This window comes from Phoxinus phoxinus (genome assembly GCF_949152265.1).
Source record: "Phoxinus phoxinus genome assembly, chromosome: 7".
NCBI classification, from domain to species: Eukaryota; Metazoa; Chordata; class Actinopteri; order Cypriniformes; family Leuciscidae; genus Phoxinus; species Phoxinus phoxinus.
In genome coordinates, this window is record NC_136882.1 from 24,416,159 (window position 1) to 24,618,052 (window position 201,894).

The following is a 201,894-nucleotide window of genomic DNA, read 5'->3' on the forward strand; positions in this document are numbered from 1 at the left end:
GCCACTTTCCTCATCGACATGGAGCGTTTCAAATATCCAGAGCGGCCGATTATCTTCCTTGCTGCTTGTTATCTGTTCGTGTCGCTGGGGTACATCGTGCGACTGCTCGCGGGCCATGAGCGAGTAGCTTGCGAGGGCTCCGGCGACCAACAGCACATCCTCTACGACACCACGGGTCCGGCCCTTTGCACGCTGGTTTTCCTGCTCATATACTTCTTTGGAATGGCCAGCTCCATCTGGTGGGTGGTGCTTTCCTTCACCTGGTTCCTGGCGGCAGGGATGAAATGGGGGAACGAGGCCATCGCGGGATACTCTCAGTACTTCCACCTTGCTGCTTGGCTCGTTCCTAGCGTCAAGTCCATCGCTGTCTTAGCTTTGAGTTCGGTGGATGGGGACCCTGTGGCTGGGATCTGTTACGTCGGCAACCAGAGCTTGGAGAGCCTACGTGGCTTCGTATTGGCGCCTCTAGTCGTCTACCTCTTCACCGGCTCCCTCTTCCTGCTGGCTGGCTTTGTTTCCCTCTTCCGGATCCGTAGTGTCATTAAACAGGGCGGCACCAAGACAGACAAGCTAGAGAAGTTAATGATCCGGATTGGGCTCTTCACCGTCCTGTACACGGTGCCTGCAACTATTGTAGTAGCATGCTTGGTGTACGAGCAACATTACAGGCCAGGTTGGGAGCGGGCGCTGGCCTGTTCTTGCCCGTCAGAGCGCCAGCGGCTCGGCATGGGCCCGGATTATGCCGTCTTCATGTTGAAGTACTTCATGTGTCTTGTAGTAGGCATTACCTCAGGTGTTTGGATCTGGTCAGGGAAGACTCTGGAGTCTTGGAGGCGCTTTGTGGCACGGTACATGCCCTGTAGGACCCGAAAGCCACCTGTCTCGGGGTCGTCCATGTACAGCGAGGCCAGTACCGCTCTCACAGCCCGAGCTGGAACGGCACCCACTGGGACCTATCACAAATCAGCACCCTCATCACATGTCTGAACATTGGCCAGAAAAACCTGTTCCTTTATAAACCCTACAACAGTGACGCCGGTCATGACTCTAAATGAGCAGGTGTCTATTCGACCTTCCACCAACATCACCAGATTTGATGGACGGCATGAATACATTATGAAGGATATTTACAGACTATTGGTTTAGTTGTAGTCAAGCTCTTTTCATTCACTGGTCTAATTTGAAAAGCAATGAACTTGTTGATACTTTGTGAGGAAAAGATAATTTGTCAACTTTTAATTGTCACTTGTGGTCAATTGTGGCTTTTAGATCATGAATGATGGGAAAAAAAAGATTGAGAAGGTTAGTACTTGATATGAGTCAAGACAAATGGATGAGTTTTTGGAAATATTTTATTTATTTGTGTATTCTTGTAAATATGCTATTCAAGAACATTGTGATATCTCAGCTAACAGCCGCTCTGTTGTGTTTGTGACTTTATCAGCATTTTTCAGGATGTGGGAATGTTCTGTTCCATCATTTTAAATACCATTTCTAGTTTTCTAAATTACCAATGTGTTTTAAGGTAGGACGTGAATAGATGCTTTCCTGCGCTCTCTGCAAGCAACAACACTGTTCCAGTTTATACTGTGCAAGCGGAGGAAAAATGCATGTATAGTGAAGCTGCAGTTCACTTTAAGTTGTTGCAGGTTCTGCACCAGATCATGTTCACTGTATATTCTTCAGGGTCCCTCAACAGCCCCTTAGCAGGTTGTGTTTCAAAGATTATCAAGCTATCTTTCCACTGATAATAGATTGTTGGTTAGCATCAATTGGAGAGTGTTAAATGATAGGATGTGTATGTACCATCTATAGACTTGTGTGAAAAGTCTGTAGCTCTGTAATTTGAGCTTGACTTCCCTCTTGTGGTCAAAGGTTCAGGTGTTAACCAGCAGCCATACTAGGTTCGCTGAATAGAACTTCAGAAAAAAGGCCAAATATTTACTAGTTTCAAAACGACGCGGAACAACATAATTTCTTTTGGTCTGTTAAAATCAATGATTTATTTACATCAGTTTCCTTGTCAATCCTCATGATCCTTTGGTAATTTTGTTTGTCATTTGAGCTTATTTGTGTTTTGAACCAGTGTCGGGTATGCACTTTTTAGCAGGCAGAATCTGTAAACCTGTTGGTTTTGTAGATCTGTGTGAAATCTTTCAGTGGAGCATTAATGTGTAAATGGCTTCTGTTGTCCAAGCAGTTGTAAAAATACTTTTCGCTGTGTAGTCTTTAAAATGCCTCACAATTTCGCTGCATGTCTGGTTGAGTGTACATACTCGTTCGGCCCTATTCATATGTAAATCTTGTAGAAGACGTCCTTTTAAGAGTCCAGACTGCAACTTTGTACATATGTTTTGTAAAAGATATGAAATTCAGTGCTACAATTTTAAAGAGATTCTTAGATATTTATGAAAAGTGTCTTTTACATGTTTCTTTTGTTTCTCTTATTGGTAGAGAATAAAAGTGAGGAGCAATTTGTGAACCTACAAGTCAAATGTTTGGTCAATCATTTATTGTGCTTTTTATTTTTACTGCCTTTAAAAAAAAAAAAAACACCCCGTTGATCTAAAACAAATCCTACTGGGCATATTTACGTTGATGCTTTGTTATTAGAGTGCTATACATTTCAGTCCCTTTTTTACAGGCACTAAAAATCTGCACTTTATTAATATATAAATATATACATTTACATTGTTTAAAACAAAAACGTTTCAAACGTGACGTTAATTAGCACTTATTTAGAGAGAGAGAGAAAGAACTGTACGTGTTAAAATCCCTGGATTTTTTTTTTAGTGTAATGCAACAAAACCCCTTAAACCAACGTTTTAAAAGTGAAAGTGACCTTGTGAAACATTCTTCAAAATCCAGACGTGTTACATGATTAGTGTTTATTTAAAATACTCCATCTGCAAATGATTTCAATTAAAAACTGACAGTTCACAGCTAGTAGCCTACATAGTAAGCAAAAAACAAAACAAAAAACCCTCATTCAGTCTGTTTTTGTCTCCATGTTGTTCTGCATTGGTTGGGTAAGGTGTAGGATCTTTCGACTGGCATAAAATCGCCGGGGCAGAGAACGAGTTGTCCATCGAGTGCCGTCTGTTCCGAGCAAAAGCTCTAAGAAAGAACGGCGTTGGATCTGCGGATGCCCACTAGGTTGTCTGCGCTAAATGATCTCCTCATGGCCACTCTGCTCAGATCCTTGTACTTATCCTCACATAGTCTTGAGATTGCCTTTGAAATAAAAAAGTTAAACGAGAACTTTAGTATTTAAATTGACCCATTAGAAAAATATGTATGACTTTACGTCCAAAAAACTACAATCGGTCACATTGTTTAGCTCCTCACCTCTAGTTTCTGCGCTCGTTCGTTGCTCAGTGGCTCCAAAGGAAAGCTCAGGTTGTTGTCGTCTGCTAAAGAGCGCAGGTCAAAGTAATACTTGGCATAAACGCTGGCCGGTACGTTAATGTTAAACTGCAGCAGCTCCAGGAAATGTCTTTCCATCTCGTTCCTGAAAAAAATTATTATTAGATTAGAAAAAAGCAACGTGACAACTAATATACAATCCATTATTTTACACATCAAGCATTGACAATGTGACATACTAGACTTTTTTGCTACACCCAAAACTACTTTTAACAGCATTTGCAATTTTTATACACTATCGATCAGAAGTTTGGGAACATTTTGAAAATGTTTTTTTAAGTCTCTTAGCATTTATTTGATCATAAATACAGTAAAACAGCAATATTATTAAATATTATAATAAAAATAACCGCTTTCTACCTCAATATTTTTAAAAGTGTACCGGTAGTTTATTCCTGTGATGGCAAAGCTGAATTTTCATTATTACTCCAGTCTTCAGTGTCTCATGATCCTTCAGAAATAATTATAATATGCCGTTTTCTTTTAAATCAGTGTTAAACAGTTTTGCTATTTGATATTTTTGTGAAAACTTACGGTCACTTATAATCCATTTAATGCATGTATTAATTTATTTTAAAAAAGTATTAATATATTTGGAAATAATTATACATCTAGTTAGTGATCTCATTAAATGAGAAAAAAATACACTGAATAATTGTACAATTTACTTTGGGCTATTGAAGTGACATGCACAAAAGTCATGAAATAAAAAGAAATTCACCAAAAAACTTCATGCTATTTGTTAACTATTATAATAATGTTATTATAAACTATAAACATCTTTTACACCTCCAATCCATCACAGGTACGGAGACTACCATCGTGGAGACAGTGACCCGAATGTTTTGGGAAGAGCAGACATTAGGTTGACGTTGTTATGGGTGGTGTTGGGAAAGGGGGAGGGGGGGAGGTTCGGTCGCTAAGGGCAACAAATGGAGTGGGCGAGAGCCTGGACCATTGTAGAGGAGTCTAAGAGCACTTGAAGCCCGCCAGCCCAGAGGCTCACAAAGACTGCTTCAATGAAAGGGATGAAAATAGAGCGAAGGGGCAGAGAGGAGAGAAGAGGGACATGGCCTTTAACATACACAATCAGGTAGAACAGCACAAAAACAGACACGTACACACACAAACCCTGTCTGTGTCATTTATATGGATATTGAGACAGGAGAACAAACAAACAAAAAACAAGGTTTTGAAGTGTGTTGCTTCGTTTTTTTTTATCTTGTTCCAAGGGATATGGGAAGTTGTGGAGTATGTGGGAGCTGTAGACTGGAATGAGTGAAGTCTCCTTCCTGGAAGGTGCATTGATGTATCACATCAGGACGTTTTGTTCTATTTATTTATACACGGACGGTACAAATGAGCTGTAGCATTTCAGCAGAACGGACAGTGATTATATTATCTCACTCACATGTCCTCAACAGTGATGTCTTTGAGGATCTGACAGTAGTCGACGTTCCACACGGCCTGATCGTCCCAGACTTTCGAGGCCAGCAGGATGGCTCCCAGAACAATCCTCTTCCAGTTACATGGGCAAATGTCCAGCTCGGCATACGTCAACAGCCTCTCCAAATATACCTGCGGCAAAGACAGTGGAGAAGCATGTTGTTTTTACCAAGGCGACTCGCAAGAAAGCATACATATTAGTGTGTGCAGATTAGAAATAAAATATAATCTGGATTAATGTTAATTTCTAAATACAGTACAAAAAGTAAAAAAAAATAAGTCAGTCACATGATCATTCAGAAATCATTCTAATATGCCGATTTGGTGTTTAAGAAACATCATATCATTAATGTTGAAAACAGTTCTGCTGCTTAATATTTTTTTGTGATAAGTGTGATATTTTTTCCCAAGATTCTTTGATAAATAAGTTCAAATGAACAGCATTTATTTGATTTTTTTTTAATACTATTAGAAATGTCTTAACAGTCACTTTTTATAAATGTTATGTGCCCTTGCAGAATACAAATAGGAATAATAAAAAAATCTTACCAACCTCAAACGCTTGAAGATAGTATACTAATACATTATTTCATATTGTATAAATCAACATTAGTTAATGTATTATGAATGAATCTGCATGAACAAAATATTATACATTTATAACATAGCATTAGCCAGATTACTAAATGCTATAAAAAAAGAATATTTATTGTTTTTTCATGATTTAACTAACAACTAAACCTTATTGTACAAGGTTTTAATCAAAATATTTGTTTGTAAATAATTAGAATTGATTATTAAACATTAACTGGTCATGAAATAGGTGAGCAGAACATAACATGATTTACTTGAAAGTAAACGAAAGAAGTTGGAATTGTGGAAAAGTACAGGTTAAACAAGCAAATGATGATTCGTTCTCTGGTGCTCTACTGTCCTCTAGTGGACCGTCAGGAAAATGTGCCTAAGCATCTGTCAAAAATCAAAGCCTCTTATTTATTCCTCATTGTACCTGTTATTTATTCTATTATTTATTATTTATTCATTGTATTGTTGAAAGTGGAGCAGACTAGTCGGACAGACTCTTACCAGAGTGACGATTGCACACTCGGCCGTGAGCTGCGCTGCGCTGAACAGTGTCCGGACGAATCGATAGATGAGTTTGTGTTCGGGGTCTGTGCGGGAGTAATCTTCAGGAACCTGCTCCCTCTGCCAAAAGTAGCATTTATATACATAACATGTAAATGTTTACAATTTCTAGTTCAACTTCAAGCTCAAATGCCAGTATGATGCCAAAGAGACCTTCCACTATAACAAAGAGTAATTTTTTTTAGTGTAATGCAACAAAACCCCTTAAATCAACCTTTTAAAAGTGATAGTGACCTTGTAAAACATTCTTCAAAATTCAGACGTGTTACATGATTAGTGTTTATTGATCATCATCCCTGTCATTGTGCAAAATACAAAAACACTTCTTCCAGTGCTACAAATTACAAAAATAACACTGTTCAGAAACGCATTTCCAAAATCTGTTCAGCTGGATTTTAAACATAGAATCAGACAAAATGTACAAATCGGATTGCATAAAATGTTTTGCTGCTCAGACTAAACAGCTAAATGGATTTGATGCACACAAAAATAGATATTTTGCAGCCTGTCTAAACAAAACCAAATAGTGACTGTAAAATGTGAAATTGTCCATCAGCTGCTGATGAAACAAGATAAATAAAGGGTTAACTTACAGATAAGGGGTGCATTTTTTCATCAAAGATGTCCAATGACCTATTGGAGTCCCTAAAATGGATTATCACAGAACACATTTAAAATGTATATGAAATACCTTATCAAATGTATAGTTCAAATGATTTGCTCGTGGTAAAGTACATACCAAACCTACCTGTTTTTAATGTGATAATATATTGCTAATGTGACACTGGAAACAGAGAACAGAAATGTGTCAACATGCAAAGCAAGACAAAACAACCAACAGTACCTTTTCATTTTGCTCATTTTTTACATGCATTCATTTGTACTCATTATGTAACACAATGTGTATATTTGACTATAAACAATACTGTAGAAATGTTGCAATAATACAGTGAACCTTCACTGACCATTTGATTGTGCTTTTCAGGTTGGGCTGACTAACGGTACTGTCATCAATGAATATCGTGGAGCAGGAACTGTACTTCTTTGAAAGCAGACCAGGTGAGACCTTTAGAAAGGACCAACATTTAATACGCTTGCAGCAAGACGTATACCGGTATGCAAGCACAACCACAAAACTGACTCCGCAGCACATTCACTCACGTGGTTTATGTGATTGCTTTTCCTCCTATCCCGTACTGAAAAAGAGAAAACCGAGGTTTTTTTTGTTAAACATTTCTTCAACAAATATTGACAAGCTGTGCCAGTGGCCATTTATGGGTCAAGACTCAGGACACTTAGTTAATATGCAGCTGCTGACTAGGTAGTAAAATGAAATGATTAACTCATTAGATTTGTGTTTATTCACTCACCATCCGTCTGTGACTTGCTAAGGAAGATCGTGCTGGCGCGGGCATGGTCTGAGGGGTTGGACTCTAAAGCCAAATCTAAAAGAAAGATAGGTAATCAATTGATAACATATAGGCATAATTACAAACATTAGGAAAATTACCTTAAAGAATGGGTGGTATGTACTTAAATATCAATGAAATATAATATCTATGAATGCCAGCTCAAATGCCATATATATATGAAATAAATATATCTTCAGTGTCACATGATCCTTCAGAAATCATTCTAAGATGCTGATTTGCTGCTCAAGATACATTTCTTATTATTATTATCAATCTTGAAATCAGTTTCATGATTTTTTTTAAATGAATATAAAGTAAAAAGAACAGCATTTGATGTAGAAATCTTTTGTAAATGTATAAACCACTTTACTGTCACTTACGTATTCTTGCAGAATAAAAGTACTAATTTCTTTAAAAAAAACTTGTCTGTATTTGCAGAACAGCATAATATTTACAATTAGGCCTACCTGCTCACTATATCTGCCAATAACAAGGCAAACTAAAATGTAAGATAGAGAACTAGAAAAGCACTTGTGGCAGTGATGATCAGTCAGAATAAATATTCATCTTCAAACTGAAAACCCCTCTGTGTGTCGTCCTATTCGGCACGCTTAAACTGACTGGCAGGAACATGCCGCTACCCGCTCTTGCCACAGGAGCGAGAGGAGTGGTGGGCACAATGAGCCTATTGTATGGGCACTGCAATACAACGCTAGCTTACACCCATAGCTCTGCCCACAACTCCAGTCAGATACGTCACAATAACAAGATATACTACTATACCGTACATATATATTCAACTATACCGAGATGGTGTTTTATGTTTGTCTATATCTGTAAAAAACGTTCTACCCAAAGTGCAGCTCAGAATGCTAGAATTGAGGATCTTGCCCAGGCCACTTCTTGAAAAGTGGTCTTTACCAGCCAATGAAAAGGCATTCTTTCTGAAACTCAGTGGAGACAGGGTCAAAAGATTTGTGCCAAGTTTTACCGTAAACACACTCCAAGGAGATGTTTGGACAGCTGCAACCATGTCATGGGAGCTACAAAACTGGCAGGAGGTGTGTAGCGCAGGTGCAGGGCAAAAGGATTCTTGAGAGTTCTGGGTACCCAGTTTTAGACGACTTTACGCTACAGTCTACAGCCTGAAATGTACTTTAACAATTTTGTGTCCCAATGGATCAAATCATAATGCATGTAGTATTGTCAGCAGTACCACAAGGGGCGCTATGCCTGCAAGTGGGTTTTAGTGTAAACTTTTCTCTTGCAGGTCAACAACTATGAAGCAACAGTTTGAGAAAAAAGGTTTATGGCAAGCTTCATGAATAACAACATATATATTTAAAGGTAACTATCAAAATGTCACTCAAAGATCCTATTCCCGCTGCAGTTAAAGCAGCACCAGGTAACTTTTCAACCTTAATAATATATTTCCAAGTCTCTTGTGATGGTACATCGACTTACACTAGGTTGAATGACACGTCTGCCATAGCCTGACGGGGTCTGTAGCGTTTTTAATCGTACTTTTAAACTTCGGGTTTCGGGTAGTAACCGGCGAACAAAGAGAACTACAAAATTCGACTGCTTTACGGCATATACGTCACTTCCACCACCACCCCCACTTCCTTAAAATCGGACGTGCGAGCCAAACTAGCGTTTGTTTGCCAAATGTTATAGTCATAGCCGAAACAGACAGAAAAGCAAGAAAGCAAAGGTTTTGTCGGAGGAAAGCAAAAAGAGGAAACGAGAAAGTGATCGCATTAAAGGCAGAACGAGGATCAACATTGGGCCAGCGTTTCCTCGCTGGCGTGAGCTGAATGAGGAGGAGGGGTGCTCGATGTTTTCCAGGGATTATTCTCTTTTTTGAGCGACAGTCCCAGAAAATTCATATTCTTTCCCGGGACACGAATTGTCCCGTTTTTTTGTGAAAATGTACTTCTAAAGTAGAATTTCCTGGTTTCAAATTAAACCGTTTCCGTCTACTGTTACTGTGTTTTCTTCATAGTTGTGTACAGTACATCCAATCCTGTGTCCGTAAACGGGTAAAAAACATGGTAAAAACGGGTAAAACAGTGGATTGGCAAATGCCAGGCGTTTACTTTTATTTGATTGGAAGCTCAACTTATCGCCTAGCAACTGCCTGTGCTGTCGGTCGGTCGCGCGCGCGCATCAACACACATCCAAGATGATGTGTGAGTTTAGTTGCTAGCTAGCTTTTTAAAATATGTCTATTTACATCTATTGTGTGAAATGGGGAGAGAGACGGACGAGGAGGATAACCACTGTCTATGAGGATAACACAACAAAGTCGGATGAGCCACCAGTGTCAAAGAAAATACTATTTACAACCTACAACTCAGACTCAGACCACAAAAAATAATAATAATCTTAATGTCCCGGTTTTTCACACTTCAAAGGTGGCAACCCTATCCGACCGATGCGGACTTTCAAATATCAAATGAAAGCCTATGTCTAAAGGGCGTGTACAAGTTTGGTAGGGGCTACATTCTTTCAAGTAAATATATAAGATACACAAAATAATATTTTAGGATACCTAACATGTCTGTGATATTTGTTTATTTGTCTTGCCTCAAGCTATAATAAATCGATTTGTAAAATTTGCAGATTCATCTATGGTAGCTTGATATTATAATATTGACGATATATGGTTATTATATCTACCACTCAAACATTGCATTGAAGTATCATATAGATTCAGTAAAACGGTAACCAATAGACTAGGCTACTATAATGACGCTGGCTTGTAAACGTGAGCATCGCGATCATTTGTCGTTTGAAAAAAAATAAAACCCATGAAATTATATTCATATCATGACATGCTGAAATATATGCCACTGTACCTGGATGAAGACATTTCACACGCGACGCAAGCAGAACACCTGCATGTGAACTCCTACAGTGTTCAGGGCTATCATGGTTGTCAACAAATGCACGTGCATGTGTGACAGAGTTTACGACAGTAGTAGAGGACAATACTGTTTCCCAACTGTAGGGGGACCCCGAGAGCAAAAAAAAGAAAAGTAACCTAGTGCTGCTTTAAATGATGGTCACTGCATAGAGTTTCCATTGGCTACATTCAGGTACATCCAAACACGTACTCTAGAAAATGAAAACCTCAGAGCCTGGCAGTACCAGCCTTGACATCTTTCTTCAACACAAATAATCACAGCGATTTCGTATTAGAGAATATAAATGTCATGGCAAAGTAAAAATGCCCAGTCCAGGTCAGTTGGGAAAATCTGAAGACTTATTTCACTCTTGTTGGAGCTGAGGCACAGAATCCTTCCCCGAGAGATCGATGGACATGGGTGAGAGAGAACGCTGACCGATAGGTGCAGAGTTAACACCTAAGGGCGGCAAACTAGAGCCAATTATCGGTTCGTCAACTCAGTTTAAAAATGCAAAACTAACATCACTGCAAGACAAGACAAATGCGATCTTTCTTGGTGGAGCACAAACACTCCTTAACTGTGGTAAAAGCCCTGTAAGGAACTCCCATGAATTATTGCTTTAAAGGACTAGTTCAACAAAAACAGAAAATGCTGTTATCATTTACTCACTCTCATGTTACTCCAAACCTGTTTAACTTCTGTGGAAAAAAAGAGGGAGACCAGTCACTCTCTTCCATGCAATTACAATGACTAGGGACTGGAGCTCAAAAAGAACGATTCATTGACGACTCAAGCATTGCTTCTATCATGAACTCTGATAAACATGCCAAGTAAATAATGACTTTTAGCTATTTGAAAGGAAATATAGACCACTTTTATAGACCATGATAACTTGGATAATCTTCATAAATGTATCTTTTGCATTCAGCAGAATAAAGAAATGCATACAGGCTTGGAACGACATGCGGGTGAGTAAATTCATGACTATTATTATTTTTGATGATCTATCCATTTTACATTGTTGTTTTAAATGTTTTCGAAATAAGTCAATGCTCACCAACACTGCATTAATTTGATAAAAAAATTAAGTAATATTGTGGAATATTATTACAATTGAAAATAATTGTTTTCTGTTTTAGAAGGCTATCAAATAAAATTTCTTATCATCAATGTTAAAAAAAAGCTGTACTGCCTAATATTTTTGTGGAAACTTTTTTTACAGACAGATTTTTACAGGATTCTTTGATGCATAGAAAGTTCAAAAACAGTAGGCTATTTATTTGAAATAGAATTTTGTTTTTGTTTTTTGTGACTATGTAAATGTCTTTACTGTCACTTGTAATTCATTTAATGCAGTGGTGTCAAGCTCAGCTCCTGGAGGGCCAAAGCCTCAACCTGCTTGGAAGTTTCTAGTAATCCTGAAAACCCTGATTAACTGGATCGGGTGTGTTTAATTAGGGTTGGAGCTAAACTCTGCAGGGCTGTGGCCCTCCAGAAATTGAGTTTGAGACAACTGATTCAATGCATCATTGCTGAATACAAGTATTCATTTATTTTATTTTTTTAAAATCCCCCCAAACTTTTGAACAGTTCTATGTGCTAAACAACTGAGATTCATTCATTCCACAGGTCTCTACTCTCTATAGCTCATGTACTCAACTGACACTCCCATTCCCCCACCACCAAAGTCAAAAATAAGCCCTGGGGGTAGGGCAGCCGTCCTGGCTGAGATGAGGAACATGGCTGTAGAGTGACGTGTGTACAAACAAGGGGTATGTGTTGTGTACCTCACAGACAGATTTTGTTCATTAAAAAAAGAGAATTCACGACTTTTATAAATAAATGTCAGTGCTGTCACTAAAATAGAAATAAATCACAAATAATATACTTTAATGAAGATATTATCAGCGCTCGTCTTTCTTGCACTTTTCTGGTTTGGTGGTTATTTAAGGGTATGTAAGCCGCCTACTAACGGATAAATAAGATAAAAAAGATGGGGAAACACTGGCATAAGACACAAGAGGGAAGTGATTCTGTTCATGAACATGGTGAGACAGTTTAATACAGGAAACCTAAGTTTATCCAAACTCAACCTCTAAGCCCCAAAGGGAACAAAACGTGCCTCATTCAGATTCCCAACGAGAGAGAGAGAGAGATAAGGAGAGAATGCAGCTGTCCCACAGATCTAAATCACTGGGATGCCAGGAATACTAAACATTTTTGATCGTCTCTGCCAGTTAAACTTAGAATGGTTTTTATTCACATCTCCAACAGAATTCCAAATTAACCATGACCTGGAATGTCCCAATCATGAAGGATTAACCACAGACAAAGTAGAGGAGTTTACACTGCTGTCATATGTGCTTTGAAACAAAGATGAAGACATGTTGCTCTAAATACAGCACTGGACGTTAAGTTGTGTGTGTCTACCTACAGGTACATCTCCCCTGAGGGTAAAATAGCTCAGGCTAAATAAACAGCAGTAAAGACTGCAAACAGCCCCAAGAGGCTTCACACACGTATCCCACATACTAACAGACATCCTTCTAAAAATCTCCATGAACCTTCTTTCTTTCAGTAACAATAGCTGATTTTTAAGTTTGCAACTGTCATTTTGACAAAATATCATAGGCCGTCCATTTTCAGAGCAAAGCAACCAACACAGCACTTAGTGTTGAGCTGTTAGGAGAAACCCGACCCGTGAGATGAAGAGGTCAAGGCATCGGATCTCAGTACAGTTCTTCAAGACGCTGCGACACACCAATGTGGAAACACAATAACAGAACAGAACAGTTTCGCATAGAATAAAATGTTGTTTTGTGCTGACAGTTAGTGACATGGATCAACCCTTACAGGGTTCAAACTACAACATTTCAGTTAAAGCTGTAGATTTGGTGCTCAAATCTGGTCCTGGGGAATTTGGCAGTGCACATTCTGGATGTGCCCTTATTGGACACATCCAGTTCAGACCTGGAAACCTCTTCTAATAAGCACATGATATAAATCAGGTTAAATAAAGAGACGTCCAAAGAGTGCCGTTGTCTGGCTCAAGGTTGCTCAGTTTTGCCAGTGGGGATCCAGCATCCTGCCAAGTTAATTTCCAACCCAGTTCAATCACACCTGTCTGTAATTATCAAGTAAACATTAATACATTGATGAGCTTGTTCAGGTGTGTTGCAGTAGCAGGACTGAGGAACTGTGGTCTAGACTCTAGATATCTTTTATCAGTAAACTACAACACACACTAACTTACCATCGGGCACCTCTCGATCACTGATGTGCTGCAGGTATGGACCGGTGTCATCGCTCAGGTCTGTGTTGATCTGATAGTCCTCCAGACGCTCCACCTGCCGGGGTAGTTTGGGGCTCCCACTGGGAGACACGCAGCAGGACACTGTATTCCCCATGATGACACACACAAGCACGTGCTTTACCTGCTCAGGTGTAGTGGTCTATGACAAACACCTTTGAAACTCACACCGGGGCCCCTTCTGATGTGAATCAATGAATGAGGTCAAGCTAAATGAAGGTACATGAAGAGCTGAAATGGACACAGAGTCAGCATTACAGTCTTGCTGCTCCAGAATCAAGAGGTATTTTACTATCTGTGCCAGTCATATAACGGGACTCCATGCATTTATACAAAGTGCCACAAAAGACCTTTAGAGCTCGAGTAATCAATACAACCGGATATAAGACACGTGACTGAAAACATAACACTAGGAAATAGCTGTCGGATTACGGATTTATTCCTTTAAATTAGCCATACATGCTAACGGCTAATATTGATTCATTGTGAATAGGCGAGTTATTAGCCACCAAGCTAACTGAGATAAACAATCCCTTTAACGCTGATTTAAATGTCCGAATATGCACAAAATCAAGCCGGTTCGGCGGTTCAAATCGGGAACAGATGAAATAGCCCCTAAATAACAGACTTCCAAGCATTTATCCGTCGTTTATAGGGCAGATCTGTATGTTGGCTGAAACTCTGAATCCAATAATCACTTAAATCCTCAGGCCTTCGGCCGTAGCGAGAGAATATTAGGCTTTGAGCGCAGCGGAAATAAAGTCCTGTCCATTTATATGCGCCCAATTCAAGCGCCGGGTTTGTTTTGAGTTATTAGAATTTGTCCACCGAGTCTCGTCCGAGAGTCCCCCGTTATCCCCTCCTCCTCGCCGGCCAGTGCAGCAGCAGCAGCGATCCGCTCCCCGCCACCACCGCCATCTGCTCAGAGTGACGCAGGAAAGGACCCGCCCCGTTTCGACATTCCATCAATTGGGATTGGATGAGTTATCAAAACAACTAAATATTTGTTCGAGGATTGGTGATTAAAACTGTCAATCTACGCCGTCAATCTAGAGATTTAAACCCCGCCCATTTACACACCTCTTTGTGAATGGAATGAAATGGAATTCTTGCGTACTGCACAGAGTATACTGTAGGAGTGCCTGCTATTCTTTTGAACATGTGAAAGAGTATAGACCAGAGCCGTTGAAAAACATATTTAACGGCTCTGGTATACTCTAGACTATGTAATGTTAAACATTTAAAACAGTAGTATAATTCAGGCAATTGTGTCTGGTTATCAACTCTGAAAAAAAAATTGTAGGGTCATTCAGCAGAGTCGCGCTACTTTGAAACGGTTTAAATGAATAAATCAGTAAATCAAAAAATGCTCACATTTGTATTCAGTAGGGTAAAAAAAAAAGTGTGTTAAAATTGACATTTTTGTTTTAAAATACGTTTAATTGAGTTTAGTAGCTTTCATGTGTAATAAAAATCTGCATGTTCCCGCCACAAATCAGAGAGATATTCTCTTTTATTTATTACTAGTTTTATTTAATATGTATAATATAGGCTAGTAATTCAATTACTACAATTTTAGTTTTAGAATATGTTACAAAAAAGTTGTTCCCCAACTTTATCTGTGGTGTTACCACAATGCATAATGCTCCTTTAATAAAAGGGGGAATTGTGGGACCACTTTCTCCGTGTAAAGGTCATTACAGGTGATGGTTCATTAATGGAGAATGAGAATTGGTTCATTCTTATTATTTTCATTCGTTTTGCTAAAGTTTGGACTATTTTATGTCACACTTTATTAGAGTCTGTAGGGTTACACTAATAACAAATCAAAATATTCTTCCGTGCCATTTGACAGAATATAGCATATTAAATTAGTTTTAAATTCACAGCAATACATTTCTTACAAATTCATTATCTTGTTAAAAAAATAAGTTACTTTACATTATAAATCCAATTTTGTAAAGAAAAACAAACAAAAAACTTAATATTGAATGTTTCTACAAAATTACAATCCAATCAGACAATACAAATGTGAATACAAGGAGAAAGGTGATATAGGTGATTCAGATTATTTGGGGTCTCACTCACTCAGCTCCCTTGAGTACAATAAAGTTAAGTACATTGCATTATGGGAAACATTTTATCAGACTATAAGACTCATCATTATGCAGTATTAGTATTTTATTAAAGATTTACATTTGTGTACAAAAGGGAGGTGGGGGGAACAACAACAAGTATACACAATTGTATTGTAACAGTAATAGAGTGCAAAGCTTCTAAAAATGTAAGCCAAGTCACAGAGTATATACAATACACTTCTAAACTTTTGAAACACTATAAAATTCTACTGGTACTGTACATAGTGTCCAAAAGGTGAAAGCTATCATACAAAAAGTGCATGATGTGTTTGTCCAAAATGAGTGGGATCAAACATTGCTTTAGATTGATTGGTCTTTTGTATGCATGAAGGCAAACACACATATTCGCATATTTCAGAGTTCACTTTGGCCAGCATGGCAGTAGATCAATCTCATTGCATACAGGGTACATACAAAAGGGGAAAAAAAAGTTCATGTCAGTTCACAAAAGTAAAGATTCTATCACTGAAAACAGACAGAATTTGCATTTCTCTGAAAGCTGAGGTCAGTCTGTCCTTCGATGAGATTCTTGTGTCGGAAAATAATTGGTTTTGTGAGGAAAATCAGGTTGCATGTCGGCTTGCATAAGCAGTTAAGACTGCAGATCTGGACCGTGAGCGCCTGCTGTGGAGAGATTGCTTCCCTAATTTGTCACGCTTGAGCACGTAAATAATACGTCAGGCAGACGGTTTAACATTTAAGAGTAGCAGCAGATGATGCACTCGCCAACAGATGACAAAAGGTACATTTCAGTACAGACTGGAATTGTTGACGGACAGTTTGAAATCAGTCTGCTAACATCTCATTTAAAACATTCTGTCCTCAATGCAGAGAACATGCAAAATGTCATACTTCTCCAACCAACATGTGAAACCAAAAGTCCAATAAGTGCCTGATGATTAATTAAAAACTGAATTAACTTAACCATAAACAGGGTCAACTGAGACAACTTTGTAAACAAAATAAAACTAATGTAGAAAAAGGCAAACTGTTCAGTTGATTCTTGAACTTTCAAAAGCAACTGAATGTGGACAAAGGAAAAATGAAACAAGAGAAATCCTTTAAACACGTCTTTTTTTTATGAAATAGCTGCCAAAATGCATATGCCATAATAGATTGATAACATATACTCTTTAATTGTGTTATCAAATACAAAGACACCGCCTTCACGTTCATAGTGTTGAAATTTAAATAAAAAAAAGTCCATATAATGATATCAAAGCCAATGTAATATTGATAAAACATGCTTTAGCCTATAATGCCAGAGATAGAATGTATTGGACTGTTTTTCATCCAATTATAGCTCTATGATATACAAGCTTAACACAAATGTGATCTGCTGAATCTGATCAAAATAAATGTTTGAACCTGGTAAACATTTTAAATTTACGTCTGTGCATAACTCCTGACATTGTAACGTGAATTTTGGTGTATTAGTGACGAAATGTCAGCAATAAAATAACCATTTTATTTTGTTTGTGCAACTGCTGCTACTGCATTGGCAGAATTTTAAGCAATTAAATCATTTAGGTAAATTTTTGTTTGTCATCTAAAATGAGCAAAATGTCAAAATCAAAATGTACATGGGATATAATCTTGCTCTGTATACGATACACAATATTTCAGTTTATAAATGGCATAGATTCTGTAAATCAATATTCATATTTGTATGTAGTTTGTTGTTCATAATTAAATGTAAAAAAAAAACTCAACTTAAAACACAAGAGCACTATACACCAAATAAAAGTAGCAGTCAGACACATTAAACCTTTTGGATCTCAAGAGGGAATGATGCCAACTCCAAGAGAAAATCTTCCTGTCTAACATACTATTGAAATGTCAGTTCAATTATTATTCTTATTATTTTACATTATTTGTAACTCTCTTAAAAGTTATTGACGACTTATACACCAGCACAGTGGAAAAAAAGGTAAACATTTCCCTCCAAACCCCTCCTCTGAGTTTCGGTTTGAGTCCAGGAGTAAAGATGGCTGAGAACGTGCTTCTGTGTTTAAGTCCACAGTAAAGTATTCAGCATAATTTTTTTGTCTATAATGACATGATCCAATATTTCTAGAAGAGATTTGTGTTGGCCAGGTGGCTTCTGTTCAGTTCCCTCACATACCTGTGTGTTCATACAGGCAGTCTGCAGCAATTTAAAATAAGAAAACATTTAGAAAACATGCGTCCGTGTCAGGCTGACTCGTCCTTTAGTCTCTGTACACGCAAGTCCGCCAGAAAGAAGGGAGAATGTGTGGTAAATCACTCTGATTTGTGACAGTACAGGTCTTTGAGTGCCTTAAGTTCCTCGATGAGCGTTTTGTTCTGGTTCTCCAAAACGGCCACACGGTTCTCCAGACACTTGACATATTCCTTTTTCTTCCGACGGCACTCACGAGCGGCCTCTCTGGAGGAGGAAAGAAATGTAGCATCTATTTAGCAGATGTTTCGACAACTCTTTTTGGTCCAAAATGTAAGTACTCAATACCAGAATTTTGACTATTTAAATATATATATTTCTAAAATAAAATAACATTTAGTATACACAGACCCATATGGAGACTCACACCTGATCCACTTGGTCAACTGTAGTAAACGCTACACGACTGCAAATATTGGTTTAATTGAGCCATACAGTAAAACCAAAAATTATTCAGACACCAGATATAAAAAAATTTTTTACTAGTTGCCGCAATAAACTATAGTTCATTTATGTAAGTGAGGATAGCGAAATAAAGTAAACTGTGACATATTATACCCAAAGTCTTCATACAGTGGACTACCAGTAGAAAAAAAAAAGATTTGACCTGACCATGTTTTGCTTAAGTGTCTTTTCTTGTATTGCTAATGTGACCTTTTTAAACCACAGACTGAATAAAATTAAGCATTTCTTGGTAATTGGTTGAACTAAATTGGTGTAATCTAATTGTGTACTTAAATTTAACAGCTGACAGCTTTTCAACAGAAGGATGGCCAAAACCAGTGAAATATCAATTGATTTAATAACTCTAAGTTCTTGTCATATTTTATTACCATTTTCTAAACTAGAGTGAATAAACTCTGATAATGTGAGAAATGTATAAGTTATCTGAATAAATTTTGTTTTGACTGTATATGTTTGAACCACTCCATTGTTCTTAGCTCTCTAGAGAATGTAAAATGTTGCAGTGGTGAGCAATGTAGCCAATGTTTGTTGATCTCTTGAACACAGTGACCAATCAGAGTTGTTTAATTTGTGGTATTTTTTAATTTAGTAATCCGAACACATGCTTGCATTAAATGCTTGTGACGGAAGAGAACAGGGGCGATTTTAAACCGCTTTTTTGAGACTGTGTTTGGTTCACTGCAGTTTTAAGGAGAAAATACTCAGTAATGGTATTGACTGATGAATTTGCACATGGTTTCTCTTAAAGAATATTAAAAACACCACACAGGCATATAAACAACATTAAAAACTTGATAACAAACTAAATGTAAACAATTGCACGTATCCTTCAAGTATTATCCTCTTTTTTTTCAGTATATTTTTGATGAATATTCTCAATATAATCAAACACAGCAGGTATTTTAGGCTGCATTTACTACAATGTCTAATGAATAGAACCAATATTTTTTCACTAATCTGTTTTTCTATTTTATTTTACTTTCTACTCAGCAAATATTAAGCAGCACAACTGTTTTCAGCATTGATAATTGATGACTTATGAGGGATCGTGTGAAACTGAAGACTGGAGTAATGGCTGCTAAAAATTCAGCTTCCCATCACAGGAATAATTTATATTATTTGCGACCAATGGTGAAAAGGTTTACTTTACGTTTGCTTTTACCAAATTTCTTTTTGGTTTTTACCTGTTTTTCATGAGGCGGACTTCCCTTTTGCGTGTCACTTCTTCAGTACCTCCTTGGCTTGGCAGGGCCGGGGAGGATGCCATGACCACACCTGGAGCAATAGTGCTGGTTGGAGCAGTACGAATTTGATAGGCCTGCACATCTCCAGAAGCAGCTGTAGGGCAGACAAAACACAGCCAACAAACAATGAATCAATAGTGAGTTTGACTCAAAGAACAACATTAAATCATAGAATATTAATGGCTAAAGGACTTCACACAGAACAATAAGTATAAAGATAATTATAACGATAACTATATGACCAATAATTGTTCTGTATATTACAAGCGCACTGCAGTTTTGTTGTCTGCCACTTTAAATGCTCAAGCTCTTTACAGCATGATGGATTCTGATTGGCTGTCTGTTTTTTATCGTTCATCAACTGGAACATTTTTATTGTTATAGTTATCATCGTTGGTGTGAATGGCCCTTACCTTTTCCAGTGGCCCAGAATAATAGGTCAACAAGTTAAAAACAACATCAAATAATTTTTTTTAATTATTTACGTATTAAATAAATGTCCTGGTTCGTATCATTGTGAAAAAGATTCAACTTACCTTGTACCACTACTTGATTGCTGGGCACCAGTATCTGCTGACCATCACTGGTCTGTGCGTACTGCAGGATGGTGGTCCCTTGCTGGGCTCCTGCATTTGTCATGGTGAGAGTCTGCAATCCCTGCATTCCATCTGTGCCGTTATTTGCCAGCTGAATGGCTCCACCCTGTGTAATGGCGACTGAAGGAGAAATGGCATTTAAGAGGTTGTCACTGATTTGGTGAGAAGGTTTGCACATGGCACTATGTGTCTAAGAACCAAACATGTTGGAGTTATGGTCTGGGCTAGTGCAACCTTTTTTCCTGCCAGTGCGACTACATTTTACTAGGTCACACAGGTGCCACCACCACGTTGCCCAAATGATAAGAGCTGCCTTTTATGTTGCGTATGAGAAAAATCAAACGAAACCGTGAGCTGTGCTGCATGGATCGTTTATCAGCTCTAAGCAATAAAAGACAGTGCAGCACGAGCTCAGAACAGGTTTACTCTCGGGCCGATCTTAAGCATGCGACACTGTCAGTCAGTTCAGTAAGATATTATAGAAGAACAATCTTACATTTAATAAGAGTAAAACATATTTAAATTATTTCCTATAAAAATTAGTTTTTTGCACGTTACTGTTGTTAATAAAAGTTCATTTTATCTGCATCATAACTCAAACCCGGTGCTTTACTGTCAAATGTGCATTTCCATGAAATAAACATGTATTATTAGTAACTGCACTTATAAATGCAAACCAATAGCAATGTTACTGGCGCTACCATCTGTACAACTAAGTGGCACTGGCGATGCTGCTCTCAAATGTTATTCTGGAGTCCTGTATAGTCTAAAGGTGCTCCAAACATGTTGAGCAATGATGCTAAAGTGGGAGAATCAGAATATCTCAACTTCATTTGTGGACTTTAACGTACTGTACTGGCCACTGCTGGTCTGATATATTGGGGTTGGCACTGTCACTGTAGTGATGGAAGGCGCAGTGTCCTCCTCGGATTTCTCTTCTTCAATTCTCGGAACTCCTGGAGCATCTGATGACAGGTCATTCAGGATTTTCCTATAGATCACAAATAGCTGTTGACTGGAAAATTCCTTATGTAATGCAAAAACCTTGAAGAATGTATATGTACCTATATGATGGGCGTCTAGAAAGGATCTCTCTTCGTTTTTGACAATCGGTCACGCTGTCCACTGACTCCTGTGAGTCCTCACTCTCCGCTATTGTGGAAATCTGAGCAACAGACAATTGTGTCATGCGTAGTTCTGACTATATAACATACATTTCACATAATTGCATGTAAAGACAATCATGTGAGGTAAATAGAATACGTCAATCAGTCATGAACATCTAGGCCGTTTACACCAGGTATTAAGATGCGTTTTTGTCAATCCGATCACAAGTGGACGACGGTATATACCAGGTGTAAACGGGGGCTAAATCGTTTTGAGCTTGTCCACTTAGTCGAAAATGCAAATGCTTTCATAGTGAAAATTTCTCATGTGGTCAAATGTGTTCGAACAGCCACAAAAGACCGCCTACTGACCTAACGCGTAAACATCATGGGAAGCGCAATAGCCAGACGAGATTTACACCTGGCCGGCTGAAGACTCAAGTTTGGTTTGAAGACAAATGCGTTCCAAGCACAATGTTCTCTAACCATTCCTAATTTCTAGTCTTCTGTCAAAGCAGAAACAAAAGCTGCTTCTCTACGCGTGTTTTTCTGTCGTATCTAGTCATGTTCGTATGTAAATTGCGCAAGCTTATCTTGTCCAATAAATCGAAAGATCTGAAAAAGCCTGCCCATAGAATCTCCCATCGAAGAAATCAGGACAGAAGTGGTTGAAAGTGGACATAAGAGACGGACAAAAGATCCATTTGACCATAATGCATCTTAATACCAAGTGTAAACAGGGCCCTAGAGATGTTGGAGGCGTTAAGTTGTCTTACCTGGACAGTTTGCACCTGTGGTGACTGAATGACTGAAGGCTGAGCGGCCTGGATAACTCCGTGCACCTGTACTGTCTGACCATTGGGCAGCTGCACCAGGGTGACTGTGGGCGCTGTGCCACTTGCATGTCCGGCAGCCATCGTTACCTATCCAACAACACACAAAGAGTTAAACTTAGATGTTCTGTTTCTAATGTTAGAATCTTGACTGAATGTTTCAGCTCTTCATGTTTCAAATTTTTGAAATGATGATGTCCTGAGTTCATTTGACGTACTGTTTGGAGTACCTGTCCAAGAGTGGCGATTTGGGCCTGTGTGAGCTGTTGGTTCTCATTTTCAGAGACCGCAGTTTCTGCACCTTGTTGGGCATCAGCACCCGACTCCATGGTCATTGAGTTAGCTGGTGAGAAACCAGATGGAATCTGACATCTTTAGAGTGATTTTTTTATTTATTTTTTGCCACGAACAACTAAACAAAGTGGCATTCAATTTAAAATAAATAAATAATGTGCACAGATAAACCATTTATAATAAATACTGCAGTAATCCGTTCAAAAATAAGATTTGTCCATTGTGATTTTATGGTGACATTAATTACATAAATGATTAATATGTTAAGCAAGTTCATTCCTATTAATACTACTATAACAGGCTCAATCTAAAACTGGATGTGGCATTGCAGATGAAGCATACATACCTATAAGAGGGGAACCTAGGCAGAATCTTCAGACGACAGTGTCCACTGACTCTGTTAAGTCCTCACTCTCTGCTACTGTGGAAATCTGATCAGACAGACACAGAAAAGTCACTATAATGGTCAGCAACTTTGACATTTCTACTTTGAAAATCGTCATCCATAGTACTGAGGAAAAATTTAGAGAAAACCTCTGCAAACACTTTTGTTTGTAGACAGTAACTGTCTGACAAGTCTACCAATTGAGATAATGAGGACAAAGTGGCATTAAAACTCAAGTGCGTAATTGTAATACTTTATTTTATTCCAGCTTAATATGAAGAAGATACTAAGTAATTAGCAGGTTGATTCCCCAATAAAATATAAAGAATATGGCTCTGTGGTGACATCAGTGCAAGTAATATCAGATTAGACACAGTTCCTTCCTTCCTTGTTACTGTGACTTGTATAAATGAATGGGCTTTAAGTACCAGTGTTGCATGGCATCCTGGTGCCATGATAGTATTACAGCCATTGCCATGCTATAACAAACAGTGCATCTAAGCGAGTGGTATACTTTTAGTATCATAATATAGTTTAGCTGACATAGTTGATTAAGAGTACGAAAAACCCAACTCAAGCAAAGGTTAAAATCCACTAAACAGTTTTTTCTAGTTTTATAAGACAAGCAAATGAAAAAGAAGCTAAAGACTTTCTTGGAAAGGGGAGCTAATTTTAGAATATCCAAATATAGACACATATTAGTTAAGTATGGCTAAATCGTTCCTGTGCTGCAACTCTATATGGAGTTTTAATTGAATCATTTGACATTATGTCGGAAATAAGGGTGCAGATTTCCTGTACTCGAGACAAGCACAGTTATGAATCAATACTATGGCCGTTTGGACTAAAAACTGAGACTGCAACACTACATGTCCATTGATAAACATTCTTCCCAGAAACCTTTCTTATCTAGGGAAGAAAATGCATAAAATATGTCTTGTCTAAATGTAAGATACAGAAACCAACAGCGGAATCCTTGCTGAACATGTTTACAGTCAGGACACATTGAACTCTGACTTTTGATGCTTTGACACAAAAATTTTGGCAGATGTCTCTCTCTCTCTAAACATATGCCTACATAAGCCACACTAAAAGATGTAAAGCATTACAGTGCACAATGGAAATTAATCGAAATCCCAGTGTAAATGTAAAGAGTTTGTAGGTTCTCATTAAAGAAAATCCCAGTGCGCAATCCCTAGGTGCTCTGAAAATATTTATTTCTGCATTGGTGTACAATAACGTCTGATATGAGATTGTAAAAGTACTAGTGCTCTGGCCAGTGATAAAAATTAAGTACTGCAATAAAGGTGTTATCATATAGCATTTTTTTTTAATTGAAAGTGCATCCCCCAATATGCTGTGAATGCAGTCCTGACTTCCCTTGACTGTTCAGCATGTGTAGATATTGGAGTGCCTGACCTCTAGACTATCTGGTGGAGAAGACGAGTTGGATTACTTTACCCCACAGCTAGCCAGGCCAGGCTATAGGGCTTTTAATGACTGGCTTCAGCCTTCTTGAATGCTAGAGGCTAATATATGCTAACTTATGCTAGAGGCTAAGATATGCTAACACAGTTGATGAAAACTTGTATACGTTTTTTCTTCTTCAAATGCAAAATCACTAATAACAATAGAAATATCAGACTCAATCAAAAATAAACAAAAACTAAAGTAAAAAAAAGAAGAAAAAAAAAACATGAAGCCATTTTCAATTTCAAAATATGATTAACAGGTTTCCTGAACACTCCCCTCATCAGCCAGTGGTCGAACCAACAGATAATATAAATACAATATCAAAAAGTAATGATAAAATGTATTAAATACAAAAAAACATATTTAAAACATGTTTTATTACCATTAGTGGAAGTATAAATGCATTATGTGTGAAACAATAAGGCCAATTGAGCACTTTGAAATAGAAAAAGATGAGAACGAGTCTGAGAGCTCGAGCCCCGGAATGGCACGCGTGAACCGACAGTAATGTGATCTCATGACGCTTAAAGTCTATCTGTGGTTTGATTGGTCATGCGTAGCTCTCCCTCTACTTTTCAAATCCTATTTTCTGCCAGACAGATTATTCTAGCAAACACATAGCTATTGTGCATGCCTTGATCTTTACATCTAAAACTGTAAGCATGAAATCAAATGACAGCCTACACATATTATTATAAAATACTTGCATTAAAAAAGAAAAGAAAAAGGTTGGCACTGTGTGGACAAATGAGGAAAAATGCCTCAAAATGCATAATCAAGATCACTAGTATATGAATAGGTTTTTGCTAATTAAGATGCAATTATACAATATTGCATTTCTTTATTAGTCATGTGCCGTACAGGAGGTTAAAAAGTTTCCTATATTGTGTATAAAAACGGTATTTACTTGAGGGCGTAAAATCACAGCCCTTGGGGTAATATATAATGAAACTATGAAACAGTGCAATAATAACGCAGTCCTAAAATATTGCAATATCATCAGGGCATAGTCTATCCAATATATCGCACAATGCATCAAGGGCATTAGAGAAGATTAAATTATTCCTGAATGATATAAGAGTATTACACCCTGAATCCACCAGGCAGCACACATTTTGTCTAGCCAGCGTGTGAAAGAAGCCGACAAAAAAAGGGGAAACCCCACATATGAACTGCAAAGATGCATAAAGAAAACCAGAAATGTTGTGCATCCATATTTCGTTGCATTTTAAATGATCAGCCATGCATCAAGATTTCCCACCCTGGGTTTGTGTTGCTCTCCCGTTTGCCTCCCCTCCCTCTGCATGCAACAACTACAGCCGCCATGATCTCTTTGTTTCCAACGGGCCGAACCCAAACCAGACTTATATGCCATTCGGGACGAGCCCTTTCCCTCCGGACACTTGTCTCCTCTTACCGATACAGACTCCCTCCGTCACTCTCGAGCCCTCGGAGCTCCACTTTTATTCAGGCCGACACGTAAGAGACCGCGTCAGGCTACACCTCCGTCGCGTCACCGAGAACAACAACACAGAGAACGAGACGAAAATCCGATCATCAACCCCACTGCACTGAGCGAGAGCGGCCGAGAGCGTGGCGGGAAAAGCCGAGTCGTGACGAATATAGACGAAGCATGGCCGAAGCTTGACGAAATAGTGCGAATACGACGTACTTGAACAAGAATTTGTGAATGAAACTCGACAAATGTTTTTAAAAAACAGAAAATTGTTTAGCATACGTAGAAACATCAAATACATATTAAAACATCACAAACAAGCCTAACAGCCTTGCTAAGATGGAGTTCAGCTGGTCTAAACTCCTTTAAAACCATGCAGCAAACTGTACAGCCATATTCTTGACCAGGCTGGGATCAGCTGGAACCAGCAAACCATTTTCAGCAGGGGTATTTTTGTCAGAAAGCTTTAACCTATCTGTAATCTATCATATGCAAAATATTGCTAAACGTCATGTTCATCAATTAATAATTAATTCAACATAAATTACCAAGACAGCAAAGATAAATCACCCCTATTATTAGCACCATGGTCGACTTCAGCTTTTCCAAACGAATATGCAGAGGGCTGGCAAACATATAACCTGTCATTGTAGAAGAGAGAAGAATAACGATAGACAATTTTGTTAAATTACTGTTTCGATTTTCTTAAGAAATTGATATTGGAAGTTTGTAAATCCATTGTAGCCTATATCTTAGAAAGGCATAAAAGTCAGGATAATTTTTTTATATAAATTAAAAAATGTAACTTACAGTAAAAAATGACACCATACAGTAACTTACAGTTTTCAGATGAGACATCGAATGTGTAGGCCTAGCTATGAAGTGTTGTGTGTCTCTAAACAAGCTGCATGAAAAAAGTCGTTCAGCATTTTTGTCCACAGAGCCTCTGTCAAACCAGATGTTGCTTGACTGGAAGCTCTAGACACAAGTTTATGCACTGTAAAAAAATAAGTTATGATATGTTTACATTGCTTTAACTCATCAAAACGAGTAAAGCAATTTTCACATTTTATCAAGTTATACAAGATTCAACATTAAAAAAAAAAAATCAGTTTGATATAAGTTGAATTGACCCAAGGTGACTACCTAAAAAACAAGTTTTTCTGTTTTGTTTTTGTTTTTTTTACAATGTGGTGCTCATGCTGTTTTGAATCTTCTCAGGAAGTTGGGCCTTATTCAGCATGAGAAGGAGGAGTGGGCCTATGGACACTTTATTTATTGCGTTTACCTTAAAGACAATTACATCTCTGATATGCAGAATGCTACGAGTTTGAGAGGTTAGATAACCTGCACTCATAAGTTAACACATGGCGGCAGCAGTAAACCTCTTTTGAGAGAAGACTCACAATTTTGTCTTCAATTTACATGGTGTTCCAGCAGTCCTGAAGTCATTCTGAAGGGGGCAGCATATACACATTTTTTCTAGCAGCATGCACTCAATAACCCCTCTCTCTGAGTGGCAATGGGTTTTTGGGTGTGTGAGTTTATTCGTGTGGCAGCCCTTTTTATAATCCTCCAGATGCCAGTTTGGTGTGCTTTATCTGTTTAATAGCGCTTTACTGCAACAAGCCATAAAACCTGCTTTTTATTGTGACATGAAGCACATTGTTTGGGGAATTGACCGTCTCGTTAATGAACAACCATGAATTTGTGCTTTGTAGATGTCTCCAGGGAAAAAGTGACAAATCTGTGCAATATGTGAAATTATCTTTACAAGTCTGCGTGGGCTTACAGTAGACTTATAGAGTGATGATAAGGGGAAACTCTTGTGATACACCAAAATCAATAAAAGAATTTGCTCCGTTATCACAACGCCAGCACGTTAAAATTGCCCTCGTCCCTGTGATACAGCAAAGCAATGCTGCAGTTATTGAAAACATAAATCTAGAAGAAAGCATCTTTTGTAAAGCTATTCTCACTTTCCAATGAAAGTGCATGTTGTAGCCTGTTTTTATTCAGTTTTTGTATAACCGTTCGTCTGTATGAGGTTGACCTTGAGAAAGAACTACATTCAGAGTTGGCCATAGAGACACTCTTCCCCTCCTCCTCCTCCTCCTCCTCTTCACTCCCTCCTCCCTCCTCCACCACCTTCTTCTCTCCTTTGAGCTCATGCTGCGCATCATCCCCCGAGTGAACGCACACTCTCGCTCAGTCTCTTGTCTGAGTCTGGCACGGTTGTATCTCCTCTCAGCCTAAGAGGACCCATTAGGATAAGCAGGACTTACTGTGCTTGGGTTTGGGGGAACTGTTCCACTGCTGGTGCAGTGAGGGTGCTCAAGGTATATAAAAAAAGAAAAGAGTGAAAATGAAAGGAGTATAGGATACATTAAAGCCTTTTCAATACTGCAAACCCTGCACATCACCAAATGAAAATTCATCAAACGTTGTCAGAGGAAGAAGAGAGGAGCCGGTGGCTAGTATAGTGCTAGTGATGTGAGACATAGGGCTTCAAACATTGCTACTTGCTCTGTGATTCGTAAAGTTATATTAATGTATGGTTAACAAATTAAATCAGTGATAATCCTATTTGCATTTAATAATATTCCCTTCAATGTTGTCATTCAATTGTCATTCAATCAGAAAAAAACTGCTGTGTTTAGAACTTGATGGACTATCGTTGGAATTGCAGCTTGTGTTTTTTCCCCACTGATTTATATTCAACTAATTATGCAACCCAAACAATCGAGGAAACAAGACTGAGCTCTCAGTTGAGCAGCAACCCACACTGTATAGTGATTTAACACAGACTTGTGGAACGTGATGACAGCTCTGAATCTGTCTCAGAATGATCTTTTCTGTTAAGGGGCAGTATCATCCTTGAGGGGAATTTTATACACTTTCCACGAAAAAACGTTCACATCTGCAGAACCTTTCCACCGCACAAAAGGTTCATTATAGTGGAAAATTGTTCTTTACATTATTAAAATGTTATTCACACTAAGAAAAAAAAAATGGTTCACTGAAAGGTTCTTTGGGGAACCAAAACACATTTTTTGCAGCCTTTATTTTTAAGATTGTGTGCGATGTTCTGGTGCTGAGATGTGTCTTACTCTTATTCGTGTGTTTGTATGGTTGCTAGGGTACTCTATGGTTGCTATGTGTTCTTATACAGTTATGGGATGATATTTAAAGACTATTTGCCAGTCTGAATCAAAACAGCCTGGGTTCCAGTTTAATCAATTGCCAAATTCTTAAAAAAAATTATATGAAGAAATGATTGTATAAAATTTAAACCAACATCAACTCAATGTATTATTATTTTTGCGATAAATGTATTAGAAACTGCAGAAAGATGGCAAAGTTGGTTGCTAGGGCGTTTGCTAAGGTGGCCTGGCCAGTGGCCACTAAGGTGTTGCTAAGACACTCTGAATGGATGCTAGAGCATGCAGTGGCAAAATTCTGGGCAGTTCTAAGGCAAAAATAGAATATATAACGACTATAAATGTCACAAATAAAATCAGAGGAATTCATTACTGTCATTTTCTGCTCCAAGCTCCTGTTATTTTCTGAGATCAGATTTTTCAAGTGCACACCACACAGTAGAATCACTGTAAAATGTTAATGAAAAAGATTTCATATTTTCATAAAAAAAAGTTTCTTCATTCTATCATTTTAAGTAAGGAAAGGTTTGTTTCCATCAATAAGCGATGGACTTTTACTTTCATTCAGTGGGTATGTACCCCAGTTCTCAGTCATGTTTCTCTCTCTCTCTCTCTCTCTTGTTTGTGTCTGCAGTGTTGATAGACTTAGAGAAAGTAAGAGCCACAGTTTTTATTGATGCGTGGGCTCAAAGGCTGCCTCAGTGTAGCTGTCAGTGAAGTTGCACTCACTTTTTATTTTGTGCTGTTCCTTATAATAGGCGCTGGAACTGCAATGGTGACAACAGTAAACAGAGTAGATAGAGATTTTGTATACCCGGAGGAAATCTCATTGGCCTTTTCTCTTGTTTAAAACACAAAGTTGGTAGTGCAAGAAAAGTTGCCACTCACAACCACCACAGAAACATCAACTTGAATATGTAATATGTAAATCCATATCTATTTACCAGATGAAATATGTATAACAAAATGTATCAAGCACTGGGCGAAGTATTGGACAGCCTCATGCATAATAGTTTGCATTTATTTTCTTTCCTCTACACCTCAGGCACCGTTCAGGGGGGGAATATGAACGCAAAGGTGCTTTTTATTAATAAGTAAGCCATAAAAAGCTCTGTGGCTTGGGATCTTTGACATCCCAGGACGATGTTTCCTTGTGCAGCCTGACCTCTTCTGATCTTAATATCTCTGGTAAGGCGCCATGTGTATGTGTGTTTGAGTAATAACCGCCTGTGCTCAGGAGCGAAGAAGGACGGTGCAGTCGTAAACAACAAAGCATGAGCACCGAAGTCTGCGTTTCTATTTTTACTGCTGCGCAGGAGGAAGCAGCATGGAAATGCAATCGCTGCATAATGCATGGCCCCTGTGGAGCGGCACTGGGGTGTTACACAACCAGGTGCTCTCTCTAGACCTGAGCATCACGCCGTGCTGTCCGAACCCTTGCTTTAGACCCAGTTTACATCGGAGATGTGAAGTGCGAGCCTCACTGGATATTAATTCACAGCCAGTACAAACCTCAGATGTTTATTTTGTCTTAAGTGGACTAAGTTCACTTCAGAAGCAAAGCAGTGTGGTTTTCGAGCGAAGAGTTTATAAAAGTCTGCAGCACTGACTGAAGCAGACACAGATACACAATCCATTAATATTCACAAGGGAAATGCACCAGTAATGCTCTGCTTCATACGGTCTTATCCAAAGCTGTTTACATCATTGCAGTCATTCTGTATCAGCACCTATGGAAAATTAACTCAGAAACAAGTTGCACTTGCCAGTCTGTGAAAAGACAGACACAGAGATGGACCAGAAACACAAGGTTAGTGAATCTCAAAAACTGAATTTAGACTGTTTAAGTGTGAATGGCTCACGTTCACAAAAAGCACCCATGGTGGATGGTAACACTTCGGTATATAAATTAACTCTCTAAAAACATTATTCAAAGTAGTTTATTTAATTTGTCTTAATGTCCAAAAGTGTATAGGCTTTACTACATGAATCAGGATGATTGTCTTTTTTTTTCTGAACACCATGAACATTTATCAGATTAGGCCTATGTTGTGTTGAATATCAATTGGTTGTGGCTAGCCAATAATTCCTTTGTATGGCAAATTCCACACAATAATATTTGCACACATTTAGCACATATTTGACTACATTTATTTATTAAGAAACGATGCATATAGCCTACGATTTTCCTAACGATATTTCTTAAGTGTAAACATACACTTAAGAATTTCATTGGGCAAAGTTGTTTGTTATTGTGGGAATGATGTCACAGCTGTATGGCTATTTAATATAAAAAATAAAATATTATTTAAATTAAATAATTTTAATACAATACGTATTTAAATAGTATATGATTATTTCACTTCTTTAGTTTTATACAGTCCGACCTTCGGATGAGGAGTTAAACTGGTCATGACTCTGATCATTAAAAATGGGCCAAATTTGCCCATTGGCCTCTGTCCATCATGGCCTCCTAATCATCCCCATAGGCTACTGATTGGCTTCATCACTCTGTCTCCTCTCCACCAATAAGCTAGGGTGTGATGGGCGTTCTGGCCATAATATCTATGGTTCTGGCAATATGACTGCCGTCTCATCATTACCCCTCCCCCCCTTCTATGTAAAGCGCTTTGAGTGCCAATAAAAGCTCTATATAAATGTAACAAATTATTAATAATTATTATTATCATACATGTATGTCTAATAACTCGTATTTGTAGGCTAGGCTATAATAAAATCATAGTGTGATAAAAGGGCAAAACAATAAATAATTAGACAATAAGGCGTAAGAAAGGACTGATGGATAGCCTACTTTTGGAAAAAAAACAGTTATTGACTAGCGCAGACCGGAAGTTTGCTTTCTCGGCGGCGTTCGCTAACAAATTCTGACACCGATTAAATTACATGAAATTTTCAGAAATGGACATGGTACACATTCACTTTATCTGTTGCGAGAAAACTTCACGCAGGGTGAGTCACTAGTTGGGGTTTATTATTCTTTTGCTGTGTTTTTACGGTTTATGATAATAACGTTACAAGTACATTTATGACATAATATAGCTTATGTCTCACAAGGCTCTGTCAACACAGCTGCAATACGATTGTTATTCCTGTTTATAGTCTAATATAAGTTCATAAACCGTGCGGGTTTTAAAAGAGCGTGTTGAATTGCATTCTGTAGCAAAAGTGTCTGACAGCAAGGTGCATTTGAGAGCAAAGTAGGCTAAACGTGGTTGTTCATCATGTGGTTTCACGTGTATCGCGAGAATTCACGCACACTGCAGACATTGTTCGTGTATTTCAATGGGAAAAGGCAGAGAAATGTCCACTAGATGTTAGTTATTAAATTGAAAGAAAACGTGATATCAGAACTTGTAGGTTTTAAGTTTAAGCATGATTTTCTTTCTAAAATAGCTTAGACCATTTCTCATTCCCCTCCTAGAAAAGAACAAGTAACTATGGTAACCTCCATAGTTTCTCCCCTCAATAAACAACACCCACTGTAAATGATGTGCTGCCGATTGTGTCGGACTGTGCCTGCAGAACCTTCTGTTGGCTTCATAACTTATACTGTATGGTTTTATGCTTGAGTTTCACTTCACACAGGTTTTTGTTTTGTTTTACTTTGCTTGTGGAAATCAATGTATCATTTACTTTGCTTTGGCTATGACTCATTTGTCATTGATTGATTTATTGCTAACGTGTTAATAAAAAACAGGTCTTTAATTAGTTGAGTTATAGTGAGTCTATGGGAACTTCAGTGAACACCCATAAATCCCTTTGCCCGTCTGAAGGTTTTGTTTGTTCTGGTAATGGTGAAGATCATGGCTATGAGAAAGTAGATCCTAGATCAGCATATTAAGGGCATCAAGATTGGAGGTCATCTGGATCATAAGCTTCGCTTGATATGAATAATGTATTAAGTTGCGCTACTGAATGTGATAAAAATCTGCAGTAGGCTAAGGCTACCTCATGATTTATAAAAATAAGAAAGAAATAGTCATGTCCGAATAGGCATAAATTGGGTTGCACATGAATACAACTGTGTAGCCTACCATTGATCATTTGTCTGTAGCCTATATGAATTCATCTCAGCACCCTGTGAGTGTGACCTTGTAACAGATCAGTCATTCATGTCATGAACAGTTACACCCAAAAAGATTTATTTTGCTATTCTCTCAGCGGCACATGCTGAAAATCCCTCCGACTACAGCTTCTTCAGCTAAACTGACAAAAATGTCAGATTTTCTTCTGAGCGCACAATCCTGGTAGAGTAGAGCTCATCAAAACCCAGTGTGTTTGTAAACATGCGATATGTTTAAAGGGCACCTATTATGGAATTTTGAAATGTACCTTTCATGTAGTGTGTAACATAGATCTAAGTGAACAAAAACATCCTGCAAAGTTTGAAATATGAAAGTGCACCGTATATAAAGTTATTGTCTTTCAAAAGTAAGAGTCGACTCTGAGTCATTTTTATGAATCGTTAGAAGACCGAAGCTTTTTCTCTGACTAGATGACGTCAACTTGTCAAGTTATTTGAATACAATACGCCCACTTATTGCGCTCCAAGGCCAGCAGGAAAACATCATGGCGACGAGACGCTGTGTTCTGAAGTGCGATCTGCCCAAGGAGGAGCATTTGAAGACTAAGTGGCTACAATTCATCATATATACAACTATAGGCTACCACAGAAGTATAGTCCGAGGCTTGTGCTTTTGTCGCGCCATTTTGAAGACGATTGCTTTACCAACTTAAATGCAATCAAACTGGGATTCGCGAGCCGACTGATATTGAAGGAAGGTTCAGTTCCAAGTGTATTTGCATCAGCTTCCTCCTCCGTATCACAGCCTGTAAGTGTTATTAATAATTGTTGCTTATATGTTTTATGTAGGATGCTTAATAATTATTTTGTTTGTTGTGTAAGCACCGTTTAGCTTCTAGGTTTTCAATGACAATTGTATTGAGATATGTGAAGTGTTTGTCGTTGTTTTCGGAGTTGTCTTAAAGAATAGAGTAATACCTCGTAGTAACATAACTGCATTTTTTTTTTTTGTAAAAACGTTATGTTTCTGCATCGGGCTAATGCAAACAAAGACTGATTGTGCTTTTATAATATGAACTCTGGGCTATGCTCGCTATAACATTAAATTCTTTAACTTATTTTTAGTTTTTTACTACAAACTACAAAGCAGTGGACTATAATCATTATTATAACACGATTTAATTGATAAAAGCATCATTGTACTCCGTGTTAAACAATAAATATTATCTCTGTAAACACTGCTGGGTCATCTGACCAATCAACGCAGATTAGCGTCGCGCAGAGGAGGGGTTTGGGAAAACGAGTCGTTGAACGAATCATTTGGGAGTCGGTGAGCAAATCAGGTAAAAATAAATGCATATTATACGACAACAAAAGTGTTTTTTGTCATTGCATGCACGTAAAACTGTTGTTAGGGACTCTCTAAACAACATTAGGAACATTTTAAATGTCATAATAGGTGCCCTTTAAGAAAAAATACAAAATGCTCATGTGTCTCTCAACAGCAACATAGGGCTCTAGACAAAAAATTATGGCACATTTACTATTAGCAAATTTCTTTTTTTAGTTGACCGATTACAGAATCACTCTTGGGCCTATTTTGTTCAGAAGTGCTTGAGTTCATTATAGTGTACATTACAGTAACATTCTTGGTTCATTTTGAATTGGACATAAATGGAAGATGAACCGTTGTTCAGTGAGGGAGTTGGTTGCGAACTCGGTAATGGCTCTGAACAATTTACTGACCGAGTCTGATTCAAAAGGCTAACTGAAATACGAGCTTTCATGTTGTTGTTGTTGACTGAATCAATTGTTCACAATTTGGTCACCCCAGCTTGTGACAAGTTTATTATAGAGTGGGTTCTGGAAGTATCATTAATTTTCTCCATAGGGGAATTGACTTACGATAACTTATAGACTTCTAAAGACAAACATACTGTAAACTTGTTGATCGACGGTATACAGTATGCTTTTGTTGAAGCCATCAGCCTGCATTATTTCCACTCACTCTCTGATGTAAAAAAAAAAACCTTCAACAATGAAATCCCTGGTACTACACTACACACTACCCATGATTCAACAGAGAAATCTCCACCAATCAGAAATTTGTGACAAGTAAATCACGCCAGAACAACCTGACTCTTCATAACCTGACTCTTAAAGACCTGGAAAAAAAATGCCTATGGGGAAAATACTTACGGATCCAAGGCCGTTAAAATAGTGGGTTGGCACTGAAGCACTCTATTGCATGCAGATAACTCTGGTACGCACTCAGATAATAGATAATAGAGATAATAGCTGATGAAGTCGCATTAGGGACGAACACTATCTTTCTCAACTAACTAGAATTACAATTTTTATTTTAGTTACAGTCTAAAGCTCTGCAACATACAAAAATGCATGGAAGGAGAAATCATCATTCATACTGCCTCTAACAGGTAGCTCCCAGCTTCATATCAAGATAAAAAACAATTAAATCTGGTAATTACTGAGTAGGCCTGCAGCGTGTGCAGTGCCGACCTATGACAGCGCTGACTATCTTCCATGTCAACTGGGTTTTAATTACCACAGGTCTGCCTGACACTTTGTTCAATAATTGAAAATATTTAGACTTTCTCTGCTTCGGGCACTCGTGAATGAATGCATTACAGTCAGCAAGGAAACAATACAGCCAAAGTGACCTACAAAGAGATCGACTGCATTTTAACTGCCATGAAATGTTAGTTTCATATCCTGTGGCATCTAATATGTTTAGGATATCCCCTCTGGTCCGGAGGAGACAGGTAGCAGGTGTGAGATTCAACATTTCATTAGGAGAAGACACTTGCACCAAACAGATGCTTGTTTTATTGCCTATATCCAGTGTCACTAAAAGAACAGTTTGAAATCTGCTTCCTAAGGCAGTTAATCACCAGGCTTAGGGCCCTTTACGTTTTAAAGTCTGTATAGTTAAACATATGGTGCATTACGGCACAGTGTGTCCGGTGTTATTGCTGCTTTGGGATTTGAGACGTTTATGTGATTTTCATATTCAGAGCCATGTGTGCTTCATTCATGAGACAAAAGCTGATTTCTCTTTCCTAATTAAAGTGAGCTAGAATGAAACATGTAAATCAAGCAGTACATTATCATGTATTGGCACTCAGATGTTCTTAGATCCTTTCATTCACAGTGCGCCATGTGGCTTCCTCATGATGCAATCGCGTATGAGGAGCATTCCTCCAGAAACCCCCCTGTAGAGCTACAGAGTGGTTTGCATTATCATCTGTTTTGACTGCAAACCCTTACAATCCCTTTGGCTAGAATATGTAAGATAAAGTGTGCACTGTATTATTAGCCACTTTCACGCATGAAACCCTGTTAAATTGCAGTCAAATTGATGCATTAAATGCTATTCACACTTTTCTTCCATTGCTGTTTTTTAAATAACACTTTTTTGGATTTGTACTTGCCAGACGAATACAAAAGTACAGGACATAGTCCAAAGGAAGAGATGATGCTCAGATGAAGTCAGACCATTAAAACATGGAACTAAGATGATAAAATCTGCAACCCCCCACCCCCTCCCCCCTTTTTATAATCATCACTTTGTCTCTTACTTTCTCCGCTGACTGGTTTTCAATACCAGACAAAACGGTTTTCTTCTGGCAGGATGTTAAAGAGACTAGAATCTGGATCCAATATTTCTGGGGTGGGGAACTGATCTAACAGACTTAACATTTAAATTACGTCTAAGCATTTAAAAATGATGATCCTCTATGGGTGAGTGTTGTGTGTGAAGCAGAGATCACAGCGAGGAAGATTCTTCGATATAAAAAGCCTCTTTAATCTGTGCCATTAATTAATAATCGTTAATGTTTCAGTACATCCCCGATGAATAGGCTCATGCTATTGAACAGCCCCATCCTGGGCACCTGCAGTGTGTTCTGTGGCTATAGGCTTGCCATGTGCTATCTATTTCCAGAAGCTGTGCTTGTAGACCCGGCTTGATGCCAAGATGGTGTCCTTAATCTGCCAGACAGCCTGCCAGAGATCTGACAGTCCCTACTGATTCTTAAAAGCAGATAGACAGAACGTGTCTGATAGGAGGATACAGTAAATTACCATGTGCTGTTTTGTCCAGTGCTCCTCCTCGCTCGCTCAATTTATGAAGCTTGCTCCAGACCGCAACTGCAACACTTTCTGTGTTTGCTGTGGAGCAGTACTGACAAGGTTTGTGTTCACATTTGATATGGATTTGGACTGACAGAATTGCAGTTTGAAATGTTCCTGATAGGTCAATGTAACAAATATGGGTGTAACGATACCCTCATGTCACGATTCGATACACAACACGATACTGAAATCACGATACAACACAAATACTCCAAGACATATAAAAGGTTAACAAAAAATGAGTGTACCTATTAAGCCCATGTACCCTTTAAGCCCACTTTCAACTTTGAAGTCTAATATAAAAAAGAGAAAATCATATTTTTTGCTGCTCCTTATTTTAACCAATCCAGTGATTTGTAACTTACCTGACATTTTTTATTGCATGTTAAACACATTTGGCAATGTTAAGTTAGCCCCACTCATGTGCATGCGGTCTCAGGGGACCTCAAACAAAGACACCCAAAAACTTTGGTGTTTCTGGACCCTTCAGAAATCAACACATTTCTGCAATTTTCAGCCATTCTTTTGGTAACTACATTGATATTATGTCAAATAAGAGATAAATGTATTGTTTTTTGTGTATGAACAAATAATAATTCATAATTTTATATAATTTTCCTTTAAATGGAAAGATGAATTTTATTAGTTTGCGCTCAAAGCTAATCTCAAGGTCAAACCATTAGCCTTACTGGAAGATAGACTGCTGAAGAATTAAGCATGTGAACTACAAACACTAAATATTTTGTGATTTATTTTACATTAATATACAAATAAATACATCATAAATTGTTTTGTTGGGAAGATTATTTTAATAAATTAACTTTTTTTAAAGATGGGCTTAAATGGTACAGCGCCATAAAACGCATGCAAACTAGAATCAACACAAGCTAACCTTGAATGAAAAAAACATAACATTTCTCAATGTGGGCACAATGGAAATTACTATGATGCTTTGTCCACAGTATATTTAAGCTCCTTGCATGTCTGTGTAAACATATATTATATATTTTTAAAGAAAAACTGTCTTTTTTCACCTTTACTGACTGTGGAACCATTTAAGCCCATGCACCTTATGGGTTTCAATGAGGAATCCCTCAAATTACAAAGTTTAATCAACTTTGTGAGAGAAATTGTTTAATGGCCTATTAATTGGATACTTTATGTGGAATTTTGACTTCATGTGGAACCAAGCCGACTCAAGGCTCTATACTTAGGACATAGGAGGACCACTAGTGGACCCCCCTAACCCCTGAGTCTGGAATCCCAACTCGGCTTCCTTCCCCAGGATACACTCGGTCAAAATTCCAGCTTTGACCAGGCATAACTCCAGAATCAAGCCAACTTAAGGATCCATACTCCCGATGTGGGGGGCCCACTAGAATACCCCCTGAAAGCCAAGAGTATGGATCCGCAACTCGGCTTGGCTCCTGAGATGCTCCAGAGTCAAGCCGACTGAAGGCTCCAGACCACCGGCCTGGACCCCCAGCCACTAGCACCTACCAATCACACCCAGGGCTCTAATCAAACATTAGCAAAATTACTTTTTTTAATGCTTCCCTGTCACTGAATAAATATATCAATATTTTACTTATTTAAAAAAAAAAAAAATATATATATAATATAATAAAAAATAATATTGTATAAATCAATCATGATGTGGGCTTATTTGGAACACATGCGGGCTTAAATGGTGCCAAAGTACCAATTAAGCCCATGCCAGACTTCTGACTTTATTCATAAAATATCTTAATTTTATATTCTAAAATGTACATCAACTAATAAATACATTTTCAAATGTGAGATTAATCTTGCATTTTAACAAATCATTTTTCTTATAAACCATGTCAATATCTATGAAAAAAACCTAGACTTAGATTTTGGTGGGCTTAATAGGTACGCTTACCCTAGGCCTACTGTTGATTAAAATGCTAAATTTGTACATTGCGGGTGTAAATGAATAGGCTTGCACTTGGTGCTGGCAACCCAATGCACAGAACAATTGTGAAACCAGAATAAAAACATTCATGATTCTGAAGCTGAAAATACATTAATATTTTAGACGAATATGCTTGCACTCAGTCACTGAGTAGATATATTCAAAATAATGTAGGCCACTTTTTACTGGTAACATAAGACAATTGGCATTATCAGGACCCACAAATATTCCCCCATTGCATTATTATACATTATATTCAACATTATCAGTAGTTTAATGTAGTACTGACATTAGGCTAAATCTCTGAAAACGTTTTATTTTGGGTGAACTAGCCTATACATAATGTCACTCTCCAGTGCCCACGATATACAGTATCGTTGCATTCTTGTATTGCGATATAATGTGTCACAAGATATATTGTTATATATCCCCTAACAAACCTAATTTATAATACCTGATTTATAATAAACTGCATAAAATGCAATAATAATACGTTTTAATCGGACAGTATCCTAGGGGCCAGGGCTGACTGTATGATGGCAGAAATTTGTCAAATAGTATCGATTTTACCGTTTATACTGTGTTAGATCAGTGTACTGTGTATTAGTGGGTAAAACGAGTCAAGAAACATAAAATAATGTGAAAAACACACCCTCGTGGCAATTTGTAACAATTTTACGTTTTGGCAAACTGTGAATTTGTATGACTTTGTACGATCTGCTTGTGCTCCAGTGGCAGTCAGGTTTAGGTTTGGGGTGAAGAGTGAACCTTCTTGCTTATTTTTAGTTTTTCTAAAATGAACAACAAATGAAAATGTACAAATTGGTAACTTGTAAAATGTTATTTCTTATGAGATCAGGTTGGAAAATAGGGATGTCCTAAATTTGTTATATTGTTAGTCACATTTAAAATTGATTTTAATTCATGTGGTCTCTATTGCCTTTATAATGTTACTTTGACTCTTGTGACTCTGTTGTTTTTGCTATTCTTATTTTTATGATTGTGTGCATCAATTTCCAAATAAAAAGAGAAAACAATGAAATGAGATTGTTAAAGTAAAATTTTCATCAAACAACAATTTATTTGTTAGCATGATAAGATTTTGTTCTGTCCACCACTAGAGTATCTGACTAATGTGTCATTAAAAAAAAAGAGAAAGTTTCTAACCTGAGCAGAGAAAAAGTGTGATCTGAAATTCAACTTAGACCATATTCGTAGGTGGTTTGAAATCAAATTAAAATCAAATTTTGGGACCTTCTTCATTCTGATTGGTCAGGTCAGATTTCATAGTAGCCTAGTTGTCATCTGGTAACCAATGTATGTGACATCATATACAATGAACAGTAGCATCTACACACTGCTGTGCCCAAATTCAACAATTTTGTTCACGTTTCTCAATAGTTAGCCTAACTGTTTGCCATAGACACAGAGCATGAACTGTAATGTCGTTTCCCTCACATGAGACCAGCAACACGGGTAAGTTGTCTTGATGGACACAAGCTAGGTGAAATTTCCAGTTATCATCCTCTCTGTTCACAATGATCAAGTCTCTAGGGATTATGCTGACGCTTGAGTTGTTACTATGGCAACCAGTGTAGATATCAGATATTGACTACACCATCTGAATAAACAGATCTGGCGTCTTCATTTGTAAAATGACCTTGCGGAGAGTCAGCCCTAAAAAGAAAAACTAGCCTAATCAGTTTTGGTTGCAATGTGAGGATATTGTTTCCGAGTATATTGGGTGTGTTTATTTTAGTGAATCATTTGGTTGGCTATGTTTGAAATGGAATCTTAAGGCTGGAATATAATATAATTCAATAAAATTATAAAACAGACTTTTAACAGACAGTTTGCTGAGTTTGTAAATGATTACAGAGGAAAAACTGGCCAATGCCATCATACATTAAATGACAAACTCACGTAGAAACAGATGCTTGACAACAGTGTTCTAAAATTATCAAAATATGCTTAAACTGTATAGAATCATAGTCGGAAATTGAAAAAGTCGTGGTCTGTGCCCATCATAGACTATCACATTTGTGAAATCTGTCAACTCCGACGGCACAACAATTTTGAGACTGAATGAACCACTCATTTTAGAACCCCCCCCCCCCCCCCCCAAAAAAAAAAACTGGATTCCAATTTAATGTTTTACTTAATTTTTAATATTCAAAAAGCATGTCAAATTAACCAAATTCATTAATCTTTAATAATATAATGTTTTATTAATTTCATTTTCATTCAATTTCATTTGGTGTTTTGCTATTAATTAAAAATGGAGGTAATCAAACGCATAAAACTTTTAACAATGTAGATCATGTGGCATGCAAAAAATCATACAGTGCACACTGCACAGTACCATTCCAAAGAAATATTGCTATTCTACCTATTTCTGTCTTTCTCTGTATGATGGGATGCAGCATGTGGAAAATGGAGACAGGAAGACGGCAGGTAAACAGTCATTATCGTGACATGTCTGTGAGACGCCCCCATGTGTCTTCCTGTGACTTAGCTTGGGAAATTGGCTCTGTGTTACTACATATGCAATGCGAGTCGCACATGGGGCCATGATAAAAAAAACAAAAACACAGAATCATCCTCTGGCATGGCTTGCAGTGAGCAGTCTCTTGAAAAAAAGAAAAAAAATTCAATATAATTGCGTGCGACAAAATCTTGCCGTTCCACCCTCCTGCTACCTCTCACTCTGCAATCTGTCCGGAGCTTGTGACTGCTGATGCTTGAGTAGCAGGTGGAATGTTTCGGAGAGCCCCATGTGGTGGACGGAGAGAGTAAGAGACGTGTCCTCCTCCCTCAATCAAATGTGCTTGAGTGCACAGCACAACAACACATCGTCAGGCGGGGGCCTATAGGGCCATCTGTGGGGACGGGGAGGGGACTGCCTGCTCCAGACCTGGCGCAAAAGATGCCGCCTGGTCCACACATGTTCTCTGAGAAAGGCATGGTCTTTGAATGAAGAAGATCTGATACCTGTGATATTTTTGTTTTCGGATGTGTAGTTTCAAATTCAACTTTTATTTATTTATGTAGCACATTTAAAAACAACTTTGTTGCCCATAGTGCTTTACAATTGTTTTGTGTAATATGACGGAAGTCGCACGCCAAGCCCCAGCATGCCTGGGTGGGGCGCAGCCCACGTTTGCCTGGTGCTCCTCCTGATTCAGATGTTATTTGTGTATTCTCTTTGGATCAAAGGCAGGTCACGTTAATTAGCGGATTTCACACTCCTCTGCCAGCAAACACCCCCGTCTCCCCCTTCTCAGCCTCTCTGTCACTGAGGCATTAGACATGTTAATCGCCTGCACAAGCCTGGGAGCGTAATAGAAAGTTGTCTGCGCACACGTCTGGAGGTCATGGTCGAGGCACCTTTGTGATTCTTTATCAAGCCCAGCACAGGTGTGGCTCGGTTTGTCCATCCTGTGAGCTTCCCATTTAGGACTGCGGGGTCTTAAAGTGTCGCTTTGATCCACACCTGGGCTTCTGTTCCTCTTGCTGGGTTGGCAGGAGAGCCATCATTGCTATAGGGACACACTCGGAGGCTGGCCCGAGTGCAGAAGCCCTTTGAGAAAATGTGCTCAATCCAGTCATGTTGGCACTGAAATGTTTTCTGATATCCCACTGCTCACTTTTGTGTATCATGGAGTATTAGCACCATGTTGTGCCCCATGCATCAGTCCAAGGGCAAAGTAGAGGACACCGAGAGGATGATCGGAAAGTTTCATGTTATCTTGTACCTGCAAATGGTCCTAAGAAAACAGTACTTTAATGTGGAGAAAACAGTAAACCATACAGTATACGATTCAGAAGTTTGGTATTTTTAAAGATTTGTAAAAAAAAAAATTAAAGTCCAATGCTCTTCAGGGCATCATTTATTTGATTAAAAGTAAAAAAACTGAAATATTATAAAAGTTTTCTGAAAAAGCTGAATTTTCAGCAGCCATTACCCCAGTCTTCAGTGTTACATACTCCTTCAGAAATCATTGTAATATGCTAATTTGGTGCTAAAATACCTTTTCATGTTATTATCAATGTTGAAAACAATTGAATGGTACATTTGAATGGTAATGTATTTATTTAAGGCTGTCAATTTGGATCAAATTAATTGATAAATTTAATCCGAATTAACTGCATATCAGTTTTTGCTGAGATAAGCCCGTAATTGAAGATGATTCAAAGACTTTATTATTATGGCAGATGAGTAAATCTTAGATTAAATGTTGCCAAAAGTAGGCTAGCTCTACAATAATTAAGAGATTATTAAACGTGCAACAACATTTTGCTATCCCATAGATCGCCAGCCGGTTTAACAAAACTGGTGTTGCTACACCAAGTTGGGGGTCAAGCTTTTTAAGTTGATGTATATATTTGGTACATTATATAGATCACAGTTCGAAATAATTAGGTTTCATGGAAACTTTGATTTTAAACTGATATTAATAGAGCCTTGAACTGGTGTGCACTTTCATATGGATCTCATCTCATTTTGATACACTGCACATAACCACTCAAATCAATACTCAGCTAGGCAGGCGACATTCAGACCAGGATGTGTGTGATTTGGGAGTCAGCCACCCTCCAGCAGTAATCTGTGAATAGTTTAGGCTTTGAGTTTGCGATAATGGTGCTGAGATGCAGCCAAAGCCCACGTGAGCATAGGCCCAATAGAGAGAAACCCTGGAGCCCTCTAATCCCTATTGGAACCTGTAAGTCTTTCTTGTATGTGTACTTCCTTCCTGTCAGAGTGAGCAATAGTTCCGCCCAGTGTCTTCATTAATGGCATCATTTCCATTCCAGGTCTGTCAGGGTGGTGTGAGACTGCCATCTAACCGTTCCCAGCTGCAGGTGAATCAGCGTGGCAATTAAGAGACACAATTAGAGCCCATTCACTTCTGCAGGCTACGGGCACAGAGATAAGCTCTAAGCCTCAGCTTAATTGGATCATTGTCTCTGCAGAAACACAAAATACTAGAGGAAAAAAAAGGAATTAAAATGTGATTAGTTCACTGACAAAAACAACATAAATAGGTTTTTAGCTTCTTGGAATACTGGTAATTTCTTGTGCTTCTTGGACTTTTAGTTGTACTAAAAGTGGGTGAAAAATGTGCATTGAATTTTGTATCGCATATCGCAACCCCATCCCTGCCCATGGCATCATTTTGTGTTGGAAGATGAAATTAGATAGCTGAATGTTCCCTGACAATTAGATAATGGAATAATTACATCCTCAGCCTGACTCTTCTCTGCCCTAGCCATTGGCAGCATGGAATATTTGCTTAATGAACCGTTTTTTTTTTTTAATCCCTTATTGTTTTGCTGAGATTCTAAAATTATCTGAGTGTGTGTGTGTGTGTTTATGACCATCTTTCACCCTCTCTGTGCTTTCTATAAATGCCCTCTTCATATGTGAAATAAGAGACAGTGCTTTGCAGAACTTTTTCTCACAGGCTGTGGGTTTGCTGTTGGCTCCAGTATTGTTTGCGCTGCGCAATTCAATAACAGCCTTTTGGCAAACCCTGAATTACATTGTGACAGCATCACAAAATAAATAATTCACTGAAAATGTGAAGTTCAGACTAAACTGATCAGAAACAGAAAAGAAACCTTGAGAATTTTATTTTTTAGCTCATTTCTAATGTTAGGATGCTACACACAACCAGTAACATCATGGGCTTTATCAATATCAAGTTTTCACTACACAAATGTGGACACAAAAAACTCGCGATCATTTATTATTGCGATATGTATAATAATTTTGCATATAAATAAAATTCATCTTAAAAGATTTTCATCTTTCTGAATAGATGTTGTTGGCTTATAATGGTGGTCAAGTGTTCAAATGTATTTATTTGTCTGTCAGAAAGTTGCGTAAGTGAAGAAAAAGCTGTTTTTGTAGCTTTTTTTTCTCAATGGTCTGAAACACCAGAAGAAAATGGACAGTAGTTTTAAATTCTGAAAGTTATAGTGTGTTTCCCATAGTACAATGAACACTTTTATCTCTAGAGATGGGGGAACATTTTTATGACCCCTTTAAGTCATACAAAAAGATATTCATTTTGACCAGAGCCTTCATTATACTTCTTCAAAGGAAGTTTTCCTTTCTCTCTTCATATCGCTCTGCTCTTGTTGTTATACTCTTCCAGTGGACAATGGACTGTGCAAAGTGTAAGCCAGTTGCTTTTAGGGTGCTATTTGTTAGCTTGGTTGGCCAATATGGGTTTTCATTTGCAATGCAGATTTTCATAAACATTTGAAAAACTGAAATATATTTGCACCTTATAAATGTATAAATTCATAACATTTTATAAATGTTTATGTAAATATAATCTCTGAATATCCATATAAAATATTTCACTATTTCTCCCAGTTATGGCCAGTCTGTTTTTTTTTTTTTAATTAACCCGACCAAGTGTCGAGGTGTCCATGAGCAAGACACCTAACCCCAGCTGCTCCCGACGAGCTGGATGGCGCCTTGCATGGCTGACACCGCCGTCGGTGTATGAATGGGTGAATGTGAGGCAAAATGTAAAGCGCTTTGGTGGCCATTGGGTCTGTGAAAGCGATATATAAATGCAGTCCATTTACCATTTACCATTAAAACCTGTGTGTTTGGTCCTGATGCCACAGATATGCAATCCTCTAAATGAATCACTGCAAAATCACTAAATATTTCTCTATTTTACTTAATTCCTTGATACATTGATGGATCAGGGTTGAAGAAGTGTGGAGACATTCTGCAGTTCAACTAATGTGCGTCAGCACAGATTGTGTTCTAAAGTAACATCATGGCTAAAGCCGGGTGCACACTGTGTGATTTTGGCCACGATTTGGCCATTCCAAATCTTAAAAGAATCCTCTGATCCTAGGCTAAAATCTGAAGTCTTGGATCATCAGTTTAACATGTTCACCGACAGCCGATAAATGACAGTTGCGATCAAATTTGACCTCAGACAAAATTCTGGCAGTGTCAGAAGATTTGACTCACAGTCCTGCAGTGCGACTTCTACGACGACAGTCAAATCATCTTCGTTTTTCAAGACCAGCCATGACCAAAATAAACGTAAGAGATTTATCTGTAGCCACCATTTCAATCCTGCGTGTAGTGCAGCTCACTGTAACTGAACGTATCGTTGATTGATGATGTAAAACTCCGGACAATTTTCTTGCGTGCGTCCATTTTAAACGTGTCTTGACTGTCCTACAGTCTGACATTAATGACAGCTGAGAGATCTTACAGTGTGACATGGCTTACAGAGATGATCATGTTCGTACAGTCTGACAAGCAACAATCGTGAAGGACTATCGCACACTGTGCACTCGGCGTTAGATGCAGCGTTTCACCAGGTCCAGCACTGTGAAGGCTATTTGACCTAGCTTGTAAGGGAAAGAAATTACAGTTTTTGCCCTCTGCCCCACACCTGTGGCCACAACAATACACACAGGCCTTGAGAAAAAGGAAACACGTGTGACTGTCGCTAGACCTTTCTGTGTGTATGCACTTCCTTTTCCTCTGCCCTCTCAGGCTTGATAAGAGAGAGGGGAAAAAACAGGATGAAAGACAAGACAAACGGCAGTGGGTCTTTTCTTTTTACACTTTTTTTTCTGGCAAGGGGATTAGTTCTGAGGGTAGTATGGTGACAAAGGAACGTTTCTACCTCATGCTCGATGAGGCTGTATGTGCAGTGGTGCTTTCCCATCATCTCTTGGGGTATTATGGTTTTTTTTTTTTAGTTTTTTCTTTTTTAAGAAAAGGAGTTGAGGCATATTTGTGAGTGGGACAAGTTCCTTTTAAGTTCATGTTCAAAGGCTCATCTAACAGTTGAAACCTGATTCAAGGGAAATTAATGGCCCCACTCTCTTTTTGAAGCCCGACGAAGATGGGGGTGTCCATTTCATTGGCAAATTCTGAAAAAGTTTTTACATTTTCTGTTGAATATCTGAGCCGTGTTCTGATATGCTGTCATGGGAGAGCCTAAAACTAATTTTGCTAAATTGTATAGTGAGGTTAGATTATAATCTAGCCTATGTCATAAATATAATTCATCAAAGCAGTAAGAGCATCAAAAAGTGGAGACATTTTTTAATGTTATGCAAATTAAAGTGTAAGTGGCAGGCAGATTTCAAATGCAGTTTGGATGCTTTTATTTGGCAAAGGCTGAAGTGGGCTAACAAAGGTTATTTAGTGTGTGTGTGTGTGCGTGTGTGTGCGTGTGTGTGCGTGTGTGTGCGCGTGTGTGTGTGTGTGTGTGTGTGTGTGTGTGTGTGTGTGTGTGTGTGTGTGTGCGCGCGTGCATGCATGCATACATACGGGCATACAGTTCACATAAGCTGCGAATGCTCTGCATACCCAAGCAATTTGAGTGAATGAGTTTGTGGACTTGCTAATTAATATTAACTCTATAAATGACTAGGGCTATACAATTCGTTATCATTTGAGGTGTAACATAAATCTTACATTATAAAATGGTGGTTATATGCATATGTAACTGTCCGTAATTTATTTATTTATTTACCAAACGTAATTTTCTGTAAAAATCTGTGCCAGTATACGGTGGGTTCGGGTAAGCGGATCCACAACAGCTTTGGCGCCTACTCTGTTGTTAAGCATCATCATCTTCATTGTTCTGCATTGTCATTGGTTTGGTGGCATATGGGGGATTTCATGCACAAGGAAAGTTGTCCGCGAATTGCTCACCCAAGCGGAAAAATGTGCTGTTGGTGCCAGATCCTAATCACCGAAAATCACATTGTTTTTGATAATAAAAACTAGACTAAATCAAACGGAAATAAAAAAAAGATTATAACAGAAACTATTTAAAGGGGTCACATGCCATTGCAAAGATCATTATTTTGTGGTTTGGGTGTAATAGGATGTTAACATGCTTTAAAGTAAAAAAAAAGAATTTTTTTTTACATACCGTACATTTGTAGCTCCTCTATGCCCAGTCTTTCTAAAATGTGTCGATTTCTACAAAGCCCCTCCTTCTGAAAAGCGCAGTGTGCTCTGATTGGCGAGCTGACTCAGTGCGTTGTGATTGGCCGAACACCTCAAGCGTGTGTCGGAAATATAACGCCCCTTACCATAATCGTGAGCTTCAGCTTCAGTTACAAAGACAGATAATAATGTCGTCAGTTTTACCATATCGGTTCGAGCCCAAGTCAGATTCTGAAAATGAATATGACCAAGCGATCGTTTGGAACCAACTTTGCAAATATGACTTCAGCAGAATTTTTATTTTTTTATTTTTGCCACACCTGTGAGGTGGATGGATTATCTCGGCAAAGGAGACGTGCTCACTAACACAGATTTAGACAGATTTGTGAACAATATTTGAGAGAAATATGCCTTTTGTGAAAGGTCTTAGATCTTTGAGGTCAGCTCATGAAAAATGGGGGCAAAAACAAAAGGGTTGCATTTTATAATTTTGTTCAGTGTATGTTTGTCATCTTTTCACCACAATTTGTTAGCAGAGAACAGAGGATACTAAACAAAAATGTAAACAAAAATCCATCTCTGAACTTTTGATCTTAGGAACAACAAACAATATGCATTAAGGCCCATTCACACCAATGACGATAACGATACAGATATAGTTCTAAAAATCTTTCTCAATATTAAAGAAAAGCAGAGTTCACACCAGAGCTAAAACGATAATGATATAGAAACGAAATTGTTGGGATCACTTTTTTTTGTGGACCATTTTTTTTCCAGATTTTTTTTTTCCAGCTGTTGAATGAAAAAACACTGAGCCAATCAGAATCCATTCTAATTTAAGGGCTCGTGCATTTAAAATGGCAGACGACATTGCGGAGAAGTTAATCGCTGAGGTCCAGCAAAATTCAGCACTGTTTGACAAGTCAAGCCCCTTTTCAAGAAAATGGATATAGAAAACAATCGTTCATACCCTCTGAATGGTGAGAAGTATTACCTCAGGTATCCAGCCCTCGTTTCGACAACGTTGTGTCTTGCTTCCTTTGAAGTTGCAGTGAAAAAGACTAGGCCTAGGTGTTGTTTTTATTCCACTTTATTGATTACATCACCTAAATTCACTGTTAGATTATTAGATCCATTAGCTTCACTCAAAACATAGCATGCTGAGGACATCTTCTGTGTAAATGCAACAAGAACAGCAAAAAACATTTTCAATGACGTTGTACACACTTTGAAACCACAGCGCGCTGGAATAAAACGGACTGTTATCGTTCGTTGGTGTGGACGCAAATTTAATTATCATTAAAGTTATCGTTCTTGGTGTGAACGGCCCTTTACTCTACACTGCACAAAACTCCGCATTTGAACAATCAATAGCAAACACTTCAACAAATAATAAAACATACAGGCTCTGATTCAGAAGCGCCAGATTGGTCTAGCAAAGTTGGAATTGCCCCATTTTTAGAAATGGCTTTTGTGCACAGCTGGCCTTGTACTCTCCCAGGTTCAATCTTATACATTCACAAACAGCTACATAACACACAAAAGAAATGGAAAACATGAAAACGCATCATATGACCCCTTTAACTATAATATGATGTCTGGTCCCGTCATAGGCTCGACCAGACGGGATTGCATTCATTGCCCTCGTGCATCAATGATCCCTGAGTGCCCAACACCCTGTCGCCTCACATATGACTGGTCATAATCTTTTTGCTCATCAGTATATCTGATCGCTACTTTTGAATTTGAAAATGATGTAATTAAGCTAAGAACTGAATGGGCTGAAAAACACCTAATGTAATCCCCTGAAAGACAAGACGGCTATAATGATAACATTAAAATCAATGAGCATTTGCTGCGACAGAGAGCAAGCTGCAGATATAGTGATCCACAGTTTGATCAGAGAACAGGGTGATGATGATGATGATGATGATGATGATTCCTCCCGACACGGGCCGAATTGATATGCACTGAGAAGGGAACGTGGAAGAACAACAGGCTGCTCTCTGAGATAAGCCTCCTCAGCTCTCTTCAGATGTGTGCACGTGTTTACCCTGAATAATTTAGGCAGTACACTCCAGCAACTGTCTGATAAAGACTGCGTATGACATTAATGAGTCTGAGCAGTCAGTAGATAGCAATTGAAGTGCTGGTATTGGCTATTCGAAGCTTGTTGATGTGACTACTCAGCAGAGCAAGAAATTGCCCATAATGGTGGATCTCAGCAGATTTACTGAAGGACCCCGATACATATCTGAAATCGAGCAGAGAGACATGATGAGGTCAATTTGTTGTGGATTTTTTTCTCTTCCATTTTATAGGCTGGACAACCAAGTGAAGCAGCATTTTGCTGACAAAATTAAATACATTTTTATTAGGCTATATGTGTATCAGGCTAAATAATACAGGGATCAGGTTTTACATTTTATTTTTTAATACCATTGATTTGAATATGTACTAGGCTACTTAAGAACAGCCAGTCAATAATAAATTGATTTATCATTTTAAATGTACTTTATAATAATATTTTATTGATTAATAAAACATTTGAAAATGGTTCCTGACCGTTTGCGAGCTAACAGCTCATCTAAAATATGTTTTCTGTGGTGTTGCAGATTTAGCAGTGGTGCAGGAAACACTGCTATACGTGCAAAAAAAAACCCCTCACAAACTCCATCCAGGAAGTTCACTGGTCAGAACTGATGCTCAATGGAATCTGCAGATGTTTGGTCTGAACTATGGGGGAATTTTGAATGGGCTGAGTGGTTCTGACCCCGTGTGACCCAGTGGACTGGACTCAGCTGCTTTTAAGATTTTCTGTGAGGAAACAGAGAGAAAGCGTATGCAGGAAAACGGGAAGGAAATACTGTGTGTGTGTGTGTGTCAGTGTGTGAGTTACTGAATGAGTTTAAAAACTAGGCTGAAAGTGAACAGTCTAAATCTGCTCTTGTGCTAGTGTCATCCAGAGTATTGTCTTGAATCCTTATACACCTTCTGTAATTGCTTCACTCATCCCTGAGCACTTTATCTAAATTAATGTTAAGATATGGATAAATGCAATGCATGGGTGCTTCTCAATATTCAAATTGATGCCTCCTCGTTTCTTCGCTCCTACACCCTCCAGCCCGTGACCCGGAAACCGATCGTACTCAGCCATCTTGAAGGACGTCTCATTTCTCTAATTGCAACGCAAGGAGGTGAGGAATGAGAAGTGAAGAAGCTTCCTGAGGAGTCGTGAGTGAGGATACACAGATGTATCCTTACCTCGCATCCTAAAGGGGGTGGAGCTAAGACGCGAGGAAAGGAAGCGATGGAAGGAAACGAGGATGCACAAATAAGAAATGAGAAGCACCCACCATGTGACCCCCTCTCTGACCCATGACCCCACTGAATCTTTACCTTTGATTTGAAGTAAACAGCAGCATTTCTGGATGGCAAACCGAGGTGTCTGCACTGTGAAGATACCACTACTGGTATTTCCCACAGCAAGACTGGTAGACCAAATGTTGTTCACAACAGATTTATATAGTTTCGTGTAAAATAGGCAAGGTGACAAATTTTTACATTTTCTGAAGAAAGTGTTCTTGGTAAAAATATTGATTTTGTAATTAATCGCAATCTTCATTAGAACATTCCTAATATCTATTCTTAAAATCCCAGTTTTAATATTTTACCCTACCTGTTTTGAATGGCTGTGTGAAAATGTATTTGTACAGCGCATCCTGTCCTGCAGGTGTCACTGCACATGCTCAATTGTGTTGTGATGTGAATGTGATTTTGCAATCTGTATTGAATGTGATGTGGTGATAAGTGCACGTGCTGCATTATATCAATAACCATCTTTCTATTGAGGTTTCTGTACAAGCAGCAATCAAAAACTACATACAAATCGTCCAGTGTAGTTCGATTCACAAACAAATGACTCTTAGACAGTAGCCTGGGAAAACCCTGACGAACTTCCGGCAAATTTGAGATTCGCTCTGCAAGTCCGTCTGGCCAAGAGCCCATTCAATCCCATTTCTAATTTTTCCAAATCGAGGCACCAATCACAAACGTTGAGGCAGGCTTACGATGACGATCGCTCTGATTGGTTTCAGGTCCAATTGCGCCCAGAGGCATTTGAGCGACGTCCGTTGCTGATGGAAATGGGCTGTGAATGAACCTTCCCCAGACCCACTCTCAGTAACAACTGAGAAGGGTCTGGTGTCACCCAGGCTACTTATACAGTGGATCTTTTTAAGGAATCGAAAGCATTTGATTTAAACATATAACACCTTTATGATTAAAGTTACAAAAGGTATTCAGTCAAGATCATTGAGTGATTTTCTTTTTCTTTTGTTCTTTAATTAACAGTAATGACACAGATGGCCGCAGGATTATTAGGCTGGTGTCACTATAAGACCTAATGAACATATCAAATAAACTGTTACACATGCGTTTTCTTTCTTAACTGTTTACATTCACTTAAGACATAACCGATTGTGTTAACAAGGATATTATGACATAATTTTGTCAAGCGCAAGAAGAGGGTTATTATTGTTATGCTAATTATGTTTTAATCCTCCTCAGATAGCCCTCCTCCAGATTCAAAATATTCAGACATATCTCCGTGGTTGGCAGAGGGGTGAGGAATACTGTTTACAGCAAAACAGTGGCAAAGGACAGACAGATTTAGCACAGTCATATCAGGAGCAATCACTACAGATATTTCGACAGGGTACTAAAAGTGTATGGGTGCGCTTGACAATCCTGTAAAGTATTTATCTTGTTGTGTTTGCAGGGCTGCTTGTGAGATCATAGTTTTCCTTCCCTCTATTCTTAGGAGAAAGTCATTTCACAGGGATTTCTCTCTCTCTCTCTCTCTCTCTCTCTCTCTCTCTCTCTCTCTCTCTCTCTCTCTCTCTCTCTCTCTCTCTCTCTCTCTCTCTTTGTCTGAGCCAGCAAGAACGTTACTATCTTTGTCAGGTGGTTAGTTCATTCAAAATAAAAAAATGTAGTCAAGCCGACAATTTTTCAATAAATTACTATTAAATGCAATACATAAAAGCTATTTTTCGATCACTCTCCCAATGTGTGTACCCATAAACAAGCTCACGCTTGTATGAAGCGGCATCCGTCGACTAGGATGAGGTATTGTTCCAAACACGTGTTAGTTAAACTGTTTGCCATCATTTCCTGTTTCCAGCCTGTCAGGATACAAGTATTTCCTGTGCTGGGACAACCATGAAACCCTTCAATTTATGCCACATCCCACTCCAAATACCATCTCCTCTGGCAGTTAATATAATTCCCCTCCTCCATGGTTAGGAATAAATTGCTGGGTTTTATGGGAAACCGCTCATTGTGCCCTAACAGCAGATATTTTATATGTAAGCTAATGAAACAAAAGCATATTTATTGCCATCTTAAGATTAAAGGTTTAACTAAATGTGATCATCCCTCTTCAGACAGCAAAGCAGACATTAAATTATAGCCTAATACAATGAATTTTTTAAAGGGCTTTTGAGAAGATTTTTATGAGTCCTTTGACATTTTCACCATTTTTTAATCAAGTTTGATGTTTCATTTTGATGGCAGTAAATTTTTGTGTGTGAAATCGCTGGTGAAGGAAAAAGCTAAAATTCAAGACTATTAATGAAAGGTATCATATTTTGATCTCCTTAGCGTTTATACATTTGAAATGAGAAATTTAAAACGACTCATTTAATTTATTTTTATTTCAGTGCACTACATGCATGTATGTCTATTTCTTATGCTCACCAAGGCTGCATTTATTTGATGATAATTTTTAATAATTGTGAAATATTACTGTTGTGAAGTTGCACTCCTACCTGTGTGGTACTGCCTATATATTATAGGCTATATGTAATATATTTTATTATATACTGTGTGTATTACATTATTTTATGTAGATTTATATAATTTAAAGCTATATTATATTTGAATGCCTTTGGAGTATCATGAGAATATCATGGGAAATGATTATGTTAATTATTCAATACCAAAGCAGGCTATATCAAAGTGCAATGATATTATAATTTCATACAAACACACAATCACAGTAGTTTTGTGTAAGGGTAGCAAATGGAATCATGGGAAATTCCTTGTGCCCATGCCGTCTGCAATAATGTTTGCTTACTTCCCAGAATGCAGTCTTAAGGGAAAATCCAAGCTTGTTTACTACCGCACAATCAAGGGGATCGCAAGAGCATGTTGTGCACAACAAAACATTGTTTTCCTGTCCCCAGCCACCTCGAGAGTCCTGTAAATTCCTGATTATCTTCTGCTATCACTTCCTTAATTAAGTGACCTTTTGTTAGTTAGCATCAGTTACAGTGGTTTAGCCCTATTAAAGCAATAATCACATCAGTGGCATAATTTCCATTTAATCAACACACTAATTTTAGGACCATTGTCTCGGCGCACAAGGGCACGGGGACGTATTACATTAATAAACTTGGCATGGATGAATGTCTTCTCCGCCACCCAGACGATTCGACCCCTGTGCCAAGAGCAGAGGGGGTGAGCGGGATGGTGAATGGAGGGGGCTGGATATGCACATTAAGCTACTGACACGGATCCCGAGAGACCAGGCTGGAAATTTGCAGCCTGCAGAATTCCTTTTTTTTTTTTTCGTGATTAGCCTAGGTGAGATTATTCAGCAGTCACTGACACGTCTATTCCTACAAATTAACAATGCAATTAATTGGATTTAGGTCTATACTCACAGTTGACACCAGATGTGCCGTGTATCGGGGTGAGATGAAACGCACTGGCGTTTGAGTGTCTGTCAGGAGTACGGCTTGCATCAGGAGGTGGATGACGCATAAATATCACATTTGCTTTTGGTTTGAGGCGATGACAATGTGAATTTCAATTACCAGCATCAGCTATAATAGAGCGGAGCTGATGGAGGGAATCTCACTGGAAGACATTTACAAGGCTGTGAGAATGTGCGCTAGAAGTACCTTTTCTTTCACATAATTACTCTCTAATTAACCATTAGTTATTCGATTAGCCCTTTTAATCCTTGAGTCATGGGTACGAGTTTCTAAATGGTGGCTTAGTCATTGGCAGCCCTGTGACGACTAATTAAAGGATGTGATGCACAAAGTGGCCCGCAGAGAGAAGTTTGGGAGGGAGGGTCATTAATTTGTAATAAAAATCGAGGTATAAAATGGATAGTTCTGGCTTGAAAATCCGATTTGATGAGTCTTCAGTCATTGTAAAATGGCCTGTATTTACACACCTGCAGGGCTGTTGGTAAAATTCTCAGGCCGTGGGACATATTTTTATGGTTGAGTAGCCTAAACTGTACCATTGAGGATCTTTGTGGGCCATCTCATCAAAGGATGGGGATACAGGTCTTCTTTACTTTCTGGAAAAAGTGTATTTCAGAAATACACGCACTTGTTAGCCTATATAATTTGGCCTACACGCATTTAAGTTCATATAAACTTCCAAATTACTGAATGCACAATTTTTTTTATTAATACAGCAACCAGAAATTGCCTTGATGGAATTCCTTTATTTTATTCCTTTATTTAAAATAGTTATTTAATTGTATAATTACTGTATTATTTTTTATTTGATTCATAATTAATGATTTTGATTTATTTATTTATTGCTGTGAACAATGGTAAAATTGCTGTTTCATTTAAATTCAGATATACAACAATATCTATCTGCAATATCAATATCTATCTGCAAAGCGTGAGTCTTTGACCTTCAAAGTGCTTCTGTTGGTTATGGTGTTCGGCTTTCCAATTGCAATGAACCGTGGACACAAAAAAAGTCATTTTAAGCCAATGTACTCAGAGCCATTGTCACAATGTGGTGATTTAAATTGTCTCTTAATGAGTCTCGACTATTTGAAAGCACTGCACCAAAGGTTATGAAAGGCTATGAAAAGACGGCGTCCCTCTCACCCGCTGTCAAATATTTCTTCTTTCTTGTCACAGAAAACATCAGTCTGAGGGTGTTCAGATTCTACCATTTATTACACTTATTACATTCTTAAATAAAAATGCTCCACTGAACAGTTCTTGCATAGATATCTTACAATACCAATTTAAAAAAGAATTATGAAACAGACCAGTAACAAAAATAAATTTCATCTTCTTCCTTAATAAAGAACATTACCATACTAACATTATATCATACAAATAATAATATTTTAAACACTTTGTACAGCAAAATAACCAATAAAGAAAAACACACAAGGAAAGAACAGAATAGAAAAAAACCGGAGAGGAAGAGTGTGAAGATTACAGGAAGTGAGGGGGTGGAGTGTTAGTGATGTGGCGAGGGAAAGAGAGGACAGTGAATATGAGGGTCCCTGCTCTAGCGAGAAACTACATGCTTCAGCCTACATATGGCAAGATGTCGTCCTACTTCCATACAGATAAATCAAGATGGCACATAACTGTTCTGTCTTTTTCTTTTTCAGACTTGTACCTACTCTACCAACTGGAGGCCGTCTGAAAGATCCATGTTTGGATAAGAGAGAGAGAGAGCACCTGTAAAAGCTTTGAGGTCTGTTGTTGGCCGGTTGCTCCCTGGTTAGTGATGTCTAGAGACATTCATAGGTAAGAGATTGCTGACAGCTGGTAACATAACTGCAGGATGAAACTGAAGTGACGGCGCTTTCAGGAAGTGACCGTGGTTCTGCAGGTGCAGGGTGGGATAGATGGGGTGGGAGGTGAGGAACACAAAAAGCCAAAGGGAAAGACCTGGTGAAAACCTTACGTACTGACATATCAAGTTCGGACAAACACGGATACAGATGCACTTCAAGATGCAGTATATCTCAAGTCAAACGAGTCCTTTAGAGTTCTCATCTCTGTTTTCAAGTGACTGGGAACTATATGGATGAGTATTTGAGTGTATACGCAGAATAGCAGACTTTATTTTGATGCATCGTTGACCAAAAAAGACAATTAATGTTACAAGCTTTATCTAAGAAGCTGAAGTATGAATCGTTCCCATGATCTTGTGATAAGTGCATCTTGAAATGCCACTAAATGTTATGTAGACAATTGACAGCAGTGTCATTTAAACAGACTAAGCTAGCGGTAACAATGACGTGTGTTAGTTATGCAGTGAAATGTTCCAATACGGACAATAAAAATGAAAAAGTTGTCACCTCCGACCATTTATCATAAAATCCCCTTGTGATGTTTCAAGCATCTTTTTGTATAAAATTTAAGCTGCCAAAAGCCTCTTTGAAGCAACAAAGCAAACGGCTTGGGAAGGGAGCTTCACTGGAAGAGTGCCCATATCTAGTACACTTAAAATTTGTTCCCTTAGAATGTTTTCAAACATTCTTACTGTCGTGTAAAACACTCAGCCACAGCATTATCTCCGTACGGATAACTCGCAGTAGATAAGGTGGTCTTCTGTACAGCTAAAATCGTGTTAGGAATTACGTAAACGATCGTTTTAAAAACGATCGCCTGGATGGTGATTTCTAAAGACATGCGTGACCTGCACTGACTATAGAAGCGCTAGAACCGATGCGACTAATTCGCTGTTTCAATTTCACGGCTAGGGTCTAAACTCATCCTCAACTTTGCATTCAAACCATATTTTACAAGCACACATACTCAAGACCAAGCCAATGATCACCTAGACATTAAAGAACAAATCATAGGAAGCTGGTGAAGGGCAGAAGAGATACTGTGAGAATAAAGTCGAACACAAAATTCTTCTTTCTCTCTTTCAACACCCAGCAGTTTATTTGCAAATGCGTAATTCTTTGGGCAAAGTATGCATCAGACGCCTGTGCAATTGACTGGACCGCTGCTGTCATTCTGAGAGTGAGATATCGGGAGTTTTGAATGGCACTTGATATGTGAGGGGATATGTACGGCATGTTGCCTGCTAAAAAATCTGATTGGCCTATTACATATTAATTTTGTAACGTCTGGAGCATGTTGGCAAAAGAAGGGATTTTTGTTTGTAATTTTGCATTTAACGTTGCTTTGTACTGTGTTTAAACAGACAATATTTATATGTATATCTTAAGTGTTAATTTGAAGCCTGGCTTCATAGCTTGTCAGTGTCAAAGAAAATGATATGACGTGTTTTTTTGGTCTCTGCATTCCTGCTGTTATATCCCATATGGTGACTAAAGAAATAAGCGGAATCGTCGCTTTGTCAGGGAGAAAAAACAGGAGAGCAGAGCAGTGTGAAACAAATGTAGCTTTTCACCACTGCTATATGTGAGTAAAACGGAAATTTAACCCTTTCGAAACTTTACAGTTGATGTAACATGTAGAATGCTGTACACCGTCGATAGTTGCCCCATTTGTGGAATTGTGGGACATTAGACAATGTTTTATGACACTATAGCAATACATCCTGCTCGCTTGCTTTACAGAAACTCATACATACAATCGTCACATATACGGGCCGCTTCTCGCGGAAAAAGTGCCACGAACCACAACTGATTGTACATTAATGGAGATGAACCAATCCATCCCCTATTTTGTCAAAAATTTGGCATGACTTTGCATTTCAATGGAGAAAATGACGTGGAAATAAAAGGAAATCAATTGAAAATGGCAACTGAAATCAAACGTGTAGTTGTGGTCAGACCGAAGTGATGGTGTGTGTGTGTAAGTCTGTGTATGTGTGTATATGTGTGATAGAAGAGCTGCCTTCAGCAGGACTCAAACCAAGAGAAAGGCACCAACCCTTCAGTCTTAGGCAGTTCTGCACTGAGAGTTTCGGTATCGAACGTTAAGCTCTGGAAGTCCCCTGAGGGATACTCTGGGATTGTTTAGTAGAGTCTGTGATGACTACGAACATGTTACCGCTGAATCATAATGGCTTTCAATCTCCCCTCCACCCTTGCAGCCATTAAATCAATGCAGAAGAGGAGGGTCGGCAGGGTAACGCCCTGATTGCGACGCCATGACAGGCTTCACAACCTTGGGAACGATGATATATATATTTTTGTACCCGCTATTTGGAAGCTGATTGTTAACACAGAGCTAGACCTAGGCCCGGTTTAGCATAATTTACTCGAGTGTATCAACAAGTTTTCGATTTAAAGTCTGACGTCTGGATGGAACGCAATCCTACAAAACAACAATTGCTAAAACCCTGCTGTGAAGATTTCGGTGCAAAAACAAATAATGCTGAGAGGCAAGCTGCGCATGTATGTGTGCGAGTGCGTGTGTCTGTCTGAAAGAGGCTGCCATGCAGTGTTTCGTTTTAATGCTGTTCATTAACTTGGTAATTATTGTTCTGCTTTTTTTTCTTTTCTTGCGTTTTCCTCAGGAAAAAGCCAAGAGCAATGAAACCATTCTGTCTCTGCATTGTGGTGTGTGTCTGTGTGAAAGAGTTTTTTTAATGTATTTTTTTTTTGTTTTCTGCTTTTTTCCCTCCAAGTTGTTTTTTGTTTTTATGCTTTTTTTGTTTTGTTTTTGAGCTTTTTTTTGACTGTATGAAAAAAAAGCACAGAGAACATTGAAAAAATCAGTGCAGACAATGGATACGAAACAGGCAAAGTTTGTCTGGGCTGATGCCACTGAGTTCTTTTGGATCCTTATCCCAGCAGGTGCTCCAATCTGAGAGTCAAACATCCTGCCAGCTGTCCCTCCCCGCCATAACGTCTCCTCCGTTGGTCTCCTCCAGTGCACCGGACTACTATGTTCTTACATGGGTGCCAGTATCAACACAAAGCAAAAGAACTCTTTCCAGTGTCAAGAGCATCACACAAGGTCCGTGCCAACGCACTCTGGTTCACTTTCCCCCGGATCAAGTCTGAGCAAAGCAAAATGAAAAATAGAAGACTTCTGTCCTTTCATACCAAGCCAGCAGTTTCAAACTTTTCTTGGGGTTTTGTTCCTGTCTTATGCTTCCAATGTTACGTTTCAGTGCCAGATAGCAGCCACTGAACCTTGTGCAGACTGAGAAGGGCTCACAGTTCCCTCCCGTTGCCCGTATGTGTACATTTATGCTTGTGTTCACAAAGTAAGTTTTCACTTTTCAGAAGTTTAAGACATTTCAGCACAGAAGGAAAACAAATAATCTTTTTAACAGTCTTTAAAAAAAAAACAAAGGCAAGAAAGTGTCGCTGCGCATCATTTCGGTCGCCCGTGAGGTGACGGGCGTGAAGAGCAGAGAAGAGTTCGCTCCTGAGCGAAAGAGTACAAGAAATCAGCACACATCCTGAGCGTTGCCGTATTTTTTGTTTTTCATTTTTCTCGTGCAGAGACTGCTTCGGGGGCCGTGCGTTGCGTTTGGCCGCTACTTCCATTGGTCACTCCTCCGAACGTATTGGCAATGTTGTTTTCCGTGTTTGGTTGCTTGCTGTATACGACATAGCTGCAGGTTGGTAATTGTGATGTGTCCTTGGAAAAAGGAAAAGGAAGTTCCAGACTATATTCATTCTATAGTAGAATTATGTTTACTTGATGAATGACATGTGCGTTTCGGTTTTGTACATGTAGCGTTCAGTTTACTGTCCCATGCTAGTGGTAAGTTACTGTACAAAAAGAGAATGAGGGAAAAAAAAGGTGGTGTTTGGCAGTGTCTGACCTCCAAGCTAACGCTCAGTAAGGCATGGCTAATCGCTGATGAAAAGGCTTTTGTACTGTCTTGAGAGGGTGTAGAATCCAACAACGCTTGCCCACGCTGCCTCGCATGTTCCTCCTGGTGACGTTTGCGGCCAGACCCCTCGTGTGCACCCAAAGTCTGTTGTGAATGTTCCCAAATGGGCAGCGCACACATGTTCTTCTCTTCGTTCTCACTCTTTTTCTCTCACTCTCTCTCTCCCGTCTCCCTCGGCCTTAGATATGTCGCTTCATGTGCAGAGCCAAGTGATCAGACCTGGAAAAACATCTGTAAAGAGAGAAAGAGAGAGAGTTAGCTTGGAATCACTTAAGGAAACACGTTTATGATTGCGCTAAAGAGGGCCACGATCTAAGTTTCTTGGAAGATGTGTGGCAGCTTTGCAGATGGAACAGAGAAAACAACATTTGGTGTTTGGGAAAAAAAGAAGAATTTTTAAGCATAGCCAGCTTTTTGCTCTAAAACTGGTGACAGATCGTTTTGAACGCATAGCTTGCCAATGCAGTTAGCAGCAAAGTCTGTGCTGAGCCTTGCGCAATAAATATTTTTTTGGGGAGTGCGACCACAAATCACAGCGAGCCCGTTTGAATTAGGAAATTATTTCGAGGCTGGAGGTGAAACGGTATTGTTTAAACTGTGCGAGTGCATTAGTTATGTAGCACTTGAGTCATAGCGGTTGGTTTCTCGTAGTGGGCCATGGGCTTTTTTGTGTCATCATCAATTAAGCTCACATGTAACCACTGCTGGTAGGAGTAATACATAACCATGCTTATAAAATATGGTGTTGCGATGCCATTTCTACTCTACATTTATATGGCTATGAGGATTACTGTTTTACAGCCAAAAAAAGTGTTGAAAGTGAATCTTAACTGGAATGAATAAAAACTTGGAGAGTTGAAAAGGAGTAGAGAATTATAATTTCAATTTGCCTCTGGCTGTATCCATTATTAATTAGTCGAGAGCCACAGTGTTAAATCCGCTGTTGCTTTTTGGATGGGAAGCAGCCAAGATGCAAATTGGGGTGGGAGGAGGGTGTGTATATATACAGGTAGACACAGTTGGTTTTTCTACATTATATCTCAGTCTGACAGTTTCTGGTTTTCCCCAGTTGCTTCACAGAATTCTGTTCTGAACATTGAACAAATGTACAATCATTCTCTAAGTATTTTCTCTCTTTCTCTGTTTGGTCCTTCAAGGAAAATCTTTCAAACGGACTTCCAGTGATCAGTCATACCTGTATGCCCAATGAGGTCTTAAGGTCTATAGAAGGCAACAGCTGGGTTTTAGAAGTAACAATCCCATACATTTTTCTCCATATAGAATTTCTTTTAATGATTCCATAGAAACCTTTCAAGACAGACCTACCATGATCTTTGAAGTTAAACAAAAAAAGCTCAAATATTGCAATTCATTGACATACTGATTATGTCAATGACTACAAATCAACATTATTTTGCCATTCACAGTGCTTCATGGTGGATTGTAGGTCATTCCCTCATAAAAACCCAATGTATTCCCCCGCCATACTTATTTATTTACTTCAATTTTGTGATTTGTCTCTGTTGGTTTGTTTGTGGGTGGTTACTTTTTCCATTGCATTGACCTTTTTTCTTGACAAAATAAGCACATACTTGACCATTTCCAGCACCCCAGCAGCAGCCAAGACGAGTTTTTATTGTTTAGTAAAATACAGCTAGACTGCATTGTTGACCAATCATCATCTGTGGATTTACATTATGTGAATGACATACATTTCACTTTTGTTCAGGTATGTGCATTTTTTTTTGCAGAGCCTGATGACATTGTATATTACACTCGGTTAAATTTTTGTTTGTGATTTGCATTGATCTAGGTGTAAATATGCGAATGGGTGTGTGTGTGGAGGTAGGGTAGAGCGACTGGACAGATGGTCCTCTGACTCACTGTAAGTGGCTGCTACACCAGCTGGCACACCCTTAGATCTCATAACCCCTCCCCCCACCTCTCACTCAACCCCTCTCAACACCCAACAGGGGGCTGTGCTTGATTAGGCAGGATTAATGATGCCCAATACACTTGTGTGTGTGTGACTCTGAGACAGTATGACTGTGTGTGTTGGCTGACTGTATTTACTGTTAGACTGACTGTATTTACTGTTAGACTGCCCTTGACTGTAGTTTCTCATAACCCATTGTGATGGTAACACACTCTGTGTAATTACACCTAGCTGAGAGAAATACCATGGCTCATGTGGTTCCAAATCTGGTTTTATCTTCTAGAATATAGATAATGTGAAAAAAAATAATATATATATATTTTTAAATATACCCTAAAAGTTACTTAAGTTTGGCATCGGTGATTTTAGTCAGCACTGGTTTTTCATTTAATTCTTAAACTTAATTCTTAATCACTGTTGTGGACTTAAGCAAGACTCCTATCCTCAGGTAGCCTCAGAGTATGCACATGTCTGGCAATATGCCAAAAATCATGGAAGAAATGCTGTATTATGTATTGACTGTTCTATTCTATTCTAATATCTAATGGTGTTGCCACATGTCTGCAGCTGCCTTTATTTAGAAAGACAATTTAAATACAATTTAAAACAAAATCTGTAATGGGACTTGCCCTGAACTGACCGGAGGCAGTGCCAGAGAAAAGGTCAGATGTAAAATTGAAGACCATAATGGGCAGTTTTGCACCCCTTTTCAACAGTGTACACTCAGAATCACCTTTAGCCCCTGGCTTATTCCATCCAGATTCAACTAGGCATCCTTTCTGCCATCAGACAATAGATACTGTCTCCTTCTGCCATTGCTACACATTATTCTTTATTGTTATCCCAGTCAAGAGTAATAACGCTGCACAAGGACACTTTCACATTCCAGCAGCATCACTGTTCACATTTGTAATAGTTTTTCCATTCTTTATACACCCATAATTCAATGCACAACCAAAAATGGATGTGCTTCCCCGAAAGGTTCTTCAAGATTTAGTATTTAAAGTGAATAACAGGAGAGCTCAATTTATAAATGCTTCCAAGGGAATGATGGGGATCTGTGTGTGGGATTCTGCAGCGGAACTAAATTGCTTAGGCTAGACTTCAACTTCAGAAGATGCCCTTGTTTATACCTGACATCAGGGAGAAAAAATTGTCAATGTAGATTTGCTTATCCAAGCCGGCTCCTCCTCCTTTTGTCATGCAATAGCTGCCAAACACTGAGTAATGAGTGTAGGGACACAGATTTCCCCATGCCTTCCCCCAGAGAGTTCACGTGCTTGGCTGAGCCTGAGGGAAAACGGCGCTGTTCAGGTGTCGGCAGCAGTCTGCAGAACAGAGGCCGTCCCAGCCGCAACTTGTCCGCTGGGATCGGTGGAGCTTCATTGTGATGGAGCAGCAGAGAAATGTTCAATGGACAACTTTCAAAAGGCTGCGGCAAGGTTGGTTTGATGCCGACGGCGAGACAGGGAGCCGTGTCTAATTGTGCTTCCACCTGGAGCTGGCTCAGTGGGCACGCGGCCTCCACTGTGTAATTGCTGCCCGCATGCCAGGCCCGAGTGACAGCTTCCTAATACTGTCACCTGACAGGCTATCACTCTTTCTCCCCATGCTAATGCAAATCTCCCTTTTTCTCTGCTGTTTCTGTGTCTCTTCACCTCTTTATCACCAACGCCAACACACGTTCACCTTGCTGCCTCTGCATCACGTGTGTGTGTGTGTGTGCGCCTGACTTTCTTCTATTGTTTCTAATCTTTGTTGCATTAATTTCCTATTATCATTGTAAAGCTGATTGGAAACAATCTGTATTGTAAAAAGAGCTATATAAATGAAGGTGACTTGACTTGGCTAAAATATAGCCCGTAAGATTTAAACCGGGTTCCCACAGTCATAAGGGATGTTGTGATTTCCAGACTAGATATTTTTATGACTTTCTCCATGACTTGGTGTTTAACAGAAATCTAAATATATTTATGCTCAGCTCTGAAATATTTTGTTGACAGTAAAATTGCTCTTTGTGAGTGTAATCACTATTACACTGAGCAATTCATGGAAAATTCAGTGGTCAGAATGTTTGAGGTCAAAGTCAAAGTATTTAGTCCACAGACAACTTTGTTGTGTACTGTTTCCATTTGCACTTAACTTAAAGTGCATTACTACTGAATGTGTATTTTCTGTGCCACTAGCATAACTAAACAAAATCACAAAATGTACTATTTTCAAGCAGGTTTCAGACACTCCGTTGTCTGCAATTGGTCAGAAAAAGTTATGGCTGCCCTAAACCTTTTAAGTCAGCCTTCTAATTGTGCATAGTTTAAAATAGTGGTTATCAACTTGTGGGTCCAACTCAACTGGTGGGTCCCATGGTAATTAAGCCATGAACCATTTTTTTTTGGAATATTATATTATATATATATATATATATATATATATATATAATTTGTTTATAACTTGTTAAAAAAACAAGCAATTTTATTTCACATTGTTGAGACGCACAAACTATGGAAACTGCTCCCGATGAATAGAATGAACTGCATGCAAATCATTCCCAACTAAAACGCACAACGTGCTAGTTACGTGGTTTATTGGTACTTTACTTTTATTTCATGACTTACTAATTAACAACATAACAACAACAATGGTGTATAGTGAAGAGATACAGCACTCGTCGTCGCATTTGCACGTGCAATATATACGTCAACGTTGTTCTTATGTTGTTAATTAGTAAGTCATGAAATAAAAGTACCAATAAACCACGTAACTGGCATGTAGTGTTTTAGTTGGGAAGGATTTGCATGTACTTCATTTCCATATGTTTCATTTACAGTTCATGTAAGTATTGTGATTTAAAAAAACAAAACACATCTTTCCTCTGTAGCTCTACATGCATCCATTTCTTCCTGTGCCTCTACCCAGCTATTTTATATTACTGTTGTATAACTCTCTTACCTTGGAATGCACACCCATGCCTTTAACTTCTCTTTCTCCCTGCACTCAAGCCACAGTGTGGGAATATGCTGTACCAAAGGGAGGACGGAGGAAAGTGGAACAGGATGCGAGCATGAGATATTCACAGTAATTCAGTAATGGGTATCACAGGACCAGACTGTGAATGAGTTATTCAGCAGGGAACTGGGCCTGTACTAACTTCCAATGAGCCTGATGCAGTTTTGGTATGTGCATGCCATCAGAGAGTATTTGAGAAAACAAGAGCGAAGGGAGGGTTCTTTTTGAGGGAGAGAGTTTGGTCTTCTAGTCTCATAGCTAAAGGAATTTGTTTATGGGCACTTGAGGACTGTGGACTAGTGAATGTGTAGGAGTGGTAAAGAATTAAAAAAGGGTTAAATGAGCGCATGCACTTATTGTGAGCTAGCTTTGCAGCATTTGCAGTGTCTCTTACCTGTCGCAGTGGTTGCACTTGAAAGGTTTGGCACCAGTGTGTTTGCGGTAGTGCCTTGTCAGTTCGTCGCTTCGTGCGAAACGCCATTCACAGCCTTCCCAGGAGCATTTGTAAGGCTTCTCACCTGCATGCACAAACACACATCATTTAATCCATGCTTTACCATTCACACACACCTGTACACAGATGGTACACCTCTGGAGCGAGGCAGCCGCTGTGCCACTGTGAGCACCGTCAGCAGTTCCATTATCAACATCATTCATTACTGTTTCTCTCAATCACACATCCCAGCCTGCCAATCAAATTTAGCTTTTTCTCCCAGTCGACCAATCACATGTCTGTAGCCCAACCCTCCTGTATTCTCAATAGTAAAAAAATGTTGCCTTCTCAGGCAATATATGGAGGTGATTTTTCAGACACAAAAATTGATTAGATCAAAGAGTCATTTTCCACCTGTTTTTAAATTGAAGTGGGGCTGCTTAAATCTGCTCAGTCACCATAACAGAATGAATTCATAATCCAAAGTCAAGTATCCAAAATGAAGCCATTTGTGCTAAATGTTCTTCACCCTCCCATTGAGCTCTGAAATTCAAATGAAGTTAAACAGATGGGAAAGGAGATACCAATTGTTCCACATGCTGTACTTTTATGCCTCAAATTCAAAATATGGCCATGAGTGAGGGAGGAAGGGGGGTTTCAACACCCGAAGAGAGGGTCCCAGCACAGTGGCAGTGTTCCTGGGGAACAGAACTGGCTTCAGCCTGGGGCCTGGGTGGGAATGGGGAGGGTGTTGATGGCATGGATTCAGATCTGGAGGTGGTAATGATAATTGGGGTCTTAATGATGCTTAATGGGAAACAATGCCATATTCACAGTACAAGAGCTGCCAGCTACTCCAGCAAATGCTGTGTGCACCAATCTTCCTAACCAGAATAAAGGCTGTTTCTCTATTGGAAATAGTTCACTAAATTGGTTCCGACCACATCTAAACTCAAGTAGGGATGGTGATTTTCGTAGTTGATTGTTGAATCAAATGTAATGTAATAATACAAAAAAAAGTTTATATAGTTAAAGGTAGATAGGCAGACTAGCTAGATAGACCAATAGACTGGTGGATATATGAACAGATAGACAGATGGAAGGATGAAAGGCCAGACAGATGCAGTAGGCAGGTTATTGATTTTTGATTATTGATGGTTAATCAATTAATGATTAGTCATTAACAATCCTACTAAACCTGCCTTACTTGAAAGACTATACTGAGAAGTTTAAACTAGTCTGGACCAACATAGAAATTCATGCTGTTTTATGCTAGTCTTTCAGCAAGGATGTGCCTGGACCTCCACGACTGACTCTGGAAACTGATGAAGAAAATCATAGAGGGAATGACTACAGGCTGTTATTTTCTTTTTTCCTTTTGTAAGGAAAATATGATCCAGTTAGATGAGGGGAAAGTGGAAGGTATTCGCTTTCGCAATATTTAATATCCCCAAAAATGCATGCAGTTGATATGAGCACACTGCTTCTGTTATGAAATCAAAAAATGTTCATCTATTTATCCTTTCTCGTTTTTTAGCTTTATGATGCAAGATGATGTAACGGATGACATAACGTCGGGTTTACCACTACGTTGCTCAGTCTGTCCTGAAAGTCTGTTATGATGCAACATAAAGAATGACACGGCAATGGCGACGAGGAAAACGACTCGTAAGAGGCCTGACCAGTTCCTATTTCCATTCCCCATAAAAATATTTCTTGACTTCCGATGACAAATAGAAGAGGATTTTTTAAATATAATACAATGTACTTGGCCTTTTTTTCGCTAGTTCACCTCTGGGAATATTGCAAACAAGCAGCGGGCTTTCTTTGACATCTCTCATTTTTCTCTGCCAGGCAAGACGCGCACAGACAAACAGTAGGTCAAAGTGCCTTGAGGTTTATTTTATTATGTTTGCCTGTCCTTGAGCTTTTTCAATTTACAAAATCAGTTGGAGAAAATATTGCCACGTCTGCTCTCGTGTCTTTGACTGCTACAAGTGTGCAGGAAGAGCATCTCTGTGTCATTTGGAGAGTGGCGGGCCGCAGGTGTGAGACGGCAAACGTTTCGCACTACACTCAGAATAATTGGCCAAAGACCCCCTCGCGCTCGCTCCCTCCTTATGCCGTAGCCCCCTTCCTCCGCCTCTTTATTTCGTTCCCTCTCTTGCTGTCTGACAGCAGCGAGGCAGGCTTGGACCTGCAACCACGGCAACCATAACGCAGGCCAATTATAACTTGGAGAGTCACGGATGCATGATGGAGTCGCCTAGCAACCAGCCGTGAGAGGGAGAGAGAGTGTTAAAAGGAGAGAAGAGACAGAGAAAGAGCCATTCAGTCGGTATGCAACCTATGGACACTCCGCAATACCCAACCAATTATTGCTTGCTTTAGATATGCATGATGTAGTTGCCTGGCAACCCCAACTGTACCCAAAGAGGGTAGGGGAAAGGTGGGATTGATTTGGCATATTGGAGCTTCAATTGGTATATAGAGCTGCAAATAATCAACCTATTACAGTCTTTTGATATGGTTTCCTAGCAACGGATCCCCTCCAAAACGGCAAGCTCATTCCCTCGCACCAGTGTCCTAGGTGTGTACAGTGTGGTTAATTACATTTCCTCAAGACAGAGTGCTGGTAAGCTATTATTGTCTCCGAAGTTTAGATTTCAGAGGTAGGGCCCAATTATCATCCATTCATTTCGGCTTCTCCAGTGGCTCATGTTGCATTTCAAAATGAGCTCTCTGATTCTAACCCATTTTTAACCTCCAAATCCCATTCAGGGATGTGCTATTAACTTCAGCAAACATTGTTGACAAAGCAAAGAAGGACCATGTCATTACCACAGTGCTCCACGTCTGCATTTATGAGTGTAAATGAATGTGAAAAATTACTGAAGCGACTTCTGACACCCAATCAGATGTATGACCCTGGACCACAAAACCAGTTACATTGGCAAATTTTCTTAAAAAAGCTGAATAAATATGCTTGAATAAATATGCTTTCCATTTATGTATGGTTTGTTAGGATAGGACAATATTTGGCTGAGATACAACTGAGAATCTGGAATCTGAGGGTGCAAAGAAATCTAAACATTGAGAAAATCGCTTTTAAAATTGTGCATTTATGTTCACGATTGTTCTGCATTCACTCACAAAAATAATAGTTTTATATATTTACGGTATGGATTTTACAAAATATCTTCATGGAACATGATCTTTACTTAATATCATAATGATTTTTGGCATAAAAGAAAAATCGATAAAATTTGACCCATACAATGTATTCTTGGCTATTGTCATAAATATACCCGTGCGACATGTGACTGTTTTTTTGATCCAGGGTCATATATATATAACTTTATTCATGAGGGCATCAGCCAACCCCGTTACTGTTTTATGCTATCTCTCAGGTTATCTTAAAATATTATATCTGAATTCCCTCCTGATTTCCCCCCTGAATTCTGTAGAAATGCTTAATTCACTTAATTCAGGGCCATGAGTGCTCCTAAACAAAAATATTAGCATAAAGTCCTGTAGCATGTAGGCTTCTCTTAAATCCTGCTGTCATTTTAATCTCCCTGTTTTAGTAATCTACGGAAATGATAACCGAAAGTGCTGGATTAAGCTAATTAAAAGAATAATCTGTCTTGTAATAAACACATTATGTGATGAGCTAGCAAGCCAAAATGTTCTTTCAGGGTTTTTATTTCCCCCTTTTTCCTGCTATTGCTTATTTCCCCCGATCTTCAAAAGCGAAGCACCATCTATACGCTAGAATCAGCCTAAAAGCGATTAGCACCACCAGCTCTCACAGAAACCTGCTGAGTCAACAGCTGGCCACAGGGGCCAGATACGCTGCATTGAGGCCACTGTCACAGTAGGTTTCGGGGCCATGGCAGAGTGCAACACGCTCTCAGGTTCAGCGAGAGGGCAGCAACTACGGCACCGAAGCGTGTGAGCTCGAATTAGCTGGGAAACAAGATTCAGCTCAGTCAGTCTATCAATCTTCTTGCAATTACTGACTGCACTGGCAGGTTTTGAATGGTGTGGCTGGGCTCATTTTAGTTTGAGATTAAGGTGCAGGAGAGAAAACCAGATATTTTGCTTTGGGGCTGTGCAGCAAAAATCAAGTTAGCTTCACAAGATCTCTTGTGACCCTTCTATAGTATTTTCTGAACTCTGAAAACTTCATCTTATTACACGCAGAGTTAGACTTGCTATACCAGAAGCCTTTCTCCAGGTAAGCTAAATGCTATACGTGATGCTAAATGTTAAAACATAAGTTATTGGAGCATATAATCACCTGTATGTGTCCTCTGGTGTGCCTTTAGGTGGGAGCTTTTTGTGTAAACCTTCCTACAGCCATTAAACTGGCAACGATGGACCCTCTTCTTGTTTTCCGGGATGTCCCCTCCGCTTACTGTTCCCAGGCCTCCTTCACCGTCGCTCTGTGCCCCGCGATTTGGTGGCGAAGGTAGCGAATGTGTCGCCACTAACTTTGCTGCCCCAAGTCCCACTTTCTTGGCCACCAGTTTAAGCGTGAGCGTGCCATCAGCTGTGGCGGTAAGAGTCTGCGTGGGCTTCACAAGATGGCGTCCCAACTCCGGGGAGGAAGGTGGCGTGAGGGATGTGACTGCGTTTAGCTGGGCGGGATTAACCCCTCCGCTGGCTTCTTTTAGCCCTGCGTCGGTGTTTTTGGCGTTGGCTGGGGCATGGAGGTTTTTGGGAAGGGATACCAGTAGAGGTGGGGGGCTGGGCTCGTCAGATAAATTGGGCAGCAGAGGGTCCATCAGGTCCTCGTCGCTGTCTCCCCTCATGAAGGCTGGCGTAAGGAGGCAGTCAAGCTCCTCGTCGAAGAGCTCCGAAAGCCTTTTGGGCTCCGTCTGTAGGTACCTCTCCAGTTCCAGACATGTCTGCAGGAGAAACAGAAATGCATAAACATGAGACAGTAAGCCTTAGAATACTCTTAAGTCCAGTGATGTTTATAAAGGGACAGCTAACCGTCTGAAAAAACACATGGTTACAGCTGAACATGTCAGTGAAACACGTGGTGCATCAACGCTTTTCCAGTTGGTGTTGGTTTAGTTGGTCACACTGTTGAAAGTGTAAACGACTACATCTGCTACATTGAGACTTTCGCACAGAATTTTTTTTGAGTGCAGCTGAGGGGCAAAATTTTCTGGGAGAGAAGTTGAACATCCGTGGAATTTTTATTACACTTGCTGCGGTTGAGGGAATAGTATTTATCTATGTAGCATAGGCTATTTTGTACGGTGCTTATTGAGCGAGAAATGACCGTCTTATTACTTAAGATACCTTTCCCCTCACTCTGGTTTTTCCTCTGATGAATACTTTGGCAGACAGAGGGAGGACGGAAGAGAAAGACTGCACTATCATGGCTCACTGACTGCTCACTCAGCAGTTTCTTTTTCAGTGGTTTAACATTATTGTTCCCCAGTCACAGTGGCCAGTTTGGATATTAGAGAGTTCTGTTCAGTGTGTTGCGGTAAAAGCACTTTGGCAGTCAAATGGCAGTAGAGTAAACCTTGCAGCTCTTTACTTCATGTCAGCTGTAAATTACAGTTGCTGTACATGCCCTATCTTAACTTATTCTGTCATCTCCTTTACCTCAGACCAAAATAAATTGTCCAGAATGAAGGTATTTCCTAGTTATTTCCTATTTGTCTGCTGATAAGCTGCACTTTTTTGTGGCTATTAGGTAGGCTATTAGGGTGTCTGAAAAAGATTGTCCAAAGTTAATTATTATTAATTGAAAAGATTCATCTCTGCTAAAAAAATATTTTTTAATGGTCAAAATTTGTTGTTTTTACAATGTCACACTTAATATAAATGGGGTTTTATATATATTTATATATATACATGGAAAATATATTAATACATTAAAATATATTGGGTCCCTTAGAAAAAGAGATAAACCCTTGTGCATGCAGGGATTTCTTTGAGCTTATTATTTCAGACTAAACAGAGAAAAGTGTTAGAAACAGTATCAGATATATTTCCAATGCAATGCAATCCCAGCTACTGCTTAAGTGAAACATTGACTTGAATTTACTTGATGCCAAATGGTTCCTGTGCACTTTCTCTGACCTCACTGGTGACACTGAAAGAAAGGCACTAATACTGTAGCAGTAGCTACAATTTGACTCATGTTATGCAATACAGCAGAGCCTTCAACAAAGACTAAAATAACTGAAACACAGTCCACTGCAGCAGCTACAATTCACCACTGCAAGCTCTCCCCGTCAGCTCTCCATTCATTTATGATTCTGAGCACTACCTGGAGAGTGCATGAATTATCCATGCACTGAAGCTTTTTTAGCCATGTTTTAGCATGCAGGAATTTTAGCAACCAAGCGAGATCATGCACCTATTGGAATTATTCCATTTTGTAGGCCTTATTACTTTAATAGATGCTCTGCGGACATACACAACCTGCATTGATCAGCACAGTGCAGCATATGTATAAATTCTCTATGTAATACAGCTTAAAGCAACATGCCATTGAGAGATGGCAGAGGGTTGAAAGAACTTGGCATAAGCACACTATATTTTCACACACATCTGAGCAACTACATGAACAAAAAAGAAAGGAAAATGTAGATGAGGTGATTTGACTCTTCTGGACTGGCTGCTAGCGTAGAAAGCCCCTTCATACCCTGCTTACATTGTGCACACTGAGCTCCATCTATTATAAATGCAGTGCCAGGGGGTTCGCATGCAGCGCTAAGAGCCAATGTCAGACAAAGAGCGGGCAAAGAGAGGCGAGGGGGAGAATCGCAAAACTGTTATTAGCAAATGTGGATGCAGTCCAAGTTAGACACAAAGGGGAAATTATCGCCAATCTCAGAGTCAGTTCCTCTCGTTGTCTCCGCTCCCTGCTTGGATAATAAAGTCGGCACATTATCTAAACTAATGTGTTTATATCTCCACCCGCATCTAACAAAACAGCTTTTTTTTTTCTTACCCTCTCTATTTTTTGAGGTTGAAATTATGATGATTTTTCGCTCATACAAATAGATTTTAATTAAGCATTTTGGCTTTCATCAGATGTCGTTTGAAGTTCTACCTCTTGATGCAAAACCGATCTCTCTTCTGCGCTCCTCTCTCTCTCTCTCCACACAGCATGCGCTGATGACTAATTAGCCACTCAAACGACCCAGCAAAGAGAGGCTCTTTATTCAGTTAATTTGCTGATGGGAAGCCTAAGTGTGTATGTGTGCGTCTGTGTGCTTGTATGTGTGTAAGATGTAGTCACTAAGAACAACACTTGAGTTAAAAGTGCTGTATTTATATATTTATTTAAAAAAAATGTAGGACCGTAGCAAGTGCTGCTGCTAAACATTTCAAAAAGGGTTTTTGGAGTGTAATGCAATAGAAGAACATTTTAGTTTTTCATCCCTGCTGGAAAATCAAGCATGTTCTTAGCTGATTACACAATTTGGTTTTCAGCTAGTTTAGCAAGTCCCAAGCTTGTCTTCCAGGCTGACCAGCTGAAAAGTCCCCCAAATCCCCTTTAAAACAGCCAATAGGTTGGTTTGACCAGGCTATGAGACCAGCTAAGGCCAGAAAAAACACCTTAGACTAGTTTAAGATGCTTTTTCAGTAGGAACAGGAGAACCTAAATCAGTTCTATGTGTCTACTGGTGCTTCAAAGAACCCAGAAGAGTTTAATTTTTCCTCTTTTCCACCAATATGCTGATCTGAAGGACCTATAATGAAACCTTTTATTTTGTAATTCTAGTCAGATCAAGAACCATGCATAGTCAATTGGAACCCAAGAGAATGGTTCTTTGATGCACCAAACAATTTAAAGATTATAGGCTGTGATGTAGAAATATGAGAAGACCAGGTGTTCCTTCCTGCAAAACCTGTCCTAAGCTCTGGCAATGTTTTGTTCCATAAAGCACAAGCTTTGTCAATTATCTTGCGATGAAATCTGTCTATATGACATAATTTCGTACCCTGCAGTGTTCATAACAATTTCCCAGTGTGCTGTGATTCCACCATGGCCATTAACACTTTTATGACCTAGCAAGACTAAATATGCATCTTTCATGTATTGAAGGGCTTTTGCACACCACATGCATTTATCTATATTATTTCAAGTATTTTTTTTAGGGATGCGCCAAAGCTGCTGCACGATTACCTCTGTAATGACACAACAATTACCCGGGAACCCTAGGAGACAACTTGTGCCAAGTGACACACACTCGCCATCAACCTCAGGAAGTGTTTCGAAACTCTATAGCCCATAAGGACCTCCCTCCAGGATATGTCTATCCATGCACCGAGAGAGATACCAAGCCGCCTGCAAATTTGCAGTCGGAGGAATATCCTATCTGTCCCGATGACATATAAACCATCATCACAGCAGGGTGGACATCAGAGTCATCTGAGGCCCTCACCGTCATGGATAGGATTTCACGGATCTTGCGTGCCTTTTCAACCGCTCTCTCAGTTTGGTTCCTGCACCTCGCTGGCTGAGCTCAGGGAGGGGAGCTGTCACTGCTGTCCTGGTGCTGGAGTGTTGGGGTGAGTAATGGAGGGGAGGCTGACAGGGGTCTGGGGAGGGGGAAGTGAGTGTGGAAGAAAACAGCTGTCAAACACACACACTAGAGTGAAGCTCGAATCTCTTCACTTTATCTACTGTCATCGTCCCATCCCCCTGTACCCCCACTCTGGGTATCCTGACATTTAGACAATACAGTTACAGCATGGGGCTGATCACAGTTTGTGATTTACTGCAGACCTCTGTGTGCGGATGGCCAATTGACAAGTGGCCATAAAGCCAATGACTACAATCTCTTTACAAGCAGACATCCTAACAAAAGGGCCCAAAAAAACAAGAAAAAGAATCTCAGTAAAGCAGTTAATAACCAATAGAAGAGCACTTATGTGAAAAGTAAACATCAGTGTGGTACGATCCCGAGCGGCTGCCGAACCTCCTTTTGATCTCGCTCGTGATTCTCCCCATCAAAGCAAGCGCAGTCAATAAACGGCCGCTTCCATTGCAACCTCACTCTCACAAAAGAGATGTCAGCAACTTGTTAGGAGTCTACGGAGACACGACTGCATCTGAAAATGTAGCCCTAGCCTTTCCACAACCCGTCACTCTCACTAAACTGCAACATTTGGACAACAAACAATTTGTGTTGCACCCGACACCTTCAGAAAATGGTTGTATGCTGCTCGCCAAGAAGCACAAGGACAGAAAACATTGGGACATACTGTAGGTCAATGACTTGACTTTTTTTCCCTGTGCTATATAATAATTTATTCAAATATCAATTAATATATAGGACCCTAATAAGCCTAAATTAAATCTGTCAAGTCTCTTCAGAAAATATGGACTAAACGGCTCAATTCATATGGCTTAGTTTTACGATCTCTCTATTAACTTTTTGAAGCGTCAAAGTAGTTGTTGCGTAGCTGTCAATGGAGGGACAGAAAGCTCTCAGATTTCATCAAAAAATATCTTTATTTGTGTTCCAAAGATGAACGAAGGTCTTACGGGTTTAGAACGACGTGGGTGAGTAATAAATGACATAATTTTCATTTTTGGGTAAACTATATCTTTAATTTGTGATATTTGTAAAAAGTTTTTACCACAATTAATACTATAATATTTTTTTTATATATATATTTTGTACATGCACAAGTATTCCAGGTATGAGGGGAAAATATTATTTTTTACTTGGTTACACAACATGCCATTTTTAGAAACATAAAATGTAAACTACTATGGATATAAGATGGTATATAATAAGTGTTTTATTTATTTTAAACCACATGAAACAACATAATTCAAAGAGTACATTTCTAAAACGTGGCACATTTGTTTTAAACTAGATTGTTTTTTTTTGTTTTTTTTAAATTGTGATTACTTATTCGTCATTGACCCATAACCCTACTCAAATAAATGAAATCCATCCACTTCTACTTTTTAACTACTACCTACAGCAGACTCGTCCTTCTGGCCCCCTCCTATGAAATTTTAATCAGCGGTCTGTGATGGAGTGACTTTTTGCAGACTCTCCCGCTGTGTAATAGCCCTCCTTTTTTCCTGTTTCTGCACCTGTGTCATCCCTCCCTACCCCCTCTTACACTTCCACCTCCCCCTTTTTTGCCAAAACGGTGGGGTCCTCTGGAACACAAACACACACACACACACACACACACACACACACACACACACACACACAGACGCACACACACAGACGTTCTCGAGCATGGCAAGGCAATTAGCACCCGGGCGCCTCTTTTTGGTCCCCTCTGCCCCACTTCGGCCTAGCCAGTCTGATAAACGTAGATTATAAAATGAATGAATGGCACGGACACATGTGGGAGATAAATGCTAACAGCTGTTAGCAGGAACAAGACAGATATGCTCTTTTAATTTGGGTGGATAATTTAATCCCGTTTCCCTTGGCCCTTGGCCACTGTTGCAGTGGATGGAGGCTCGTCGCAGGTCGTTTGTCAAGTCAGGGTCCCTGTCCTCCAATGTGCAGCATTTGTTTGCTGAGGAAAAAGATGCAAGATAGAAGACACAAGAGAAACGTTTTACTTGCAGCAGGCTGTGAATTTCCGCCGGTCAGCCTGCAATTTGAGGGTGTATTTACACGTGTAAGATCAGATACTTATCTGTGTGTTTGAGCAGCAGAGAGCGATCTTGAAAATTGTGTAATTTTAGTGAAAAGTATGATGCTTGAATGCCATGGCTAAACCATTTATCATTCTTCAGTGACGTGCTAATGACCACCTGCCACCGATTTCTCCACCGCTGCTTTTGCTGCATAGCTGAAGAGTAGGCTGAGATGGGTTATATGGATTGGTGCTGACTATCTGTCATTGGGAGAACGCTGGTAACATGTTAAGAATGATCCATTTTAAAGATCTCTAATATCCTGCTTCTGCCAAAAGAGACATCAAAACCCCAAGAGAAAACAATGCAGCTCTTGCCATGGTGAAATTAAAACGTGCAGAGCTGCGGTATAACGGCGGAAAAATAAAAAAGGGCCAATTATTCACTGAGGATGGTGTCCTATTAGCGAGTTGGCAAAACTGGACACTCAGTGACGAATGGGCCACTGCAAATAAGCCTGAGGCTCTGGCAACCTAACTGCCTGAACATTTTCAGGGCCAGATTTACTGAGCAGCTCTTTAGCGGAAGAACCTCTGCCCCAGATTTCTCTGGAGAAAAAGACTTGGTTTTGTGTCACGCATTTACATATAGGTCTCATTATTGTTGTGGTTGCCTGGGAACCAGATCATATTTAAATCCCTTGTGTACATCTGCAAATGTAACTTGCATGGCTTGTCAGGGAGGCATTCTGCACAAACAAAAAGCCAGATTCAGTAGGCTTACGCTGCAAATGCATCTACACAGGCTTGTCATCAAGCTCCTCAAAACCACCTCTGCACTACACAGTGTCGCTCTTTTAGAAACAACACAACTTGATTACAAACAAGTGCCATTTATATAATAGCAGTATAGTTCTTCATTATGGCATTTCAAATTGTACATCCTAATTTTAAATTATACCTTACAGTGAACATTTCAATGCTGTAGGTTTGCGGAGTAAAACCTGGCTTCGGTAGTTGGGTTTTCATCCATGAATATTCATCAAAATGCTGGATGGAATCACCAAGATAAATAGATACATATAAATAAATATTCATATGGTCGTTTGAGGTGGATAGATACATTGGGTGTTTGATAAGATGACATGCACATAAACAATGCTATAAGCACATTTACTGAATAAATGCTTAAATGTGCATAAAAAAAGTCATTGTGATTGACTATTATTACCTCCTAGAACTGTCTGGGAAGCTGTTGCTTCCAGACGTAAGGCATCTGTCACAGATTGCTAGCAAACATGAAGCTTGTCAGAGCATAGGGTTGCATGATGTGTCACTACCGTATCATATATCAACTGAAATGTTTTTTGTTTAAAATGTATCTATTTCTGTCATTTGACATTTAGAGACATCTAGAACTCATTTTAAGTTAATCTAAATGGTTAAATATAATCTTTAGCAAATCTCAAAATGAATATCCATTTCCATACTGTGCATTATAATGTTACGATGCCTAAATTCACTAATGTTTTTAGTATTGTATTTTGAAATCATTTATACGATGATCAATATTTCTAATTTTCAAATGTCAATTTGTTTTCCAATCACCACAAGCAATGGAAATGCTGCATGTTCCAAATTATTTTTTTGCAATTTATTTTGAATGTTCTCATAAATGAAATTCGTAGCTTGGGTGGAAACATAGCCTGTGTGTGCATGCATTAGCTGCTGAGTTCACTGCTATAGACAGATGCTCCATATGTCTTTCCTTTATGTCTAGTGGCCTGTCTGTCTGCCAAACCTGTGAACAAGTGAGTGCTCTGTTATGTAATAACTGCAACTGGTTAATATGAAGACATTGGCTGCAGTTTATGTCTTGAATATCCCTGTGCCGAACTTGACCTTGCTCAAATGTGTACTTAGAGTAATTGAATCACTGGCCCGGTCCCAGTGCCCAGAATCTTTTCTGTCTGCTACTATTTTAGACACAACAAATTTGACGGGATCAGCCAGACCAAAGTCCTATTTTAAGAAGGCAAACATACTTTTACTAAAACTGTCATCTGGAACCGTGAGTATCAAAATTATCGCTTTATAGTTCTTTGACCCAGAACAAAACATGTGGTGTCTGTGCTACTCAATGATCTGTTCATCTGTCTGGCTCATTTCTATCATGTTTCCAATCTTGGATTATTATATATTGATGAAGGTAATGTCTGGAGCTGTTCTCCTGATGTGGCTTCTGTTCGACGCTCCCGTTGAGTCTTTTTTTTCTTCTTGTCTCAGCATGTTCACATCTGTTCAGAAACGATGTTACGTGCCTCCACTGAGAAATCGGATACTTGACACAAGACTGCTTCTAAGTGTTAGTAATGTCCCTCTTCTCGAAGACCATAAAAAGCACCATGCTAATACAATGTAAGGATGATCCCGTCGAGCATAATGGCCGTACAGAGAGCTCTGTAGAAAAGGCTAAGCTTGGCTTTGGGTTTCAGATTAGTGTAAACTCCATGTACTCATTACTGTGTATCAATATTTACACTTGCACACAAAGCTAATTACATGTTGACCGTGTAATGCGATTTGCAAATTTGTTTTGAAATCCTCATCCCTTTCCCTGCCCTCCATTTTCCTTCCTAGCTTTGCTTCTTGCTTTTGCAGCTGCACCTTGTGACCGAGAGGGCCTCTCCAGTGCTGTTCCTGCTCCAGTGTCTCTCTTTGGCTGGTAAACATAGACCAGCTCCTCTGGGAAATGAGAGGAAACAGACAGACAGGAACTCGGCCAGAGATGAGCACAACAGGCTTGGCAGCTGTTTCCATAGCAGCCACATTGTTGGGTTTTGAAATGTGAAAAGACAGCAGGACACTGGTTTGGGACGTTATTGTGTGTGCTGCCTGTATCAGAAAGACACATTTTCCTGTTTCCATTATCAAGTGAGGAACAGAACAGTGAGACCAGAGTCTGGTGAAGCATCGGAGTATAGAATGTCTAAGTAACTGGACAACAGAGATGGCAACTCAAGACACAAATTGCCAAAAAAATGATTTTAGATTCGACTTGAATTAGAGACTAGTAAACAATACAAATCAAGGAGCGATAATGATAATAAAAAAATCATGATTCATAAACAATTCACTGTAAACAATTACCAGGTGGGTTATTTAGCCTATTTAATTATTTATTAGTTTAATGTTTTTAAAGTCTCTATGCTCCTCAAGGCTGCATTTATTTGATAATAAATACAGTAAAAACAGCAATATATGCAAATACTATTACAATTTAAAATAACTGTTTTCTATATTAATATATTTTAAAGATTTTTTTCCACTGACGGCAAGGCTGAATTTTCAGCAGCATTTACTCTAGTCTTCAGTGTCACATTCTTCAGAAATAATTATATGATGCTGATTTGATGCTTAAGAAACATTTCTTACTATTGATAATGCTTAAAACAGTTCACAGCAAAACAGCAGTGCAAAAGATCAGCATTTGTTTGAAAGATACATTTGTTGTAATATTATAAATGTATTTTCTAACTTTTGATCAATTTATTGTGTTCTTGCTGAAAAACTCTTACTACCCCATACTTTTGAATGGTATATGTTTTCCCAAAATCCCAAGTTAAAGGCACACTATGCGGTTTCCGTTTTTGTCAAACAGCGACCACTAGAGTCGCTGTGGAGTACTTGTATTTAACGTTACTGTCGTAAATACCACTCACGCAGAGCCGTCTCTGCACTCTTCCGACCGCGCTTTCTTCATCGACTCTGCCATGATTCACGTCTGAAATGCTTGCTAGTGTCTTCCATAGAGGCTGCTTCATATGTTGTTGATGTATGTGACGTCGTGCCGTAAAGCAAGTCGTGATTCTCGCGAGATTTGGAGGGGCGCCACCTCCCTGCTTTGCTATCGGGATAATTCGTCGTTTACCATCAATATGACTTCGAAGCCTTTAATGCTTGGACTTGTATGTTTTCCCACTTACAAAATCCTAAGGTAATGTTTGGACTTGAGATTTGACTTGGACTTTCATATATTTTCCCCAACTACAAAATCCCAAGTTAATGACTTGGACTTGAGATTCGACTTGGACTTGTGACAAAACACTTGAGAGTGGACTTGTGAACGTATCTGCTGGCCAAATATTTAGGTACATTTCTTTGCACTGAATAGGTTTTAGTCATCTATGATTGTCACTGGAAGTCACCTAACCATGTTTGGTGAGAAAACACAAGCTAATAAAAATATTTGGCAGATTCTTCACCTAGTGAGGGAGCACAGGGATAGAAAAGCATTCATTAGCCATAGTTGTGGACGAGTTTATCCTCGTTGACAGCACTTGGCGGAACATTAGGGCCCTGATCAGGTTCATGACATAACTGAGACAGCTTTATTATGACAAGAACACTCTTGAGGTCAGGAACAGGAAATATGCATCTGTGGCCGTCCACTCCATCAAAGCAACTGGAAATATCACTGAGCCTTTTCTCTACAGACACATGGCCCATTTCTCCACAATACGTTGAGTGAGCATGCATGTAATGCGGAACAAAGAGCAATGCTAATCATGCAAGATAACAACCAAGAATTATCTGTGCACTGTACCCTTAGAGGCAGGATTACTTCACAGATGGATGCTACTACAAGCAAAGACGTGTTATTGAGAGCGTTATGACACACTTGGCACCAAAGATTAGCAAGCTAGCATGTTGTCTAGTGCATACCTACTTTGAGCACCAGCTAGCTAAATAATAGCATTTGATACTGCATTCTAGCTAGGGGCCAGAACACGGGCAGTAGGCTAGCCAAAATTAAATGGTTGTAAATTAAACTTGTTGTTTGTTATTGGGATACTTCTGTATTTTAGTTGTTTTAAAACCCTTTTAGGCTAAATTTTTCCATGCCAGCCTTCAGTGCCACGTCTCATCAAAGCTTTTACTTGATAGGAGACTTTCAATAATTTAGGATTGACAGTGAAAGACAGTGTCTGCTGTCTTCTCCATCTGCATCCATCCACACAAGGAGACTTTAAGTCTGACATGGTGCAGCTGCAGCTAATGAATACCTCCATTTAAAGATGGAAGAGGCGGCTTGGTTGCCAATCAGAATTTGGGTGTGCTTGTATGGGGCTGTTGAGAGCTATTTCTGTGTACACAAACACTGGTTTTGCTTTTAAAGTATTGTGGGACTTCAGTAACAGAGGTCACAAAAGGGACAAAGAAGCTGTGAAGGAATTGAAAAGGCACTATGGCTTCATCAGCACAGGATTGTAGAGGACATAATACGACCTTGATCGTGTTCCCAAATGAACAAAGTCACTATTAACTCTTCATAAACTCAGTGAAGAACACCTGGTGAAATTACATTGGGGAGGGGACACAGATGAACATGTTTTTGTACTATGTGCTACAATGTGAAGTCTGTGAGATGACAAAGTACGATTCTGGATTCATGTTTAATTATAACCAGACTTGATCATGGTGTACTTGCTTTTGTTTTAAAAAGTAGGTGCTCCACAAATATGCTTAGTTAGCAATAGAGTAGCATTTACATTCCTATATGTTCCTATATAGTAGGGGGAAGTCTGCGAAAGTGACAATTGATTTATATACACTATATACTGGAACCATACTGACTATCGGCTGATATTAGGATTTTCTTTTTTGGACCAGTATATTTCATTGCTTTATTTTAAGTTTTAGATCAGCAATATTACACATATATAACCCTATAAAAGCAAGAGCACTTTCCTTTTAAGAACTCATGCAGTGAACATGTTGCATATATATATATTGGTTAAGTGATTAGGCCATAATTCGCCTTTGGCTAAGCCACACCCTAGAATTTAGATTGACCAATCACAGCGCAGCCAAGAACGAGCTTCCACAGAGGTCCGACACTTTTTCAAAGCGCTCCATTGACTTTAACACAGACGTCTCATATTTTTGGTCTCGGCAGGCTATTACGTCGTAGTTTTATCAAAAATATGGTTAAACGTTTTGGCTGGGGCATTTGTAACACAGATACGCGTTTCCCAGAGAGGTTGGAGGGGGGTGTCCGTTTTTTTCCCTTCCCAAAACCGAAGTTAAATCCTGACAAGTGTCGTTTTTGGATTAAACTGTGTGGACGTCCTCAGTCAGCGAAACCCCTCAAGGATCAACAAGCACACTTTTGTGTGCTCTAAGATAAATGTTGCTTTTAACCTTTCTGTGAAGTTATACTAGTTAGACAGTTTTATGCTGTTTTAGGTTATGATTTAGGTTCTCTACCCTAATTGTTGATACGCTATAGCACTCGCTGCTAATAAATACAACTTTATACTCGCGTAGTCCGTTTGCTTTGTAATAACGATTATAGAAGTGAATAGAGACCTACCCAGCTTTGCATGAACAGTGTTGCTCCTTGATATTGTTAGTCTCAGCCTCCGTCTCGATTAGGATATGCGGTGGTTCATTTTTTGACTGTGACCATTATGCTTTTGCCTCTATTTGGATGCCTTGTTGTTGCTTGCGTTTCACCTGTATGTCTTGAATATAGCCTTCGAACGCATATTGCAGCCCCTTTTGCCTACTTCTATCGGACTCTTTATTTGCTGCTTTATAAAAGTTTGATCAAATTTCAGCAGGAAGAGCTGTAACAGCATAAGCCATGTTGATACCAAACCAGAGCCCAGATGAAGTTGACAGACGTAGCAACAGTAACTAAGGGGGCGGGGCTTAGCCAAAGGTGAGTTAACATAAAATAATAATAATAAATGAACATCCGCCATTGGTCACAATTTCAACATCAATGCGTCCTTACGATTTACCAATATGTAAGAATGCTCTTTAAAAATCACATACAACTTAAATCTTCCTCACAGATATGCCATAGAAGATCACGCTTAGCGCAATGATAGAGGAATGAGCAAGCGCAATAATGGATAGAGTGGGTACAGGAGGACATGAATGAGTCCTTACCATAGATGTGCCAAATGGGGGATAATCCCACTGACAAAGGCAGTAAGACTGCAGGCTGGTAAGAGGCGAGCTGAGCCTCAGAAAACCTCTCTCCGTCTTCCTTTAACTGGATTTGTGGAGCGGGGCTGCTGTTTATCTGTGTACAGGGTCGGCTAATGGCCACTGGCTGGCGGCACTGGGGTAATCTAATCAGGATACAGCGATTTTCATTAAATCGCTTGGGCTGGATTATTCCCCGTCACAAGCCGATTGAAAGGGGACATTTTTAAATGGGGTTAACAGCTTGTTATAAGATTGGGGAGTCTAAGTAAGGGATACTAGTGATGGGTTGGGGGGGGGGGGGGGTCTCTATTGTGACTGATGCCAGGCTAATCTTCATTACTCAATGCAAAGAGAATGCCACATGGGTGGGGGGATACAACACATGGAGACAAAAGAGAACAAGAGGAAACAAAAGAGAGCTGGCCGTCAAGGAGCGAGCTGGAAGTGGGGGCTGAGTTGGAGGGCGTTTTGTATCATAAGATGCATGGCCCTCTGGGTATTGTATAGAGATCTCTGGTTACATACCATACTGTAACAGGCAACAGACATGACTAATAGGCCAAGTTCTCCAAGGGAGTCAATTTCAGCTGCAGTCCCATTATCAGGCACTTGTAAAGGTCTATACCCCTAGGAGACATAAAGAGTTCTCTTTATTTCACCAAGAATGTCTACTATCTCGGTTGTGGCGACAAACACAGGAACATATTTGAAGCACTATAATTGATTGTGCCCATTAAATTGATGATATTTAACACAAATTCTTGCAACTTAGGTCCTGGTGACCTCGTATTTAAAATAAAACTTCTCGAAGGAAGGAATTCTGTTTGAATTTAAGGCTATTATTGGATTGAAATATTCCTGTCTTTTGGATCTACCTCATACATCAGCAATTCTATTCTGTGCATTACAAGCAGGAAGCCACATGGAGAGAAGATTAAAATTACTCTGGCGGGACAGCTCTGGCACTGCTGTGAAAGGGTTGTTTCTTCTCATTCTCAGTTTTGTCACTGCAAAGCAATAGCCCACATGACTTTGGATTGCAAGGACTTCAGGTTCACTGTGTCAGCTCTCTAACATTGTCTGTCTGTGTCTGCAGGACGGAGCCTCAGCCAGGGACCCAGCAGGTGCTCTCATTACCTCTATCCCACTGTAGGGACTATCAGTCAGACTTCTCTGCATTCTATGCCCTGCAGTGGCATAAAACCATGGGAAATTCACATCTAGTCAAGGAACAGCAGGGGAGAAGTGAAAGGCCCAGTCTTATTCATTGACCAGAGTCAGTAGTGGGGACTGTCTGATAAATGGACTGATAAATGTCTTTGGTAAGCAGTGCTGCTAAAAACAGGCTTATTCAATGCTGTGTTGCATTGCCCTTGTATAAGCATATTTAATGTGTGTAACATGGATATTTTGAATGAAGGCCAGTATCACTGATACTAAAACTGGCACTGATGTCTCAATGAAATAGATTTTTTTAAACATTAATGATAGATATTCAACATTACAGTATAATTGAAAGCTATCAATTTCAACATTTATTAGGCTTTAAAAAATTAACAACTTTTTATTTAAGTGAACTTAAAACAATCTTCGCATAAACCCATTATAATAAATGTAATATTTACACGTGGCACTCCTACCTGTCTAATAGGTAGGAAATATACATGCATTAAATAAAGTTCTTATTATAAAACACCTCACAGTCTTAACTGCATAAATTATAAATTAAATATAGATTGATCCTTATTAAAGCTCTTTCTCTGTTACCTTTGTTCTTTGATTAACATTAATGACAGACATCACAGTAGCAGGTTTAATAGGCTGCTGTCACTTTAAGACCTGCCACCACAGAACATGGCGCGCATCTCATTTTCTTACAACTCTTTTAAGTTCATTTATGACGTTATTTAACTCGTTTAATACTGCTCTTATGAGAATACTAGACAAAACTGGCATTTTGGCATAATTCTGTGTGTTGTTGTTCGTTCAAGTGCGAAAAAGAAAGCGTGCGTCTTTCTGTGCGTTGTGTGTCAGACAGGACATTCACACACAGACATGTTCTCTTTTGTCTTGTCACTTTTTAATGGTTTAAAAGCATTTGCATGAATAAGAGCGTGATCATATAATGTAATGCTAGCCAAAAGGATGACAGAAATTGCGTTAAATATTTATAATTGCGTTAACGCGCTAATTTTGACAGAACTAATTATTGTTATCAATATTAAAAACAGTTGTCCTGCTTAATATTTTGTAAAAACATTATATACTTTTTCCAGCATTCTTTAACTAGAAAGTTCAAGTTATAAGTTTGTTCCAAAATATTTATTTGAAATCTTTATTATTCTTTTTATAATCTTTTGTAACCATGTAAGGTTTTTACAGTCACTTTTGATCAATTAAATGCGGATATAATATATCATAAAAAATATGTTGCTGTATTAATGACTTCTGAATAAAGAAGTGTAATCACTTATAAATACATTATAATATATAATAATATATTAAATAAATATTTCATTACAGTATATTGACCATTTCCCCCCGTTTTCAGTTTCTAGTTTTAGCCCAATGTATCCAGAATTTTGCAGGTGCATTACTCTGACAACCAAGCATGGTCAAACATATGGGTTCAACAGTGTAACCTCATGCTATATATAACCCTGGGTGATTATTTGTAATAAACCACAGGATGTGAGCTGCAGGCTCTACGAGGAGCTCTCGTGGAGAGGAAAACACTACATCGATGTGAGCTTCCTGTCCCATGCGAGTAGCACGCACAACGGCTTGGCCAGCCAGCTGAAAGGAAATGGAAAAGGAAATTGCATAGATGGGATGCAGGGGTCCATGCCTTGCTGCAGATGCAATGAGTGGAGCAGAGAGAAGTTATGTAACCCCACTGGGCCTCCATGCTCTGGCTGCAATCCTGCTGATAAGCACACAAAAAGATCGGCCAGGCCAAATTTTCTGGCTAGAATCCGTGTGGACAAGTGCGGGCACGCTACCCTGAGGGGAATGGATATGGTAACCTGTCCAATCTCCAACTTAGCCCCTGGATCTGGCCGACGTAATGGACAAAGGCAGTTATGATAACAGGAATTCAAGACCCCTCCCAACCTGACAGCTGCCCCCACCAGTCTTTGTGCTGCGGGGATTTTTCACGCACGAAAGGCTCCAAAACAAAATGAAGAATGCAGATTAGCAAAGCCGCTTAAAAAATTAAACAACTTGCTCGAGCCTGTTTGCGAGGCTCACCTCCAAGAGATAGGAGAAGGCCGGTCGTTTCTGGTTTGTGTGATAACTGACTGCGAGGATTTCCAGCCCAATTTCTCAGTACCGGGATAGGCATCCCAGTTAATTGCCATCGCTCACTTAAGTGCACGTAAATGGCTTTTTCATCCCTGAATCTGTCCTCTTTATAATTATCCTGCAGTGTGGTAATTACACAGACTCTGCACAACTGGTATTTTATGGGACAACAAACTCCTTTGCTCTTTTCTAGTCTCTCTTCCTCCTGCTTTCATGTACGAGGAAGGTAAACACAAATCCTGTTTTTGAAAGCCCATCTCTGGGGATGTTTACGAAAATCACAGTATTGCTATTTGCTGGATGCTTCCGAAGTATGTAAGCTGGAGTGATGAGGATGTCGTCTGTCATGAGAGGAGAGTTAGAGCTTTGACGACTGCAATAAAATCGCAAAAGCAATCTCTCAGAGAACCTTCTATGACTTTGTTACATGCTAGCAGAGAAATTGTCCTTTCCATCTAGATGTCTCATTACCGACGTGTACGGGAGGATTTACAATGAAACAATAGCCTCTCTTAGCTTTTAAAATGCTGGCATCGATCACAGACACCTCGAATCAGATGTCTGTTTCACCGATACCTCCTATGATCTGATAGCGCTCCCGTGCGTGCTTGGAATACGCAATGGCAAGCCGCCCCTGTGTTGTGACGTCTCAATCCTTGTAGGCTGTCCTGTTTGCTCCACGTGGCTATCAGCCCAGCTCATCTCTCTAACAACAGACACAAAGCCCTGCCACTCTGCCAGTCAGCCATAAATGAAGTGAGGTGGGAGGGAGCATTTGATCATGAACTGATGCATAAAAGCTTTTTTTTTGTGAGGAGCAGGGGACGGCGGCGAATTTTTAAGACGAAACAATGTCCTGATGAAATCCCCTGTGTGGCTGAAACTAGTGTCTTTATCTATTGAAATGGACTTTGCAGAGCACCTTTTGCAGTATGAGCATATGGGTCAGTGTTGAAATTTTTGTCCTCTTATATGAGCGGGCTTTTATTTTTCATTTTGGTATATTTTCGGCATACATTTTTTTTAATTAAATTAAAATATCAGATAATTTGACATTTTTTATAACAAGGCGATTAGTTCAGGTTGTAAAATATAATTAGGTGTGACTTACCCAAATGTAATGATATTTATGTATCAATTGTTCATAACACACACACACACACACACACACACACACACACACACACTGTGCCACTATGAAGCTTTTCTTGAAATTTGTAAATAAACTGAGATTTCTAAAAACATGAAACCAACATGAACACAAAGACTTAATTAGATTTCTTATATATTCTTTATATTCTTTATAAATATATTCTTTATTTCTTTATTTGTCGCTGACCGATATAAGACCCTAAGCTTTTCATTTAGCATTCCTATCTTTTTTTTTTCAATGTCAAGAAGTCTGCTCTAAAATCTCCAGCCTTATCTCTTCCAATGTCTATCGTTCATGAATGCAGACACGCACACAAAGACACCTACGCAAATCCAGCCCACACACTCCCAGCAAAAGAATGACCTCATCCCCCAACCTCCTCCCTCCCTACTCCCTGCACTCTGGAGCAGCTGGGCCGAGAGTGAGGTCACCTGAGACGACGAGGTCCCGCCCCTTCTGACTCACTCCCACACAGCCTTTTACTGTGATGGCACTTTGAACCCAATTACCAGCATCTGACAAGACTGCTACAGTGACATAAAAGGAAACCTAACTGGGACTTGATGAATGCCTTTGCAGTCTATTAATTCCTGACTACAATGGAAGTTGCAGAGAGGGAGACCTTTGCCAAGTGTGCATGGTGTATGTGGGCATGCGAAGTTGCACTTGACTGTGCCGAGTTTTTCTCACTGGGACAGCCACGCTTTGAAGCCACCGGGCATGCAGACGTGGTGGGACGGCTGAACGGCAGGTGCTCCTGCTGCCGCCACACCTGTCTGCACTGCAGGGAGCCCAGTACGGAGCTCCGGCACCACCTTGCCAAAATTCCCCAAACCATTGCTGATTATCACAAGGTCACGAAAGCAATGACAGCATCATTGCTAGGACGAGGTAGTGACTCCATGATGGATCTCAGGCATTACCTCATCATTTTACTGGAATCTACAGTGCAGTCAGGCACATTTAGCACTTTGCATTTGACAAAGTGGGTGATCTCATCCTGAATATTGTAGCGCAAGAGATGAGTCACAGGCACTCAAAATGTACAATTGAGCTGTTGGCCTGTTTGAGGATCGCCTGAGGGGGGAGGGTACCGTAAGAGCAGGAGTGCCAGCGTGATGCGTTCACGTGTGCGCAGATGCTGGCTAGTCTCTGCTGGGTTTGCCTGGTGCAGTGGCCCATGCTTAAAAGCCCACTTATATGCCGCCTGCTCCACTGAACCTAAGAGAGGTGCCCAGTAGGCATCTCTCATACTAACGCAAATCTTTAAACAACCTTTCTGATCTGCACGCTGCAACCCGCCATACCTATGCATACACACAAAAACTGGCACTTGCACACAGACAAGCCCCCATTCCAACAGAGCTGGGCTGTTCCCTCAGGTATTCCCGGCAACATTACAGATTAAAATAGCAGCCGACCCACATAGCTGTACACTGGCTCAGCCTCGCCTTCAGAGAAGGCAGACTTCTTGATTGCAAACACCTTACAATCGCTGTAATTTTTGCACTTCTATTCCAATGCGTTCGCACCCACTGCGCTGTCATAGCATCCAGGTGCTTTGAGAAAACGGTGCTAAAAGATTCTGGTAACTCCACCAAAAACACTAAAAAGAATGGTTATTACAGCCAATTTTTGTATAAATGATGTTGCAATGATTAGGATTTAGGAGCAAATGGTTGAAAGTGGGTCTCTGTCTGTGCAAAACAAAGGGAGAAGGCTGAATGTCTCAATGAGCAGGACAAATGCTCCAAGGTCGCTGGTCCACAGCACATGACCCATTTAACTGAGCCATAACAAACTGGAAGGACTAAGAGCGGCATGTTTGTTCTGTCTCCTTCCCCAAAACCACTCAGCAGGACTCGCATTGCACAACCTTCAGGACGAAAGCACATTTGAGTTTAGTGTGGAGTGGACGTGGTGGGGAGTATTGTGTTTGTTAGGGCAGCTCCAATTTAAGAAAGATTTCTATACACATTAGACTTATTGCAAGATAAGCAATATTTTAATACAAGAGGAATAATAAGAGCAATTGGGAAGCTATGTATTTTATAATTCTTTGAACAAAGGTATTACATTTTTGCTGACCCTAAACCTTTGTTTGGTTTTGTTTATACTAATTGAGACTTACTTATGACTAGGGGTGGAGCCGAACCCGAATACGGTATTCGGAAAGGCACAAATAACGTGTTTTTTACAAATACTTATTTCGAACAAATACTAAATATTTTAAATATTAATACTAAATAAAAAATATTTGTATTCGGGAATTGGAAAAACTTTATAACAAAAAGCTGCGTTTCCTCATGAGACCGTCGGCACGCCCGGATGAGTGAGAGAGTGAGTGAGTGACGGACACAGGCTGCTCCACACAGCAACAGAGAGGGCTCGGCTCAGCGAAAAAACACTCAACTCCATCACTATTTTTGTTGAATAGATTTTGGTACCTTAACTGGGTTCCTGAGGAAGTTTATAACTTTCGAGAAGCGGAGTTTGATCGGGAGATTATTCCATTACGCTGCATTATTGACGTCTGCAGTCGGGTGCTCTCATGTTCGCTTTGTTTACGTCAGCTGTTTAGCGCGGTAATTTAGACAATAGGCTGTTGACAGAGTAACGTTAAAGTTTGGTTAAAATGCTTCTGTATTTGTGTCGAATTGTATGCACGTGTGGGAGTTATGGTACGTTTAAGTTACTCAGTCTTTTGCAGACAGCAAGATGTAGGCTGTGCTTCATAATGTTCACAATGGTATTTTATTAGTTGTTGGTTTAACCATGGATGAGGTAATGGCTGTTATGTTATTTTCTTTTCAATGACGTTCCTTGTTTCATTGCTGGATTTATGGAAAAACATCAACCAATATTGCATATCCATAATTATTATAATAGATATAATTAAATAATACTTACTCTATAAAGTAAATTAGAAGTGTAACGCAATTTTTTTTTGATTAGTACGCCTATTTTAAATTTTACTCGAATACAAATACAAATACTTTTCCCCCCTTAACAAATACAAATACAGATACAAATATCGGCTGCTTTGCACACCCCTACTTATGACCTGACTTCATTTCTCACACTGTGATTTTAGGTTTCACAATAACAACTTTATAATCTCACAAATTGACTTTTTCTAATTAACTTTATCTAACAGCTACCCGTTTAAAATGGTGGAAAAGCGAAGCATGCCAGCAAATGTGAACAGGTGGGTCTCACAGCAGAGCAGCTCAGAGCCGCCTCAAGGAGAAGCAGAGCAATGCAGATCCTTAGCCAGAGCTATATCAGGTATACAGTATGGCACCTGGCACAATTTACAGAAGGTCTGGCCTGCCTAAAATAAAAGGCTTAAAATAAAGCGTACACAATATGGCACTTGCACCAGCTTAGCAACCATCACAAGGGGCTGTAACCAGTATAACTGTAACAGTACGACTGTTGGGTTGATGAATGGAGAGGATGTTGGCAGTTGTCCATGTAGAGGGAGCGACTTTTGGGGCAGGGGGAAGGAAAGGGAGGCCTGCGGGTGGGGGGTGGGCGATAGTGGAGAATCCCGTCAGTAAACAAGGGCTTGGTTTCCTCCACTGAATTGGCAACGAATGGGGAGGAAGTGGAAACAGCACACTTCGAAACTCGCTTTCGAAGAGCAGAACCGCAAACATTCTTTGTGTGTGCTTGATGGGGCGGCCCTGCCTTCTGAACTGTGCTCAAAGTCAGCTCTCTAGTGTATTAGCAGTATGCTCTTCCACACCGCCAGGTTGAACACACACCGGTTGTGTGCCCGGTGCCAGGGGGGCATCTGCCCTTTTTATTTTCTCCCCATGTAATTACTGAGCAGAGCTGTTAGTTAGGTGGAGGGCTCTGTGAGGGTGATGTACGCCAATCCTGCCTGCACACCTCTCAACATAAGAGGCTTCCACCTGCTTTGACCTCTACATGAACAGATAGCATCACAGAGATGTGGTTGTACTGCTTTCCTATTTTAATACTATTCATTATTTTGCATAAAATATCTCAAGTGCATAATATGATGATCGTTTTATAAATTGACATGCCTTCTATTTTGGACATACAACCATATGTAGCCAGAAATGCGTAGGATCTTGTTGTGATTTTTCACATTTGAACAGACCACATCATGCAAAATGTCCAGTAATCAGTGGCTGTGCTTTAAAAGATAAACGGCAGACAGGGTCAAAATGGATGAGAGAGCGAGAGAGAATAAACGAGAGGAGGAAAAGAATGAGCTAGTGAAAATGAGCAAGTATAGTGAAACTGGACTGGCACAACAGGAGGCTGGAGTGATGCCAGATCATGTGACCATCAGAGAGAGACGATATGCAAATATGCACTCACACACAGATGTTTGTTTTTCTATCATGGTGGGACTTCATGGTCAACTTTCCATTGACATCTATGTTTTTTCATTGTGTTAATGATATTTTCTGTTTTCTATAACCTGCACAATACAGAAACAATATAGTTAAGTCCAAATTAAAAAGGCGAGCTGGGTATGATAGGCTACAGTGGTTTTCAAACTGTGATACCCTCAGTTCCATCAAGAAATTGAAACTATTAACATTTATTTTAAATTTATATTTTTTATTTTAAATTTGACATGTTTTATTTCAAATGTTTGATTGCATCTTTAATGTCTCTTTGCATTTATAAGACTCTTGCATAGCCTACAGCGGCCATGAGAATACAATATTACTTATATTAATACGATACAAAATTTAATATTAATCAAAATCTCTGTGACATTCCAACAAAACAAACCCCAATTTCATCCCTTTGCCCTTTAATAAACTTACATCAAATTATCAACGAGCCCAGCCAGTGTATTAATTCACAAATGTTTACTTCAAGTTGTTTCAAGGTCACAAAGCACAACCTAAAGGCACGTTATACCTAGTGGAAAAGTACCTGTTGTTGGCCATTGTGTCTTAATGGGTCTTGTGACCTGTGTCCTTATTGTGTCCATGTCACCACCACCAAAACAAACAATGAGCTCACCACTCCTGTTTGGCAGCTTGACAACAGGTGTTTGGTGATTCAGACCTGAGCTTCCTGCCACTCTGAAACCCAATATGAAATCACAATCTCCACTAGACAGAAGACTCCAAATTCCTCTAAAGGAAATGCATTATATGATTCAGATTAACCAGTAGAGTTGCTATCTGCATGCTAAAAAAAATGACAATTTGATATTGATGGAAAGACAGTCACCTCTGATAACAGATGGATTTTCTGTAAAGCTGCTTTTGAAACGATATGTATTGTGAAAAAGCTCTATACCAATAAATGTGAATTACATTGAATTCTACATCTGGATACAAAGAACTGTGATGTGTACATGATAGAGTAGGTTGTGCACGTTTTAGTGCTGTGATGTCAAACAAGGTGACGTGACAAGAATTGTTTGCACTGACTTGACTTCTCAATTATTGTCAAGTGTATTTTTGTATCGTTTAAGGCCAATATATATATAAAAAGATGACGTTGCTTAAATTTGTCATTGGCTAGCTGAAGAATATGAACATTAGACAGTCTGGCAGCAGTCTTAGTTGGCCTTATTGCGCATTCCCATCTGGACAATATCAGTGCAGGGAAATTCCAGAAGGCCAAGAGGCTAGAACGAGTGCAGGACCGTCAGAGCTGAATCTCACATCAGGAGCACTTGAATAAACATGAGACATCCTTTCCTTTCCTCCTCTGCTCTTTTCTCTCTTCATTTCTTTATTTTTACCTTGACATTCTGCAGGGCTACTTATAGGCTAGCTGGTTTAGAATACACAAAATATCATATTTATTATTCATACCAAATGCCCTCTTAGTTTATGCAACTCTCATTTTTGCAGAAAATGGAGTGCTGCAGTCTCAAACAGCATTGAGGTACCATTTGCAATGGGAAAGTATTGATTTCCAATCTCCTTGGGGTTTTTTTCAGGGTGGTGTGAGAGATATCATCATGCTGTTAGTCGGAGTTTGTATGCCTGTGTGTGCACTTGCACTTAGAGAAAAATGGCTGGTTCCTCTCAGCCTGTTAATCAAATCCTTGAGTGGCTAAACTGCCTCTCCATCGAGACCAAGGGGGACGACAGACCTCATGCATAAAGATGCATTCCAAACACTCATCTTTCTCTGTCTTTTTCTCTCTCTGTCCATCCTAGTACTGCTTCTCGTCTCCATGGGCTGATAGACTCTCGAGAGAGAGACGGCAGACAAATGACCCTCACCGTCTGCACCATCCAACAGCTATTCAATCATGGCCCCTGAAAAGCTCTTGATCCCTACATAACAATACCACCTCCATCAGCAATCACTCGCAGGCATGGATAATTAGCATGTTGAATGCATGGGTGAGGGTAGGTATATTCAGTTAAGCATGCACTACTATTGGGTCAATCATAAACTTTTACTCCAGAAACTATAGGGAACTAGAGGTTTCCTGGAGAAAGATCTGGAATGCATGCGTGGAATCTGTGAATCAACTGCATACTGTGAATCATCTGCAATTCCTTAGGCAGCATATCCGACAACACATTTCCTTGTGCCCTAAGCTACGTATTGTAGGTGACACAATGTTAGACAAACAACAGACACCCTCAGTGAAGATAACCATGGACCATTAGCGCCTCAGAGCTTGTGTGGCCAGATCGAGAGTGAGATCACTTCCTGTGCTTACTGGAAACGGATAGGCTGTTTAACATAATCAGTATTGCTCAGCGTTTCTCATAACATTCATTTACACGATCTCATCCTTAATGCCCTGGTTTAGACTGCTGAGGGATATTTTTGGCTCCAACTTGAGGGAAACTACAGTGCTTCCTTGAAATGTAGTCCGAAGCTTAATATTCAACTCCGCCAGTTTAAAATAGTGGTATATTTCCTTTTTTAAATCACTTTTGCACTGTTGTATTCATACTCATTTCCTATTTTATGTTCCTGATTGTGTTTGCGTACTATGTGCCGTCTATACACTTATGTGGTTTTATACCATACCGTTTTATTCCATGTGTTTGCAAAAAATGCTGCAGTTTCTTCTCTTTTGACATTGCACACAAGTCATTGTAATGGAAAAACATTCCTGAATATTGTTAAACTTATGAAATTATTATATATATTTTTTATATTAAAAAAAAATTCAGCCCTTGAGTTTGTTGAAGGTTGTGTTCTCTGGAGATGCAAATTATCCCCCAATTTCTCCTTTCACCAAACCTATGTTTGACTGTTCAAAAACCTACCAACTGCCAGTTTGATGCCGTCTTTGATCTACCTCTAGCGCTGAGAATAAATTATAGAGCAATTGCCAAATTTCATGGTGAACGATATTTGGTAAACAGAGCACACAGTGTATATGAAGGTGAGCTAGGGCTGCGCTTCAAATGCTAATGATCTTGTGAAAGCTGTTTCACTTTAATGCAGTAACTCAAAATCACAGAATAATAGTCGAGTCGGGTATTGCTTTTTTTTTCTCTATAATTTCCACAGCTTGTTATTTATTAGTTTGCTCAGACCTGTCATGCATGCTCGTGGTTACAGCTTTTTTTAACAAAGAGATGGAATTCAACATGAAATTGCTAGGTTGCATCAGAAGGAGCCTGTGCTAAAGCTTAGTATGAACTTTACTCAAACGTAAAAGGAGAATGTGACTGAAAGGTCCCCACTTCAAAGGGAAACCTAGTTCAGTCCTATACATGAAAGACCCCTGCTGCACCTCACTACTGCCTAATTACTGTCAGCTGTCTGGAGGCTGAGTGATCTGCTGTGTCTGGGAGCAATGCTTTTCCAGTAGTCGCTAAGATTGTTTACATTTTAACTACAGTACAGTGGGTTTTGTGAAGTCGAATAGTAGTCGTTTCTATCTGTAAAAGTTTACATGACACAATGTGTAACCTACTATCTGAAGGGTACATGTTGCATGTCACCTGCATCCTTGGAGTAAGTGCACAAAGCCGAGGTAAATTATAGTCAGATTAACTTGTGTATATATGCTGGAACAAAGCTTAGCTACAATTGTATTATCCGGGTCTGTTAGTAAAACTTCTCAAAAATCAAATTAATATGATTTTATTCTGACTAAAGATTAACATAACACTTTTTAAAATGCCATATTATTGCTTTCGTCTGACACAGAATTTTAAAGTGCATTTAGATTGCACACCATAAAATCTGAATCATTGAGAGATATAGGTTGTAACTCATTTGCAATCACAGATGATGACTTGACAGTGATTCAGAGTCTCTACTAAACCCAGACAGTGCTTGATTTTGACCTGTCTAGTCACTGGTAGAGGCAGCGTACAGGAAATGCCCAGAACAATGGGTTGGTTTACGATGTCATACTAATACCAACACAGTGGTGACTTATGAATGCAGTCTGCTTGCCGATCCCTGCCATTATATGGGCCGGTCGATAATCCAGTGGAAACCAAACTGCTGACAAGATCAATTAAATTATAAAACTTTATTTTAGCAATAGGATCACACAGAGTGACAGGCACTTTCCATTGTGGGTCAAAAGTATGTACCACCAACATAGTGACTAATGGAGCTTGTTGACTGGTTCAGCAGGAGCCACTGAGGTCAAAACTGTTGGAGGGGAAGGGATGTGTCAGAGTAGCCAAGCCTCCACAGATGTACTGCATATCTGTGTAAGATAACTTTTTGACAGCTTATTTATCTTGATGTGGGAGTCCTTATATTTCAACGCATGCCTGAGCATCAGCATGTACTGATAGACCTGTTAACACTTCAAAGAGAGTCCGGTAGAACAGGTTTGAGGTTGAATGCCAAGGTGTTTCCCTCAGAGTAAGGTCAGTAAGTGAGGACATCACCACTGACAAAATTCAGGTTGTTGAATCTAAAATGCAGCACAAAGACCCTCAAAGCTTCCAAGGATTCTTCTTTGCCAAAACCTGCAAGTCTCCCAGTAGATAAGTAGGAGCTTATTACATTATCTCGGTCTCTGAAGACATTGCAATGTTACCACTCATTCTACAGCTTCAGGGGAGCTTTCTCTGGTGTCGTCAACAAGGTAATGCGTTTGGCCATTACATTGGTGTCCTGGAGCTTTACCAATTGCAGAAAGAGAGCAGAAAAGGTCTGTGCTGTCAGAAGATACACTGTGAGAAAGCAGCTGTGTTCCTCAGGGTATTACATAATGCACATTTCAGTGTTCACTGCCCAGAGAAAGTTTGAATGCCTTCAGCTGGAGCAAGCTCAATGTGGATAGAGAAGGAATGTGATAAAAGCATGGATGGAAGCTTAAGCAGGCCAACTGCCTGCACCATGGGCTGCAGGGGGGAATTAGCAAGAAAGCGTAGGGGCAAGGATGTTAGGCTCCAGCAGTCAGGTGTGGAACCTCCACTGAAGCACTGACGTACTGTAGCCTGACTCAATTGAAATACATTTTTAATGTTATCTTGTAGCCTCTTTCTCAACCCCCATCCACCAACCTAACTATCCAGCCCTTTGTTTCAAAAAATTACTGGGCTGTGAAATGCAAAAACTCACAGCACAGAATATGCATGCAGTGCGATTCATTATCTTGTCAAACTGGGCTTCTCTGGGACAGACCAGTCTCAACGTTTGAGCGCTGCACCGCCTTCATCTCAGATAGCTGCTTCCTGCAGCTTCTCTCAGGGGCTTACGTGACCCTGCTCAGACGTGTTCCAGTTCTACTGACTGTGATGTGTTTCTGTGGGTCAGTCGTCTGCCCTCCAGCTGCCAGTGAGCTTTGAGAAGTTCACCACTCAGATTCTTTTTCTCAACCTTTAGCATGAAAGCTATTGATAGAAGAGGGGGAAAAAAGAGTAGGTCTTAGGTTTTGCTGGGATTATCAGGACAGCCAAGTATCATGGGTTCAGACTGCAACACTTACAGTAGTAGTCCTAGGTTTGGGATGGGTGCGCAACAATTAGACCCTGCTTCAGAAATTTGAATCAAGTCATTTGGAGTTACTGATGGCAATGAAAACTTTCTGAACAAAACACTTGACGACGAGAAGAAGAGTGCTGTAAGGACAGGTCTGCCAGACTTTGTAGACAAAGAGTTAGAGTGACCCATTTTTTGCTGTGACCCACAAAATGGCCTTCTTGTCAGAGGAGGACACACCAACAAAGGCCCACGTGGTGCGCTAGCTGATGGAGGACAGATGGATTGATGGATGCAGACAAACAGACTCAGCCCCCCAACCCGTCTCTTAGGTGATCCTTACTAATTGGCCAGGCTGCCTTGACTCCCTCTAATGGTGGTGTTTACTGCCTCTGCCTCATTCCCCAGGCTACTCCACCTGCTCTTGCAGCCTCCATGATGAGCTCTGAGAGTCATACTGGGTGGCACTGCTTGGGGAGGGGCGTGAGAGCCAACAGGGTCTCTCTTGTTGCACAAACAGCCGCTCTTTGAATTAACCTTGGTTGCGGGTCATCGCCAAAATAATCCTTCCCTTCTCTACCCTAAGAACGGTTGGCGAGTTGTGATTACAGCAAATCCGCCCTCTCTATCTTTTCCCTCTGTTTTTTTCTCTCTCTTCTGTGTCTCTTCTTGACAGTGAGAGATAGTGTCTTTGTTCAAGTTGGGGGAGACAGTGCCAGCAGTCTGCGTTCCTCATGGGGAATAGATGCAGTGCACATCAGGACTTCATCACGTTCGGTGGACAACCTCTCGTCATCCCCGAGCACATCACCTCTGTCACTCTCCCCTCCGTGACCCTTGCGCCCCATCCCTGGTCGAAGCCTGAGCTCTGAAACTCAATTCACCCATATCACATCCATTAAGGTCTGATTCATGCTCCACTCGCAAGGGGCCAAGCACAGCTATCCATCTTGTCTCCTTCTCAAAGGGTGCTGTTTACCTTGCACTGGCAGATCTAGGGCTACACTTTAAAACTATCCCAACTTGTAAAAGAATCAAACTTTAACTATGATGTTACTCAAAGAAAAAAGCCTGTCTAATACTCACAGTGGCCAGTGGCATAATATTATATATATATATATATATATATATATATATATATATATTGTGATCCATATGTGCTTGGACATTCAATTTACACTGCAAAGAATAAATGCCCCATGTAAACATGCATGCTATTATTTGATATGACCATGATGCTTTAAGTTAATTAATGCCAGAATTAGCAGATGAACCAGACCTGTCTGTCTTCCTGCACAACGTATTTCTTCTCTATTCTAATCTTCGAGATGAGATTGCCAGACCTGTATTTTTTTTTCTATACTCATGCCAATACGTCTGTATTTGCATTTGCTACCAGATAATATTTGTATTAGACATGCCGGTTGAATTGCTGGTGGGGGTAGATATGTTTCAAGTTCACACACCAGCAATAAATAACCACTCACTGCATTTCCCTGCAGTTGAGCACATGGAATTGCAATGAGCTGAAGACAGCCAGTGCATGCGTGCAGAGGCGTCCGTCGCCACATCGATTACCAGAAGTCCTTCTAACCTCAAATCATAAATCTTATCATTAAATTGCTGCCGTTTAATTTATAAAACTTCCAAATCCTGGTGCTATTATTACTCTATTTGCTGCTAAAACAATTATTGCCCAAGAACACAACGCAATTGATTTGCATTGATCACATTAAGACCTCATCCCTTAAAAACCATCACTATGTTCCAATGGCACGTTTGTGCACCTTCTCCAGCTTTTTCAGAAGGCATAAGTGGGATATAATAAAAATGTAAAACACCACTATTATCATTGATTACCTCTCCCCCTTCAAGAGTCAGCAAATTGTCATACAGATGCACACCAGCTCTCAGGAGTGGGTGATTTGGATGCATTCTCCTCACATCCACTCACGCGCGCACCCTCGCGGCGGAGGTAATACATAATACATGAAGATCGGGAACTGCTCTTGATATCGTCGGGCTGAAAAACACGAAGTTATCTGACAGACGAATGCATTATTTAATAACAATTCGCTTATTGTTAGCCAAGCCCTTATTTTCTCTGGCCACATTACGTGCGCCTTAACAAAACGCCATTCAGTCAGTTTCAGTCAGAAGTAGACTATAATGCACATGAATCATCTCGTGTCTTCTGTCATTGACATCTGTTTTGCTTTGAGTATACAACAGAGAAGTGTACTAAACATGCGTCTTAAAGCATATTATAGATTATTCTTCTAACTAATAATAATCACTTTCGCTCGGATAAATAAAAAGACCGGAGTTCTAGCCATGCTTTAGTATGAAAGCAGCAAAACAGCGCTTTCGTCATCACTATAAACCACTACACGTAATAATTTGTACAAGGAAACAGCGTGTTTAGACATACGCGCGCACTGTGAAGTTGTGAATGTTTGCATTAGACCCATGTGCGCAAATACGCACGGCTTATTTATGCGAACTAACAGTCCAATAGTTACGCGCAAACTCTCACCTGCTGCCAGTTCTCCTCCAGCGATGGCATCGCCGAGAAGTAGCCCGTGTCGTGCACCAGCTGAAGTTCCTGAAAAATACTGTAATTTGCCAACACGTCCATGTTGATGCTCACAAGAAGAAAAAAAGTGTTGCTTGATCCTCTGGTATAATTTTTCTTCTCAGCCCACTGCCAAACGCAAAAAGAATGTTTCAAATCCTCAGTGAAGTGTTGTTTAAAGCTGGTAATTTAAGCGCTATGAGGAAAAGGAAGGAAAAAATAAAAATAATTCTTGTCACTTAATTGCAATCCCCGCGAACTCTCAGATCCTCAGCCTGGGAGTGGGATGCAAAATCGGTGACATGAACTGTCCACCTATTTCCGCATTGCCTCTGTCTCTTTTGCGCTATAAATTCCAGGTAGCCTTTATCTTGAATGCCGTGGATCACCAAGGCAAGTTGCTGGGCTCGCTGTCTCGCGAGCGAGAGGAAGCCAAGGGAACTAGAGGGGGCGTGGTTTGTTGTCAATCAATTCCGTGCGTGACCATATACGGGTTGATAGGGTTGATGATCTCACTGGCGTCCAAGTAAGGCGGTGCTAAAATGGCCAAATAGCAGGAGTGCAATTTGAATAATATAGCGTGATTGGCTCAGGACACTTGTCAATCGGGCCGTAGAAGGCAGTGAAAGGTGAGCTATTTTTAGACAGCTATATAGCAGCGGCAGCGCTGGCGTCTCTCATACGGCCAGGGAGAACGCAACAAACAGAAGTAGAAGTTGCAGTTGAAACGTGAGGCAATTTTACCTCTTTATGAAGTCATATCAGTTGGAAAGTGTGCACGGGTAACCACAGAACTGCCGATAAAGTTGGAAACAGACAGTTTTTCAGAAAATTAGATTGATGTTGTGCTGTAACGTTACTAGGCTAATATTGAGGCACAGGCAAGTGCTGAAAAAAAAAAAGAATCTGTGAAGATCCCCTCAGATGTTCCACGATCACTTGGATTGAGTGGTTCACAGACAGGATGAGGGATACTTTAAATATTTGAATTTTGAAATAAGAGGATTAGCACTTTTAAAATGATAGTTTTAGCTCTTCTGATGGCACAAATTACCACAAAGAGCATCTATAATTGCAACTATTACAGCAATTGATGGCATTGATTTGCAGTAGTACTGATCTAGCTATTGTTGTGTAAAGGGTAATTGACTCTTCAGGATGTTTTTCGCAAGCCAGAAACACTTCTATAGACTGTTAATTCCTGAAAACCGTATAACAGAAACCTAAAAATTAATAATGTTTCTGAATAATGACCATTGCCCCTAGCAAACCTAAGTGACCACTCATTCATTCATCATTCCAGAATCATCCGTCTGTCTGTCTGACTCTCTCTCTCTCTCTCTCTCTCTCTCTCTCTCTCTCTCTCTCTCTCTCTCTCTCTCTCTCTCTCTCTCTCTCTCTCTCTCTCTCTATATATATATATATATATATATATATATATATATATATCCTGATCAACTGTCTGGCCTTTCCCCCAGATAACTGTATACTATCCTTTATTTATTTTGAAATAATAAACCATCTTGAATTGACAACATTCAGAGCATGGATATTAATTATCCTATTTTGTTGTTTTGTAAAAGTCTCATTTACACATGAATCCTAGATTTTAACAATGATTGTTTTGTGTATTAAAATATTATATATATATATATATATATATATATATATATATATATATATATATAATATTGTATATAACTATAAACAGACTTTATCTATGACTTTAACTATGAACAGATCTTTTTTTTTTTTAGCTTTATACATGGCAATATACAACTCAACTATGTACAATGCGACAAAAATAATATATATACCTAATTTTATATAAATAATATATATACACACTCCTGGGCAAAAAATAGACAAAATATTTAGTTTTTTTTTTATGGTCTTTACCATTTTGATTACAAATCACTGGTCAATTAGCAAGAACTTGCAGACAGCTTTTTACAGGAAGAAAAGTCAGTGCTGTTCCAACCAATGTTAATGGCTTCCAACAGTTCATGAATAGTTGAAAAATGTCTCTCAGTTCCTTTGAGTTTAATGTGAGACCAAATATTCACCATTATGGTTCAAATCTGGTCCCTGAACAGGCCAAAACGTGAGCCTGATGGACTACTTCTCAAGTCACTTCTTGGTTGGCTTTGCAATTTGGGCAGGAGCATGAAAGCAAGCCATTCTGCCATATTCTCCTGTATTCCAAAGCTAAAAATGAGTTTTCACAGTGAAGCAGCTCACCAATACTAGCAGTTAAAAAGGCTCCCCACACAATGACACAGTCTCTTCCTCCATGCTTCACTGTGGGAGATATGCAGTTATTATTATATTCTAACCAGACGTTCGAGGATTGTGATTCATCACTAACTTCCCAAATTCTGTCAAAAATGTCTGTCTTTGATGTTTTTCTGAGACAGCAATGGCTTTTTAAGTAGTAAATTTGCTTAAATTTAGCTAGTTTCCGGACCAATACTTTATGGTTAAGACAATTTAAAGCCTAGTGTTTAGCCATTTTATTTTATGTTTTATTTTTTTGCCCATGAGTGTGTATGTATGCATATATATTTTTTACACACATATACATAGAGAGAGAGAAAAGATGTTTCCCACTGAAAACACTTCTTTCAGTAGTCATCTAGAAACCAGATATTTTTTGGTATGTTGTTCTGGTTAAATGGGACGATGACGAATCAACAGTACTGACTTTGCTTCTTACTAGAAGCAGCCACCATCACATTGGAAATTGAACAGTTTCATTTTAAAATAAATTAGGAACATATGGCAATTGCATTAATTACATGTGGGCTGAGTGAGAGAAAATGCCATGATAAAGAATAATTTAATTACGTTTGATGAACAAAGCAAATGTTACAGTTATTAAGTTTTGATAACATAACAACCTGCCAAAACACAGGTTTATTGTTCACTTAAAATATGAACATTTTAAATGAATTCTGCTCTTGTTAGCCACAGTTTGTTAGAAAGATTGCTTGAAATTTGAAACTGCAAACACACCAATCTTGTTGTAACAAACACCAAATAAAATGTTTAGATAATTGTAAACACTTCAGTTGCAATTAGTGACAGGCAGTAGAAAAGTGTAAGCCTGATTTTGCAATGCGAAAGAGTGTTTTAGTTGCAGTGAGTAATTGAGTTTGTATGTGCGTTATGCTGTCTGTGTCTTCCGTCACTTTCCCAGGGGACATTGGTTTTTGTCTCAGTGGAGTACCGGGGCAGATGGTTGCTAGATTGACTGTTTCAGGACATTTTCCCTATTGATTTTTACAGGTCTCCCTGCCAGAGAGAATTAGCCCGAGTGGGGGTTGGATGGAGGGGTGGGAGCTGCTCCACAAGACACGCTAGCCTGTCTCTATCAAAAATATACACTGAAAGATTTGCAGCTGAATGTCCAAGTGCATGTGATTTCCTGAGCTGCAGACGCACAGATCAGATCCGATGGGACATGGCTTAGTCCTGCCTCTTCCTCATTGGCCAGAGCGCACTACCGAGGGACTGAGGATGCTGGAAAGAAAAAGCAGGTGTGTGCTTTGGTGTTATTGCACGGCGGGTTAAGGGCAGGTGCGAGTCTGCCAGGCTCGGTGGCACAGCTGGGCAGGGTAAGCCCTGATGACTGGCTCATCACTCCCTCCTATGGCTAACCCGCTGTCTCACCAAGTCTGAAACAGCTGGTTCCCACTGAGCCTAGCCCTGACCCGGGGCAAACCCTGCAACTTCCAAACTGGGCCAGGCACACAGAATAAAACACACACAGGGTGCCCCAGTTCCTACCTCACACATTTACTGTTGAGGCTGAAGTGTTAAATTTTAAAGGCTGTATGACGTCAAAAGGGGAATAATATGTTATGCTTAGACACAACTCCATGTGATATCATGAATCTTACATGTAGTTGTGTCTAAGCATAAGAAATGACTCCTCTTGACTTCATACACAGAAATGAAAAGGACAGTTCACCCCAAAATGGGAATAAAAAAATAAAAAACATTACTTACTCGTATTGTTCCAATCCTTTATTACTTTTTCTTATGTGGAACACAAAAGAAGAATGCTCGCACTGCTCTTTAACCATTCCCAGAAAATACTGTTTTTTTTATTTATTTTTATTTTGACTTGTCGTAGCAACATTTTCACTGGCCCATTGAATAAAACAATAATAATGAATGAATAAATAAATATATTAAGTAATACCTTTTTATTTTTGCTGTGTTAGATTTCTTTGTTAAATGTTGTTTTCTTTTTTTTCACAAATATATTTGTTTATTTTCAAAAAGAAAATTAGCAACAAGCTGAAATAACACAGCTATTATGTAGCCTAACTGCATAGTTTCAGAAATGCACTGTTGGAAAATGGCATATCATGGAAAACATCACAGATTGGTTTGTATCTTATAAGATTATTAAGTTGTTTTAGCAATTTTGGCAAAACCTAATTTATGTTGGCCGTCTACATTATCTCTGTGACATTTGCTGGCAGATTCTGCAACAACAATGAAGACAACATCTTAGAAAACTGAACGTTTAAGGTTGCAAAGCATTGAAATGGATGTACAAGATCAATGAACAATGTTATTGCTAAGTCTTAAATAATTTAAGAGCTATCTTATGGCTTCAGAAGACTTGGAATGCTACACACTAGTCCTATGGATTACTTTTATGTTGCTTTTGTGTACTGTATATAGGCAGCCCCTGGTCATGCTTTTGTTGAATGGAAAAGAGTAGCATGAACGTTCTGCTACTCTTTTAAAGAAATAAAGAAAGAAAGAAAGAAAGAAAGAAAGAAAGAAAGAAAGAAAGAAAGAAAGAAAGAAAGAAAGAAAGAAAGAAAGAAAGAAAGAAAGAAAGAAAGAAAGAAAAAGTAATGCGGGTTTGGAGCGACATGAGGGTGAGAAAACAATGTTAGAACGGTTTTTTTTAAATTGAACTGTTCTTTTAAAAAGTGTGTTTAACCAAGACATTACCAGTCTCTGATTTGGGGGTGTTATGTTGATAGTCCTGCTTTGCGTTGTCCTAAATTAGCTGTGTTTCTGTGTTATGGTTTTTCCCTCGCCGCCAAGGTGACATCATGTGAATCTGCCGCTGCTTGGATAGTCATGGCAACTGATCTGTTTGCATAAACACATGGGGCTGACTCTCCTCCCCTGCGGTCCCTCGTGTCACTGGGATTCTCACAGTTCCTAGCAGCTACAGGGTTGTACCATTACAGCACCCTGCTGCTCCACACACACACAGGGGAGAGCCTGGCGCCACTCCTGTCTGTTCAGTCAGTCCGACTCCCAGAGCGACCCCTACCAGCCGACCCCGGGGCGCTCTTCACCCAGTACCCCTCATCAACGGCATCCCACCCAGCCTCCAGCACTTACATCACAGCCCTCCACACTCTCATCTGTGACCTGTGATCACACTCGACTTTCTGACATCCTTTTAAGTGTTCTTGCACAGCGGGCGCTTACGGCTGCGAGCTCACAACACAGTGGAGTCGCTCGCTGCATAACATAAATGTTAGTGAGAAGAAACAGGAAGGCAAACACAGACTCATTTTTAGTTATGATGAGTCCTGCTTGCTCAGTTGTGACAACACAAGCTTACGAAGATAAGAAGGCGATATTAAACGTTGCATTTCATGAGCCATGCGATGTTTCACAAGCACATTCATTTGTCATCGTTGATTTCATGCGAGACGCCGGACTTTCTTTTGGGTATAGCTCAAACCCCAATTGGCAGTGCAGTGGTCGCCTACGTGGCAGAGTAGGAAGGGGAATCAGAGGAGAAGTAAGAGGTTGCAGCATGAGATCATAGGAGTCACACTGAGGTAGGAATGAAATTATATCACTAGTGGGAATTGTCCCAATTAGGTTGGACTGGAGCGCTGCCACGGAGATGAAAACGTTCACTCGCATTAGACTGGCCCTCTTGAAGACGTGCCGAGATTCCCCTTCTCTCAGCCCGTGTTGTTTTGTCTCATTCAGCCTCACTTCTCTTTCCGTCTAGGCGTGTACACCAGAAATGACCCTGACCTCTAGCACCTTTGCTCTTGCATGAGAGAACACCTTTTATGTGGCTTTGGATGGAAGGAGCTAGAGGAGAAGATGAGAAATGAAGAGAATGCCTCCCTCCCTTACTATTATTATCTGGGTTTTTGAGGGGGGTCTTCTATGTCACAAAAAAAAGGTCCTCTTTGAAAAGAAGGTTTTCAGATTTGGACCTCTTGAGAACAGAATGATTAATTTAGCACAAGGAATAATACTTTGGATGATAAAGGGAATACATTTATCTTTTCGCTTTCATCCCATTGCCTCTGACTGCGTGCGGGAGAGCCCAGGAAACCTTGAGGTATTGCGTAAATTCAGTTGCAAAATACAAAAAATGAGTGCATGTCTTCCAGAAACTTGTTCAGTACCTGAATTGTTGGCCAAACATTCCCGCTGAACATTACTGTCATCGTTTCTTGAAAAAAAAAAAAAAAAGGATTGTACAAATTCAGTCTGGAATCCCTCCAAATGGATCCGACATAGAGAAAGCGCACCGGAGCATCTAGCTGTGTTCTGGTTTAGCATGTATGGAGTGAGGGGGATTCAGTGTAGCTCTATTGATGTGGCACACTGGGCTGTAATCTCATTAGTATGCTATGAGGCTGACCCGGCAGTGCTCGCCATGCTCACGGCATTATGGGGGAGAGGAGAGTGGGCATCACATCCATCCATTTGACACATTTAGAACTCCCTCACACTGTCCCCTCAAACATTCTCCTCCTTTTTCCTTTTATATCAAGGCCTTAATCACATGTTCAGACTGCTCATCTAGTAGCTTTTTTCTGGTATTTGTTCTTTTGCATCTAATCTCACTTTTATCTCTCCCTCTTTTATCCCCCTGTATTGCTACTGCCTCCATCTTTGTCACTGAAAGCGCCTATGCTGTCTTTCTCTCTCTGTCTCTCACCTCTCCTCTTTCTCGCGCTTTCTATCTCACACCTTTTATCCTGATCAGTCTCTCTGACTCAATCTTAGTGTGTGAGAATCAAGATAAAAACACAGTAACACACTGCCGGCGAATTGCCTCCCTATATATGTATGCTTTGTATGTGGAGTTGGCTGCGTTCTCCATTGCATCGTCTCAGTGCCTTATCTCCGCTCTCTGCTGAGTGTAAATATTTAAAGAAGGCTCCAGGAGCAGCGCTGGTAGCATCTCTGCAGACCCCCACATCCCAACTGCCCACACTATCCATGGGCTATATGATGGAGAGCCCTGTGTGAAAATTTAGCAATGACTTTGAGGGGGGTCGACTTTTTAAAAGGAAATTTTATAGGACATTTTACATTTAGGCTTGCTGAAATCGTCTCCTAGCACGTTGGCTAACAATCTTATGGGGATACTGTAGTTCAGCCTAAAATAAAAAATTCTGTCATAATTTACTGACAGTTCCAAAGCTATGATGCTTTTTTTGTCAGTACAGTTAAAGTGGGTTCAAAAACAACACTGGACCCCAGTGACTTTTTATAAAAAAATATCTTCTTTCGTTTTCTGCAGAAGAAAGTCACAGGGTTAGAAAGAAACACACTTTTTTAAAGTGAATTTAAAAAAAAAAGGATTTTTAGGATGAAATATCCCTTCAAATAATTTTTTTTTAATATATATATTTGTAATGTGATAGTTGCTAGTAAAAAATAATGACATTATTTTTAGTTTTGTCAGGGTTTAGTCTATAAGGATCCTTACTAGAAGGTGCTCGAGCAGCCTGATGTTGCTATGGTTACCGCAGGCGAACACAATCTTCAACTTTTCAGTTTATTGAAAAGTTTAAAAAGCATGTTTAAGCATGTACTAATACAAAGACCCTCCTGAGAACCCCCAGTCTTGCCATCGTCATCATGTGTTATGTTCAGGGCGAATGAGGTGAGATTTAGGCTGTTCAAAGCAGTCATAACTATCCACCCCACACACACACACACACACTTCTGTGCTGTAACAGAGCCTCGAGATATGAGACCTGGCACTTGCCTCAAATACACACATAAACATTCTTTAAAGCAATATAGTGCTCATCTAGCCTACAGCCACTGATATTACAGCCCAGCCCCCCCTGTGCTTGTGATTTTATTAATAACAGAGAAGAGGCAATATATCCTTCTGCTGTGGAAGGTATATGAGGTTAAGCATATTCTCTTGCTAATTCTACGTTGAGATTTTAATAAAGAAAGAATGCAAAGCCAGTGTCATAGAGGCACTGGAGAGCAAATAGCATATGGGGAGGCGCTTTTGGCTGAATAGTGATAATAATGGTAGCTGTTACGACTGGTATTTACATAGAATTAAAAGGAAGGGCTAATGTCCTGGGACTGTCTCCTCACCGCTTTGTGTTAGTGAACCTCTAAATACACCGCTCGGAGATGCACTGTGAACATTTAAAATTTTCTAAAGGTGGTGTCGATAGGAAGGAAGATATGTGGTGACAGAAGGTCAGGAGCTTTGAAAATAGTTTGTTAATGGAGCAGCTACACAATTTTTCATCATCGTTGTAGTGTAACAAATGGTTGATCGCTGTTTTTATGTGACATTGTATTGCATGCGTAGAAACAAACAAGTGCACTGTCTTAAAATGTCCTCTCTTTCTCTAAAGTAATGTGGAGATCCATTTGAAGGAATCAGTATGTTTGGATGGCCCATTTCAATAAAACAGTTTTTACAAAAAATAAATAAAAATACATTAAGGCATTTTTAGGACCTAAATTAAATTTTATTAGTACTGTCCGTGTGACGTAATTCTCATCATCAGCGGAGAACAGCGCATCCTTGAGTGACTTGAGCTCTTGAAAACCAAGCCCACTAGACAGTGTGCACTCAGTCTTTCCTCTCTCACGGACAAAGGAGTACTTTGAATGTTCAAAAAGTCAGGAAAAAAGTCAAAGGTGTCCATTATTGGATAATGCTGACATTTATTGTATGGATATTATCTTCTGTAATCTACAGAAGAAAGAAAGTCATGCAACAGAATTTAAATTTTTTTAACGATCTCTTCCATGTTTCTCCTTTTTCAGTAACATCAAATTACTCTTTAGCTTGACTGTATTTAACTTCTTTAAATGAGTAGCTTGTAGCTTGGAAAGATAGTTTCTAAGTAAGTAGGTATCCTTGTGCATGAAGAAATATAGAATGATCATATATTTGTATGCATAGATTTTTCAGTCTGTTTCTGTTTGCTTGTGTATGTGTTTGTGCTTGTTTACCAACAGATGTTTGTGTGTGTGTGTCTGTCAGCGATAGCGTGTGTGAGCATGTAATCTGGGTACACTGACACACACACACACACACACACACACACACACACACACACACACACACACACACACACACACACACACGCCCTGCGTTGACACCCTGTGCTTGCAGTCGGATGGCGTTTGAGCTGGGGCCAGAACAAAGCTGTGCACTGGTGGACTGTCACTCCAGCTTAAATCTGTTCCCTGATCAAAGCTCTCCCCCCTCAGTGCCGGTCATTCGTCCCGTCCCCCCCTCCTCCCTGTCTCTCTCCTCTCCTCTCATCTCCTCTCCTCTCCTCAACCTTGACTCTTGACTCCAAGCCAGACGCTGGGCCACTGCACCACCACGGACACACGGCCTGGCACTTCGGAGAAAGGGCGAGAGATCGTACTGTGAGATAGACGGGATGCTGATGGTCCCGTTGAGACATGTTCTTTATGAAGTCATAAAAACGTAAGATACAGGCAGACTGTTCATCTATTAGAATGACCTTCCTTTTGATGATCGGCCCTTGTCAGCAGTGATTTTTACTGCTCAGGTAATGGCTGTTTATACATACATGGTGTCTATGGTCAATATAACCATGTAATTCCACATAACCATATAATTAGAATTATGTGGCTATGAAGTGTAATCCCTCTGGTGGGTTGGGTTTTACAGCATGATTGACATTTGAAAATAAATCTTCTTGTTGGGTGTACTCACAGGAATTAATTACTTGCCAATTGTGTCTAACGTATTAATTTGGCGAGATTATACGAAGCATTAACCAGGCCCTTATTAGTCATGGTTATTCAGTCTATTTTCAGCCTTGAAATCTCATTGCAGTAAAGCCATTTTTGTTTCTTTTTACTTTTTTTTGTGCGATTTTTCCAGGATTAGCCCGCAGCATTAACTCACCCAGCATCCCCAAACTCCCATTAGAGGTTGGAGCAATCCCATCACGCTTTGCTTCTTTTCAGTCACTCAGCAAGGTGTTCTCCACACGACAGACTCGTGCACCATTACGTTCGGAGCGCTGCGCGTGTTTGTCATAAAATAAATCGCAAATAAATGAAATCATAATTGGACGCGGGGCTCACGCTGGGAAACGAGCGCTGCGCCGATGATTAAATCTAGTTTTGTGGGTTTGTCGCTTTGTGGTGGCGATGCTATACTGTGCCCTGCATTTTATTTTTTGATTGAGGAGGATGCTAAAGTGTTGCAGTAGGAAGTCCCAATTGCCTTGGGAAAACTTAGCATGTAGCTCTGGAACAGTCGTCTCTCATTAGTAACTGAGCCCGTGTGGTTTGCTTTAGCTTCTAGGCTGTATATTTGGCTCTAGCATTTTTCTTTTTCTGTGTGTTTTTGGTGTATAACAGCAGGGGTGATGTCTGGTATGTCCGGGCCTGCGCAAGGGCTTCCTCGCAGGGTTTCTGCAGTGATCATGGACTGTTTTTATGCTTCACTGATAGAGAGAGGATACAGGGATGTGTTCAACCCCTTCTAAATACTGATTACTGATGCCAAATGAGACCATCAACACGTCAATTTGACATTTTCACTATGTTGTTCATTGTCTAGAAATGTTTTCCCAATATTGCCTGACAATATAACAAACCCTAAACCTAAACGGTTTACTCTGTCGATAATTGTACCTGCAGAACAAATGGCTACATTGCCATTTTCTTTATATATAATTGAGCATTGGAGAACCACAATATTCAATGGTTTTACCTTAAGGCATGCAGACTATATGCAGGGCACCTTTCTTTAATATAAAGCCAATAATCTCATTCATAATCATAGACATTTATACAGAAATGGCGTTACTAACTTTTTGACAATATCTATAACGTAAACAATATATTAACTAGTTTAGGGGCAGATATTCTTAAGAATCCTTGTAGCTTTTTAATTCATAGAATTAACAGGTCGATTTTATTGTATTTAATCAATATTATTTCAAATGTTTTATTACTTTTCCTTAGTTTAAACTTAAAAATGTTAAAAGAAAAGAAAATGCTTTTATCAATTTAATAATTCCTCTGTATTTTAATTTTAAAGCTTATCCATGCAATGTTGTAACTGAAATTAGTGTCTTTGTACTTTGTATTTGAAGTGATTTATATTAGTTTTCCTAAGATGGGTATACATAAATGGGTTTACAATTTAGATGCTGTCGGTCTTGTACATTTCAGTGTATATACAAATGTGCAAACATTATGAATACTAATGAGATCAGGCTGCATGGGAGTGGCCAATCTGATCACTCTTGTTCTTCATCAGAAACCAGAAACTCAAATGTATTGCTAATGTGAGAAGAGCGGGGGGAGTCTTTGAGCAAATAGCAGTGCAGACGGGGTGTGCGTGGGTCGATAAGACCTATATTTACTGATGGAGAGAGGGCTACAAATCATTCATAGGAGGAGTTCATCAGAGCATTATAGATACACTCACTGATTCTCAGCTGGAGGGTTTTGGGAGCCAGTCATTTTCACTGCTCCCCAGGGGTAAGAGCGAAGGTCACTGGCTCCAACCTAGACGAGATCGCAAAACACCGGCTGGTTTAGGGTGAAGTTGAGAGAAGAAGAGAGAAATGAGAAAGAAAGAGGGGGAGAGAAAGTGTGAGAGAGAGACAGTCAGAAAGTGCGTTCTCAGCGGGGTCAGTATTAGTGCTGTGTTGGTGTTTCTTGTGCCAAGAAAAAGAATAAACAGCAGAAAAAGAGAGGAAAGAATGTGGAAAAAAGCGGCAATGGAGTACACACAGGGGGCCAAGAAGGGCATGCATTGACAGTGCATTAAACAGGAACGGAGGGAGGGGAAGGACAATTAGAGATAGACAAGATTGGAAGTTTGACCATTTCTCCTCTAACCTCAGCTTTTCATTTGAATGTGAATTTGATGCTAACGTGACCTGTTATGTAAGAGTAATCATGAAGAAAGAAAACAAACACCTGTGCATTCATGTTTGAGTTATGATGTGAAATAAGGGCTCTAAGAAACATTTTGATTTTAAAGCATAAACAGAATGCATCTCTTTTTGTCATTTCTAACTTGTACATATGACATTATTCCCCAGAGGAAGATTTTGTTAGTTGGCCGTTGCTCCGGTGAATTAACCGATCGCTCAGTTACGTTTCTTTTAGATTTCAACGCAGTCTCAGAAGTTTCTCTGAAAATTGCTTAAAATTGTTGACAGAGTGATATTTGTGATTTTTCTTTCTGGTTCATCCAAATAAGATAGTGTTTTCCCATTCTAATATGGGTAACTTTGTGACTCTTCTGGGGTTACTGGGGTCAATAGCGTAGGGATTGGTCTTTCAATAAGGGAGCCATGGCAACAACACACAGCATGTTAGCTGCCAGGTATCGACCTCAATAACTGGTAGAGAACCTTTAAAAGCTGCTGGAGCCCTGGCCCAGAAGCAGCCCAGATCAAAGGAGCAGTCCATCAATATCATCTTTGACTGTCAGCCTACAGGTAACTCTTCACCATCACACTCAATCTCACCCGTTGATCAGAGACAAAACCACTGTCAGTTTGGATTTGATTCAACTTTAATTTGTCACCACACACTTGTTTTTCACCCTAGAGCACTGAGGTATTTAGAGCCAGGTGGACCAAAGAAATGGAGAAGGAATGAGTGAGTGTTCACAGATTAAACTAAAGAATGTAATGATTAAGAATTGTGACTTTGCATTTGATTTACATTTCTCAACACTAGGTTCAAATTACGTTTGGTGAAATTATAAAATGAAAGGTCAGTTCAACTAATACAGTCAAGACTAGATTTAAAGCTCTTGTTGTTTAATCACTACCATGACCTGCACCCGCCCAGAACATAGGTGTTACACGAGTCGGTAGAGATCTCAGCCGGAGCACTGCTTCAGGTATCGACCAAATACTGCTGCCCACATCGATAACCACTGCAGTCCAGCTGAGTGCCTCTGGAGCAACACAAACGAGGCAGATAAAGATCCGCTTTTGCTCATCCACGCTCATCTGAGCTTGTTTCCTTCCATGCACAAGAGTTCTCACGCATTACTGCTGCTTCTCAGAAATAAATGCTCTTGTATTGTGGTTTAAGGTAATGAATGGATATTTCCTAGGTGTCATTTACTATGTGGATCTGTTTTACTCAAACAAGATTAAGTAAGGTTGACTCATTTTACATTGCTGAAAGATAGGCTGATGCAAACCACCCAAATAAACACTTAAGCATGCCCTGATTTTGCAGAGTAAAGCATGTTCTATGCTAAGCACGTATTGTATGTTCTGGAACAGCAGTCCTGTAAAAATATACGTTAAAAATAAAATACGTTCTAATGCAATCCCTATATCCATAACCTATAACCCTAACCCTAACAATAACCTAACCCTTAAACCAAGACCAATCCTGCTCCTGGAGGGCAATCTTTCTAACAAATGTAGCTCCAATTAAACACACCACTGAACTAGCTAACCAAGGTCTTCCAGATTTCTAGAAACCTCAGGCTGGTGTGTTGGGGCAGATTGGAGCTAGATTCTGCAGACCAATGGCCCTCTAAGAGCAGGAATGGACACATCTTAAAGTTAAAGTAAAATGATAAATTAATTGACTGCCCATACCGTAACCTAACCACAAAATCATATTAGTTGTCTGAAGTGTTGTTCCATTAACATGCCACGCTATTTTAAAGTAGATTTGTAGAATGGAAAGGTTAAGCAAGTTGTATTGTAAAAAAAATAGGACCAAGTCAGATGTCTTGCGGTTTAAATTTTCAGTTCTCAACACCAACTTCTCTTGTTTTTCGATGATTAGCACATGCACATATACGGAACAATCAATTAGCCAAACCTCAGTAAGTCACTAGAATGGTTAGACTTATTGGTGTTTGCATCAGAGATACCATCTAATCGCCTGGTATTATCCTCTCCTTTCAGGTCAATTCCATCTCCCTCCATTTCTGTAATGCCTGAAAGTTTCTAATTAACATGTTCCAGCGTGTTGTTTTGCTCCTTCATCGCGTTCTAATTTGCCTAATGCTATGATCTCCCATTTGTGTTTTGTGGGCAAGCTAATTGAATTCGCTTTTGATGTGTTTATATTTTTAGGGAGGGAGACCTGCCGTTAGTTTCATTGTGCAAACTGGTGCTAATTGCTAAATGAGAGCCAGTTAGCGGCAGCTGCTAATTCAGAGTAACGCAGAGCGGATTTTCTCGAGAACTGAAACTAGGTGTGATTGGGAGAACAGAGGCTTAATCAAAAGCCATCGTTCTCCTGGGGGTGAGGGAAAGGGGTTTCGTTGCCCTCAGCTGCCACTTGCTTCGTTCCAATCCCCCCCCAAAAAAGTGCTTCAAATGCACGACAAAAATAATGATTCTCAAGTAGGAACTGTTGTCTCTTCATTCTGCAGGAGATCATCTGACAAGCCTTGCTGACACCGCTTGACTCTCTTGTACCTTTGTTCTCACTGGTCCACAAAATCATTTAGTGGACTTCACCTAGTGGCCTAGCAAGTGTGCGTCACATGTGGCCCTCTTCAGAGCAGCTCTTGGATGAAAGCAAAAGCCAGGCTTATTTCTTTAATTCTTTATTTCATCATTTTGTTCCTTGCAGCCGTGTTCAGGAAAAAAGGCTTTCCAGTACGCTCCCATGGGACGCACATCTCCTAGCTTCTGTGCTAATGTGGTGCTGTCAATTGAAGTGGTTTCTGCACCAGTCCCAGACTTGGCAACTCTTGTGGTACTTTTTGCGTGTTTTTTGGTTCTTGTTTTCCCGTGTGCATGGATGCATTCATAAATAAATGCACAGATCCTGCCCAAAAATAAAATTTTGCTCCCTGTGTGCCCCCCAACCCCCCCATTTTTTGTGCTGTTCTTTTTAAGTGTGTCGACAGGCAGGGGAACGGTGCTCATTTCATTAGCATTGACATTAGCAGATGCCACCGCAAGCTTTAGAACTACAAAGGCTCTAGGGTTCAAAGCCACCCTGCCTGGATAAACAGATCCCCTGGAAAAAGAGAGAGAGGGGGAAGAAAGGAAAAAAGATCATCGAAGTTCTTGCGTGGAAGGGTTGCCATTCGTTCTGATAATTTAGTGGCTCCTTGCTCTGCGTTCACCCCCTTTACACTCTCCCCCCAGCAGAGAGTTTATTCATTTAGATAAAGCCCCCTGCTGACTATGGTACATCTGGGCCTACATTTTCTATTAGGAGTCCCAATTTGGTTCCATGTTCTTTAAATTATGCTAAATCCATATAGATGAATGAAGACATCAGATCATATTTATATATAGGGCTGTATGTGTCTGTATACATGTGTTTGAGAAAGGTTGAAAGTGAATTTTAAGCCCTATTTGAATGGGAATTTTTGTACATGGGGGAGGTAAGGTAATTTTAGCATTTAGATGAAGAAGTCTGTGATTTTATTGCTCTCCAAATCGGACTCACTGGCATATTGAACATTGACTACATCAGAAACAAATTTCCAGTTCATAAAACTGAACTCATTTGACCCTGTGGATTAATTGTCATCTGATTGTGTTTTATCACAGTTGAGCCTCGCAAATTTTCTTTTACAGATGTCTCCCTGAGAATTACTGTCTGAATAGTGCTAATGTATGTGTTTCCGTGGGGGCTTGAGCTGTGGCTCTAATATTGTAGTATTGTAGTGGCCTAGTAATAAAGTGGCCTCACTGATTTCCATACACAGTGTTTGCAGTGATTTAGGGCTTGATGAGAGATGATTAGGTGACAGGTTTATAATGAATAACTGTGCGCGAGAGGGACACGCAGGAGGACGCGTTGCTCCTCTCCCCACTATTTACGGGATCTTTGAGATTGCAATCTGATATGTGATTAGCCTCTCTGTTATTTATTCTTCAATTTGGAGGGATTTCTGTGTTTTGATAATATAATGTGAATTATTTATTGGCCTAATCTCTGCATTTCCTCTCCTCCGCATGTCACTTTGCTCCCAAAGGCAAAGATATGTCATCAGAGAATGCAAAACAGAATCTGTCAATGAAAAGATGGGTTGCACAAGTCATTGACTATAATACATTTTCTTTAGACTTATACTGTGAGACTTTACTCCTAACATTGAGAGCAAGAGTTGTGCTTTGAGCCACTTCAGTGTCCCATCTGACCCGGTCTTAAATTAAAAGTGTCTCTGTGTAGCCATGGAAATTTGTGGTAATTAGACCTATTTGGCGGAGGTTAATCACGACTGACATGAGCAGATGAAAAGGCGAACAGTAAGTGCTGCTGATGCAGCTGGTAACCTGCACTGAACTCAGTGGGTAATTTTGTTCGCACAGTGACTAACATTTATGTTGAGTGCCCAACACTCAACACTTGTGCTGCTTTTACATGATACGGATGCATATAAACATACATGACCTGTACTGTCACATGTCACTTTATGTTGTTATGTTGTTTTTGTTGCACATTATGATTTTTTTCTTCTTTGCGCAGTAAGCTGAATGTTTTTTTACCATATAATGAAATTAATTTGGCCTGAATTGGTGTATTTTTTTTTAAGCTATATGCAACACCATATATAAATAAGTAGTGGCTTATTTCATGCTCAAATACAGAATTTTGGCAAGTGCGACTTAGTTTTGATTATTTATTGATAGATGTATACATTAACATAATGCTTATGGGCTGTTAAATACAGCCCATTAGAAAAACGTAAGCCTGTCTGTGACAAAGAAATTTCAAACTGCACAATATGTTGCGTTTCACGACAATTTTAAAGTAAAATGTCCAGTGAGTGGGACTAAAACCATGTTTATTTTTTTCCGGAACAGATGAACGTGTATATGGCAACATTTTTTTAAGTCGAAGTTTGTACGTATCACTGCAGCTCTGAATTGAAATGTCCGTTGAGTGGCGCTAAAATATTAATGCTCCATCAAGTTTTAAAATAACGTACCTACACTGAACCCTAAAACCTACCTGATAGTGTTAGCAAATGCGACATAACACAATCGTACCCATGGCATTTTGGCTTGTTTTTTAACTTTGAACTCTTTTATCGTGACTTTAGTCTTTCATGGGATTTGTACCCGAGCTCTCCGTATCATAAGTAGGCCTACAATGTTTCAGCTGAGCTATCGAGCAAGCTTAGTATAGCAAAGCCTCATGACCAATGGGATAATTTTCGTGTGCGCTTATCTCCAGCGTTTTTTGAGACCTTTTTTCGACGCGTCTTTGTGTTCATACCCAAGCGATTTTCACTGCCGATGCGCAGAGTAGATGGTGCTTATTGAAAAACAGAAAGTCTCCAGTACACAAGGTGAAACTGCGCAACTTTACGCTTCTGTCACGCCTGTCACACAGAAGAAGAAGATAAAAAACATTTTATCTTGCCAAAACCATTCACACACTTTAATGCTAACAGATTTTTGTAGTCGCTGTGGCGTTTGTCATAAAGTTCTTTGTGTTCAGACACCAAAGAGACCAGCACTACATTCATCTTGCCTCGTTGCATCTTCTTCTTCGTCTACTAACTTCCTCTTCGTCGTCTTCTTCTATCAATGTGTGCTCGGCACGATTGTTTTGTGCTTGAGCGCCACCAAGTACTGTAACTTCAGCAGCTCTAGGCACGTAAACAAAAACTTGACCAGTTTTTAAAGCAGCGCGTCAAACCAAAAGTGGCTTTTTTTATTAAAATTACGCTTTTACACCTGGCGGTTTGCGCGTCGGTGTGTGCATACTCACATTGGCACCCTTTGTTTAGTCACGAGGCGTTAAACGTCTGCGAAAAGCACGCGCAATAATTGTCCCGGTGTGCACTGGCCTTAAAACTGAACATATAGAGCTGGTTAAGTGATGCAAACTCCAAAATATATTAGTTTACAAATCATGCACTATGGTAAAACATGTTTTGAGGTCATAACATAATTGTGCAAGGAGCTGCGTGAAAACAAGTCTTTAATCTTCCCCTGTAATCATAATTGTGTGTGAAAACAATTTAAAGTGCTTGCTGTTTTACTGCCTCTAGTGTTCATTTATTTTAGAAACTGCAGTGATATGTATGTATTTTAAAGGTGGGGTATGTGATTTGCAAAACGGCTGGCAGATTTTGAAAATACACAACTCAAATGGTCCTACCTTCTTCCCTTTGACTCCACCCATTCAAAGAACAAGGACATGGATGGGGGGAGGGGTTTATGGTACGACCGATTGATTGACGCACTTACTGTCCAATGATTCTAGGTGGTCTTGGAAATGATTGGCTGGAGTTTTTCGAGTCCTGCCCGTTCCACAGATGATTAAATTGCTTAATTTTTATTTCAGTGCTTCTAACTCAGTGGCTGTAAGTGGGTTAGGAATAGGATTTTAAGTGATTTTGAAAAAATGGCCAAAAAAGAGAATTACATACCCCACCTTTAAGTTTTTCCAATGAGCCTGTGTTGGTTAAATGCTTATCCACAGACAGCCCCCCCCTGACTAGAGTGTTCACATTTCAGAAGATAAATGATCATTGAAACACTCATGATTGATCGCCGCTAGAATTTTTAGGCCATCCTCTTCTGCTACATGTCCCTCTTGTTAGCTGTTGCTGCTGAGTGCATAGTGTCCAATATTCCACACTTTTTTGGTTTAAATACACCATCTGGATATTTAGTGCACTATGGGTCACTGTTTTTTCTCTCTCTTCAATAATAAGAACCTTACAGTAGACCTTTACTTCACCTTCAATGTGCTTTTTTTTTTTTTTGCCTATTGAATTTTCTGGATCCATCACAAGAAGCCATCTGAGGCCTAATGATCTGCGGCCATGTACACAGTTTATCTTCAGTCCAGCAGTGTAATGAGTGGGAAGAGCTCCACTGAGCCTGCTGGGCCAAGGGATTCCATTAGCACGAAAATGGTGTGACTGTTTCTACTTTTTTGTTCACAGCTCGGCAAACAGATGTTTTCTTGCGTATTCATCAAGTTGTCCAGGCTCATGAAGCGCATGATGCTTCTGGATATGACTTAATGCAGAAATGCATGCCTCTGGGAAATGAATTGAGGGTCATCAGACTTTCTGTGTGAGAACTGCCTTCAAAACCAAGAAGCATGCGGATTGTGATTCAATTTGCGTTTTTTGGCTTGCTTTATCCAGTAATTGTTTATTTTTTTCTTGCTGATGAAGAACAAACAGGTGTTTTCTGTTAAAATGACAGGATTCATCATGTGAATACACAGTATACGGTTTGGTACTGATGCAGATTTACAAATTCGTTTCCAACTCCCAAGCTCTCGAATCGATCTGATTCTGAGTTAATTCGATTTGATTTTGTTATATTTGTTACAATGTTTCAGGCTGATTCAACTAGTTACTTATGTTTTTGAACTAATTACTGTCATCTGGACAGTCATTTGTTTGTGAATCAGACGGCAGCCATTGACGGCTTGGTTGGAGCCAATTACCCCCCCCCCCTAACTTTTTTGAGGTTGAAAGTTAGAATAATTTCAAACAGGGAGGACAGCTAGATGATGTGAGGTTACAATACGGAAAAAGCTGTTAGCAAATTAGCAAGTGAATCTAACTAATTCATAATGTGTTTTCCCCCTTTTAATGTCCATGAGGGTCCCGCCATGTGCATATATTGATGAGCTCAAATGCAATCTAATGCTGTGCTGTCAACACTTGTCGTTGAGGTTTGGTGGTGCTTCCCCTAGTGTAGAGCTAATGGAAGATGCTAAAATGAGATAATTAAGGAACCAAATAATGCTGCACTTAGACAACCACTGGGGGTACAACGGAAGACTATGTGTGTTAGTGCAGATGCAGTGGCTAGGAGAGTGGAAGAAGGATTAACAAAACTGATTTAAAGGGATTAGCAAGTACCACTGAATCCAAGGAGCCACCAGAGCCCCCTACCACACGCTCTTCAAGCCGTAATCCTTTTCAAGTGTGCCACAGAATTGGTGTTCCCTGTAATCTGCCCGATTCATATGATGAAACCCAATACACTTGACAACCTCTGTGAACGGGGGCAGACGAAAAACAATGACTGTAAAATGCCGCTCAGCCAAAGCTGGATTAGTACAGAAGCAAGTGTTCCACTGGAGCTCCTTTCACAGATGGACTTCATGGAGGTACTGGCGTCAAGAGCCTCTGCATGATGCCACTGTCTTTCTCACAATGGATACTTTTTTATCCTAGATCAGTTATATGTTTCTCTTATTGCATCCATACCTCATGCTCAAGCTAAAAGGGAGGGTGTGGATCTATGCTAATGTTCCCTATCCATCATGTGGATATTAAATGGCAATCACTGCTGATAAGAGGGGCCTGAATGTGCCTACAGCCACTTAGAAAACAAAAGGAATGTGTGTCCATCAACAATAATGGGCCAGGGATGCATATTCAGTAAAACATACATTAGTGCCTCAAATGGACCTGGGAGGAGGCTGTCCTTGCTATTTGAGCAAAATGGGAAATTTAATTACACGACCATTTGGCGCAAGCAATGGTAACATCACTTGAGGCGCTGCCAAGTCACGTCCCTCTTCCCCATCCAAAGGGAATGATTTGAAGAGGAGTGATTGGATGGCTCGAAGACCAATGGAGTCTCAGGTATCGCTTTAATGCGATGGACTGGAGGAATCATGGTGCCTGTGGTAATTATTTTGCTGCCGTTCTGTTGGGAGTTGGGTGGCGGGGCAGCTGTAATTAACGCTGGGCTGATGGATCCGGTGACTTCCTGCTCAAGGCACACTTCAGGGATGGCACGGCAATAAGAATAAGCGTGGTCTCCAGAGGCCGAAACTGCCATACGTTCTGCCTTTAAATTATTACAGAGAGATGAGTGATAGCCCATATCCAGATAGGTGGGCAAACTCTGGTTTAAAAGGATAGTTCACCCAAAAATCTAAATTCTATTATCATTTACTCACACTCGTGTGGTTTTAAACCTATATGACGTACGTTCTTCTGTGGAATATAAAAGAAGATATTGTGAGAAATATATCAGTGTTTGTTTCTTCTTATTCTTGGAGGTAAATTGTAACCAAAAGTGTTCACAATATATTCTTGTGTTTAGTGATAACAGATTTTGGGTGAATAATTCATTTTAGCTTTGTCTTTTAGCGTAGCATAAATAACTTTTCATAAAAATGTGGCACATTTGAGAAGATTCTTTTTTTAAAGGGATAGTTCACTCAAATAATAGGGCACCATCTCATGTTGTTTCAAACCTGTATGACCTTTTTTTTGTAGAACACAACAAGAGACTTAATAAATGTACACACTATTCAGATGCATGAGGCATATGGCCTACTTTATATAGTGCATATTTGAACATTGTGGAGCTTAACATAATTTTTCCCCAATTCACTTTCATTGTATGGAAAAAGCAGCAATTAAAAAAATTTTTTTTTGCGTTCAACAGAATAAAAATGTATACAGGTTTGAAGCTGTAAATTAAAGAATTAGAATTTTTAAGTGAACTTTGCCCTTAAGCCAAATTTGTCAACAGGGTTTACTTCTATTAGACGCTTTTTAAATGAATATTCTTTTAAATATAAATTAACCAGTTGTCATTTAACTCCCATTAAAAATAAATCTCCGGATGAACACGCAAGTGGACTGGCCACAGACTGAACAATGAGTCGTTTAATTGATTCAGAGGTTAACGATCCAGTCTTAGCATTGCGCTGTTAGTTTTTAAATGTCAGATCTCTCAAACCTGCCCTTTGTGTCAGCGGCAGACAATGAGAGCGTGTGTGCATGTATGTGCACAGGTTAAGTTGTAACTTTCTGCAAAGGTCTATTATAGAGCACATTGTTACAAGACCAGTCAGTGGTTCAGCATAATAACACTGAGCCTATTACTGTACATGTATGAAATCAAAGCCATGATATCATTTGAAGCACTACCCTTGTGACAGCAGGGAACTCTTTGGTCTTTGCTCTGTGTCCTCAAAATGTCAGATTTTTATCTTTCTCTGGATGTCCACCTAGCACTGCAGAGAGGAAGGTTTCAGGCCATGGTGAGAAGAATGTTCCTGTGGTTAAGTGCTGTCCTTTGCTTTGAGGCTTTCTGGAAAAAAGAGCATTTAATGACCTGTGAAGGTGGATAAAAGAAAAACACATCCAAGTGATCAGATAATATCCTCAGCAGGGCGGTCACAAGCTTGGCCACAGTCAGAGTTTGGCCTCAAATCCATATTAGAAACGTCTGTGTCTTATCAATGCATGCTGAGGCTTTAGAAAAGCATCACAGAGTGAAAGAAAAAAAAAAAAATCCATCTTTTTTATTTATCTTACCCCTGTTTGCAGCTCAAAGGCTACTCATGAGGAACTCTATCATTTTTCTGAAAGATCTGTCTGCATGGAACGTCCTGGCTCTGTTAGCTAATGAGTGCTTATTTAAACCACTCACACACGCAGGACATTGAAGCAGAGCTATCCAACAGCTATGTGGGCACGCAGCATGCTGGGATATAAGAGCACAAAGTCTTGTTTTGACATGATAATAGTGTTAACCAGGACTACGTTGAAAGACTTAAAGGCCACAAAGCAAGATCTTTTTAGCCTCAAGGGCTGTACTCCTTATTTTTATAGTACGTCTTTTATATTAACTCATTTCAGTTTCTGAATGAATTAATAAATAAATAAATAAATAAAGCACACTGACTGTACATATGCCACAGTATCTCATATAACTGAAATATGTGTAATTTAACTAAAGTTTTATAGGCCACACAGACATGGACGGATGGATGGATGGGTGGGTGGATGGATTTATTTATTGATTTATAGTTTATTTCCCAGAATGTATAACAGAAAATTTCTCTTCCTGTCATTTAGAATTCCAATGTAATGTCATGTGTCCAATTCAAATCAATTCTTAAATACAAATTTGTTTGTGTTAATCCATGTTTGTGAGTTATTGCACTTGTGGTTGCCACAGTAATGACAACATCACATAGGCCACAAATGTCTTGAGGGGTCGTGTGTTGAATAATCCTGCTCTAGTTTAAAGCTGAATATGTTTACTCCAACAATGGGGTATATATCACATGCATAAACTGAACTAATTGCTGCATTGTTATAGTCAGTGTAAAATTGTCATGTAAATCTCTAATTGCAATATTTTTATGTTGCAGTGCAGTGCTTCAGTCTGGTCAGTGTGATCTACAGTGGAAAAGGTAATGCTGCTATATTTTACAGTGTACATTACTTTCTTCGACACAACAATTATGGAGATGAGTTTTTCATCCATGCGTTCCAATTGTCTGACTGTGTTTTCATATTAACGACATATTGATCTCAGATTGCTGGAGCATGTTATTTGGCTACAAACATAATGGCCATCATAGCACCATTTCAATTGCAACGGTGTCACCTGCCTTTTGAGACCACAGCATTGGAATATGCAGGTTTATCATGCCAGAGTCTCTTGTATATAGTACTGATCTCACAAAATCATGTAGTACTTTTGGGCTCTGTCATGTGTAAGGTCTGACAAGGTGTGTTTGGCATCAGATGGGAGGAGGGATGTGAAGTGTTGAGTTACTACGTGTTTTATTCAAAGTGGAATTTTAGCTAGTTTACCGACCATGCAAACAGCTTTGATTATAACAGGAGTGATCTAGTTTCAATGTAGAAGTAGTGTCAAGCATATGCGTAGAGCTTTCAGTTAAGTTGATCAGTATTTATCAAGCATTTATTTGAAATTGCATCTTGGATAATATGGAGTAAGTTCAAAAAGTAACATTTTATTTTTAAATAGCAATATGGTAACTACATCTAACTAGGGCTGTCAGTCGAGAGTTTTATTATATTTATTTTAAGTATTTATTTGATTATAATTAAGAATAAAATTGTGTCAGATCAGTATGTCATTGGATAGACATTACACAAAGAGGCTGTAGAAGTCAATATATTATTTGTTTCATTCCCATATCATGTTTTGACATGTCAATATGTCCGAGGTAGCCTTAGGGCTTTTCATAGAAAATGTATTCTTGGATAACGTTTTTTCAGTGTTAGTCTATGTACACATGCATATCGACATCTTTGGCTGTTGTGTTACATCTTGTGTGCCGAATTTTTACGTTTTTAAAATGGATCTCAAGACCTCTGTGTGTCATTCTGCTGCATACCATCTAGCTGTCTTTGAACACAGAACGTATTGGGCATGATTAATTGCATACATTTTTTTTAATCATGTTTTTTTTATTTAATTAATGAGTTTAATTGACAGCTCTACTTGTAACACTTTACCCCAACACTGATGATGTGTCAGACAGATTCAAGAAATGATCCCTGATGGAGTTTGGTTAGTTAGTTAACATAGCTGAGAGCTGCATGCATGCAACATGGGTATTTATAACCCTTACAGCAGAATGTTAGACATCGATGGATCATCCTCTGCATAGAAAGTGAATGAGATAGGGCAAATTAATTGAGACAGTGAGAGATCAGCGCAGTTGCTCAGGCTCAAGGGCGAGTGGCCAAATTTAAGTCAGATTCTATTGAAGACACCGTGTAGCCTAATTATTCTGGGCTTCACATCTGCTTGTGTGTCTCAGTTGCTGCTTCTGTCTTTTCAGTTTAGTGAACCTTGGAGGCCCCTGCCTGTTCTGAAGAATCCACCCACTCACTGTAAACACACACACACACACACACACACACACACACACACACACACACACACACGCACACACGCAGACAGTAATGAGAGGCAATCTGTGAGAAAAAAAACACACACACACATGGCAAACTACCCACAGCCACTGCAACTTTCCTTGCTGTTCATCGGCAGAACGTTTCCAAACTGCATTCCGCCTCCACACCTCATGTCTCTTCACACTGCCTGTCTTCCCATGATTCCTCACTCCCCCCCAACCCTCCACAATCACAATCCCCCCCCCCCAACCCTCTGCAACCCCCCCCCCCCCCCCCCCCCCCTCTGTGTTGCGCTGATGTTTCCACCATGGCTTTTGGGAGATGGAAGTTGTGAAAACCTCCCGATTGGCCTTGCAGAAGGAAGAGACAAACAAAAGGGGAGCTGAGAGTTGTTTGAAGCCTGTTGAGGGGAAGGAGAGAGAGCAAGAGAGATGGCAGGATTGAGGAAGCTGTAGAGCAGGGGCTCAGCTGCTCCCTGGAGGGCTGGCAGAGGGTTTTCGGGCAAGGGAGGATAGATCTGGGTTGTGGAGAGCGAGTGAGGGAAGAAAAGAGAGGAAGAGAAGCATAGCTTTACCCTCGGTGGCTGGCAGCACAAATTGACAGAATTCTGTCGTAGCCACGTTCTCCATCCAAGGCCGAGATGAATTTGTGTCGTCCCCTCTCACGCTCTTGTTAGTCGGCATCCAGAGGGAACGGCTCCACCACGCGCCAAGAAAAGAGAGCTCAAACTATGACTAAAACTGTGTCTGAGCCAAGCAGGAGAATACTGACTTCTCTCTGGAAGCCGTTTGAAGCGAATAGTACCGACTGGAGCATTTCTTACACTTATGGATTAGGCTTCAGGTTTAGCCTTGACCGTACAGTATCTTATTTTCTTGAGAAAAAGAGCCCCGGGTCTGTGCTGCTACTGCAAACTCATTGTTTCTCAGTGTATTACACAGCCCTTTTAGCCTCTGCTTCCCCTGGGCCGTGTCACCTTGTCCGTTTCTGTGCCCTTAACTCATGCTGAGGCCGAGGTCGACTGTTGTGAGCAGCTTATCTATTGATCCCGCCGGAAATCCAGCCGCGTTCAAGAAAATATGTTACAAATTGCATTATGATGATGAACATTTTCCTCCGTAATGCTAATGCTATTATACAGACAGCTCCATCAAATTCAATCAGCAGATGTGCGAGTCTAGAGCAGGACTGGGTTTGAAACGAGGGCAGTGACAAGTAGGTTCAGTCATTTTGTGTGTCCTAAGGATCCGTGATACATTATTAATGAGGTACCTCTAAGACCATAACTGTCATTTGGGGTGAGGACATTCTCACCACTTTTTGTCCCCATAGCATTAGGAAAATCTTGTGAATCTAATACAAAATAAGCATTTGAAATTGTTGATAATGAGTTGTGTTATAATGAGTGGTGTTACATTCTGGAATTGGTTATATTGTCAATGTTGTGTAGTTTTGACATAGAAATAATAGAAATACGCAAAAACACTCTTACGGACTGCCATGCTACAGATCAGACTACTTGGAGCAGATGAAACAAAGGAGGAAGATGATGGTGAGGAGGAGGAAGAGGGAGGTGCTCATTTAGTCTCCTTTATCAACATATCTTACAACATTACTTATGCCTAAAAAAGTAGACCTGCATAAAGTAATCCAATACATTAATCGTCTGTCATAATGCATTTGGACTGCATTGCATTGTTTTTTCAAGGTAATTTATACATTTTTCAGTGTCTTGGAAATACTTTCTGGAAATACATTACTTCTGAGCACCAACACCCAAAATTATGCACATTTAAGATTATTAGAATAATTATAGATTCTCATCTCTCGTGATTCTCATCTCTATCTATCTGTCTGTCTGTCTGTCTGTCTGTTGTCCGTCCATCCATCCATTCATTTTTTTTTTGCCATTTCATGACTTTACATCCAGAACTTCTGAGCACCAACACCCAATGTGATGCATATAAGATTATTCAAATAATTATAGATTATTAGACTAATAATATGCTGTTTCAACATTGAAAACCCTTAATTCAGAATTATAGCACCTTTAGTCTGTGTTTGTTTTTTCATAATGCGTTTCATCTATCAAAATTAATGCTACACCTCTTAAAAATAACACAGAATTACCATAAAATACAAGGTATTGCCAATTTTTTGTTGGATACTTCCTGTGCCTATTATGATAATCTAGAACTAATTTTGCTGCCACATACTGCTTTGTAACAGTTGGATTATTTCATATATAATCTAAACATTCACAAATCCTTACAAAATGTTCCTATCATATATTTCACCCTCTATTCACATCCACCGAGACCGTCTTCTGTCTGACAAATTCTCCACATGTAGTCGAGTCTCTACATCTTCCTCACTCTCCTGGATTTTCTCTTATCTCTTCTCCGTGATATACATCCAGGCAGGAAGCTACAGCTTCTTAGATTCTATCGCGTCCTGTTTGCCTTGTTTGAGCGAATGACTGAACCTTAGCCCTGTCGAGGAAAATGAGATCCGGTGCTAGACCAGAGAACGAGAAATGTTATCTCCGAGTTGGAGGGCCCAATCCACCAGTCCGTCAGTGTTTACCTGCCAGGTGACAACATGATAAGACCCTTAAAGCTGAAGAACAGCCCCTCTCATTTCATCTATCACTCTCCCATTAGACACTCTGACCTCAGACCTGTTGTATTATCTGAGCATTTAACCATTAGCAACCATTTGTTCCTTGGAAATGTATAGTGAGGCACAAGAGATCGTAAAGGGCATATGGTGTGGCTTGCTCTGATTAGAGACCTTCCAACACTGCCAAAAGAACCATAACCTGGTTCAATGACCATGGTATTACTGTGCAATTACTGTGTGATTTCATGTAATATTCACATTTTCTGGGATTTTGATTTTGTGGGTTTCATAAGCCATAATCATCAAAATTATAACAAATAAAGGCTTGAAATATCTCACTTTGCATGTAATGAGTCTATTATAATATATTAGTTTCACCTGTTAAGTTGAATTCTTGAAATAAATCAACTTTTTGATGATATTCTAATTTTATGACCAGCACCTGTATGTTTATACTGACATATAATAAAATAATGGTTTGTATTTTTAAAAACATCTAACATGTGTCGTTATGTGTTGTGAGTTGGTTCACATGATTTAAGTTTCACGCTTCAGAACTTTCATTAAGGGAATATAATGAGCATCAATGCTCGCTGGTTTTCACTGTGCATTGTGGGACTTTTTAGGGAGCGATTGAGACAGCCCTTAAAGTGCCCCTATTATGGTTTTCCGAATATTCCCTTTCATGCAGTGTGTAATAGCTGTTTGTGAATCTAAACGTTCTGCAAAGTTGTTAGTGCACAATAAATTAAGTTAAAAAGAAAAATCGACTCCGAACCATTTTTCATTCGAATCCCACTGCTTAGGGGAGACCGGGGACAGTTGCAACTAGAGGAAAGTACTCTATTTATATTGTTAGGGGAGGGGCCAGCCTCAGTGGCTCCAGTGCATCAAGTAGGGGCGTGTCCAGGAGCTCAGGGGCTCCAGTGCGTCATCGAGGCCCTGTTTTTGCCCCGACCCAAACAGTCCAGAACACTGCAATGGTGAAAAACTGTTTAACGGTCTAACTCCACAAGTCAGTACTTCACACAGTTCACAGTCTTTGTGATATGTTTTAGCAATACATTTTTAACATTTAATGTGTTAAGATTTTTAATTTTTTTATTTACAGGGACCTTAACAGGGATTTTTTTAATATAAAAAAATAGTTTGGTCTATAGTCCAAATAGTCTCTGAGTAACTGAGAGAAATGCAAAAAGTGTTGCAACTGTCCCCGGTCTCCCAATGGTTCTACATCACTAGTAAAGATATTTGCATAATGCCCATCCTGACCAGCCGCCTTTCCACTGCACACGACAAACGACAGCCGTCGGACCGGAAGTCATTCATTTCCAATGGAGAGTCGTACGGGAGCTGCGGGGAGTTCCGATATGCGTATGCGGAAAATTCGGATCCGTTTTGAGCTTTGGATCCGTTGAAATATCTGAACTTCTGCGGCTAGACCGCATGCGACCATAGACAGTATATAAACTGGACACAGCGACCCCATAGGTTTCAACGGAGAAAAATTAAGTCAATTAGAAGCACTCACTTCCTGATGGCCGGGCGAACTGCGCAGGCTCAAACTGAGCTTGACGACGTAGATGTCACATGAGCAACCTGTCTGACAGCTGTAGGTCTTCTAGGGTTGGGCATCGTTTTGATTTGAACGATTCTGATTCTGATTCCGATTCTTCCTTTCGATTTCGGTTCTTTTCGATTCTCGATTCCGATTCTTTGAGGGGTGGAGTCATTTTATTTTGATCCGAATGTTCCAATACATATAAATAAAACATCTCCAGTTAACTAGCAGAGCATTCATTTCGTTCGTTTGATAAATAAGAGACAATCTAGCACTGAAATGTGCGATCATTGGCGTGGATACAGTGTTTTGTCTTCTGGCTCGTGCACACCGCACTGTCTTCACTCGGACACGCGCTTCAATCCGTTGAGGAGACTCTCTATTCGTTCCGGTGAAATCACAAAATATAATGCACACAAACGTGTCCCTGCTTGATATACAACCACTGATGAGCATAATCGGTTTTGATGAGAGAGAAAAAAAAACTATACAAGTGCGGTTTAGAACCCAGAACATCTGAGACGCTTGACGAAAGTTCTACAACTGGACCATTAAGGTAACTTACACATTAAATAAGCACAGCGGATTTATGTATTTACGAAAATTCTCGGCACTGACAACATGTATTACCTCTCATTAAACGACAAATTAAACCCAATGTACTATTTAAATCGATTGTTGGACTTAATGTTATTGTACATTATATATGTGATTTAGCATTGCATTACCAACCCCACCTGTCTTGTTTTACACTTTTTAAAACAAAGTTACGCCACTGGACACTCCTTGTTCATTTGTACACCATGCAGTTTGTCAAGTGTTGCACTGTGCGAGTGCCGACTCAGGCTTTTTTAAAAGTGAAATAAAGCCACACTTTTGAGCACCGCTTACCGTGCTCCATGGCTGCAACAGAACAAGCGCGGGCACTTTCGGAAATCCGGTGGCAACTTTCGGAAACCAAAACTTGCGCGGAACTGATGATCGGAATCAAATTTTTTTCTCTCTAAACGATTCCAATGGCATCGTTATTTTTTAAACGGTTCCAAGTTGGAACCGGTTCTCGATGCCCAACCCTAAGGTCTTCTAGCTGTGCCGAGAGAAATCTGAATCATTCCCATCCGAATCTCGCAGAGACGGAGAGCGTGAGTATTAGCTGTCCATGAGCTAGCAGCAGGAGCAACTTTATCACTCTCTATGGGCTTCTCCCTTGACTTTATCGGACTTTATGCCTCCACGTCCCCCCGATTGCATGCGAGCTTCTCTGCCAGTCTGTACGATAATTTCTCGACTTGTGCGACAGAGTCGCGTGGTTATGACGCAATCGTTAGCCTATTTTTACAAAAACTGCTTCTACGGGGCCATAACGTAAGATACAAGGTAATGGAGCCTTTTATACATTTTCGTGTTTCTTTAGAAATAAACAATGGACAAATGGAGTCTTTAAACCCCTCAGATGTAAAGTTATTCGCTGCCAAAATGAATGGGAGTCAATGGAATGCTAACAGCAGGTGGGGGTCCGCTAGCCAATGGCGGCGCCCGGGGATGCTTCAGTTTCCGGGGGATAGATTACCCCCTTGCATGCGACCGGTCGACCGGATGTGATGTATTTCTAATCAAAACTATAGAGAGCCTAAGTCCCTCCCCTTCCGGTCGACCACCATGGGACCTTATTTCGGAAAAATATTGTATGGTAGTCAATGGCGAGAGACAACAAATATTTTGATCTCGTTTGAATTGTGCCCTGAATTACACATATGATGTTTGTCAATTTAAAAGATACATTTTAAAGTCAAGAAAGTCGCAGTTTGATGTAAAACTGTTGAGGTATAAGACTGTGAAAATACGTAATTACAAAGACTACAAACCCAGAAGGCGCACATGCGACGTCATACCTTTTCTCTCAATGAATGAAGCTAACTTTACTGAAGCTAACGTCTGTCATTTTTTCTATAGTCTTACATTATAATCCTAACGTTACGCCGTCATGCCTGACTCGTGTTTTGAGCCAGAATACACACATACGAGCAACGGATCTTGTGACGTAGGCTACATAGTGCGAGACGAGAGATGTAGTTCATCGAGCGATTTTCACATACAACTAAACGTTACTCTTCTGTTTTATGACAAACTGCGACTTTCTTGACTTTCATATTTACCTTTTAAATTGACAAACATCATATGTGTAGTTCAGGGGACAGTTCAGACGGAATAAAAAGATAAGTTATCTCTCGCCATTGACTTCCATACATATTTTTTCCGAAATAAGGTCCCATGAGCCGGAAGCGGAGGGGCGGGACTTAGGCTCTCTATGAGCACGAGGCTAGAATTACCAATATTGTAACTCTTTAATGTTATTCTGTAAAAGCTATTTCTGTAAAATGACGGTTAGCCTATTAATAATATGGCAGAAAAAATATATTTTATAATTATTAAATCAATATTTATATTGATTAGCTCTATAAAATCTACTATGTTTTTATTTTTATTTTAGATGTATTGAGGGTCATTTGTTTTGTGTGGATATATTCATGCTTTTATTACATTAATTAAAATCATTCCAAGGGTAACGGTTGCTTCACGGCCAATATCAAAGTTCCATGCGACTGACACTAGGGGGCGAAATGCGACAATCGTATGCGAATGTCGTGTGTAGTGGAAAGGCGGCTTCAATCGTCATTTTACTGACGACTTCTTCTCAAATCTCGGAGTTTCAGGATTCGCAAAACGCTTGCTCTAGATTCTAGAAAGATGGGTCAGTAACGTTACCAAGTTATTTTTTTTGGAACAGCTTGCTCAATCACAACCTGTAAGTATGAATAATTATTAATGCATATATTTTCTACCGGGAGTTTCCGGCTAATTCGCGTTATTACTGTCTTACTGAAATAGTTCAGCTATAATCAGCTGTGGGCCACTATTACCTAAAACTGTGTCTATTAATGCAGATTGTCTGTCGTTCTTACTTTGAGTAAAGATAGCTAAAGGATGGAGCAAGATTTGTTTAGCAAACTTTAATGTTACGGACTGACAATCTGTGCGTTCGGGAAAAGTCCAGAACGGCCGTCCAACCGAGGGCCGTCGCCACAAAAAAAAAGTCTAAAGCCCGGTAAGTTACAAGCCGACGATCGGCCGTTGGGCAACGTCAGACCGTTTTTGAGCGTCGGCCGACGTAGTTTTCCCGGTGTGTTCCGCACCGTTGGCTCTAATCTGACGCCGTCGGTTTTTTTCACCGTTGGTGAAAGAGGGAACACTGATTGGCTGTTCAGCTTACTGAACGAGTCAGTGCACGAGAATAATAGCGAGCTAAGTCAAAACGGTATGGCTGTTCTAATGTTTCGTCATCTTACCTGAGTGTTCCTTAGCGATTATTTCAATATTAACATGAGTAGAATGGAATAAAGACAGTGTTCAGCCAAATTGATATTCAAAACGGTGAGCACGCTCTGCTTTGTTTATGGTTTGTGTAACTTATGCAGCCTGCAGCATCGGTTTCCCTTGATTGACGAATATAGATGAAAATATCTGCAGAAATAGACAGTGTCTCATTTGGTTACATTATATTTTAATTGTTATATAGTATAGGCTAGTTACTATATGTTTTATAATTACAAGTTTGTGTAATTTGGGTTTTCTGTAGCCATGACATTTCATTGTATTTTATTTTCAATGCAGATAATGGCATTGTACATTTTTGTTTTTTATTTGAAGGCTGAGACTTAATTAATAAACACAACCCCAATTATCATCATTGGTTTTGAGATGTTACTTGCTGTGAATATACCTAGTCTGATAGGCTACAGTATTGTCACATTATCTGGCATAGTATCAGGACATCCTGGCTAGTGTCTGTCGCGCACGGCTAGGGGGCGAATGGCCGGATGATGGGCCTATTTGGGAGAAAGTCCAGGGCTGTTTTTTAACCCCAGTCCGACTAACATACGCTGTTATAGATACAGTTCCTGCCTGTGCACCGCAATAAATTAGAAATATACACATCGGTTTGTTGATGGACATACTCTTGTTAATGCTGATGGTGAGGAATTTCAGCTGCAACATCTCATAACGTACGGGTTCTGAATATGTTAGCCTTACTGTTATCTATAAGCTAGTGTGCTCCAAAACAATGACAACATTTCCATTTAGAAGACCAAACCCAAGGTTGAAAATGAAAATCGGGTTGATGTAAACATCCAACGTCGGACAGACGTTGGATTTTGGTTGGAAATGAAAGCCTGGTTGACGTCAGAAGAACCCGACTGATGTTTCTGGAGTATTTTACCAGTATCTGCACTTTCACTCAAGTAAGGAAGTTGTGTACTTTGTCCACCTCTGCTGATCAGTGCCCCCCTTGACTACTGAACTAGGAAGCTGATTAAGACGCACCCTTAATTTTCTAATCTGTAAAAAGCAATAAACAAATTCATAAACCGTTCTTAGCTTGCTTTGTCTGTAGCCAGAATATGACTTGCTTTTTCTCTGCAAAAAACATTATATTAATAATCACTATTACAAAATCAAGAGCTATAATCAACAATAATTATCAGTTTAGATTGTTTATGACCTTGTTTATGAAAAAAAACACAGTTTAAGGGGTTAACATTAATTTATACATTTAAGCATAATTGGCATAAGATTGCGCATACAAACACGCTCAATAAAGCACTGCGTAATTATAAAGTGGTTGTATTGCTTTTGTTCATTTTCTACAACCAACAATTCAAATATGGAGAAAAAACTTTGTGATTAGCACAGTCCCATTTGTTATTGATGACTACACAAAGAAAGGGAATGAAGCACACAAAAAATGCTTTGTTTTCAACATAATTACAAATCAGTCTGTGCAGAAGGGAGCCTCTGTTTTATTTATGCTCATCCAGTTGTTGTTGTTTTTTTTCTTTCCCACAGTGCTGTTACCAGTCATGTTATTGTCAGCTTGTGTCTTCTGGATGTCTCTATTGATCTGAGATGTGGTGTTACTGGAATCCTGTTGTGGCCCCAAGCAGATACATGCTGAATTGGCTGCGACCATCCGGCAGCTAAAACAAATCTGGAGGGATGAAGTACGGCCAGAGGCAAGTAAAAAAAAAAAAGAGAGTAGGACCACACGATCACATGCACTTTTAATTACGCACAGTCTTCAAGCGTTTTTTAGCATCTGTGTGCATCAAGCTCAGAAGAAAAACAATATGGGATTACCTGCGGGATGGCGTCCGGGCTAGACAGAAGTCTGCTGTTGATACTCAGGGACAGTCTGTGAAATCTCGCTTAAGGGGACATGTTACAAAATAACAGGGCTTTTCTAGTGACAGAGGCCCCACTAGGGACAGCAGAGTTAAGAATGAGGGGGTGAGAAAGGGATAAGGAAAGAAAGAGGAAATGTATCCTTATCCCACTTGTCCTACTGACATGCATGCACAGGTGTATGTTAAAAGAGTTTTGAATTAGCCTGACTGCCAGTGAAAGAGAGGACACTGTGATGTCTGGAGGACTTCTCTGGACTGGTCTCCTGCTGAGCTGTGGGCTCTGGGACTGGTGTACTTCCGCCCCTCGTGCCCACCTTCTCCACCCGCTCCGCCCATCCTGCAGACGGAAAAAGGAAGGGAGGGATGGACTCTTTGTGAATAATTTATTCCACTCCTGTGCATGACTGCAAGTGTGTAGCCAGGCAGAAAGAGGACAACAGAGTCAGGACAGTACCAGCTCCCAACAGAATGACCCACTAGATTGGTGCAAACCATATGGAAAATATATATACACTACCAGTCAACATTTTTGGAGCGGTAATATTTTTTATGTTTTTAAAAGAAGTCTATTCTGCTAACCAAGGCTGCATTTATTTGATAAAAAAACAAACCCTGTAATATTGTGAAATATTATTACAATTTTAAACAGCTGTTTTCTATGTGAATCTATAGTAATGTGTAATTTATTCCTGTGATCAAAGCTGAATTTTCAGCATCATTATCAAATATTATTACAATTTAAAACAGCAGTTTTTTTATGCGAATATATAGTAAAGTGTATAATTTGTTTCTTTGATCAAAGCTGAATTTTCAGCATCATCATAACATCATTACAGTCATTGATTCTTCAGAAATCATTCTAATATTATGATTTGATGCTCGAGAAACATTTCTCATTATTATCAATGTTGAAAACAGTTATTTACATTTTTATTTCAGGATTCTTTGATTAATAGACAGTTTAAAAGAACAGTATTTATCTGAAATAGAAAGCTTTTGTAACATTAAACACTACAGTTCAAAAGTTTGGGGTCAGTACGATTTTTTTTTAAACATTTTTTGGGGGAAATAAATAAAATAAATCAATACTTTTATTCATCAAGGATGAATTAAATTGATCAAAAGTTACAGTAAAGACATTTATAATGTTACAAAAGATCCTATTTCAAATAAATGCTGTTCTTTTGAACTTTCTATTCATTAAAGAATCCTGAAAAAAAAATGGTACAGAACTGTTTTCAACATTGATAATAATAATGAATGTTTTTTGAGCATCAAGAATAATTTCTGGAGGATCATGTGACACTGAAGACAGGAGTAATGATGCTGAAAATTCAGCTTTGATCACAGGAATAAACAACATTTTAAAATATATTAAAATAGAAAACCGTTATTTTAAATTGTCATAATAATATTTAACAATTATTACTCTTTATTTTTCATTTTATTTAAATAAATGCAGCCTTGGTGAGCAGAAGAGACTTCTTTTAAAAACATTAAAAATCGTACCTATCCAAAACTTTTGAACGACAGTGTATATCTTAAAATACATCGTGGGTACCATATAGGAAAGTTGTGATTAAGGAAAGTATGTCTATGTTTAGTATTGACAAAATATAAAGAATGTAAATAATTCTGGAGCAGTTATGCTATTTGTAGAGTGAGGCTTTTATTTATTTTTTATTCTTGATGCTGCACAGTTCTCTCCTGTCACTCTGCAAAGAAATCAAGGTCAACGTGGACCTCCCACCGGGTGATAAAAGGTCTCTACCTGCCCACCACACAGCTGGATGCCAGCCGCAGATAGTAATCAGGCCACGTCCTTCTACTCTCTGAGGAAGATTTGTAGTCATGCTGTCAGACATCTGTATATTCAAATCATTTTCATTTAGGGAGGAAGAACAAGTCTCAGATAGATGATGATTTGATAGGAGAATCCATTGAGTGTAGTTTTGACACATGAAGGGATTTGATGCAGAAGGAGATATGCCGTATTGTCTGCTGCTGCCGGAGAAGAAGATGTGCCAGAGTTTCTCAGGAGAATGAATAATCTCTCATTCACTAAAGCCCTCAGTCTTTCTGTATTCTACATAGGATATCTTTTACATTAATGGGAAAATGACCATGCGAGGGCAGGCTGGTCCCGGTGTGACAGAAAGAAGCGTGGACAAGAGTTGATGGGGTAGTCATGACTGCGAAATTGTCTCTTGTCTCCTCTGTGAGACGTTTTTGTGGTGTAGTAAATCAGAACCAATAGTCTTTGCCCTTCAGAAGATTGCAGGAAAAGAAAAAAGTGACCAAGGGTGGCTCCAGAATGAGTGAATATTTGCAAATAATATGCATTTGTTAGCATAATGCGCTATTTCTACCTGATCTGACCCTTAAAAATGACTTTTGTTGGTTGTTAAAGCGAATGTAACATTAAAATAAACAAATAGGGCTGCACAATTCATTGAAATAAAACTGATATAGTAATATATCTTATGAAATTGCGATTAACAGATCAAAAGTGATTAGATTTAAATAAAGTCTGTTGCACTGCGTGTTGAAGAGCGGCACAGTGTTCATTAATACGTGCAGTTTATGATACCAGGTTTGGTTCACAGTAAATACTGCTTCTCACGAACTTCACCTACAAGCGTTGAGACATGCATATGAGAACTATAGGCTCACTTTATTTACGTTCACATTTATTGCCAATATTTTTTATGGAAAGAAATTTACAGCATTTCACCAATGCAAAATTTTCTATATCCTAATCATTTGTTAACAACATGTATTCATTACTTCAATGAGCTCATTGTTTCTGCCTTAAATTAATACATTGTTTAAATTAATACATTGTTAGCTAACTCCGTGATTTGTATATGTACATTTCTGAAATACATACAGTAACTTGGACACAGTCACCTCTGATAACAGATCACTCTAAATTGTAATGTAGACACATGCATTTTCTGTAAAGCTGCCTTTAAACGATATGTATTGTGAAAAGCACTATACAAATAACTGAATTGTATTGAATTTCCCCAAAATAAAAGCTTGAGGGTTTGAATATTTGAAAGCGAAGAATTTAGGACATAAACATTTGCATTGTAACTTGTTGTGTTAGTTGGTTCTTGTAAAGAGTGAACTTTTTTGTTTTTTTTTGTATCTGGATTTCTGGTAGCTTTATGACACATTTTTATATCAAATGAAATGAAATGTTAAATTGCAGTTCAAATCGTAATAAATGACAAAATAATCACAATATTTTTTGCAGACCTATATATGTAAATAATTTAAAAATAAAAACAAAATCAAACACTTGAATTGTTGATATTTTATCAAAACATGATGCATGTCATGTGAATATTAACCAACAGCAGAGAACCGTGAGCATGGAAATGTGTCATAATTATTGAAAAATTAACTTAAAATGTCTGTGGGGTACTTTAAAAAAATATTTTATGTTAAAATAATAATTTATATAAATACTTTGTTATATATATTTAAAAAAAAAGAATATTATATAATAAAGTAATATTTTATATAAATTAGGACCCCCTTGATATAACCTTATGTAGTCAAGTTAATTCATATTCCATCCATCCATCCATCCATCCATCCATCCATCCATCCATCCATCCATCCATCCATCCATCCATCCATCCATCCATCCATCCATCCATCCATCCATCCATCCATCCATCCATCCATCCATCCATCCATCCATCCATCCATCCATCCATCCATCCATCCATCCTAGTTTAGCTGGATTGCTGGAGCCTATCCCAGAATCTTGGGCATGTAGGCAGGAAAAGACCCTGGATGAATGGCCAGTCTATCACAGGGATTCCTATTCATGTTAATTAGAGGTTCATTTAGATTTCTGGGCCTTTTGTAAATATTAATTTTGATGTATTTAATATGCTCTGCTGCAAAATACATCAAAATACATCAGCTAGTAGTCACTTTTTATCAACAAATCTTTCACTAATAGTAGTATAGCTAAAAGTAAATATAGCTGCAAGCAGCAATTAAGGGACCAAGCATGAAATCAACAGTTCTGTTAAGTAAATTTAATCATCCCTAATGATGATTTTTGTCAAATGAATTATGTAATGAAACTGCTTATTTTGACTTTTGATCATTAAATGTATCAGTCACCAAATAGAAACACTTTAAAAAAGGGGTTTGTTGTAATATTGGAGTAGATTTTACAAGAAAATACAAAACATTTCACAATTTCATGTTTAATTCAGTGTTGACCTTTTCTTTGTTTTTCTTTTCTTTGTAGAATTTAAAATGTGGAAATTGCTTCTACACCACTTTAAAAGATTACTCCACAGATTACTTGAACGTTTAAATACCTGAGAGCGTTTTGGCTACCCGTATCCACATGTAGTTAAGTGACAAATTGGAACCATAAATCACTAGCATAACAAAACCATACAGCAACTTAATAAATGGCCAGCTTTCAGGTGAGAGATGGATCTCAAGGGTTTAGGAACTCCAACCCAAATGTGGCAAGGAGACGTGTCAGTGCTTGAGAAAATATACATGCCATTCTATATCACTTACCCTGCTGTCATGCGAGGAAGTGCCTGTCTCCAAAGGCACTATGCTATCAAAGTCATCCGTCACCTCCGAGAGGGACGTATGCTCGGTGCCACAGCATTTTGCTCACTCTGCTCATCTTTGCAGTGGGCAGTTTGAGCAGATTGCATTACCAAAGCACTCATTGAGGAGAAAGCTTTCCATATAATCCAATTGCTGGCGGAGTGTGGCAGCCATTCATCTGCACGGAGTTGGAGGGTGGTAAGGTTGTATCGTACGACAGTCCCGCCAAAGTCCACTACTCATTCTGTTGCACTGATTACTTCAGAGACAATGCACACACATTCAATATCTCTTCTGCCTGATCCATCACTGATAGTGCTGGGCATATGGTATAAAAACATTTTTAAATCAAATTTGTACTTGCTGGTCACCTTTGCTGGTCAGCATTGTCTGCCCCTAAATGGTCCATACAATATTGTATTATGTGTTTAGTGTTTATGGTTTTTTAAGTTGGATGTATTGTAATGCACACTGGTCAACTGGTATTGTGTTTAGTTGTGCTATAGAAATAAAATTGACATTGACCTTGACATACCTCTTAACATGCTAATATATGCACCATTTAGTGATAGATTAGGTTGAAAAGTGTATATTTGATCAGTGATTCTCCCACATTTTTTAGGTGATTGGCCACTTTGAGCGTTTTTCTTCTATTTCTTGAAATAGCCTCAATTTTCAAGGAACATGTTGGTTGTTCACAGACTAGCATCATGAGTTTTAGTATTTGTTGGTTTTGCTTGTCCTGGAGGGAAATCGTTCACTTTCCAGCTAATGATCCATACTTTTCCCCAGACTTTTTTAATGATTATTTCTTTTAAAAAAAAAACTGCCACTTAAGTGAACCTAAATGATCCTACGGTTTGCTAGCAACTGAAAAAAATACTATTACTCAGTTTGCTAATTAACTGGAATAAAATATTTGCTAATCAATTCAATGTTGTTCATTTAATGTTAATTTAATGTTTTTTTTTTGTGTAATTTTTGTTTATCATAATTATGTTATTTCATATCTAATTTAATTAATTTTTATTTAAATTTTCAGCAAATCAACTCGCGAACCACTTGGAATTCTTCACGCACCAGGACCACAGCCTTTGAGTGCACTGCCCCATTGACAAACTAAAGGTACAGTTTTTGCACATTTCTCAGACTGTGAAAGGGCATCATTTCTCCAGAACCTTTGCCAGGAGCATGATTAGGGTTAGAGGTTTGGATGTAGGTGACAGGTGGACATAATCAGGCGCTGATGGTAGAAGTATTGGGGCGCAGCGGCATTCTGCTCCAGCCGTTTTCATACTCCTACATTGCAGGTCACAAAGCGGGACAGCTGAGAGCATCGGGATATGAAGACAATCCCATACCTTCCGCTAGCGTTGTCTAACAGAGCTCCATTACTGGAGCCTTTTCGCCTGGCAACAGCTGTAAGGCTGGGCCACTTGCCATCCTCTTATTGATCGGGCCTGCACCCGCCTCCATTAGTGCCCCTGCCTGCCCCTGACGGAGGCAGACTGTCTGTGGGGAGCTATCCCTGCCAATAAATTACCATACAGGAACAGTGTATCAGAGCACATACTGAACAACTTTACCTGCAACGGTTTCACCTCAAAACCCCGTTCGGGTGCACATTGTGTGCAATGCTTCAGAAGTGAATGAAGATCGGTTTGTTAGTTTGAGTTTGGTGTGACGTGCAAGGCTGGCTCTATTCGCACTGACCCGGATGCTACACACATACAGAGACGCACATGTTCAGAGAGAGCTGGGGTTGAAGTCTCATTAACATTTTATAACCTTCCTCCCTCTGAAGTTCTTTTTTTTTAATGGGGCCTAATTACTACATGCATATTGATTCAACCCTTCCCCTGCACTTCCTGGGTGTAGTATCATCTCCCCAAATCAAATCAAGCAGCTCAGAAACCCACACTCGCATCTCATCTCATCGCGATGGCCTCGTCACTGGCCCTTTTGAAGACCACAACGGCGTGAAATGCAGCTTTAAAGCGATCAGATAGTCTATAGCATGTAAAGCAATATGGGGAAGTTTTTGAAATGGGGGTAAAGTTAATGCCTTTGTTGTAAAAAACGAAGAATTGTGGAGGCAGCTGAAGTGAATCAGGATTAAGGGCTGAGGAGATAAACCGTAATAAGGCCTGATTACCTCTGATGACTGTGCCGTAAATTAATGCCTGAAATGCCAGAAAAGCATAAAAATTGACAGTTAAACAGGAGCTGAGCTCATGAACCCAGCGGCCTTGAAATCCCTGATAAGCACAGCTGTATGTTTAATTTGTTGGTGTCTGTGCATGTTAAAAAGGTCTCTGACAGAAATTGACCGGTGCTTTTATTGCACACACAAGCAAACACATTCTGACACAAGCTGACACACATTCATGAACACACAAACAGCAACAGGATCATGTGGCTTCCTCTTTGTAAAACAGTGACACAAAAACAGCACACAATTAAAATCGTAAAGGCTGAAAACTGAACCCCACACGTTGAATGTTTTAAAATATAAAGCAATTTCCTAGTGTCTGTTTTTTATGTGCTAGGCAAGATAAAGTATATGCTTCGGAAGTGAATTCTACACACACACACAGTGAATGAAGATCGGTTTGTTGGTTTGAGTTTGGTGTGACGTGCACGGCTGGCTCTGTTTGCACTGACCCGGATGCTACACACAGAGACGCACATGTTCAGACAGCTAATATATATATATATATATACCGTATATATATTCTCTTAAAATTGCTTAAGTTATTTATTGATTTCTCATTAATTTATTTGAGACGGTTAAAACAGCAATATTGTGAAATAAAATCACAATTGAAATGTGATTAATTGTACACTTTATTTGAATATGTTTTAAAACATATTATATTCCTGTGATTGCAAGGCTGAATTTTCAGAATCACTACTCATTACTAATCATTACTTCAGTGTCACATAATCCTTCATAAATCATGCTAACATTCTGATTTACCGTAGTGCTTAAGAAACCTTGATACTTTTTTTCTTTGATAAACAGACAGCATAATAACAGCATTTATTTAAATTAGAAAACTTTTGTAACATTACTGTTTTTGAGCCTCCTCACAACTTCTGTTGTCACTCTGAGCAACTCCCACGCCTCTTTAAATGAGTTGACAAAAAGAAAAAAGAGAAAATGTGAATATAAATGATTATACAAACAGTTGCAATCTAGCATAAATTAACTTTGTGTTATGTATTTTATGCTTATTAAAGAGTATTGCATCCTTAGCTTAGCAGCATTATCACCACTATTATACTTATTAAGTCTCCAAGAGTAAGAGCAGATTCAGGGCTAGCAAAACTGTGGAGGCATAAGGAGAAGATAGACTGGTAACCCTTTAAAGGTACCATAAATTTCAGTGCCATGAAATAGGAAGCAACTACCCGGCTCCCAGATGTTTGCAAGGCTTTATATATGGCAACATGAATAATGAGAGGCACTTGGAGGGAACTCAATTTCTTCAGCTTTACTAGGTTGCGCCTATATATGTGCTGAGAGCTGGAGGCGAGAGTTAAGGCCTTGTGGGAGGACCAGGAGGCTTTGAGCCACTCTAGAGCCTCTTGCTATGGAAGATCCAGCTAGTGAAGTTGATGAGAGACAGAAGATGAGAAAGAGAAAAGGAAGTGAGAACGAGACCATCACATCAAACCCCTTTGCTGGGTCCCAGACGAAGGCTTCCCCTCAAATGTGGGTAATTGCTTTCCTCCCCAACACATCCTGCACCTTCCTCCTCCCCTTTATACTGAGCCGATCTCCCAATCTCCAGCATGCACAAAGAACCGCTGTAGAATAATGTAGCGCAGATGTCATCCTGCTTATCAGAGTGTTGGCACTGGGGCTGAGGAGTCAGCCGGCACTTTCATACATAACAACCCTTCAGAATCAGACAGAGGGATCTGTCGGCCCGGAGCGATGGAATGTGACAAGCTCCTGTCAGAGCGATGGATTTCCACATTTGCCCGGGTCGAGTCCGACGGAGCAGCCTGAGAAATAAAAGAGAAAAAGCTGGTTTCTACAGTTTCTCTCTCTATATAGCTTTTTACGTTCTTCCTTTCTGCCATAATCATTCATCTCTTATTTTTCACGTTTTTTACCCCTAAGTGAGGGTAATTACAAACTGAGTGGTACAGTGATATAAATGTCCCTCATTGTAAATATTTGCAGCTTATTAAAATGAAATTAGAGAAATGTGCATGAACTTAGCAGCACCTGTACTACGTTCTTCATATGCAGATTGGTTAGTCAGCTGAAATTGTTTGTTCCATTTTTTTGAAGTTCATTTGAGAGTTCATTTGAGCAACAGGTCTGCATGGCAACATTCAAACTGTGAGTTTTCTCTCGCAATGTATGAAGTGACAAGTAGTTGTCCAGTTCGGTTGCGTTCACACAGCGCGGGTTTTCCGAGAATGTGTGAACATGGCCTATGCTCAAAGCTTGAGCAGGCTTATTTAACATAAACAAGATCAGATTGTGTCTTTATACACAGAGGTGAATGAAGTCAGAAGTCTGTCCTAGCAATAGTCGATCTTTTCTTATGAGAGCACCCCATTTAGTATTATAAATAATAATATATTTTTTATAATAGTTTAAAATGTACATAGAATGATAGTGTCATAGCCTAATATTTTACTCGTAACGGTACCGGTTATTCATTTTGTGGAGCCTTACTCTAAGCTATGTAAATCAAGTTGTGTCAGTGCTATGCATTAATAACAACACAAAATGTCTGATTTGTTATTTTTTTGCACTCTCTACAGTGCAGTAAATGCAAATTAAAGAGTGCTGTCAGTTGGGCTATTAGAAAAGTGTAGCTGACCCTTTATTATTATGATTTTGTTTCCTGACCACGTAACAGGTGTCTTTTTCTCTCATCAGAAGTGCAATTAAATTATTAGGAAGTTCATCTAGGGATATTAACAACTCTAATATTATATATCAAATACACCAGAAACTTGTTTAAATGCAAGACCAGATATCATATATATTGTGTGTGTGGTACTTGTTTTTTGTATTTATTTATTTTTGTATTTGTATCATGCATTACATTTTAGTTTAGTTTTATATAAGGTTCAAGGTTCACTCTATTGCCATTCAGCCAAGAAGAACTGAAAATTGTTTCATCATTGGCAGTTCATCTAAATGGTGCAAATAGACTTCTTTCATCTTTTGAAAATAAATGTTTTTATTCTGTATTACTTTGTTGTCATGCCTTATAACACACATTGTTCCATTACGCTGTGATGACACGCACTAAATTATCAAAAACTGCATCATGCTCACAGTAATACCAAATTACCATCACAGCATACTGCAATACAACAAAATGTGCTATACCGTAAACGTGCCGTAGCCGCTTCATTTGCCAGTAAATGGTAAGATAACTCTGGCATCTCTTATGACTCAGCAGCAGCGTTGACTGAATCACTCAGGTTTAGTAATCCACAGATGTTTTGTTTGAGGCAGTATGTAACAATTGCTTTACTGTATGTGATACTAATTTCTTTTTTCTTATTGTGCCATTACTTAGTGGACTCCCGCATTTTGCACACTTTATTGTTTCAGTTGACTTACCATTTAAAATTGGGATTTAACCTTTAATTTACATCACGTTAAAAAGAGCCTGTGGTGGTTTTGTTACCCACATGACCCCTTTCATTATTAACTGCAAGTATGAAAACTAAAATCTTTATAATTTTCATTGAGTAACACTCTTCTGTACCCTATGATGTTTTCCTCTTTTATTGGGCTACACTGATTGTAGTATCACATTATCCTCTTATTATTATTCAGATTTTTACAGTACTCTGTCCTCCTGCCAGTACTGTCTAAAGACTTTACATTATTGTACTGCATATGTGTGCGTTTATTGGCTTCCTTTTTAGTGCACAGTGCTGAGCACAATTGTCACTGTCTGGCTGTTTGGACAGCAATTTGAATGGGGTATTAGTGTGTGTTTTGTGTCTGTAGGAGTTAAGGCTGTGGACTGTGAAGTGCTTGAAATCTGTTGTGGGGTCAGGATCAAACGGTATATGGTTACAGTGTTGCTTTGTTAATAACAAACGCATATGACTGACATGAGCCGACTCTTTCATTCAGGTGGTGTTTGTCGGCCCCTTAATGGTGCAGTGATTGCATAATGGATGCCCTTTTTGTCTGCAATTCTTTGGTTTTTATCCCTCCTATTCAGGCTAAAGATTTAACACAATTTCCATTTGGTGGGGAGTGTTTTACCGATATTAAAAGAAATCTGTTTACCTGTTTAATCTATTCTAAAGTTTGAATTAAGATTGGTAAAAGTCTCTTAATCTCACCAAGGCTGTATTTATTTGATCAAAAATATAGTATGAACAGCAAATTTGTGAAATATTATTGCAATTTAAAATAACTGTTTTCTATGTTAAAATAATTCCAAATGTAATTTATTCCTGTGATGGCAAAGCTGAATTTTCAGCATCATTACTCCAGTCTTCAGTGTCACATGATCCTTCAGAAATCATTCTAATATGATTTTTGGTAATTAGAATGTCTTTACTTTCACTCGATCAATTCAGTCAATGGATCCTTGCTGGATACAAGTATTCTTTCTTTCTTTTTTTTAACACACAGATTTTGAACAATAGTTTGTATGCGTTCTGTTGTCATGCCAAACTAGGGATCCACAATCTACCATACTGGTTATCAGCAAATATGAACGATTTTTGTTGTATTCGCTGATATTGGAGATTCAGTTGTTGTATTACTTGATATTGGGTGTGTTTCAGCCATTTATTTGATGCATTCAATTGATTTTAGTTTATTTTTATTTATTTAGATAAAATACTATAGCATTTACATTTTTGCATTTATTTGTTTATTGTGAATAATATTAAACAAATTATCATCTTAAATGTTAATATCAGTGCATCCCTACTCCAAACATTTTATACCACAAAATCCCTCCAGAATCTGGTTTTGTGTACTTTGTGCCCATCTCCTGTCCTTCAGTCAAGAGAAATTTGGCTACCTGTGATTACCCATCTCTCCCTTTGCTCACCTCACTGTGAGATACTCTGACAGCTTGTCACCCCACCACCCGTCCCCTTCACCGGCACGGCCAATCCCTCTGACACTTCTCCCCTTCGCAAAGGTTCTAGCCCTGCTGACTCTGTCATCCCAATGGAATATAATAGTCACCGTCCTCGACGGAGGGCAGAATTGGAAGAGCATATATCTTCAAACATGCCAGCGCATTCTCACCCACTTTCACACCGACTCAAAATCACAAAACTTAGCCAGTCGTTTCAGATCAACTTTATGTGTGTGATTTGAGAGTTTCTCCGTTTACCAGTTGGACAGATTCAAACACTTCAGTCACCTGTTTTTTTCCCCACTTTAGCAGTGGCGAAGTGTGTGAATTTTTCTCCTCTTTGCTACAGTAAACTGCCTGTCAGTCATGATTTCTCATCCCGTTTGTCACAGATTTTCTTTCTCTCGGTCTTGTTTTGCAGCTCACCAAATACTCCGCCCTTCTTCATCTCCGCGCCTCCCGTATGCATGCAGGGACCACTTGAGGTGATAAACGTTATGACTGCTATTTTGGGCACTATCACGTGGATTACAGTTATTCGCCGTCTTTTTTTATAGCCCTGCGCATAGAAAGGCGCAACTTAATCGTGTGGAAGCGGCCTGCCACTCTACCTGCTATGATAGACTGCACGGCTGTAGGTTACGGAGCTCAGGAGAGTGGTGACTCAGCCATATGTCCCGGCTCTGTTTCAGATCCCCCACTGTTCAAATTGAGTCTTAGCGAGTGGAGATGCACTTCCATGCCCTGCCTCGGGATGTCTGTAATGAACGGTTACACTCCAGGAAAGGTTGCTTTGCTTGGAATTGAATCCCCTTCGCTCTTGGCTTGATTGTGCACACATGTGGCGTTCAGCAGGACGTCTCCCTCATTCTGTGGAAATGACATGGCAGAAGTGAGCTCTTCAATACAAGTAAAGAGCGCTTCTGATGAGTTGTTTCCTAGTTTGTTAAGCAGGGCGATGTAGTGCTTTTCTAGAGTTTTTACCTAATGACTGATGTACTGTACTGGCAGACTTCTGTCTTTGAAATGTAACCTTTTCAAGGAACTTTATGTGAACAGCAATGTGAAGCCCTTGATAAAGATAATCAGGTGTAATATGGCTTTGTTCACATTGCAGGAGACATTTTTAAGACTTTTTTTAGCCTGACTTCAATTTATATGTGGCCAGATCTGAATTTTTTTTCCTCCCTTTTCAGACCGCAGTCACTTTTTCTAGTTTGTACAAACTCGTAAGACTGCACACTCATGTAGGTTCACCACGTGTAACACTTTAGCAATGGATTATTCGCCATCAATTGTTTTTCATCAGGACAGTGTCCATATCTGAAAGCATTAGTTGTAGGCAACAACATAAATACAAGAAAAGGGTGATGAATTAAATGTTGTAATGTCTTTAAGTCTTCTTGCTGCAACAGCTGGCGTAACATCCCTTTGCACAACGAATGACGGAAAAAACACATGAAATCTGATCTGACCGGTTAGACTAAGATGCATCAAAAACCGTGTTTAATCAGATTTCAAACCACTTATCAAGGTTGTTTTTTAAGAATCCATTTTAATTTGTTTTTTCCAGAAGAAGAAAAAAACAAAACAGAAATCAGATTTATCTAGTGCACTAGTGATAAAAGCAGACGTCAGTCTAACAATCAGTGTGGGAGAGAAACAGTTGTACTTTAAATGAACACCATTAGGCTTCCCTTTTCCAGCAAATTAGCTCTTGTGGGGTCAAATTTGTGGAACATGTTTAACATGTTTTGATTTTATGTTTTCACTTCTTGATATTGAGTGCCATTACACTTGGCCAGATATATTGTTATCCAAATTCCCACCTCATTTCATGTAAAAGTGTCCTGGTTATCAACAAGCCTATATTCTTATCTAATGCAAATTTTTTTATAATATTTTCAATATGTGTATTTGACTGTTTATTTGATATTGTATAAATATTACAATATTTAATACATTTAAACTATTTAAGCTATTAAAGTCTTGATGAAACGGAAGTAGCAACAGATATTTTCTTCTATATCGTGACGTACATCCGATTCAACAATGGAAAGAAAATGTAGAATGGGAGTTGGTCCATTGGTTGTTGATTGGATTTTAAGATGTGGGCGCTGCACTCTAAAATGAATGCGAACTTGCAGTTGATTGTGAAGGTTCTCGTTTAAATTGACTAAATTATTGAGGAAGTCTCTAGACAATAGAGTTGTGACTTTTTGATGAAAAATTGCATGGTCAAAAACAAAATGTTACAATGACTTCAAACTTTAAACTATGTGAATGATGGCTTGTGAGTGATGAAAAGTAAGATAATACTTTTTTTTAAGCAATTGAATGAGGAACCCGAGGCATATCTAGGGGCCAGAATATGATACATGTGGGTGTATTTTTTTGTTTGTTTTTTGTTTGACTTGGCCCAGTAAGAATCCACCCACAACACCCTGGCCTAGCATATTTTCTTCATAATAAGATAAAAATCTAGTTTTGATAATATGATTGCATTTTAAAGCTAATTTCTCGGAGTCTGGCACAGGAGGGTCCTGGGGGGCTTTATTCATTGTGTCAGTGGACAGTAAACCGACCAGTGCCTAATTAGTTTCTTCATCCATGAACAGGAATCAATTCCAGAACCAGGGCTTTGGCAAATAGCTTCCTTTGAAGCGACGCTATATTGCAGATCTCAGAGTTCAGAGTGGCCGAAAATAGCTCGCTTCATCTTGTGTCCTGTATCTGAAGGTTTGCTTAGGCTAATGTTACTTTGTTTTGAATAAAACCCTTTACCTGTATTCCTCCCACGGGTGACTCGCACCCCCCCCCCGACAACCCCAAACACATGTAAACCGCTTTTTGCTGAAAATGCTGCCGTGGACAAATATGTCTCATAAACAGCCTCCTGTGTACCACACTACCCATCAGCCTTGCCATAAACCGCTGCAGATTCAGCTGGAGAAAGCAGGCGAAGGAGGCCCCCCGGGCCAATTTACTGGCCCCCCTGATGCGGTGCTGTGCTGTGATCTGTCAGGCGGTCACTGGAGCCTCGCGGTGACAGACAGGCCAGCGTTCCACTCGACCCGCTCCTCAACAGAGACCGAATTAAAGAGTCCCCCTTTGGCAGACAACTCCCTCTCACTTTTGCCGCTCTCAGTCCTGTCCTTTCTTCCGGTCTCTCTCTCTTTGTCTCTGTCATTCCTCAGCACACTTTATGATCGTGTCTCGCGTGGAGCTGTAGGAATGGGCTTACTCGTCCTCATTAAGTTTGAGCGCAAGGGGGCTAATCCTCTAGTGAGCAGCCATGGATTTGTGCTTCCCTCAAAGTCTGAGCTCACAACTCCAAATTTTAGATATCGCTCAGGAAAGTTCTGATGCTGTCTAATCCCCCGCACTAGTCTCCTTCTCACAGAAGGTATGCTCTCAGACTCGTTGCTATTGGCAGAAGTGGAGACAGAGCTTGTCCTTGGCCCAGCGAGGGGCTCACAGCGCGCTCTGTTGCGTCAATGGGCTGAGAGCCATCGCAGCGACTGCACTAGTCTTCCATTAGTCGGCGAGTGTGTATGTGTCCACGAACTGAACGGAAAGCTTTAAGAAGCACAATTTTGAGACACATTCCCTTTCCTGCACTTCTGTAAGCTGTCAGCAGGGCTTGCTGTATGAAATTATGGCGGCTGATGAAGTGTTAGCCGCTTAGCGGGAATCCTGTCGATGCAGTGAGATGAAGGGCCGGGTTGGGTTACATACATAACAAATCCATTATCTTGGGCGTCCAGTGACCTTTATGGAAATGGATTTGTCATGTTCCAAAGCCCCCTTTAATCTTTGTCAGTATTATAGCTAATAGATAACCAGTCAGTTATGCTTTCCTTGCTAGCATGCGGTTGGTTTATGAGGCCACAAACTTTAAAGAATCTTATAGATGCCAAATGAACACATGTGGGTGTTTCTTCAACTATTTGCACTTTTAGAAAATACACTCTTTTAAAAATCTTTTCACACCCAGTTAATTTAATTTGTCCACTAAAAAAGTTTTTTATATAACTTTATATAAATATAACTTTATATAAAATAAATTTATATAACTTTTTTATGAGCATTTCCACCTCGTTCCCTGCATGGAACCATGTATTTCGTTTTATGTGATGGAAATAACAGTGGTGGAAATGACATTTAATACATTTTGGTAGGACCGACTTTGTCTTGCTATGGCTAATTTCATAGCTAGCATTTTAAGTACTATTAAACATGTAATGGATTTTGTAAGCTCATTGCATAGTTGTGCTTGTCGTTTGTTTTATTTGTAATAACGCAATGAACATGGCAAATTATACAGACAAAGAAATTATGAACACATGCAAAAACAAGACAGAACCGAATAAATATTAATAATTTATTATGTTGTTGTAGTCACTGTATGCTTTTTCCTGTGAGTTTTTTGTTTTTCTATGCATTTTTTGCATAGTAAAATAAAATATGTTGCTGTAGTTTCCTTTCATACCAAATAATTTTGTCAGATAATTTCCTTAACCAAGTTGAGTATTTGGTTCTTCTCTCATATTTTAATGGTTTTATCGAACTTGTAGGCTCATTAAAAACAAATATCTCCTCCGTACATCACTTTTGGCCACTACTATATAGTATATATGTATATACATATGTATATATATATATATTATTTTATTAAAAAAAGATTGTCCTTTGATTTGTAAGTGCACAGAGTTGAAGTAACACCTGCATAATTGCATTTTGCTCCGCAGGTTGCGCTCTAAGAAATGATTCAAACCTGTGTATTAACCCGTGTCAACATCTGTTTTGTAGTTTATGGTCATGAATCTTCACTAAATAATCTCCTGTCCATTAAGGTTCATCTGAGGTTGTGCCTTCTGTTGGAGTTCAGTGTTTGTTTTCCTCTTGGTTAAATGGCACAGTGACCAAACTATCTCTTGACCTTATATCCTCTCCCTCTCCCATCTTCTCCCACCAAGCTCAGTCCCTCTAATGGAATCAGAGGTGACAAGTTCACATCCACTTCCAGAGAGCCCTCACTGCTGACCTAGTTTTCCTACAATGCACTACCCACACACACACACACACACACACACACACACACACACACACACACACACACACACACACACACACACACACACACACACACACACACACACACACACACACACAGTCCTTTTTGGGCATTAACCCCACTTTGGCAAGTGAAGGGGAAAATGCATACCCGTCCCATTTCATCACACCCCCACCACCCATTCCTAGAAACACTTCAGTGCTAGGCACAATGCCAGTTGAGGAGGCTGGTAGTATGTGTTGGTGTTGATACACTATGCCAGTGCTCTGCTAGCAGCTGAATAACTATTAAACCACGAAGGCCTGGAACTAGAAAATTTAGACTAACACTTCTAAAATATTCACATTATGATCCTGATTAAAGTCTCTCTTTTTTTCTTGTTTTTCTAGATTTTTTAATATAGAGACGTTAAAAGAAGGAATTTTTAACATTACAACATTTAAGTAATATTTTATTTTAGAATAAAGTCAAAATTACTAGAAAAAAGTCACCCAAAGATAAAAATTCTGTCATTATTTACTCACCCTCAAGTTGTTCCAAACCTATATTAATTTTCGTTCTTCTGCTGAACACAAAAGAAGATATTTTGAAGAAGATGGGAAACCAAACAGTTGATGGGCCCCATTGACTTCCATAGTAAGGAAAAAAAAATACTTCAATGGGGTAAAAAAGTCAATGGGGTACATCAACTGGTTCCCGATGTTCTTCAAAATATCTTCTTTTTGTGTTCAGCTGAATAAAAGAAATTCATACAGGTTTGGAACAACATGAGGATGAGTAAATGATGACAGAAATTTCAATTTTGGGTGAACTATCCCTTTAAAGGAGTGCCCTTTCCACAAGATATAAAATATGTCTTTGAGTGTATATATGTGAAGTTTTAGCTCAACATACCCCACAAATATTTTTATATAGCATGTTAAAGTTGTCACTTTTTGAGGGTGAGCAAAAACGCACCGTTTTGTGTCTGTTCCTTTAAATGCAAATGAGCTGCTGCTCTCGGCACAGGGGGCGGAGCTTCAAGAGCTCTTCTTGTCCTTAGCAGCTTCGATTACCTCACACAGACATGCACTGGAAATTTCAAAAACGTTTAGCCTTTTATGTTCAAACCGGAGTCAGATGATGGAGAGACTCGAGAAGTGACAACATGTAGAATGCAACTGGGCATTTCTGAATGGTTAGTTGACAAATGTATGTAGCTGATGTGTAGTTATCTTCTAGTCATTGATTAGAATATTCTGTCTTGATAATCTAAATCGTGTTCAGGAGGCGGGGTTTATGTAAATTCTAAGGTTGGTGATGTCACTAACCTGGGAGGAATGTTGTGTCCTACCGGCCTTTTCATTAAGTCCTTAAAAAATATCTTCATTTGCTTTGAACTTTGAGCGTTGTAACTTTGCATATGTTGTTTATGCTCAAACAGCAACATTACACACTTACTAAAGTTAGAAAAGTGAAATCATAATCAACCACCCCTTTAAGCGTTTTTGTCAGATGTTTTTATCTTAAGTGTTGTAGAATAATGTCTTCACATTATTACTTTGAACTTTATTTAATTATTTGCTTTGTATCTTATTTTCCATTCAAAAGTTTGTGGCCAGTAAGATTTATTTTTTAATGTTTTTGATAGAAAACTCTTTCGCTTACCAAGGTTGTATTTATTTAACCAAAACTACAGTAAAAATCATTCTAATATGATGATTTAGTGCTCAAGAAACATTTATTATTACCAATGTTGAAAACAAGTTGTGCTATTTAATATTTCTTTTAACATTCATATTTAAAATAATGAATAGAAATTCAAAAGATAAGCATTAATTTGCATTAGAATGGTCTATTTAAAAATATATATATATTTTTGTGTGTGCTTATTTAAATTACTTATTTCTCTAGAGATTATCTATGGATCATTTTTAATTCTATATTCATCTTTTTCGGCCTTGTTTTTATTTGTGGAAAAAAATCAATTGCGTCCTGACTACCATCCATGACAAACCCTTCCTGGGAACATTCCTCATATACAGCCTTGTTGGTGAGTTTGGACATGTGCGTCCTGGATGTTTTGTGAGTGGGAGTGTTTGTGTACAGGCATGTGGGTTTGTGCTCAGAATACATCCTCTCTAGACATCTGGTGCTGAAAGTACAGGTTTAGGGTAGGGCAAAGTTTGTTCCTTGACATATCTGTAGCCCCTTACAAACACACACACACACACACACACACACACACACACACACACACGCACACACACACACACACACACACACACACACACACACACACACACACACACACACACACACACACACACACACACACACACACACCCTTAGGGCTGAATCAGAAATGTGGGCGAGGCGTGTGAGTGTCAGCCTAGGGCGAGGTGAAGCCAGTGAAGTCATAAACCTTCCCAGCATTCCAGCGTTCTGCCCCTCTAAAGATCCTGTCAAACTTCCTGCTCTACTGCACATAATGTTGAAACATGCCGCTACCGCTCTTTCATGGCTCTGCGTTTCAGTGGCTTTCATAGTCAACCGGTTGCACCATGTACCTACAAGACTACATACATTACTCATACTGTGCTCTTAATAATATCACTGCACAGGATCAGAAATACTCTCATTATTACCCATTTAAACTCAAACCATTTGATGTTAGAGAACAGAGAAGATGGTCCAGCTAGTTGGTAAGAAGCTGGTCTTTGGGGTCTCTTGCCTTCTCAGCGAGATTTCCGAGCAGCAGAGCTGAAGAGCAGCGCTACATGGATTCAGAAATCCAGATGGCAATTTCAACCGCCTAGATCAGAGCTGTTTGATGTCAGGCGCATATTCAATTACGGAGCTCCAGTAAGAACAAAACTGAATGCTGTAGTCTTCAGGCTTTGCCATTATGAGAAGATAGCTGGGCCTCGGGCTGAGTTTCATGAGACCATGAGTCTTGAATCACTAAGAATGTCATTTGCAAACATTATTCTTCCAGATCTTTCCTCTAACGCAGCATCAGTCTTCTCTGTGATGAATAAGCGGGAGAAATGGAGTGGATAGATTAATCTAGAATAATCAGAAAATAAGGAACACATTCTGTTACCATCCGTCTGAAGGGCTATTGACTAAGTTCTCATCGATTTTATGTAACTGCTTGGCAGGCATCCATAAGCAGGAGTCTGCGTACAAGCATAAGGAGGCTGAAAGTAGCACGAGTGCATTCAAATAAAAACTTTTAAATTACTTATTTTCTTTCCCATATGAAAAAATGATAAGTGGAATTATTAATAAATATTAAAGGAATATTCAGGTTTAAATTCAACCTAAATAATGTCAATATTTATATTTTAAATAAATTTGTTTCTTTTGAACTTTATATTACAATCCTGAAAAAAACTAATCATGTGTTCCACAAAAATAAGAAGTACAACTGTTTTCAACATTGATAATAAGAAATCTTACTTGAGCACCAAATCAGCATATTTGAATCATTTGAATCAGCTGCTGAAAATTTTACTTTGCCATCACGGGAATAAAATGTTAAAATAGTTATTTTAAATTGTACAAATATTTCACAATATTACTATTTTTTACTGTATTTTTGATCAAATAAATTCAGCCTGGGTGAGCATAATAGACTTCTTTAAAAAAAACATTTAAAAATCTTACCAACCACAAACTTTGATCAAATTCTATTTTATAAATGTATAGAGTATATGCAGATTTTGTACATTAATTACACATATACTGTTGATTATATACTCTTGCAACTACGGTTGAGTAAAGCTTTAGAATCTTAAACGCGTTATGAGTGTTTAGACGGTATCTATGCTTTATTGCGTCCCCCTGTACGACCCCAACACCCGCATCAGTTACTCTTATTTTCACACTCAAACCCTACCACATCTGTGCAATATTGCACAGTGCATCAGAAAGCCCCTTTAATTAAAGGGAGTGAACCGAAAACACGGCTGACACACACTGAGCAAACACAGACTGCGGTATATGGGTATATTATTACCCATCTGCCTGTACTCTTGAGCAAAGCCTTGAGTCAGCCAGCCACATTTAGCAATCACAGTCAGCCAGGTGCAACTTACCTGAACATTTCTCAGTTGACACAGACTTGCGAAACCACAAATAGATTGGATATGTCCTCTGCAAGTTAGGGATGGCGTACTTGTAGTTAAGCTTTGCTCAAGTTTATCCAATGCTTTCCAAAACATGTTGTGATCTTGTGACATATAGTGCAATAATCACGTTCCAGAAGTAAATTAATTAATTTTCTCCATTGGGAAATAGATTTCTACTTACTACTGAGGGTTCCTAAGATTGTTAATCGATGCTATGTTTTAGTTGAAGCCATGTGCTTGCATTATTTCTACTTATTGTATTAACAGAATTTGCGGTGAAAAATAACATTAGCCATGAGGCTGTACAAATTCCAGAAATCAGAGAGTTGCGGCGAGCAAATACCGCCAAAAGAGCTTACAGGGAACGCCCTCTCCCATGAAGCACCACAGATTAGAGGGCTGCATTGGGATTGGTATTGGGATCCTGCGGGTGTTTTACCTTTCCTGCGGGTGGTAGTGGGCGGACAAAAAATATCTCACAATTTGCCACGTATCCAGAAAGGTGTCAACAAATGAAGTTCACCGCAAATGAACAATCAGTAACATTCTCTTCCTCCATAGCTGGCTAGGCCAAGTGATTTATCATTTAATTTATTCGTTAAGTATGTTTCATGTTTTTAGTATTATTTAGACTTATTTTCTTTCTGCTGTATGTTAATTAGATAGGCTACATAAACACCTGTGATATCTGTGAGATTTTTATTTCCTATTTATTTATATAATTGGTTTTATATGTAATTAAATATTTATTTATTTTACAAGTAATTTAATTAAAAATTGTGCCTAGCATACCAGTTAAATTGTTATTGTTAGGTGTGTGTGTGTTGTTACGCATATGTTTAAATATGTTTTTTTAGGCTCCACATTTTTTAGTTTTTTTTGTCTGAATGTGTTTGTCATTTGTGGTGCTGGCATTACTTTATCTTATGGTCAAACACAATGCTTTATCTCTGTTATTCTGAATGTTTAGCATAGCCCCAATGTTTGTGTAATTTTTTCACAATTTCTACAAGCTGTAACAGAATGTTTGCGGGTGAATATTTTACAATAAACTTAAACTTAAAATATGGTTTCTGTAAATACACTCAACAACTTTATATGTATAGTTTTATATTTATTCATCTTTCTTAATTCGATTATAACATTTGCAATGCTTCATGGGAATGTAGTTCTTTAGTCGTTAACACAATCTTGTAGCTTTTGTGTTTTGGTCCGATTTTCAAATACTCTTTTGCTTTTAAAGTTTTGTAATGTGGTGATTCACCTCATAGCTGGTTGGCTTAGGCTAGTTCATGGCATCTTTTTAACAAAGACTTTTTTTAATGTCCTGCAAAAAGAGGTTGTAATGATGTGAGCCGTAAAGTAGATAGTTTGGATGTTGTTTGATATAACTTTAAGTGGTCAGTTGAAAGGTTAGCCATTCCCCTTAGCTGTGATTCCTCTTGGTAGGAAATAATAGAGGAGGGGTGTGGGTATCTCTGTCAGTTTCGTATCTGCAGCGACTTTAACACCTCCATTTGGAGCTTTGCCGATGACAGCGAGACACACTGTGTCCTGACATACACGTGTGGAGCAACAGATGAAACAAGAGCCACATTTGTTTTCATGAGTTATGCTACATATTGCATGAAGGTGCCTCCTGTTTGTTTGATTAGGCAAATAATGCAGTGTATTGTTGGGATAACGGTGTCCCCCTGAGCCCCCCGCACAGCATGTCCCCCAACCGGTGTCATAAATAAGGCATAGGGAGAGGAGGTAGATTGACAGCAGTGTTGCAGTGAGGTGGAGATGCGCAGAATAATGTGAGCTCGGCACTAACAATGCTGTTGACGGCGGCGTGCGCTTTGAAACTCTCCCAGTAGTGTGTGTTTGTAAACTGAAGAAATACTCTGTCACTGTCAAGTAGCAAATATGCTGGGATGACTGGCTTCTTAAAGTTGAAAGGAATGCAGCACAGGGGGAAAAAATGTAAAAAGTCCTCTGTGGCTTTCAAGCTGTTTCTTAGTTTTGTTTTGACTAGTGTGGGGAGGGGGGCACAAAATGACTATGGTTGGTTATAACTTATGTGTGCAAGCGCATCTGTTTCAGTTTTCCTTCAGTGTGGCTGTCTGGTTTATGGGTGACTGGAGCTTAGTTGTATACCCTCCCACTATATGTCAAGTAAAAGTGTTGAAAATCTAGCCCCATCTGTCTGGTTTAATTTTAACCCATCGTGGGTGGTGGCAGGGGTAGCTTCAGGATTTTGTCAACATTTACTCAGCTTCATATCATTCTAAACATGTATGACTCCTATGGAATGTATTTTCTTGTCCATGCAATGGAAGCCAATGGTTACTAAAACCTTTTGGATACCAACATTCTTTAAATTATCTTCAAAATATACTTTTTCAACATATCATGTGTGTTCCACGGAAGAATGAAATATAGGGAATAACTTAAGGATGAGGAAATGATGACATTTCATTTTTTTTAGGTGAAAATCCCTTTAAAGGGGTCATGACATGAGAAACCAAATTTGCCTTGATCTTTTAGTATATAAGAGGTCTTTGTACCATTAAAACGTCCTGCAAGTTTCATAGCTTAAGACGTCCTCCCCATTATAAACGAATCATTTATTTAATCAAGCTCTAAATACAGCTCGTTCTGGATTCATGGTAAGAAGTGACGTCACGGTACGAAGTGACGTACCAGCGTTTGCATATAGACCGCCTCCGGCAAAAGACAACTACACTTTAAGCGCAAGACAACTACGCTCATTTCGTATCGTTGTCGCGCCCGCGCGCTGCGCCTCACAAGTGTTCAGTCGACGCACAGCGAGTGGGTCTGTGTACAGGGAAATGACGATGCCACGCAGATGTGCTGTTCCTGGCTGTGGACAAACAACATCTTTGAATGCGCTGCGAAAGATCCAGTCGTCAGGGAAAAATGGATGCACTTTATTTTTTGCGGACGTCTCAGTCACGGCAGTGTTAGTTTAAGCGTTTGTTCTATACATTGGAAGGATGACTGTTTTGAGAACAAATCCCAAAATGATGCTGGCTTTGCCAGTAAACTGTTGCTCAAAGATAAGTCCTTGCAGACTATTCTGGGCTCAACAACGACGACGCAAACTGTAAGTAATGTGTTTAAAACTTTAAACTATTTAAATACGCTGAATCCGCAATGTTCTGGCTGGAGGCGTTAATAATTGATGCATAGGCACTGACGTTAGCCAATCATAACAGTGGGCGTTAACACTGAACTCTTAAAGGGGAAACACCCCCAAAACAGACTGTTTTTCAAGCAGAGGATGAGAAACAGGGTGGGAAAAGGTCATAAATCACTACATTTTAAAAGTTTTTTGTAAAAAAAACTATAGTAATACTATATTTGCACCTAAGGGAACATAATAATAAAATAAAATAAAACATGTCATGACCCCTTTAAGATTTGATTCTACCATTATTTCAGTTGAAATTGCCATGGTTACTAAACAGACAGATAAGATATACCGGTAATTCTGGACCAAAGGGGTTTTTGCAATATGCTGTATTTTATATTTCACATATTATCTTGTAAAATAGACTTTTAGACTATTTGCATATTAATAGTTGTGCCTATTTTGGATTATTTTGACACAAAGTGGAAGCTTGTTTAAGTTATGGCTCATTGGTCTGTTCTTCAGATAATACTGAAGAAATTAGCAGAAGCTTTAGCGTTGACTGTGGTTACAATTTATATTTATGTCCCTCCACAACTATTTCAGAAACATGACTCAAAACATAAAAACTATTTTTTTCTTCTTCTCAGAAACACTCATTATAGGTTAGTTCAACCAAAAATGAAAATTCTGTTGTTTAAATCCTGTTGGACTTTTTTCTTCTTCTGGGGAACTCAAAAGATTAATAGGAACCAGAAAAAAAAGCTTTGTTGTGAAGCACACGTAACTGTGAGTCACAATATCCAGAAAACCGGCTGACCACCGTTGATTCAGGAATTTCCCAACCTGATGTAACCCACTGTGAAGCCACAGGAGGAAACCAAGTCACAGCTTTGAATTGCATTGTGTATGCCTGAGCAAACATCCTCTCCTAAATTGAATTCATAATGCCTCCAATCACTGAGTACATATTTGAAGAGGAAAACAGCCTTTAGTGAATTATAGTGCATGCTGTCGTAGCTGAGGACAGATGGTGTGTGAATGGAGGTCAGTTGTTTCTGTGGGAAAAAAAAGATGCCCTGTTGAAGAGGATGGGTAGCACACGGCCCGCTCTGCTGTTGCGGCGAGGAGGTTGTGTTCAAACATCACACAACATCTGGCCTGTGTCCTCACACACTGAAGGCTGGAACGTCCTCAAGTGCAGAAGACAGACTGAGCAGAGGAAAAAATCCATGAGGTTGGACTGTGCAACTGTTCCAGAAGATGGGGAAAGATGGGATGGCAAGAATTTACAGCTCCACGTTCCCATCTGCCGTTTCTGGCAGGCGGAGGAGGCTTTAAAGCCACCAAGTGGAAAGAAAAGTGAACAGGAGATTTTAGGCAGTCAAGACGTGATTTAGCAATCTAAAGGTGGCTGAACTTTTCCTCTGAGAAGAATGGCAAATGCTCAGAGACTCTGGCAGATAATCTCTTTCATAGAACAGCAGGATTAAAATAAATCTCTTTTGATTGGCTATATTTTAAAAATATCAATATGTTCTGGTCTATAAATATGTACACAGTATATTCTTCTATCTCTCTATCTCTCTCTCTATCTCTCTATCTATCTATCTATCTATCTATCTATCTATATCTACAGTATCTATCTACAGTATCTATCTATCTATCTATCTATCTATCTATCTATCTATCTATCTATCTATCTATCTATCTATCTATCTATCTATCTATCTATATCTACAGTATCTATCTATATCTACACTATCTATCTATCTATCTATCTATCTATCTATCTATCTATCTATCTATCTATCTATCTATCTATATCTACAGTATCTATCTATATCTACACTATCTATCTATCTATCTATCTATCTATCTATCTATCTATCTATCTATCTATCTATCTATCTATCTATCTATCTATCTATCTATCTATCTATCTATCTATCTATCTATCTATCTATCTCTACAGTATCTATCTATATCTACAGTATCTATCTATCTAACTATTTCAAATATCCAAAATATAGTTTTTTTTAAAACTATTTTTAATCCCAGATTTTCAATGTGGTCTCAGTTTTTTAAACCTATGCAGAAATGCATTGATGTAGCACATAATGTTTATGAAGTTTACACTAGAAAGAGAGACAGAGTGAGAGACGACAGACTGGTGTACAACTGGGACGCATTGTGTGATGGATTCTCATAGTTTCGTGAAACAAGTTCCTCTCCTTAATGACTATTTTGTTTCCGAGCACTGCCTGGAGCATCAAATGTGGGGCGGTGAGACGGAAGGGAAAACATCTTCATGGGGGAGTGAGCACTCTTTTTTTGAAAACTCTTTAACTTATCTCTCTCTCTTTCCTGTTCCTACATATCTACTTGTGTTAACTAATCTATTGATTTGCTGTCATGATATAAAGGCTCCTGCTGTAATGTAAAAGAGAGGAAGTGATGGTGAAGTGACTGTGCTCAGGCTTCTCCAGTCACACTGGGAGGTTTGAAACTAATGTAAACTTAACAGCAGGTTCACTGTTAGAGGTTAGGTAGGTGGATTAATACAGATGACTTATAATGTTGGTTTGATAGGTTATGATTAAATTTAATTATTTTAAGAGCTGACAAGTAGTCAGTCAGTCAGCAGTAGCAGTAGTGTGCATGCTTAGTATGCAGTACTAAAGGCCCACTGAAGTGCCTTAAACCGTGCAGCATTATTCAGAGTGTTGACGTAATTTTCACTGAAAACAGGAATACAGGGCAGGACATATCTATCATATACAATGTGAATATCGATCAGCTCGTCCCCTTTGTTTAAAATAGCCAATAGTATTTAATCTGTATCACATCTGTTGAGCTCTAAGCCGCAGTTTCCTCCTAATCTCTAACCGTTTCTCCCTCTAATGTCCTCCATATTGCTTTCAAATAGCATTTTGTGCAGAATTCAAAGGGTCCGATACGTTTTCTGGTCTGTGCCGACTCGCACATGTGATCCGCTCTGTGTTATCGTGTTTTTGGACCAGAGCAAAATGTGTGCGCTGAGGGTTGAGGGGGGGTCTCCTCAACCTCCACCACCTCCACCTCCACCAATGTGCAGCATCCACCTGGATGATGCGACGGCAGCCATATTGCGCCAGAATGCCCACCACACACCAGCTTATTGGTGGAGAGGAGACAGAGTGATGAAGCCAATTAATATATATATATATATATATATATATATATATATATATATATATATATATATATATATATATATATATATATATTAATTGGCTTCATCACTCTGTCTCCTCTCCACCAATAAGCTCCTAATCATCCCCATATATATATATATATATATATATATATATATATATATATATATATATATATATATATATATATATATGGGGATGATTAGGAGGCCTTTATAGACAGATGCCAATGGGCAAATTTGGCCAGGATGCCGGGTTAAACCCCTACTCGTTTCTAGGATTTTTAATGACACAGAGAGTCAGGACCTCGGTTTAACGTCTCATCCGAAGGACGGTACTCTTTGACAATATAGTGTCCCCATCACTACATTGGGGCGTTAGGACCCACACAGACCACAGGGTGAGCGCCCCCTTCTGGCCTCACTAACACCTCTTCCTCCAGCAGCAACCTAGTTTTCCCAGGAGGTCTCCCATCCAGGTAGTGACCAGGCTCAGCCCTGCTTAGCTTCTGTGGGCAACCTTGGGCTACAGGGTAATATAGCTGCTGATTATGACTATGTGCCATTCACCATGTAGAAAATAGTAAATTTGTGAACAAGTGATACATTTTAGTCACAGCTTCAACATCTATTTATAATGTTAGGGGCGGGACACTGTCAGGTGTCCAGATTGGACAGAGAATCTAATGAGAAGCTGAAGTGCAGGGTGATGTCTCCAAAATCATTGATTCATAGGCGGAAGTGAGAGACTGTATGTTTGGAATACTTATATCTTCTAAATGCGAATTTTGTTAGCATTTTGGAGTTCACTAAAGCTTAATATGTAGCAGTAAGGCTAACATATTCATACTAAAAGCCACACAACTTTAAATCAATCTCACTGTGTATACTTATTTAAAAGCTTGCTTTACACTTGGCAAAACTTGTCCGTCATTTATGCACAAGGTCTTAAAGGCATTTTATGCAGTAAGCTTTTCTTGTGATCTTGCCTCTGTGCACAGACGATGAACACACCAGCTCAAACTCTGTGATGCCAGCTTGCTACTGCTTCAGCTCAATGCTGGTAAGCAAAAGCATGCTGCGTCTCTGAATGAGGTGATTAGTGTAAATATTGTACTGTATGTTGCTTGCAAATGATAGCTAATACAGCTAAAAATATCAACAAAACAAAATGTACCACAGAGCTCAGGAAAATCAGCAATCAAACATCTTCCACGTTGTTCTTTGACCGCATTAAACGAAATGCCATTTGATTGGGTACGTTTAAAATCACCGTCTGATTGGTCATTGGTACACATTAACCGCAAAAATAATAATAATTATCTTCTGCAATGGGGAAAAAAAGCCAGGGTAATTGTGCATGAGCACAAGAGCACATGGTCCTGCCTCAGTTCTGCCCCCTGTCTCCTCTCCACCTGAAAATTCATTTGGAATTTGCGGTTATGTTGTAAAGTCCCCTGTGTCATCATCAAGAAATTTGGTCTGTACTCCTTATATCCGATGCACTGGAACTGTCTTTGACTTTTCGCCCCAGCCCAGTGTTGTCATTTGTTTGAAAATAGTTGCCCTACTTGAAGTCTCAAAGAGGTGAGTTTCATTTCAGGATGTGCTTTCTGTCAAAGAGAGGGTTAGCTCTATTAAAGTTGAGAAGCATTAGCATAAAGTCCGCTGTGGCATGGCCAAGGTAGACCGGGTGTACGGACGCTGATTTCTAATTAAAAGCACAAGAGTCGTTGGTCGGTTGTGTCAACCTCTTTCCTTATGCAAAAAAAATAAACACAACTGATACACTCATATAAATGCGTATGTATGACCACGTTGTGGTGAAATCATTAAACGGAAAGATCCCAGATCATTGTGAGGGGTCACCAACCGTGACCTCAGCAGGTAGATGTTTCCTTCAGAATTAATCTTAACTACCATAATGCCGCAGGCAAACTCTGGCAGGGATCTCACCATGTCAGCACAAATCTGAGCGCTTCTTAAAACGAGCACACTAGTTCTTAAAACACACAATGCTGCATTATTTATAAGCCTGGGGAGAGGTGTTTTCAGATCTAATTTCTCACTCCTTATGTGTGCTGATTGTCTCTCCTAATTCCTGTTTGTTTAGTCAGGTAGATGCAAATGCGGCTCTTATTTGCATGTCAAATCGGGGCATGCGGGGGTGGGGGTTTGACAGAAGTACGAGCTAATGCACCCCCCTCTCGCTCGGGAGTGTTGAGCGGATACGTGCCTCTTATCTCCTTCCTTTGGTTCTTTCAAGAAAAAGCCAGCAATGAGGTATTAATAACTAACAGACATGCTGGGAAGGCTGTCTTTGCAAGTGATACAATGCCTGTGAGAGCGAGGGTTCTATGAAAAGCTTGATTTCCTTGTGCAGCACATTTTACCATATTAGTTTTAATTATATATATGTGTGTGTGTGTGTGTTTGTGTGTGTGTGTGTATCACTTAAACGCATAGCTTGGCTCTTAGTGACCCAGGACGTCATTTACTGCCCTCTTCCTTATTCATTTTTTAAAGTTAGACAGCAACCTTCTTAGTATTCCTCAATCAATATAATATCAAACAATATAACAAGAAAATTTAAAATACAATTGTAAAATAATGGCTGTTTTCCCATTCTTTTTTTTGTAAAACATTGTATTGGAAACTGAAGGAAACTGATGACCCGAGGTGTGTAACAGGGTAAGTATATTTTTTCTGCATTACAATAAATGAAACCTTGATGACTGAATAAGTGCAATTCACCTTTTTCCACAAGGTGACAATGTCTGATACACAATGATGAAGTGACGTTTCACTCATAGTGACTGCAGGCAGAAAACAAAAGAATAGGAAGTATCATCAGCAAAACTTGAAATGGCTCAGTGATTTACTGGAGAGCAAGTACTGAACGCAATCAAATATAGTGTCACTGTCACTTGATGGTTGATCTGGTGAAGAAACTATATCAGCGATCAAAATATTGATTTTGAAGATGTTGAAAATGATAGTTTTGAGAATATGTTCGAGATGCTGAATGTACTGGGAAATGAGCTCTGACGGGGACAGTGATGATGGTATAAAACATCTGCCCAAACTAAACCCTTCCAAGATCCAAAAGGTAGCAAAATATGCATTATTTTATTCTTCTGTAATTGTTACTTTAATATCAGTAGAGTTTTATATTATTGCGACAGATAGAGATCAATCAGTGTAAGATATAGATCCGGATCCCTTAAGACGCAAAGATGCATTTGTATATGGTGCACTTTAGACATTATACAAACTATAAGTAACTTTGCAACTTCATGTCAACTAACTCTCATTAGAGTATTGGTTGACTGTAGTTGACTGTTAGAATAAGAATAAGTTGCCAAGTTACTTATAGTCAGTAGAATGTCTGTTGTGGACTATTGAACTAAAGTTCTACCATATAAATTAATATATCATCCTGTTTTTCATCAATAGTGGCAGCTAACATTCTTAATCAGACCCAGCTGCTCCCTCGACCAATTGATAACCAGCAGAGAGTGATGTGTTTCCTCCATGTTGTGGCCGTCTGACTGGGTGAGATGTCCAATCAATAAGAAGCAACATATTAGGCCTGTAGGGGGTGTGGAGTTGAGATTCAAACACCCTCTGACTTGATTGGATGTGACCCTGCACGCAAAAGTCGCAGCCGTTTCGAAGCATGTGTGTGTTCCTCACTAGAGGTGTGAAGACAACAGAGGAGGGATTTCCTGAGTGCTGGCAGCTCTCGCTTTGAGGCTTATCAAAAGTGTGTGCTCAGAAACCCGGGGTTTGTTCAGAATGGCATACTACTTCCACAGTACTTGTACTGTTATTGCAGTATGTACACTTTGCACATAATGCACATTTTCTGTATGCATGGAAGACTTTCTTACGTTTTCTAAAATGTGCTGTATATACGACCACAGCATACTGTGTGGAACATTATATCCCACAATGCAATGTGCTTGACTTGGCTTTACATTTCCAAACATCTTTATAGCTAAAGGGAAGGGAATAATTTATTTCAGAAATAATAAGAACATTTGACAAAAATTTAGCATACTTCTTTTTGACATGTTTATAATCTTATTATAGTGTACTGTTTTACATACTATTTTAATAAATAGTAGCCTATATATAGTGTTAAGAGTTAGTAATAATATACTGTGTGCAGTATTCCAAACATTACATTTACATGTGCAGTTATAATCGAGTTACAGTGGGTGTTTGTGTAGTTAAGTATATAATAAATATGTTTCTAGTGTTAATCATATTTCTTCCTTGCTTGTGTTGCATTCCGTGTTTTAGAGCCTGCCATTTTAGTTTAATCGTCTACATGTTAAACAAAGTCTTTGTCTTTGACTTTGGGAGAAAAAAAAAAGACTGGCATTATTGCAGTCTGACTAAATCATTTACATTACATTGTAAAAAGACAAATGTTTTAGTCTGACTGAAATCAAACTTTTAAAATGTGTAAAGACTAAAAATATTTATCTTGACCGCACCAAAGAGCACTGAAACAAAGGAGCGTGTACCAGGTGCTGGTTTGGACATGTTTGTCAGGACATTTTTTTTAATAAGACTCAAACCTCACTTGAAAATGATTTGCTGTTGAACTATATGACTGTCTTTATATATTTTTTTACTGGATTCAGACCCATTTTCTCTTTGCGCTGGCCCGTGAGTTATGACCCTGGCCTTGATTACAACCCCAGTGATATCACAAACAGGCCGACTGGTCAGTACAGGGGGTCCATATGATCAGAGCGAGACCGCTTGCGGTGCAAAAAAAGCCCTTGCGTCCATAAATTCCATTTTTATGAGCTAGACTTGATGAAACCATTTCCCTTGACACCTTGTTTTTGCTGCATCTGTTGTTAGTTTATTTCTCCTCAGCTGAGTGGTTTTATGTGCTATTTGGGGCGGACTGTGACAGAGAGGTTGTATGGGTAAGATATTGCATTGGTGCCTATCTGGATGTGAAGACGCCCCGGCCTCTGGTCTCTCCTCTGAAGCTGTCACTTCTCTCATTCTCTGCTTCTCTCGCTCTCTCGTCTTTGCAGAGCAGCCTAGGGGTTGGAGAGCAAGAGAAGAATGAGTGATTTGGAGGAGATGAATCAACTTTCAATTTTGACAAAGACAGATGTGGAGATGTGGAAGAAAGAGGGAAAAATGTGTCCGGGAACAGGCAGGAGCGCTGAAGATTTAGGCAGAGCTGGACACTCACTGAAAAGAGAAATGTGACATTGATGTAGAGATGTGGGTACATGCTGAATAATCATATTTGAATCAAATGATTTTAAATGCAGCTTTCAAATTGATGTTAATATAACAAATAATATATTTTTTTGAAAATTAAGCTGCACAATTATTTAAGGCAAAAAAAGGTGTTGAAATCACACAAGCACATGCCTAAATTTGCTCAGTCTAGTCAAGTCGCACCTTCCAAAAAGAGTGATGATCACTTGCTGTTCAGTTTTACTGATACATTATTTTTCAATTTCAATCTGGGTCCCCCTTCACATTAAACAAGACCATTAGACTTTTCTATCTTAAACTTGTATGAAGAACTACTAAGTAGTTAAAAGGTGTTTTTCCCCCCCCTTCAAGTGACGTCTTATGGTGACTATGGTATCAAGTGAGTCAGAACTGCCACTGGTGCCACCTCAAAATAAATAAGTACATGACACGTCTGCATACTTGTGTCTGTAATCTGGGCTGAGACTGTGCTTGCGGTGGTGTGTGTGTGTGGATTGGGAGCTGGATGGATAATAAGAGCTCAGTTGCCCAACAGAGTGAGGGGGGAGATATACCCTAAAGCCTCATGTCATCCGATCAGTCATCTTCTCTCCATTCATCATGCAGTGTTTCTCCCCTCCTCTCTCGCTCTCTCTCTCTCTCTCTCTCTCTCTCTCTCTCTCTCTCTCTCTCTCTCTCTCTCTCTCTCTCTCTCTCTCTCTCTCTCTCTCTCTCTCTCTCTCTCTCTCTCTCTCTCTCTCTCTCTCTCTCTCTCTCTCTCTCTCTCTCTCTCTCTCTCTCTCTCTCTCTCTCGCTCTCTCGCTCTCTGCACCAGTACAGTGGAAACTGGGAGCTCATAGCCTATGGGAGTTACACTGAAACTTGATTAAGAAATATGGCCACTGCATTTGCCACCAGAATCTCAACGTGCAGATCAGTTTCTGTTCACAGCAATAATCAAATAAAGATTCTCCATTTATCTTATACTTATAAGATGAATAGCAATGTTCAAAGCTGATATACATACCTGTGAGCACTCATCGGTTAAATTCTGTATTACTGCACCAAAAATAATCGGCATACTTATTATCTCACAATACAGTACATTAAACATTTCTTATTTTAAATTTACAATTACTTTTTTTTTTCATCTCAGGTAACAGGCAGACAGTTGGCCATGTGTGACAATAATTGTAATATTGTTAAGGAGGTTTTAGGCACTTATTTGTGTTGTGCCGTAATACACTCATTGCCCATAGTAAAATCACTATAACCAGCCTATTTTGGCTTATTTATTTCACCTCTTCTTAAAGACATCCTAATCACATGCTAGAATAAATTTTCAAATGATCATCGTCTTTTACAATTGCCTTTTGGAGAGAGGCCTTCAGAGGAAGACATTTATCTGTAACTCACCCATCCGATTTTACTGTCACGGAGAGCAGCTGAACTTTAACCTATGGCCTATCAGATTGCTTCACCACAGGATTGAGTTGCCATAAACATATGTATAATGTTTTTTTTTACAACATTTACCACAGTTCACAATTGATTATATGTTGCTTGGCTCCAAATGTCATGTGGACAGCAAATATTCAATTACACCGTAATGTACGAGGCCTCTTTGTTTCTCCACAGAACCTTTACTGGCTTCTAACTGGCCCGTATTTACAGACAGGCTGTGGGAGAGATTTATAAACATCTAATTATTGAGCATGTAATCATTAGATTATATTTGAGCGAGTCATTAGTCATGGTCTACCAGTCCAATGTTTGTTGGCAACAGTGGATCAATAGTACAGTTTGTCTTATAACCATTTCTGTGTGCTGTCACCACGTAAACGCTGATAGACTGCGACATTCTGTGCTTGACCTCTGTGGCTATACTCTTGTTTGAGGAAATGTTTGTAAGGCAATCATATCGGATCATGTTTTCAGCTTTTGGATGCACCATCAGAAATGTGTGTACCTGTGGAGAGGAAATGACTGCCCGATGCCAACAGCAGCTTGTTCCTGTGAACAGTTTCTTCATAAAAAATTGACTGTCAACGGTTGGTGATGCAATTCAAAAACTCTGGCTTTTCAAAATGTGATGAATTTTGAGGGAGGAGGAGAAATCCTGTAATTAGAGAAGAGGGGGTATTTCTGAGCAATTATGGCTTTTGTATTGTGTAGGGGTGAGAAAGCATGAATATGCATGTTTGTTCTATTGTGTGGCCATGTGATTTGTGCAACGCTTTGGCTTGTGTTTGTGAATTGGCTTGTGAGTGTTTCTAGGTGCATGTGCAACAAATTACCCTGCAACAAAATGATTTGCCTATAATGGCCTTGAAATTTAAATCAAACCAAAGTGTTTGGCATGCAAGATGTTTTTCTGTTTTAATTGCATGTGAAGCGAGTAGTGTTTGCAGGGACAATGACAGTGCGTGGAAGCAGTGCCATAAAAAAGAAATCCATGTATATATAGGTGCAGGTGTGTGTGGGGTCTCTGCAGGTGGCGTTGAGTTGCAGCATGAGAAAGGAAGTAGTTTGCGAGCAGCCACAGCATGTCCGTGGCCCAGGTTAGTGAGTAAGTCTATATGACAGCAAAAAGAAAAACAACATTTGCCTTTCCTTTAGCCAGTATAACATTCAAGGCTGGCTGAATGTCTTAGCTCTCGCTGAACTCCATAAGGACCGAGCTGTTCATCATGACTTGTGCCTGAATAGTTTCTGCCTTTCAGCCGCATGTGTTTTCACTGTCCTTGGTGCTGAAGATGTGCTTGTGGGAGTTTTGAATGGTGCACAGAAAGCCTTTTCTAACTCTCATTAGCTTTGTTCTGAAGACCTAGCGAGCTGCCTACCTAGACCGCATTTTAAGGCATCTTATATGCGCTCTTGTACACAAAGGCTGTTGCGAAAGGTGGGCGCACTGCAAATAAAGTGTTGTGTGCTTCGTCATGTGGGGACATCTGAATTAATTGGTTTTATTCAAGTCAAAAATGAATATGATTGATTTTTCAAAGTACTTTCTTTTGTGTTCCAGAAAAGAAAGAACGTCATACAGGTTTGTAATGACATGAGGCTGAGAAAATAATGAGAATGTTTTTTAACAATCCCACATTTTGGCCAATTTTTGCCTTATATACCATAGAAGGCAATCCTAAAATGCATTCCAACAAGCTCCATTAAATAAAGGCTCATCCTAGATGCATAATATTACTAAAAAAAAGTCACATGCTAACCTCATAAAATCTTGAAATCAATTATTGAGATTTTGAGATTGCGTTTTGGCAGCTACTGCAAGGTTCATGGTAGAGTTCAGTAAATTCATATAACAAATCATGTGAATTTAAAAAAGAGACAAGAGGTGATGAGATTGAAGAGGTGAGTTTTTCACGCCAATTCGCTCCATTTCATGCCGTGTCTATTCGTATCTCTTTTCTTTTTTCTCTGTCTTTGTTTTCCCTCAGCTGTATTCTTCCCTATTTGTTATCACTTTGATTCTTCTGAATGAGAATTACATGGGAATTACTATGTGTGCACATCTATCTTTGTTTCTTCGTTTATGCTTTTATGCATTAAAGGGACATAATTGTTGAGTGTTATAGCATCTTAATCGCTATGACCATCAATCGCCCTTTCAGGTTTGTGCGCTATAGACTCCATTTATCCTCCCACCCGAATCTCTCTCGCTCTCTCAAGCACTGTACTGTTACTCTCTGTTTTCTGCTCACAACCAGAGACAGCAATGGGCAATCACATCAATATGTAATTCAGAAAACATGGCAAGTTATTTTACTCCTCTTTCGCTTGCTGCTCTCCCTCATGTCTCTCACCGCTGAACAACTGGCAAGGTTTCAATGAGGTGATTTAGTGTTTGTGGAAGTGGCAACACTGCTGAGACCCACAGTCTGTTTCCACTAAGTGAGTTTCACATTAACAAGCAACATTCAGTTACTAATGAAGCTGAACTTTCTGATCTGGCTAAGAGGAAGTTGAGGTGAGCAAATGGACTATGAAACCAAGACAACCTTTTTATATAAATATAATTGGATTTGTGTTGATTTAGCTTATATATGGAAATTATTTGTTGATATCATTTTGAAAACTAGATCATGTTGAAAGACATCAACATGCTATTTGAGTGACAAGACTGGTTGAATATAATGTACTAACATCAATAAAAATGTATACATGCCTTTCAGGGTTGTGCAAAATTCGTCATTTAAGAATTGACTTCCTTTCATTTGGACCACATGATGTTTCATTGAAATTTTAATGGGAATGAGAAGACAAAGAATTTACTGTATTCCAACACAAGAATTACACAACTATATATTTTCATTTCCTGCTATAATCTATTTTCTCTTTATGAACAATGGTAGTTTGGAGACTTGTTTCTGACATTTATAATAGTAGAACATATCGTCACATTCCCTGTTTATTAAAAAAGCAAGCAAAAATAAAGTATCTATTTTCTCAAATAGTGGAAATATTTCATCAGGTTCAATACTGTCTAATTAAATAAGTTTATTCAGGTGAGTTAATTAAATAATTTGTGCCATACAGTGCCAAAGTCCACCAAATAACTGTAACTTTAAAGATACATTTTTACATTAACATTTTAGCCTATCAATAATGTAATATATATTGAATTATGATCACATAAGTATTTTTATTTATCCAAAATTTCTGTTCTGTACTGGTGACAGAAATGAAAATTCTAAAATTCTAAAGCTGCACTTAAGATTTTCAATTTTATTGTATTTTATTTCAAATTCAAGTTCTTCATCATATCTGCTAGCTGAGTTCAAATTCAGGAATTGAACAGGAACTTAAAATGCATTTGCTGATCAATTATGGATGTTGCTCATCCCTGATTTATCAAGCTAATGTTACAAAGATATGGAGGCTTTAGCTTGGACTAAAGACTCAAAATGCTCTTTTAGATACTGCCAGTGTCAAGTCGTATTAATCTTCGAACCACATCCTTCAAATTTACTGTCTTTATGGCATTCAGCTAATGAATATGTTAATAAGTATTATAGAACTAAGTTGAGAAAATATTTGAACCTTAATAGTGTCTTTGAGAAAATGATCTTTTAATGCCAGTACCGCTGAAGGCCTGAGGGCAATATATTTTTATATAGATACCATATTACACCAGGCTTTATAGTGTTTGACAGCAGTAATGACATTTGCCCATCCAGCCATTCCAAAACTGCAATGGTCAGTGATGTTTATTGCATGTGCTCAGGTTCTGTGGGTTTCTGGGCATTTTAAATGGCTCTTGACCTTTTCCAGACAGTGACCAGGAAATGGGGCTCGGTTCATTGCCATTTTTATTGTGACAGGTATTTTACCATCTTTTTATGAGCATATGACATTTGTTCATTGCTTTCATAGGTCTATCATGTCGACAAGGTGAGTCTACTTAAAGTGTAAAGTCAGGGATCATTTGTGAAAAAGGATTTTTGTAAACCTTGCCCTGTAATAGTCAGGTTTCCTGTAATATAGTCAGGATAAGCATTATTACACATTAGCAGTTAGAGGATCACATACATTGGACTGGTTTTCCTTTTCTTTCTGTTCTACCTAAATCACAATAGATGGCTGTATTTTATCTGGAAGCAGTAAAGACAAGTGCAGACAGGAGAGCTCTTGGCTTATCCATTTTACTGGGCAGTGGTCATTTAGTTAGAGAGATGAGCAAGAGTTTGAACCGCCGATGGCTGCAATAATAGACAGACGCATCGTGCCATTTAAAAACTGAGGGTCAAGTGAAGTTAAAATGCGACTTAAATTTTTTTTTCGCACATTAATCTAAATTTGGTTGTAACCACACATCACTTCTGTCATCATCTGCAATATCACCCTCATGTCCAGGGCTGGATATCCTTACAGATTTCACAATTTGATTCCGAAGCACTTGATTTAATTTGTTTCAATTCAGTGTATTTCAAATAATGTCCACTTTGCTTACAATAAATGATCTCTCTACTAATGCTATAAGTTACACAGGGATGCATCGGACTGATTCAAATGGTCACTACAGAGTTTGTGAGTCTTTTTGAATGACCTCTTGAATAAACTTATGAGAGACGTGTGTAATGTATACACTGATTCTGTAGTATGTTTCAGATTTACTAAAAATAAAGAGTTTAAAGGAGTAATTGTTAAATCAGCGTACACTGGTCAATCTTGTGTGCAGCCTGCGAGGACAACTCAAAAGAAAGACGTTTCCTTGCCATTATTTGCAGTACACACTTTTTTATCGCCAAGTACAAATTGCAAATGAGTCTCTCACTCTATTCCTTTTGTATGTTGCGTAGCTCAAAGCACCCTACAAACTGCAAAATTCAGCATTAACTAATAATTAAACAGCGATTCTCTTTCATCTCTTTTATGCTGTAGTTCAGATTTACAACTAGAATTGTTCTTACTCCCTCAACCTCCCCCATCATTTTCACGGCCCGTATGTTTTATGACCTGTGGGACCTTGTTAGGCTTGCAGACTGGTGGCGTCATGTGGGCTAGACTGCAACGATAGTCACTGATGCTGCCCAAGCGTAGACTCGAGGTGCAGTCCCATAAGGAGCACTTTGAGAAGATTGGGCTCCTCGGGGAGCAAGGGTTGTAGAGAACTCGCCTCACACATATAACGTTTATTTCCTGTGACATCAACATTGGTTCTAACATAAAAACATTGTAAAGGGACTTTTCTAAACTCACCCTCATGTAGTTCCAAAACCTATATGACATTCTTTCTTCTGCGAAAAACAAAAGAAAATATTTTGAAGAATACTTTTGTCCATACAATGAAAGTCAATGAAGTCCAAGTCAATAAGGTCCAATGGTCCATTTATCGTTCAAAAAACACTAAGACATATTTAAAATATCATCTTTTGTGTTCCAAAATCTGCAACAAAATTTATATTCAACAGTTTGAGATGTGATACAGTACAGTTCAAAGGATGCATTTACCTGACTTTACAAGAGGGATGGGGGAGGATAGCTGCTGAGTAATGCGATAAAGCTGCTGATAATACTGTATGGACCTTATACATATAGAAGCCGTGATAGGTGTCATATTCCTATAGGTAGACGTGGATGAGCTGAAAGTCAGCTGATGCGAGCTTGACTGACGTGAACTGCCAGAACTAACAGTACGCTTGATTAGTATGTGCGCAGTGTTCGCACACTCCAGACCATACACACACTTTTACTGAAGCGATGCAAGTGATGAATTAAACATATTGCTTTCCATTTACACATTTAGATTTAATATACCACTCTCATGTTAAGCACACAAATTAGCACGTACTGGGTCAACATAGGAATGTTGTTCCTCGATCAAAAAAATTTAGTCCTATACCTACCCCTAAATCTAAACCTACCCTTAAGTTATCCCTAAAATCAGAGGGAAATTATAGGTGTATAACACTGATGTAGAAGCACTTAATCCTGGTTATAAGCCTAAACTTGACATACAATGTAAACGTGTTCCTCAAATCTGATTGGTTGATTGGAATGTTGTTCCAGGACCAAGAAAGATGTTGATCCAGGAACATGTTGCACTTGGTAAAATCAGGTTCTGCCACAAATTACATAAAATCATTGTTCGGAAGTTACAACAATATATGAATTTAAGGTATCTACAATGTCAAGATGTTTAGAAAGTATAATGGATGCACTTCTTATGAATACTTTTTTTTTTTTTTTACTTTCTATTTATCAAATAGTCCTGAAAAAAGAATCTAGCCAGCACATTTTCAATTATATGTAAAGGTTCTCTTGCGCACCAAATTATTCAGCTTTGCCATCACAGGAAATATATTTATTAAAATAGACACTTTTGTCTAAAATATATTAAAGTAATTGTGATAATATTTCATATTATAGATGATAAATAGAAGTTTTAAGCCCCATTATGGAAAAGAAACTTCTGAGCAATACAATTTTATAACTTTATAATATAGCTTTATAACTTCAATATAACTTGATCACTTTAATCACTTTCATTTTATTATAAGACGTTATCACTATACAATATAACATTTTTCAAAACATTATCTTTTGTGTTCCACAGAAGAATGGGTCACACAGGTTTGGAATGACATGAGGGTGAGTATAATTGATGACAGAATATTCATGGTTTTGGGTGAAATATCCCTTTAAGATGTTTTTTTTAAAATGTGATAACTGTTCATAGAAAGTATGCTTTAATTCTAGGTATGTTAATTCAGGTCACGCTCGATACAACTAAGTTAAAATTAATGAAAGATTCTCAGTTTGCTATTTATGGCAGAACCATACGGCGAAACAGCCTGCGAGAGCCGGCGCATTGCCAGAGTCTTGCCCTGATAGACCCGCTCTCAGCTGGATTCCAGGTGAATGTAATTTCAAGTGCTCAAGGAAGATGCTCAGCATCACTGATGCCATATTAATGAGAAGCATAGGTTTTGAAAAATCAAAAAATGCAGGATTGCTTTGTGGAGCAGGCGTGACTCAATGGCTAATATTAGGTCCAGACCCATGGTGATGCGAATGACTTGTTTTTAGTCCTCCTGCTGTGCCTACCTCAGCTTGCTTCTTATTCTGCCTTCACACCTCCTTTGCAGTTTTGAGCACACTGTGAAGCCGCAGCCAGATCTTCTACCTCCCTGTTAAAGGAGGCCCTGGCATTCACAGGAGACAGCCCATCAAACAGCCTGTTGCTAATTGTCCGCGGAGACCCAGAACACCCGTGTCACGCTCACATGAAGTTGCTCGCGGACAGGCCTGTAACCCTGAGTGATATAGAGCTGGTCTTCATTAACAAACTTTGATGGGAGAGAGATGACATGAAGGTCAGTGGCTAATTTTTTCCCTTTTTTTTTTTTTTTTTTTTTTTTTTGTTGCTGTGATGGTCAGTTAAACACTCAAAAGAGGATAAGAGAGAAACCGAGACAGAGAGTGTTTGTGGACAATAGTAATCTTGGATGAAAGCCCTGAGGGTGTTAGAGCAAACTTTCACTCAGCAGACGATCAATACTGAGAACATTCAGGTCTGGCAGTTTACAACTACAATAATGAGTTTAATCAGCACAACACGCTTCCTCAAGGAACCAAAACAAACAGTGCTGGCGGACCACCCCTGCCTTGGTTAAATGTCCCAGCCTCATTTCAGATGGTCTAAAATCAAATTATATTGCAAGAAATCATTAGTGTGAAATTATTTACCTCTGCCATCACTATACATTTAAAGGGATTATATGCTTTTGTCATCATTCCATTTTTTTTTTGTCTCTAAGGTACACTTATAATGTTAACCAAGATCAATGCGCTCCAAAAACATTTATCATTTAGTTTTTTATTACCTTTAGAAATAACCGGGCCATTTTTTTTAATCTTTTTTTGCTGCACCTTTAAGAATTCTATGTTGCCTAGATGCCTTTTTTGTGTGAAATTATTAGCAGTTTTAACAAATCAACTTAGACCCACTTAGTTTTGCGGTTGGGTCAAACCGCATCTAGTTTGATATATGGACAATTCTGATCCATTTTTTAATAACAGCCTCTCTGCATCACATTGTGACATTTTTACAAAGCAATTCACACTGAAATGTACCACACAAACTGTTAAGATTAGACTGCAGACTGAAACCTATACTTCAGCTCTCTTTTTTGAACAATTGGATCATTTGGGAAAATATGCAGCCGGCAGGTGTTAGGCTACTCATAGACAGGGAAGCACAGGATTTGGTCGATTTTCCACATTATTATTTCTTATGGCTTTTAATAATAATAGTATATCTGCTACTTTCTTCTTATTACATTACTGTGACTGTGGAAGCCAAGTTTCTGAGGGGTTGTTGACAGTACATGTTCATGATCTTGTGTTCACATTTATTATCTTCCTCTTACGACTGGATATATCTTTAAGGTAGAGACTTCTAGAAGTTTAGAATGAGTTATTTTTACAGTCAGATTCAGTCAAATTGGTCTGGGGAAGTAGGTTTCAGTTTTGAAAGATAAAGTACAATGAGCCCTTCAATTTCAATGTATTTATGTACTGATAAACATAAGATTGTACAATATGTTGACGTGGGTTTTGTATGTATTAAGATGCAGAACAACAGGGGAATGCAGTATAGTACCTAAAGCTTGCCTGGAAATGATATTCAGGATTCTCACCAGCATTAGTCAGAATCCAACAAACAGCAGCATGACATTTATTCTGCTATAAAATCTTATTTGTAATTCCAATAGCCATTAAGATGCATCAATTAATTATCTGATTCATTTAGCGCCTAATAAACGTCAAACCTTCATTTAAGACGAAGATGCTCTCCAGTAGTGATTACACAGTCTCCAGTCTTTACCGGTTGCTTTTTGATCGCTCAGTATTTAATATTTTCTGGTGACCTTTTGAGAATGACCAGCAAATCTGAGGCACATTCATTTTCTTTCTGGAGCAAATTTCTCCCATCTATTACTATTTGACATTTTGACTAGCTCCGCCTAGCGTCTGCTTTACTGAGAGGGGTTAAACACAGGGCTTAAAGAAAGCGGCACGGTACAGCAGATTGTCCTTTTGTCTGTGCTGTCCCATCCATTTCAGCATTATCAGGTTAGGGAGATCTAACGCACTCCTGGGTTGCAGCATTTTCTGCATTCGCTTTGGAACGTTTTCCCTGTGACCTTTCCCCATGGCTGGATTTGGCTGCAGCGTTTCCTTCTAATTTAAGCTTTTGGCAGGTGCTGGAGCTTCATTATTGGCGCTGCTCCGTCCCCCCTACTGTCCCCCTTGGATGCTTGTCTCCCAGGCAACTGGTCAGCCCACTAGGCATTGAGCCGCCCAGCACCAGAGTACCATAAGAGCTGTGTTTTTTGGTTTTGGATGGTTATTGTATTTTTTACATTATTTCTTCATTACAGAATCGCCATGTTTTACTCCTTCATTACACACCCGCACGCACGCACGCACACACACACACACGCACACACACACACGCACACACACACACACACACACACACACACACACACACACACACACACACACACACACACACACACACACACACACACACACACACACACACACACACACACTCTCACACTTTCTTGATCTATCTCTGTTTCTGTCTCTCTGTGCACTTCTCTATGTGTGCTATTACTTTTATAATCAATCAGATTTACTATTTTAATAATAAAACAGGCAAATGAAATCCCATTTACATTTATTGAAGGTCTTTTGAATCCAGAGACCAGAAAAGGTATAGTTCACCCTTAAATCATGAATTACTCAGCCTTGTGTTGTTCTAATGCAGAATGCCCTTAAAAAAAAAACATAAAAAAAAAAAATCCCACTCACCTTTTTAAAAAAGGTGCAAAAGTATTGCAGACCGATCCCATGCGACACGTGTTGTATTTTGTAGGTGTTCTCGGGGTATACAATATAAATTTAACGTATTATTTAAAGAAATCGCAGTGGGTCTTTAGTGTACAGCTATGCGCATTCATATAACTCTATACCCGCGGTTCACTCTGTCCCTCCAAAAGCACAAAACCAAGATGAACAAAAACGTGAAACACAATCTATTTACCTTCTTCTCTAAGGTGAATATATCTGTTGTGTTCGTCGTAACAAGAAGTTATCGTGTTCACATCTGTCAACTGTCATTCTGACTGTAATCAGACAAACAGATTTCCGGTCCAGTGATATTTGGCTCAGTGAAGAATGATACTTTTCTGGGATTGCATTGTATTTTGTGTCAAATTTTGGTTAGTCTTGATTTTTCACAACTTGTGTGCTTTTTCTGGGCGAGATGGAGTGAACCGCGGCGCTAACAAAGTTAAGCGAACACGCATGTCATGTAGCTGTGCACTGAATACCAACGGCCAAGGTCAGGATTTTATTAAATAATACATTAAATTTGATATGTTATACCCCCAGAACACTTGGAAAATATGGCACATGTGGCATGGGACCGTTCTGTGATACATTTGCATTAAAAAAAAAAAAAGAAGGAAAGAAGAGCATACAGCATTAGAACAACACCAGGGTGAGTACTTTATGACTTAAGTTTAATTTTAGGATGAACTATCCCTTTAAGGTCTTCTAGCAAAGCCTTTTGGATCAGGTAGCAACAACCTAGAATGCCCCAGCAACCAGCTACTAAAACCACTCAGGAGACCTTAGTAACCACATAGCAACGGCCTGGAAACTGGATACAACACCTTAGAATCATTTTGGCAGATTTAAGAATTGAAAAGCACAACATGTTGTTTTTAAAAAATATAAAAATCTGTTCTAGCGATAATATAGCCAGAAGAAATCATTTAAACACATCTCCTCCATTTCGAGTTTTTCTCTGAATTGTTTTCTGGCTGTGACTCTGATATCTAGACCATGTGGCTTTGGTCAGTGTTTGTAAAGCCGCTCAAAAACAGCTACTCTTTCTGTCTCTGTTTGTTCTTTTCGTACTCTCCTTCATGCTCTTCACCCTCTTTTCTCTCTGTCTAGTTCTGTTTGTATATTGAGACATAATAACATGTTGTCAAGTGCCTCACTATGAAGTAATTTGCATATCTTAAATATGGTTTTGGGGAGATACTGACTGCTATCCATTCATGTTTCTCTTTTGCTCACTCTTCATCCTTCTCTCTCTCTCTCTCTCTCTCTCTCTCTCTCTCTCATTTGCATTTTATCCTCACTGAATGTGTGTTAAATGTCATATCTGGATGTGTGGGATGTCAGAAAAGCGAACTAAATCATGTACTGCATACATGGCTGCATCTTGTGTTTCAAAACACAATCTCCTACGCTGCTATGTTAATGTGCATGAGTTTTTGTACGAGTATATACACTGTGTACAAAGCAGAGTTGCAGGAATAAGTTTTAGAGCGGGAGGACAAAGCTAGACATGATGCTAGTTGTGATGTCACTGCATGGAGAAGGCTCCATGATCTCATAAATATTAATCAGCGTATGCTGATATTGCTGATTCCAGTCTGATCTTGCATTGAGATACAATAGAGCCAGTTTTATGCTTGCACAGATATAAACTAATAATTTAATCCAGAAAACCTGTCTAGAAAATAACGATCATTAGCCTGATTTGTTTGAAATGCATGTTAGCTTTCCTGAAATCAGAGATTTGTGATGTCTTTTGCTTAATTCTTGAGCACAAATAATTATGTGTGATTTTTATATGATAACTTAATCTTTAGACATGGCTGAATACAAACTCAAATACCGGTCTATACAGCATGTAAGTGCGTGAAGTTTTAGCACCTACTTTACATTGTCATGTTTCCTCTCCAGGAAAACTTAATTTGAGTGGCCTAAAGAGAAATAAAAAAAGCAGCAAGTTTGTTTTATGAATCACAGTGTGGTTTTAGTGGGTCAATCTGGAGTGAGTTAGAGGATCATAAAAAACAAAACCCCAGTTTTTATTTAGCCTAACAGACCTGTTTGAGTTTCATCTATTCCAGTGTGTCTCTGTTTGGGGGACAACAGGCTCTTCTACCAGTTCTGCATTCCCTCACTGCCTCCGCGAGGCTGAATTACAGCTGATCTCTTGCCAAGTGAAAGCATCAGCCTGCAAATAAAAGATAATGGAGACCAAATAAATGCTGAAGACGGTGAGCCGGGTCCAACCCGGTAGTCGCGGTCCCCTCACAGACAGACAGAAATGTGCTTTTAAATGGGCTGCATCTGCCAGGGCCGTTGGGCCATTTGGCAGCAGTTCTACTGGATTCATGTCTCTATTTGAAGCTAATTGGAGCAGACACCCTTAAAACGTAATAGTTATTACGATGCATTTACATGCAGATAGATATATTGCCTAATACGTTGATTACAAACTCATTACTGATAAAATGTGATAAAGTCAGAGAAAATCAAGTGACATATTTTAAATGTAAAAAAATGTACTGTCACCATTTTTTCCTAGTGTCATTTAGCTTCTTTATCAAGCTGGGGAGAGCTCTCTGAGCTGAAAATGGACCCATCAATAGGCAAATACGTTTGCACTCAATTACATGTTTGTTAAGCAATGAGATATGGGGCTAATGAGGCGCGGCAATTTTTGCCGCAATCACTTACGCCGTTGAGTTATTACCACGGTAATGACGTTCTCTCAATACCTCAATTAATGCCGGCTGGTCTGCTGTAAAGCGGCTGTAGGTGTGATGTGCGCACAATTGCCCACGCAAACATTTATGGGTAATGGATGGTCCGCCAGTGACTCATAGGCGAAAATGGCTCCCCACTCTCTCACTGTATGGACTTCAAGATCGATTGGCCTCCAAACCTATGAGATCTTTTTGCTCACTAATGTCTAAGTACATTCTTTCACATGTGATAGATAGATAGAATATTAAAGTCATTAAGGCAGTTTTTTTATTTTTTATAGAAATAAAGCTGAAATTAAATATAAATATTTGATAAACTTAAATATCTTATAAGAACATAAGTTGTACTAGCTGAAATACAAAAGTTTCAGTTCAAGTACTAAAATGACTAATATATAACAACACGACATAAATAATGAATGCATTGTGTTTGCATCGTTTGGATGAAAGCTTCTGTTTGAATTTGCATGTTATTTGAGCTAATTAAAATGCAGTTCACAGCTGAAGCTTGTTCCATCTAAATCTTGTCTCACTGCATGAAGCATCGTACAAACACATGCCACAGGACCATATTCATAAATCATACACTTCTGCTCATTTGGCGTGTTCACTCTTTAACAGATATTAAGCTGTGATGTGTCATAGAGCTCTAATAAAGGCCACATAGTTCAGGGCACGTTCTCATAATTTTTTTGTCTTATACATGAGGAAAGCGATTAAATTGTACCATTTATGTTTCCATAGCCAATCTCTCTCTTTCACACACTTCTACTTTACCAAGCTGATATCCTAATTTCTTTTCTCTGCCCACAATTGTGTCTGTCTCTTTCAGTTCCTCTCTTGTTTAGCTGATATAGCTCTCCATTCTTCGGTAACAAGTCATTTCATTTTTCTAGTGTCATTATTCAGACTCTTTTCTCAGTCCTCTTTTTTCTTTCTGTATGGCTTGCTGACCCAGGGGAGAATTCAGCACCTCACTCTGTGTGTGTGTGTGTGTGTGTGTGAGAGAGAGAGAGAGAGATAGAGAGAGAGAGAGAGAGAGAGAGAGAGAGAGAGAGAGAGAGAGAGAGAGAGAGAGAGAGAGAGAGAGAGATAGAGAGAGATTTACTCTCTAAAGTTCCCCCTCTGCTGATCTCCCGCTGTGCTGCAGTTTGTCTGACGGCTTGTTGTCTCCTCTGGTATTGCCAATTATTCTCTATCGAGGTGACCTAATTTTCCCAGTCTGGTCACTCATGTTGCAGCCATGTGTGAGGTGTGTGTGTTTAAGCTAGTATGACTTGAGTAAATGTGATATGGGTGCAGTGTCTAGAATTAACAGTCACTAAGCTCCAAATGCTTGTCACTTGCCAGTTGGCTGGTAACTTTATTAACAAACCGCAATATAACGCTTGGTTGAAAGTAAAATGTAAAGACTCCTTTACATGTGAAGTAAGTGATGTGTGTGATTCAACTTACAGACCAAAAGCTTTCCAAAGTAAAACTGTTGAACTGTTTTCAGAGAAAAATTTTGTGAAATTTTTGTGAAATATTATTACACTTTAAAATAACAGTTTTTTTTTATTTCAATATGTTTTATAATGTAATTTATCCTGGCATGGCAAAGCTGAATTTTAGCAGCCATTAATCCAGTCTTCAGTGTCACATGATCCTTCAGAAATCATTATAAAAAAGAAATAAAGTAATTACTGACACCAAACTTAAACTGTGTGTGTGTGTGTGTGTGTGTGTGCGTGCGTGCGTGCGTGGGTGCGTGTGTGGGTGGCCTGGTAAACCCTACATTATGGGGACAAAATTTCCCCACAAAGATAGCAATATCCAAAATCCTTGTCGGGACATTTTGGTCCCCTTGAGGAAAATGGCATATAAATCAGACTCAATAATGTTTTTTGAGAAAGTAAAAATGCAGAAAGTTTTCTGTGATGGGTAGGTTTAGGGGGATATAATATACAGTTTCTACAGTATAAAAATCATTGTGTCTATGGGAAGTCCCCATAAAACGTGTGTGTTTGTGTGTGTGTGTGTGTGTGTCTGTGTCTGTGTCTGTGTCTGTGTCTGTGTCTGTGTGTGTGCTGACTACATGTTGCCCTTGTTGCCCTGGCTACACTGCCTTTAGTTCTTGGCACCTCTTTAAGGAGTTGCTCCAGCCTGACAGAGGTGTGGTTTACGAGCACTTATTTTATGAACACTCTGGTGAATTACTTCAGTCTTGTAATGTATTAACACTAGCCTTTCTCTCTTTCTATCCTCCTTTCTCCCCAGGCAGGGAAAAGAATCTTAAAGACTACAATGTAGCTCTTGGAATATATATTGCATCAATAAAGTAAGGAAAAAAAAAACCCAGCGACATTTATCAATTTTAGCCGGCACCACAGAGGCTCTTTTGGCCGTGATGTGCACCTGTGTTTGGGGATTGAAACTGCTGAAGGCTCTGCTGCAGTGACTCCAGAGCACCAGGCTGAGTTATACCGAAGGGCCCATTGCGCTTCTATGCAGATAATTCTCCAGCTCTGCCTAGAGTCATGAGGTTTAAGAGCATGGGCTGTTTATGTCTCAATATTCCTTATGTGTCGCAAATGGCCTCCTATACTTCACAGATTATATTAGCACTGAATTTGACACCCATGTACTGAAGTGATAAAAACAGTCATGATGGATAATTGATGTTTTGCATCATCTTTTGAATTAGATATAAACCTGTAAAGAAGGGCAAGTGTAGAGAGAGTAAAGAGGGAAGGTGTTTGCCGTGTTCTTCTACAGAGGAGGACATTTTGGACTGAATACTAATTCACATATATATTTCTTCTACACACTAAAAGTATGTACTTCATCATTGGTAATGTGAAAGTGTATACTTCTGAGTATGTAGCAAGACAGAATGCCAGTATTCAGACACCATTCAGTTTACCATGTGATTAAATTGCATCTTGACACCACATGCCCTTCGTGTCACGCATTGTTTTTATTTGCATGTAAGTGTTAGCATGTAGATCAATTCATTACCTTAAAGTTCCTTAAACGTGATTGTATATATCAGAAATGGTTGAAAGACGGTCATCAAAAAAATCAAAAGCCAAAACTAAAGCACAAGTGGTTGTGGGCAATAATGGGTCCTGTGGTACACACATCTGAAATCCACCAAAAAATCAGGTAGGCATGTTTGGCTAAATTTACATTTGATAAATTGTCTCCCTTTCAATTTGAATTGAATTATCCACACACCACAGGCAGCTGTAATGGAATTTGAATTTAAATTACAGTTACTGTTCTTCCTCCCTGTTTCATAAATCTGTTTGTCTGTACGGCCTTTAAACCTGCAAAACGTCAAAAATGTTTACATCTTTTTGGTAAAACTTTCAAAAAGCTCTCAAGCCAGCAGGTTTTCAAACTTTCCTTTTTCTTGTTCAAATTAAACTAATTGAGTTTAATACATTTCTTTAAGCACATTTTAGTTCATCCAATTTGAATTTAAATTCTAGTTTCTGTTTACATCAGTCAAAATTCAATCCAAACTCAGAAACTGAACTGAAATTTAAAAAGCATCCTCAATTCAATTATCAACAGCGCACAAGCTTGCTAGAAATAGTATACCTAGTATATCTTGTATAGTATATTTCCAACATATGATTTAGGATGCCCTAATCCTAATCTTATGTGAATTGGTGTTTGTGTACTGGTGACAGGCTGGAGGCTGTAAGTCCTGCCTGGAAATATCAGCCCGCTGCTAAAGCCTGCTGCCACTGACCATTCCCTCCTCTAATCCTTCTGTATCGGCTGTCACAGCACTCTCGCCAGCATTTATTCCCTTTCGCTCTCGCTATCTCTTTCTCTTTTCCCCTCCCACTATCGCCAAATCATCTCCACATCTTCTAGCTCCCCTCTTCCTATGTCCTCAAAGCATGTCCATGCCAGCAACATGATACAAACTCACCCAAAGCTGTAAGTTTTGTCCTGAGGTAGGCTGCCCTTTTCTTCAGATCCCTTGTGGATATCCAGTGGGCTGGAGCATAGCCACCAGTTTCAGTGTGCCATTTGTAGTCTGGCAAATTGGCCATTTTACTGTAGGGTCCGTCAAGGCCTATGAATATTTGATGGGGCCTAGCTGTTGATGAGCATGTGTGCTGACTCCCTTATCTTATTTGGTCAGGATGCCAGAATTACACTTCGTACCTCCGAGCCCCTGTCCCCAGGAGAGAAACGGGTTGGGGGAGCTGTTAAGCCCTAACTCTGTGGTGGCTCCCTCTGGAGGGGGATTTAAGGGAGAAATAGGGAGCGAGCGAGCAAGGCAGATCATCTCAATCAGCCGAGCACTGGTGCGATAAAGAAAGGGAAATGGAAGTCAACTCTCCGACAAGACAGTCATTCCCCTCGGGTGGACAGAGGTTGAGAAAAGCTCCTGCACCTCCTTGGCAGGGACTGATAATAGAGAGGCACGAATCGTCACCTCTCCCAATTCTCTGCGTGCTCCGTATAGGGATCAGAGTGCCCGCCATCTCCCAGGAGGTGAGGGGTACGGACAGAACTACCACATGGGTCATGCTACTATAATAAAAGATGAAACTGTGACAGTGCTGTAAATGTGCTGGTGCCCTGGGGCTTAGAATGAGCTGGTATAAAGGCACCTTGACAGGTGAATTCCTCCTTGCTGGGTGAAAAACCTGATCCCTGGCCCCTGGATTTAGTCATGGTGCGGAGCAATGGATTCAGAAAGCTGCTTTCAAGAATGAGCAAGACAGAAAACAAAGGGTTAAGGTGTGTGTGTGTGTTCTCATGAGTCTGGTAGATGGAGCTGAGGTCCACAGTCGGTAGGGTGATCACGCTGGGGGGATGTGAGGGTTTTTTCTGTAGCTTGAGAGAGACGGTGTAGTTGTGCTACAAGCCTCCAGGCCACTGCAAATAAATGGATTTTCTTTTTCCATTTACCAATATCCAGAATCTTATTTTATTCTCCCTTCACAGGTGAACTAGGTGAAATGGCGGTCGAGAGGAAATGAATGAAGACATACGCTCATGCTCTCCTTTGTTCTAATGCTCTGCAGAAATATATTGATCAAAAATTACTTTTCAGACATTCGAATTATTCCAAGAGTGCCCCTGCCAATAAATCTTTCCTTTAAAACTTGCCAAGAGGTGCCAGATAATCCCTTTGCCCTTGACCTTTAACCTGCGGCTGGCTATTCTGCAACTTCCCACTTCCTCCTTTTTTATTGTGAACTAAATTGCTTTTTAAAATTCCAATTCAATGCCTCAATTTTAGTTTAATATGAATTAAGGTAGCAAACATGATGCAGAGTTGTCCCTTGAATTTAAACGTGAGATGAATAAATGGAAATGGGTCCAAGAAATTCTTGCACTGTAACACATTTTGACCTTAAGAAAAGGCTGCACAGATAAACTTTAAATATTAGTTCGGACAAGCCTTGTTTGAAGGTGTTCATCCACCCTGGCTGTAAGGCCTTTAAATCTTCACACCTTCAGCCTAAAACTTCAAGACTTTTTAAAGCCTTTTTAAAACTTTCGAAAGCTGTCAATCCAACAGATTTTGTCTTGAGAAACGTTCTTTTTAATGTTCTTTTTTAAACTTATTTTATAGTTATAAAACTTTTTTTTATTCCTACTTCCTCCAATTTAAATGTTAGTTCTAGATTATGTGTTACTTCAATTCAAATTCAGTTCAAGCTCATAAATTGAATTTTAATTAAAGAAAGCATTCTCATTTCAATTATCAAAAGTGCACAAGACTGCTAGAAATGATTTGAATTTCTTCCTGTCATTCTAATGCAAATACAACTTCTTTTGAGGTGTAGCCTTTTCAATTTAAATTCACACTTATGAATTGAAAGCTAGTCAATTATAAATTTTTCTTAACCCTGGTCCTTATGCCTCTCGTCATCCATTCTCAACCACAAGGGTCAAAGTCCTTCCCAAATAAAACAGTTTTCTACTTAAATGCATTATACATGCCTCTTTTCTCTATTCCAAATCCATTCTGACCCTAAACCTTATAAAGGTGACAAAAGGAGGAGCATGTGCTTGCTGAAAGGCTTTGGCCTTCATCAGCTCCCTCCTAATTGAATCAGACTCTTCTTCGTTCAGCCTAATGTGGGTTTTTTAATTGTGTTATGGGCAGGGTCAGGAAAGACGGGCCTCTCAGAGGCAATAACGAGGATACGGAGAAGAGTATATCGACTGTTGACATTGGGCAGAGCTGGTACGCTCTAGGCGTTGTTATGGCAATAACCACATTAAGGCACATCTGGTCCAGGATGCTGCACAGACATTAGGACAGGATGGAACTGATGAGTTAGAGAAGGACTTGAATCAGGTCAAGAATGGATCAGACAAGACAAAAATGAACTATTGTGTGGTTTTAAGAGCATGCTAACAGACATTGACCGAGGGGTGTGTGCTAAACCTGTCAATTTACCTGCCAACTGAATATGAATGATGCTTCTTGAGGCCGTTCTTACACAGAATAAGGCACCGTTGCCACTTTTGCCCGTCTGAAGCTCTGATTGATATTCACAGCATCGTTATGATACCTGCATACTAAACGAACATATTAGCATATGGTCCTGTATTCAAGGCAAGGTCTCCTTCTGAAGGAAAAAAGAGTCTAGGTTGCATGAAAGGTGAAGACACCCCACTGCTGAAATAATGAATACCAGGAGCTAAGGGAATCGATGGATATTAAGGCTCTGTCTCCCTAAGCCCATCTAACTGCTGGCCTGGTGACGCCTACCTTGCTTATCACCTGCAGCATGATGAACGAGGCCCCTACACTGCTGGGAAATTTCCCAAAAATCCCTGGTGCAATAGATTTTGTTAGGGGTTCGCCTGAGTGCGCACAAAGTCCAATAGATCTGCACTAGACATTGACCATTACCCTGTCTGCATGTGCAGCACCCCGATTAGGCCAGCAGATTTAATACTGGAACTGGTATTTACCAATGATGACAGATAGAAGATAGGAGAAGTGAGAGAAGTCTCCAAAAAGGGGGTTTTAAAGTAATAGTCCACCCAAATGTTTTAATTCCGTCATCATTTACATCATTTTAAAACTCATGGTTTTACTTTCTTCTGGTAAACTGCAAAACAACTTTGGACTATCTACAATTTTAACTTTCATTGAATGGACAAAAAACACAGACATTTTTCAAAAATATATATTTTTTGTGTTCCACAGAATACATCATACAGATTTGCAACAACGTGAGGCTAAGTAAATAATCACAGAATTTTGATAAACTATCTCTTTAATAGATTGAGATTCATGAAATAGCTTGTTTTGCCATGTCCAGTTGATCAAAGTTAAAATTCTGTTCCCTTTAGGCGGGAGCAAATGAGTATGATTGGTACGCTGGTGTGTCTCTGCATTCGTATTGTGCCATTTTTGATGCCCTGCTGGTCATTTCAAGAGCCAAGTCCCTGCGTGCCATCACAGTACCCTACGGAATCTACTTGACATATGTCCCTTTGGCAGCTGGGTCCACAACTGTCCACCCAACTTACGCCTGCACCTCGGCAGCTGAGCCACACTTCCCCGGGTCAGAGAAGATAGAGGTAGGAGACAAAAATAGAAAGAGCTGGGCCATCAATCAGTTCACAAGTCAGACAAATAGACAAAATTCATAAACGAGGCCCTTTATTGACGGCTGGTCTCATAACGTTTATCCGAAATCCATTTTGCCTGACCGTTATGTGAGCATTAGGGATCATTGAGCATCACCTTAGCCATGCGTGAAGATTCATGCCAGGAGTTTCATCTGCAGCAGACGTCAAAATCAATAGCCAATGTCAGCGGCACCACAGTGTCTTGCTTCGTGACTCGCCTCTGCCTCAGATTCTGACTTAAGTCTTTTATGTCATAACGGGATGGGCTGTAGATGTCAGTTTGTAGCATTAAGGAACAAAAACTGCAAAAACACGCTTGCACTTTTGGTACAGAAGTCCAATTCCAGCACCGATATCATGAATCTGAATAAGTGGTTTTGACAGTGTAATCCATTTAAAAAGCTGGACTCCGAAGACATGCTGAGAGATGTATCCACTGTGAATGAAAGCGTAGCTCAGATGTTATTTAATCACAGTTCTGGGGTCTGAATTGAGTTGGGAGGAGCAGGTGAGAATTTTGATGACAAGCATGAAAAACAGACTGTTAAAGTAAATTTGCAGATAAAGGAATTAAATGGCTCTATTTTGAATTTTAAATTTAGTCTGTCCTTGTAAGGTGTGTTATCTACAAAGCCCCGATCAGGGCAGTGTGTGTATGTGAGGTCTGAAGCCCCCCTGAAACCCCAAATCCACCCTGGATTAGTGGAGTTGGGTAAGGTCTGATTGGTAACATTGCTCAAATCCTTCCGCCTGCTCAAAAGCTCCCCAAAGTGGGCAAGCTTTAGTGTCAGTTTGTTCCCTGAGAAAGGAAGAAACAACCCCCCTGACCCCCCTCCTTTCCAAACCATGCCACACAAACAAACGGTGCAGTGTTGTGTGCCATTTTAGAACTGGATTGAAATGGGAATGCCTTTTAAATTCTTGAATTGAATTGAGGTAGCAAACAGGATGCAAAATTAACATTCATATTTGAATGTAAATACAATTAAAATGAATACATTTTATATTTCTTGATATTACATGAAACTTAATTTCCCATAATGCATTTGTGTTCTCTTCCTGTCATTCCAATTCAACTTCCTGTGGAATGTGGCCAATTCTTTAGTTCTGACAGGGTAATACAGCACCGTTTGGCTTTGGATACCTAAAAAATCTCGACCCTAAAATGTATTTCCATACAAAAATCTCAGATGGCCAGACAGCGATTCATCTTTTATGAATATAAGGTTTTTAAACTCTTAGTTGAAATGTGTGATATGAATAAACAGTACTCGTCACAGGTCTCTTCTTGTTTAAACAATGGCAGATGGGACTGTAAAACCTGTTTGGAAACAATATAATCACAATTCTTTTTGCTCCCTCTAGTGGCAAAATGACATGCATCAGCTTTAACCCTTTGAGGCTTTTTGATTGTCATGTTTTTCATTTCAGCCACTAATCTGATCACCAAGGCCATCTCTTTTCTTTTGTTCTTCTTTTCTTTAAAAGGACCAACAAGCACAAAGCATTTCTCCAGGACTAATCTCTTGAGCTGTTTTCAAATAAGGACTTCATCATGATATGCTACAGGCGATCTCTGCAAAGGGCTTTCACTAATGGATTAAATATTCATAAATAAATACTGCTTTAGAAAAAGCCATCAGGGCAGCTCATGTTTACATTTTTTTTCCACATGAGGAAAAGAAAAAGTGAAAAACGAGTTGTTGCGCATTGAAATAACAAAGAAAAGTGTGTTGTTATTTTTCCCTGCTAATTGATACAATTTCTCCTGGCAAATTAATTGGGTAGAAAATGTTTAATTGGCCCGATGCGTATCACAGAGGAACAGGTCAGCAAGCTGGGTTTCACCCTCGGGCCTTTTCTCAGAGTTGAGCTTATCTTCTACCACGGCCAGTCAATATTTGATTTCAGATGGGGTCTGGTCTTGGGCGCTGACCTACAAAAGAGATACATTTCTTGGATATGTCTCCTTAAGGTCCATTTTTTATTTCCAAGCTGCAGAGTCAATTTTTGCTCCCTGTCATGAGGAAATAAATAATTCCTAGGTCATGGATGGGGGGGTGGACTGGGCCGCCGAACCTGGCTGGGTGACTCGCGGCTGGAGTGTGTGTGTGTGTGTGTTTGAGGGTGGGAGGACAAGGCTGGTCGAATGAGTTGATATTCTGCTGCTGGAACGAATGCTAATTTAATCAATGTGCTGTAAATCCGACTAGCTGCTGACTCATTTGTGACTGCTGCCCCATGGGGACGTGAACAAAAAGCCCTGCCATTGCAGTTTACTCCCAGATGCATTTTAAAATATGCTCTCTCTCTTTTTACACACTCGCAAAGATACACAAACAGATTTGTGCGTAAAGAGAGGCAAATACATGCTGAGATAATGCACCTGCAAAACTACTATTTGTATATATGTGTGTGTGTGTGTGTGTGTGTGTGTGTACACGAGAACACACTCTTGTGTAAAGTGCTGAGTTGGTGACTTGGGGAGCATTGAGGTGAGGGGTTAGAGACTTACCTCTGTCTCCTTGGACCAATATGTCAGCCGCTCTAGATGTCCTAACCATTAATTTCAGAGTCTTCTCACAGCAAACACACGTCAACAAGCACATATATACATGCTTAATGGAGAGTTGACCAATTGCTTGTCTCGATGATGTAAATGTTATCATGGGTAACATGGCCATAGCGGATGTTGAAGAATGATGCAGTTTAGAGAGAAGGGAGGAATCTTAGAGAAGAGAATATTATAGGGAAGGAAAATCACAAATGAGATTGTTAGTATTAGGATTAAATAGAGAGAAAATGGAGATTTGTCACCTGAGAAAAATACCTTGGTAATCTACCAAATTTCTCCTTTAGAGTTTCATAGGAGATCTTAAAAACAGCCACTTTCATATGTTAAATATTAGTAAAATTGCTAGATTAGCTCACCACTTCAGAGCATCCTAACCTTAAACCCTTTTGGCTTTGTTCACATATATCATCAATACATAATGCATTTGGTGAAATTGCAACTTAAGTTGATTTGTTGGTTATTTGACAACACACATGGCCTTTAAATAGAGTTTAATTAGAATATTTAAATAAAGAATATTAAACACAGAGAAAATGTTGTATGTGCGAAAGCACCCACGGTCACACACTGTGATCAGATACAATAATCTGAAATCAAAAGTCAGTCCAAATAATCTGATCCTCATTTAAGTTTCTATTTCAGTTTCGACTGTATTTCTAATTAATAATAGGAAAAACATCTACGAAAAGGGTGATATTAAAAGGCTACATAATTGAGAACTCCATTAAGTCCTTACAATTTTCCTCTAGATTGATCAAAAGGAAAAACAAGAGGCAACGAGTTTAAGATAAAGTCTGAGGAAGAAAGAGAGTGAGATCAAGAGAGAAAGGAGACAGAGGAATGGAGAGTGGGGGGTGCTAAGGGGGATAATCCTGAGGGACAGGTTTTATGGCTATGTGGAAATTTATTTAGAATAAGTCCGCAGTACCCAGTGCGTGCAGACGTGGGGGGAGAACGAGGGACTTTAATTAATGAGAGCACGCTTGTCGCAGGCTTTGGAAAGGCTGCTAAATCACTGATGCAAATGGAATGAGCCTGAGAATACAGGCTGACTCTCTCTCTCTCTCTCTCTCTCTCTCTCTCTCTCTCTCTCTCTCTCTCTCTCTCTCTCTCTCTCTCTCTCTCTCTATCTCTCTCTCTGTCTCTCTCTCTCCCCCCCCCTCTCTCTCTCATTCTTTATATCCTACTTTTACTCTCATCATTCTGTCTCTGTCTCCTTCTCTGCCCTCATTCCTGCACACTAATAAACACACACAGAGACATGCACATCTATAGGTGTAAAAAATAAACTTTACGTACTTCTGTTAAACTTTTCATAGCCACAACTTCGACTATTACCATTATGTCCATTAGACTGAAAGATGTCATCTGACTGTCATATAAAATTACCAAAACAGTTTTTGTGTGTGACATTTTATGGAGCAGGTGAATTTGAAATTACATTAACCCAAAGAGTAAAGCCGGATACACGGTGGTGTTTAAACTACTGCACCATTATTTAAACTTCAAAACCATTAAAACAATTTTTCATTCAATCAGACCAATTTGCAAATGCTGAATGTGCATGAAAATGAGTGGCGGAATTTATCACATGAACAGTGCAATAGCTAATGATAGAGCGATAGAGGTCTCCTCTCCTCTCACACGACTTTTCCCATTCATTCTCAATTGCCCCCTACCAAACCCATAACATGCTTTACGCGGTCTGCTAAAACTCAATGAGATCAGGGGAGGCAAAAGAGATGCAGCTTCTCATTGTAACTTTGACAGCCAATGTTTGTCACTTTAGAAAATTAGTGATATATACTTTTTAATGTCATATTTCAAAATATTTGCATTTTATTTTTGTACTGTGGATTTTCTCATGCAATTTTTTGTGGAGGCACTGCATCCCTTTCATTCTCAGAAATGCTTCTGACTCTTAGAAAAAGAGGTAAAACAGCTTGTCACAGTAAGAGACAACGTTATACCTTATATACGCCTAAAAGGTTAATATTATACCTTAAGGATACATATTACTACTCCAAGTTACTAATATGGACATTTTAGGGGTAGATAAGTTACTGCCCCATGCGGTTGTATCCCTAAATGTACAATTTGGCACTTTTTATTTTTTATTTGTTAGAAAAGATCAAGGGTTTCGAGTATACTTGCTGATCCTGCTGAAAAGATCAATTTAAAGTAACCTGGTTTATTTGTCTTAGCTGGTTTGAGCTGGTTTCTTAGCCAGCAAGCTGGTGTTTAGCTGGTTTAGATGGGTACAGTTGAAAAATGACCAAAACCCAGCCTTGCAAGCTGGGAGACCAACTAAGATTATCAGACAAGCGACAACCCAAACAAGCGTAGTGTCCAAAACAAAACTCTTTAATATGTCCAATATACTACAACATATACTATAGCAGCTAGTGCTAATTGTAGCAGCCTGACTTCTGAAAATTGCATAAAATTAGAATATTGAGAAAAATTAGGATATAATGAGAAAGAGAAACTGTTTTGAGAAAGTTTGAACTGGTTTTAAGTGCTGTATTGATCATATAGTCTGTAAATGCTAACACAGTTAGCAATACCTGTAACATTTCACCTCTCAGTAACATTTTATAGTACAGCATGTTAAATCTGCTAGCAGCTAAATTAACTTCCCCACACGTATATAAAAAAAACAATGATGTGTGATGAAATTTGAGAAAGATAAAAAACATGGCTTTAAAAAAAAAAGAAAGCACAGGTGTTGTTAGCACAGGTAACACATCGCATTTGTCATTCTAAAAGGTCAGGAGATGTTTTCGAGATGTGTAGCATCCAAAACCAAAAACTAAATGTGTGGATCAGGTGTTGACGTCGTGCATAAGAAAGCTACATAATTCTGTGTTGTGAATAATGCTGTCATAATAACTGTAATCGTTAAAACCTCTTACCCCTTTTTGTCCTCAGTTACTGCAAGTAATGTCTATAAGGACTGAGAGACGACATCACCAGCGCTGTTGTCAAAAATGAAGCCTTAGAGCCATCGGCCATGTGCTACATATAACTCACAAACACACACACTGAGGTCAGTGCGGCCAAAATGGCCCCGTCTGTATCAGTGAAGTTGCCTGTCTGTTCACATTAGGTGGACCATGTGACTATGATAAAGTGTGACACAAAGTGTATCATCATGAAGGGAGGTGGATGGGGGGACCAGAGCAATTTTTTGCCTAGTTCTAAGGGGGATCATAAATAAAAGAGTGATGTCATGTCTGCCATTGCCTCATCTGCCCCATTACCCCTCCCTCTAACCCTGTCTCACCCAGTCACCCTTCTCGACTAACCACTTTTAGTACCGGCCCCCTGACAGCATAAACTGTGTAAATGACAAACAATCTTAAAACGGGATCTTTTAAAGTCCATCAGCGTCTTATGATAGCATGTTAAAAATGGTCCACGACACGTTTTGACAAATGATTCCAAAAGCCTCAAACCCAATAATCAATGACTTTTGTTTGCCGTGAAACATCAATAAATCCTTCTCTGTCCTCCTCTGAATAATAGTCTGAACTGTGAAGAAAGAGAATGAATTTAGGTCCCTCAGCTGAAGCCTTTTGAAATTCATTTTGTTGAATTAAATACATCAACACATTGTGCCGAAAAATCTCCCCTCCCAAGGTTGTAACCATGGGAATCAAAGATCAGACGAAAGAAAAAAGCAGACTGAAAGGACCTGCTTACCCGGGCCTGTCTGTCAATCAAAGAGACGGATAGAAACATGCGTCCCACTGTTGGCATAGGTTCACTTTTAAGACCACAAAAGAGTCACGTTTTTCTCTTGTAGCGGCCTAGCGGAACATTTTATTGCTTAGAATCTGCTTTTTTTGTGTATTGCAAGTATCTCATCTTCATCTCAAACTGTTTAATATCACCTTTATCTTAGATGCTTGTTTGGCTTAGAAAACATACAAATAGACTGAAATGTGGACTTTCATTGTATATAGAAAAAAAAACAGTTAAAGTATTCTTCGAAATATCTTGTTTTGTGTTCTGCAAAAGAAAGAAAGGCTTGATACAACATGAGTGAAAAAATTAATAAATAAATAAATAAAAATAAATAATGAATTTTTGTGTATACTATATAGAATTATACAATTAGAATTATACAAATAATGTCGATTGCATATCTCATTTAATTTGGTCTTGGAAGAATAAGAAATTTTCAAATTTATACAGAGATCTCTGTTGATTGTAGACTTAGAAAATTTTAGCACACTTTGAGAGACATGTGAAATGTCCTTTTCTCTACTTTACCTCTCCATTTGCTCTTATTTCTGTTTAGGGGAAACTATTGAAATATAGGAGAAATTTAATTTGTGATCTTTCTTTTATATGGGGAGGGTTATTTACTCTCACATCCCTACATCTCTTTGCCAAGTTTTCATCTGCTGTGATAACTCATGTTAGAATGTGTGCTTCTATTTTATATCTCTCGTTTGCCTTCTTTCATCTATCTGCTCTGAAAATAGCAGCAAATGGATGAGACATGGGTATTCGATACAGTGAGAATTATGTCAGATATGTGCCAGACAAAAAAACGCCTCAGATTCCACAGGCTGTATCAGCTGCCGTAAAATGCAATCCGAGCACGTCAGGATTTGTGCATAGAGAGTGTCTCTCGAATGGGATCATCTTCAGTAGAATAGACAGATGGAATACAGCTTTGTGCCATTTCACTATTGTAACTCAATGTTTATTTTAGGGGTTTGGTCAAATTTGGCCACACTTCCAATATGGTAATTACCTTTAATATCTAATAGAATATACTTGGCTAATCAATTCCAAACAGACCTATTCTATTCTATTCTATTCTATTCTATTCTATTCTATTCTATTCTATTCTATTCTATTCTATTCAAAGCATATCTGAAATCTCTTTTCATGCCCTCCATGTGTTTGCACTATCGATTAGCCAGTTCAAATGTTTACCTGCCTCATCCTGTCAACAGTGACATGTGATCCAATAATGTGCCAATTAATCCCATGTTTTCTCTCCTTCCACCCCCAAACTCACAGTTGCCGTTCTCCTTCACGCTGCCCGTTTTAATTGCTGTAAACACACTCAAATGCATTGCAACCTGTAAGCCGTGACCTTGGGTTCCCGTAAGCAGATCGGTCGGCGTGAAGCGATCAGTGGCGTGACGCTGTCCCGATGGTGGCACGATGAGAGCTGTATTACATTAGCATCGATTAATTGACTGGATATGGCCACGGAGGTGTGAGTGTGCATTGCCAATGCTGAGAAAGGGATGGGGGGGAGAAGTATGTCAGTGTGACACAGGCGGTAAGAGGATTATGGGATGGCAGCCGAAGCATGGAGTGGAGAGGAAGATTGAAAGTGTGCTGTGCATGAGTCAGTGAGAGTTGTACAACATCTCTCCCCATGCAGCGGTCTATTTACATGGCACTGAGGGAGTGTGTATGTGTGCTAAGAAGTGTATGTGTATGCAGGTAAAACGGTATTGGTTTCTCAAAAACGGCAAGAGTGAATTTGAATAAAAGAGCAAGGTAATTTACTCACCCTAATGTCGTTCCGAAACCTGCATGACTTTATTCTGTGAAACAAAAAATTATGTATTTTGAAAAATATATTTTTTCAAAACCCAATTTGCATACTATTCGTCCTAAAAATAGTAATCGAAAACAGAATTAGTACGTCCCAAATCGTAGTATGTTGGAAATGAGTATACCAAAGATACAGGGATGGTCTACTATTAACAGTTAGAATTTGAAGTGCAGATCGATGCGCACTCTAACAGCTAATATTGCCCACAACCCATTGCGAGTTGGATGAGGATTCGAACAGAACTACTGTACAAACATGACGGATGTGCGAGTCTTTTGCCGCAATTTACTGTATCATTATTTCAATTGCAAACACATGAGGATAGCTCTCCGAATGAAAGACCCACGACTGGCAGATCAATGTGCTACTACATTTATTTCCGAAACTGTAGGAAATTAAATTAAATTGAATGTTGATGATTTGTGTGACAAGATAATTGGCCCGGTATTTTACAGTGACAGAATCAACGTACTGCTAAGCGACAGAGCTTTCCGTGAAAGATGACAAAGTGGGATATCCCAAAGCTTGCATACTCTTCTGCTATACACTCAACTATTTTCTTCACAAAAAGAGTACATACTTTTAGGTCGTAGTATAAGTAGGCGAACTGGGACGACGCATTGGTGTTTGTTGTCTATACAATGAAAGTCTTATTTTGGACCCCATTGACTTTTATGATACGAACAAAAACAGTTCTTCAAAATGTCTTTGTGTTCCACAGAAGAAACAAACGCCAGATTGGCCGAAGACACAAAGCAGCCAAAACCAGCTTAATCCAGCTAAGACCAGCAAACCAGACTGGTTTTGGTTTGAGGTTTTTTTAATCGCTTATAGCAACAATTTAACAAAATACGTGTTTATAGTAGATGCGGGTCTGCTGCATTGATCAGTATCATACAAATTTTCTTGGATTTGCTCTCTTTTGTTATTTCTCTATCTGCAGCTTCTTTAAAGATTAAATCCTATAGCAGCCCCTGGGAGTTTGGACCCTGGCACAGTCTCATTGAGATGCCGGTTGAGGGGGCTTGGCAGAACAGCAAGGTCAGCAGATCTGCCGTGCCGCAGTGGCTCAGAGGACTCAGCCCATTCCCACCGCTGGCCAGTAATCCACCCCAGCACGCGCCACAGTCCAACCAGACAGTGCCAAACTATTCCAACACATTCAGCAAGTGAGATCTTTCAGTTATTCATTTCAAAATGCAATATATTCATTACAGCATTAAGTTCCTCTTTTAAGGAAAGAATGTAAAATAATATATACAGTAGCAAAGATGTTTTATTGATAATCCTCCCTTAGCCTTCTCAATAACATCCCTATCCACTGTGTATTTTGCTAAGTAATGTTTGTTGAGCTTCAATGATCATTTAATTAGATCACAAAAAAAAGTCAAATATCTTTACTTTTGACAAAATTCCCAACTGTGATCCTTTAGAGTTGTTCTGAATGAGTTGTTCTTTCACCATCATTTATTGATACTCTTGCAAGGCAAACTATTTAAACCAGACTTTTAGAAGTTGCACAGAACAGAATGAAATGGTAATGTCAATAGAAATAAATGTTTAAAAAAAAACACCTACATAAAAGGTTAATACTGATACCTTGGTTTTCATCTAAGAAAATGCATTCTGTATCTACACAAATGATTAAATGTTTAATTAATATTTACTTGTTCACTTCCTGATACAAAAAGAAAAAAAAGTTAAATTCAATGAAATGTAATATGACTAATTGAGACATTTTTATTTGTTGGCACCTTTTTAGATGATTTAACTATTATTCTTCCAGACAGGGCCACATCTCATAGAAAATGTTTATAGAAATTTTGGGTAGATTTTTATTTTCATCACTTTCTTTTCACAGAATGCGACCAACAGCATTCAAAAGTAAGATGGTCAAACCTTTTGGATCTTAAGAAACATTTATTCAGGTGTGTCAAAAATTTTAATTAGAAATTAAATTAAGAACTTTTTTACAATTATAATGAAAATGAATAAATACATTGACCTTTTTACAGTTATGCGATTATCTTGTTTTATATTAAACTGTCACAAACCAAAATGAAGTACCGGTAATCCATGTAATGTCAAGGAATGGAATATTATTACTGACAAAATTTATAACAAAAAAATGGCTAGACAAAATTCCATAAAAGTGCATGACATTGCTTAAGATCACATGCTAGACATATGAATAATACATTTTTATGAAAATTTGTACCAATTGACTAATTTTATCAAATGGATTTAATGGAATTAAACATACTTAATCGAATTAGTTTATGCATTATCTTCGGCATCCCTATTAAAAGTCAAATAACTACATTAAATACATATAGATGCATACAGATAAGCAGCCGAAATGTAAACAGAAAATATGCAGCATCTTAGCTTTGTCCATGCGATTCTGTTGTCTTGTTTTTTTCTCTCCATACATTACTTTGCTACTCAAATCCGCCTCCTTAAGCGGACAAAATCTATTCCCCTATGTGGGTTTGTGTAAGGGTCGGCCATGCATGGCATGGTGGTCTTTGTTGAAAACCTTGTTTTGTTGCTGTGTGTGTGTGTGTGTGTGTGTGTGTGTGTGTGTGTGTGTGTGTGTGTGCGTGTGTGTGTGTGTGTGTGTGTGTGTGTGTGTGTGTGTGTGTGTGTGTGTGTGCACACTCTTTTCTTTTTCTTTTTTTTTTAGTAAAGAGGGTACAGAACCAATTCTCCTGTCCGATTTGCCAGATCAATAGATGGAAGAAAGAGATGAAAATAATAGTTGACTTTTCATGTGGAAAGTTTCAGCACATACCTGTGAGCCTCCTAACGCCAACAGCCTCTTGTCTTCTTGAATTGAGTTCAAATGTGGCTTCTTTACTCTGAGGTAAGACCTGACTGAGACGGATCTTAAAATGGGCGAATGCTGAGTCACGCTGACAGACTCTGGCGGCCATGATCTGGTCATTGATTATCTGTACAGCAAGCTGTGGCAGGAGGCCAGGAAGACCAGCAAACAGAAGGGCACAGGAAGGAAGAGAGAGTGTGTTATCTCATCTACAGGAAGCGGCCCGGCTCTCCGTGAAGACGCCAATATCAATCAGGTTTACCCACCACTCATATCTCGTAAAATGCAAATGCCGTTCCTTTGAGCCGTGAACCTTAATTAGAGCAGAATTGCACAAATCAAATATTGTTTTATATATTACGCTGTGAAATTGGGTTTAATTATGACATCAGTGCTGAAGCTCTCTATGCATTGTCCTCATATGCATATAAATGATTGGGTATGTTGGTTTGACAGCTGTCCGCTCCCTTTGCAAGCGGGCAGAAGTCTCTGTTGTTTGAAGAGGTCTCTGATCTTACTCAGCTCCTCAGAATACGGGATAATCCCGTGTTGTCTGCGAGCGCCCGGTCTGCGTCTTTAGTAGATATGTTGCATCCTTTAAACACAGGCGAGCTGCAGCTTCACGCTTCGGTTCAAAACACATGGTGGGGGGTCGATTAAACACACACACATACACGCTGCGTGCTGAATTGTTTTTTCTCTGGACGATCCTAGTTTGTGCTCTTCTCTACCCCAGGCGAGTATAGCCCATGTGATTGGATATCCTTAATCATGCTGCCTCTAAATTGGTTTTGGAGAAAGGGAGATAACTTCTAAGTATGCAGTAGCCCCACTGGGTTGCAAAGATATGCAGCATTGGCATACCCATCTATTTTTTTAACGATTGTTATTTTTATGGGATTTTCTGCCTCAAAATTGTACAGGAGGATCAACAGGAAGGGAAATTAATTGGAAATTATTCAAACGCCAGAGAATGTGTACTTCCCGCCGGGATGTGTGTGTATTCTTGACTCAAATTATACTTTAAGTGTTTTGTGATAAATCATTCAGATTCTGTGGGTTTATAATGCGTCATATCTGGTATTGCTATTCCTGCAAATGTGATAATCATGGACATTTTCGGTCATCAGCATCATACACTACATACTAAATGTATGTACTTCACTGATGAGATTGTACATAAAGCACTTTAGAATATTTTGTTAGAAAATATGCTAATATTGGGACATACTCTCTTTTTTGCATTCGACACCATTTTTTGACTAAACAAAAACAGAAGAATCAAAACCTTCCTCTTCCATAGCGCAAGGGGTTGTGGGCAAAATTAGCTCTCACAATGATTTGGGGCACATTGATGCATAATATATAGGACAAATAATGTGCAAATTATAATGCAGCATTTGTGTCAGCCTCCCACAGTGATACTCATTGATTTAAACTGTTGCAATTGACCTTTTGCTATCCCTCCTTGGCTGTTACTTGCTCACAGAAGCCTTACAAAGCGTCCTTTAACTGAACGGATATTATTCTTATGTGGCGTGGAATGAAGTTTGATATTATGAAGCATTTTTAATCTGCTTTGCTTTAAAGAAATTGTTAAATGTCTCTATAATGTGACATAACAACTTTGAAGACTGCAAATCAGAACTGAGGAAATGCTTATCACAGAGAAGCCTCACTTGAAAATGACTACTGTAAAAGTGATAACAGTTATTTTCAACGTTAATGTTTCTAATGTTTCTATAATGCATTTACAGTGAAATCTTTAGTTCTATTACTATTGTGTGGTGTGTATCTCTATTATGACCTGAATC

At 39.2% G+C, this 201,894-nt stretch overlaps 4 protein-coding genes and 2 long non-coding RNA genes across 22 annotated transcripts in view; 3 read left to right on the forward strand and 3 right to left on the reverse strand.

Moving 5' to 3' along the window:
* Nucleotides 1-2,627, forward strand: part of fzd5 (frizzled class receptor 5) — a 4,337-nt gene extending 1,710 nt beyond the window's left edge. For 2 of the 3 annotated variants that reach the window (XM_079618776.1, XM_079618777.1), the window contains exon 3: nucleotides 1-2,533. This exon is cut by the window's left edge and continues 1,040 nt beyond it. In XM_079618776.1, coding sequence (XP_079474902.1) covers nucleotides 1-987 — 987 coding nt within the window. In that variant the 3' untranslated portion in view covers nucleotides 988-2,533. The other variant, XM_079618778.1, reaches the window with a different exon arrangement.
* A 244-nt stretch (nucleotides 2,628-2,871) lies between these two features.
* Nucleotides 2,872-14,629, reverse strand: ccnyl1 (cyclin Y-like 1). Its single transcript, XM_079618779.1, has 10 exons — nucleotides 13,596-14,629; nucleotides 7,389-7,463; nucleotides 7,180-7,214; nucleotides 6,984-7,084; nucleotides 6,767-6,802; nucleotides 6,612-6,663; nucleotides 5,959-6,078; nucleotides 4,838-5,004; nucleotides 3,349-3,511; nucleotides 2,872-3,234 (listed from the first exon to the last, which is right to left on the reverse strand). Exons 1-10 carry the CDS (start codon nucleotides 13,747-13,749, stop codon nucleotides 3,118-3,120), a joined length of 1,020 nt encoding a protein of 339 aa, XP_079474905.1. The 5' UTR covers nucleotides 13,750-14,629; the 3' UTR covers nucleotides 2,872-3,117.
* A 1,188-nt stretch (nucleotides 14,630-15,817) lies between these two features.
* creb1b (cAMP responsive element binding protein 1b) lies at nucleotides 15,818-26,737 on the reverse strand. Of its 5 annotated transcripts, none has more exons than XM_079618381.1 (9): nucleotides 26,683-26,737; nucleotides 22,875-22,959; nucleotides 22,453-22,577; nucleotides 22,178-22,324; nucleotides 21,360-21,460; nucleotides 21,147-21,286; nucleotides 20,236-20,415; nucleotides 19,640-19,793; nucleotides 15,818-18,197 (listed from the first exon to the last, which is right to left on the reverse strand). In XM_079618381.1, the coding sequence occupies exons 3-9, from the start codon at nucleotides 22,567-22,569 to the stop codon at nucleotides 18,053-18,055; spliced, it is 984 nt and encodes a 327-aa protein (XP_079474507.1). In that variant the 5' UTR covers nucleotides 22,570-22,577; nucleotides 22,875-22,959; nucleotides 26,683-26,737; the 3' UTR covers nucleotides 15,818-18,052. The 5 variants fall into 5 exon arrangements, with proteins under 5 accessions (XP_079474507.1, XP_079474508.1, XP_079474510.1 ...); XM_079618382.1 differs by lacking the exon at nucleotides 26,683-26,737 and adding an exon at nucleotides 25,804-26,032; XM_079618384.1 differs by lacking the exon at nucleotides 26,683-26,737 and adding an exon at nucleotides 25,804-25,942 and having other exon boundaries at nucleotides 22,465-22,577.
* A 29,342-nt stretch (nucleotides 26,738-56,079) lies between these two features.
* On the forward strand, nucleotides 56,080-194,712 carry LOC307001416. 10 transcript variants are annotated; one of them, XR_013798225.1, is made up of 8 exons: nucleotides 56,080-56,680; nucleotides 123,958-123,999; nucleotides 134,571-134,737; nucleotides 140,553-140,635; nucleotides 175,444-175,478; nucleotides 175,646-175,744; nucleotides 175,976-176,203; nucleotides 194,595-194,706. It is a non-coding gene; the product is annotated as an uncharacterized lncRNA (long non-coding RNA). The 10 variants fall into 10 exon arrangements; XR_013798226.1 differs by lacking the exon at nucleotides 194,595-194,706 and adding an exon at nucleotides 188,661-188,691; XR_013798227.1 differs by lacking the exon at nucleotides 194,595-194,706 and adding an exon at nucleotides 183,737-184,399.
* Nucleotides 56,677-101,019, reverse strand: klf7b (Kruppel like factor 7b). The gene is made up of 4 exons (XM_079617863.1): nucleotides 100,567-101,019; nucleotides 70,392-71,001; nucleotides 66,050-66,173; nucleotides 56,677-60,944 (listed from the first exon to the last, which is right to left on the reverse strand). Exons 1-4 carry the CDS (start codon nucleotides 100,666-100,668, stop codon nucleotides 60,893-60,895), a joined length of 888 nt encoding a protein of 295 aa, XP_079473989.1. The 5' UTR covers nucleotides 100,669-101,019; the 3' UTR covers nucleotides 56,677-60,892.
* A 3,287-nt stretch (nucleotides 194,713-197,999) lies between the features above and the next one.
* Nucleotides 198,000-200,331, forward strand: LOC307001417. 2 transcript variants are annotated; one of them, XR_013798234.1, is made up of 4 exons: nucleotides 198,000-198,067; nucleotides 198,197-198,422; nucleotides 199,940-200,119; nucleotides 200,216-200,331. It is a non-coding gene; the product is annotated as an uncharacterized lncRNA (long non-coding RNA). The 2 variants fall into 2 exon arrangements; XR_013798235.1 differs by having other exon boundaries at nucleotides 198,006-198,422.
* The last annotated feature ends 1,563 nt before the right edge of the window (nucleotides 200,332-201,894 follow it).

Excerpts from the sequence above, each read along its gene's own strand:
- creb1b (XM_079618381.1), bottom strand. The coding sequence starts at position 22,569 with ATGACCATGGAGTCGGGTGCTGATGCCCAACAAGGTGCAGAAACTGCG. Across the intron at positions 21,287-21,359 it reads TCTAGACGCCCATCATATAG|GAAAATCCTGAATGACCTGT; the intron begins GTACATATACAT and ends TGTGATCTATAG. Across the intron at positions 19,794-20,235 it reads CAATCAAGTAGTGGTACAAG|CTGCTTCTGGAGATGTGCAG; the intron begins GTAAGTTGAATC and ends TCTGCCCTACAG.
- klf7b (XM_079617863.1), bottom strand. The coding sequence starts at position 100,668 with ATGGACGTGTTGGCAAATTACAGTATTTTTCAGGAACTTCAGCTGGTG. Across the intron at positions 71,002-100,566 it reads TGGAGGAGAACTGGCAGCAG|ACATGTCTGGAACTGGAGAG; the intron begins GTGAGAGTTTGC and ends TTTCTCCTGCAG. Across the intron at positions 60,945-66,049 it reads AAGTGCAACCACTGCGACAG|ATGTTTTTCCAGGTCTGATC; the intron begins GTAAGAGACACT and ends CTCTCTTTACAG.
- ccnyl1 (XM_079618779.1), bottom strand. The coding sequence starts at position 13,749 with ATGGGGAATACAGTGTCCTGCTGCGTGTCTCCCAGTGGGAGCCCCAAA. Across the intron at positions 7,085-7,179 it reads AAAGCAATCACATAAACCAC|GTCTCACCTGGTCTGCTTTC; the intron begins GTGAGTGAATGT and ends TCCTTTCTAAAG. Across the intron at positions 6,803-6,983 it reads CTGAAAAGCACAATCAAATG|TGTCACATTAGCAATATATT; the intron begins GTCAGTGAAGGT and ends CTCTGTTTCCAG.